Source organism: Daucus carota, chromosome 1, assembly GCF_001625215.2.
Source record: "Daucus carota subsp. sativus chromosome 1, DH1 v3.0, whole genome shotgun sequence".
Lineage (NCBI taxonomy): Eukaryota > Viridiplantae > Streptophyta > Magnoliopsida > Apiales > Apiaceae > Daucus > Daucus carota.
In genome coordinates, this window is record NC_030381.2 from 21146880 (window position 1) to 21402157 (window position 255278).

At 34.4% G+C, this 255278-nt stretch overlaps 17 protein-coding genes, 1 non-coding gene and 1 pseudogene across 29 annotated transcripts; 9 read left to right on the forward strand and 10 right to left on the reverse strand.

Moving 5' to 3' along the window:
* Positions 1–22586: 22586 nt before the first annotated feature.
* Positions 22587–26430, forward strand: LOC108213017 (uncharacterized). Its single transcript, XM_017384742.2, has 2 exons — positions 22587–22853; positions 25252–26430. Exons 1-2 carry the CDS (start codon positions 22683–22685, stop codon positions 26107–26109), a joined length of 1029 nt encoding a protein of 342 aa, XP_017240231.1. The 5' UTR covers positions 22587–22682; the 3' UTR covers positions 26110–26430.
* Positions 26431–33821: 7391 nt separating this feature from the next.
* On the forward strand, positions 33822–36912 carry LOC108209246 (uncharacterized). 2 transcript variants are annotated; one of them, XM_064092906.1, is made up of 2 exons: positions 33822–34410; positions 34683–36876. In XM_064092906.1, exons 1-2 carry the CDS (start codon positions 33957–33959, stop codon positions 34721–34723), a joined length of 495 nt encoding a protein of 164 aa, XP_063948976.1. In that variant the 5' UTR covers positions 33822–33956; the 3' UTR covers positions 34724–36876. The 2 variants fall into 2 exon arrangements, with proteins under 2 accessions (XP_063948976.1, XP_063948978.1); XM_064092908.1 differs by lacking the exon at positions 34683–36876 and adding an exon at positions 36890–36912 and having other exon boundaries at positions 33823–34410.
* Positions 35361–35433, reverse strand: TRNAA-UGC (transfer RNA alanine (anticodon UGC)). Its single transcript has one exon. It is a non-coding gene; the product is annotated as a tRNA-Ala (tRNA).
* Positions 36913–37045: 133 nt separating the features above from the next.
* On the forward strand, positions 37046–39055 carry LOC108209236 (protein DMR6-LIKE OXYGENASE 1). Its single transcript, XM_017380041.2, has 3 exons — positions 37046–37843; positions 37925–38252; positions 38591–39055. Exons 1-3 carry the CDS (start codon positions 37401–37403, stop codon positions 38849–38851), a joined length of 1032 nt encoding a protein of 343 aa, XP_017235530.1. The 5' UTR covers positions 37046–37400; the 3' UTR covers positions 38852–39055.
* A 4971-nt stretch (positions 39056–44026) lies between these two features.
* Positions 44027–44887, reverse strand: LOC108219046 (uncharacterized). Its single transcript, XM_017392294.2, has one exon. The coding sequence runs from the start codon at positions 44885–44887 to the stop codon at positions 44027–44029; it is 861 nt and encodes a 286-aa protein (XP_017247783.2).
* Positions 44888–59396: 14509 nt separating this feature from the next.
* Positions 59397–60392, reverse strand: LOC108219054 (uncharacterized). The gene has a single exon (XM_017392307.1). It carries the CDS (start codon positions 60390–60392, stop codon positions 59397–59399), a length of 996 nt encoding a protein of 331 aa, XP_017247796.1.
* A 5866-nt stretch (positions 60393–66258) lies between these two features.
* LOC108204327 (actin-7) lies at positions 66259–68927 on the reverse strand. 2 transcript variants are annotated; one of them, XM_017373707.2, is made up of 5 exons: positions 68786–68927; positions 67817–67885; positions 67312–67705; positions 66611–67224; positions 66259–66516 (listed from the first exon to the last, which is right to left on the reverse strand). In XM_017373707.2, the coding sequence occupies exons 2-5, from the start codon at positions 67874–67876 to the stop codon at positions 66451–66453; spliced, it is 1134 nt and encodes a 377-aa protein (XP_017229196.1). In that variant the 5' UTR covers positions 67877–67885; positions 68786–68927; the 3' UTR covers positions 66259–66450. The 2 variants fall into 2 exon arrangements, with proteins under 2 accessions (XP_017229196.1, XP_063948985.1); XM_064092915.1 differs by having other exon boundaries at positions 67817–67899; positions 68786–68877.
* Positions 68928–83427: 14500 nt separating this feature from the next.
* On the reverse strand, positions 83428–84433 carry LOC108212992 (RING-H2 finger protein ATL78). The gene has a single exon (XM_017384711.2). The coding sequence runs from the start codon at positions 84288–84290 to the stop codon at positions 83610–83612; it is 681 nt and encodes a 226-aa protein (XP_017240200.2). The 5' UTR covers positions 84291–84433; the 3' UTR covers positions 83428–83609.
* A 7367-nt stretch (positions 84434–91800) lies between these two features.
* On the reverse strand, positions 91801–94753 carry LOC108212773 (G-type lectin S-receptor-like serine/threonine-protein kinase LECRK3). Of its 2 annotated transcripts, XM_017384497.2 has the most exons (2): positions 94072–94251; positions 91801–93970 (listed from the first exon to the last, which is right to left on the reverse strand). In XM_017384497.2, the coding sequence occupies exons 1-2, from the start codon at positions 94108–94110 to the stop codon at positions 92051–92053; spliced, it is 1959 nt and encodes a 652-aa protein (XP_017239986.1). In that variant the 5' UTR covers positions 94111–94251; the 3' UTR covers positions 91801–92050. The 2 variants fall into 2 exon arrangements, with proteins under 2 accessions (XP_017239986.1, XP_017239979.1); XM_017384490.2 differs by having other exon boundaries at positions 91801–94753.
* A 1226-nt stretch (positions 94754–95979) lies between these two features.
* LOC108205640 (G-type lectin S-receptor-like serine/threonine-protein kinase LECRK3) lies at positions 95980–98739 on the reverse strand. The gene has a single exon (XM_017375634.2). The coding sequence runs from the start codon at positions 98572–98574 to the stop codon at positions 96205–96207; it is 2370 nt and encodes a 789-aa protein (XP_017231123.1). The 5' UTR covers positions 98575–98739; the 3' UTR covers positions 95980–96204.
* A 4498-nt stretch (positions 98740–103237) lies between these two features.
* LOC108227926 (G-type lectin S-receptor-like serine/threonine-protein kinase LECRK3) lies at positions 103238–105823 on the reverse strand (annotated as a pseudogene).
* A 709-nt stretch (positions 105824–106532) lies between these two features.
* LOC108204368 (CRM-domain containing factor CFM2, chloroplastic) lies at positions 106533–117337 on the reverse strand. Its single transcript, XM_017373762.2, has 14 exons — positions 116496–117337; positions 115324–115834; positions 115118–115248; positions 112483–112839; positions 112160–112316; positions 111753–112045; positions 109632–109691; positions 109478–109534; positions 109276–109383; positions 108567–108830; positions 107888–108086; positions 107280–107410; positions 106926–107186; positions 106533–106843 (listed from the first exon to the last, which is right to left on the reverse strand). Exons 1-13 carry the CDS (start codon positions 117222–117224, stop codon positions 106947–106949), a joined length of 3237 nt encoding a protein of 1078 aa, XP_017229251.1. The 5' UTR covers positions 117225–117337; the 3' UTR covers positions 106533–106843; positions 106926–106946.
* A 10576-nt stretch (positions 117338–127913) lies between these two features.
* LOC108202768 (transcription initiation factor TFIID subunit 2) lies at positions 127914–157890 on the forward strand. 3 transcript variants are annotated; one of them, XM_017371304.2, is made up of 25 exons: positions 127914–128231; positions 128546–128885; positions 129928–130073; positions 130156–130222; positions 134364–134563; positions 134656–134809; positions 136269–136353; positions 141301–141392; positions 141733–141858; positions 141971–142024; positions 142726–142794; positions 144071–144168; positions 144278–144619; positions 144751–144838; positions 145396–145521; positions 145736–145792; positions 149018–149097; positions 149187–149229; positions 151320–151406; positions 152560–152649; positions 153118–153176; positions 153253–153343; positions 153419–153584; positions 153761–153941; positions 156341–157890. In XM_017371304.2, the coding sequence occupies exons 1-25, from the start codon at positions 128077–128079 to the stop codon at positions 157716–157718; spliced, it is 4374 nt and encodes a 1457-aa protein (XP_017226793.1). In that variant the 5' UTR covers positions 127914–128076; the 3' UTR covers positions 157719–157890. The 3 variants fall into 3 exon arrangements, with proteins under 3 accessions (XP_017226793.1, XP_063949009.1, XP_063949006.1); XM_064092939.1 differs by lacking the exon at positions 156341–157890 and having other exon boundaries at positions 127940–128231; positions 153680–153810; XM_064092936.1 differs by lacking the exon at positions 127914–128231 and having other exon boundaries at positions 128746–128885; positions 129912–130073.
* A 2157-nt stretch (positions 157891–160047) lies between these two features.
* On the forward strand, positions 160048–166321 carry LOC108204391 (uncharacterized). 5 transcript variants are annotated; one of them, XM_064092957.1, is made up of 13 exons: positions 160048–160158; positions 162142–162214; positions 162401–162505; positions 162652–162726; positions 162821–162895; positions 162974–163202; positions 164116–164327; positions 164445–164681; positions 165020–165115; positions 165207–165287; positions 165432–165593; positions 165857–165925; positions 166022–166321. In XM_064092957.1, exons 2-13 carry the CDS (start codon positions 162161–162163, stop codon positions 166172–166174), a joined length of 1548 nt encoding a protein of 515 aa, XP_063949027.1. In that variant the 5' UTR covers positions 160048–160158; positions 162142–162160; the 3' UTR covers positions 166175–166321. The 5 variants fall into 5 exon arrangements, with proteins under 5 accessions (XP_063949027.1, XP_063949016.1, XP_063949020.1 ...); XM_064092946.1 differs by having other exon boundaries at positions 160089–160158; positions 162800–162895; positions 164116–164345; XM_064092950.1 differs by lacking the exon at positions 160048–160158 and having other exon boundaries at positions 162013–162214; positions 162800–162895.
* A 3146-nt stretch (positions 166322–169467) lies between these two features.
* LOC108205497 (isocitrate dehydrogenase [NADP]) lies at positions 169468–179216 on the forward strand. Of its 2 annotated transcripts, XM_017375477.2 has the most exons (15): positions 169468–169805; positions 169891–169934; positions 170038–170147; positions 171049–171086; positions 172746–172823; positions 173524–173577; positions 173659–173760; positions 173872–173960; positions 174038–174141; positions 174242–174310; positions 174441–174556; positions 175090–175124; positions 175299–175441; positions 175677–175799; positions 178921–179216. In XM_017375477.2, exons 1-15 carry the CDS (start codon positions 169544–169546, stop codon positions 179012–179014), a joined length of 1461 nt encoding a protein of 486 aa, XP_017230966.1. In that variant the 5' UTR covers positions 169468–169543; the 3' UTR covers positions 179015–179216. The 2 variants fall into 2 exon arrangements, 1 of the variants encoding a protein (XP_017230966.1); XR_010291891.1 differs by lacking the exon at positions 178921–179216 and having other exon boundaries at positions 169484–169805; positions 175090–175143.
* Positions 179217–186368: 7152 nt separating this feature from the next.
* On the forward strand, positions 186369–190288 carry LOC108201851 (cysteine-rich receptor-like protein kinase 42). The gene is made up of 6 exons (XM_017370215.2): positions 186369–187299; positions 188291–188401; positions 188491–188838; positions 188922–189156; positions 189285–189429; positions 189524–190288. Exons 1-6 carry the CDS (start codon positions 186546–186548, stop codon positions 189869–189871), a joined length of 1941 nt encoding a protein of 646 aa, XP_017225704.1. The 5' UTR covers positions 186369–186545; the 3' UTR covers positions 189872–190288.
* An 881-nt stretch (positions 190289–191169) lies between these two features.
* On the forward strand, positions 191170–194638 carry LOC108219071 (disease resistance protein RPV1-like). 2 transcript variants are annotated; one of them, XM_017392329.2, is made up of 4 exons: positions 191170–192118; positions 192704–193808; positions 193905–194186; positions 194288–194638. In XM_017392329.2, the coding sequence occupies exons 1-4, from the start codon at positions 191595–191597 to the stop codon at positions 194480–194482; spliced, it is 2106 nt and encodes a 701-aa protein (XP_017247818.1). In that variant the 5' UTR covers positions 191170–191594; the 3' UTR covers positions 194483–194638. The 2 variants fall into 2 exon arrangements, with proteins under 2 accessions (XP_017247818.1, XP_063949035.1); XM_064092965.1 differs by having other exon boundaries at positions 191171–192118; positions 193905–194040; positions 194288–194515.
* A 230-nt stretch (positions 194639–194868) lies between these two features.
* On the forward strand, positions 194869–205097 carry LOC135152591 (uncharacterized). Its single transcript, XM_064092968.1, has 3 exons — positions 194869–195658; positions 196712–197338; positions 204889–205097. The coding sequence occupies exons 1-3, from the start codon at positions 194960–194962 to the stop codon at positions 205009–205011; spliced, it is 1449 nt and encodes a 482-aa protein (XP_063949038.1). The 5' UTR covers positions 194869–194959; the 3' UTR covers positions 205012–205097.
* A 4625-nt stretch (positions 205098–209722) lies between these two features.
* LOC108204308 (protein RST1) lies at positions 209723–241598 on the reverse strand. The gene is made up of 25 exons (XM_017373679.2): positions 241108–241598; positions 240747–241019; positions 240538–240615; positions 240143–240419; positions 237363–237604; positions 237095–237275; positions 236803–236990; positions 236598–236698; positions 230746–230821; positions 229067–229198; positions 228876–228957; positions 228125–228197; positions 227372–227540; positions 225918–226048; positions 225685–225776; positions 222034–222122; positions 221732–221938; positions 221547–221624; positions 219909–220091; positions 217716–218603; positions 217335–217631; positions 211631–212278; positions 211211–211361; positions 210925–211043; positions 209723–210255 (listed from the first exon to the last, which is right to left on the reverse strand). The coding sequence occupies exons 1-25, from the start codon at positions 241489–241491 to the stop codon at positions 209890–209892; spliced, it is 5505 nt and encodes a 1834-aa protein (XP_017229168.1). The 5' UTR covers positions 241492–241598; the 3' UTR covers positions 209723–209889.
* Between the last annotated feature and the right edge of the window lie 13680 nt (positions 241599–255278).

Genomic DNA, 255278 nt, shown 5'->3' on the forward strand with positions numbered 1-255278 from the left:
CTTCTTCTTCTTCCTTCTTCTTCTTCTTCTTCTTCTTTCTTTTGATTCTTCCTTCTTCTTCTTCTATCTTCTTCTTCTTCTTCTTCGTCTTCTTCCTTCTTCTTCTTCTTCGCTTTCTTCTTCTTCTTCATTCCTCTTCTTCTTCTTCTTATTCTCTTCTTCTTACTCATTCTTCTGCTTCATTCTTCTTCTTCGTTCTTCTTCTTCTGGCTTCTTGCTCTTTCTATTCTTTTCTTCTTCTTTTTCTTCTTCTGCTTCTTCCTTCTTCTTCATTCTTTCTGCTTCTTCCTTCTTATACTTCTATCTTTCGTCTTCTTCATTCTTCTTCGTCTCGTCTGCTTCTTACTTCTATCTTCTGCTTCTTCGTCTTTCTTCTTCTTCTTCTTCTTACTTCTTCTTCTGCTTCTTTCTTCGTCTCTTCTTCTTATTCTTCTTCGTCTTCTTCTTCTTCTTCTGCTTCTTCTTCCGTCTATCTTCTTCTTCTTTTCTTTTCTTCTTATATCTTACATTTACTTCTTACTTCTTCATTCTTCTTCTATGATTCGTCTTCGTCTTCGGCTTCTTCTTCTCTTCGTTCTTCTTCTTCTTCTTCTATTCGACTTCTTTTCTTTTTCTTCTTTTCTTTTTCCGTTCCTGATAGGCACCCTCTTCATCTACTGCCCACTCTTTTCTTTGCCCCTCTTTGTTCCCCGTACTTTCTATTTCTCACTCTTCTCCCTTTTCCCTCCACGTCTTCATTCGCTTCCTCTCCCATCCTCATCCCTCCTTTTCCCCCCTCAATCCCCTTTCTGCTCTATCTATTTCGCGCGTCTGTTAGGTCCAATCAGACGTAGAAGGGAGGGGGGGTTGAATACGTCTATACCAATTTCTTCGATTAATTGAGTTGCGGAATAATTCTGTTTAAGCCCAGTTAAATCAATCGTAATCAAACAACTCCAGCAAGTCCGGGAATATTCTTATATTAGAAATAATCCTCGGGTGCTACAAATTCCAACACGTATGTCGGCTACAGAGACTACAACCACTCTAATACAAACTCTCGATTAAATCGATATTCTAACTTTGCTCTCGAGAATGTGTATAGTGTGTGCACTTACAAAGTGTGTAGTTAGTTTCAAATGAAACTACAAAGCTCTATTTATAGGCTTCCAACATCTAACCATGGTTAACGAGTTCGTCCTAGACGAATTGAGTTCGTCCTGGACGAATTCAATTTAACAGTGGTTAGTTAAATTGAATTTGCCCAAAAACTAACTGATGAAGTGAACTTGCCCCACATTCAGTATACAATGGAGAAAGTCAAATGTTGCACAGTCAAAACTTGCGCCTCATCAGTGTAGAGTGTAGAATAATTCACTTAGAATTATTCGGTTGAACAATCCTTGCGCTTTGACTTGTGGTCAAATGTTGCGCCACTTCCACTGTGAAGAGAGAAATCTTTACTTAGAAACTTTCCAGTGATGCAAGGGTCAATGGTTGCGCCTTTGACTTTGGTCAAAGCTTGCGCCACAGAGTGTATGGTGACTTAGAGAAAATTCCAAGTCACTTTGAACTTGCGCTTACAGTGAGATGTCTCACTGTTATCTATTCTATGACCAAGTCAATTTGACTTTGACTTCTCCTTGGTCAAATCTTGCGCCTAGTACATCTCCTGAGAGTATTTGTGACTTAGAGAAAATTTTAAGTAACAAACTTGCGCCCCATGACACAGTATATACATATATGTATTAATTAATTGTTTGTCACATGAATTGATTTAATTCAAGTGACTTAAATTAATAATATATGTATATGTATATATGTGCACATTAATTTAATTCTTTGGCGACACCTCCTTGACCTGATCAATAATTCGTTGATAGAATCCACTGAATAACTTCGTACGTCCTGTGCACTGGTCTGGTTCACAAATGACTCGAACTGAAATAATTCCTTGAATCCTTTTGCTTGATAATATACTTGATCAGTCATTCCGGGTTAGATGTTGCTTCGATAGATTTGATTATAAATAATCAAAATGGATATACCGGAATCTTCTAGTCTTTGATACTTGATCTTCAGGCAATCTTTGATTGTAGAAACTGATTTAGGTTTATTCATCACTGAGGCTTGAACATATTAATGAACTTCTTCCGGTGGACGGATGTTCGTCTCAGATATCTTGATTGTCTTTGTCTGTTTCTATCGGATCTCCAACCTATAGATTCCTGTATTATACTTACGTATTGTTTCCTGTCCTTTTGTTGTGTTGAGTTATCGAAATTACATTTAGGTTACATTATGCTTTATAGAGTCTCATCACAATTATTTACCAAAGTTTGAACATGACCTTTTAACTTTACTCTGTGCTATTATCAAAAATCTCAACTTCTCCCAAATCACTCACACTTTCCAACAATAACATCTCTTTAAATAATCGCCTTTGAGCTTTTATCAAAATTTCATAATAATTTCTTTATTTGTTAAAAATAATATCTCTGCAAGAGACTATTTGAATTTCGTGTATTAATTATAATTCTCTTAAACTTTCGCTCTTAAAAATATAAAAATCATTTTATTACTCATGCTACCTTTCTTGATCAGATGAAATAACTCATTTTTATTATTATTTTTTTGTTCATAATCTATCCTTTTCTCAACATCAATATATTAATAGAAGTAATTTTACTTTTATTGCGCTTATCTTTAAATGATAAAATTATGAACATAATCAATTAAACAATTTGATATTAATCAAATAATAATTATATATATATACTCATGATCAAATAGAAACCACTCTTAAAATAAAAACTAGAAACCAGTTTCCCTACCACTATTTATAACTACGGGTATCACTAATTTATACTGCACTAATCACTGTTTTTATACAGTATGTAAACAGCGATTTTTATTATCAAAATTGAGAAAATCTACTTATCTAAACTATTGATAATTGATTACAGATGATCAATTTAATCCGTAGGAAGGTTCTTGGCGGTAGAAAGCCGCAAGAGAAGTTGTATGATGATGGTACGTAGTCGTTAGTTTTGTAACTTATGATGGAAAGTGTATGTGACTATTGGTGATGATAGACCATGGTGGCAAGTCATGGAAACGTCTGGTAATGGTGGTAAAAGGTCCATTATTACAATTTGGGTGAAGATGATGGTCATATACGTTGCATATATGTGTGTGTATATATATATATATATATATATATATATATATATATATATATATTCGTGAGATATGCTATATATAAATTAGTGATATGTTATGTACAAATTACTGATTTTTGTAGTTACAAATAGTGATAAAAAACTGTCTAAAAACTAGTTTTTAGTTTTTAGGCTAATTTGGTTTCTATTGGAGTATTACTCTATATATATATATATATATATGTATACATACTTGGAATTTCACGGTCATTACAAATCTCCTTTCGTAAATTTAATTATTCTCCGAAAACGTCTTATAGCAAGAACCTTTACTTTCATAACCACTAACTAAATGCAAGTACTTGGGATTCGATTGAATTATGTAATCCTATTGTACTATAATTCTCTCGATCATATAATTCGTATATCCTCGATAGCTCCTAGTAGAGGTGGCCAAACGAGTGGTCCGAGCCGGGCCGAATTTTTATCAGGTTGAGTTACAGGAACATGATTCGTAATCGACCCGTTTCGTAACGCGGACCGGTCCGTTTTCGGGCCGAATTCGGCCGAATCGACCCGTGAACTGATTCGCGGGTTCACGAGTTGAAACGGTCTTTTTTTTTTAAAAAATTTATTATTTTTTGAATTAAAGAAGTCAAAAAAAATTCGAGACAAGACATACCACTCAGCCAGCCTTAAATCGGTCCTAAACCGCGAATCATTCGCGATTTACGAATTGATTTGTGATTCGCGGATCACGAATCAATTCGCGAATCGCGAATAATTCGCGTCTTTTCTCGGAGTTTAGTTTGTTAGGTCCTATTAATTCACTATATAATATGATATAGTGATCACAATCTGTAACACAGTAAGACAATATGAGTAATTGGAATCAATAAACTCTTATATTCACAAAGCTTGTATGGTTACAAAAACTCTCTCAGTGATTTATATTGTATCACTAAGAGCTGCTAGGGTTCTTAATAATGTACTCGATAACTCAACTCATCTAGAGTAACCCTAATCTGTGTTTATATAGACACAGGTACAAAATCAATCTCTGATTTGATATCCTATAAATCAGCTAATAATTCTATCAATCAAAGATTGCTCCAGTTTTCTGTTTAGTTTCCATAGTCAGCAAATCACTCCTCAGCTTCTATCCTTCGTTGAAGTATATCCGCTTCTGAGCTCTTTCCACGTGTAAACTCTGTCGAGCCTTGACTATGTAAACTCTGATCAGACTTTATTAAACTCTGTCAGACTTTGCTAAACTCTGTCAGACTTTGCTAAACTCTGATCAGCTTCCAGTTTAAACTCTGATGATTCCTGTTCTAAAACAAACCTTAAGAACATCAGTAATCATCAATTATATCTAACAATCTCCCCCAACTTGTGCATAAATAAATTATGTGCAAGTTAACAGATAATTGATGATGTCAAAACATTTAAGTCAAATGCAACAGAGTTTAACTATATAACAGAAAACTTTTAAAACTTACAGATACTTTACTCCTTAGCTGCATAGACACCATTTGCTGTCTTTAGATACTCTCTGAGGAGTTCTTTTTCAGCATCTTCAAGCACTGTAATCATTTGTCTCTTGATCTCTCTCAACTCTGGATCTGAAACTCCAGTTTGATAAATTGCAGCTCTGAGATCATAGATCTTGTTCTTCTTCAAGTCTCTATCCAGCCTAATATTGTAAGCTTTATTAGACTCTTCATTAAATGCAAGAGTTCTAATTCCACCTATTGTTTCAATCTTTGCTGAATTTTTCTTCATCTCCACCAGCTGTCCTTTATGATTGAGATATTTAGGAATGAAAGGTCCAGCATTTTTGTTTCCTGTAATCCCCATCTTCCTTTTAATTTGATCTTTCAGCAGGTTGGAAATGTGTTGTCCTGACTTGTTCTTCACTTGAAATATGTATGATACATATCTCAATTCTTCCCAGTGTTTAGCATATAGATCTGCTTCAAGCACTCTAAACACTGTTCCATCAGACATGAAGTAGATAAGTATATTATCTCCTCTGTCATTCTTTACCAACTGAACTGAATCAAGCTTGTCCATTTTGTCTTGCAATACCCCAGTCTTGGGAGCACAGAGAGATGAGGGGTCATCTGGTCTTGATCCTATACTCTGATCAAACTTTTCATATTTGGATCCCAGCCCTCCTTTATCTCTTCCTGCCTTTTGATGAGAAAATGGTTTAATTGAGCCTTTTTCAAAACTTATTTCAGTCATCAGAGTAGGCTTTGCAAATCCAGCCAGTGGTGTAATTGTTGGTTTGTACACAGCTTGAGCTTTGTCAGAGACTGTGTCTTTCTTTGCTTCCTTATTGACTTGAGCTGTGTCAGAGGTCAATCTTTCTTTTTGAGGTTCTGCAACATGAGCTTTGTCAGAGATTGCAGCTTCTGTTTTCTTTTCCTTCACAACTTGATCCTTGTCAGAGGTTGTAGACTTCTTCTTTTCCCATCCTTTCTCCAGATGTTCATCTACTTTGCTTTTACCCTTGGAGGTGTATTCATCTTTAGAGTATACCTTCTTGATTGGTAAACTCTGATCAGCAACAGTAGCTTCTTTGATCAGTATTCCCTTTTCTTTTGGCTTGGTAGTTGACTTTGCAGGCTTTTGGATTTTTCCTGACTTTACTGCTTCAGCATGTTCTTTCTTTAGTTCTTCTTCTTCTGCAGCAATCAACTCCAAATCCAAATTTGCTTCTGGATTTTCTTGTTCAAAAATCAATCTAGCAAGCTCTTCATCAGTCATGGGTTTGTCTGATCCAGTCACTGGTCTTTGCTTAGATCCAGATGTGATATTGTGAGTTGGACCAGACTTTGTGCTTTGCTTGGATTGTTTCTGACTATCAGAGTTTAAAACTCTTCCACCAGTTCCTGCTTGAAATCTCTTGTGCTTTGTGAAATCATCAGCATCATCATCATCATCCTTTTTCTTCCTTTTCAGAGGTTGAGTAGTAGACTTGCATTTGACTTGAGCTACTCTCTCCCCCTTTTTGACATCATCCTCATCAGGAATCAGAATAGATGTGATCAGAGAAAGTGAAGTTTGGATAGCTTCAAGCTGTTTGGACATCTTTTCTTGATTGGATTCAATCAAGGTCATCCTTTGGTTAAGAGATTCATTTGTAGTAACCAGCTTCTGTACACTTTCTTTCATAGGATTGATGGTTCTTTTCCTTTCCAGTTCATTTGTCTCCTTGACTGTTGCCACCTCTGTTCTTAGACTATCTATAGACTTAGATGTCTGGTCATGAGCAGGATGAAATGTCTTCAGATATAGAATTGTGCCCTTGAGGCTTGACATAACATCAGAGTTTGTAATTTTCTTCTCTGCCATAGCTAAGAACTCTTCAGCTTTAGGTGTTTCCAAGGAGTGCTGGTGACTCAACCAGAGTTTGTCCCAGACTTCATTTGGTGGATCAACCTGAAGATCCCTTGGGAGTGGCTCAGAGGCTGTATTCAGAGTTTGTAGCCTTGCATTGAACTGGCTAGTAGACTCCCATTTCTGTTGTGTCAAAGGGATTTCAGTATTGTCATCCTTGTCAGAGTCTGAACTGGTATCATCCTCAGTATCAGAGTTTGCTTTTTCATCTTCAGGAACAGGATCAGCAACTTTCTCTACATTTTCCTGAGCAGATTTTCCTTTATCTTCAGACTGTGACTTGATGGGCTCTTCACCAGTCTGAGCAAGAGTTTGTAAAGCTTCCACAGCTACTTGGTCAGTTTCATCAACTACATCAGACCTGTAGTTCTCTGGAGCTGTATCATGAACAATGGCATCCTCTGGAATTTTCATTGGAGATTGAGGAATTTGACCATGATCAGATAGTGGAGTTTGACAATCAGACTGAGTTGCTCCAGCTTCAGATGTAGCTTGTGCATCACACTCTATTTCTTTATCTACTGCAGATGCTGTAGGAGTTGCTTTAGGAGATGTTGTAGGAGATACTGTAGGAGATATCAGAGGAACAGCTTGAATGGGTTCCACCATCAGAGCTTGAGAAGGATCATCAGGAATTGAGCTTGATGGTGCTTGCTCTTCTTGGATAGTGAAATCAGTAATTTCAGATTCTGGAATCTTGGCCCTCTGTGGCTTGTGTGCCCTTCTTTTGAATCTGGCTGTCTTCTGAGGACTGGTGTGAACAGGTTCAGAGACTGTTGTTGGAGTAGGTTCAGAGTTTGCAACTTGTGCAGTTTCTAGATCATCATACTCATATGCTGCAACAAGTCTTCTTCTTTTCTTCTGCTTTGGAGGAGAAGCAGCTTCAGAGTTTATTTGGACATCAGAGTTTGGAGCTTCAGAGTTTGTTGGTTTATCAGACTTTGTTTGTAGAACTTGTGTACCAACAGAGGTTCTGGTTTTTGGTGTAGAGGGTTGGTCATCAGACTTTGTTGATTTGGATGGTTTTGTAGTTGATGATCTGTGTTTTCTGGTGACTGTGGGAGAGGTTGGATGTTGTGGTTGAGGTTGTTGAGGCTGTGGTTGTGGTTCCTGAGGAAGATTCAGTCTTGCTCTGAATTGAGCTGGGATTTGCAGAGGCCTGAGAACTGGTCTCTTCTCATCTTTAGATATGAGATCCTTAAAAGCCCTTTTATGAAGTTTAAAAGGCTTGATCTCATCTGCAGCATCAAAATCCACTTCTCCAACAGTGGCATTAAACAACAATTGACAAAATCTTGAGAAATAAATGACTTTTCTGTTCTCAAGCATTCTTTCACCAATATTTCTAAGAACTAATCTACCAAAATCAAAAGCAGTAGAATAGATCAGAGAATACCCGATTTGGAGCATGTCCATTGGGATAGCATCCCAGTTTGTAGATTTCTTCTGGAAAGCTCTGGTTATGCAATCGAAGAAAAAGCTCCACTCCTTATTGAGCCATGGACGCTTCAACTGACCCAGTTTATCCAGAGATTCGTAGTACCCCAATTCAAGCATCATTGTTCTGAGATTGGCATCTCCATTTGTAATGTATGCAGGTTGTTCTGGCAAGTTGAGCGCCTGACGAACTGTTGCTGAAGTTACTGCATACTGCTCCCCGTCATAGGAAAACACAATTGATGGTGATCCATCTGCACCACCATTGTCATATGTACCCGACCTCCAAAGGCTGATGATTTGGCTTCCTGAAAGTCTTGCAGGAGCTGTGAGAGCTGTACCGATGACACTCTGTGCCAAGAATCGCTGAAAGGGATGATAATCGCTTGGGGCCTCAGCAGTGTCAAGGATGGCTGCATAGTTATTAGGAACAAATTCCACACCTGCAAAGATGAATGTTGTAGTGGCCATTAGAACAGAGTTTAAGAAAGAAGGTGTTTGAGGAAGTGTTTGTGAGAAAATTTGAATATCAGAGAGAAGGGAGCAAGAGTTTGTTGAGAGAGTATGTGTGAGAGTATTAGTGAATAAGTGTATAAGTGAATGATAAGAATTAAAATCTGATGAGATAAACCCTTCAGATTTTGTGTAGATGTACACGCATGGCTCTTTGTTCACTCGGACACCTGTCAGATTTTAACTGGTGGATGAGAGTTAGTGGCATGGAGAAAAGAAAGTAATCATTATGAGCGCAGTAAAACAGTGCAGTTATAAATGCTGATTACACGTTCTCCTATTAAAATGTTTTTCATGTAAGCCCACTAACAATACACCCGTTTGAAATACTCCTTTCATATTCTCTGAATATTTGAACTCCTGTAACGTATAAGAGTTTAGAAAATCAAGATTAAATTCTTCAAATTTTAAACTCTGAGATTTACATTAAATAGAGTAAATTCCAAATACCTCAGACTAAAGACATAATTTTCAGAATATTCATCAATAAATCAGAGTTTGTCATAAAATCCATAGCTCAATAATGTGCTTGTGAAATAATGTGTGTGATTAACATATTAAAACAGAGACTAGAGAATTTCACAATTTCGTAATTATAAGGTAGACAAGAATAATTTATTTAAACTCTCAAGACATAGACAATTTGGCATACTCTGATGAAGAAATATATGAAATAACCTAACCCCCTTTTTTTTTTTTTTTTTTTTTTTTTTTTTTTTTCAAAGGACGCTTTTCAGTGTAAATGAATCACGACCTTTAAATATTATTTTGCACCAGTATTTCTCCAGTAATCAGAGATTGTGACTGGTCACCATAGATTGTAAAATCTTGGCAATTACTTAATACCAGTAAGTGTTTGGGTCTTTCCAGTCACTGTCATATAGACATCTAAGATCTCAAAGGAGTACTGTGCTTATTTGCAGGGGTTTTTATCTAGCATCAGAGTTTATAAACACTGTCTAATTTTCTGAGAGAGAATGCAAATTAGTCCGTCTCACTTATAATTAAGATATGTGAAGTAATAGAGTCTCAATGATATCAACATGCATATAGTGTAAAGTAGTAGCACAAAATTGAGATCAAGATTAAAGAACTAAACTGAGATTCAGGATTACTAATTCATATCATGCTTCATAGTATCTTCACAGGTTTGTTTTCTCAGAGAAATAACAATGAGATTATTAATCAAGATTCAGAGTTTACAAATATCAGAGAATATTGTCAGAGAATGACGATCAGAGAATATCATCAGAGTATAACACACAGAGTATATCATCAGAGAATATCATAAGATTTTAACAATCAGAGTATATCATGGTGACCAATACATATGGTAATGTGATAATTGAAATCTGAAAGATCTAACCATTATGTTTACTCAGTTCCTGATATCATTCCTAGCTCATTCACCAGCCTAGTGAAGGTTGCTTCACTTAGTGGTTTGGTGAATATATCTGCTAGCTGCTGTTCAGTAGGAACAAAGTGAAGTTCAATGGTTCCTTCCTCCACATGCTCCCTTATGAAATGATATCTTATGCTGATGTGCTTTGTCAGAGAATGTTGAACTGGATTTCCTGTCATAGCAATAGCACTTTGGTTATCACAATAAATAGGAATTTTAGAGAAGGATAACCCATAATCCAACAGTTGATTCTTCATCCAAAGAATTTGAGCACAACAGCTGCCTGCAGCAATATACTCTGATTCTGCTGTTGATGTTGAGATGGACTTCTGCTTCTTACTGTACCAAGAAACTAGTCTTCCACCCAGAAATTGACAACTCCCACTTGTGCTTTTCCTGTCAATTTTGCAACCTGCAAAATCTGCATCAGAGTATCCAATTAGACTAAAGTCTGATTCTCTAGGATACCATAGTCCCAATGATGTGGTTCCTTTGAGATATCTGAATATCCTCTTTACTGCAATCAGATGAGGCTCTCTTGGATCTGCCTGAAATCTTGCACATAGACATGTGGCATACATAATGTCTGGTCTACTTGCAGTCAAATAAAGCAATGATCCAATCATTCCTCTATAGTTTGTGATATCCACTGATGCACCAGTATCTTTGTCTAATTTTGTTGCTGTTGCCATAGGGGTAGTTGCAGCAGAACTGTCTTGCATACCAAATTTCTTTAACAGATTTCTGGTATACTTGGCTTGATTTATAAAAATTCCATCTTCAGTCTGTTCAACTTGTAAACCCAGAAAATAACTGAGTTCCCCCATCATGCTCATTTGGTACCTAGACTGCATGAGCTTGGCAAATCTTTGACAGAGTTTAGCATTAGTAGAGCCAAAAATAATGTCATCAACATAGATTTGAACTAAAAGCAGATCATTACCATGATTTAAATAAAACAGAGTTTTATCTATGGTACCTCTAGTAAATCCACTTTCAAGAAGAAATTGAGCTAGAGTTTCATACCATGCCCTTGGAGCCTGCTTTAGTCCATAAAGTGCTTTGTCTAACCTGTAGACATAGTCTGGATGTTTTGGATCCACAAAACCTGGAGGTTGTTCAACATATACCTCTTCATCCAGTTTCCCATTTAGAAAAGCACTTTTGACATCCATCTGAAATACTTTGAATTTCTTGTGTGCAGCATAGGCCAGAAAGATTCTAATTGCCTCCAGTCTTGCAACTGGAGCAAATGTCTCATCATAGTCAATACCTTCCTGTTGTGAATACCCTTTTGCCACAAGCCTTGCTTTATTTCTTGTAATGACACCTTCACTGTCAGTTTTGTTTCTGAACACCCATTTTGCACCAACTATGGATCTGTCTTTAGGTCTTGGTACTAGGGTCCAGACTTTATTTCTCTCAAATTCATTTAACTCTTCTTGCATTGCTTGAATCCAATCAGGATCTTGAAGAGCTTCCTCCACCTTTTTGGGTTCTGTTTGTGACAGAAAGCAATGATGTAAACACTCATTGGCTGTAGCTGTCCTTGTTTGTACACCTGCTTCTGGATTTCCAATAATCAAATCAGGTGTATGAGATTTTGTCCACTTCCTTGCATGTGGAAGTTGACCATTTTCATCATTGGATCCTCCCCCTTGATCCAAGCTCTCCTGATTCTGCTGATTATTCTCTGTAGCTCCCCCTGCAATTGTGCTATCAGAGTTTGAATCAGTATTCTCTGATGAGTTTGAGTTAGCATTCTCTGATGAGTCTTGAGTAGAGTCTGAAACATTTTGATGCTCCCCCTCAGCAAGTGCTTCATCATCATGGACTTGTGAATTTTCACCAGAGTTTGCTGTGTTTTGTTCACAGTCAGAGTTTGACTGTTCATCAGAGTTTGTTGAATCAGAGAATATTTCTTCATTTTCAAAATGCAGTTCTTCATGATCATCCATATCTGCTAAGCCCATAATTCTTTTGTCATCAAATGACACATGTATGGATTCCATGATGACCTTGGTTCTCAGATTATAGACTCTGAAGGCTTTTGTTATCAGAGGATAACCTACAAAAATACCTTCGTCAGCTTTTAAATCAAACTTGGTAAGCTGTTCTGGATGAGTCTTCAATACAAAGCATTTGCACCCAAATATATGAAAATACTTCAGATTTGGCTTCTTTTTCTTCACCATCTCATATGGGGTCTTGCCATGCTTATTAATCAAGGTTGCATTTTGAGTGAAACAGGCTGTTTGAACAGCTTCTGCCCAGAAATAAGTAGGCAATTTAGCCTCATCAAGCATAGTTCTGGCAGCTTCTATAAGAGTTCTGTTTTTCCTTTCAACTACACCATTTTGTTGTGGTGTACCAGGTGCAGAGAACTGTTGTACTACACCTCTTTCTTTGCAGAACTCTTCCATTTTTGAATTTCTAAATTCAGTTCCATTATCACTTCTAATGATCTTCACTTTGTCTTCAGATCCATGATCCAGTTGTGTCACATGATCCATCAGATGCAAGGCTGTTTCATCTTTAGAGTGAAGAAAATATACCCAAGTGTATCTGGTATACTCATCAACAATGACAAGAGCATATTTCTTCCTTGCAATGGATGGTACATTGACTGGTCCAAATAGATCAACATGTAGAAGATGATATGGTTTGTTTATTGAGAATTCAGTCTTACTCTTGAAAGATGTCTTTCTCTGCTTGGCTTTTTGACATGAATCACACAATCCATCAGATGTCAGTAGTGATTCAGGGAGTCCTCTCACAAGCTTTTTCTTTATAAGCTCATTTATGGAATTGAAATTTAGATGTGAAAGCTTCTTGTGCCATTTCCAACTTTCTTCTGCAGAGATCCTTGTAGACAAGCAGATTGCTTTTCCTTCAGAGTTTGTAGGCAAGTGGATTTCATAAATATTCCCATGTCTGTGAGCAGTTACTGCCACTTTGCCTGTTGACTTACTTACTATCTCACTGTGTTCTTCATAGAAATCAACATGATATCCTCTGTCACAGATCTGACTGACAGAGAGTAAATTGTGTTTCAGCCCTTGAACAAGAGCTACATTTGATATGATGACATTTCCAAGATTGATGTTGCCATATCCCAGAGTCCTTCCTATGTTGCCATCTCCATAAGAAACACTTGGGCCAGCCTTCTCCACAAACTCTGACAGCAGGGTCTTATTTCCAGTCATGTGTCCTGAACATCCACTGTCCAAGACTAGGATATTCTTCCTGTTGCCCTGCAATCATAGAGACCACTAGTTGTTAGTTTTAAGGACCCAGACTTGCTTGGATCCCTTGGCCTTATTAAGTTTGTTAGCTTTTGCAGCGGTATTATTATCAGAGTTTGAGCTAACAGACTTTGCAACAGAGTTTGTACTGGAAACAGAGTTTGTACTTGCAGAGTTTTTATTAACCTTTAAAGAAGGTTTCAATTGATAATAATCATAATACAGACTATGATATTCTTTGCAAGTATAAATAGAATGCCATAAACTACCACAATGAAAACATGGATCTTGTGGTTTATATCTAATACTACTTTTTCTAACTCCAGACTTTGTAGGTAAAGAGTTAATGTCCTTGTTCTTCCTGCAAAAATTAGCAAGATGATTAGTATTACCACAGTTATGGCATGTCTTCCTAGGTGCATTTGGAACAGGCATGTAGTTGTTACTCTTGTCTATGCCAATTTTGCCATTTCTATTTTTCCTAGGCTCCTTGTTTCTGTCATCAGACTTTACCTCTTTAAGCTTATGTTTAAGCTGTTTCTGAGTCATCAGTCCTATGTTAACCTGTTTGGGCTTTTCAGATTTTAAATTGTTGTTAATCTCTGATTTTGGTCTACATTGTTTAGGCTTAGAGGATTCAACAACAAATTTAACAGGTTTAACCTTAGGTTTTTGAGTTTTAACAAGCTCTGTTTTAGATGACTCAGCTTCTGTGTTATCAGTGTAACCTAGTCCTTTCTTCCAGTTTCCACTACCTAAGATATCCTGAGTTGTTTTTCCTGAATTAGTCCATGTTTTAATGATCTCTCTTTCCTTGGCAAGTTCTGATTGAAGAGATGCATACCTCTTTGATAATTCATCTTTGACAATGACAGCATCATCTCTTTCTTTTTGAACTTCCAACATTTGAACTAATTCTTTTTCTAGAAAATCATTCCTTTTCTTTACACTCAGAGTTTCAGATTTTAATCTTTCATTCTCTAAAGTCTGATCTCTAAAACTGATATGCAAAGTTTTAAGAAACAATCTTAACTCAGTTATATCTTCAGTATCAAAGGCAAGAGTAGAATGAGGTACCTTTGCAGCAGATTCAGAGTTGTTGTCAGTGTTTGCCATCAGAGCATAATTGACTTCTTCTTCTTCTGAATCAGATGTATCTGTCCAGTTTCCCTTCTTGGTGATAAAAGCTTTTTCTTTTTCCTTCTTAGGTTTCTTGCATTCTGATGCAAAGTGTCCCTTTTCACCACAGTTGAAACAGGTATACTTATTAGCTTTTCCAGCTTTCCCTTCTTTGCCCTCATTCTTCTTAAAGTTTTTCTTGTCATAAACTCTGTCAGAGTTTCTGTCTTTCTTTGAAAAACTTTTGCCTTTGTTAAACTTTTTGTAGGCCAACTTCTTGAAGCTCTTCACCATTAATGCTGCTAACTGCATCATCTCATCATCACTTTCTTCAGAGTCTGAGGGAACATCAGAGTTTGAGTCATCAGAGTCTGATGTCTCAATGTCAGACTTTGTGACACGAGCTTTTCCTTTGCTCTTAGCAGCTTCCTCTTGAACTTTCAGAGCAACAGACTTTGATTTTCCTCCATGTCGTTTGCTCCTCTGTTCCATCTCAAGTTCATGAGTCTTCAGTCTTCCATAAACATCATCAAGAGACATTTCTCCAAGATCAAGATTGTCTCTTATTGTAGTGACTTTCAAATCCCATTTTTCAGGAAGAGCTAGAAGGAATTTGAGGTTTGAGTCTTCAAGATCATATTCCTTATCCACCAGAGATAAGTCATTCAGCAGTTTGACAAATCTGTCATACAGATCTGTCAGGGACTCACCAGATTTTGAGTCAAAGTGTTCATACTCCTGTGTAAGGATTGTTTTTCTGTTTTTCTTAATGGCCTGAGTTCCTTGACATCTGGTTTCCAGAGCATCCCAGATTTGTTTAGCAGTTTTGCACCCAATCACCCTATTAGACATTGCATTATCAAGGGCACTATGCAACAGATGCTTCACCTTTGCATCTTTGCTGATTGATGAGATGTCCTCTGGAGTATAGTCTTTCTTTTCTTTTGGAACCATCTTTTGAGGTTCATCTGCAATCCCAACAGAGAGCTTTGTGGGCATATGTGGTCCATCAAAAATCCTGTCAAGGTATTCTGGATCAACAGAGTCTAAGAATATGATCATTCTTTCTTTCCAGACTGGATATTCAGATGCCTTAAGGATTGGAACTCTAAAGGATGAAGCTTGTGATTTTTCAGACATGATTGTGTTTAAGATCTCACTGTAGTAATCTTAACAGAGCTGGCTCTGATACCACTTGTTAGGTCCTATTAATTCACTATATAATATGATATAGTGATCACAATCTGTAACACAGTAAGACAATATGAGTAATTGGAATCAATAAACTCTTATATTCACAAAGCTTGTATGGTTACAAAAACTCTCTCAGTGATTTATATTGTATCACTAAGAGCTGCTAGGGTTCTTAATAATGTACTCGATAACTCAACTCATCTAGAGTAACCCTAATCTGTGTTTATATAGACACAGGTACAAAATCAATCTCTGATTTGATATCCTATAAATCAGCTAATAATTCTATCAATCAAAGATTGCTCCAGTTTTCTGTTTAGTTTCCATAGTCAGCAAATCACTCCTCAGCTTCTATCCTTCGTTGAAGTATATCCGCTTCTGAGCTCTTTCCACGTGTAAACTCTGTCGAGCCTTGACTATGTAAACTCTGATCAGACTTTATTAAACTCTGTCAGACTTTGCTAAACTCTGTCAGACTTTGCTAAACTCTGATCAGCTTCCAGTTTAAACTCTGATGATTCCTGTTCTAAAACAAACCTTAAGAACATCAGTAATCATCAATTATATCTAACATAGTTCGTGTTCAATTATCTTAACTTACCATATTTATTAATTAAAATAAAATAAAATAAAAGAGGAAGATACATCGTATAAATTTTATTAATTAAAAAAATATTTTATAATTAATTTGAGAGAACTCCTCTCTAAAAAAATGGAACAAACCGCATCGATACATAAAAAATAAAATGACACTAGACAAATTTTAAATTTACAAAACTAAATTAATCTAATTCATTCATTAACTGAGGATTCCGAAGAAGTATCCATTGTCATCCATGGATCGTCTTCGTCGTGCGAGTCATCTTCTTTAAGTCCTTGTTGTCTTTTTTCGTTTTGATCCCAATCTTTTTTGCAAACACAAATTTTTACCACGTCTGGCGCAAGACTTGTTCTCTTTTCATCTAACACTCTTCTACCTGCACTAAAAGTAGACTCTGATGCAGTTGTAGAGGCAAGAACTACTAATACGACCCTTGCAATTTTAGCTAAAATCGGGAATTGTATCTCATGATTCTTCCACCATGTTGGTATTAAGAAATCATCATCTAAATCATAATTGTAAGAAAAGAACTCTCTAAACATACTAAAACTAGTAGTGACTGACGGAGCCGAAGTGGAAATTTTAGCCTTTTGTTTTTTACTTAATATATATTGCATCATGTCACTAAATCTACTAACATTGGAAGTCTTAGAAGGTGCAGCAGTTTGAGTTGTGTCGGGACCATATAAATCTATAAGATCATACAACAAGGTCATATAGTTTTTTACATATAAATTCCAATTATACGAGACTCCAAGTAGTTCATAATAATGCTCTAACATTTTTTCTAAACCTTCCTTTCTCACACCGGGATCAAGTAGACATGCAACACCATAAATATATGGAAATTCTGTAAAGTATTCGATCCATTTAATCTTCATGTCAACAATTTTATCATGACATTCATTCTTCTTTTCAAAATCATGTAAAGTGTTCACAATATTAACACGCTCAATGATAACATGATGCACATTCGGTTCATAAACATAAGAAAAAACTAAAGTAGCATGTGCAAAACTTTCAAGTATGTCACGTCTGCTAGATGCCAATTCCCAATGTAATTCAATAATTAAAGAATTGTCTTCTTGGATATGAATTATACAAATCAGTGATAACTACCTTATATTTAATTGCATCTTTTAGTAATTTAAAAATCGAGTTCGATCTCGTTGGAGTGTCGATATCCCATTTCTTCGGTCTTAATCCATTATCCAAGTCATCCGCTTGATGACTTGGATCTGAATTATACAAATCAGTGATAACTACCTTATATTTAATTGCATCTTTTAGTAATTTAAAAATTGAGTTCCATTTCGTTGGAGTGTCGATAGCCCATTTCTTCGGTCTTAATCCATTATCCTCGCACAATTTTTTGTATATGGACCGGAATGTGCTTGCTAAACGTAAGTATTTAACTATTTTCCTAATTGGTTCTAATAGATCAGTTATTTGCGAAAGTCCCTTTTGAGCGGATAGGTTAATTATGTGAGCACAACACTTAATATGCAAGAATACTCCATTCAAAGTCGAAGGAATTTCAGGCCTAATATAGTCTATACATTTTTTATTTGCCGAGGCATTATCTAAAGATATTGAAAAGATCTTATCTAACAAATTAAATTCCCTAACTGTTTCTAATATTCGTTGTTTTATATTATAACTTGAGTGCGACTCATCCATAACATCAAAAGCAATCATTCGTTTTTGTAAAATATAATCACTATCAATCCAATGAACAGTTATACAAATATAGGGCTCCCCTTGACTCGAAGACCAACAATCACTAGTTAAAGAGACTTTACCGGCAAATGTACTAAAAATTTCAATTGAATTTGCTCTAGCACTATAATATTGTTTTTGTGTGTGCCTCTTAAGTGTGTTTCGTGGAATTCTTCAAAAAGAGGGGTTTATAGACATTAATAATTCGTTCTAAATTTTCACTCTCACCGTGAGAGAAGGGTAGCTCGTCAAGTGTAACATAAGTAGCAAATTCTTGAATCATTCTATCTCTATTATAGGCAAAAGGCATACATCCACCGGCGGATGTAGTCGTGAAACCACCGATTTGTGTTTGTTGTAAGCCTCCACCGTACTGTTGACCACGTGCCGCAGCACTTTCGTGATTTGCTTTCGTTATTTCATGTTTACTCTCTAAATGCTGACTAAGTGTCCCGGTGCCGGCTCCCTTACCAAAAGCAGGTGCCTTCGGTATTCTTCCTAGTTGAATGTAAAGCATACATCGGACTATGAATCTTCCCGGATCATCCGTGTTTTCTTTCGAAAAATAATTCCAAACATGCGATGATTGTCCCGAACTTGCGCTACCGCTACCGACAAAATAAAAAAATAAAAAGAAGGAACGAATCAAGACACAAAAAATTAATAAAAATTAATAATTAACAATAAAATTTAGAGCTTATTGCACTTTGTAACCCCACACTTTGGCTGATTAGCAAATCAGACTCCACACTTTGAAACGTGACAGTTTGTAACCCTAAGTTTCATTTAGCTTTCGGTTTGTAACCCTGGCCCACACATCCGTTAAAAACAACCGTTAACTTTAACTGTTTGAGAGGTAACAGTGTGTATATTAGTTTCTAACAGCTACTTTACCCCCTGAGACCTCTCAAAATTTATGTATTATATTTTAAAATTATTTACCTGTTTGGTTCGTTCGCTTCCCGATTCGTATTTCAATTCGTGATATTTTGTCCGGGCCGAATCAAACTCGTAGCGAACCGAATTTTGACGAATTTTTAACCGGGTCGGTCCCGAACAGTTTGTTCGAAACCGCTCGTTTTGGCCACCTCTAGCTCGTACGGTATGATCATTTGAATTAATAGATTTTTTTGAAAATTAATCAACTTTTTTATATACATGCACATGTAATCGACTCGACAATCATTACTTTACACTCCAAAAACTAATAATCCCTACTTTTCTCCACTATACATACTTTACACATTAAATATTAATCGATTCTACCACAGTCCTTACTTTTCATCATTATTTTACTTATTTCCGGTCCAAATGTAACATTTGGCGGGTGGAGTATCTTTTTCTCAAAAAAGTAGTCTTAACCCCATGTTTATGAATTAAAATATTATTATAACTTTGAAATTTCAACTATCAAAACAAAAAAAAAAGGATAAAATTCCTAGACCAATTTATACTTTACTTATGAAACTTCTTTTAAAAAAACATTGATGTAGCCTTTTATTACATATTGGACGATTTCAAATGATGCTGACACATTAAAGGGTCAAATGGATCGTGGAGGCAATGAATATACATCTTAGGCCAACTCATTTACGCTACAACTTTGCTGGCCTGCTTCGTGCTTAGCTGCATATACAATGACCACTCCTGTGAGTCTATAACCAAATCATCCAACACATACGACCACAGTACCATACATGTCACGTTACTATGTGTTTACCCTTTTTTCTGAAAATTTCCATTACGAGAGAATCATGGAAAGCATACAACATTTTAACCAAGTTTCGAGAGTATATGTGCTGTATGCTAGGCTAACTCAGGGATTTGGCACAGTGACAATGACTCTCCCTTTCCTTTTTCACAAGAGATGAGGTTCGCATGAGTGACTAATAGATATCCCATTGGTTCTGTCTAATTAATCTGTGCTGGGTTGGTCCCGAATTTCTAAACAATTTTTGAATTTTAATTTAAGAAGGTATGTTAGGATAGTTGAGATCTTATTTTGATAAAAATATTAATCATGTAAGGATTCTATTAATTATAAAAATAGAAAAAGGTCCCCATAAATATAGTTATTACTAGGAGTTTAATCTATTGAAAAAATATTAAAGATATACAAGAGCATGATTTTGTGATCAAGTTAAGCCATTCGTATGAAAGAGTATTGAGTAAGGGAGTGACTTCAATCTTGTAATACATCATATTTTTAAGGGGTTAATTATCAAGTTGGTCACTGAAGTGGGCTTAATGTATCAAGTTGGTCACTGAACTCAAAACGGTATCAAGATGGTCACTGAAGTGGCCATAAATATCAAACAAGTATCTTGAAATATGAGTTCAAGCACTAAAAATATTATTTATAAAGTTTTACACATTATTTTTGAATGTTTCCAAAACCAAGTAAAAGGTTATGACTTCTAATATTTATGACAAAAAATTTAGATTTTATCAAGTTTATTTATTATTTATATTTTATTATATAGTTATTTCTTTGTTTTAATTAAAAATAAATAATAAATAAATTTGATAAAATCTAAATTTTTTGTCATATATATTAGAAGTCATAACATTTTACTTGATTTTGGTAACATTTAAAAATAATATGTAAAATTTTATAAATAATATTTTTAGTGCTTGAACTCATATTTCAAGGTACTTTTTTGATATTTATGACCACTTCAGTGACCATCTTGATACCGTTTTGAGTTCAGTGACCAACTTGATACATTAAGCCCACTTCAGTGACCAACTTGATAATTAACCCTATTTTTAAGTGGACTTGTAAATATATCTTTCCTTCAGGGATTTTCACATTTATGGTTTTTGTTTTTTAATTTCATGCTTGTTATTGTGTTTTAATTAACCTCAATTAATATTTGGATACGACCCTAACGTTATCATCCTAATGACTTAGAGGCTCGGGATTGCTTATTACTCCAAGTCACAAAAGCATATCCAACCATATATTACCACAGAGTTGAAATACAATGATATTAACTATCAAGTCACTTTGAGTTGGTGACCTCTATAAATAATTATTAATTTACAATTTTTATGATATTAAGTCACTTTAATCTTAAATAATTATTAATTTACAATTTTTAAAAATATATCAAGTGGGCTTCATATATCAAGTTGGCCACGAACTCAAAACGGTCCTAAATCGGTCACTTAAGTTAGTTACAATCAGTTCAAATAGTAAAAATATTATTTAGAGAGATTTACACATTATTCTTGAATGTTACCACAACAAAGTATAAGGTTATGATTTTTAATATTTATGATAATATATTTAGATTTTATCAAGTTTATTTACTATTATTTTTTATTATATAATTATTTTCTTTGTTTTAATAAATAATAAATTTGATAATACATGATTAAAAATGACAAATACAGTGACCAATTTTAAAAATACAATAATATTATCATTTTGGGTTTTACATCAAACTGGCCACCCATTTCGTCCAAAAATCTCACTTGACCCACCCAAAAAATTTCGGACTCATTTAAGCCACTATAAACCAAATATATATCATTTTACCCACTTCATTATTCATACCTTTTTACTTAATTATTTATAAAAAACTAACCGTTTATTTTTTTACTAAAAAACCACTTCGAGTACTTTCATAATAGTCCCTGATATTTATTAAAATAATTTGGGAATTTCTAAAGCAACATAACCATGTAGTTAAAAAAAAAATATATAGTTATAGATATAGTTATATGATCATCCTAGCTATGTTGCTTTAGAAATTCCCAAATTATTTTGATAAATACTAAGGACTATTATCAAAGTACTCGAAGTGGTTTTGTAGTAAAAAAACAAACGGTTGATTTTTTTATAAATGTTTAAGTAAAGAGCTATGAATAGTGATGATATATATTTTGTTTATAATGGTTTACATGAGTCCGAAATTTTTTGGATGGGTCAGATGAGATTTTTTGACGAAATGGGTAGGCAGCTTGATATAAAACCCTTATCATTTTAGTGACCAAGATTAAAGATACAATGATATCAAGTCACTTTGAATTCGGTGACCTCTGCCATTTTTAAAAAGTAAGCTTGATATATCAAGTTGGACACCGAACTTAAAACGGTCTCTAATTTGTCATTTAAGTCAGTTATATATATCTCTAAATATCTGTACAAGGAATAAAAATATTATTTATAGAGGTTTACATATTGTCCTTGAATGTTATCACAACTAAGTATAAGGTTATGAGACTTCTAATATTTATGATAATATATTTAGATTTTACAAGTTTATTTACTATTTATCTTTATTATATAATCATTTTATTTGTTTTAATAAAAAATAAATAGTAAATAAATTCGATAAAATTGAAATATATTATCATAAATAGTAGAAGTCATAATCCTTTATTTAGTTGTGGTATCATTCAAAAATAATATGTAGACCTCTATAAATAATGTTTTTATTTCTTGAACTTATATTTAGAGATACCTATGATTATGATTGACTTAATGATTATGATTGACTTAAGTAACCGATTTTTGATTAAGATCATTTTGAGTTCAGTGATCAACTTGATATATCGAATCCATTTTAATGATTCGCTGGATTATTATCTCTTTTTTTTAGAACTCAGCTTGCTATACCAAAAAGTTGAGTTTGGTAGAAGCGTTGAAAAGACCACGATAAGGATTTACATAGGTTCACGGAAAATTTATTTGATTTCAGCGAAAAAACAAACATACAATATCCCTCAGTTTCCACTAAATAATTTAAGAATGTCGGTAATAAAAAACTCGCGCCCCTATAAATAACATACTCTAAACATACTAGCGAAGCACTCACTATAAAATACATATTACAACTCCTGTGATTCAGGCAAAGCACTACTAGTACATTTCCAGAGAGAAAGTTTAGAAAACAATGGGGGCCTGTGCAACCAAACCAAAGGCAGATGCTACCGATGTTCCCGCACCCCTACCGGAGAAAGATGAGGTTGAGAAGAAGGAACTCACTGTTGTTGGCTCAGTTATCGAGACCAAGGAGTTTGTTGATGCTGACAAGTCAAGGTCTCTCAGTAATCTTTTCAAACAGGTCTGTTTTTATTCTCTCCTGTATGTATATATATTTATATAAATTTGTGTAGACATTCTACTTCAGTTTACATACCAGGAGAACCATGATTTCCGGGTTAATGATTTTTTGCGATACGAGCTCTGATACCATGTTAGTAGTTTATCTAAAATACGTTCTGATATAGTGTTATTAGTTTATCTAAAACTTTAAGATGTTAGGTTATGAACTCGTTTGTGTCATATTTTCGAGACGAATTGTACGGTAACATATAATATTTTCATTTATTTAGTAATGGTCAGTTATGAAGTTTAGGTATTTATGTTTCTGGAATTCTTTGAACTGAGGAAAGGGGTATGTGATAGGCTAGAACCTTCCAAAAGATTTACTCCTATGTATCTAGACTGGTAGAACATTAGTGCTCTGGTTTAGGAATTTTCTTTTCAGGTCAAGCTAATTTTGGCAATCGATGATTTCCTCCGTCAAAAGATTTTTAATGAAAACTTTTAGTCCCTTAGTTCCACCAGAAACACGACTAATATTTATGACATTCTACATGTACTATACGTGCTTACATATTTTCGACTAGTTTCTTTGGTTTTAAGTTGTTACTAATTTCTGGCAAGAATATGTACAAATGTGAGAGTAGTGGATATCAGGAATATTATGGTCATTGGTGCAAACTAATTGAAAAATGACTAAAGTTATAAGTGACCTGTGAGCCCATAGTAATAACAAATCACTTTAATTTGTGCATCATGTTATCTAGCATTTTTATTAGCTTTACTGCATTATTATAAGAAAGTACTTATGGTGGGAACTATATTTTCCTCAGACACCCAAACACACACCAATTAGGAAGCAAAGCATATATACTTTTTCTTCTCTTATTCAATTGTTGCTTAAGTGAGTTGTATTTGCTTTGTGTTTGTTTAATACCAATTTGATATATATATATATATATATATATATATATATATATATATATATACCCATCGAGATCTTTTTGGGTATTAGTATCTACACAGCATGCAAGTATTCGAAAATCCGTCTACTTGAAAGATGGCACTTAAGTCCTAATGCTTTCCTGTGATGGTTTAAAACTATGAAACTAGTTGACCAAACTCTACCTGTGAGGCTGTGACCAATGACACCTAATATATATAAATCCAGTTCTCAATGTAGTTAACTTTATCAAAAATATCCATCTTAATGCAAGTTGCTCTGTCTTATTTTGTCTAGTGTTCTGGTGGCATCTGAGATCCATCCTATATATTTATATTCACCTGTTAAATATTTCTAAATATTTCTTGTCTTTTAGTTAGTTTAAATTAATATTTGGATAATATTATATCTCAATTCTTAAGCTACTATCTCCACCACTTGGATATATATGGTCAATAAATTTGAATCAATGTTATATATAGTTCTCAAGGACTGGCTACTTTTTTACTATTTCTTCACTTTCTTGTTCCCTACTTTTGTCTAATAGGTTGTTTTTAGCATCCTATCATCCATGTTGTTGATGTGAGAGTTTGTGCTTTGTTAGGATTTATTGAATTTGTTTAGTACATTGTCTTAGTTGTATAAAGACTTTGAATCTGTTGAGTACATGTCTCAAACTTGGTACCAGGATAAGCTTATGGGCTAGGGATACTTGTCTTGTGCTGGTAGAATATGCTACTAGGCAGTAGCAAGTCTATTTATCAACAAAATATGTTGCGTAAGATGTAATTATTCAGGCCATCGCTGAATGGCAAACATTCATGATTCAGAAGAATTTCTTTTTTCTTTTTTTCACTCATGCTGAAGAAATAATATGATCTAGATTTAGTCCTTTGCCTAACACCAAGGTTTTAGGAGACTGGGTTAGGACCTCCCAGTATTAAATTGACGGGACACTGGGCTTTGAGTCCCTCTGACCTCTCAATATTCTTGAAATATTGAATATTTATACTATGGTGGGCTTAAAAAATGGGACGAGATTCCACTTAGTAATTGAAAAAATTGACGGGATGCTAGACCCGAATAGGGACAACCACCTAGTAATCCACTCTTCGAGCAAATCTTGGTTTTCGTTTTCCAAATTAAGTCATTTTCCCAGCACCTTAAGATTTTTTGTTTTCCAAATTAAGTTCTTTCCTTTGCACCTTAAGTCTAAGAAGAGGGTTCTGTTTCAATATTTATATAAGAAAGGAAGACTTAAAAACATTCTACAGGGGAATCCTTGTGGTAAGCTTTAGGCATCTACTTATTAGTTTTGTACCAATTAAGTGTGATAGTTTAGATGGACGGGGGGTTGTCCCATGTCTGTCATTTTTTAAACGATATTATCTTTGTAGTTTATACTGTTTTCTTTTATTTGATATTATCTTTAGTCTTTAAATGTTTTTATGGGCTCATTCTGCTTAATAATCAGAGTGAAGAAGTGAAAGGCTCGACTGGAACTCACTCAACACCGACAGAAATGGTGAAAGAGGAGGCATGTGAAGCTGAAGAAGGCACAGATGTTTCTGAAACTAAGACAATTGAAGTTATAAAATCTGAAATATCAGCAGAAACAACTATAACACCAACTGTTGTTCCTGTTTTTGAAGCAGAAAAAGCAATTGAAGTAGAAGCAGCTACCGATAAATTTGAAATTTCATTAGAGAAAACAGCAATGCCAATTGCCGATGCTCCTGCTTTGGTGAAACCGGAAGAATCAATAGAAGTCGAAACAGCTAAAGAAGAGACTGAAACTTTGGAAGAAAAAACATCAACACTCACTAGTCATGTTCCTGTCGACGATGGAGCCGAGAAAGATATTGACGCAGCATTAGCCACTGAGAACCAAGAAACACTTGCAATTGAAGATAAAAAGATTGATGAACATGACAAAGGCATAGAAACTCCAATATCAGAATCAGTTGTAGAGGTTGATAGCAGTAAAACTGAGTTTGTTGAAGACGGAACATCTTCCCCAGTTGTGTATGCTCATGTTGAAGCAGACACTAAGATTGAGGCAGCCGCTAATGAAACCCAAATAGCAGAGGCAGTCGAGGAAAAAAAAATTGAGGAACATGAGGAAGTCGAAGAAACACTGAACCCTGAATCACCTAAGAACACTGGAGAAGAAAGCAAGGAAGCTACAGAACTTGAAAAACCAGCAATATTACCTGAAAAGGAGAACCAAGATTCTAAAATAGAAGAAGAAATAGCAGTCACTGAAAACCAGAAGCCTCCAGAGGAGACAACAACAGAAACTGAAGTAGCTGCTGAGATTGTCAAACCATGACAGATAAAGCCTTGAAGATGATGTCAAATTTAATTTCTTTTGGAATATATATCATATACTTTTGCCGAACATGAGTCTGTTGAAGTTGCTTACAAGTGCAGTTGAACTGATTGCAGGGTGCTGCTGTTGTGATACTTTTTTCCTGTTGATTGATTGCTGTCATTTCTGTTCGCTTCCGAGTTTTTAGTAAGCTGGTAGGTTATTACGTGTTTTTGTTACATATAGTTTTCTTAGTGCAGTAATGCGATCATGACTTGTGCATCTGATGTTTTCTTGACAATTATATTACTTGTCAATGTATGAAAACTAAATGAAGGTTAAGATGACTTCGTCTACCTGTTGTTTACTTGCTTAATGAATTTTGCGATGTTGGGACTTGTAATAATCATGTTCATGGTAGGGAGTTAAGTCTCTGTAATCAGGCTCCCTCTAAGGTAGGGTGTAGGCCCTGTTTTTTCTTTACTCAGTTATAACTTATAATTCGTCTATCAAATGAAAAAAAATTAAATAAATATTGAACAAATAAAATTTAAAACCATTACAATGAACTTAATAAAACTTTCACAATCGTGAAATCATGTTTACTTTTAATATGGAGATGTTAATATTTGTTGATTGTATCTCACATACATTGTATCAAACATCCTCCTCGCATCTCATATCACCCCTCATTTTACATACATGTCTATCATAGAGCTCTTCACAAACATCCTCCTCTCAGCTTATATCACCCCCACATTTCACATATATGTCCATCATAGAGCTCTTCACAGATATATCCTAAGCATTTCCATTCGCACGGCAAAATAATGTACCAAACCACCACCATCAAATCTCCCGATCATTCCACACGCCTTAGTAGCACCCAGAAAAATATGATCATCAACACAACGCCAAAAAACCAGCATTTGCAAAAACAAATCAAATATCAGGAAAGGTAAACCATTCTGGGCATACGAAGAAATCACTAAACTCCACGTAGTCGATAATTTCGCTGGCGATTCTTGAAAAATTTTGGCTGAGCTAGATTAGTTGGGTTTTGGATTAAAAGTTGATCTAATGGGTATTGAAACCATTTTTCTGCTGTAAGATGCCGATCGATAGACCTACAAAGAGAAGAATACGAGGGATGATCCATCGACTTACCTCTGGTGTGAGAATAAGTAACTGAGTTTGATGGGTAAGAAGTAAAGGAACTATAAGTGTTATGCGTTTGTATGAAGTGAGTAATCTACGAATTAAACCGTACCAGTTCTTTTATCTCAGTTTTTTCCATCTTCGCATAATCAAGGGGATAATTTTAGGGTCTAAAGTTCCGATCAGCATGTTGGGGTCTGATCGGTTGGCATAGACGTGATCCCCACTTGTTGATATACTGCTCCCTTGGGCCTGATCCAATTGGTCTTTAGCCTAATGTCCTCAGTATCTAAGCTGGGCTATACTAGCCTTCACCATGTCCCCGGGTTTCGGTCGGGCTGAGCTCGGTCAAAGCACAACTCGACCCATCTTCAACAAAATTCCGGGGTTAGCTGGTTTCTACCAGTCAAATGGCTACAATCCTATCAAGGAGTTCCCAATGCTACGTGGATCTTATTTGATTGGATTCAAACGGCTCACAGTCCCCTTTTAACATCTTTTTTCCAAGTGTGTGACAGCTGTACTACCTCGAGATTCATGTCTCATTTCCATCTTAAATCTCTGCAAACACATGAAATGTGGTCGTTTCTTTTTATAACGCCTATAAAAATGATAATTTTCATCCCATTTTTTCTTTACTCTTACATATTCATCTTCTGCAAGGAACATCGAATCTAGGTCTTTACACGACAACAACGACTTCTCATCAAATCAATGTCACTTTCTTCAATCTCAGCTAGTAGTACTTTTTCCCGCTTTTGTACTTCATGCTTATGATTCACATTTGTTCTCTGAGTACGTATATTCTTGTTTGCTTGAATAGATTTATCTCTGTAAAATCAGGTTCTAGGTAGTAACACTTAGGATTGGGTGAGCCCTTTTTTGTCTTTTGAAGATATGCTTTGGGGGTTGTTTGTGCGTCCTTCAGATGGTAAAATAGTCGAGGGTTCACGTCTGGAGGCTAAAGGAGGGGTTTTGGGGGTTTGAACAGTGTTTGGCTTGTTTCCTTAGAACACTCTTCGGTCTTCCTAAAACAGTCTTCGGTTAGCTTTTTTCTTCAAAGCTGTAAGTCCGCTTTATTTTCCTTTTTCGAGTACATGGCTGACGTTTGCTTCCTTGTCGAATGCAAACTGTGGATCGGTCTTCGAGGGTTGTCTGGACCTCCTACTCGGTGATGGCTCACTTTGTTGACGATTCCAAGTTCCCTGCGGCCAACAATATCCTCTCTATCCTGACCGATGAACTTAGATATGAGGGGAAAATATAATATTCCTGCATCCTGGTATCTCGATGAACCGGACGACCAAGTCGACCTTATTTACCATACCTCGAGTTCAGCCGAGGGGTTTATTTGATCAGGATTTCCATGAGCGCCTTCAAGTACGGGTTTTGCTTACTCCCTCCTTCCCCTCGTCAAGAAACTTTTTAAGTAAATGAGCATCACCCTCGGGCATATGGACCCGAACGATTTTATGTACATAAATGTGTTCCAACATAGGTTTCTTCGGCTTGACACCGAACCTTGCTCTTTCCTATTTTGGAGTCAATATGACGTCAAGAAGAATTTCAAGAGTGATGGATTTTATTCGATTGGTCGAAGACCTGACCGACCCTAATGGTGCTAGACTAATACCAGCAATAAAGGCACCCATCATAAATGTTTCTATATCAGGGTTCATTCCCTTCATAGATACTCAGTATGGAGGGAGGTCAATCCGACTTGAATCGCAGCCGAACCTGATCGGGGACGATCAAAAAGACTTTGATCGGCTCAGTCAACTGATAGAGTCCAACAAGATTCTCCTGACCACGAGTCAGGACAAAGAGTGTTTATACTCACTCTAGGGTATTGAAGTTGAAGTTCATTTTCTTTCATACATCATCTTTTCCTTGTTTCCTTCATTATTGCGTCGGTTTTGATATCATTTAATTTTAACTTGCTTCTCTTCCATGTATAGTGTCAACCCGTGCAGAGATGGTGCAACGAAAGTTGCATATAACCAAGAAACCGACCAAGAGAGCGGAAAAGGTTGCCACTGAGGCAGCAAATGACTAGGAGGGGACTTCGGCTAGTCCCCCACGTACTACAAGAGACTTGGGAGGAAACCGACCCTTCCAAGGATGTTCGAAACGAGACCTTGATTGATCTGGCCGAGGGTGACTCTCTAGGCTGTGAGTTGGAGCATCGGAATTACGACCACCACTCCTTGGGGAACCTCGAAGTCTGGACTTACAACCCGGACTTTTTGGTCTTGATGATCGATACTTTTTTTGCCCGAGCCTTCGTTGAAGCCAAGGATGTGGGTCTCAATCTCTGCCAGGCCTTCATCCTTCTGGGTGATCGTTCGGTATATGATTCGGTTCTTGCAATTATGACGTGTACGGAACTCTTCGGATGATCGCTCAGTATATGATTCGGTTCGTGGCGTGTGCGGATCAGCAAACGAGGAGCCGCTAAACGGATGGGCCCTCGAGTCACTAACTAAGGATCTGGCCGATTAGGAAAGACGGATCTAGGATTATTTGGTCAAGGAGATGACTGACTTGGAAGTGGGAGAAGAAGGCTCGGAAGCTCATGGCGATGGCTGAAGACTGATGTGTCGACATCGGGTATGAGGAAGCTGTTTGGCATGCTCATGACGTCGGTCTAGATTATAAACTTCTCCTCGAGGAAGGTTTGAGTGATCCGGTCCCTAAGAGCATCTCCAACCATTCAAAACCTTTAGCTAAAATATGAGTTGGCATGTCAAAAATAAAAAATTTAGCCAACAGCTTGAAAAATTCATGCTCCAACCATACTCAGCTGTTGTCTATAATTTTAGCCAACCTCCTCTGGATGACTAAATTTGTCGAACCTCTACAGGTCTGTAAGAAATCTGTAGGAAGATTGCAGATCATTTATTACTGTATTAAACTGATATATTCTATTTTAACAATCTAAAATATTAATAACATACTATTTTTAAATTATAGCAAACCAATATAGCCAATACCACTGAAGCAAAATATCTTACAGGTTCAACAAATTTTGCGTAATATCTTACGGATCCCATTTAGCCAACAATTATAGCCAACGCCTTTGGAGATGCTCTAAGAGCCGGACATTCCTCTCGTCCTTTTTTAAGACCCTGCTGAATATTTAGAGTAGTTCTTTTCTATTTCTATTCATATTCATATTTGTAGCCTTTGGGCTTGGAACAAATTAATTGCCTCCGGGTTAGGCCTGTCAATGGATCGGGTTCGGATCGGATCAGCCTAAATCCATATCCATATCCATTTATTTTATCGGATTCGGATCGGATCGGGATCGGATTTTTTACAGGCCGATCCATATCCGGATCCATTAGGATCACGAATCACGGATCGGATATCCGGATCCATTTAGTTTTTTTTACTTAAATTTAAAATATTTTTTTAAAAAAATCATGTCAGTGATTTTTAAAGGAAGGACATGATGAAATGAAACGCCGTGATCCAAGTAGCTTCTTACATTTTTATTCTATTAAAAATCACAAATGAAGAGGCAAAATACACAAAATGATAGAATTTTCAAGATACCAATACTATTTGCTATAACTTTACAGCGCGTAATGCCGCGTCTCTTCCGGGTCAACTCATTCAACTAGTCAATTAAACGATTAATCAAACACAATCACAACCCACGACTCACATAGATAATATCCAGGGACTACTATAACTAAAAATAACTACTGCAACTAAAAAAATATAATATATTTATTTATTTATATTTATTATATATATATATATATTTATATTTATATTTATATATTTATTTATATATATTCTACCGGATCGGGTCATTAACGGATCGGATCACCTTAAATCCATATCCGCTCCATTTATAATCGGATTTTTCTTATCGGATCAGATTTCGGATCGGATTTTTTTTCGATGAATCCATATCCACTAAAAAAGCCCCGGATCGGATCGGATCGGATCGGGTCGGAGCTCCGCTCCATTGACAGGCCTACTCCGGGTTATGAATATTGAATAACAACTGACTTTTGATAACTCTTTAAAAGTTATAATTCAATATCTCAAACTTTGAAAGACTTTTTATAAATCCTAATACAATACTTCCTTACTTTTAAAGAGTATTTAAAAATCTTAATTGAATACACCTATATTTTAAAAGTCAATAAAAGTCATTAAAAATCATGATACAATACCACCCCCTAAGTATTGGCCTTCACGCTTTGTCATATTTAATTTTATTTTAATTTCAAGTACTTTTTCTTTATGCATATCCGACTTTTATATTTTGCATTAGCATATTTCCTTTGATATGCTTCTTCGGTATTCGATTATGATCTTGGCATAATTATGATTGTGAACACCTCTTTGGCTCATGATAATTTTGTCTTAGCGTTTTCAAAATTGTTAATGTACGTCTTAAGCTGATTACTTTTGCTTCAGTACATGCAGTGTTGTAAAAAGCGGAAATCGGACTTAATCGGTGAAGTCACGGAACAAAGATTAATCGGAGATTAATTGAATTGATCGGAGATTAATCGGATTGATCGGTGATTAATCGGAGATTTAATCAGTTCGACGAGCTACAGAACATGGATTAATCGGTGATTAATCGTGATTAATCAGCGACTTTTAGAACAGAGAGTACATGGCTCTTCAGCCACCAATATTTGAAGGGGTATTATAAACTAAGTAAATATATTAATATATTTTTCCCTTTGATTTAGGAGAAAACAAAAATTTAAATACTAATGTAATTGATCTGATCTTGTCCCCAAGATACGAATCCGATCTTAGATTCTTATTTAATGTGTCATCCGATCAAAAATGTACTCAAAGAATGGCAAAGTTTTCAGGTATTCTTGTTAAAAATGAAGTAATGAAAAATACATGCTTTAAAAATAATATACATTCGAAATAACTAGACTAGAAGTAAAAATAAAAGAGTGGAAGAAATTAAGAGGCTAATACTTGGGAGGACGAGAAGCATGCTTTTTTGATGGAGCTTCTGTACAATCCGACTAGTTTGTAGGTCCCCGGCTGAACCACCTCGACCTTCCCAGTTGGGCATCGGTTTACCTTACTTCATCGACGTGGAAGTAGTCGGTTCCCTTAACATCATGGCCCCTACTTAGGACGATCTATTCTTTACTCCTCAAAGCAAAGTATTGGACTTCCTGGACGGATTAATTATCAAGTTGGTCACTGAAGTGGGCTTAATGTATCAAGTTGGTCACTGAACTCAAAACGGTATCAAGATGGTCACTGAAGTGGCCATATATATCAAACAAGTACCTTGAAATATGAGTTCAAGCACTAAAAATATTATTTATAAAGTTTTACACATTATTTTTAAATGTTACCACAATCAACTAAAAGGTTATGACTTCTAGTATTTAAAATAATATATTTATATTTTATCTAGTTTATTTATTATTTATATTTTATTATATAGTTATTTCTTTGTTTTAATTAAAAATAAATAATAAATAAACTTGATAAAATCTAAATTTTTGTCATAAATATTAGAAGTCATGACCTTTTACTTGGTTTCAGTAACATTCAAAAATAATGTGTAAAACTTTATAAATAATATTTTTATTGCTTGAACTCATATTTCAAGGTATTTGTTTGATATATATGGCCACTTCAGTGACCATCTTGATACCGTTTTGAGTTCAATGACCAACTTGATACATTCAGCTCACTTCAGTGACCAACTTGATAATTAGCCCCTTCCTGGACTTGGTATTTGACAATCCTGTGATGGCAAGCCTATCTATAATCTATCCTCTTCGAGCATATCTTAATTTGTCTCGAGTCCCAACTCATTCGCTTCCGGATTATGATGGTGTTTGGCAAACACTTAAAAGCCCGACTTCCGAGTTTTTAAGTTATAAACACTTATTCGTACCGTTTGTATAAAAAGTCAAGAAGCACTTTTTTAAGTTAAGTGGGTGTTTGGCCCCCTTTTAAACCAGACTTCTCGACTTATAAGTTAGAATTACTTATTCGTACCGTTTGTGTAAGAAGTCAAGAAACACTTAAAAAAAGTTAGGAATGCTAACTTTTGTTTCAGGGCTTCTACTTATTTCCCAAACACTTTAATCACTTATAAGTCTTATCTTGCTTCTAACTTCTACTCCACTTATTTATTTTAAGCAAGAAGCACTTATTTTAAACTTACCCAAACGGCCCAGAATACTAGATTTTGTTTCACGACTTCTACTTTTTTTCCCAAACACTTTAATCACTTATAATTCTTAACTTGCTTATGATTTCTACTTCACTTTTTTATTTTAAGTAAAAAACACTTATTTTAAACTCACCCAAACAGCCCCTATATATATGTATATTTTATTATTTTTCAATTAATAAATTCTATAATTGTGATTTACGGTGTGATTCGGTTTTTACAAGATTTCAAAATCAATTTCTCAGGCAACTCGAAAATAAACGATTTGCACAAAAAATAATCCTATTTATCAATTATCCGCAAAATGCGGTTAATCGATTATTAGCAAAATGCGGTTCGGTGACGACGGCTTGACCCGGTTGGCCGGTTGAGCATATTATTTCTTCGCTGCGTTTGCGTTTATTTCTTTGGGCAAGGGTTTAACACTCTCTCTCATCATCTTCAAAGTCTTGACCAGCAAAACCCTCTTCTCTCTCCCTCCTTTATCTCTCTCCCCAAGTCTCTCCCAAATCTCTCCCACATGGCAACTTCTCTCCCATCTCCCTCACTATCCCCCTCACTACCCTCCACCAAAACCCCAAAAACCACACCCAAAAAGCTCCCCACCCCATCCGAAATGATAGCCCACTATGAATCCAAAGGCCTCACCACCCAACAAGCTTCTCTCAGAGTCATTGAAGACCTCCAGAAAGCTCTCTTTCGGAAGCTCGTTGTCGAAAACACCACTCGGAAGGCTGTCAATGCTGGGGACACAACTGCAGCTGGGGTTTCGAGTGGTCGAAAATTGGATGTGATTAATAGTAGGCTAATGAATTTGGATATGAAGGTGGACACGAAACCTGGGTATCCGCAGGCTTTGGCTATCGGAGTTGCTTCGGGTGTGATGGTTAATGGGATTGGTGCTGTTGTGCCTCATTTGGCATCCTCTTTCGCCAATTTGTGGAATGCTGTTCGGAATTTTTCTAGTGGCGGTGGTAATTAGTATATTTGTGTTATATGATATATAATTGTTGGTACTTTGGTTGAATTTGTTTTTCTAGTTTAATTAATGGGAAAATTGAATTTGTCTAGTGTGTTTAGTTGTTAAATATGTCATATGTGTTTTCGTTTATGTTGTCTGGTATATTACATGTTTTTCGATGCATTAGACTCTTGAGTAGACGTGGAACCGATGACTGCAATTGGTTGTTAAGTATATACAAGGGGAAATTGATGATACGATTGATTTTTATTTTTTTTTGCACAGTTCAAATTAAGGAAGTGAATTTTGATAGCCCTTTCGTTTGATTGGAGAGGGAAGGGGTTGAAGGTTCCGGTTATATATTTAGTGTCCAGACCTACTAATGAACTAGGGGTGCTAAATGGTAGTGGATATTGTGGTGTTTATTGATTGGTGGAATTGGAATTAATATATCCAACTTCAAAACTCATTCCCATGATTCCATTTGTAGTCGGGTTTATAATGTCAAAGTTGGTTTGGAAGGTATCTCAGCGCGTGAATCTCACGGACATGAACCACACTGTCATGCCTCCCTGCTTAGACAAAACTGGAGATTGAGTCCGATTCTCGTTGTGTATCATGATTAATTTGTGTGTTTTGTGAATGTTTCTCTGAGGTTCTTGATCGTTTTGTCTTCCAATTCTATGAAGTGTTCTTAACTTTCAAATTTGCCTATGCAGCTATGCGTAGTTTCCCTTCTGCTTATAAAAATTTCTGACTCAAATTGCCTCGGTCTATTTTTTCCACTAAGACCTGCTCCTCCAAAATTTTTGATTCAAATGTCTATGTTACAACTAATATACAAAAATGGAGAGCTATGCCTAGTTTCCCTTCTGCTTATAAAAATTTCTGACTCAAATTGCCTCGGTTCAAAAATTTCTGATTCAAATTGCCTATGTCTATGTTGCAAATAATATACGAAAATGGAGATGCGGGGTATCGAACCCCGTACCTCTCGCATGCAAAGCGAGCGCTCTACCATGTGAGCTACATCCCCAATTGATGTTTACATTTTACAGAAATTTGTAACTTATCTAGTGCACAAGGATTTTACTTGGGGAAGAATTACACATCAAGCAAATAGATGTATAGAGATGATAGTCAACTGAGAGAGAGAGTAGATGTTTTCATCAGTAAGGGTGCTTAGTGCTAAAAAAGCGGGGATTTTTCATTTGTGTAAGATTCAAATGGCAAGACATTAACGAATTGTCTATTATGGAGTGGCAAGCCACTTGATTTGAATGCTAAGCTCGCAACTATGAAAACATATTTTCTACTGAAATTTGCACTCTAGGGCTTTAGGTTATGTTCCTCGCCTCTTGAAAGATAGAAATTCTACTGCATTGTAATTTTGCTTATTCAGAAAAATCTGAATGGATTGTGTAGGTGATTCTTTGCCTTGACGTGGCTATATATTTGGATATCTATATAATGCTTTGGTTTTGACCCAGCACCTATATATATTCACTATATACTGTACGGATCTGATCCCTAATGTGCTTTTAAATTGTTTTTAAATTTTACTGGAATTATTATTATTATCATTATTATTAAAAGCTAGGGATGTGTAGAGATGGTGTAAGGTATATGGAACCTTAATTTATATGTTTGTTTTATAATTATATAGACCCACATTGTCTTTATGTGAAAATCTCATCGTATTGTAGTCTAATATTAATTTATGATAGTGTTGCAGTAGCACTGACGATGATCTTGATCTTAGACAATTCAGATGCTACTGCAACATATTGTTTTGTAAATCATATTCTATAAAATTCACTATCCTTAAAAATCTTCATAAATATGAATATGTTGCATATAATAACACGGCTTGTTGTTTGCTGAATTTACATGATTTCGGATGTTTTACTAGCAAAATATCATAATTATATTTTCTGTTGTTCAAAATATGTTATTGCTTACATAACATATAGTCTCCGATATCTCCTGTAAAATAAAAATAGTGACCGTCATATAAGTTTTTCTTATCTTCTTTATTTATAAAAGGCTTGATAGTTACTCGGAAACTTGATTCTGCATATGTTCATATTTTAAGTTATAAAAGCCTTGATAGTTGATCAATTCCAAAGATTTATTTTGCATATGTTTTTATTTATAACTTACATATAAGCCTTAATAGTTTGCATTGGGAAGAGAGGAGGCTAGTACATGTTTATAATTTTTTAATATTTATTATTATATCAACCCAAATTTTGGTTTGTAAAAACAATCATCTTATTTGTATGGCCTGGCATAACTTAATTATATAATCGCAGTAGCACTGGCAAATAATCCCCTTGATATTAGACACTTCAGATGGTAGAACCGGATTGAAACCCTGCTGCGACTAACCTTTTTGCTGACTCTATGTAATGTGCTTCTGTTCCTCACTATGTAATGTGCAACAACCTTAATAATATATTCTGGGGCTTAAACCCACTCATCATTTTCAGGAGAATGATCCAAATTATCTGCCAAAGTCGGATCCAAAGTAGCCGAATGATCACAATTATTCTCAATTGCCACCTTAACTTTCTACGCCAATTCATGCAACAAGATGCTTCCGGCCTCTGTATTTTGTCATTTATTTCAGTTTTCCGTAACTTAAATAATCTGTGATTAACATAAAACAAATCAGCCAATAAAATGATTATGGGTCAATTAATTGGATTCTAAATTCTGATTCTGGTTATTAAGAAAAAAGTATCCGAGGTAGCCGAAATAATGTTTTAGTTGTATATTTGGGGGCAATGTGGATCACGTGAGATTTTAATAATCATTCTTATTTGTGTTAATCGATTGGAATCCGTGATTCAAAGGGCACCTTAATCTTTCGATTAAATTTTAATATTTATTTCATCTAGTTGGTCTGGCCACTCCAGATTATTTAAATGGACCAGTACAAGCTAACTCCGCACTTGCAGAGATTTTAAAATTCTGATTGTTTGATCACCATAGTCAACAATGGGAGAAGTTGATCAGAGCTTTATCCAAGCTGTTGAACACAGGCCTAAACTCACTTTCACTGAGGCTCAAGGCATCCCATTGATTGATCTTTCAATATCAGATACACAACTTGTTGTTTCCCAAATAGGCCATGCTTGTGAAAACTGGGGGTTTTTCCAGGTGATCAATCACGGGGTTCCTGTAAAATTACGCGAAAAGCTCGAGTCTGCATCGAGGAGCTTCTTTGCTCAGCCGAAAGAGGAGAAGCTCAAGGTAAAGAGGGATGAATTGAATCCATTTGGATATTATGACACTGAGCACACTAAAAATGTTCGAGACTGGAAAGAAGTGTTCGATTGTACAGTTGAGAATCCAACAATATTGCCTGCTTCTCCGGATCCTGATGATAAGGAACTGATCACCTTGGTTAATTACTGGCCTGAAAATCCTAAAAATTTCAGGTACTTCACAGAACTAGCCTTTATACTTTTGTAGTCTTGTTCTGATTATTATCTGTTTGTAACAAAGGTTTTTCCAATCAGGGAGGCATGCGAAGAATACGCTCAAGAAATGACAAGACTTTCTTTCAAATTAATAGAGCTCTTAGCTTTGAGCCTAAGCTTGGAAGCAAACAGGTTCAATGAGTTCTTTAAGGAGTCAACCAGCCGTCTCAGGCTCAACTACTATCCGCCCTGCCCTGTCCCTGACCTAGTCCTTGGCGTTGGTCAACATAAAGATGCAGGTGGCCTGACCATTCTGTATCAGGACAGTGTAGGAGGACTTGAAGTGAGGCAAAAATCTGATGGAGAGTGGATTAGGGTAAAACCTACTCCTAATGCTTACATTATCAATGTCGGCGATGCAATTCAGGTATAATTGATAACTCATCATAACTTGAGATCATATATTACCCGTGGCGGAACCAGAAATTGAAATGACACGGGGTTGAAATCTAAAATAATAATTTTTTACTGATTCCTTGAAATCAGACTGGGTTTATATAAAAAAAACTTCTAAATTTTAAGAGAAGAACATGACTGAGAACAAAAAATTCCATTAATTTTTATGACTTAACCAAGACTACAGCCTGGGTTAGCCTCCCCTTAAATCGTCGTAAATATGGTAAGTGGTTCACAGTGGATATTTCTTGTTTAGAGGCACCAAATAATTTAGAGTCTAAGCAATTCTTACATGGAAGCTTTATACAGGTGTGGAGTAATGATAAGTATGAAAGTGCAGAGCACAGGGCAATGGTGAATCCAGCAAAGGAAAGATATTCGATTCCGTTTTTCTTTGATCCTGCTCATTCGACAACAGTGAAGCCTCTGCATGAGCTGACAAGTGATGAAAACCCTCCAAAGTTCAAGGCCTACAACTGGGGGAAGTTTACAATGAACAGAAAACAAAGTAATTTCAAGAAACTTGACGTAGAAAATATTCAGACATATCATTTCAGGGTATCTGAATAGTACCCTGTAAACATATACAACTGGATATCAAATAAGGCTGCGATCTCATGGTAGGATTGTTGTCATGTCAGAAGCAAAATAATGTACACCAGTTTCAGTTCAGCTTTCAGCTTCTACTTTGAATGATGTGTAATAAATTATAATTTCGGATGGATGGTGTATAATGATATATAATATTAACATCCAGTTCATTAGGACACACAAGCAATTTTTTGTAAAGCCGTATCTTTATTTTATTGTTTTACACAAATTTCTAAAGATTGTTAAAGGCTAAGAGGTAATTTAACAGAATATTTTATTTATTCTGGTACATGGTTAATGGAATAAGATCAACTGGGGATGAACACATAGGGATAAAGTGTACATAACAAATGGCATAGAAGAAATAACTGGGTCTGGAACAAATGGGCTAAGGCGTATAGTATGCTGGTTGACTAGAACACGGCAAGGGCAGAAAAGAGACAAACAAGAGGGATGCAAACAACTGGAAGCCGAACCTGGACCAAGCCACCTACAGCCTACAGGGTGGTTAAAAATTAGTACGGATGCAACATGTATTCCGGGATCAGATCAAGTGGGAGTAGGCTGTGTTATTCGAAATGATAGGGGAGAATTTATTGGAGCTCCAAGTAGTATAGTGCAAGGAAGAATGCAGCCAAATGAAGCAGAGGCTATGGGGTTGAAAGAAGCCTTAACGTGGAGACACAGTAAATGTAAATGTATATTTGAATGCGACGCAAAGCTTGTGGTAGATGCAATTACTGGAGGTCTGAGGCAACAATTATTTTCATATGATTATTGAAGATTGTATTGATATCCTAAAACACTTTGAACAAGTGTTAGTTATGTTTGTGTATAGATCTGCGAATACTGCAGCGCATCTTCTAGCTAAGGCTGCATATTCTACGTTCTAACGGAGTGGTTAACCACTGCTCCAGAGTTTATTCCGTGTAATCTTGAAGCATGGTATTTGTTAATGTAAGTACATTTTTATCAAAAAAAAAATAATATTAATGAACTAAAATTTCTCTAAACTGTTGTAATATACTAGCTACAATGATATTAGAGAACTGCTATTTTAACAGAGACAGAGAGAAGAAAAAAGAGCAGAAGTAGTATTGCTCGGGTGCATTTCAATACTTACTGAAGATGCCTATTTATAGCCAAAACAATGAACAAGAACATTAAATGCTTTGCCATTTTTCTACTCCTATTTCTTAGACTTACCGTAGCTCTACTATTGTAACTTTGAATGCATGTATATGACAATCAATTTCTAACACTCCCCTTTGATTGTCATGATACTATGGATCATAGATTGCCTCATTAAAACCTTGTCAAAGAAAAACCCAGTGGGATAAAAACTTTAACGAAGGAAAAAGAGTACAATCAATTACTGAAGTTTTGCTGCAGCATATCCTTGAGTCGACGCATTCCAATGTTACGTCGCAGCTTTGCAAATGTTGAGTTCGGCAACGATTTTGTGAATAAGTCTGCAAGGTTGTCACATGATTGAATTTGTTGTATATCAATTTTACCATTCTTTTGAAGCTCATGAGTATAGAAGAATTTTGGTGAATTATGCTTCGTCCGGTCTCCCTTGATATATCCCTCCTTGAGTTGATCAATGCATGCAGTGTTATCCTCAAACATAATAGTAGGACTTCTCGTGATATCCGGTAATCCACATGATTCTTGAATATTCTTGATAATAGATCGCAACCAAACACATTCTCTACTAGTTTCGTGTATTGCAATTAATTCTGAATGATTTGTTGAGGTTTCCACTGTAGTTTGCTTCGTGGATTTCCAGGAAATTGCTGTACCGCAATATGTGAATACATATCCAGTTTGTGATTTGCCAAAATGAGGATCTGAAAGATATCCAGCGTCTGCATATCCAATCAACTGAGATGTCGAGTTCTCTGGAAAGAATAACCCAAAATCAATGGTTCCACGAAGATAACGAAATATATGCTTGATCCCATTCCAATGTCTGGCTATCGGAGCAGAGCTAAATCTAGCCAATAGATTCACAGCAAAGACAATATCTGGCCTTGTATTATTCGCAAGATACATAAGTGCACCAATTGCTCCCAGATATGGTATTTCAGGACCAAGAACCTCTTCATCATCTTCTCGTGGTCGAAATGGATCTTTATCTGGTTCTAAAGATCTAACCACCATTGGAGTAGTTAACGGATGAGATTTATCCATGTAAAATCTGCTCAAAACCTTTTCTGTATATGTAGATTGGTGGAGGAAAATTCCCGATGACAAGTGCTCGACTTGTATACCAAGACAATACTTTGTCTTCCCAAGATCTTTCATTTCAAACTCTGTCTTTAGATATATGACAGCTTCATCAACCTCTGTAGCTGAATCTACAAGGTTTAAATCATCCACATATACAGCAATAATCACAAAACCAGATTGTGATTTTTTAATAAAAACACATGGACAAATTTGATTACTAATATACCCATTCTTTTGTAAATAACGACTAAGTCTGTTATACCACATACGACCAGATTGTTTCAATCCATACAATGATCGTTGAAGTTTAATGGAGTATATATGACGAGGTTTCTTGAACTCGTCCATTTTTAATCCTTCTGGGATTTTCATAAAAGTATCACTATCAACTGATCCATATAGGTATGCAGTAACAACGTCCATAAGACGTGTTTTCAATTTTTCTTTAGATGCCATACCTAATATAAAACGAAAAGTAATTCCATCCATTACTGGCGAGTATGTCTCGTGATAATCAATGCCAGGCCTTTGAGAAAACCCTTGTGCTACAAGCCGGGCTATATATCTCACAATTTCATTCTTTTCATTTCGTTTTCTTATGAATACCCATTTATTCCCAATAGGGTTCACACCAATTGGTGTTTGGACAACAGGTCCAAATACTTCTCTTTTGCGCAATGAATTTAATTCTGTTTGAATTGCGTCTTTCCATTTTAGCCAGTCTTTTCTTCGACGGCATTCATCCACACTTTGTGGTTCAGGATCAGAATTTATGTCGACATCTAATGTCGCAGAATACACAAATACATCATCGATTATAGCTTTACTTCGATCCCATAATTTCATATCATACACATAATTTATTGAAATTTCATGATTGTTTAATCCCGAATCTTCAGGGACGGGAATCTCTTCGGGAGATAATACCACTTCAGGGGTATTTGCTTCCTCTGGAGCATGTGCCACTTCAGGGGCAATTTTCTTTGTTTTTCTTTTTCTTGGTGCAACATCCTTTGCACCGACCGGTCTACCACGCTTCAGGCGTGGCCTTGATTCTGTAACCAATTCATTTGATTTTTTAATTGGCATATCTATTCTAGCTGGAGTGTTTACTACAGGTATATGAGATTTTATTACATTTCTGGAATCGTTAAATGCGTCAGGCATTTGGTTTGCGATATTTTGCATATGGATAATTCTTTTGACTTCAAGTTCGCATTGACCGATACGTGGATCTAGAAAATGTAATCCTGATGCATTCCATGTTATGTCAGGATTAACCTTATTCACATGTTTATCTCCCCCTAAGGGAGGAAACAAAGATTCGTCAAAATGACAATCTGCATATCGTGCAGTAAATATATCTCCAGTTAGTGGTTCAAGATATCTGATTATTGATGTCGAATCAAAACCAACGTAAATACCTATTCTTCTTTGAGCTCCCATCTTCGATCTTTGTGGTGGAGCAATAGGTACATATACAACACTTCCGAAGATTTTGAAGTGAGAAATATTAGGGATTTGACCAAGTACCAGCTGTAGTGGAGAATTTTGATTATAGGCAGTTGGTCTAATCCTAATAAGATTAGCAGCATGAAGTATTGCATGACCCCAGATAGATGTAGGTAATTTGGCTTTCAATAACAATGGTCTTGCAATAAGTTGAAGTCTTTTGATAAAGGACTCGGCTAACCCATTTTGTGTATTTACATGAGGAACTGGGTGTTCAACTGAAATTCCTACAGACATGCAATAGTCGACAAAAGTTGCAGATGTGAATTCGCCGGCATTGTCTAAACGAATTGATTTAATGCAATGATCAGGGAATTGAGCTCGCAATTTGATTATCTGGGCAAGTAATTTTGCAAAAGCATCATTTTGAGTTGAGAGAAGACAAACATGGGACCATCTAGTTGAGGCATCGATTAGTACCATGAAGTACCTAAATGGACCAGATGATGGGTGGATAGGTCCACATATGTCGCCTTGGATTCTTTCTAGAAAGCTTGGACTTTCAAGCTTAACCTTAGTAGGAGATGGCCGAGTAATCAGTTTTCCTAAAGAACATGCTGAACATGGAAGGTCATTTTTGGAAAGAACTTTAAGATCTCTAAGAGGATGTCCAGTAGAATTTTCTATAATATGACGCATCATAGAGACTCCAGGATGACCTAATCTTTCATGCCAAAGGGTAAATGATTTTGGATCTATGAGTTTGGAAGCAATGACATTGTGTGACTCAATGGTTCTGATTTTCATCATATATAATCCCGAAGAAAGTGAGTGAAATTTTTCCAGGATTTTCTTGTTGCTAGAATTAGCAGAAGTGATAAGGAGATATTCTTTACCAGCCTCAGAAGTGGTTTCAATGTGAAATCCGTTAAGTCTGATATCTTTAAAACTAAGAAGATTTCTAGTGGACTTACTAGAAAATAATGCATTTGGAATATGTATGTGTGTACCATTAGGTAAGACGAAATTAGCTTTTCCAAAACCTTCGATTATATTAGATACGCCAGAAATCGTTCCAACTTGAGCTTCGGTTTTGGTTATATGGGTAAAGTATTTTCGATTTTGTAGAATCGTATGAGTTGTACCACAATCAGCAATGCATATATCTTCAGAATCCATTCTGTATATAATTAAGAAACATAATTTATTTGATAGGAACATAACACATTACATAGTTCAAATAAAGCACACAATACACACTAGTAACTATAGTAATTCGGACCATTAATGCTCATTCCTCCGGTTGCTAATAATTTTATAAAACTAATCCTCAGCCTCCCACATGGGAGTTTCGTTAGACTCATTAGGACCATTAACACTTATTCCCCCGTTTGATATTATAAGGGAATCATCTAAGTTGTTGGTGAAATTGGTCTCCACCATTTTCCCTTTCGATCTTTTGGATGACTAATATAAATCAACAAGATGTTGTGGGATATAACAATTACGTGACCAATGCCCTTCCATTCCACACTTGTGACATAAATTGTCAGTTTTCCCTCCTTGTGGTGCCTTTCTTTTGGTCTGTGTTTCAGGTTGCCACTTCTGGTGACCAGAGCTATTATAAGGACGAAGATGCCCACGACCACGGCCTCGTCCACGATAGCGACCATGGCCTCGTCCACCTCCATGCCCTTTTCCACGTACATTCTGCTGGAATGTTGTGTTATTTACTTCTGGTAAAGGGGCAGATCTCGTTGGACGGGATTGATGATTCTTAATCACCAATTCATGATTCTGCTCGGCAACAAGGAGGGTTGAAAGGAGATCCCTAAACTTGGTAAACTTGCGCTCCCTGTACATCTCGACTAAGTTGATATTATTGGGATGAAAAGTAGATAATGTTTTGTTGATCTTTCTTTTCTCAGTAACAACATCACCACACATAATGAGCCTAGAGCTTATTTTGAATAGTGCTGAGCTATATGCCCGAACACTCCTAAAATCTTGAAGCCTTAGATTAGCCCAATCATTTTCAGCTGCAGGTAGATAAACTAGTTTCCGATGATCGAACATATCCTTTAGATTTTCCCATAAAATAAAGGGATCCTCGACTTCTAGGTATTCAGATTTTAAATCTTCATGCATGTGGTGTCGGAGAAAAATAATAGAGGTAAAGTTTTCTTCAACCGTGGATGTGTTTTCTGCCTTTATTGTGTTGCTTAATTTCTTTGAACCCAAGTGCAACTTTACATCTTGTACCCACGATAAATAATTCTCCCCAGAAATGTCCAACGCAATGAACGACAAGTTTGTAAGATTTGTCATTATAATCTGAATTTAACACCAAAATTATCAACTTAAACTATCAATGTACATATTACATAAAATCCTACTAAATCGAATGCGTTAACAAGTAAGCAATAATAAATGTGTACATCATTATTATCATCGATATTATGAACAGATCTATATATAAAATGACTAATGGATTTTCACCCGCCATACCGACCTCTGCGTATACAGGTTATCTCCAACCAATAATATATTTAAGTGGAAAATCCTGCATAAGTTAGTTAGGCACAAAAGAATTATTATCCGATAGGCAGGCAATTTATAAATTAAGGTTTCCACTATATTTCGGTATTACCCAAAATTATATGGTACCGTAAATAGGCGGTGCTCCGACCATATGTAGTTAAAATATTAGTAGAGGGGGTAACCACGTCTACTCCGGTTATATATATAAATTATTAGTAGAGGGTATAACCACTTCTACTCCGGTCACATATATTTAAATTATTTGTAGAGGGTATAACCACGTCTACTTATATATATGTACATTTAGATAAAATTATACCTTCTCAGTTCCGGCAGTGCTTCGTGCTGATAACGTGTTGTAATATACTAGCTACAATGATATTAGAGAACTGCTATTTTAACAGAGACAGAGAGAAGAAAGAAGAGCAGAAGTAGTATTGCTCGGGTGCATTTCAATACTTACTGAAGATGGCTATTTATAGCCAAAACAATGAACAAGAACATTAAATGCTTTGCCATTTTTCTACTCCTATTTCTTAGACTTACCGTAGCTCTACTATTGTAACTTTGAATGCATGTATATGACAATCAATTTCTAACATAAACTAATATATTTGAACTAATGATTAAACTCCGCGCCTGTATAAAACTAAAAAAGATAAAGAAAGTATTAGGGTTTGCAGTTTTGAGAGTCGACCTCCAAGATTCTAGCCGCCACTTCTCCGCTCTTCATCCTTCATCCTCTCTCCTGATTGATCATCTTCGCTATCTCATCTTCTCTTGTATTTATTAGTTTTATCAATAAAACCAAGATCTAATCCTTTTGGATTAGTTCTTGTTGAGTACCTTGTCATCAAAGTTGTGCCCATATTTTTGGGATGTTTGTGTTTGTTTTGATGTTTCTGTGTGTCTTGTTATGAGTTTCAGTAACGTTTTCAAGAAGGTGTTACATGATATTTTGGGTGATCCGTATGGCTTGTATCAAATATGGCACAGTGGTAAATATCGCAAGAGCTCACCTTTCACGACATAATATTGTTCATGTTTTGGGGTCATTTTTTGATCCAATATCAGTGGATGTAATTGATAATTCTGAACATTGGGCTACAGATGTTGCTGCTTATGTGAAGGTCGATTGTGATGCTACTATATATGTTCACAACTGATATAGGTTGGATTGTTCGAGATTTGATTGTAATACCTTTTGGTTCAAAGAATTTAAATATTCAATTTGTTAAGCGATCTGAAAACAAAACTGTTATATGTTTAGCTCGTTTGTTGTTTCTTAATCAGGTTGTAATTGACAGTTCGAGGGTTTGTCTCGGCTGGGTTTCGGTTATTTATTAAAATCTTCGCTTTTCGTCAATATATATATATATAGAGTCCTACTCCAATAGAAACCAAATTAGCCTAAAAACTAAAAACCAGTTTCTGGACAGTTTTTTATCACTATTTTTAACTACAAAAATCACTAATTTGTACATAACATGTCACTAATTTATATATAGCATATCTCGTGGATATATATATATATATATATATATATATATATATATATATATATATATATATATATATATATATATATATACACATATATGCAACGTATATTACCATCATCTTCACCCAAATCGTAATAATGGACTTCTTACCATCATTACCAGACGTTTCCATGACTTGCCACTATTGTCTATCATCACCAATAGTCACATACACTTTCCATCATAACTTACAAAACTAACGACTACTTACCATCATCATACAACTTCTATTGCGGCTTCCTACCGTCAAGAACCTTCCTGCGGATGAAATTGATCATCTATAATCGATTATCAATAGTTTAGATAAGTAGATTTTCCCAATTTTGATAATAAAAATCGATGTTTACATACTGTATAAAAATAGTGATTAGTGCAGTATAAATTAGTGATACCCGTAGTTATAAATAGTGGTAGGAAAACTGGTTTCTAGTTTTTATTTTAAGAATGGTTTCTATTTGATCATGAGCCTATATATATATACATATATATATATATATATATTTATATATATATATATATATATATATATATATATATATATATATATATATATATGGGCCTTCTCCTTGAGGATCCATAAAACTAGTAACCTGGTAACTCTCAAGCAGTTAAAAAAAGGACACGGCGTGAATATAGGAAGACACATGCTCTTTTCAAACCTAATGAAGTTCTGTAAATATTTACAAGTTCCGTAAAAACCTAATAGACAAAAATATTATCATCTTATAGAGAATAAGGAATTGAATAATAAAAAATATAGAATACCACAAATACAATGTTCTGTATTTTTTTTATATATTTGTTCTTTTTCATTTTTAGCATGTCCTGTATTTTTATTATACTACAGTTCCTCACATGTTCTGTATTTTAATTTGTATATAAATTTCTTTTTCTTTTTGATTGTTTTTCATTTTTAGCATGTCCTGTATTTTTATTTGTGTAAATATTTTATTTTATATTTTTTCCCGCATGTTCTGTATTTTATTAGTTATATATTTAATTCTTTTAAGTTTTGTTATTATAAATATGTTGTAAGTTCTTAAATACAGAACATATTCTTTTTTCTTTTACAAATATTATTATTTAAATAAACGCTTAAAATTATGTAAAATACAGAACATAAATTTTTGAAAAATGAATGATAAGAATAAATGCATACCATTTTTAAACGGATATATATAATAACTTTTAGATATGTTCAGTATAATTTTTGAAATATTTGAATATAGGTAGTGTAATTTAAGAACACACCCAAAAATTAAAAATATGGATTATAAAAAATATGATATAAAAATAAAAATAAAACACATTATTAATATGAAATATAAACTCAAAATAGAAAAGTATAAGTGGCTAAATGTTTCGGCACAAAATGGGTGCATGTATACAGTTACATTATGGTAGCAGTGTTTACAGTTATTATACTAAAACATGTGTTGGACGGTTGAGATGAAAAATTCCTAAGTTACCCGGATACTTGAGTTCCTCGCTGATCTCTCCCCTATATATATATATATAGACACACACACACACACACACACATATATATATAGGGCATTGCTCAAAAAAGAACACTCTTAAAAGAAGAACAACACAGAACACTTTAGAATCAAATATAGAATCTCATCTAAAGCTTAAAATACTTTCAAATTTTAAGTTGATTGACTTTTTTTTTATGAATTATAATAAAATCCGTCATGTTTAACAATAAATTTGGCTAAAAATAACACGATTCTATGTAAAATTATTCGTGCAAAAAATATATATATATATCTATTCTGGTTTCTATTTTGGATTTTGTTCTGGATTCTATAATTTTTTATAGTAATAATGTGGATGAATTTGGATGTTAGATTTCATATATTAAATTTAAATGGTGTTTAACTATACAATTATAATCTGAACAAATCATTCTTTGTGAAAAATAAAGTGTTATGATAGTGTTCTGTGATGTTCTTTTTTTAAAGTAAACTTTTTGGAGTACAACCATATATATATATATATACCATATAGATATACCATATATATATATATATATATATATATATATATATATATATATATATATATATATATATATATATGCAAGTGACCAAACAGAACCAATGTTATTCTAGAAACTAGAAACCACTCCTTCGATCACTATTTGTAACTACAGAAATCACTAATTTCTATGTTGTTAATCACTATTTTATGCAGTGTAATCATCAATTATTATTTTTTATAATTGAGAAAATTTACTTATGATTAATATTGGTGGTCAATTATTGATGATCAATTATAGTTATAGGAGGTCCATGATGGTAGCAAATGAGAGGATGAGGTGTGTGGTGATGGTAGATAGTCGTTAGTAGTGGCAAGTTATGATGACAAATGGTGATAGACAAATCATTATTGTAGGTGACAATGATGCTAGGAGTTTCATCAATGCAGTATGATTGAAGATGATGATGATATACGTTGTATATATGTGTATTTATATATTTATATTTGTCATATTTTGCATATATAAAATAGTGATTTTTGATATACAAATAAGTGATTTTTGTAACTAAAAACAATGATGAAAAACTGTCCAGGGACTAGTTTCCAGTTTCTAGGTTAATATATATATATATATATATATATTTGAACTAGAGAAATCTATCATCTTAAAACGAGTATTATAAAATTTATTACTATGTAATAGAGATCTTTTATTTTAATAAAAAATTATTACGATTAACTTTCTACAAATATCTATCATACAATGTACACAAATTTCGAGGTTCATGATCGGAATCAAGATCTGTGATGGTGGTTGAGCGGTGGTGATGAAATTTTAGAGGTGGCTGAGATTAGGGTTTCGAGTTGCCTCCAGATGCTCCCAACTCGTGTCCCCCTAATTTGCCTACGTACCCCTATATTTACAGGGGATCAAGCCAGTACGTAGTTCTTTTCTCCTAAGAAACCTAATAGGATTAGGTTTCCCCTTCTGCTGTCTTCCTCCTGAAAGGGGCCCAATACGATGAGGCCTAGACTTGGGCCTTGTAGACTCTCGAGCACCCAAGACTTACCCCAAATGCAAGGACGCTTCTCTACTCCCCGACAGGGACAACCTGCCATACTACAGAGATAGAGCCTTCCAGGGTGTATCTTCGAGAAGGTTCCATAAGCTCCCCGACAAGGACAACTCGCCAGACTACAGAGCAAGGCCTCCTCTAATCTTCATTCTCTATCTCCCAAGGAGGGCAACTCCTCAGACTACAAGGTAGAGTCTTCGACAAATTAACAGTAGGATCTATACACATCCAAGGGCGTCCCCCTAGGTAAAATATGTCCCCTTCTGCCCTTCAAATGACGATCTTTCTCTGTAAGCTTAACTTGGCGCGCCCTGAAGATAAGGCGCGCCCAATCTATCTGAAGTGGGTTCTTCTGATTGACATAGCTAGTTTGGGCTTGGTCCAATCTTGAGCCTATCATAGTCCTCTTTCATGGGCCGGGTCTTCATGGTGATTTTTGCGTATAACAACTACCCCCCAGATCTTGGTGGCATTGAAGATGTCGACGAGATCTTGATGTCCTTTATTCCCTGAGATGTCCCATTTTGGTTGTTCTCTGTTGAGGCAGAAGATGTTGACGTTCTTTAACTAGGCGCGCCATATGTCGCCGTATAATAGCTGAGTCTGAATAGTGCAACTGAGTCGAATGAAGGAGATTCCTCTGAAGCCGATGTTGAAGAAGTTGTTTGAAGATGAAGATAATTCTGCTTGACGGGGGCGAAGACGATGTTCGCTTGACGGAGTTGAACGCAACATTTGCTTAATGGTAGTGCTCGCCTGATGGAGACGATGACGAGGTTGCTGAGGATAAGGCCGCGGAAGCCGAGGCTGAGTTGATGAAGATGAGGCCGCGGAAGCCAAGACTGAGTTGATGAAGATGAGGCCGCGGAAGCCGAGGCTGAAGGAGAGAAAAACTTGAGGTTGCAGAAGCCAAGTCGATGAATATGAAGCCGTGGAAGCCGAGGCTGAAGATGAGCGTGCCTTTGATAGTTCTACCACGTCTTGGATGAGGATGAGGCGTGCCCCGATGGTGAAGCAAATCCTTCCAATTATTGTTGACTAGGATCTCAGAGACCTGATGGCGCGCCTAATGTTGGATTTTTGGGTGTAACAACTACTACCCCCCGGTTCCGAATTGTCTTGAAGATGCTGGTTGGAGAAGACAGTGTTGCGAAGATGTGTTGTGACATATATTTACTCTGAATCTTGAAGACTGGAGTGTTGGACGTGTCTCTCTATACAATTATATATACACAATTATATTTAGCAAAATAATAAGGTTAGTATTTACCTCATGGAGCGCCCTGTTAGGGGAAGGCGCCCCCCGTTTTCTCTCTTTCGCATTATCCATAGCTCCTTCCCTTACTTTCAGCCAAGGATTTTGTTCCATCTTCTTATATGCTTCACCTTTGAGACCTGCAATTTGGAAATTATAATGTCTTGTCTGTCGCCCTTCTGATGTTTGAAGATTATGCACTTGAAGCGTTTGGAGTAAGTGCGGAGAGCCATGGTACTTCTGATCTGATGTTGCGTCATTGGCGAATGAAGGAGTCTTGATTACTTTGGCAAAGAATGGAGACAGGACTTGATTGGGAGCGACGTGTCAAGATCCTCCTGAGATTTGTCGATGTTGATTGTACTGATCCTTGTTGGGTTGAAGGATCGTTGTAGACGGAGTGTTCCTTGGAGCAAGAAGATTTTCTAATGAAGAGGCGAGAAAAGTTGACGATGTTGGAGCAAGAGGATTCGCTGACGTTTGTTATCGAGTTGTGTAGTTGATCTGAGCATCCATGAAATTGAAGTGAAACACGCCTGTGCCTTGGGGTGTGCCCTGTCAGGGGGAGACGCGCTTCGATATATTCTTCCTCCCTGCAAGGGATGGAACCAACACAACATATTGTATGTGAGTACTAAGGAGAATGTTTACCTCAAGGCGCGCCCAGTCTGGGGGAGGCACGCTTCCTAACATTATTCTTTCCTGCGAGTGATACAACCAACACAATATACTGTATACAAGTATCAGGAAGAATATTTACCTCAGGGCGCGCCCTTTCAGGGGGAGGCGCGCCTCTTGAGAATTTCAATAGAACCTGCATAAAACTCTTCACATACAAAATAATAAGAGTTTCAGTTACTTATCTCGTGACGTACCTTGTTAGGGGGAGACACATCTTGTAAATATCCTAATCCTTCTTCATTCACAATGTTTTCATCCTGGGCACACCTTACAAAATTCTTGGAGTTCTTCCCTGTCTAAAAACAACTCACTAAAATAAAATATTAGGTAGAGGTACACAAAATTAATGACATAAACACAACACATAAATTTATCAATATATTTATGGTATAATAATAATCCATACTCGATAAGAGAGATATATAATTCGATTATGCATAAAATATTTGAATTTAAAACATACATATCCAAGAATAAATATATGCATGACAAGAATATATATACTAAATGAAAATTATAACTGAAAATAAAAAATACTTATCTTTTTGTTGAACATGTGAATCATCACGTACCTGCACTTATATCAATTTAACTCTAAAATAATATTCTAAATATTGATTAGATTATAATACATGTGAAGTAATAATTTCATAATCAACACAGACATACCATATATAAAGATGCATAAAATTTAATATAGCACTTATCTCTTATATTTTTGATGGACCCGTCCAGGAACCATAATTTTTAAATTCTATCGTCCATTGGCTTTATCAATCTTGAACCTCCAGTTTCTATCATTTATTTTCATCCTGTGATAACTTTTTCAAGGTAAATAAAATCCCTGCTATGTCTTTAAAACAAAGTTAGTCATACATAATTTTCAAATGAACATTTTCAGTATATGTGTCATACTTAATACCGACATGCTTAACTAATAACTAAAATTATATTAGTGACATAAGTATACTGGATAATATATACGCAATTCAAAACTACGCTAAGCATTTACATTTTTTTTTTGAACAGGAAAATAAATTTCCATTGATACTGAGTATCGAAAATACAAGGTCTAATGAGACAGAGGTTTCTTTCATCCAAAAAAGTATACCATCTAACCGAAGAGTAAGCAAGTACTCCCGGACGTTTAGACAATATGACCTTTAATGTCCGAAAAGAAAACCCACCAACCGGGCCTCGTTAAAACCCTGCAAGAGTAAAACCCTATGGGAAAAAAACTCAAGGGGAAAAAGAGTACCCACAAAACACAATTACATTAGTTACAAAGAAATAACAAGAAAAACTCGTATCTTCCTACTTTCGTCAATCTGCTACAGCCTCTACTTTCGTCAATCTGCTACAGTGGCTTGTACATTTATATTCACCTTTCATCTGCTACCTCCAAAAACCCTTGAAATATAAACCTGTAAGAAGATTGTAGACATTAAGTGAAAAATTATTAGTGAGCACTAAGGAAAGAAATAGTGCAGAAATAATTTAAAACCAAACACGCGACAAATGACAATTAATTTAAAACAAAAAATATATGCTAAAATGCTTGTACGGGTCAAAATAAACAAAAATCACGATAACTCAATAAATGAGACAAATTAAGCCCTCAATTAGGGCACGATTAACAAACATTAAACTCTCAATTAAAAGACAATTAAGCCTCAATTAAGGCACAAATTAAGAGACAATTAATGCTCTCAATTAAGGCACAATTAACGCCTTCCATTCTGAAACCGACTGATCCGGAACAACGGCCGTCACCGTCATCGTCTTCGGCCACCGCCGCGGTCCTAACTCTCCAGCACGAGACTGAGCCGACACCCGATATCATAACACAAATCAATCTCCGTCCTTGAATAGAAATCCGCCGGCTTACATTCATCGGATGACAACATAAATTGAAAAGCGAGCCGCTGATGAAGGTAAAAGGGTGTTGGTTGGGAGGAAACAACGAAAGGAGGGAGGGCGGAGTGTCGTCCGGCGGTTCACGCCGGCGACCACCGGGAGAAAGGGAGAAGGCAGCAGTGAGGGGAGAAAGAGAGGAGAGAGGAGGGTCGCATGTGTGCGTGCGTGTGTTCTGCGGTCGTTGTGTGTGTGTGTGTGTGTTGAGTGTGTTTATGGTGGTACGAAGGCCGGGATCAACGGAGACGCCGCCAGGCGGAGGGCAAGTAAAGAAGAGGAGATAGCCGTGCTGTTTTTCTTCAGGATACGATAATATGTTTTTATCTTTTTACTCACATCTTTCCATCTTTTTACTTTTCCATCCTATTTATTTGCTAAGCATTTACATTTAAAGTGCATATATAAACAAAATAAAAAAACATGAATGATAATGCATGACAGAAATTTATATTTATATAAAATTGCAAAGTAGATAAATTAAAAGAAAAAAGCAGAAAACTATCTTAGACAATTTAAATTTACAGGTGCTACCTAAGAATTCAATCTCCAACTCTTCTGCCGCACGAAACACATACTTGCACAAACATATATATACCTACTATATGCGCGTTGTTAGTAATAAAATGACTATATAGATGCTCATGATATATTAGTATGACAACTGAATAATGCATGATACGACTAATTTAAATTATTTAACCCGACAGATATTAATAAAATATTAACATGCATGGAAAATATATATTATCTGGAAAATCATAAAACTCAGAACAACTTATCTTCACGTCCCAGAACGGGTAGCATCTCCCTCTGTTGCCTTCTACGTCTGGCCTCCCTTGTCATGCAGCAGGGCTATTTTTATGTTGCAGGTAGTATATGTCTTCTTCTTTTCGAGCAAAACCTGGCTTGTATCCGGACACCTCCAGCAGGATGTTGATGTGTAAACTAGTTCTGTTGTCGACGTCAACACAACCCATGAACATGTGGTTTGATCCCATTGGAGCTAGGTTGATCCAGGCTTCTTTTTAAGCCACCATTTTTTTGTTTTTGTTTCAGGCTACTCTTCAGTCTTCACATTCGTGCATCAGCCATCTCAGCCATCATGCATGTCTTTGAAAATTACATGGAGCCAACATCTGCAAGTTATTTCTCCGTAATTAGTATAATAATTAGGGCGAGTCTCATGTCGTCTATACTTCATAGTGTCTTTACTCCTGTACTCCTGGCTACTGTAAATCACCAAGTACTGGACTCCGGACTGTTCCCAACGTGTGTCTGTTATGCTTCCATATCGAAACTATTCGGGGCTTCGGACTATGTCATCTTTTACAAAATCTCGAGCTATCTTCACTTCATGGCTTGAATACCTTAAACATGTTAATTATGTCATAGCCAGACCCCTCTCGGAGCAGCGGGATTATGACACGCATATCATGTGACTGATAACGACCCCCTTTTTGATTATCTTCTCCCAGCACACGTAAATATAGCAGCTATATGCTGATAGAATTTGATTCAATCAGGTTGTTGAAAGTATACTGCTACATGGTTGTCCGAGATGCCTTCGGAGTAGTCATTTATGTTATTGTCGCAACACGGAGGTTTCCTTCATTATGGCAGCCAATATACATTGACGTACGGGAGAAACTGTCATGAAATATTCTGGGTGAACAGATCATTACTACGCACATATATGCCATGAATCTTTATAAACATTGATTATATAAAGACGATTACTATATATGTCATCAAAAGTATTATAATTTATAACGGAGGTTTCCTTTGAAGCTTCCGCCAGAGAATTGGTTTCATGTCCCATGCGTCGGTGCATCTCTGTTTTCTTGTTTCTTGGTTATTAGCAGTAAGATCATATCGCAAGTAACTTCTAAACTCATATATTCATCGTCATGTATGAAGATTTAATGTATAATCTATAAACATCAATGAATACCATAATATGAATATGCAAGATATATGATACATATAAGCAACTGCATAAAATTAATTAACTAGTAGATTAATAAAGAAAAGCAAGAACTTATCTCTTTAACGAGGGAGGCAGCTAGCTGAGGTCGATATACACTCGTTGGTTCCCATTATCGCGTGTTTTAGGCTTGGCAGACGCCGGTATATCATAATTAGGGTTGATACGCAATCCAACACTACGATCATGTGAGACTCTTCTGATCTGGTCATATACGTGTGGTAAGTTTAGAACCACCTAAACACAGCCTCCGCTCAAGGTAAGTTTTAAGTACCAAGTATAATTGATGTTCATGTCCTGTGACGTACGATTGTTTGTCCTCCACAAACGAAAGATCTAGAGGCCCCTACTTCTAGGGTCAATTTGTTAACGGAGGAATTTGGTAGTTAACAAAATTCGAGGTTCGTGGCCGGAATCAAGATCTGTGATGGTGGTTGAGCGGTGGTTGATGGTGGTGGAGTTTCCTCCAGATGCTCCCAACTCGTGTCCCCCTAATTTGCCCACGTACCCCTATATTTATAGGGGATCAAGCCAGTACGTAGTTCTTTTCTCCTAAGAAACCTAATAGGATTAGGTTTCCCCTTCTGCTGTCTTCCTCCTGAAAGGGGCCCAATACGATGAGGCCTAGACTTGGGCTTTGTAGACTCTCGAGCACCCAAGACTTACCCCAAATGCAAGGACGCTTCTCTACTCCCCGACAGGGACAACCTGCCAGACTACAGAGATAGAGCCTTCCAGGGTGTATCTTCGAGAAGGTTCCACAAGCTCCTGATAGAATATATATTTATATATATTTTAGATGATAATTATTCTCATATTAGTTATATTTTACATTTAATTGGACATATATTAATTATATTTTAATATCTTATTGTAGGGAGCAAGGAATTCTAAATTGGAAAGGATTTGGACAAATTAGAAGAAAATTCGCAACTATTGAGCTACCCGCATTTGGAATATTGTTTGGGCCATATCTTGAGTTCTAGAAGTCGGATTTGGGCGATTAAACAGCCCACGCGAAGATAATTTAATTTTATATCATTCTAGAAGGCTCCAAATATCAAAAGCCCGCTGAAACAGCCCAGGAATAGGGGAGAAAGTCAACTGCGAATTTTGACCTTTTTGAAACCGATTCAGTTTCGGAATTGCCTTGTATATTCCTATGAGAATAAAAACACTTTTGTATTAGGTATTTTTTAGATAGAATATTACATACGTATTATTGGGAGGAGAGCCACCAAGAAGAAGGAAAGGATCGACACTTTGTATCGTATTCTATTCTTTTCATGATTTTACGTGTCTTATCTTGATTATGGTCGGCTAAACCTCTATTGTTGGAGGGTTGTTTTGAAGCCCTGAACCTTATCACAATTATACAGTTTTGAGTTATGGAGATATGTTTTGATTGTGCTTATATATACGTCAATGCTTGTAGAGATGCTTGAATTAACTAGGGTATGCGGACATCCCAATATGTTATGTGATTGTTATCTCTGCAAAGTCAATTAATCTTTCTATGCGGAGATGGGATTAATTGTATAAGTTTGTAATTCGTTTTAGCCTTTCTATGCGGTCCATGGGGTTATGCGAATAGCAGAGCTTGTTTCTATGCGGTCCATGGCAAGTTCTCTATAAGTATCTTTCTTAACATATCAAAGGAATTCAGAGTTGTGTCGTACGTTCAGTGGTGGATTTTCATGCTTTCCAACATATTTATTTTATTGCTCTTAATATAATTTTTATTAGATTAATATTTAGATTAGTTATAAAAACAAAAATCGAATCATTTATTTGTTTAGAAAAACAGAAGAGAAGTGAGCCCTTGATCCTTGGCGTTGAACGATACCCTTGCTTATTCTATATTATAAACAACTGAAAAAGGGTTTAAATTGGCTCACATCAATTTTTTCGCGCCGCGCCGCCGGGGATTGAATTTTGCTTTTCTTTTGTTTTGTATTTTTTGTACATATTTTTATTCCTCCGCCGTTACTTGTTTTGTTTCAGGTATAAGGTGGAACTTTTTGAGTAGTTGACATGGCAATTCCAACACTATGTGATGATGTTGCGGTGTCGATTGCTAGTTATGGAAATTCTTGTATGGTGTATCCTGATCCAGTTGAAGGGAAGAGTAACAATTTTGAGCTCAAACAGAGTCTTCTAATGAGATTACCTGTCTTCGATGATCTTCCAACCGAGGAACCTAACTGACACCTTTCGAGATTTGTGACTATTGTTGAATGCATGGGACCTGATATGGCGGATCTTCAGATTTTAAAGATGAAGGCTTTTCCGTTTTCACTTGATGGATCAGCTTTGGATTGGTTCGAATATTTGCCTATGGGGTTTATTACTTCTTGGGAAAAGCTAGTACGAGAATTTTTGCAAAAGTTTTATCCAGCAACAAGAGTGATTAACATAAGAAGTCAAATAGCTTGAATTCAACAATATGCAACTGAGAAGTATGTTGAGTACCATGCTAGATTCCAAAAGTTAATGAAAAGGTGTCCTCAACATGGTTTTTCTAAAGGGAGTCTATTACACTTCTTCTATCAGGGTCTGAATGAGTATGAAAGGAGATTATTGGATTCTTCTGCTAGAGGTGCTTTTATTGATTTATCTCATGATGCTGCTGAACAACTAATATCTAAAAGAGCCGCCAATGAACTAGACTATGGGAGTCGTGCAAGGTCGGAATCAATTTTAGGTGTTGAATATGATCAAAGGTTGACAAAGATTGAACAAAACTTGGAGAGGTTGAGCGCATTAATTGAAATTGGAAGAACACCTCAAATTCAAGTATGTGATTTTTGCGCAACTCCAGGACATTCTACCGATTCTTGCCCATCTTTTGGTTACGGAAATCAGGAAGCAAATCATTTCTTAGATACATATAATTCAAGGATGGGAGATCACATAAGGTATGAAGATACTAATGGTGCTCTATATGGATTTCAGTTTTGGGACAATTCTCCACATTTAGGTTTTCAGCAGAGGGAACCACTCCATCAGAATTCAACTAGTGGAAGCAATATTGAAAAATTATTGGTCAAATTAGTTGAGGGACAGTTGGAGATGCAAAAACAATGTTCCAAAGATTCTCAAGGCATCAAGGAGGTGCAAACACAACTTGCGGGTGTGGGTAGCAATATAAATCAAAAGCATGAGTTTGTTGAAATTCATGAAACTACACAGACGTACTTGATGAATTAGAGAAAGAATCCAATGAAGAAGTGGTTGCAACAGTACCCAAAGAGAAGTCTCCTAACTTTTCTAATCCAGTTGATTTTAAAAGTCGCTTCATCGTATTCCTTTTCCGTCTAGATTGATGCAGACAAAAGTAAATGAGATGGAGAAGGAATACCACGCGGATACAAAGATAGTTACTATGGAAGAAAGCACTGTTAAACAAGATTCCGAAATAGTGGAAGAAAAATTGAAAGATGTGGTTTATGGAGAAGATAGTAAAGATTTGTGAGGGTTGAAGTTTGTTGGAGTTATAGAAATTTCAATGACTCCTATATGCACTACAGATAAATCAACTTCTTCGTTCATTCTTGAATTTGAAAATTTTGCTCTTGAGGGGATACACAAAATTTTGAAGGAGTTGGGGTTTCTTTTGGTATTGCAAGATGCACCTAAGCTCGAGCGGAAGCCTTTGCTAACTCACTTTAGGTATCATATACCTTTCAGCGAGAAATAAAGGGCACAACATCTAGCCAAAGACGTTAAACAAAAGCGCTTCTTGGTAGGCAACCCAAGCATACTGTATGGTTAGTTATTATTATTATTATTATTATTATTATTATTATTATTATTATTATTATTATTATTATTATTATTATTATTATTAGTACTACTACTAGATAGAATTTTTAAAATCCAAAAAGATTGAAAATTCAACAAACTTTGGTTGTGGCTGTGTAGTTTCATGAATTTCAACAAACTCATGCTTTTGATTTATATTGCTACCCACACCCGCAAGTTGTGTTTGCACCTCCTTGATGCCTTGAGAATCTTTGGAACATTGTTTTTGCATCTCCAACTGTCCCTCAACTAATTTGACCAATAATTTTTCAATATTGCTTCCACTAGTTGAATTCTGATGGAGTGGTTCCCTCTGCTGAAAACCTAAATGTGGAGAATTGTCCCAAAACTGAAATCCATATAGAGCACCATTAGTATCTTCATACCTTATGTGATCTCCCATCCTTGAATTATATGTATCTAAGAAATGATTTGCTTCCTGATTTCCGTAACCAAAAGATGGGCAAGAATCGGTAGAATGTCCTGGAGTTGCGCAAAAAACACATACTTGAATTTGAGGTGTTCTTCCAATTTCAATTAATGCGCTCAACCTCTCCAAGTTTTGTTCAATCTTTGTCAACCTTTGATCATATTCAACACCTAAAATTGATTCCGACCTTGCACGACTCCCATAGTCTAGTTCATTGGCGGCTCTTTTAGATATTAGTTGTTCAGCAGCATCATGAGATAAATCAATAAAAGCACCTCTAGCAGAAGAATCCAATAATCTCCTTTCATACTCATTCAGACCCTGATAGAAGAAGTGTAATGGACTCCCTTTAGGAAAACCATGTTGAGGACACCTTTTCAGTAACTTTTGGAATCTATCATAGTACTCAACATACGTCTCAGTTGCATATTGTTGAATTCCAGCTATTTGACTTCTCATGTTAATCACTCTTGTTGCTGGATAAAACTTCTGCAAAAATTCTCGTACTAGATTTTCCCAAGAAGTAATAAACCCCATAGGCAAATCTTCGAACCAATCCAAAGTTGATCCATCAAGTGAAAACGGAAAAGCCTTCATCTTTAAAATCTGAGGATCCGCCATATCAGGTCCCATGCATTCAACAATAGTCACAAATCTCGAAAGGTGTCGGTGAGGTTCCTCGGTCGGTTAGGTGAACAGCATGAATCTTCGGTTTTTAAAATTGAAAATCGAAATTGCAACCGAACTGCCCGATCGATTTCGGTTTTAAATAATCTAAGTTCTAAAAACCTCGGTTCAGTTTCTATCGGTTCGATTTCGGTTTTAAAAGCGCAACAAATAAAAATAAGAAACATAGATAATATATGTTGATTCAATATATACTTCAAATTTAATAATGAACCACATTATAATATTATCAAATTTTGATAAGATTAGATTTACAATGAAACTTATATATTTTGTGGGGATCATGATGGAAGTAGATTACCAACTTAATTGTAGTGATATCGAAAGAAAGTGCTCGGCGGAGGAACTCTTTTGGATAAAACATATATAAGTAGTTATATAAATTATGGAATCATATCAATTAATTATGTGCAATCTACACACACATATATATAAGTAGTTATATAAATTGTGTGTAATATACATATACATACATATAAACACACACACACACACACATATATATATTATTTATTTTGATTCGGATTTTTAGGGTACGGTTTTGGCCTAAAACCGGAACCGCAACCGTTATAATCAGTTCCGTTTTTAAATTTTCAGTTCAGATCGGTTCCGATACCTTTATAATAACTCTCGTCTTCAAATACCTTTTATAATTATAATATATTAAAATCCAATTATTAAGTGTTTTGATCCATTGATATTTGCATGTATTGATTGTTTTAATTTATAAAAATATTATGATACTGTTAAAATTTATTAAAACAAAAATATTAAAAAATATTGTTCATGATTCTATTTGCAAGAATTTTTAATTTGTAATATATATAAATAAATTTTGTTTATTATAACTACAATACATATAAACATCCTCACTAGAGTTATATCTTATGCTTATTTATTTTTAACTCTTTTGACGGATTTAATTGTTAAAAAATTATTAACATGATAAATTATTTATCAACATATTTAAATAAAAAAATGTTAATATAAACATGTTTATTAAGTATTTCAAAATTTGTTTTAATTAAAAAACTTATTTATATTATAATTTTATTTTTGAAGTAAATTTAAAATTTGAAATATATATGATGAAAAAGACATCATAATACTGACCCGTATATTGTTCAGGTCATGCGATAATTTTATAAAAACTTATCAAACTATTTTCTGGCGGTATTTTTAAATCCTATTAAAATCATGGAACTGGTCTCATGTAAATTAAAGTTCCCAACACAAAAGGCAAAATACAAAACTCATCATCTAAAAAACAAAATATATGACGGATAAAACCGGCCGCCATATAACGAGTTTTAGAAATGAGGACGTCGTTTTGTTTAGTTGATAAAATTTTGATTAATTTAAAATGACCGACTATGATTGGTCAGTTTTAATGTTGACGTTTCCGGTTAAAAGCCGACTGATCATACGGTCGATATATGCTTGAATATTTTTAATTAAAATTTTAAGAATTTGTTAGATAAAAGTCTAACGGTAAAACTGACCGAGATTGTGATCATTTTATTATTTATTTTTTGTCGTTAAATATATTTACTTATTTAAAAATGAAAAACATATATTACCTCTGTCCCCGTCATTTCTTTACGTTATTTTTTGACACGTTTTTCAATACTTATTTAAAGTATAGTTTTATAATATATTTTTCAAATTTTCTCTGACTAAAAATTTGATGCTTAAATTTTTATTAAAAAAAGAAAATTTTAAAAAAAATTATAAAACTATACTGTATAAGAGTTTCAAAATGTGTGCAAATAGTACGGACGGATGGAGTATGTGACATATGGACACGACGTGTTTGTCCTATTATGTACACATGTGACGCTCATGTGGCACCAGTTGAACTGTTGGATCCGCTTGTAGAAATTTTTTGTATCAGTTAAAAATTTAAAACCGATCCTGACGTTTAGTGATTTTAGACTTTAAGCACGATTAATGACTCTAAGCCGATCAGCGTAAAATCGATTATGTTTTTAGATCAATTTTAGCATTATAACTGATCGTACGCGGATGTAACCGATCAAATTTTGAGGTCGGTTTCCAGTGGCGGAGCTAGGAATAAATATGACGATGGTCCAACATAAATTACTTAATTTTAACTTCTGCTTTATTTTTTATTTTAAGCAAAAAACACTTATTTTAGCTCAGTCAAGAGGTCTCTTAAATTTAGGCTTGCGTCTCTCTTGTGTCTCTGACCGGTCGTTTCTCTCAGCTTGTCTCTCTCCCTCAGTCTCTCAGTATTTTTTTCTCTGTGTTGCGCTGTCTTGTTGCTCTGTGTGACTCATGTGGGTGAGGTCAAACATGTATTATGCCTGCAGGCTGGGCTTCCTCAATTAAGAAACAAATAAGTTTGGCCCAATTTCAGGATGGGCCCATACCTACCCTGGTCTGTTCCTCCCTCCGCCACTGTTTCCAGTACAATGAACTTATTGTACTATTCCTTTAGCATGCGTCTTATACTATTTCTTTCGTACAATTACAGAGTATATTTATATATTTCTTCACATTCTTGACCTAAAATTTTGGCAATTGTATATTTGTTGAACTTTAAATTATTTTTTAAAGACTTCACATGATCTATTTATAATATATATTTCTATTTATAATAATTTAAAATAATAATGATAATATTTGTAAAATATAAACATATCCCATTTTATAATTATTTTTTTATTTGAAGATGCTCTGAACCTGTGAAGTCATAAACTAATTATCTGGTTTTTTCTTAACAAAATATACACGAAGTCGTCATTATTCATCCATTTACACCAGAAACAAAGAACCATTATATTATAAAACTACTTTTTGGTGGTGAGTTCATTATGTGCGCACACGATCACCAATTATATACACGAGTAATTTACTAATTCTATGATGAATAAGTATACCATTCACGGAAACAACGTTGCTCGAGATCGAATCTCACATTATACAAATCTCATGTGTAGGAAAGTATTTGTGACCAACTAGTGTGATTATGATACAATCCATGAGCTAGCATGTGAGGAACATCACACCTTATGACTTTAAAAAAATATGAAGCACGGCATAATTTATAGGGAGGACAGTGGACCATTACCAAAGAAACAAACACATTCTCCTCACATGCTTGCACTATCATCATCTTTCCCCTTTCTGTGTGAATTTTAATCAGCCTAAATGGAGTAGACTTGTGTGTTTTTGCTTCAACTTACAGTTGAAGATTTGCTTATATATATTCAGTTTCATCGAACATAAGTTGAAGCAGGGACGAAGCCAGCAAACATCCATAAGGGGGGCCAAAAAATTTTCTTCAACACAATGAAATTTTTCGTCAACACAGTGAAATATTAAATATAAAATAAATACAAAAGTACTAATAAAAAAATTATAGTAGAACCTTGTCTTCTTTTAAACCAGGAAATCAAATATATAATTGTGTCAGTTAAAATATTTAGCTATTTGTCTTTAGATATATAAGAGTATAAAATATCAGGAAACTCATCATAATAACTCTAAATTATACTATAATCTTTAATTAGCAAGTAACACACATTAAATGAAATTGTACTTCAAAAAAAATGATATTGTATTTTAAACAAGAGTAAGTAAAATTTTTACAATATCTAAAAAACTAAACATTATGCTTATTAACCTTAAAAAAAATATTATACTTATTTACAAGATGACAAACTATAGTTTAAACAAGTAAAAATATTACCTGGATGATAAAATTTGAATTGACGATGAGTAGAAAAATATTAATATTAATTAAAAAACTGATAATGCACAAAGACTAACTTAATTTATTCTACGAAAATGAATAAGTGGGGTTTAAGTTTCTCGGATAAGAAAGTCCTCCACCAAAAATTCTTATTTTTGTAAAAGAATTATATTGACGTTTACCTTTATCACATAAATCTTTTTCTTAAATAGTATAATTATATATATATATATATATATATATATATATATTTATATATATATATATATATTTGTTTATTTTTATTCATAAATTTGGTCTAATACATAAATTAGAGAAATCTAAAAATTAACACTTCATCTTATAATGTTAATTATCTCTTAAAAGTGAACAAATATTTTTTTGGGGGGCCAAATTTTTATATTTATATAAATATAAAAAGAAAATATAATTTTTTTCAAAATTATATAATACAAATTATAGTATTACGGAAACCCTAGGGGGGGCCATGGCCCCTTTTGGCCCCTACATAGCTTCGTCCCTGAGTTGAAGTATAATATTAAGGGTGTGTTAACTTTGATGGAATGGAACGAGGAGATAATGCATAAAAAATTATAAATTCTTTTTATGGAAAATGAAAAAAGTATGAAAAAGTAATTATTAATTAGAAAATGAGTCTAAATTTTCTATGGCAAAAACTACTAAAAAACATGATATAAGTGTAATCCGTATTTCTTCCAAAAAATATGGGTTATGTTTTCGGTTCAAATAATTTGGAGTGAAATGATTAAAAGAATAAAAATTATAAATATTTTCTCTAATTATCCATGATTTAAAATACAAATTTCATTTCATTTTCTCTTTATCTCATGAATATACCTAAGTCTTATGTTCCAATTCAACAAAAATTATAAATTGTTTGTTTTCTTAAAAAACACTATCAAACAAGCACTTGAACGTTATGGTTCTACTTTTAGGATTTCTGTGATTACTACGTTTGTGTTCCTTGACATGCTCACCGGTCACCAACCACAATTATATCACATATATAAAATCAAAAGGTTCCCACGAGCCCACGATCGTGGGGTAAAGGTGTTCAATCGATTGAACAAGTCCTTTAAATACTATGACGTTATTACATCCTAACCCCAGGCTGGAAAATTGTTCGATGATATAATTAAAAAGGAGTTGCAATCAGTTCACTGTCCCATGTCCCCATTATATACAATTGACATGATGACCATTTCATGTTTCGGTTCCTTCAAATCGCAGCCACCGACTTTGCTGAACTTCCAGCATATAGACAGGCCTCATGAAGGTATGGGATGGCAATAATGGCATGAAGCGTCAATGAATTTCAAGACCACCGTGACGGAATATAAATATAACCGATTTTTTAAGATCAGCCGAGACATTGCCTTACACGGACTTGGCAAGGATCATATTACATAACATGCATACACATATTTGTGATTGTACATTTGTACCTCTATGTATGACTAGTAAGCCAAATCCAATATCTACGCTTTCCGGACAGCTGTTTGTTTATAAAACAGAATCCATTCTAATGGATAAAAATGCCGAATGGTTGGATCTAGACATCTAGTAGTTGGCATTTTGCCTCCCACAGAATATTTTGTGGTCACCTTCTGACCAACATCTGATGGGAAGATAATTTTACGAGTGGAAAACATTCAATTACACCAAAATAGTTCAAACCAATTTGTAACTACAATAACTTTCATTCAGAAAGATTTCTAACCACAAATATTTCGACTTCTATAAACAATGACAACAAAACATTAACCATTATACAAAAAAAATCTCTACAGTCTAATGACCGTGTAAAATGTGTTATTTGTTAGTTCTAGTCTTTCTTTGATGGGCTTTTTAGTTTAATTTTTCTTGAAGAAAAAATTATCTCCAACAATTCACAGAATATAACATTCAATACAATAAGATAGTAATAAAGCTGTTCCTGTTAATCAAGTCTAAAAGGTAAAATTTCAAAAAAATACTTAACAGAATAAAAGACATAACTTACTCCTCAATTGTTCAAGTATTGTAGTAACAACCCACAATTGAGGCACAGAGGACGAAAGATAATAGAAGGCTTGTCATCTTTAGCATACATCCAGAACATAAACTGATATGTGAACCAGTGGACAAAAAGTTGATACATCAAAATCACATTATCCTCCCAATCAACCACAACATAGAGTTCACATGAAAAATTACACGAAAATCCAACTAAATCGAAAAAGAAATTCAACCTCAATACAAATAATATCGAACTTAGAAACACTTCCTGTGCACGATTGATGGACCAGATTCATCATATTCGCCCTTGGATATCCACATCTGATGCAACAAACAAGTGGTAAGGTTAAATAAATATATGTATGACAGTAATTTATTAATAACAAAGACATGAAAACTTATTTATGTATTTCACCTGTTGGAATGTGCTGAGAGATGCAAGAATCGATCCTCCAATCCAGACACTGTATTTTCTCTCTGGTGGTGCAACAACTTTGATCTTCATGCTGCTGGGAGCAAGAGCAGTAATTTCCTTGCTCATACGATCTGCAATACCAGGGAACATTGTTGAACCACCACTGAGCACTATGTTTCCATACAGATCCTTCCTGATATCGACATCACACTTCATGATGGAGTTATAAGTAGTTTCATGAATTCCTGCAGCTTCCATCCCGATCAGAGATGGCTGGAACAGGACTTCTGGGCAACGGAATCTCTCAGCTCCAATGGTAATGACTTGTCCATCAGGCAATTCATAGTTCTTTTCCACAGAGGAGCTACTCTTTGAAGTTTCAAGCTCTTGCTCGTAGTCCAGAGCAACATAGGCAAGTTTCTCCTTCATGTCACGGACAATTTCCCGCTCAGCAGTGGTGGTGAACATGTAACCTCTCTCTGTTAAGATCTTCATGAGAGAATCAGTAAGATCACGACCAGCAAGGTCAAGACGGAGAATGGCATGGGGAAGGGCATATCCTTCATAGATGGGTACAGTATGGCTCACACCGTCACCAGAATCCAACACAATACCTATTGCATAAAAAACATATTAAAATGAAGGTTCAAGAAATTATATCAAATAGCAGAAGATAGTTGCTCTTAGGGACAAATACGAACCAGTAGTACGCCCACTGGCATATAGCGAAAGAACAGCCTGGATAGCAACATACATTGCAGGAACATTAAAGGTCTCAAACATGATCTGTGTCATCTTCTCCCTGTTGGCCTTAGGATTGAGAGGTGCCTCAGTTAAAAGAACAGGGTGCTCCTCAGGGGCAACACGGAGCTCATTGTAAAAAGTATGATGCCATATTTTCTCCATGTCATCCCAGTTACTTACAATACCGTGCTCAATAGGATATTTCAAGGTAAGAATACCTCTCTTTGATTGGGCTTCATCGCCAACATAGGCGTCCTTCTGCCCCATCCCAACCATAACACCAGTATGTCTGGGCCTACCAACAATACTTGGAAATACTGCTCTGGGAGCATCATCACCAGCAAAACCAGCCTACAGATCCAGCATGACAATACATATTCAAAAGTGATCAAACATTCAAGATAAGTGCCTTTGCTTCTTACATGGTGGATAAATTTATGAGCATTACAAAATTCAACTAACCTTCACCATTCCAGTTCCATTGTCACACACAAGGGGTTGGATATCCTCAGCATCAGCCATTGTAAATCACTGCAGAAGCTTTACTAGATAAATCATAAACGAAAAGCATAAAAAAAAAAACCATTTCTCAAAAAAAGTCCAAAGCAATACTGATCTATTATGTGTTCTCCATTTGTACAGCATGCACAATGTAGTTCATTATACAAACACAAAGTCACTTCACAAATCTACTCGAACACGTTCCTTTTTTTAAGCTAACAAATAACACCTTCCAGTCAGACACATACTCTAATCCAGATTCTAAAATCAGACATTCACTATAAATCCGCATAAATATCACATCACACCATAACTAAAAAGATTCGGTCCAAGTAACGTAAATACTACAACAAACATACAATTTTAAATAGCTTGGATTTAACATACCAACTACTACCAGACTTTCATTTCAATCACATAAAACAACAAATACACCATCTAACCACTTCACAACACACTACATACAAGCTATTTTTAAATTAACATAATTTTATTATATTGAACTCTATAGACGATCTAATCGCTTCCAGTCAAGCGCAGAAACAATCAGACGCCTCATTCCACTAAATCAACTCCATCGCAAACTAAATTACGCAATCTGAAGCTGAATCACCGATAGAACACATCAAATCAACTATCTAACAAAACTACATCATCTCCAGCATCAAAACTATAGATCGAACCCAAACAAACGCATAAGAACACCTAAAATCACGATTTTACATAGATCAAGCTATAAACACAGATTCAAATCATCATTTCAGCTCAAATAACTTCAGATTCACTACATCAGATTCAGATCCATACGATTTCAAATTAATTTCATCACTTACACTATCAAAACAAAGCTAAAAATATACAGAATTACAGATCGATACATACATGATACATCCGCATATATGTGTGTAAGAGAGAGAGTTAGAGGAGTACCGAGAAATTCTCCGACGACGGCGGCGGCACTTTCTCTCTCTAGATTTTATCTCTCTAGGTTGTAGCGATGAAGGCGGATATGAGCTTGAGTGAGGGCAGAGATGTAGTAGATATATAGACTCTATTTATGTATTATTTTATTTTATTTTTATTTGAATAAAAGTTGAAATTTGAATGAAATGTGAGCGAAAATAGGAAATTGAATTAATTATTATTTAATTTATTTAGAAATGAATTTGAAAATTGAAATTGAGGGGAGAATCATTGTGACCACGAGAAAAGATAGGGTGATGGATTGACAGCTTTCCCGCATGTTTCTCGATAGCTTTCTGTCTAATTTACGCCTTCTGTTTATATTATTAAAAAATATTTATTATACTTCTAATTTGTAGATTCTGAGTTGGGATAAAAAATTTGTAGATCGTGTGACTAATATTAAATAATAAATACTCTAATGACTAATAATATTTATATAGGTTAATGCTTTATAATCCAAGAAATTTTTACAAATTTTTTTATCAAATTATGTGACAGACAAGTGGAAAATTGCGATTGGGTGATTGATGTATATACATGGGTTCTTATTATTATTGGAGTCAACGCAGGCAATCAGATTTCAACACATTATTTTGAAAAAAAAATTAGGATAATTTATTGGGTACCTAGCATTTTTCATGTATATATCTTTCTTTATTTATAAACTAGTGGAATAACACGTTTCGCGCGAATGAGAAAAATATAAATTATAAATATTTAAAAAATTTGTATGATTTATTATTTCTAAGTCCTTTTTTCATCTTCGTATATCTCGTATAATTTTAAAAGTCAGAAAAAAGATATACATAAATATATGTCAGTGAAGACTCCCCGCAAATCAAAATAAATCAAACACTTTTTGGAAAAAACTTCTGAAGAAAATATAAAACATTTAAACCCCATCTAAATACTACTCCCTCTGTCCTAACTCCCAAACATTTCTTTACGGTTTCTTTTTGGAATGTCGTATCAAATTCTTTACATTTTAAACCTTACCAAAAATAATTAATGGGTCACACCACTTCACCCACTTTTGCTCTCTTTTAACACTACTTTTACTACATTATCTCCCTTTTATACATTGAGAATCAATCGGTCCACTATTTCGCCCACTTTTCTTTCTCTTTTCCACTACTTTATACATATTTATTAACCTTCGTGTCCAAACCAAACGTAAAAAAAATTGGCCGGAACGGAGGGAGTAAGATCTCTAATAAATTCTAACTGAAGCAACTCTATAGATGAGTTGGCATTAATTGTGCTTTTGCAACAAATTCAGCTTCATAAGCTCACTTAGCTGACTTCTTGGATAATTTTAAGTTATCTGAGCATCTCCAATGGAATTGGTTATAATCGCTGGCTAAATTGGAATAAACTATTATGTAAAATTTGTTAAACCTCTAAGACATTGTACTTCAATGATATTGGCTATATTGATTGGTTATAATTTAGTAATAGTATGTTATCGATATTTAGATTGATATAAATTGAATATATGCAATTTAATATGATAATAAATGATGTGTAATTTTTCTACAGATTTTCTATAGACCTGTAGATATTTGACAAATATAGACATCCATAGGAGGTTGGCTAAAATTATAGACAAGGGGTTGATATGATTGGAGTTTCATTTTTTGAAGACATTGACTATATTTTTTATTTTTAGTATGTCCACTCAACTTTTAGCTAAGAGCTCTTTATAGTTGGAGATGCTCTGAGACTCAAACTCCGGTACAGCTCTTAATTTGATTTTACATGCATATCCTTGATCATGCTCATCACTTTGGCTGGTATAATTATATGTTTTTAAGTACGAATAAACTGGTTCACACTTATAAGTAGAGAAAAAAATGAGTTTTTAAGCCATACCAAAGATACATGTTCGGTTTAATTTTAGAAAAATGGTTATTACTTGTTGGTGAGAAGTTATTTGCAGGTGAATATGAATTTTTTAATTATATGGTTGGATAATAATAAAAAATTAAATTATATTTTAAAATGCACTTTAAGATTTTTGTAAATTTAAATTTCAAAAATAGAAATAATTTATTATAAAAAGTAAGCATTTTCAACTTTTTAGATTCAGGTTTATTATAAGTGGAGAGTTTGAATTATAATTATTTATACAAACAATACAGAGAAACTGGTTCTCACTTATAAGTGCGGAAGTTGATATCTAAGCCAAGCCAAACAGACACATTTGGTTTCACTTAAAAGAAATGGTTATTGTTTATGGGTGAAAAGTTATTTGTATGTGAACAAGACTTTTTAATTATACGTTTGGATAATAATAAATATTATAAATGGTATTTTTCTATTTTTAAGATTGTAAATTTTTTATACAAATAGTACAAATAAACTGATTTTATCTTATAAAAAGATAATTTTTTGCTTTTAAAAAATTAGTATAGGATAATTTTATTAAATTATAATTATTTAAATTAAAGACTAAGTTAATTTCCTGAAATTATAAACAGTCCCCCTATTGATGAAGTTGTTGCCACTCTACGTCATCTTGAGTTATACGAGTCTTTGCATTGTCATGTTGTATGTATTTATTTTTGGTTCACTTATTGCCCACTTCTGCATAATTGTTGGTATGATCTCATGGATTAACATGCTTCATGTTTTCTTTTTTCCAATTGATTCAACAACCTTAGTGATTATTGTCCCCTTAGCTCTATTTTTTGGAAGCCTTTTTAGTTGGTTCTTGATAAGTGAATGGGAAGATACCTAATTTCCCATTAAAGGTGCACTCATCTTCTGCATTAGATCTTGGTATTGCTAGAGCAGTTGTAAACATAACTTTGGATATGAATTTGCTTGACTTGACAGCCTATACTTGCCCTTCTCATTTCTTTCCATGTAAACCATTTTGTGATTTTTTGCTTAATTAAAGCCACTTCCATCAATATGGAAAAAGTTGTATATAGGATAATATTGTTTTTTTTTTTGTTGGTGCGTCTCTCATTAACAAGTTTAAAACCCATTCAACCCTTTGCTTTAGGTTTGCATCTTTCTAAGCAGGGTGTAAAGGATTTGTGTGAGGTTTAATGAGTCCCCTTTTATCATTCTGTTTGATGTACTTGCACACACTTCCAGCTGTACTGTTAAGTCTATTATACATGACATGTCCCCCATGTTGATGTCAGTTATTGTATTGGGTTGTAATTAAATTCTTTTTCATTATTGTTGTGCTGATTATTGTTGTTGTGACATTATAAATTTTTGTTGCTTCTTGAATTGCACCTCGGTTAAACTTTTCATTTGTCTGATTGTTGGAAAGCCACATGAGTACTTGCATCCTTGAGTCACAACTGAGTTTGGGCCTTATTTTGTGCCGATGAGCAGTTGTTGGTGTGTGATGTTGATCTGTTTTCCATTCTGTGTTCGCGTCTCCGTCTATAGGCTAATATAAATCAAAAAGGAAGCCATCATCTGTAGGCCGATTCAAAATAAAAGGAAGCCATCATCTACTTCATATATTGGTTCATTGAGTTTGAAGGGGAAAGCAGGATTCATTTTTAAACAGACAGGGGAAAGAATATTTGAATCTACAAGTGCTTGATGCTCAAAGACTACTTTTTAAATTTATATTTTCATAAAATTTCGTTGTATAAGAGTGAGGTTTTAGCTTAATTTGTGTGTATGCAATCTTAAATTTTGATTGATTGTTCAAAAATGATTTTGTGAGCTTATTAGTTGAAAATATTAGTTGTGGATTATAGATATTGTAGCTAAAAACAAGCTCTTCAGTAGTTAATGCAAGTTAATGCAGGTTACTCAAACTCGCATTCTTAAACCCCTGTATCATTCACCTAGCTCGAAAAGAAATAAAAAACAAAAGGAAGATATAATATAACTTTTAAACAAATTTTTATTGCAATAATATATTATAGAATATAAAATATATGTTTGTATTTATTTTAATATAAATGAAATAATCCCGTATTTTCTGCATAAATCCTGTTTTGTTTGGGACGTGGACGGGAAGCAAATCAAACATCAATTCTGAAGCGGGAAAAAGAACTCTGAATTGACTTAACATTTACAGAAAAAAGGCCTCATATCTCACATTTATTAGTATTAATGTCCCAAATATCACATCTTGGAAAAATGGTCTTAAATATCATTTAGAAACGAGAGATTAAACAACGTTTTATGTTTTCACTCCTAGCCCTATATTATGTGTGTTTTTCTTCTTTTGGTTTTAAAACATGTTTGTAATTTAAAGTCAACTTCGATGAATACATATGAGATGAAATACGAATACATAGTAGAGAAATGAGAGCGTGCATGTGTTGACATCAAGCTCCAACAATTGTCTGAGAAACACATAAGCAATTGGGTCCAACATGGGTATAAATCAATTAGAGCAAGTGTTGTTGGTGGATTGTTTATATTATTAGGCAAATTGAAACTTGTTAGCTGCTGCGATACTTTAACAGAGGGTTTTGACACCTTCAAGACGTCATTTTAAGCTGTGTTTGGTGGTTTGGGTGTGATACGAAACATCGTTTAACGTCTGTGTGTTTTACTTGTTTATTTTTCATTGGCTAATGCTAGACGATCCAGTGTTATAGTCTAAACGTTGCGATATAGCATTTTCATTTATAAATTTAAAACATTAGATTATCTGACCTTAATAAATGCTATTTAGGGTCAATTTTCCTAGATATTGATATTTACAGTGTTGACAAACTTAAGCTGTATATGCTCATGAAATGTAGAAGACAATGCAGAGAGAAAAACAATTGTTTCAGTTATGCAAAACTTGCAGAGAAAGACAAGCACAGAGTCTGTTATATACAAGCACATCCTAACAAACTTTCAGTTGTGTAACAATGACCATATGACCCTTAGCTATATATGAATATACTGTTCTATCCTTCAACACGCCCCCTCAAGCTGAGCTAGAGGATTGACAGCTACAAGCTTGGACAAGAGATAAGATTGCTGATGAGCTGACAGCTACTTAGTTAGGATATCTGCAACTTGTTCAGTAGTAGACACATGATGTGTGTGCATCTCTCCAGACTTAAGCTTGTCTCTAATGAAATGACAATCCACTTTGACATGCTTTGTACGCTCGTGATGGACAGGGTTAGCAGCCAGAGATATAGCAGCCTGATTATCACAGTACAATGCAGTAGATGGTAGGTTTTTGATACCCATATCCTTCAACAACGCATGTAACCAAGTTACTTCACACGCAGTCATGGCCATTGCACGATACTCTGCCTCTGCAGTTGAGCGAGCAACAACAGCTTGCCTTTTACTTTTCCAGGAAATAGGAGAAGAGCCAAGCAAGATACAAAAGCCAGTTGTAGACCAGCGTGTAGTAGGGCAACTAGCCCAGTCACTATCACAGAATGCTTGTAGTTGAACTGCAGAAGATGCAGCCAGCAAAATACCCTGCTGTGATGTGCCACGTAGATAACGAAGCAGTTTTTTAGCTGCCTGCATATGTGTAGTAGTGGGCTGATGCATAAACTGACTGAGCACATGTACAACAAATGTTATATCCGGTCGAGTGACCGTCAGGTATATCAACTTTCCCATCATACGCTGATACTCACTTGGATTCTGCAGTGGATCACCAGTGTGTGGTGTAAGCTTCAAATGACAGTCTAATGGCACCTTAAATGATGAAGCTATGTCCATATGAAATTCTTTTAACAAGTCCATGATATATTTGTGTTGTGACACAAAGAACCCAGCTGAACTTCTTGCAATCTCTAAACCAAGGAAGTAGTTGACGGGCCCCAAATCCTTCATATGAAATGTTTGAGACAACATATGCTTGAGGTTATCAATTGCAGACTCACTGTCACCAGCAATGAGCAAGTCATCTACATATATCAGAATAAGAGTAGTAGAGGACTCTATGATCTTAGTGAACAGACTAGCATCACTCTGAGATGGACTGAAACCCAGTGAAATGAGTGTATCTGACAACTTCTTAAACCACTGTCGTGGTGCCTGTCTTAAACCATACAGACTCTTAAGCAACTTACACACCCATTTAGCATTTGTTTTTGCTGCTAAAACATGCTGTTGTCCAGTTGTTATTCTGCTACCAAGTGAAGTGTAGCCCAGAGGTAACGACATATACACATCTTCATCAAGATCGCCATACAAGAAAGCGTTTGTCACATCCATTTGAACAGTGGTCCAATCATACACAACAGCAATAGCTAGTAAAGCACGAACAGTAGACATTTTTGCCACCGGGGCAAATGTCTCTTCATAATCCACCCCGTATTGTTGTTTACATCCAAGCACTGCCAACCTGCTTTTATAACGTTCAATGCTTCCGTCAGGTTTGAATTTTGTTTTGAACAGCCATTGACTCCCTATTGCTTTCTTATTTGGAGGCATCTCGACAATTTCCCAAGTGCCATTGCGTTCTAAAGCATCCAGCTCAAGGTTCATTGCTGCAACCCAATGGTCATGATGCACTGTTTGGGAAAAGAATTTGGGATCTGCAACATGAGAGATTGTAGCTTGAAAGCAATGAAACTCAGAAGAAACTTCACAAATAGCAGACTGAACAATGTTTGCTGCTTTGCTTGTTACAGATGAAGTGTACTCCTGTAACCAAGATGGAAGCTTAGTGTTTCTCTAAGACCGACGTGGTGGTGGTGGTGAAGTTGTATCAGGCTGTGAAGCACTATTAGCAGGAGTGGTGTTATGTGATGTTATGTTGTTAGTTGGAGGTGGATGTACAGCAACAAAATCATCCACATCAACATACACAGGAGAAGGAGGCGGAATGAAAACCGGCAGAGGATTCATGTATGGTTTTGAGTCTGCAGAATTGAAAGGAAACAAATCCTCATGAAACTCTGCATCTCTGGAGACAAACGTAGTATTGCTGAGAAGATTGAGAAATTTATATCCTTTTTTCAACCTAGGATAACCGAGAAACACACATGGTACAGCTTTTGGTGCAAATTTATCAGTTGTAGGTTCAGGAGTTGCCACCATGGCCAAGCAACCAAACACTCTAAGGCCAGTGTAATCAACCTCTTCTTCAAACAACAATTCATAAGGAATCTTGTTATGTAGTGCAGCTGTTGGTAATCGATTCATTATGTAGACGGCTACCATCACACAATCACCCCAGTACACTAAAGACAATCCGGACTGAAATCTCAAGGCTCTAGATAGCGCAAGAATTTGACGATGCTTACGCTCTACTCGAGAGTTTTGTTGTGGTCTGTACGGACAAGAAGTCTGATGAACTATGCCATGTTTCTTATAGAATGCAACAACATGAGCATCAGAAAACTCAAGAGCATTATCTGAGCGCAAAGTCTTAACAGAAGATTTAAAATGATTGGCAATGTATTGCTGGAAAGTGACAAATCTCTCCAAGAAATTAGACTTGTGTTTTAACAAAAAAAATCCAAGTCATACGAGTATGATCATCTACCAGTGTAAGGAAGTAACAAAAATTACCCCTTGTGCGCACTTTGTAAGGACCCCATGTATCAAGATGGACAAGATCAAATGGCTTAGAAGCATGACTTGTACTCTGGTGATATGGAAGCTTAGTGAATTTAGCAAGAGGACAAGTAATACATACTTGAGCAGCAGAGTCAGTAGATAAATGCTTGAATTTGGGCATGTTTTGCATAATAGTTTTTGAGACATGTCCAAGACGCTTATGCCAAAGAGAGAAGTCAAACAACAACATTTGACCTGCTCTGTAATGGATCAACAAAACAATACAATCCATTATCAATAACACCAGTAGCCAAGATGCTATTGCCAACATTTGATAAAATGATACACTTAGTTGGTGTGAAAGTAGCATAACATCCATTATCTTGAGCTAGCTTCCGAATAGAGAGCAAATTATGATTAAATGTTGGTACATAAAGTACATTTTTCAAGAGCAAGCCATTTTGCAGAGTCAAATTGCCAATGTGAGTGATGGCTGCCACACCACCATTAGGTAGATTGATCACACTATTCGAAGGAGCCTGCTTAACATCAACAAGACCATCCAGGAAGGTAGTCATATGGTCTTTTGCACCTGTATCTACTATCCACTTGTGAACATCAGTGGTAGCAGAAGTCAAGCAACAGGTGACCATGCCAGAAAATGACTCATCAAGCTCATCATCTGTATCAATATGAGGAATCAGTTTTAATAATTGCTGCAGTTGTTGAGAAGTCAAAACCACATTATCCAAGGTATCAGTAGCTGCAAATTGAGCAGTGTTACTCATACATTTGTTGCCAGACCATTTAGGATGAGTAGATTGCTGCGTGGAGAGAGGTTTAGCACTAGTTTTAGACTTGTGCTTATCATGCCACTTAGGATAACCGATTTTCATCCAGCATCAATCAGATGTGTGACCTTTTTTGTGGCATACAGTACACTCAAACACCTTCCCTGGACCTATAGTTCCTTGACTAAACATAGCAGCACAGTCAAGATCAGAAGAATTCTCATTATATAACACTTCTCGTTGAGATTCTTCTTGCTGAATCGCAGCACAAGCAACTTCAACAGTTGGAAGAGGCATCGTCATCAGTAATTGACTACGCTGAGATGCATAGACCTCATTCAAATCGTTTAGAAATTGAAACAACTTAGCTTCATCACGCAGAGTATCAATTTTCCTTAACAACACCTCAACATCAGGTGTGATGACGGCGACAGCAGGCAACACATTTAGACACTCAATTTCATCCCAAATGCAAGTTAATTTCGTATAATACTCGGCAATTGTTAACTGATTTTGCTTCAATTCAAACAAATCCTTATTTAATTTGTACTTTCTCGAGCCATTAGTGAGCATAAAACGTTTTTCCAAAACAGTCCAAATCTCAGCAGCAGAAGTAACATACAGGATTCAGTTACGTATTGATTCAGAAACATTATTGTGAAGTCAGGATATTACCAAATTATTGCAAGTATCCCACTGAGTAGCATCAACAAGATCCGTTGTGCTTCTCAAAACGCTTCTAGTCACAAACCCTAACTTGCGCTTTGCAGCAAGTTGAATCTCAAAAGACCGCTTCCATGAACGAAAAATCACTCGCACCTTGAAGCTTTGAGACGATAATAGATGTAGGTCCATCCGAAGGATGGAGAAACAAAGGATTCTGTAAATCACTAAATGTGAATCGAGCACCAGCAGCCATAAAAATGAAGCTCGAAGAACACACTCGATCGTGAAACAACTCTCAGCGATCACAAATTAACAAGAGAATGAAAACTCTCCACTCAATCTGCATATACAATGCTCTGATACCATGTTGACAAACTTAAGCTGTATATGCTCACGAAATGTAGAAGACAATGCAGAGAGAAAAACAATTGTTTCAGTTATGCAAAACTTGCAGAGAAAGACAAGCACAGAGTCTGTTATATACAAGCACATCCTAACAAACTTTCAGTTGTGAACAATATTGACCATATGACCCTTAGATATATATATGAATATATCCTTCAACATACAGCATTTTCTGTTAGATTTATGATACATTGGAACAACACCCACAATTATATCACAATTTGTTTTTGAAATATTCAACTTCATTAGTTTATATCATTTATAAACATATGAATTAAAAGATGAATGATAAATATTATTTTGATTTTAATTTCTAATGAGGTTTACTCCCTGTTTTGAATTTTGGGTTCGGTTTAGTCGTGCCCGCCGAATTTAATCCCCGATTATATATGTATTTGAGCTGGAACAAATCATACCATGGACTGCTAAATCTGATAACTTCTGAAGAGCTTCAGGTAAATTACATGCATGCAAATGCAATCCATCCATGCATGGCTTTATATATAATTAATAATTAATTATATTTTGAACGTTTATCTTGCAAGAACATTACATCTATTCTGTTTTTGCTTCGGGCTGAACTTACAATTGTGTTGGAAATATAAATTTTAGCTCCATCGCTGCTTACCACATGAACAAGTGATTGAAAATTCGAGTCCTCAGAAAACGCCAGGCTGTGTTAGAGCCTTACTAAAAGCAAAATACCTAAATTTATGGTTTATTCCTTCTATTAACTTGTACACAAAGTCAGAAACAAGCGAAATGGCCGTGTAAATTTAATTGCAAGATAAAACACCCTTCTTGTTTCAAGTGTTTTTGCAGATTCTGAATTTGTAGTTTATTGATAATTTCTTTGTTCTATTAAATAGCCGTGTGGATTTAATGGACACTCTCTTTGTTTCCAGTGCTTTTGGTGATTCTGAATTTATAGTTATTGATGGTTTATTCACTATTTTAACTTGTGCGTAAAAACAAAATAGCTACCCACGTGATTTTGATGGCAACTGAAACACTGTTCTTGTTTCCAGTGTTGTTGCTGATTTTGAGTTTATAGGTTATTGATGCATCGTTTATTCGTTCTATTAATTTGTACGAAATAGTCTCGTGAATAGAATGGCAAGCTGAAACATTCTTCTTGTTTCCAGTGTTTTTGCTGATTCTGAATTTAAGATTTTATTAGCTGTCCAAATTGGGGGATTAACTGGTTTTTGGGTGGGAGACTAAGTTTTCAGATAACATGGTAATATTAAGGAAAAGCTAGGCAAGTGAGTGCATATTGAATGCACAAATGGTAATATTGTGCATAAGTAACTGTTTGCTTAGTCTTAAAAGGGTAATATTGGGCGTGTATTATGTTATTCATGTTTAGTCTATTGTTTGTATCAACAAAAGTAAGAATAATTTACCAGGAAAAAATCTATTTGTAATATGATATTCTTGTTGAGAGGTCGTATCTTTAGGCTTATAGTTTGCTCTTGTATAGTTGAACTTAAACAACTGAACTAGTTGCGCTATAAGCCTATAATCCATAACCGCGATTAAGGATCTATCATTAAAAGAAGCTTTATCACAAATGTTGTTTGCAAGGAATATGTCTGGATGGCCCACTGACAAAGCGAATAGATCGCAGAATGGCACCATAAGATGCAGTTGTTCTTGATGGTCACTGCCAGAGAAAGGTCTATTCCTTACCCATGTTTACACTGGCTTACAATAATTGTGCTCACTTCTCAAGTACTATTGCAGATTTATAAAAGCTACTGGAGATATCTATCTGGATCACAATATTCTTTTTACTTTACTACCTACTTTGCCTCTAAAAAGGCCACCAGAGCTATGCAGTCTTCTTATGTTGGGAGCATTATCTCCTAGCTCGAACCAGGTGAGAGGGCGTTCTTTTCTTTCCCACGCATTTTGTTTAGTTTGAGAGAATGAGAGCATGTCTAATCTTAGAGCATGTCCAATGCAATGCTAAAAGTGATGCCATTTCTATAATATACTTTTATACTTTTCATAATAAACCATTGGAAACATTAGATTCTACAAAAACTGATCAGTAATTCTTATACAAATTTTTATGTTTTGTCATGAGAAAAACATTAGATGGGAAAACAAATCGCTTAAATGTAACGTGATTATATGCTGAGGCTGTTCTGTATTCCAAGTTGTTTGTAAGACCTACTTTCCAGCAGTGTTTATAAGTAATTTCTCTGGTTGCCATGTGCTAAAGTGCTTCAAGTGCCACTGCACAAGAGTATCTTCTTTGCACTTTATCTCCATGCCAGTTCGCCAGATATGTTTTCTGACTTCTTACACATTATTCTCCATTTGATCCCTGATTGGTCAAATTATTGAAAGATGATATATATAAATATTAAAAGATTTTAATAGATAAACTCTGTTGGACAACTGCAGTCATTGCTTATACATATGACTTTAAACATTTAACAGACCTTGGTGTCTCAGGTTATATGTAAGTTCTTTGTTGAAAATGTCTTGTTGTATTACATAAGTGGTCTCCTATGGATTTCATTTTTTAGTAGAATGCCTAAGGATATGCTACTCTTTGCAAAATTCTGAGGAGTATTGACAGTGTTGTTAAAGGCTAATGGCGCTTCGTGATTAGGCGCAAGATCTGCGATTCAAAAATGTGCGCTTTAGCGTGATTCTGAAAACGTCCAAAAGGCGCTTAAAAGCACTAAAAGGCGCTCATAAAATAAAAAGATAGTAATACCCCCTGGAAAAGGTTAAAAGAAGAAAAAACCCACTTTAGGGTTTCATCTCTTAAATCTCAGCTTCTCAACTCTTATTCTCTCAACATCAAGTCTACTAGTTGAAGATGATGAAGAGGAAGAAGAGAATTTGAGGGGCCGAAGATTGAGATTCATAACACTGCAGCTTTCGAAATAGAGAACCTTATTGATTAAGGCTTTATTATTGGCACTTTTATATGCTCTTTGTTATGTTTGAATGTTAAGACTATATTTAGTATTACTTATTTGTTGACTCCGTGAGTAATTGCTTTTTTGGCGAAAAGACGCGCAATTAATGGTGCTTCGCGAGTCGTGCATCAAAAATGGGAATTACGCTTTTATAAAATATGCGCCTTAAACAACACTAAGTATTGATCTCTCGATCCTAACCGCAAATTAGAAGGTTGCCTATTCTCATATTCACTCGTACTGAATCTTGCCTAAAAAAAATATATTCCCTCCGTCCCATTTAATTCTATATGATTTTTTTTACACTGCTCAACACGCACTTTAATGCTCTTATAAAGTATAGCTCTGTAATTTATACTTAGGATTTTCTTTTTCTGAATAAAAATTTAGATGTAAAATTCTTATTTAGAAAATAAAAATCTTAAAAATAAGTTACAGAACTATACTTTACAGGTCATTAAAGTGCGTGCCGCATCCCCTTCCCCCAATTTATACTGCTCTGGGGGACGGAGGGATTAGTAAACTGGGTCTATCTGAGAGACTCTCAGCTGTCTTAATGCTTAATGCTTAGTGATATGTACATTCAAAATCTGAAAGAAGATCTCTTTAGTCGTAAGCTGTTTAAGAAGACTGAACCCTGTTATCTGACAGTATGAAATTATTTTTCCCTATCTCCGGAATTTCGGTTTAACTACTGCATCAAACTCTAATATACTAGACAATTTTATGATGGTTGGTTCATGATTGATATGTTTTTAATACAATTTGGATACATGTGTATGAAACATACACTCCAAATATCAATAATTGCAAGTCTATATCATCACTGAGGTGACATAAGAGTCGAATCATTATATATTTGGTTCGAGAGTTTGAAGCAGTGAATTTTGTAAGCCCAAGGTTTTTCTCCTGTTTTTGATAGTGAGTAGGGAAGAACAGATGTAACTGCAGAGCACTTTTTCCTCATAAATGAGTCTTCAGAATTGTGTAAACTTTAGTGTAGCTCTTATGTTCTTTTAAAGACTGGAGAAAATTAGAGAAGAATTTTTTTTAAATGTCTTATCACCCTGTGTTATGTAGGCAGTAACATGTTTCATTATAGTTTCAGAATACTCGTTTGGTTCGTCAGCACCTGGAAAAAATCATATATGAAACAAAACTGATCTTTCAGTATTATTTGGTTCCCATATGTGCTTTCTTTCTCAGCTATGACCTAGGTGTTCCTTTTTTTTTTCTTGATTAAAATGCAGGCTGCATTGGTAAATAATCTTATCTTCATCAGTTCCTCTTAAACTAGGACTAGAACAACAGTGACAGACTTTTTTCACAAGCATACATGCAATCAAGTCTAAGGAGCCATTTTCTTTGAAGAGTATAGACTAGAATGTGTTTATGCTTAGTGATTTATATGGACTAAACGAGTCAACATTGTGTTTTGTGTGGATCCAAGTGATATTTGGGAAGGCTGAAAACGGCATATTAATTCTTTCACACGTACTCAGTTTAACTCTAAGAAAGTAAAGGTCATGCAAGAAGACACAATGTAAAGTCTTAGGATAATTTGATAATTTTAGGGCACCCCTGTATCTAAAGGGGCTTAAAATTTGGGCACTGCAGTGGTTAAAACTTTTGTCTTCGTAACTTTCTATTGTGTGACTACTTAAGTAGCCCTTTCAGGCCCCTTAGTAGCAACAGATTGGCATTCCTAGAAGGACACCAAGTCTGATCTGCAAAAGTATGATTGACTTGTGAACACCGGCAACCTACTTACCTACAGACTCGAGGGAATTGCTTTCCAAATGCGCCTACTTATTGCATAAAAGTACCCCTCGAGTTCCAGATGTTACACTAACCAAAAGTCCAGTTGTTGCAGAAACTGCAATCTATATATTTATTTTGTGGTGAGTATCCTTGTTAAAGTTTTTACTTTCGAGGACAGATAATGACCAGATGGTACAAAGAAATGAATGCTAATAAATGGATCCTACACTTTATTCTTATAAATATACAACATAATTATGCACATAAAAACCGACCTTAACTGTATACGTTGAGTTGGCCGGCTGAATGGCTAATACAACTCTTCTGAGTTCTAATATCCCACGCCTTTACATGGTGATTCTTGACTCAGATGACAGAAAAAAAAAAAGTTCAGTTGTAAGTCCATTTCATGTTCTTGTCCTTTTTAACACTTTATATGACTTAAATTATTATATTTTGTCCACAGACTCAGGTGTGGTCAGAAATATGTTGACTGGATTGTATAAATCAGACTAATATCTCTTGAAACCACTTGCATAACATAAATCCAGTTGATTGATTCTGCAGGACTACTAGAACTGTAACAGAAGGCTTAAAAACACAATCTTATAATTTTGTACAAATATACAATTGAACATTACATTCCTTCCGGGGCCTAACTATGAGGTAACCCGGTTGGCCCCGAGGAATTGATAGCCTAGCTCTTAATATCTTTAAAGAACAATTCTAGTGAGTATATAACCCAGTGAAGTAAGAATTACCCAGCACTTAGGTTTGGAAACTACGCACTACACCCTCAGGTTCCAAAGGTGCGATTCTGATAGTAACGTTTTCTTGGTGCGGGGGGATTGGTTGTGGTGCGCTAGGCATGCTGCAGCCGACTATTTTCTGACATGTCTGAATCAGGCATTGTCTACAAGTAGGGCATGATGAATGGGAATTGAGCCACCTGTCGATGCATCGGATATGAAAACCATGGTTGCACTTGGGCAAAACTTTCACACGCTCGCCAGTAGCAAACTCTGAAAGGCATATTACGCACTCAGCATCTAATCCAGGTAGCTTCAGGTCAGCTGTGTAATTTACTACTGGAAAAGTTTTGAGAGCCTTTTTCTTGATCCCTGTATTTGCTAAACGAGCTGAAGAGCTTTCACTTGATTCAGAGGCTACTAATCTTGAGCACCTCAAGGCACACCTAACTATAGAATTTAATCCTAGTGAACAAATTAAAGCACACAAGAGGACTGAGAGTACCATCACAACATTTGCATCGAAATTATTATCCCCTGGATAAGGTTCTGATGCGACGTGTGCGTTGCCACTCACTGGAGGAGTTGCTGCAGACTGTTGTTGATAAAGAGGGGTTTGTAATAGCAACTTTCTCGAGTAAAAGTTGCTTTGAACTTCTTGAAAGACAACTGTTGCAGTGTTTAAAGCAGAAATAGACATGTTGTAGAATGCAAGTGTTTTCGATAGAATACTTAAGAGGTCTATGTATATCAGGGATTATATAGAGGGAAGACTGAATTGCGAATTTTGCTTTTGGGTTTTGAGACTAGAGGCGTATTTATATAAAAATAATCACAAGATTTTGAGAATATTCTGAGGCTTTGAATTTACAGGCAAGTTGAGGTATTTCTTAATTTTTTGCACCACTGGGTTTGTCCACCAAGTATCTTGTAGTTTAATGCCCTTTCTAATCAATGGGCCCATCCCACTTTCTCCCTGGCATAGAATGCCATCTGGAACTTCCCTTTTGATAAAGCTTATCTCTAATGATGAGGGCCCCCAGCTGCGAATGCCCAAGAGGGAGTAAGGAAGTTTCCCAATATAAGATGACATGGAAGCTCCATTCGCTTTAGTTTCTAGCACTAGTGCGCATTCCTCTAATTTAGTTCTGAATGTCAAGTTTTTGATATATGTTACAAGGTCACAGGGATAACTACTTACTATGTTACTACCTAAGCAACCAATCTTCAACTTGATCTGGAAATTGTTGAATTAGTGATCACATAAACAAAAGACAATAATTCGTGAAGCATACTTATTTGTATATATACAGATAGTTAGCGAAAAATAGAACTACAGCACTTAACGGACAAGCTACAGCTACTCATTTACATTTTTACTGAACTACTTTTAAGAGTTTGTGTTTACATGACTTTACAGAATCATTATAAGATCGCGAGTAGGCTCATGATATTGTAGCTTTCATCATCTTATTATGATCAATACCAACCCTAATAGACCGGTTACCTTTTTCTGTATTTTTCTTCTCACTGATATTTATGCAAGTGCCTATCTATTCTAAACACTTGATACTTGATACTGATCTGCATTGATCAGGATCTGATACTGATGTGGCCCCCGGAAAATCCATGAATTTTATTGTGTTTTGGTGTTGTAGTACCACAGCTTACATGCTTTGCAAGTAGTCTAATTGTAATATTATCTTGTCTAAAAGTGATAATCTTGTTTCGTGGTTTGTAATTAAACTTGGTTATCTAATTGATCCACAAGATTGTCTGCTATTAATAAATTGTAACTGTTGGCAAGTTGTTTTGCTGAAAGGTTGATTTGAAAATCTTGATCTTTTGAGTCTGTCTTGGCTCCAAATTATTCTAAGGTACTCGAAAGTACATGAAATCCCTGAAAGATGGATCTTACAATATAAAATACAGAAGGTAGTCGCAGGATTTTATGTTTCTTGGAAGCATAGTTTGTGAGTTGATCGCATAAATAGATAGTAATATTTTTGAGATTTGATAACTTAAAAAAGTAAACCTCCCTTTTCTTTTGTTTTCAAGCCTAGTACTAAAAGTTGAGCCCTTATCTTCTAAGCTGGACTACACTAACCCCTTTCCTTGTGGCTCCACTCCACGAAAGTGAAAGGTGGAAGTGGGATGGATTGTCTTTGTTCATATGATCAATAATAACATGATCCACGTGCTTCTCTTCTGATGTTTTGGTGACCATGATCTTGATTTATTATAAGCTTAGCTTAGTTGTACTATATTGTATATGTGCATGAACTTTTCCATTCTACTCTTTTCTTTGCAATCTTCCCATAATCTTGTGATAATCTCTACTGATTCTAGTATGATACCTAGTGCTAATACATTTTGTTTGACTTGGGCAGCTGTATTACTTTTTAAATACTTCTTTCCACTCTTGCAATTTAAATTCTTGTTTAATGATCACTTTTCTAGGAGATAAGACATGATTACTAATAATAGAACTTTTGAGAATTTAATGGGAAACTTGTTAGATTAGAGAAATTTAATAGTCATCAAGTATGGAGTAGCCTGGTAGGTGTAGATTACATTCTGTTTCAGAGAGATTTCCAGCTTTTTCTATCTAGTGTTGTTGTTCCTTTTTCCTTTTTTCAAGGACAGGTAGATTGAAACACCTGGGATGGATATTTTGAAGAAAGAAAGGATCTCCAGTGAGTACGAGCCTAAAATGCACGATCGTAGAGTAGTAGTAGGCTGTTCAAATCACGAGTCACTGAACGTTTTCAATTATTCTCTTTAAGCCATTAACAGTTGCTGCATAATATTTCATTATGTGTCAGATTTTTGAGCTAGGTAGCAATACAGTAATTTTGCAGTAATTGGAATGCTTTTTTGAAAATATTAAATGATCCAATTAAGGCCTCCTCCTACCCCTTAAGGTTTTGGGAGAGTTCATTACTTAAAACACGTATTTAGACAGATATGGTGTCAGACCCTGCTTCCGAGTGAGACATACTTAATATTTTTTATTTTATTTTTGAATAAGTTGAAGTTACAGCCGTTAGTTGTTGCAGCTAAATTGGGTGCTCTGTGGTATCCCAGTTCCATCTTTGAGTATGATATACCAGTAAATATAAGTGGGAGGAGCAGTAAAGTGGCTCTTCAACTACAAGATTTTCAAGCATTAATAGAATCTTCACAACTATAATTTTGATGGGATGCATTCATGTACTAAGGGATGGAGGAGCCCATACTACATGTGCTGTGATATTTGCATTTTCCTTTCCAGGGATTGGAGTGTGGCCAGCCTTTCTTTTTTAGTGCTGTTTAGCTTTTACATCTGCCTCCCTATTTCTCGTATTTTATAGCATCTCTTTCTCCTTTCCATTAACAATTAAAGTTTATCTCTTTACTTAACGATTCATATTAGAGGGTTCTCATTTAATATGCAGAAACTTAGTGACAGCATGTGTAGTTTAGCATTTGCAGCAACCTCAGTTGTGATCTTCTGTGTCTTTTCTTAATATAATATGTCAGTATACAAAAATTTAGTAGCATTAATCTAGTCCTTTTCCATCTTGTTGAGCTTACAATATTTTCATCCACAAATTAATATTTAATATTTTCATTAGAATTATTTCCAACTCCATTAGCTGAACCTTGCTGCAATTTGCTAAAATCATCTTACTAAGTGTCTTGTCAGTTTTAACTAGGCCGACTTTTAGCCTTTTACACTTTTTTAAATATCTTTTCATCATGATAAAGATATTGCGGTATAACTTATCTGTTCTGTTTTCATGTTAACAATCATTTTCTTAACTGTTACCTGCATTATTATGATTCTGTAATAATTCTAAGGTTATCTAGGGTTTAACATGAAAATTTGATATATTCATTCTAGGTAGTGGCCGTTGCATTATCACAAGTCGTAACTTCTTTCACATGAATGACTGGAACTCAACCTGCGGACACTGTAAGCATTAATAAACTGTGGTTTTACCTGAAGTTCGAATCCTGAGTAATTTCCAAAATTCTGCAATAAGTTAATGTGGTTAAAAGTCTATGTTATATATATTTCATTGGAACATATTTATCAACACTCCGACATGGGTATAAAAACTCCAAATTTAATTCTGAGCTAAATCATGTAAAAAAATTAAATATTGCAGAATCCAATACTTGGACACGTGCTAATGTTGGAGGCTTCCAGTCGAACTCAAGTATCATGGACGTGGATATACCGTACTGTGCAGACTTGTTATGTTGGCTTGCATTGATTGGTTTCCATAAACTGTGATCAAACAAGGTACTGTCACTTCCAAGTTCAAACTGTTTCATAACCGCCTTGAGGTAAGCATATTGTTTACTCGCAACTTGAGGCTGTATTACTGTTACTTTTTACTGCTTACGCTGCTTAGCAACAAAACTAAAAAAAAATCAGATTATAAAAAGTGGAGTGTGATAAAGGAAGTGGATTGTCCTTTGATTCTGTACTTTTCCGTACCTGCAGAAATAATTACTATAGATTAAGAAAGAGAAAAAAGATAATTATCCGAATCAATTCAAATCAAACTTACCAGGACATCACTAGTTAAAAAAATTGTATTCTCCCATGTAGTAGATATTCATGATTTAGGATATAGAAATGGTTGTAGTAGTGGGATAGTCCTAATGACCATCTGTACACATGTCCTTGCTTGATTTCTTAGAATATGTAAGTTTTTATGATAGATAGTTGTTTTTTATAAACAAAGCCCAACTGTGCTGCAATACTGAACCAGAAATGAAATTTATTGGATTACCCGGGGTCCGAAAATTTTCTGCAGAAAAAACAAGGGTTGCTGTGTGAAATAAATTTTGGTGTGAGAATACAGAAAACTATAAAATGAAGAGTGTGTATAAAGTTGTTAAATTAATCTCTTTATTAAGACTCGAATTCTCAACATCTCTAACAGCATAAGATCTCAGTAACAATATTTTGGGATCAGACTATCAGAGAAACTCTGTGAGCCATGACAGAACATACGATATTATAATTTATAGATCCTGTTGCTTTAGATAAAATGTTGTTTAGTACCTGTACCTATATGAAAGTCCCTCATATTTGACAGTCCAAGTTACAGAGTGAACATGCACGTGGCATGTCCATGGACCTTCCTGTACTGTGAAATAAAGATAAAAGTGGCGAGAGAGAGGATCAGACCCTGTGGGATATGAAAATGGGTGGAAAGCTTCTTTTGTGATATAAAGTAGAGCAAATGTGATAAAAATAGTGTTTTCCAGAATGGTTTGCCCAAATTAACGCAACATTACAGGTAACAAGCAGATATCTGACCATTACTGTTAGAATACGATATGATCCTGGTAAGTTCTCCTCCTAACACCTTGAGGTTTTAGGAGAATTGGTCACTTAACATGGTATGGTCACTTAACAATTACATCAAACACAACTAATGAATTACAAGTAACTTAATCTTCACATACACAGTTTGCTTAATGACTTTTATAGAACAGTAATTATGTGTAAAGACTGGGACTTCTGACTCGTGATTAGACTATAGGGAAGGTGGGGTGGTTGTGCTTTGTAACTGACAGGATTAAAATATAATTGATTTGGTTCTAATGCATTTTGATTCTGCTACATATTAAATATATATGTCTCCAACAAGTTGATGCACTGAGTTGGCTAAAAGTATTTGTGATAGCTATTGAAGCTCATTCGTCAACTCCTCTACATACTCGTATCACTCTTTTCTAATTTCTATGTGCTATTAGCACTTTAGCAGCAGTGGAATTCAGTCTCTCACGTATTTTATTGTGTCTGCATTACATATAAGTCGATATTTGTAGAAACTTAAATACTCACAATTACCCGAGAATTGAATTTTAAACCTCTAATTGAAAATTCGCTGCTATCAGATGCTTATACCTCAATCCAAGATTTAAACTCTCAACCTCCGAAAAAGATGAGAATCACACATGTTAAAGTCAACGTATGATACTATGTGTTCTCTGTTATGGATTCTGCACTTGTGTCTGGTATGGAGTCTGGACCCTAGTAGTAACAGAACTTAAAAATATTCCATGTGCTTGCTTCTATGTTGTGAAGTCTATTTCTTTTTCGTGGCGAATGTCTGGATGATATTGCAGTCTGAATTCTATTATGCGAAATGAAGATTTATGTGTTTGACTTGTCAGTACAAGTCCAGTCTCGGCTGTTTCGAATTAAAAATGACTTCATTTCCACTGGTCTATAGTGATTGACATCACTCAACATGGTCTTGAGTCAATAACTAAAATATGTGGTTTCAGCTTGTGTTGAGTTGGTATGCCACCAAAAACGATTGCCATAATTTAATCATGTCACTTGTTTTCATTCAGCTTGATCAATATACTTATATACCACATATCAAGCTAGAGGAGAACTCAGTGGAGATCCAGAATACGTTAAAATCTAGAAAGAACAATTTTTTTTGTTTTAGTAGTACTTAAAGAGTAGAGAACATGTTGTTTCAGTGTTATTGCTCTTTTAGAAAAATTGTGTGGTTTTGTTTTTCTATAATTTACGACTTTAGAGACTTGAGTATCGGGGAAAAAATAAAGAGAAAAGAGAGAACACCTTCTCCCCTCTTAAAAATTGCTGAAGGCAATTTACATACACAAATGTAGGCTGTAGCAATATGTCAATGTGTTAGTTATCAAATCCATCTGTATTTCAGCTAATGAGGATCAAACGAACATCTTGTGATCTTGACATATAAATTATAAGATGTCATATTGAATTATGAGTTCCCAATATAAAAAGAATCACTAAATATAAAAACAAAACAGAACCAAACTTCCAAAGCCCTTTTTGGGGAGGGATTTTGAGATAAGTATAGTGCAGCAAAGTACGTGGAAAAAGTCTAGGCACACCAAATCCAAACCGGCAAATGTATCCAAGATCTTACGCTCTGGGTAGATTACCATATGTATTAAGGCTTGGAAAAGGAACATAGCTCCTCATAAGACCTCTTCCTAACATCTCGAGACTTTAGAAGGCCTAGTGTCTAGTGACATAATATACTACAAAGCAAAAAAATAGTGCATAGTAATAGAAGTTTCAAAACTTATGACCCATGTTATGTTGGAGTCTGTATATTCAAGGCCCATTTTGGGCTGCGATAATAATCATAACTCAAGTAACCAAGTTATGTCAGGAAAACTGTCAAGTTCTATCTATTGCTGTAGGCACACACGGCCCTTGATTTTTATACTATACAGTGATGAGTGATATTTTCAATTATGCATACAAAGTTACTGCTATGAATAATAATGAACACTCGTTGCTCCCCCTTTGTTATCTAAGGTACAGCCTTGAATTGACCCCCCTTGTCTTTCTTTCTTAGTTTTGTGTGTTTTTTACTCTGTAAAACCACATTTATTCTCTGTTGTTTCATTCTCTGTCTTGATATAAAGGAGGAACTTGGACTAGCTTGATCAATACATTCTTTGAACACTATTTTGCGGAAATCAAGTTTATGATAAATTAGATTTTTTTCAAATTTTGGTCCAACATTGATTTGATTTATACGGGATAATATAACAACAAATTTTCTCGTCTGCAAAACCTATAGATTCTAATTTTTTACAAAATCTGCTTTCGAATAACATTCGTGCCTTTATTAAACTCAACTTTAGTCAAATAAGTTGATAAAACTAGGAAATCAATGTCAAGCGTGGCTATGACAACTTGTTAATTTTTCTTTAAGAAGAACAATGAACACTCAGATAAATAAAACTAAAAAGAAAAAGAAATCAACCTTTTCTAGATTTTGTTGAATGTCTCCTCCGGCAAGGAACTAAGAATACAAGTCTTCTTTATATGTCAGTTCTTATGTTATAAGTCGTGTCTGTCATTGACTTGTGAGTCGTGACTCATGAAAACAATTTAGTCCCTATAATTGAGTGATTGATCTACTACATATGTTTGAGCAACAAGCATTTTACTGTTCTTTTGATATTTCTATATCAATAGAGGTACTCTGTTCAAAGATGTTTATATCTTCTTCACAAGGATGCTTATATGTTCATTGCAGAATCTGTTGCTTATTCTCTTTCTGCATATACGATTTCCATGTGATACGGATCCAATTTATTTTGCATTTTTGTGTATTCATCGTTCACTTGACTACCCTCACATAACATTCAGGGTGCATATAATTGTCTGGATCAGACGACAGATATATCTCAAGAAAAAACAGATAAATCTTGGTGAAATACACAATATTACATCGTTTAGCTTTTTCCATTCTCAAGAAGAAAACAATTAAGCTATCAGTTAATTCAAACTTCGACAAGAATCTCTAATATTTGCTTAAAGCCTCAAAGTATTAGTACAACTGCCAAAAATCCATCCTTCCAGTTATCAGGAAATATGGATTATAGGAATCTCATCACAAAGCAAATATAAAAAGAATTTAAAAATTAAAGATATTAAATAGCTGTTAAGTAAGAATTAAAACTGGGAGGTACTGGGATGTCCACAGTTCCTTCCAGCATTAGCAGAACCTTCTTCATGGATGGGCGAAGTGACGGTTCATCTAAAATGCACCAGAGGCCTACTCTCACCATTCTTTCAAATTTTAGCATATTAGTCGTACTATCTGTAATTAACTTCGCAAGCTCATTGTTCTGGAAACATTGATAGACCCATTCTTCAAGAACAGCTTCCTCCTCTGACAGACTGAAATCGACACCTTTCCTGCAACATATGATCTCCAAAAGCATGATTCCAAAACTATAAACATCTACTTTAACCGTAACTGCCTTATTTTGATGCCATTCAGGGGCAACGTAACCCCTTGTACCTCGTAGCCCTGTATATGTCTTTGTTTGGTCTGCCTTCAGGAGCTTTGCCAATCCGAAGTCTGCAATTTTGGCAGACCTGTATGCATCTATTAGTACGTTCTGAGGCTTTATGTCGCAGTGAATGATTTGGGTTTCACACTCTTCGTGCAGATAGAGGATTCCTCTTGCAATATCAAGAGCAATTCTAATTCTTTCATCCCATCTTGGCGGGTGCTGGGGATCAAAAAGAATATCAGCAAGTGATCCATTAACCATATACTCGTACACGAGAAGCTTTTTAGGTCCATCATGACTATAACCAAGAAGCCTGACAAGGTTACGGTGATGGGTTTTTCCAATGACTTTCATCTCATTCTGGAACTCTTTCTCGCCTTCTGCTAAAGGTTTCTCCAATCTTTTCACAGCTACAACTTTATTGTTAAATTCTAATGTCCCTTTGTAAATTGTTCCTGATGCTCCTCTTCCAATCTCTTCCTGAAAACCATTTGTCACTTTCTCCAATTCTGCATAAGTAAATGAGCGCGGAGCAATATCCTCCATTGATTGGTAATTACTCTTTGCTGAAATCTTTTTATATGCGCGCCTTTGATGTCTGTATGCAAGAAATCCAAAAATAACAAAGACCATAAAGGCCAAGGCAACAAGTGAAACACAAATGAGAAGAATAACTAGGCGACGCACTTTCTTTTTCTCAGTTTTAGGATAAGTTGGAGCTGCTGCTATTACAGCTGTTGAGGAAGCCCACTTGATATAGGCAACATTAGAATCAGTCAATAGCCTTCTTCCGTATCTCAGCGGAAGCCGTTGTTTTCTGCACTTTCCATCTTTATAAAATGCTGCTTCGCAGTTACAGTCCTCCAAACAAGCTGTTCTACATTCTTCTGTAGTCATTTTAAGAACAGAATAAGGATCATCTTCCCACTGCGTATTCTCCAATGATCTCATGCTATAAGGGATCCTCCGGTCATTGTTCTTGCACCTATCGACAGTATAATTCCTCTTACAGCCTGCAGGCCAGTTGCCAGGACTAACATAATCAAATCCGGGTACACATTCACATTGAGGTTCATTATCATAGAGAGTACAGAATCCGTTCAGGCCACATACGCCTTTAGGACTACATCTGTCTGCCGAAGATTGCCATACAATTAATGAGCCGTTTCCTTTCTTATCCAAACTCAGGGAATACAGGCGAAGGATACCATCAGGATCAATTTTCAGGAGGTAAACTCTCTGCTTCTCAGAAAACCCATCAGTTAGATTTTTTACAATGGTGGCTGAACTATTTAGCAAATAAAGGTTCCCATTAGGTTCAAGATTCAGTGCCACATTTACTCCATTTACTCCGTAAGTGTTACTTGCCCAGTAAGAAAACTGGCTAGCATCTATAGCATCCGCTGGGTAGAGCACAAGGTTCGAATCAATCTGCATCTTGAGTCTAAATATTCCTGTGGCGTGATCAGATTCTGACCTGCTTGAAAACAATTCCTGACCATTTGAAAGAATCTGACCAGGTAAGATTGCCTCTGTCGGGTGATCAAAACTCTGCCATATTATCTTTTGATCAGAATTATAGAGCACAAAGTTGCCAGTGTCTAACATGGAAGCATAAGAAATAGATTTATCAGGTGTAACGATATCCGTACTTGAGTCTGGGGATTTCTGTAGGAGGATGAGCCTTCCATCTGCAGTTAACCGCAGAGTTACACTGTCAGAGACAGGAGGATCATCTCTGCTGGCTGTCCAAACCACGGTCTTATTCACACCAAGTCCAGCAAAGAAAATTCCAACACCATAGCGGTTTTGGCCTTGCGGGTAGAAACCAAAGGCAAATAAGCCTGAAGGTGACAACCAAGACGAGTCTCCTTTTGGTGTTAGAGAGGAGCCCTGACTGATAATATTGGTTACTTTTTGTCGAGCTGTTACAAAATATACAGCAGACAGCAGGAGAAGGAGGCTAGAAAGAGAGTTGGCCTTGTTTGATGAATTCGTGTTTATGTTCATGCTCTCTTATTTTCTGGTTACATCTAATATAAAAGAACTACTCTCTGGTCTCAGAAAGGTCTCAGAAAGACGCAAGTGTGGACCAGAGCGGGAGAATTGAAGGTCAACTTGCATAAGTTTATGATGTTGAAGTATCAAGGAAGATCGGCTGATATTAATAGGACTATTAACAATAGAATTTCGTTGCTAGAACTGTTTATATGCTGAAAAAGGTACCTCAAACTAACTTCTGGCTTTAAGTCAGCATCTGGCTTATTTCTGACTTTAAGCCAACTTTTGACTTATTACACAAACAGACATTTTTCAGCTTGAAGTCAGAAATGACTTAAAGCCTGAGCTTTAGGCCCAGGCAAACAGGCTCTAAGTCGTCAAGATCAAGTGCAAACAAGAACAGTCATGTATCAGTTCAGAGTATATCAACTCTAGAGTTTGATTCTCACGTTCCGAAACCTCCAAGCAACCTCTATGAAACCTCTATGCTTACAATTATATGAACTTTAAAAAGAAAAATTCCACTTTCTACACTCTTCCTTCTGAGAAAAACAAAACTGTGACCGACTTAGGTCAATTTATATTTTAGCCTTGTTCTTTTTCTTATCAGAAATATTACCAAGGCAAAGCTGATATTGACAGGCATGTGAATATAACTTCTTCACGTGTCGTTAGTTGCAGTATCAATTTCAGAAACCTGTCATACTCTTTTTCTTTGTTGAAATGGTCCATGAATTATAATGCACAAGTCCAGTTTTTTGTTTGTATTTTCAATTTGATGGGATTGCACTAGATCCAGATTAAATTATTTCAAAATTTCAAAGTATGTCATTTAAATAGAATCCTAATGAATTGTTTCTATATATCATGTCATGGAGATAAACTGACTTCAATTTTTCTCTGGTGATCATATATTCATATGTATATTCTTTTCTAAGAGACGCTCAACGGATGCTTGGAAGCTATTTACTGAGACTGTTGCAAGTAAGCTCGTCTAATCGTTTCTTTGTATCAGTGATGATTAAAAGTGTCTGAAACCTCTTTTTTTTTTTTTACTTTAATGTCTTTAGTACTTTACCGCGCTTTCTAAGAAAAGTTCTCTAGAAAAAGTTCGAAAAAATCGCACCTTATTTTTCCCCTCGGTGTTAAGAAATAAATAAATATAAATTGAACAGGAAAATTTTGAAGACTTGCTTCTCTTGACTCCCCTTCCCTCCAAAACAGAGCCCAGAATACAAGTCTTGTGGGCATCTTTGATTTGTTGTCTAATTTGACTCCTTCAAACATTATCTTCCTTGTGATTGATCCACTACGACGTATGCTATGGGCAATACCAGCACTAACCCTGCATTCAATCTCGTCAGTTTGATTGAAGTAGTCTTTGAAGTTGTTAAATTTATTCCTCGACTCAGATGTGCATGTATGATCATTATTGGATTTATTACTCATTTTCTGTAAATAGGATTGCTGGTGATAGGAAACCATTGTGTTCGTCTATTAGTATACTTAGGTGATCAGTTTTTCAGAGTACTTCGAACATAACACACTCTAAAATCAGATGACGAATAATCTACACAATGTCACATTTCTCATCCTTTTAACATTCAGAGAGAAAAACAATTAAGTTCAAATACCTGACCTTAACTCTTACAATACTTATTTACTCTATGCTTAAAGCCAAATTATTATCACTCATACTAGGAATCTATTCTTTAGTCGACATGAGATATTAAAGATGTAGAGACAATCGTTAAAAGCAAAAAGAAGTACAGAACACTAAAATACTAAATAGCTGTTAAGTAAGAGGACAGACTAGGAGGTGCTGGGATGTCCACGGTCCCTTCCAGCATCAGTAGAACCTTCTTCATGGATGGGCGAAGCGATGGTTCATCTAAAATGCACCACAGGCCTACTCTCACCATTCTTTCAAATTTCTTCCTATCTGTCTCCTCATCAATTATTAATTTAGCAAGATCATTATCCTCAAAGCACTGATAGACCCATTCTTCAAGAACAGCTTCCTCCTCCGAGAGGCTTAGGTTGACACTTCTCCTGCAACAAATGATCTCTAAAAGCATGATACCGAAACTATAGACATCTGCCTTAACAGTAACAGCCATATTTCGGTGCCATTCAGGTGCAACGTAACCCCTTGTACCTCTTATCCCTGTATATGTATTTGTTTGGTCTGCCTTCAGGAGCTTTGCCAATCCGAAGTCTGAAATTTTGGCAGACCTGTATTCGTCTATCAGTATGTTTTGAGGCTTTATGTCGCAATGGATAATTTGGGTTTCACACTCTTCGTGCAGATAGAGGATTCCTCTTGCAATATCAAGAACAATTCTGATTCTTTCCTCCCATCTTGGTGGGTTTTGGGGATCAAAAAGAATATCTGCAAGCGATCCATTAACCATGTATTCATATACCAGAAGCTTTTTTGGTCCATCATGACAATAGCCCAGAAGCCTGACAAGGTTACGATGATGGGTTCTTCCAATAACTTTCATTTCATTCTGGAACTCTTTCTCTCCTTCTGCTAACATATTCTCCAATCTTTTCACAGCTACTAATTTGTCATTAAATTTCCCTTTGTAAATTGTTCCAGATGCTCCTCTTCCAATCTCTTCTTGAAAACCATTTGTCACTTCTTCCAACTCTGCATAAGTAAATGACCGCGGAGCAATATCATCCATTAGTTCAAAATTACCCTTTGCTGATATCTTTTTATATGCCCATATTCGATTTCTGTATGCAAGATATCCAGATATCACGAAGACAGTAAAGGCTAAGGCGCAAAGGGTTAAACTAATGATAAGAATGCTCAGGCGAGGCTCTTTCTTTTTCCCTGGTCTAGAATGACTTGGAGTTTCTATTTGGCGTGTTGGGGAAGCCACTTTGATATAGGCAACATTAGAATCAGTCAATAGCCTTCTTCCGTATCTCAGTGGAAGCCGTTGTTTTCTGCACTCTCCATCTTTATAAAATGCTGCTTCACAGTTACAGTCCTCCAAACAAGATGTTTCACAATCTTCCTTGATTTTCATTTTGAGGACTAAATACGGATCATTTTCCCACCAAGTATACTCCAATGCTCTCATGCTATACTGGATCCTTTGTTCACTGTTCTTGCATATATCAGCAGTATAATTCCTCTTACAGCCTGCAGTATAATTCCCAGGATTAACATTATCAAATCCCGGTGGACATAAACATTTAGGCTCATCATCATTAAGAGTACAATACCCGTTCAGGCCACATAATCCTTTCGGACTACATTTATCACCAGAAGATTTCCATACAATCGACGAGATGTTGTCTTTTCTACCCAAATTAAATGAATACAGTCGAAGGATACCATCGGAATCAATTCTCATGAGGTAAACTCTCTGTTTCTCAGAAAGCCCATCAGATAGATTTTTGAGAATGCTGACAGAATTATTAAGCAAGTACAGGTGTCCATCAGGATCAAGATTCAGTGTCACATTGACCCCTTGGTTATTAGTTGAAGATGACCAGTAAGCATACGGTGCAGTATCCGGAGTCTGCACTGGGTACTGCACAAGGTTCGAATCACTCTGCATTTTAAGTCTGAATATTCCTGTGGAGTAATCAGAATCCGATGCCCTTGAAAATAATTCTTGATTCTGTGAAAGAATCTGACCAGGTAAGATTGCGTCAGTTGGGTGATCAAAACTCTGCCAGATCTTTTCTTGGTTAGAACCAAAGAGCACGAAGTTGCCAGAGTCTAGCATGGAAGCCGAAGAAATAGATTGATCAACTATAACAGCATCAGTAGTCGAGTCTTGAGATTGGAGGATGAGCCTCCCATCCGGAGTTAACTGCAAGGTTACGCCACTGGAGACAGGAGGATCATCTCTGTTGGCTGTCCAAACTACGGTTTTATTCAGACGAAGACCAGCAATAAAAATTCCAACCCTGTAGGTGTTATTGCCTTGCGGATAGAATCCAAAGGCAAATAAACCTGAAGGTGACAACCAAGACGAGTTTCCAGTTGGCGTCAGAGAGGAGCCTTGGCTTATACTATTAGATGTTCTTCGTTGAGCTGCTACAAAATATGTAGCAGACAGCAGAACAAGGAGAGTAAATAGAGAATTGGCCATGAAAATGTTTATTAATTGTTTGTGTTCTTGCATTGGCCATGTACTGGAGCTATATAATGAAATCCAAGCTACACTCTGCAAGTTTCCTTCCAAGAAAAACAACTGGAGACCGGACCCGATGACTTGCAGGTCAACTTTAATTTTATCAGGAAAATAATTGTGATATTGATGGGACTCAAAAGAACGTGTAGACTATTTCTTTGCAGGAATGTGTAATCAGTTCAACAATGTCGCAGAAACTTGTATACAACGTTGGCTGAAAAATCAACTTTCATTTAAAAGCCCTTTAAAAATAATATCAAGAAAGTCTGATACTGACAGGTCTATACGAACATAATATTGTTCTCAGCGAAAAAAAAGTTTTATACTGTAATTGTTAAAAATAAATAGGCCAAAACAATGTTATATATAGGTGTTTATATCAAGTTACTCACCGTCTCCCTAAGGTTGTGTTCACTTGGAGTGAATGTAAGGGAGGGAGAATGGAATGAATTGAGTCTCAAGTAGCTCTTTTTATTGGTTTCCAGAGCGACTCAATTGAACGACTAAACACTACTAAATATCCTGCTGTTATCTTTTATTAAAACTTTTAACGGGAGTCGTGACATGGCAATAGTGCATACGGAAGGAGGAGAGACCTGGTAAGCTTGACTCTAACGACTAGCTTGATCACGTACTTTTTTTTTTCCACAAAAAACGGTTGTATTAAACCAAGATCGAAAGTTACAAATTCGGATGGACAGAGTTTCCTTCGTTCAAGAAGGTATATCATCTAACCGAAAGATGTACATACTCCGAATGCTTAGATAACATAGCCTTTCAAGTCAGAAGAGATAACCCACAAAAAAGGGTCTCGTTAAAACCCCTCAAGAGTAAAACCCGTGGGAAAAAACTCAAGGGGGAAAAAGAATGCCCTACAAAAATTACATCGATTATAAAACAGACTAAAAATAGATGTCTTCTTTAATCCGGAGTATGTATCATTATTTCTTCCACTCTCTTGCCCTGAAAAAATACAATTCAAAAGAACATAATAAGTACATACCGACAACAAAATAATAAAACTAATTAATAAGACAGATGAAAAGGTTTAAAAAACCCATAAATAAAGAAAAAATATAAGAATATAATATAATTTTTTATTTAATAAAAGAGTAAATCAGAACTAATATTAAACAAATTAAAGAAATCTACACCAAAGATATAAGAGATCTCTTTGGTTAGATACATAATAAAAATCCCATATGGAAATAACTGACATATATACTAACAAATATTTAAAATAAGAAAATAAAGTTTGGATATTGAAAACATAATTAAGATATATCTAGTCAAATATAAGACAAAATCTTATCAAACAAATGTATCACGATTATGCCTGCTTCTTATTATTAACGCAATACAAATTTGGTATACACCAATCAATCAATCAACCATTAATGGCGCTATAATATACCTCATTAAGGCACAATAAATTTGGTATACACCAATTAATCCATTAACCATAAAAGGTCCAAAAATCCATCATAAAATGGCAACAAGTCATCATAAATGATCCTTCCTTTTACGGATACAAGAACCACCAATTATGGCACAAAGACGGAAATATAATAATACTCTATTTCAAAATATGTAACTTTCCCAAACAATATTACTCTAAAATTATGTCAATCAATAATTAATGTACAGTAGAAACTCTTTAAATTAATACTCGTTAAATTAATAAACTCTCTAAATTAATAAATTTGTCCGGTCCCGACTTGGGCTAATGTAGAAAATTGGAAAACTCGATAAAATAATTATATAATAATTTTTCGTGAGATTCCTTTATAATTTTCGGTCCCAAGAAAATCATAAATTAATAATTCATAGAAATCGAAAAAAAATTATATTACGCTCTATTGAAACATGATTCAATAGATTTCTGTTTTCCTTTAAAGTTCAAGTTTATTTGGAGCTCATTTTTATTGAAATATGGTTTGAATACTCTTAACATATTTATGTAATTTATATATGTCAAACTTGTTTAAGAATACTGTACATTGAACACGTTTATTACTCTTATTTACATCTATTGTACAGTAATTCAAAAGTCATTATTAATTTCCAATACATATAACACAATAGTTACTAATTTACGTTGAGTCTTAAGATTCTCTGCAATGTAATTCTAAAAGGCATAGACTAATTTATCTTTTTGTTTGTATGGACAGAATAATCAGTTAAAATCTCTTTAAATTAATAATTATTAATTTATCGATAAATTAATAATTCTCTAAATTAATAAATTTCTCCGGTCCCGACATTATTAATTTATAGAGTTTTTACTGTATGTAATTAGATAGTTTCAGAATTAATTAGTTACCTAAATTATTGCAATCAATTAATAGAGTCATAGAAAGCTTCAAACTAAAAGATATGTGATTTAGATTAAAAAAAAAAAAATAGAATTGTATCATGCAGAATAAGGATATCGATCAATCCTAATAAACCAAACACAAGTCCAGTTGACACATAAATCAAGGAAAAACATAGGATTAGAAAAACCATCAAACCCACAAGTTTTACGAAAAATCAAATAGTGACAAAAATTAATTTAAGGTGGCGATAATCTATTCCTTATGAAACAAAAAGGAAAACAGATAAACCCTAATTTAGTATTTAAAACATACTAACATACATATAAAGGAACATGAAATGAGAGTTAGCTCTAAAAGTTGAAAAACGGGATGTGTATATATGTATGATACATACTAAAGTTGAAGCGTGGCGTATCGGTGAAAGAGGGACCGGGCATTTAACTAAAATGGATTGGATTGTATAACAACGAAAAGATTTGATCAAATAAAACTAACCGTTTCGATGATCTAAAATCCATCATTATCATGTTAAGCTTGATCTCATGCTAACAAAATCAAAGTCACAAAACCCTTCTTTGTTATACACACCCATTATACATACATACGAATCCCCCAATTTGCTGTTGCTGGAATCGGATTCCGCCAAATCAGCGCCAGTTTTCGTCACCACTAGCGCCGGAGGATCGCCTTCGTCGTCCTTGTTGTCTAATAGCTTGTCCTGCACTTCTGTTTAAATGACAAAACAAAATATCCATGCCTAGCCAGTCATTTTTATCTGCGCTTCAAAACTTTTGAGTTCTGGAGTTTAGCCCTTAGATGTTGCTACTTTACTGGTGAAAAATTTCAGATGTAAAAGTATTGATAGCTTGATCACGTACTTGTGTGTGTATAACATTATATTCGTTATAAGATCCATTAAACAAAAGACGTCATTGGTGATTGAGATCAACTAGAATTTATGAATATAATGATAACAAGGAACAAAGGAATGAATTGTTATTGGAACTGTTATATAATATGATGTCTTAAATCACCGGAAGATATTAAGATAATGTCGGAGTTGCTTTCGAAGTCTGCTCCAACTTCTAAAATACGTGAATTTGCAGTGCTTTTTGATTAATCCAGCTCTCCCGATTCCCTTTCATTTTAACTGTGGATTTATCAATATCTTGACACTGGAAATCAGCTGGGTTGTGAAAGGATTTTAAATTTGCAGTGGTCCATTCACTTAAGCCATTTCATTTTAATGGAGAAAACTGTTTGTAATGTATTCGGTTCATCTGTAGTCATAAGCGGATTCCTTTGAGTTTCAAACATATTAATCATTTAACGTAAACCAAAAAGTTCTGTTCTCCGTTCTCTGGTATATGCTTTGTGGATCACAAGTTAGTTCCCACTACCCACTTTGTATCTAAATAGTGTATTAATCATTTCAAATTCTCGGGTTTATATTTTAATGTTTAAAAGTTGAACTTAATTCAAATCAAACTATTTTAAAAATTCAGACATGTCATTTGTAATATAATCCTGGTCTGTAAACCTACATTAAAGTGATTTGTTTCTGGATCACATGTTACAGATTAGTGTCAAATTACTGATGTTTAGTCATTATGCTACTCCTGCTGTTGCGAGTAAGCTCCTCTAACTCTTCTTTTTATATCCATGTATATGTTATTAATCGTGATTATGTTGCTGGAAGTAAGTTCGTTTAACTGTTTGTTTACACCCATCTATATGTTATTAATCGTGATTATGCTCCAGAATTTTAACACAATTTTTGTTTGATAGCAGCTCGAGTCACTATTTCTTGACGTAGCAACTGATATTTTCAATTCCTTCACCTTAGTTATAAGATTAAACAAATGATTTACTGCCCGAGGAAAGAGTGAAAATTTACAGAAAACCGCATTTGTCTTTTAAGATGAAAAGTTTGTCAAGGAAACAATGGGGGTGTTTGGCCCGGGCGTAAAAGCCCGACTTCTGGGTTTATAAGTTAGAAACACTAGTTGTACCATTTGTGTAAAAAGTCAAAGGAGTACTTATAAGAAGTTGAGAATGCTAGTTTTTGTTTCATGGTTTCCCCTTCTTCCCCAAATACTTTAATCATTTATAAGTCTTAACTTGCTTCTAACTTCTAGTTCACTTCTTTATTTTAAGCAAGAAACTTTAATTTTAAGCTCACCCAAACGGCTACAATATAACAGCATAGCAAATATTCAACTGCAATTTTTTTTTAATGGAATGCAGAACTTATGTCATAAATATACATTCTGATAATATGATATAAGAAGTAGAACAATTCATTCAGCTGCACTTACTTCAAATCTTCTATAGTGATATGCATATTTGGGTACAGGCTGAAATTTGTACTACTGGCAATATCTTGCATGACCATTAATTATGAGAAACTGTACGAAAGAGTATCATCGGTAGGAAAATGAAAGACGCTAATTACCTGTGAAATACGAATGAAGACTTGGAGGTGCTGGGATGTCGTCGTTACCTTCAAGCATCAGCAGAACCTTCTTCATGGTTGGGCGAATAGATGGTTCATCCACAACACACCAGAGGCCTACTCTCACCATTCTTTCAAATTTGATCATATCAGTTTCGACACTAGTTACCAGCTTAGAAAGCTCATTTTTCTCAAAACATTGTTGAACCCATTCTTCAAGAATAGCTTCCTCGTCCGACAGGTCAGGAATGACACTTCTTCTGCAACATAGGATCTCCAAAAGCATGATTCCAAAACTATAGATATCTACCTTAGCTGTAACTGCCATCTTTCAGTGCCATTCAGGTGCAACGTAACCCCTAGTACCTCTTATCCCTGTATTTGTATTTGTTTGGTCTGCCTTTAGGAGTTTTGCCAATCCGAAGTCTGAAATTTTGGCTGACATGTACTCATCTATCAATATGTTTTGAGGCTTTATGTCGCAATGGATAATTTGGGTTTCACACTCTTCGTGCAGATAGAGGATTCCTCTTGCTATCTCAAGAGCAATTCTAATTCTTTCATCCCATCTCGGTGGGTTTTGGGGATCAAAAAGATTATCTGCAAGTGATCCATTGACCATATATTCATATACCAGAAGCTTTTTTGGTCCATCATGACAATAGCCCAGAAGCCTGACAAGGTTACGATGATGGGTTCTTCCTATGACTTTCATCTCATTCTGGAACTCTTTCTCTCCATCTATTAACATATTCTCCAATCTTTTCACAGCGACTACTTTATTGTTAAAGTCTAATCTCCCTCTGTAAACTAGACCAGATGATCCTCTTCCAATCTCTTCTTGAAAACCATTTGTCACTTTCTCTAATTCTGCGTAAGTAAATGACCGTGGAGCTATATCTTCCATGAGTTCCAAACTTCCATCAACATAAACCTTTTTGCTTTTTAATAAACGATATCTGTATGCAACAAATGCAGAAATCAAAAAGACCGTAAGGGCCAAGGCAACAAGTGAAACACTAATGATAAGAATGTGATGGTGAGGCTTTTTTACTCTCTTAGTATTGTGAAAGATTGGATCTTCTTTTTCTGGTAAAGCCCACTTGATATAGGCGATATTAGATTCATTCAGCCACCTTCTTCCATATCTCAACGGAAGCACTTGTTTTTTGCACTCCCCATCTTTAAAAAAGGCTGCTTCGCAGTTACAATCGTCCAAACAAGCTGCTTCACAGTCCTCTTTAATATCCATTTTGAGAACAGAATAAGGATCATCTTCCCACAAGGTATTCACCAGTAGTTTAATCTCATATTGGATTCTCTGCTCCGTGTTCTGGCAAGTATTTGCAGTATAATTCCTCTTACAGCCTGCAGGCCAGTTGCCAGGACTTACATAATCGAATCCAGGTGCACATTCACATTTAGGTTCATTATCATAAATACAGTATGCATTCAGGCCACATATGCCTTTGACATCACATCTGTTTGCAGAAGATTCCCATACAATTGATGAGCTGTTTCTTTAATTATCCAAACTAAATGAATAGAGTCGAAAGATACCATCAATATCTATTCTCATGAGATAAAGACTCCGTGACTCAGAAAAACCAGCTGTTAGATTTTTCAGAATATTGACTGAATTATTAAGCAAATATAGGTGCCCATCACGATCAAGATTCAGTGTCACATTTACTCCATTTACTCCATCAATTGTCGCAGTCCCACTATACCAGTAAGCATGCTGGGGAGTATCCGTAGCATCCACAGGATGCTGCACAAGATTTGAATCACTCTGCATTTTGAGTTTGAATAGTCCTGTGGAGTGATCAGATTCTGACCTGCTTGAATATAGTTCTTGATTCCGTGAAAGAATCTGGCCAGGTAAGATCGCGTCAGTTGGGTGTTCAAAACTCTGCCAAATCATCCTTTGGTTGGAATCATAGAGCACAAAGTTGCCACTGTCTAGCATGGAAGCAGAGGAAATAGACTGATTCAGTTTAACAACATCAGTAGTTGAGTCTTGAGATTGGTGCTGGAGGATGAGCCTCCCATCCGGAGTTAACTGCAAGGTTACGTTACTGGAGACAGGAGGATCATCTCGGTTGGCTGTCCAAACCACAGTCTTGTTCAGTGGAAGCCCAGCAATGAAAATTCCAACCCTGTAGGTGTTATTGCCTTGCGGATAGAATCCAAAGGCAAATAATCCTGAAGGTGACAACCAAGACGAGTTCCCTGTTGGCGTTAAAGAGGAGCGTTGTCTGATACTATTAGTTACATTTTGTTGAGCTGTTACAGAATATATAGTAGACAGCAGAACAAGAAGGCTAAAGAGAGAGTTGGCCATGGATTTTTTGTTTTGTTTTTGTTGTTCTCGATCGATTTTTCTTGGGTTTAATATATAAGCACAACCCTCTTAGAAGGTCAAATTATATTAAGTTTTCAAGACCAACAACAGCCTGCTATTGACAGGAACAATAAGAACATAGAACTACTTTGTTACATCTAACATTTGTATGATTAAGTCGTCATGATTTTAAGTGCATGTAACTTATAAGAAATTTCATGTACTTCAAATAATCGACCAGTGTTCTTTGAATAATCAACCAGTGTTCGGGCAGAGCATAATTCTCCTGTCAACTCTAGAGAAATATATGAACAATAACAGACGTGCAAGTACTCTTTGTGCATCTCCGACTCTGGAAAAAATCTGTTCACCGGGCCGGAGACTTCAAAGGTAGTTCTTTTCGAGCCGGTTTCTAGTTATTGATATTAAGCAAGTAAAGCTGATATTGACAGGACTGTAGGAATATAAATTTTTTGCGTGGTTTTTGGTCAGTTGAATCTGTTTCGAAATTTCTAAGTGAGACCACCGATACTTGGACCGAAGGATCTCTAATTAAGCTCGTGTCTATGAGCTCCAGGGGTCTGAGGATCGACCCAAATTTATATCGGAAATTCCATCAGATATAAATAGGAGAGATTCACAAGACACATACTTCCGTTAATTATCTTTTAAAATTTTCATTCATGAATAAAAATTTATAATTTAATTTTTTATTCGAAACAATTAAAAAACAATTATCAAAATATCTTTCTAATGCACTTTAAATCCCGTGTAAAAAGAATTTTCGACCATGAACTAAAACTTTATTAAGCTAGAATTATATATAACAGCCTGGTATAATATCGCTTCTGTTTTGATAAATAGACTATTGTTTTACAGGTACTTGAAAGAGATGATTTAAAAAAAAAAAAAAAAAGGTACCCAAGACATTATATATACACTATAAGCCCGGGAAGGATCAACCTTACCATGTGCACTAAAGAATTCTACTTTCTTCACATCCAAGAGTGACCAGAGGATTCCAAACGGTCAGACGTACGAGCCTGCTATGGAAAGAGTATATACATCACCCCACATGATAAAATCTTCCCTGAGCTGAGTCCACGCTCTTTGCTGATTCTAAATGCGTAGTAGTGGTTTAATCTGAAAGAACGGAATCCAACTTAACTTTGATGCATCTTTTTCATCTACTGAAACAAAAACCCTAAAAATGTGCAAAATTTACCATCTCACAGATTGATGACTGCTATCTAACAGTCTTTTCACCTCTGCTGAATTCTAATCCACATTCAAGTTTGATTGCTGTAATGAGCTCAGGAGAGATGACGGTTTTTACTTTATTCTCTTGGCCTGTTGGAGTACTCCCAGACTCTATTGTTTTATTTTCCATGCTCTGGCCAGGCCTATGCTTATCTCCCGCTCCCCAACCCCTATGGAGTATGATCTTACTGGGTTCCTGAGAAACTAGAACCGCACCTGTGGCTCGCTGCAAGAAATATAGAGCCAAATCTATACTTTTAACCTGATTGCTCAGAGCTGCACGTGCAAAAGAAAACAAAGGGTTATACAATATGCAAACCTCCAGTTCCAGCACCACCTCCTGGATTGAAGTCCCTTTCGCTCGGCCTTTAATATTAACTACTGCAAGAGGATGCTTCTGAAAGTGAGTCTTGATTGTTTTAGCAACCCCGGAGACAATATTGCTCTTTCCTATTAAAAAAATAAGGAAATCAACACAACCACCAATAATAATGAGCTTTCATCATGTTGTATCAAACTCTAAATTAGAGACAGCAGAATCAACTTGGCAAGGAGGAAAAGAATATTATCACTAGCACATATAGAAAAATCCAACAATGGTGCCTGAAAAGCTGAAATGAATTTTAAGCATTATCTTTATTTCTTTTTAGTTAAGTTGATCCAAACTACTACCAAGTTAAAAATGCTGAAATAATCATCTAAAAGCCAAATGAGTGGAAGAATATTAATTCGTATAAAATATTAATCACGGGTGTATTATGTATGTAGCAAACATGATATGTACACACAAGGGCGAAGCTAACCTGCTTAATCTTAATTAAGCACGTCAAGTCGGAGACAATGGTCAGTACCACTTTAAATATGAGAGATACTGCAAACTACTATAAGATACACAACCTACTCATTTCTAAAAAGGTGGATTATTACCAACAGCAAGAACTGGGCGTTTTTTAACTCCAAGGGCTTGCTTTCGCAGAAGAAGCCTTTCCCTGTTAGACAGGCGTCCAGCTTTAAACGGTACCTCTTCTGAAAAATCTTCCAAACCTTTAGGACCTAATACTTTACTCGATGAATTAAAAGAGGATTCCCGCAGAGACCCAGTATTTCCGATGTCAGAAAAGTGACCCTGTATTAAAAACACCGACGTTCAACAAGTTGTTAACTAGATATATAAAGGGTGTGGCCCTCACTGCCACAATTTTCAAAAAAAAAGGCCCAAAATACGCCTGCCTGAGAAGATGGCCCCGACCTACCACTTGCAATCCAAAACGCTAGATCGTGCGGCATTTATCCTCTTCCCCTTCTTCACACTACACGATCTAGCGTTTTGAGACCCTAAACGCTATTTCATGTAGCGTTTCACTTCTAAAACGCCATATCATGTTACATTTTGTAGTGATTTTCTGACCTAACCGCAACACGATATAGAGTTTTCTTCCAAAAATCAAAACGCTGAATTATCCGGGGTTAATAAATGGTATATTGGGCCATTTCTCTCAACTGTTATTTTGGGCACTAGTTGTGGAAAATTGTGGTATATGGGGCGTTTTCTCATATACAAATACGTACACACAAACTAAACACACAGAATAGTTTAGTTTGATACCCTATCAGTATGACTGGCTGCAACAACGGACTCGGCATGTACAACTTCACCATTCATGTTTTTCAATCTATCAGTTTTTTCAAGTACTATTACGGGCGAAGGCTCAGAGCCGTTTATGATAATTTTGTCCCCATCCTTCACATCATCCTCTGTGGATAATCCTGTCAACATGTCTTCTGGAGAGGCTTGCAGATCTTGCCTTGAGCTGTCAACACAATCATTTGTGTTGATAGAAGTTAATTTAGCTCCATCATTATCTTTAACCTTCAGATTATGGGGCCAATAATCAGACTCATACTTAATGACGAAGAAAACAAAAATCAGTTAGAAAAGATATAAATGCACAATAACAAAGGAACACACATACAAAAGTATTTCTAAATGCATCTCCAGAAAAAAGAGAACTGCTAAATGGCCTAGACCTTTAAAAAAAAATAAAAAATTAAAGCAGCTTCACCGCCGTTTCTGCCATGATCATATTTATTAATTAATACTTGATATATATAGCCTTATGTTTTCATGGAAATATTACTTTACAGGGACTTGGTCTGCCGTGAAGTCTTGACATTAAGAAAAATGACACATTAGAAAAAAAAAAATTGGCATTTGCTGGGATTTTGTTTTCCTCTTACTAATGTTAACTTTTTTTATCTTATAAGCAAATGCTATTCTCCTTCCTCCAAAATTATATTTGTAAACATCTCCTTACCTCTACATTTTCCTGGTGACAGGCAGCATTTGGTGAACAATTTTGAGGTGCAGCATAAAACTTTTCAATCTTTTCCGAATGCCTCTGATCCAATTTATCCTCTGTCCCCTGAATCAGAAAGTGAAACTAGTTGACCCACTTCTACAGATAAAGCTCAATAGAGAAAGGCATAGATGAACCAGTCAAGAGGGTAACAACTCACAGTCTGAAGGGTCAAATCTTTGGCCAATTGCATATTAATTCTCTGTTCGTCTCTAGCCTGGATGAAAACAAGTTGGCTTAAATACTATCAACATAATTTACGAAAGTACTTATAATAATATGAATTAAGAAGACAGATATGTAGCAAAACCCACCAATTTATGCTGCAATTCATCTACATCTCTGTCAAGCTTCAAAACATGAAGCTTCAAAGACTGCAATACAGAGATTAGAAATATCCAAAAATAGAGGTTTACAATACTAGAAACTAATAAAGATTGCATTAAGATCATTTATTAAAATTATAAAAAAAAAAAAGTTAACAATGAAAATGCACACATGTAGTGGAACCCTTACATATTAGTACAGTTGGATTTATGATCTTCCATTATTATTTAGAGGTATTATTAATCTGTATATTCATTATTCATTAATTTAGAAAGTGTTGTCACAATTCAACACGATGAATATGAATTTTATTTTATTAGAAAGCATTATAAATTACTGGTATATCATATTTAACAAACTTAATGACTTAATTTCTTCTGAATAGATCATTATATGATTTTCTTTATTAATAAAAGGTATTAATCAAATTGAGCAATGAGCACTAAAATGATTTCAACGTATTGGCTAATTATATAAAACTCAAGCCTAGTCAACCAATTGTATATGCATTTACTCCCTCAGTCAACCAATTTAACGATTTAAATTGTTTACATTTGGGATAGAGGATTTGACACGCATTTTAAGGCTCCTAAAGAATAGAACAAACTATTACTAATTTTTTTTCTTCTGTATAAAAATTTAATGTTAATATTTTTATTCAAAAAAAGAATATTTTAAAAATAAGTTCTGAAACTATAATTTATATACACCTTAAAATGCATGTGAAACAGTGAAAAACAACTCTAAAGAAATAAGTGATATGGAGGGAGTACATTTTACAGGGAACTATGAAATTTAACACAAAAGTCGAAAACTGTTAAAACGTCACTTACATGCAAATCTTATACAAAGAACTAAACATATCTATCCAAGCAACTTTTAAGCATATAGCTATAATTTTTAAAATTATTAATTTATAACATGCACAAGACTATTTTCCTGGTATTAATTATGGAGGTTATAGTGTCTCAACAAATTATCAAAAACACCTATGAAGCATGAGTGTGGGTGCGCGGTACGCTGATACGGGAATTCAGGAAACTTAAAAATATGAGAATTCGGGTGGAGGGGTATATGTCAGATATGAAAATATTTTGAGACTCCTATAAAGTATAGCACAAACTATTTTAAATTTTCTTTTCTTCTAAATAAAAAATTTATGTTAATATTTTTATTCAAATAAGAATATTTTAAAAATAAGTTATAAAACTATATTTTATATACACCTTAAAATGCATGCGAAACAGTGAAAAAACTGTAAAGAAATGAGTGGACAGAGAGAGTACATTTTAAAGGTAACTATAAAATTTAACAAAAAAGTCTTAAACTGTTAAAACGTCACTTACATGCAAATCTTATACGAAGAACTAAACATATTCTATCCAAGCAACTTTTAAGTCTATAGCTGTGATTTTAAAAATTATAATTATAACATGCACAGGATTATTTTCCCAGTATTAATTATGGAGGTTATAGTGTCACAACAAATTATCAAAAAAACCTATGAAGCATGAGGGCGGGTTAGCGGTATGGGAATACGGGAATATGGGAAATTTAAAAATATGAGAATTCGGGTGGGGGGATATGGCAAATATAAAATATTTAAAATTTTCTATATAGTCAAAAATCATCCAAATATTCTTACATTATATCAACTACCAGTTTGACTAACATTACAGCTTTCTTACATTAAATCATATTACCTGCAACTGCAAGTGTTTATAGTTTATACATTGGTGTAATGGAAATCAGGGTACAGGCAGAAGTAAATTAAAATGAGGGTACGTGTACAAGAAATGTGCTGCGGAATCAGTATCTGAGTATCTGAGTATCATTATTTAATGCTAAAAGCATCAAGTAAAATAAAACTTGAATAAACAAAACATAAGTATTAAGCAGGAATATAAGACAAAGCTGCAGAACATAATAAGCAAAAGTGAAATATTTACAACATATGCTTTCTAGCATAAAAACTTACTCCTTAAATCAAATTCACACAGTAATATTCTTCCTAGCAAATACAATCAAAGAAACTTACCCGTCCATTTATTCATGTCCAATATAATAATTATCTGAAAATATAAACAAAGATAGTGCTAATTATTTACCTCACGACGCTGAGCCTCAATAGATCGTTTCATCGCTTCTCGTTTATTTAAGAGTGTTTGAGGCCTTAATGATGCAGGGCGCTTGTAGTTCTTTCCACGGTATACAATGATTGCAAAGCCCTTGCTGATTCTCTCCACTGCAATTAAAATTCCACCACTTTCTGCCTCTAATGTCCGTGCTCTCGCATGAACTTCATCGATGCTTCTCTCACCACAAATTATTTTCACGAGTTCCCTGTATTTCCAGTGAAGATGCATGTTTTCAACAGTTCCATCAAACACGCCACGCCTACCTGAGCATCATAATATAGGGCTTCTTTCAGGCCTTTTTACTATATTGGACTAAAATTTTGATCAATCAAGTCTTCTTCCTTCCGCATTTTACCATCATTTATGCACCAACTCACCTAATAAAAGAAAAGGCTTCATCTTCAAGCCAACTTTTCTCAGCATATATCTTTCTTCTTCACTAATGCCTTCTTTATCTATTTCGCTTGGTTGTAGGATTTCTTCTTTTTCCAGCTCTGTTAGAAGAGTCTCAGCCCTGGATTTCTTTGCTAAAGCCTGAATCATAAGCAGCATGTCACAGAACCATAATTGTAAAGAATATAACCATAACTGTAGACATGGCAAAATGTCTCTGCTACAGTTGACTACCAGCACATGAAACTTTAAATGCAAATAAGAGCTGCAAAAATTTATCTAGTTTATCATCTGTATAAATGCATACCAGCGACAGCTTTGACTTGGTTCTCATAACAGCTTCTCTAACAAACTTTAGCCTCCTTTCTTCAGAAAAAACTTTCCTTTTTTCGTCCCTGAGATAATTCTCAGCTTCAATAGTAGGGACTAGTGGATTACTGTCAATCACACCACTTTCAGTTTTCACATCAACATAAACTGTCCGAGGTTTGTGACTTTGCACATCCATAGCTAATGAATTATTATCCCAGCTATTTTTCACTCCTTGAATTCTGTGCCTTCGCTGTTCGATTGCCTCAGAAACTTTAGCCGGAAGAAAATCTTTTCCCCTGTAGAGTACAACAAATTCCCTGTCTCGTGAAAGTAGAACACCCCCAGTCAGCCACTGCAACAGCAACTATGAGGTTAACAAAAATTTGCAGGGAACAAAAGTTGGAACCAAAACAAAAATGCCCAATAGATCCCACTCAATAATAGGGTCCACAAAGGGAGAGATGCACACATATCCTAACTAAAGAGGTTGTGTCTGTGATGACCTGGGCTTATGAACAAATCTTAGATTAAATTATAAGAAGCAAAACATTACAAATTTTTTTGATGAAGCTGCAAAGAGTCATCAAATGCAAAAAATTGGGGGGGGGGGGGGGGGGGGGGGGGGGGGGGGGGGATGGTAGATTAAAATATATAGACAAATGTTTAGAACAGAATACCTGGCAAATGTTATCACTCTATAAAACACTAATTATTACAGGTTTTTGGCAACTCGCTGGTTGTCTGTTAAAAATATAGAATACTCCCTCCGTCCCTCCCATTTCTTTACACTTTCCTTTTTGGGGTGTTCCATCCAATTCTTTACATTTCAAAACTTACCAAAAATAGTTAATGGGTCCCACCACTTCTTCACTTTTCTTTCCTTTTCACACTACTTTTACTCCACTGTCTTTTTTTTATACATTAAAAATCAATGGGTCCCACCACTTCACCCACTTTTCTTCCTCTTTTCCACTACTTTATACATATTTCTTAACCTCCGTGCCCAACCCATTTGATAAGAAATGGGAGGGACGGAGGGAGTATGTGTTTGGTGATACTAGTAGAGATCTAAGTTTTAATAATTTATAAGGATAATGGCTAGTAAAGTCTTATTTTCAATCCATGTTTACACTATAATGAACATTTTAACAGTAATTTGTTGAAGGATCAAGCAACTACAGATAGTTGCTAATATGCAATTACAAACGATGGTATCAAACACCATTTTAACTGATAAAGGCTCTGTTACCTGACTCATCAATTTTGCCTTCATACCCGTGTTGACCTAAGTTACTTGGACTTGGGTACGGAGTGTCGGACACGACACGAAACGAGAGTCGGATTCGGAAATTTTTAAAATTTTAGGACACAGGGACATCATCCAAAATTTGGACACGGATACGGGGACACGGAAAATAATTCTAATAAGAGATTATATTAATATTCATAGCAAAATTAACCTTAAACAATTGCAAAAGTTCCATACATTGCCAATGTACTGAGTCTTATACTAAAACATACAGAATCAAAATTTAAAATATTTAAAGTTATGCTTATAAACGATAGTAATAAACGATGAAATATAGTAGAAACGATAGTAAAGCATTATATCATGCTTAAATATCAAAACATAACATCTAATTAGTTACAACTAAATGAAATACAGTAGAAACGACAAGCAGAAAAAACTACTTAAAATAAAACCATACAAATAGATCCAAATGTAGTGACTTTGTGCCAACAATATTATTTATTATATCAAACTAATACCGTAAGAACTATTTTTTGTCAGGATTACCATAACAACATTAAGTACTACAACAACAAAAAAAACAACTCAATCCAAAACCAACCTGTACTAATAAACTAAGTTGGCAAGGGATCACGAGGTAGACCAGAAGCTAGACTAAAGGTCGAACCTGGCTAAAATTTGTATGTGTTCTGTTGCTGACTACTTAATAGCTTCTGCAATGCATACCATAATATCAGTTTACTATTATCTATATCGTTGAGTCATATAAGGTGGCATGTGGATTGTACACGGTCAGTCACCGAGTATTGTATGTTGGTAAAATATTGAAATCCAGTAGTTGGGCTACAACACCTTCAACCCTGTTCAGGTGTAAAAGTTTATAGTAGACAAAACAATGCGAGAAAATACACCAAAAGTAATGTAGAACTTCACTACATAAAGCAATCTCTATCTATCCACCTCGACTTTTATATAGTATACGGTTTAATTCTCCAGAGACAAAGATAACCAGTAGGAGACACTACACTACAAAGACGATATGTTAAAGAAGTGTTGAACCAAATCTGCGGTACAACGAAGCAACTAAAAGGGTACCGGAGAAGATGACAAAATTAATCATCCTAAAAAGTCATATACGAATATATGTTGTTTGAAGTACACAATGATTTGGCCTAATCAAGAGCTTGACTTTAAGAGGAAATCGTGGAAGTCATATAACAAGTTAACAAGTATATGTGACAATAGTTTGCTCTGCTAACCAAATGAGTTCTATAAAGAGGAAAAGGCATAAGTTGGTAGTAGTGTGCAGTCCAACAACGAACCATGTGAATGACAAAACAAAAATAAATTAAATTCTTATTTTTAGACTTTTACTAACCTTTAACTCTTTAGCTATTAATTCAGTGTTGGTATTCTGGACTCCTCTCTTGACTGCAATTTTTGCTATCTCGCAACTTTCCCAAAGCTTTATGATAGAAGCCGCCAAACCTTGAAGTTTCCTATTTCTGCCTGATATGAAGAATAAATAGATTAGACAGATGAAAGCAAGAAATATCAGTGTCTTTTAGTTCAAAGAAAACCTACCTAGTGCAAAATGGCATGGTAAAGGCCGGCCCAGTCTTTTTAATGCGGTCATTTCATCATTTGTTAGTATAGGTTTAACTCCATATGGAAGAAGGCGGAAAGGTTTTCGGTATCCGGAAACAACAGCTGGCAGAAGATCCGCATCAACAGGTAGGGGATCATAACCCCACCAATCCGTGAACCGTGGACCAAGTCCATCCAACAGATGGTCATATTCTTCCAAAAGCTGCAACTCCCCAGGCAGTTGAAATCGTACTACATTTGGAGAACCTACACCTTGTATCAATGGTGCTTGCACAGTTTTGTTAGACAAGGGACTCACTGCAGATCTGACACCCCCAATATGGGATGAGCAGATCTCATTTTCACCATCTATCCCATCATTAAACCGTAAGGTAAGTTTATTTGAATCGTTATCTTCATTAAGGAAGTAAGGATACTTGTAATCTGCTCCCCTGTAAATTATCATATTACTCCCAGACCTCCAAATAACCAATCCTCCTGTTTTTCTCTGAGAAATTCCACCGAAAAAGTAAATATTATGGAGGGCGTATTCAATCCGGATTTTAATGTATCGTATGTGATTTTGATTTTATGTGGAGTCTAGCGGATTTGAGGTAAAAATGCCGTAGAGTCATTAGGATTTAAGCACAATCCTTCAAACTCTCGTGAATTATAGTGGATTTCTAGAAACATAATATACACTGAACAATCCCACAAAATCCATCAATTTATAGTCCCAAAAAATCCATCAGCTTTTGAATATCATCAGATTTTAGTGGATTTTAATTAAGTATGCTTCGTTGTCTCCATTGTACATGGATGGCACCAGCATTTTTTATAAAACCTGTACGTAATATATTAATATATATAATGTGTGGTGTGAATAAGTGTGGATTCAATTTGCCGCAGAAGGCTAGAAGTATCTAAGGTCTTCTTTGCAACCATATTGCACTAGAAGCATTGCATAAAAGTATGTAACTTGTTAATTGCTATTAAAATATCAATAACATTAAACTTAGAAAGTTCAAAGATGCAGTTGCGAGTTGCATAGCCAAAAACAATGATTTCGTGGAAAAAATGAAGCAGGTTTTGAGAGAGAATTAGAAACCAAGGCATTATCGAGTGAGTTGTGAATAAAAAAGGCAGAAAGAAGAAAGGAGTTTCTGTACCTCCAACAAGTCATGAGTTCTCTTCATGTTCAGCCTAGAAATATCATCACATTTAATCTTGACAAGTTCCGTATGCCTCCACCTCTGATGAATCCCATTAACAATCCCTTCCGTAACCCCTGCCTTCCCAACCTTGAGTCTCTGCTTCAACTTAATACCAACACTCCTTAACCGTCTCAGCTCCTCGGAAGACAAGGTCAATTCAGCCAAAGTAGGCGCACAATTACTATTATCATCATCATTATTCAGCGATTGATCATTTTTCTGTTTGGAAAGAAGCAAGTCATTCCGCAATTGATGATAGCGCCGAATAGCAGTCCCCGTCCCGGGCTGCGGCACGGGATTCTCCGGCGTGCTCCAGCTGGGATCGAATGTGTGGCCAACGCGGTACTTAGGTAAATGAGTGGGTAAAGGAAGGAAGATTTGTCCGGGAGAAGCTGAATCGTTGATTTTATTTCTCTCTGTAGTATCATTCTTAATGTTATCATCGAAACCTAGAGTGCGAAGCTTGTCGGCGATTCTCTGGATAGCGGAGTGAGCTAGTAGAGGAGCTGAGGTAGTGTTGAGGGAAGCGCGTGGCTTGTTTTGATTATTGTAGTTGGAGAGCACAAACATGTACAACGGGGGTTTGGGTTTGGGTTTTGAGTAGTAGAAGTTGTGGGTTGGAGAAAGAAGAGGGGTTTGGGAGAATTGGTGAGGAAGCAGCAGGCTTGCCATCTCTCTCTGCATTTCCGTCTTATCTATTTGTATGACAAGCTCAACCTCCGGCTCTCGTTTTGTTATCGGCTTTTATATCCCACCCGACTCACTCACCAAGTCACCATAATTCCTCTCACTGTGATGCTGTGATTTTTCAATGTTCACGGTGACCCGTTTCAAAAGTCACGAATTTTAGATCTCATTTGAAACACCGTTTTCAGAAATTGTATCAGTCTTAAAAATAAAATATTAAATTTGAAAACAAATAGACATTCTAAGAAGTGTCACTCATGGGGCTTTAACACGGTAGGCTACAGAAATTATGTAGGTACAACCAATTGAATTTCCGCATCCAAAAAATGGGTAAAATTGATGGTGGAAGAGATGGGTTATGAAGAACTCTAATAATACATATATAGCCATTTTTTGAACGCAGAATTTCAATTAATCGTAACTACATATTCTCTATAGCCTACTGTGTTAAATCCCCATGAGTAACACATTTCAAACTGTCGATTTGTTTTTGAATTTAACTTTTTTACTTTTAAGACTGATACAATTTCTGAAAACAGTGTTTCAAATGAGACCGAAAATTCGAGAGTGCCCCGGATGATATATTGATGTGAAATGAGTGCCCAATTTGATAATTAACCCGTTTCAAAATTAATGGATTATGATTACGATGCTTACTTCGAATTAAAACTACTCTCTCCCTCGCTAAATATACTTTTTGATTACCCGCACTATTCTAATACAGGGCGCTTGACTTTTTACACGTAACTTTAACTGACTTTAATTTCCTTTTTCTAAATAAAAATATACCATGAATATTTTTATTCATGATAAGAAAATTTAAAAATACTAATTTCAAGCATGTGGTCAAACCTCCTAAAGATGCGTGTAAAAAATCAAACGTCCTATATAATGGACCAGAATGAGTATTAATATCTTTAATTCCATATTAGCATTAGATATAGAAACTTCATTGTATTAAAGTATTTATGAATACGAGTCTCACAATATCACTCACAAATATATTTAATCTAATAAATTAGTAAATTGTCTCATGTTATGAACAACCCCGACATATCAAACGAGAAACGTAATAAGAAACAGAGGGAGCATCTTTATATTACCCTTTTCCACGGTGGACAATCTGATTTGTTCATATTTGGTGTTTATAATAATATTCTTCATAGGTGATAATTTATAATGTAACTGGCGACATTGATAATCGGTGATGTTGAATAAATAATATCATAATATATGTGTAGATTAAATTGTAGTGTTCTATCTGATAAAAAAAATTACGATAAGAAAAGAATGAATAAAAAGATCACTCATTCATGTCCGTGTGAAAATGGGTATGACAACTTTTCAAGAAATAAAGAAATAAAAATGTATATGTAATATCCATTTGAAAAATACATATTGTCGGTTGCCTAAAAAAAAATGCATATCATCATAAAGGTATTTTTGGCATCTACTCAAAAAATGGTATCCTTGTCAGGAACAAGTTTAATAAATGATACTTTTGGCCTTCATCCCTCAATTTTTTTTGTCATAATCACTTTCGCGTGGATGAATTGTACCGAAATACAATACTCGTAAAAGCGGAGTTCTTTCATTCAAGAAGGTTTATCATCTAACCGAAAGACATGCAAAAATGTCTCCGGACATTTAGATAATAAAACATTCATGTATGAAAATAGAACCAATGGAACCTGAAAAAATAACAAAATTAATGTCAGAACAATAATTATATTAAACACTTGATAAATAATAAATATATTATTGTCACTTAAAACACTAGATAAATAATAAATATATTGTCATTAGTTGACTTTTAAAACATGAAGGAAATGCTGATTTGCCTTGATAATTCGGAAAAGATGCTAGTTTTATCATGTGATGAAATATAGAGTCTCTGTATCTGGTGGTTAGTGGAGAACAACCATCAGACCGGATGTGTCGTAAAATTGAGATTTTTTTTTGTTTCCTTCCTTATCATAGAAGGGTCCCTTTAGGGAGCTCGAATACACAGCGAAGAGGCTTACTATGAAAAAAAAACTAACTACATAGCTACTTAAATAAAATTATATAATTTTATAAAGTCACTCTCTCCAACCTTTTATATATCCGGCTTTATAAAGTAAATATAGATTAATCGAGTGCTTCTTCTTTTTATTTTTAAGATTTTTAAAAGAAAATTTGGTGATTTTTTCTTTTCCATTAAAACCTGTTTTGTCAGGACTACCTCTTTTCTTGGCGCTACTTTTTTTCTTTCATATGACCTTTTGTTTTTGTTCTTGATCGATTCAACATCTGATCAAAATTAGTTTTTTAAGAAATTTTTAAACGAACAATTTCAACGAGTGGAATTCATCCTTTGTTTTTTCCTTTCCATTCACTCGGATCTCTTCCATTTCATCGATTTTGTCCAGATCCTCCTTTTCTTCTGGAAAAAAGGGAAGGAAGGATCTTATTCGGTGGATCCCTCTTGTTCTTCTTTAGTCCCCTTCGTTTTGGAAGTTGTTTCTATTCCTACATCTATTTCTTCCTCACTTTCCCACCTTTCTTTCGTTTGTGGATTCAGTTTCTTAGTAAAAATGTGTGATAGTATTCTGCCTAAATACTAGACACAAGTAATAAATAAGAGAATACTAAATATTCGATATGCATACATATTTATAGTTATGCGTTGTATCAGAATTTATCATCTCGCTTCATCATTTCTCTTTAATTTCCACATATCTTTCTAATCCCTTTTATAATCAGCATCAACTATGACCTAAATATTAAACTCTTGTATCATCTATGTCCAACTCTTCTTCTACAATGCATGACCGTAACATGTCCTTTGTTACTGTAGTTTGAATGCTTGAGTATGGACTTCCTAGAAAACCAAGAACCCATGTAGGTGTTTCTAGAGTTGTTGTTGATGGAAGAATTTGGTAAATCAACAAAATCGAGGTTCGTTCCCGGAGTAAGGTGTATTGTGGTGGTTATATGATGGAAATCTGTCACAAGGTGGTGGTTGTAAGTGTTTATGGGTGGCTAAGATCAAAGGGATAACTAGTTGCTCTCAACTCTCGATATATCCCTTCAATGTGCCTACGTACCCTATTTATAGGGATTAGGCCAGACGTAGTTCTATTAGATCATGACACCTAATTCGACTAGAAATAGGCCTCCTGGATATAAGAGATCGCCCCTAAGGTGGTGACTTATTCATTAGTCTTCTACGTTCTTCAGGAGTCTTCCGAAGCAGTGTTGATATGCTCGGAAGGAGAGTCTTGTCCGCTGAGGACTAGCCCAAAGGCCAACTACATGATTCCTAATCCAAGTACATCACGGATACAGGATCCCGACACGTTACCGTTCTTCATACCACCCCGGAGGGCCTTCAATAAGAATCGTGTTCACCTCAAACCCCACACGAGGACAACTTGGCAGAATACAAGATTGAGGGTTGTAGACCACGCCGAATGGGCTTCCGCATGCCTAGGTCTTTCATATCTCCGGAGGGGTGATCTTCATATCAATCAGAATGGTAGTCTTCCTGTCCCCCGGAAGAATTATCATTATGACAATATCTTAACAAACACAATATATTTATAGGACTAAGCCCTTTAAGGGCGCGTCCTATCCATGAATTCGCCTCATCTTATCAACTCAATCAAACCGGCTACCACCAGGGGCCGCGCATTCTGCCCCATTCAGCCTCTTTGCCGCAATAGAAGGACATAGCCCATATCCAACTCATCATGACCAATTATCATAACAGTCTTAAGAGCAGGATAGTTTTTTCGTTATTTTAATTCTTGTGAATTATGTGGTGATTTTGATAAAATTTAGTTAAGCTTGTGTTTTTTTATGATGAAAGCAATTATAATTTCTTCATATGGAGTGATGAATAGATGTGTATCAAGATTAAAAACGTGATTTTGAACTCAACTAGATGAACACCATTCTTGAAGACAGAAATTTAAAGATGGAGAAATACTGGTGTAAACAAATGATAAAGACAAAGTTTATAAAGAAGCAAAAGCAAGCTAAAGTTTGTTTTTTATGTGATGTGATAGTGTGTATCTTTGTTGTCATTGTAATGCTATTTGTTACCAAGGAAATGATTATCGGTAAAATAAAGTGTCTTTCTTAAACTCTTGTATGTGACTAGTGGACAAATGAATTCAAAAAAAGAAAAAAATTCATTCCAGAATCAAGCAACATTGTCTTAGTAGAAACATACCAATATTATTCAACAAAATAGGCAAACATCAATGTATCAGCAAAATACATGTCGGAAAATGGAGAGCCATATTTTATATATTGAAGTGAAGTTGCTTAGTTGAAATGAGTTATGTGGATTTTGTCCCACGTTGATATTGTAAAAGAAAGTTATAGAGTTTATATAGCATCTTGTATTAGTGTTGTTTACAACTACTAGTATAAGTGGAATGCTTGTGTGGCCTAGTGCTAGTAAAAACTTCTATATCTTTTTCTATCACAAGTTTATTTATTCATACTGATTATTTAATTATTAATAATAAATATATTGAGTCGGGATTATTTTAATAATCTGACTCTGAATACATTCTATAATATTAATATTAATTAATATGAATAATATGAATAATGAATAACACCTGTTTTGTTTATTTTTTTTTTCTGTTTTGTGACTTGTGATCCCACATCGACTAAAACAGAATAAGAACAACTTAAGATGCCTAAATACATTGAGAGGTAGGCTTGAGATAAAAATATTTTAAGTGCCTATCTTGTAAACATGTATGAGTGGCAAAGATTTTTTGGGCGAACTAAGGTGCTAGTCGTCGTTGATATTTGTCGTGTCTGTGAGCGTATCGATCAAAGCTGTTTTATCCTAGAAGTGAAATTGCAGCAAACCAATACAGCGTAGTGGGGGCAATTATCACTTCACGAACAGTTAGGTCTTGCAGAAAGCTTGATGACTCAGCTGATTATTGTATTCGGTATTTTACTTCGAGATCAAAAGAGTAGAAGTTATACATGTGTGGACAAGATATCTAAGGTTTTGGATAGACAAAATTGAAGAACGAATCAAAGAAATTTATAGGTTGGAATGAGAGAAGTAACTTCATACGAATCGATATGCACATGTCAAGGGGGAAGAGATGAAGAAATTAAAATCAAAGATTTATCCATAAAAAAGCATCTTTTAGGATCTTGTGTATCCATCACTGAAATAAATGGTGAGCATGACGTGGTTTTGACTGATGATATAGTGGAACAGAACTACAGACCTGATAAATTGAGAACTCTTCATTATCAAATTATGTGTCTAAATCATGATATGATTGAGTTGAAAAAGAAAGTCACTCAAGCATTGGTTATGGATGAAGAATCGTTGCTCACTGAGTTCTTGAGGCAAAATCCAAAATTGAGAAGAATACTACCTAGAGATGGAGATTGAAGCATTGGTATTGATCTCTCTTGTCTGAATTTTTCTAGTGCTTAATTTTATATCTGGGGTTTCAATATCATCAAACAAGATTTATGCTCTATGTATAAAGTATAAATAAGGGGAGATTGTTAGGAATACTAGAATAATGTGTAGCGTGGTAGCTATATAGATTCAGCCAGAGTCTATGGTGAAGACGAGTCTATGCAGTGAAGTTTGTAAGCTGATCAAAGTCTATCATGTGAAGACAAGAGTTTGCTGATCAAAGTCTACTAGACTATCAGAGTCTGCATGCTTGAAGAGTCTAAAAAAGTTGCTGAAAAGGAAAGTCCTATTTAAAGCTTAAAAGTCTTAGAGATAAAGTTGAATTTGCTATTTGAAAGGAAAGATAGCTAGAGGATGAAAATATTGGTAGTAATGATAACTATCAACCAACATGAAGGAACATAGCTCCTATTTATATAGAAATGATCGAATTTGCTGTCATTAGTTGTAGGTAGCTTAGTATATAAACTCTTGTATGTCACTGTAATGGATATAGAATGTGTGAGTTGTGAAGCTTTGTATTTACTATAGAGTAAGACTGTTTGTTTTAAGTTCGTAACTGTAAGTTTTGCAGGCACAACACCTTGGTAGAGAAATTTTGTACATGTTCAAATCAATATAAATGATTGTTTTTATCATTTCGTGTTTGATTATCCGCTGCTTGAACGATTCTTTGAATAATCAAAGAAACAGACATAGATTAGAGTACTTTAATTCACCTCCCTTTGATATGTACTTTGTGATTAGGAATGATGCGGATCCTTAATAAAATGTCACAGAGTTTACGTAGAAATTTTAAGACTTGAGCACAGTACTTCAAAATCTCATGAATTTCGGTGGGATTTCTAGATTCATAAAATATACTAAACAACCCTACAAAATTCTTTCATTTTATATAGTCCAAATGAACCAGATTTTGAATACCATCAGATTTTAACGAATTTTAAATAATTTTAATTGAATATCATCGGATTTCAAGTATAGTTTAAAATCGTAATTAAAAATCTTAAGTTTTAATAATTAAAAAAATAATCCGAATTAAATATATATAAATTTCAATAAAAAAAGATATCCTTGTACACTTTAACAAAAGTGATTTGAATATTTCTTTAGAGCATCTCCAAGAGGCTCTTTATTGAGACTCTTAACTTGAGATTTGAGGAGGATGAGAAAAAAAATTGCTCCAAGAGACTCTTAGTGGCTCCTTAAATCACTAAGAGCCTCTTATTTCTCTCCTCTCTCCTCAAAGTTAAGAGCCACCACATAGCTCTTAACTTAATTTTGTACAATAAAATATTCCTTCAATCCAATTCACCTCCACCTTTCCTTCTCTTTTTCTTTTATAGTGGAGCCCAATATGAATAAAATATGAAATAGAGATGAGATATAGAGAGCATTTTTGGAGTTTACACTCTTAACTTTGTATTAAATTGCTAAGAGCCACATTGTTTATATTATTATATCTAGGAGCCAACTAAGAGACTCTTGGAGATGCTCTTATAGTGGCTCTTAAATTGAAATTTGAGGAAGATGATATTTTTACTTGCTCTAAGAGCAAGTCTAATAGGTTACCTATATGATGTCCTAAACTCACAATTAGGTAATGTGTCAAAAAAATGCACTCCAACACTATCCTAGTGTTATCCTGAATCACTAGCACAACTTTAATTCTCCTGACCATTACCTATTTATAAGTAACCCCTAGTCATTACTTATTTAATATTTATGAATAAAATAATCATCTCTCTCCTTCTTTTTTTGTCTATTCTCTCCTTTTCCCCTTCTCTCTCTCAAATTTATTATTAAAATAATTTTAAGAGAACAAATATAGGGATTAATATTGGAGTTGACACTAAAAATAGATTACCTAAATCACTAAGACATACTAGCACTTATTATTTTATATTATATTATTTATAAGTAATAGGATAGGTAACCTATTGGACTTGCTCTAATAGACTCTTAGCTGCTCTTAAATTTACTAAATTTCTCCTCTCTCCTCACTTTTAGGAGCTAGTACTAATCACTCTTGAATAATCTACTATTATAATGAACTTGTAAGCACACATTCTCTCTCCATCCACTTTCTTTTGTAACTTTAAATCACTTACATCCAAGGTTGTAAAAATCGGAACTCATTCCAACTCGGTTTTGTTCCGGAAAAATGAGTACTCGGAACTCGAGAGAGTACTCGGAATGAGTTATAAGAAAACTAATCGGGTATTTTTTTATTAATTTTTTCTCTCATATATAGTTATATCTATACTATACTATTAAAGCCGAAACATTAAAAGTTTGGTCGGTCGGTACACGGGCTTTTATATAGACTTTTATAATTAACGGGCTTCAAAAAAATTAGTGGGCTTCAAACAAATCAAAAAATAAAACAAATATACAATCAAAATATAAAACAAATATAAAACCTATTTGACTATACAAAAACTAAAGTCAAACCTTAAAAAATACTATATTATTAAAGTCGAAATATTAAAAATTTGATCGATCGGTACACGGGCTTTTATACATACTTTTATAATTAGCGGCTTCAAACATAAAATAAATATAAAATCTATTTGAGTATACAAAAACTAAAGTCAAACCTTAAAAAATACTATCTTATTAAAGTCGAAACATTAAAAATTTGATTGGTCGGGACACAGGCTTTTATACGGACTTTTATAATTAACGGCTTCAAACAAAATTAGTGGACTTCAAGCAAAATATAAACAAATCAAAACATAGAACAAATATAAGATCAAAACATAAAACAAATATAAGACCTATTTGACTATACCAAAAACTAAAGTCAAACCTTAAAAAATATATACACATCTATACTATAATATTAAAGCTGAAACATTGAAAATTTGATCAGTCGGTACTTGGGCCAAAATACGGGCCTATCTCTATACAAATTATTCTTTTTAACTAAAATATTTTATTTTTTATATTTTCTAATTAAAAAAACTCCATTATTTAAAATAACATCGAAAAACATATTAATTACTTTTTTAACTAAAACACATTAATTTTTTTATATATTCTGACTAAAATACGGATCTTCTACAATTAACACGGGCCACATATATTATAATTTTATTCTCACAATAATATTAGTTTACTATACTATTAAAGCCGAAACATTAAAAATTGCATCGGTCGGTACACGGGCTTTTATACATACTTTTATAATTAGCGCCTTCAAACATAAAACAAATATAAAATCTATTTGAGTATACAAAAACTAAAGTCAAACCTTAAAAAATACTATCTTATTAAAGTCGAAACATTAAAATTTTGATTGGTCGGGACACAGGCTTTTATACGGACTTTTATAATTAACGGCTTCAAACAAAATTAGCGGACTTCAAGCAAAATATAAACAAATCAAAACATAAAACAAATATAAGATCAAAACATAAAACAAATATAAGACCTATTTGACTATACCAAAAACTAAAGTCAAATCTTAAAAAATATATACACATCTATACTATAATATTAAAGCTGAAACATTGAAAATCTGATCAGTCGGTACTTGGGCCAAAATACGGGCCTATCTCTATACAAATTATTCTTTTTAACTAAAATATTTTATTTTTTATATTTTCTAATTAAAAAAACTCCATTATTTAAAATAACATCGAAAAATATAGTAATTACCTTTTTAACTAAAACACATTATTTTTTTATATATTCTGACTAAAATACGGATCTTCTACAATTAACACGGGCCACATATATTATAATTTTATTCTCACAATAATATTAGTTTACTATACTATTAAAGCCGAAATATTAAAAATTGCATCGGTCGGTACTTGGGCCAAATTATGGGCCTATTTATATAATCATTATCTTTTCAACTAAATATATTATATCTTTTTTTATAGTTCCAGCTAAAAAAACTCAATTTTCTAAGAATAATATTGGACAACATAGTAATTACCAATTATTCTTTTTAATTAAAATATGTTATCTTCTTTTATATTTTCTAACTAAAAAAACTCCATCATTTAAAATAATATCGAGAAACATAGTAATTACTTTTTTAACTAAAACACATTATCTTTTTTATATTTTCTAACTAAAAAACAGATCTTTTTACAATTAACACTAGCTACATATATAAAAATATAATATTATTATATATAATTATTGATAAATAACCTGTGATATTTTTCAACCAAAATACATTAACAAATACACTAATGGACTCACTTTAAAAGTAATATTATAAATCTATAAAATACTATTATAGTGTTAAATTCGAAACATGAAAAGTTCAGTTAGTCGGTGGGTCAGTCAAGTTTGGTGAGCCGGTTGGTATTCGACCCACGAACCTCTTTATTTATAACATGTTGTAATATACTTTTTATTATCTATTAAACAAAAACTTTTAGGTTAGTATGATGGGTCAGTTTTTGGTTTTACGCGTCTTTTTTAACTTAATATGTTCCATACTATATTATTAATTATCAATAATGAAATATTAAAAGATGGATTGGTTGATTTATATCTGATTTTATTGATCTCCTTAAATTATAACATGAAATAAAAAACGTATTTTAACATTCTCAGTAAAATATATATCTTCGACCTAATTTTTAATTAACCATTTTGACGAAATTAACTATTAAGAATTAATCATCTGCTAAACGAAAAATTTATTTAATCATATTATTCTATCATAATTTTATTCTCACAATAATATTACTTTAAGTTATAATATATATCATAAAATAGCAAATATTATAATCGCCCGTGCATTGCACGGGTTATAAGCTAGTATTAATTATTAACAATACTATCTAATAATATTTGATATTTTAACAACACACTTGAAATAATGAAGTTCAAATAAAAGTTACTTGTTTGATAGTTTTTGACATAATAATCATTCATAAGTTTTAATGATAAAACACATATACTTTCTAATTAATGTCAATACTTTGCAAAAAAAAAAAATCAAAATATATATAAATTTAAGTTTAGTCTTTTTTGAAATAAATTTTAAATAAAACAATAAAAAATTGATAAGTCAAACTTGGATTTGACCTCGGGTACTCGGAGTCAAATCGAGTTTTGACCGATTTTTTAATAAATCGGTTTTGAACCCGATTACTCGAAACTCGAATCCGATTTTTTAATAAATCGATTTTGAACCCAATTACTCGAAAATCGAATCGGACTAAAGGCTTAAAACTCAGCGATTTTTAGAACCCTGCTTGCATCACACAGATACTCGGCTCCTAAATTCCAAAACTTGAAAGCCCCAAATTGGAGCGGATGAAAGGTCCGATACGATACGAAACGTCATCTCATTCTCATCTGGGCTGAAAAGTGTATTAACAGGCGGACGAGATTGATACAGCGGTAGAGGGGATCCAAGGAATGGCGAAAGCTCGTAAGCAGCAGAAAAACGAGGAGCAGCAAAAAGCAGCAGGAGTTACAGATGAATCAGCCGGAACAACAGGAGGAGGAGAAGCAGTGGTTCGCCATCAGAAGCTTTGTCTTTCAATTGATATGGACAAGCGTCGAATTTACGGGTCTCTCTCCCCCTCCTCTCTCTCTCTCCCTCCCTCTCTCCCTCTCCCCCCTCTCCCCCCCCCCCCCTCTCTCTCTCTCTCTCTCTCATTCGTTAGCACAATTTGTTAATTTGCTTTTCCTTAGTGATTGATACGCCCCTGTTTTCATGTCCTGAATTTCTTTTTTATCACCTCATACTACTTTAGTATTATCACTATGATTTTAATAGTTGAGAAACGTTTTACGCTTTTACTGTGTTTTATGTGGGCTTTATTAAAAATATATATAATATAGAGATTGATCGTGCTAATTTTGTGTGTTTCATGTTGTTTAGTTACACGGAGCTTCAGGTGGTTGTTCCTGACAATGGAATTGTTGGGTTGCATGCTGACAATTTGGTAATCGAGAGAGTAACAGTAAATGGGGAGGTGGCAGAGTTTGAAGTCTTTCCTCATTATTTACATTTAGATAACGATAATAGATGGTGTTCAGTTTCATCAGCGAGTTCAGCAGCTGATGCTGCTGGTTCGGTCTACTTATCATCTATTGACAGAGAGTTAGTTCCCAACTTATTAATAATGTGTGCATCCAAGGATGTACAATCTGTGGATGAACATCAACATGGCCAAGAAAACTCAGATAACGGGTTGCAATCTTCAGGTGAATTCAAACAGGTGAGACCTGTTTACCCCCCTCGACAGTTTGATTGTTTTTGTTTTTTATTTATCTTTTCTTTTGGCTATGTGATTTTTCTTTTGAAATGTACTTCCACCAATATTGCTATTGTTTACGCTTACACAAGTATGAAGTATTAGCGTCCAGGTCTTGACCATGTCCCACGGTTTACTTTCACTTTGTCTGGACTTCATATGTGAATTTAGGGTTTCTAATTTGGTCATGTGGCAACTATTATTGAGCAGCTTACAAGTGCAGAAAACATATTAAATTGTTACTCAATATATTAGCTGTAAATTGTGAGGTTTTAAATGTAGACAGAGTAAAAACATCCATGTTGTGCATGGAAACTGAATTAACGAACAACAGCACAAATGGGAAAACAAGAAGTCAAACAACTCCAAAAATGAATAGAAAATAAATCTCTTGTTTTACCCCGCTAGCTTCTGTTGAAGCTTAATTGGGATTTGTTTCTTCTGGTAGACAATGTGCCAAGAACAGCAGTTGAATAGTTTGCTAGTATATTCTGTACTACTATTATGTAATAGTAGTCGATGTAGTTAGTGGTAAGGGGGCTAGTAAAGGTAGATCAGTCATTTTACTTGCTTATTTTTTCTTGTTTGCCTATAAATAAAAGCCTTATGTGTACATTGCAGTTTATGATATGGTAATGGATTCATTTCCACCATGCTCTTTCTCTCTTTGCAACTGAATTCTGTTACTCTCTCTTCTAATTCTATTCATTATCTGTCTAAATCTCTCTGATTCTATGTGAATTCTCTCCTAATCTCTTTAAACTGTCTCTCCTCGTCTCTATATTTTTATTCTTGCTTATATAACTAGATAACACCAAAAATAGCCTCACAATTACTCAGGAACTTACAAATTCCTGACACAATGTTTTTTCTTCTTGTTTTGTACTACATAATCCATTGATAAGGAAAGCCATGTGGGTCAACTAAGTATGATGTCGTGTTCCCTTCTTAATATTGAGGAGGTTTACTGGCCTGCTAATTCTGATGTAGGTTATATTGGGTGCAGAATTCGAAATTGATTCACATCGACTATTGGGTAGATAAGGCTGAAACAGGAATACATTTTAACAAAGATGTTCTCCACACTGATAATCAGACAAGGCGTGCATGCTGTTGGTTCCCTTGTATGGATGATGACTTACAGTGCTGCTGGTATTTATCTAGTATTAGTCCTCTCATGTGTTTATGCTGAGTTTAGTATGTTGTCATTATGATTACTTATATTGTTATTCAGCTATGATCTGGAATTCACTGTGGCCAATAATCTTGTAGCAGCCAGCACTGGAAGCTTGCTTTATCAGGTGAGCCAAGTAGTATGGACAGTTTTATTTTCAAGGCCGACAATTGTGTATCACAGGTTTTAAAATGAAACAGAAACTACATTTAAGCATAATGGATATAACTTTATGCTATGTTTTTATATTTTGGATAGAAGATTCATTAATTATGTGATTTTGGCTTGTGGTTTTGGGTAGAATCATTAATTGAGTTTGTCACCTTTTTCAATACTGGAAAATCAGTTGGTACTTACCTGAATCATCCGAGTGCTAATGTTTAGGTCCCTGAACAAAAATTCCACGCATTTTGGGTTTTTAACGTTTCAAAATTTTTAGTTTAAGTCCCTACCGCTAAAAATTATTGTAACAATATTAAAAGTATTGTAATGGCGTTAGAATATTCTTGATGCTTGATAGTTTTTTTTCCATATCTGTTGGGTTTTATAGAAATTAAAGGAAAAACGAAAAATAAAGAGATTAGGAAGATTGGCAAGAAAAATGGGATCTTTTTAATTTTCCACCTCAACTCATATTTGCCATGCCATCGGTGCTCATTTGCTCATTTTCCGGTAATAATGAGAAACAAATACACAGTTTATTTTTTCTTCATTTGTTTTCGAATTTATGCTTCACAAAATTAATTTTTTTATGATATTTTGAAGGAGTCAATAATTTATTTATTTATTTCTTAATCAAAAGTCTTAAATATTACTCCCTCTATCCCTCTCATTTGGTTACAAATGGGTTGGATCCGGAGATTAAGAAAAATGTATAAAGTAGTGGGTAAAGAGAAAGAAAAGCAGGTAAAGTGGTGAGACCGATTGATGTTTAATGTATAAAGGGGGGGGGGGAGCAGTGGATATAGTTATTTTTATTCTTATAATTTTACAATATTTGGTTATTTTTGAAATGTAAAGAATTAGAAAGGACATCTCAAAAGGAAAAGTGTAAAGAAATGTTTGGGACACAAGAAGTATTAATTTGTATTTTACAAAAAATTAAATTTTCAAAAAAATTATTGTAATGAATTTCTAAAAGAAAGTCGTGCTGGAGCTCCATAGTCTTGTCTTTTCATACTAAATCGATATTATTCAGTTTATATGTTATGCCTAGTTATTAATATGATTAAGATATAATATTTTTTTTTATATTTTATAAGAATTGATTTAGAAAGTTACAACATAGGGAATCTAAAATTTAAATATAATAAAAATAAAAATAATACATGGCTTCTAGTTAAACTGTATTACATAATTGATTTCTTTTTGATAATAAGATAATTTAACACATTACATGTCAAACAAATTATGAACATTATATTCTCTAAATTTTACAACGTTCAAATTACTTTTCCGAACTTTGGAATGTTAATATTAGCTTTTAATTACTTTTGAGAACATTAATATATGATACTGACATATAACCCGTGCGCCAGTGACTTATAATATATGTTCTTTTGTTGTATATGCTTTAATTTAATTTAATTTTAAAGATGAATTTATATTCAGGTAATATTTGTCTTTTAATTAAAATATATTTTTAATAATTAGTAGACATTTTTGGGTAAATATATTTTTCCTCTTAATTTTAATTTTTCCTGTAATTTGCGTATGCTGATGAGTGATGAGGTATAAACAAACTGAGAAAGTTTTTTATAGTGTCAGTATATTTTAACGGTAGGGTATTGAACTAAATTTTTTTGAAACGTTAAGGATCCGAAATGCGTAATATTTTGTTCAGGGATGCGGGCAATAAAATTAGTTTAGGGACATATCAATTGATTTTTCCTTTTTAACCAAAAAAAGTTTCCTGTTCATTTGTCTTTCTCGTAATTGTTGATGTATTTAAATAAAAAATATATGCAAGTATTCAATACATTATTATACAATTGTTAAATTATTAATATATTTCGCTCATTACCATTTTTAAGGGAAATTGATTGTCAAATTTTTTATTAAACTATTGTTGAAGGTTTGATTTTTTTTAGACAAAAAAGAGATTTTGCTTAGAGCCTAGTTGTCCGGGCTTTAAGCCATTTTCGATTTTAAGCTGAAAAATATCTGTTTATGTAATAAGTCATAAGTTAATTTAAAGTTAGAAGTAAGCCAGAACGTGACTTAAAGCCTGAAGTTAGTTTGATGTACTTTTCTTAGTGACTTAATTTTTTAAAACTTTTTTTGGATAAAAATTACCAATATGACATAAGTTACCCGTAAATCACTTTTTTTTATTATTATATTTTCAATAACTCATAAGTCATTAATAAGTCAAATTATCCAAACAGACATTTTAAGCTCTTAACTTGTCACATAAGTCACGTTAAGTCATAAGCCAAACAGGCTCAGCCAAACAGGCTCTTAATGTGTAGCCTGTTGTTATATATATATATATATATTTATATTTATATATATTATCTTTTATAATCTCAATTGTTTTGTGGGACTCGTCCAATTAAGTTCTATATGTGTTGGTAATCCGAACATATTTTAGAATCGCTTGCACTTTGGCAGTTATCTGTAATGGATGTGTTTTATTGCGATTAAAAAGAAAGTTGGGAGGCCACCCCAAACAATATTTGATTTCTTCACACCGTAACTTGTTCTTGATTCTCAGTCAAATATAAAAAATAATATATAATATTAGGTTAATATATATTTAGCATAAAATGAATAGACTGTTCATTTAATATGTTTATGTTTTTATATGATTACTGTGGTAACTGGTACGTGATTAAAAAATCCATAAAATTAAGAATTATTTTGTTAAGCTGAAGTATCAAAGGCATGGGAATGGTGTCTGGCAAAATGGGGAGGATTTTGGATGGGTGTATTCAATTTGGAATTTAAAGTTTAGGGGAGTTTAAAATCCCTGTATTGAGGGTTCATCCCCACCGATATACGGGGCAAGTCAATTTCTTATATTTTTCTGGTGTAGGGTGGGTAGGGCCGGCAATTTCGGGTTTCGGGTCGGGTTCGGGTCGGGTTGACAGTCGCGGGTCAAAAAATTTACCCAACCCGAACCCTACCCGAAAATTTAATGGGTCAGAATACCCAACCCGACCCCGACCCGCACTACCCGCGGGTAACCCGAACCCGACCCGAAAATTAATATTTATTAATAAAAATATTTTTTAAATAATAAATAAATATTATTTTAATCCAAATAAATTAATTTTTATTAAATTAAATAATTTTATATTAAATTTAACTAATAAATTTTATAAAAATAATATAAATAATATAAATATATATAATATTTATATTATATATTAATTTTCGGGTAATTTCGGGTCAATTTCGGGTAACCCGAATTCAACCCGAAAATGACCCGATTTTTCTGGGTTGATTTTGGGTCAACCCGAATTCGACCCGAACCCGAAAACCCCCAACCCGAATTCGTATTTTGCGGGTCGAATTCGTGTCGGGTTGTCGGGTCGGGTCCAATATTGCCACCCCTAAGGGTGGGTTTGGATTTTAGATCTTTAGGCCCATTGAGTTCCCTACATGCAGGCATAAGGTTTACTTTTTAGCCCTGCACCAGTCACTTTGGATCAGAAATGAAAGCCATGAGTGGAATGTGAGTTGTTTTCAAATGAGACATAGTCACATAAGACATCAAATAACCTCTGTCTTCCTTTTTTCCAGCTGTTAAACTCACTTTCCTGCTGTTAATTTAGTCAAGACCATTTTATTTTCTTCTCTGCGTGTACATTTTTGCTGTTGACCTAATCTCTGTTGCTGTTTCTTGTGAGAGGAAAGACTGGAGTTGTATAAATCAGTGTTTTAGGAACTCAAGGTCCTGAGAATGTGTTTCTGCATATTTTTGGTATTTTCAAGTATTTGAGAGGTAAAAACATCAAAAGAACAAGAGAAACAGCAAGATTGATCAGAGGTATAGGGAGGATTACAGAAGAAAGCAGAGAGAACAGAGAGAAACAGGGCTTAGAGAGATAGAATGGGGTTAAAAACCCTAGAGAGGGATATTCAGTTATAGAGAGAAATAGGAAGTTGGTAGAAATATACTACTGTTTAGAAAATGCATAAAGTGAATTGTACAATGCTCCTGGTATTTATATTACTCGTGCAGATATGCTAACTAATCCTCTTGGAATGACCTTTATACCCTTATAATCTACTAATATCACAATACTATTATATGATGGCAGGTATTGAATGAAGACGACCCTACACGCAAAACATATGTCTACAGAGTAGACGTTCCTGTATCTGCTCGGTGGATCTCCCTTGTTGTTGCACCGTTTGAAATCATTTCTGATAATAATTGTTGTCTTTTATCATACATGTGTATGCCTAATAACTTGTCAAGATTACGCAACAGTGTTGCAGTTTTCCATCGTACATTCAGGTCTGATATCTTTCTTGTTTGACACCTTTAGTTGTAGTTTTTTTTGAGCAATTGTGGGCATGCTATATTTTTCTTGTGCCCTCTCGTAACAGTTATTATGAGGATTACCTTGGCACATCCTTTCCGTTTGGGTCATACACGCAAGTCTTTATTGCTCCTGAGATGGCGATATCTTCATCAACTGTAGGAGCTTCCATGAGTATTTTTAGCTCCAAGATTTTATTTGATGAAAAAGTTATTGATCAGGTACGTTAAGAACAAAGATGAGCTTTCATATTGCATATATGTCTTGTATTTGGCAAACTATAGTGTTCTATTGTTTGTTATTTGCTTATATTTTATAATTTCCACAAGCCTTACATTACCTTTCTAAAGGCTATTTTGATATAATATCTTGATGGAAACCAGACACATTATCAAATCGCTTCTGTTTAAACATGCTGTGATGGTTTTCCTGCCCCATGCCTTGATTTGCAATAACAACATTTAACATTGTGGCCTGGTGGATATCTAATGGGAATGGCAACAGTAGGGAACTGTTATGTTTATAAGTAGACAACATATGTGAGTAGTCGTGTTTCTTAGGTAATTCTTGCACATTTAATTTGAACAATATAAAGAATAATGGAATTATATCCCACCTCAACTGTTCATGGTTTCCAAATAGGACATAGTAATATTGTTTCTAAGGGGCTGACTCTCACCTCCCTGAAGTTAATAGCGCAAGGGAAACAAATAAGCATGTAAAAATGAAATAGATGAGAAACAAATAAAGATTTATATATTCAACACTAGATTTGTTAGTTGAGCGTGACGGTTGGAACCTATTTGTTTTCTTTGACGGCATACACTGATACACTCACCATGATTTATTTTTACGTCTCATTTGCTGTGATGTTTAAGTTTCCTGTATCACATTTATGGGCTCTGTCATTTGTCAATGTTAAATATTGGCCACGTAAATTGGCATTAATACTATATTTTTACACTTATTGGTGAATAATATAATTTTAAATAAGCATATAATTAAGGAAATGGATGAGAAACAAATGCAATAATCTGTATAGACAACCAGTGACTTGCATAAACATAAAATAAGTTGAGGACAATAATGAGGTAGGCTAAAATAACAAAGTATGTTTAAATGTTTTATAATGAGTGGCTTCCCCTTGATTATAGTGTAATTTTTCCCGTTTGATAACAAATATGAATCAGGCTATTGAAAGAGAACATGAAAATACTGTCCTCTACTTTGGTGGTAGAAGTTATTAACTTAACGTTGTATAAATAATATGGTTGGTCCACAAATTGCATGGGTGATTATACAAGATTGGGAAGCAAGCACCACAAAGTTAACATCTAGCGGACTTTGTAATTGCAAATCTTATAGTTCAGATATCGATCTAGTTCTTAGTTTAGAAAATCACTTCTATAACAAACATATGAATTCATGAATTTTTCAGTTCATCAACCATCCTTAGAGCAATTAATACTGTATGCTAGGTTGTCCAATTGGCCTTTTTTGAGGGGAGGATAATAATAAATATGGTGCTAGCTTTTGTGTAAGTATAATGTATTTCAGGGTCTTAAAATATATCGTGTTTTATTTGTACATGTGCATATGCGAACAAAGTTTTAATGCAAACATCAATTTATGGTTCTTAAGTTGATCTACTTTGCTGATGGTTTGTATATTCTGTGGAAGACTATGGAAACAAGGATTAAACTTGCATATGCTCTTGCAAGACAGTGGTTTGGAGTCTATATCACTGCTGCATCACCGAATGATGGTAAGATGCTATTTATGATTCTCTAATGGACCTTTATTCTAGATTTGATAATTTCAGTGTGTTGTGTTATTTATTCCAAATAGATAACACATTGGAGTGAAAATAATATTGAGAATTGCTCCTTAATGTTGGCAATTATTAGTTTTACTTGAGAATTGCCCCTGAACTTTGGCAGTTTTTAGTTATACAACCTTATTATTGAGAGATGGAAGAACATGAGGTCTGCAGTTTATTTACTTAATTAATCTGTCCTAGATATCCACAAGTTGTTTGAAATATAAGCAAATATCCGTGTGAATGCTAAATTTATTAACATATAGTAATCTATAAATGACTGTCAGGATTAGTACTTCAAATACTATAGAGGAGTCAAGAGAGTAATGTAGTATTACTCTTCTCTATAGTATTAATATCAAGACTGCTATATTACTATTAGTAAGGGTAGTAGTATCATTTCATTACTAAAGAGTTGGATACTGTTATAGTGGTCTATAACCTGTGAGTCCTGTATCCGCAGTTCATGTTGAATATATGAAAAGGAATAATTTCCCTTCTTTATAACTGATTCATACTATCTCTCTCTAGGGTTTCTATATCTCAATCTCTGTTTTGTGCTGTATCTCTCACCTAAATCTCTGTTCTGTGCTGCATCTCTCTGAGTTCTCTTATAAATCTCTTTATCTCTCTAGAACCCTCCACAAATATGCTAATCTCAGATGTTATATCTAGTTATTCTACTATTTCTATCTCTTGAACGGTTAGGGTTAAAAATGGGGCGGATTCGGGGCGGGGATTTCATTTCCCATCCCCGCCCCATATATATTTTTCCTACCCCGTCCCCGCCCCATTCCCCGTGGGAATTTATTTTTAATCCCCATCCCCGCCCCACTGGGGATTTAATATAATTTCGCCCCGCCCCGTTGCTATAATATTACATTTTAAATAATTATTTAAAAATTTAGTAATTTTTTCTTCAGAATACGAAGCACGTATATTAAAAGCAAAAAACTAAATAATGCATGCATGTCAAATTAGAATAACAATATAATCACGCAATCTTTTTTTAGTAACCGTTTTGCATATAAAAATATCAAAAAAGACATTTTACTAACATAAAAACTTTCTAATACTTTCACGTCTCAAGATCTGAACAACTTAAAATACTTCACAAACTAAAGACATTAATCACATAATAGAAAAAGTCTTCATCTTCTCCAAATTAAATAGATTTTAAAATTATAGTTTTGTGTATTATAAAATAATAATATTAAATATAATAAATATGCTATACTAAATATAACAAATATATTATATTAAATATATTTATTTATTTATATTAAATATATGAGGGGCAGGGCGGGGAATCCCCACGGGGATTCAACAAATACGATACTTGCCCCATATTTTGGCGGGGCATAAAATCAATCCCCGTCACTACCCCATTCCCAATATTAGCGGGGCGGATTTGCCCCATTAGGGGCGGGTTCCCCATTTTCCCCGCCCCATTTTTAACCCTATGAACGGTAGAAAACACCAAAAATACATATCTAAGTGCTTACAGGACTTTCAAATCTTGAAAAATTGGTATGTGAGCTGTAATTTTTAGTGAACTGCTGCTTCGTATGTGTTGTGCTTGTCAAGGTGAGCTGAGCGAGCTAGGACGATCAGTAATCACAGCTGAATGTTTAGAGACTTGTTTAAATCAGTTCACGTTTTATGTTTCCACCTATATTTCGCTCTCAGATCTGTTGCATTACTGTTATACATATTTGAATTTGAGTAGTTTGAGATGAATTGGAGTAGATCTGGGATGAGGAGTATTTATTAGCTGTGTTAGTTGAGACTTGAGAAAAGCACAAAAGTAGCCAGTCACTGTTTTGGTGAGGCATAGCATATAACAGGAAGTGTTTGTAGTATCTGCATGATTGTTGTGTTGCAAGTGAGGTGTTGGATAATTGTGGAAGTTGTGTGCAAGTTTTCTTCTTGTATTGTTTTGGGTGTTTGGTGGTTGCAGACTGGTGAATTTTGGAGTTTCAAGGTAGATAGTGAAGTTAGAAAGATGTGCCTTGTAGAATTTTGGAAAAGTTTAGGGTGAGAAGAGACTTCAGAGTACATCACTGAGGAGGATTCAGATATACTGCTGAGGGCTCTCAGCAAGGAACACCGAAGATTATTCAACAAAATCTTGGGGCATATAAATGCAAGGGTTTCTGAGCAGTAAGGCACATAAGACAGAGGAAATGTTGGGAAAAGAAGAGGAAAATTTTAACACTGCAAAAAAAATAGAAGTGTGTTTAGAAATCAACATATGCAGCATGGGAAAGACAGAAGCTGGAGAAAAGTTTTTTTGTGAAGATAAAGAAGAAGATTTATTAGAAGGCATGGGTTGAAAGGAGAAGAAGGAATTCCAGAGTCTTAAACACCATAAACAAGTAAATGACTCAGCGTTCCTTTTCTGTTATTTCATACATACTGAAAGTACATGACTCAACAAGTATTAATAAACCATGAACTCTATAACTAACTCCAGAATAGTAAATGACTCTATTACCCTTACTAATAGTGTTACCCCATACTACTATAATTCTCACAACCTTAATACCTTTATAACAGTTTACTTTCACAGCTTAACAACCTCACTTCAACCAAATTCACACACAATAATACTTCAAGTAATTCAGTGTAGAACACAATTCCAGATACACACCACAATTTACCAGAACAACACTTGTAATAGAGTAGTATTGCACTGTACTTTACCAAAATAGTTACTATGACTCATGAGTCCACTCAAATCGCACTAAACACCGATTTCAACAGATTCAACTAATTACTTGTAAACGACCTCAAATCAACTTTAATCCATCTGATTTTAATAGAAAAGTAAAAGATCTGAGAACTATAATGAACAAATTTCTGAACATAAAGTTGCAAGTACTGATCGTCTTGCCTTGCTCAGCTCGCCTTTTGTTGTACACCGCATACGAAGCAGTGATTGATCGATTTGAAGAGCTCTGATGCCAATTTGTCTGGAACCTGAGGTTCCTGAACAAGTTTTTAGAATGTTTTTGTAGTTCTCTATACGTTTAAGTACAGATAGATATGGCAGATAACAGGTAGAAATCAGAGAGATTAGGGCAGAATTTAAAAGAGAAATATAGTAAGAACAGAGTTGTAGAGAGATGCAGACATATTTTGTAGAAGATAGAAGTTTCTAGAGAGATAAACTGTTGAGAGAAGGCAGAGAAGAGTTGGTGGAACAAAGTTCCCTTTCTGTTATCTCATCAAGTATACTGAAAGTACATGACTCAACAATTATTTATAGACCATGAACTCTGTACCTAACTCCAGAATAGTAAAACTCTATTACCCTTACTAATACTGTTACCGTCCATACTCCTACTACTATAGCTCATCCCTAACATATTTCAACCCATCTATGCCAAAGGCTTAGTGGTACTCTTCTTTGAGCCGCATATAGACTACATTGCATAGCATAGGGATAGTCTATGTGTTACTAAATTTTGGAAAGTTCTTTTAAAACTTGCTGGAACAAGGCTATAAATCAGCACCGCTTATTACTTATAGTCAGTTGGGTGCACACTGAAAGGGTGAACCAGTGTCTTGAAGAATATCTGAGTATGTATAATCTGAACCCACTGACTCTTGTCTTGCTTCAAAGAATGGTGGTATTATACCACATATCATATTACCTTGAACATTCCTTCGAACTAGGTTGTATGTGGAACTAAACCAAGACACCTTGCCCAGCCGACTAATTAGCACACCAGCAGTCAAAGCTTGGAGGATTTATTAACTATCAAGAAGTGCAGTGGAATAGGCTTAAGGAATTGTTTGCTCTTAGCTGAGAATGAAGAATTTTAATGATGCCAAGACCTAGAGGTCTAAGAGAAGTTCTCTTCCAGTAGATTGGTATAGTTGAAGTTTCAACCTTACAAACAGAACAGGGGGTATTATGAAGAATTTAAAGCTTGCAACCAATTCTTTGGCCCTAATATTTTTTGGAGAAATTTGGCCCCGTACCTTATAAGCTAACATCTGCCTTATACTTCTAGAGTCCAGCCTCTATTCCGTGTTTCTCAACTAAAATGAAGTATTTATCGACTACTAAGCAAGTGCAGTGGGATTGGCTTACAGAATTGTTGTACAACTAGGGATGAATAATTTTCCGAGGCAAAAGGTCTGAGAGGAGTTTCCTTTCAGGAGAATGGGTATATATAAAGTTACAACCTTATAGACATGTAACAGTGGTCATTGGGAAGAATTCCATTTTTCTCAACTCAAGAAAGCAATGGTTGGGGTGAAGTTTTTCAGCATTTTGTTCAGGTTAATGATCAAAGATCAAGGGGTCATTGATGTGGTTCCTCCCGGACAATTGGATTCCAGACAAATATTAAGAGATCATACATCCAACTTTTTGTTCAACAGTGGAAGGTGTACAGCTGTTAAGGTTCGCCATGATGCACCTTGAAATAGTGAAGTGTCCTAAAGAGAATATTGAAAGAAAAGCTCTAGTTCAAAATCAATATTTATATTAAAAGTCAAAAATTCTTATCACCCAAAATTATTTGATGTCATTTATATGCCTGGGCAACCCTTATATTTTTAGATGGGTTTTTAATAGCCTTTTGATATTTTTATATAGATAATAATGAAAAGCTAATTAGTAAATCGTAAAAATAATATATCATTATAATTTGGATCAGGTTACTGTTCAAGGCCTTAGGTTCTGTTTTAGGGCCTTAATTCTGTTGCTTAGCTGTAGGCCTTGAGCATCATGCTGAACTGGTAACAGCCTAGATATATGATGATATACTTAGATTCTTCATCCTTTGCTACTCTGTTCCCCATCAATAAATGTAGTAACTGGTCATTTATCTGTATGGACTTATTGTTCTGATGTAGGCATGTAACACATCTATGCAGATTGGTTGTTAGATGGTCTGGCTTGGTTCCTAACTGACTCGTTCATTAAACAGTTTCTGGGGAATAATGAAGCACGCTATAGGCGGTACAAGGTGTGGCTTTCTTGTTCTTCCATTGCATTACATGTATTAAAAACTTGTGTAGTAATCAAGGTGAATTGGTGATAAATCTTGATGATGAATGTCTGAATTGTTATAATATAAGAAGAAAAAAAGAAAGTCAGGGAAGGATGTATTAATTGGTACCCAACATGTACTATGCTATTGGTCGATGATATGCTAAGTTTATTACATATCACTGGTACTTCTTCTTATACTGTCCAGATAACTGTACTTATACCATCCAGTGTATACTATGACATTCCTTTCTTCAAACTTCTGATGTTCATCGGCAGTAGAAGGTGAAGAGCAATAATTATTTATGATATTACAGGCAAACTGTGCTGTCTGCAAATCAGATGACAGTGCCGCAACTGCTTTATGCTGTTCCTTGTCATGCAAGGATATATATAGAACTAAATGCATTGGCTTCATTGGAAAATTAAGGTCATGGAAGTCTGTAAGTTGATTTGTGCTTTACTTTCAGTTTTGTGCTTGATCTAGGTAAAATCATCACTTACCATGATACCATCACACTTTTCTAACATGATAGCATCATGCTTTTTCTATAGGTAGCAGTCCTGCAAATGCTTGAGAAACAGATGGGACCAGAGTCCTTTCGTAAAGTAAGATTCGGAAATGAAAATATTATTATATTTATACATCTGTATGCACGACACACCTGCTTATGTGTATTTTGGTAGTCATTGTTCTTAATATGCTTTGTTACCTCCATTTTTTATCTAGCCATATCAAACCATATTTTGTAGAAGATTTTGTCTTGTAGAAATTATGATGATTTTAGTTCATGACATTAGCAGTAGTACAAGTTATATTTTAATTTGTGTATCTAGATATATTGTGAATTCCCTTCGCAACATAAAACTAAGGAGAGTTGTAAGCCTATGCACACTGGTGTAACAGGTTTCATTTCTGCTCACTATTAGCAGCTTGTTGTCACGGTGTCACCATTATGGTAGTTTAAATAGAAACTAGAGCCAATAGCTTCTTCCTTCCCTTTTCACGTTCAGTTTCATGACATATCTTGATAAAACTATATTATGATGACCATATCTTATCGTCCATACCCAAGAAATGGAGTCAACAAATTTCCACTTGTATAAGAAGTGAAGCACACTTCCAAGGACGAAGCAGTGTTATTGGCCTCAATTAACACTTTGGCTACCCTTGAGAGGTTGCAGTATTGTGCTGTTTGTAGCTATACACAATTCACCTCTTGGTCTCACCTTACATATGATATTAGTGAGAAGTTTAAAAGGTGGCTTATTTGTATATTGTTAACAGTAGACATATATTCTGTACGCAGATTTTGCAGAGAATTGTCATTCGGGCTAGAGATGCAACTCATAGTTCGAGAAGTCTTAGTTCCAAGGAGGTGACTATGATTATATGCCATTGTAATTCTTAGTATCACATAAATTACTTAAACTCCTGGTGAAGCTACCTATATGTTCTATGCTAATCCCTGGGCTTTCCCAAATAAAACAATTGACAATATTGTTATGTTCCTTCATACATGATATGCATTGTGAAATCATTCATTTTCTTATTTTAAATACTCGTACATCATATGAATTCTTATGGTATGATATATATCGCCGACTATTTGGCTATATGCATTTCTAATGCATGTAATGATCAACTGGAAACTAACTGTAGCGTAAAAATTAAAAAACTAACCACAACCGCTCTTTTTTTAATCTTATTATATTCTAACTACATTTAAATCATAAATCATGTATGCATTTTTTTTTTATCACGAAATCTTCTTTATACTCCCTGGATCTTGACAAGGCCTCAATTGATCTTGCTCTTTTCTTGTTTTTTTCCTCCACAACATTCAGGCGACGTTAGTGGAATCATCATAACCACTGATCAAATATCAAATCTCTCTCTCTCTCTCTCTCTCTCTATATATATATATATATATATATATATGTATATGTACACACACACACACACACACACACACATATATATATATTAAGACCAAATCATAATCCTTATATAATTACAGATAAATGCTGAGATTTAGTGGCCTTACATATAATTTATAGTTTATAGGTAACTTTGAACATTATTAGCACTTAAACATTAACATCCTTTTGAATCTGATCATCATGAAGATCATTGTTCGGCTTGCTGACTATGTTGCAGAACATAATGTTCTGTGATCTACTAAAATAATTAATATGCTTTTTGATTATATTGTTGAACATAATATTTAGGTTGCTGGATGTTAAAAATTGCAGGACAACATAATTTTTCTCCGTATATATATTTAGTTAAATTTATGTTTATTATATAACTTCTACAATTCAATCTATTAAATTTCTAGTCAGGGTTTAAAAGTACCTACATACTGAAGAATATAATTTCTTTTAATATATGTAAACATAACATAAACCAAAAACTGAGTCATGAACCAACTTCAAATTATTTTTTTGCTTTTATATTATAGTTACCACTCAGTGATTTTTAATTACAAAAATTAAATACTTGACCGTTGACACAAATTTCCGGTAAGGCTCAAACCCTCGAGATCCACAATACTAGGAATAATATATATTCTGTATTCTAGTGACTGTATTATGTAGGTTATTCTATTACAGTAATTATAACATAGTAACGAAACCATTTCTTTTACACAGTTTCGGCAGTTTGCTAATAAGGTCGGGAATCTTGAGCGTCCATTTCTAAAAGAATTTTTTCCTAGGTGGATCGAATCTTACGGCTGTCCCATGCTGAAGTATGACGTTATGTGCCTGATCTGGTCCTCTTCTGCAATGAATTATCAATATATCTGACATTTTTATATGACCTTATGACTTTCATTGTTACTATTTTGTCTTGCCTAGGATGGGATTCTCCTATAGCAAGCGGAAAAATATTATTGAGTTGGCAGTAATGCGTGGATTTACGGCTATGCCTGATACAAGTACTGAACCAACCTACGGTAAAGCTGAATCTGAAAACCGAGAAGGTGGATGGCCAGGAATGATGAGCATTAGGGTTCATGAACTTGATGGCATGTATGACCATCCGATACTACCAATGGCTGGGGAAACAGGGCAACTGCTTGAAATACAATGCCATTCTAAACTTGCTGCAAAACGTTTTCAGAGACCGAAAAAGGGTGCAAAGCCAGATGGTTCCGATGATAATAATGAAGCTCCGCCTAGTGTGGATATTCGTTCAAAGTATGCTGTATATTTTATTACTAGAGATATCCCTCTCTGGTCAATAGTTGTTGCACTTCACAATTTCAAAGACCCATTTAGACCAGTACTATTCCTAAGCTTTACTAATGCCTTCAGTGATTTAATTGCAGCAATGATTCACCACTGTTGTGGATCAGGGCTGATCCAGAAATGGAGTATCTAGCTGAAATAGATTTTAACCAACCTGTGCAGATGTGGGTAAGCAAGAGTGTCTTGTTATACATGGCTTGAATTTTGTGGATCATATATGTCTCTGAACTCTGATATTTCTTCCATCTCAGAATAAGTGTCCTGTTTTGACTTATGTTGGTCAAATTGACCAAGCCTTGACCAAAATTTCGACATGTTATATATTTAAGAAAAATTTGAGACTTATATCATTATAAAGTATATCTATTCTACTTTTAAATGTATTTTTCAGTTTTTCATTCAAGCTTTGATCAGTTTGACCACTGAAAATTCAAACTGGACTACTATTCTGAGATGGAGTTTAGTGGTGTGATGTGAATGGTGATACTCGTAGCAGTAGAAAACTGATCTAGAAGTAATATACAGCGACTTTGTTTAGTTTTATGCAAAGCAGAGTTCTGTACTTACTAAACAGCTATCAACAGATCATGATGGTGCAAATGTTTTTACCATTTCCAACATATGAGATATTGTGTTATTCGGTTATCTTACTTAAATTTATGGTGAGATTTATTTGTATGCCGTGCCTTGCTAAAACCAGAGCTTGCTTGCCTGTTATTCATCAGATAAATCAATTGGAGAAAGATAAAGATGTTGTTGCTCAGGCACAAGCGATCGCAACACTTGAAATGCTGCCACAACTTCCGTTCTCGGTGGTGAATGCCCTTAACGGTATCCTTACTGATTCAAAGGTGGGTATATTTTGTATTTGTATATTTTTGTTTGATGGAAAAAAGAGCTCATTTCTGTCTGATTTTTCCTTCGTGTAAAGAACATAGATGCACCCATTGCTAAACTTAAATATTGAAAAGGTTGTTTTGGTATTTAGCCAAAAAGAAGATTGTTTGGTGTAGTTACCTGATGAGATGTAGCGCTCATATTCTACCTTTTATATGCAATTTTAAGGCCTTCTGGAGAATTCGGGTTGAGGTGGCATTTGCATTGGCTAATACTGCATCTGAGGTACTTTCATCTTTCAAGTTTATGTTCTTTAAAGTTATGTAATGTGTCACAGAAAAAATTGAACACCCATATTGGAAAGGGCAAAGTCATATTAGCTCTTTCACACTGTGTTCTCGGGCCAAGCATATCTGTGAAAGATGCGTCATGGCTTGAATGAAGAAAGGGTCCATTACTTTATAAATTATTAAATTGGGTCAGAAACAATATAAGTATGATATCAGATAGCTTATTAAGTCCTTCAGCCTAACAAAATAAATTGGGTGTTGCTAAATGCAGTAAACTTTTGCTTAATGCAGTAATGAGAAATTACAACCTTAACCCTCTAGTAGTTTAAATATCATTAAATATTTGACCTCACTTTAAGCGCCGGCTGACCATGAATTAAATGCAGCCTTTAATATCGTCTGTTTTAACAAGTGAATAACAGGAAATAAACTAACCACTGCTTTTCCATGGCCGAGTGGTTCACAAATACTCCTGTATACCAACTATGTACAAGTACTTGCATTCCTTTTTAAGGAAAGATAAGATGTTTCTCTTCCATTGATCCACAAGAACAGGGTTGCAACGGCCCGGTTCCTCCTCGATCAAACCATAAAAATATCGCCTCAACTTCCTTTTTATTTTCTCCCTAGCAATTTCATCTGCTGCTTCTCTAGAAGTACCCCATTCATCCTTTTCCGGTGCCCGCCTTTTCCTACTAGTGCCAGGGTCTTCTTCGGGAATACTCCTGTATACCAACTATGTACGGATATGCATTTTTTTGCTGATGTGATTGATTTTAATTCTTTTAAAAAAAATTAATGCTAAAGTCAAATTTTTTGATTTGTCAACAAATATTTAATAATATAATATAATATAAAATATATCATTAATCTCGTATAGATATATAAAAGTATTTCATAGTTTGTACGATAAGTTCTTGTTAAATAATTAAAATTTTTATTATTAAAAATTTAATAATTTCGAAATTGTATTTTTACAAAAATTTACCGATGTAGATAATCAATTTTAAATTTAAAAAATGAACTACAATTCAATAATTCAAAATATTATTAGTCCAGAATTCTCATTCATTCAAAAAATATGATTTAGATTAGGATAATCTGATGCAATTTTAAGTTTTTAATGCACGTGTTGCTAAAAATTTTAATGCACATTTTACTTAATATAGATATATTATCTTTTTGTAATGTGTGATATATTTGTATAAATTTACTTACACATATATAAATTAATATGAAATATATTTTTATTACAATATAATATTTTTAGCATACCATCAAAACAAAATATTTTTAAACTAAATTCTAATAATTGAATATAAATATAATTTAAAACTTGTTCGCCACAATAGATTTTTTTAAAATTATAATATTATAATTTTTAAATCGAAAATAATGAAAATCAATAAAAAAATACTAAATCTTTACTCGATTTTTGATTATTTCTTTTAATCACAATCGCTCATTTTTTCAATGTAAATCGTTGAGAATCTCTAAAAAAGTACTAAACGGAATGGTTAAAAAATTTTCAAAGTATAATAATTGAGTATAATATTATTTTATTTAGTTATTTTTATATTATAACTCGTATATTGTAAAACAAATATTTTGTATAATAGATGATAAATCTTTAGTATATTGTTTTTATTTGATTTTATTGTTGTAGATTTTATAATTTTCAATGTTGTCTTTTTATGCAAATTACAAACTTCGTTACAATAATTTTAAAATTAAAAAAGAAGAATGTCTTACTACCCATTAAAATCTTTTTTATGACTATTTCGGTGTCTAATTATTTTAATTTTTAATTTCCTTATACTAAATTCAAATATTAATACAAATTTGTTAAATATTTATTATAATCATTTTCATTGTACTTATTTTAAATTCTTACCTTAACTTTTATTCTCAAACATAAAATGTACTCCCTCCGTCCCATTTTATGTGACCTCATTTTCTTTTTGGGACGTCCAAAAAGAATGAACCTATAATACTTACTATTTTTGAACACTACTTTTCACTATTACACCCACTACCTCTATATTTTATAATCTCTTTTTACACTATTACACCCACTACTTTCCTTCACTATCTCAAATCTATTATTAAATATTGATCGGTCCCACCACTTTACCCACTTTTTAACTACATTTACTACCTTTTTCTTAATCTCCGTGAAAGTCAAACCAGCTCACATAAAATGGGACGGAGGGAGTATTAAAGACGATTAAATAAAAAAATTTAGAAGAATATATGAAATTAAAATTTTGAAAAAGATAATTATTTAGTTTCGTGAAAGAAGAATAAGTTCTTAGAATTTAATTTATGTTCCCATAGAAAATTATTTCTATTGTTTCGTATATATTTATGATTTACAAGATATTTTCACATTATCAATAAAAAAACTCATGTACTGTTAAACAAGATTTGGTATTACGAGTTTCAAAAAAAAAAAAAAAAGATTTGATATTTCTATTAAATGAATGTTCAATTACGTAAATCATTGAAAAAGAAACTAGGTGACCGTATTAAATGCAGAGTTGACTAACGGCACAAAAACTAAGTATACACAGAAAACACACGAAGGGTATCATAGTAATCTTGATTACTGCACGAAGTAAAAGTTTACTGCATTTAGTAATCATGAATAAATTTATGTGCTTCAAGAATATTGGAATGAATGGCAGTTCATGTTGGCACTGGGACCACTATGTATTACACAGAGCATACAAAGGTTTTATATCTAATCACTTCTAGTAATGGATCCCATGCTCCCACTATAATGGACATAAAATGATGAGCCGTTGTTACAAATTAGGAATACTTTTAATATCATGTACACTCTTCTGCATTGATCTTGTTGTGCAACATTTTTGAGTTTTGAATGATGGGAATAAATTGGCAAGATGTGTTTGTATTGAATAGATGTAGATTGACAACTGGATTACTCCAATGTGGTGAGAGCTGCTTTGACTATTGATACTACCTTCTGCTCTTGTTTAATATTCTGTATCTGTTTGTGTACATAATTTTTGTCTTCTTTCTTCTAATAAACCCTAAGGCAATAAGTTTTCCATACATATATCATATACGTGAGGGGAATTGTGCTATGAGTCTTGCAATTTTATAAAACATGAATCCCTTTAGCTAATTGCTTTTAGGTGCTGAATAATGTTTGTGTTAAGTTACTTGAGAGCTCTAAACAGTTGTTTATGGTTAGGAAACTGATTGGGCTGGTTTGCAGTATCTCCTAAAATTTTACAAAAGCCGCAGATTTGATGCTAACATTGGACTCCCAAAGTAAGGTTCTTTAGTGTAACCTAAGTTGCATCATTTTGAGTTCTGCCGCTGTTCTTCCTTTTAATATTATACATTTACCCTTTTTTCAGGGCTAATGACTTTCGTGACTATCCAGAATACTTTGTACTCAAGGTAATGGGAAATGCAGGAGTTTGCTATTGCATTACTTGTGACTATATTGAGTTGGTACTTCTAGTCCTAGAGACTGATACAAAGCTTTCAGTGATCAATGTTGGTCAATATGAAACTGAATTCCTTTCGCTTGTGTATTAGATCTTCACATTGGTTCTATTTTTAGCCTCATTTATACCACAGTAGCTGGCTTGTAAAGTGTGGCTTTCTTCACACTTATCAAGTAGCATGGAGATTCTAAAACTCTTATGGGACAACCCTGCAATATACACATTATACACACATCTGAACATTCATAAATGATGACACAACCTAACAGTCTGTAGACACACATTTTATGAGGCACACAATTATTCCTGCACATGACAAGTCTCGGTAAATAAATGAATGGTACATTGTTAATGCTCTATTGTGATAAAAAAACCAAAATAAGGAGGGAGAGGGAGAGGGAGGATGTATACTCATGATCATGTGTCCTTATTGTGCCCGTACATATAAAACGTTAGATATAAATTTATATATTACAATATGTGTTACTGTAATAGTTAACTAAGCAACAATTTAAATTTATAACATCACTAACGTTAACGAGGAAGACGTAAATTCACAAGTCTTTAAACATAGCAAGTAGAATAAATTTTTGACCAGCTACTGAGGATATTGGAGTTATGCTATTAATTGTTTGTTATTTTGTATTAATTTGTGACTATAAATTAGTTGTAGTTAATATAGTTCAAATCTATCAGGATAGGATAATAATTCTCTTTATTAATCATGGCAGTACATTAGCATTTAGTTGCAGTTATCCTGATCTTACTTCATCTCAAGTATTAGGAATATATGTAGACAATGGTACTCATCATCATTATTAGGTAAAATTATATGAATTATGAGTATTTTATAACAAGTCTACAGATTGGTTATGTGTTCTGTCAATTTCTGTGAAGATAGGCATGTATCCCCCACTCCAGCCTTGTCTGATGGGTGGTATTACCACCTCAAGATCCAACCACTTCCCTCCCAGCATTCTGCCCAACAGCTGTAATCAGCCACCATCAGATACAAGCCACCTGTCAGCCGGTTTCCACCATTGTTCTCCCCGAAACACTAATATAGGTTATATATAGGGTACAGATACATATGATAATTCCTCAGTGTTAACTCAAGTACCTTAAAGTCCTATATTTGTTTACAACAGTCCCCTCCCTTGCCTATTCATAAACTACAGAACCATCCCTTTCAGATAGTTGCAAAACAACTTTTGTAGTTTCTGAACCTTCCAATACATTTCCATACTTTTTATTTTCTTGTGAAAAATTTGTCATTACAAAAAACCTGAAGCAATTAGTTTTTAGTATTATGTGTCGAGAAACGTCAAGTTTGTTTTTATATCACCTTCATTGTTTCATCCATCTAACTTTGATTATCACATATTACAATAAAAAACGCATTACCATGATTTAATTGCACATCTGGAGTAGCATACAAGATCATTAGTATAGACTATAGAAACTATTGGAATCATCCAAGGACATGAGTGTTAAACTCAAAAAATGCAGCAAATTTGTGATTGTATTAAATCAAACGCAATACCCGACAAGCACCAAATTTGAGTTAACTTCAGAGGCTGTTGAAGTTGCACTGAATTTTGAAACTGAGACACAATGGAGAGTGATGGGTTCATTTGTTGTCCTTGCTGAAGTGGTTACCATAGTAAATTGGAGATGAACAACCTCTGAGGTTATTTATATATTGTTGCTTCCTTGTTATTTGACCCAGTGTTCAGTTGATGATACTAAGATGCATTAAAATAACAATGGACAGCTAAGGTATATACTTTCTAGATTGTGCGCAAGCTATTGTTTCCTTTTATTGGCAGCTCAATCAAAATAAAAGTTAATATCTATAGGTCAAATGCATTTTTGAGTATACTGTATGTCACCATTCTTTCCTTCTCCCCAGGCTATTCCACATGCCATAGCTATTGTTTCCTTTTATTGACAGCTCAATCAAAATAAAAGTTAATATCTATAGGTCAAATGCATTTTTGAGTATACTATTGTATGTCACCATTCTTTCCTTCTCCCCAGGCTATTCCACATGCCATAGCTATGGTCCGTTCTTCAGATAATAAAAGCCCCCGGGAAGCTGTGGAGTTTATTTTGCAACTTCTAAAGGTATGTTTTATGCTTATTATATATACTGTAGATAGGTTAATAATGTTGTATTGTTTTGGTTGACATTTACGACACAATATGTATCTGCGACCAATCACGATTATAAAGTTGCAAGCTTTAATGCCAAATAAATCAATTTCTTATTAACTTTATTATTATATGATGTAGAGATAATTTAATGTAGCCAATTTGGTAATCTAATGAGTTGAATAAGTAGTTATTTTTTAATAATCACTCTATATATTTCATGGAAGTTACTTTATATTAAGAAATAGTAAACGAATGTAGTAATTATTTTACATTAGAATGATAAAAGTTTTCTTGTTGGTGTAGCTTGTTTTAGTTTTTGCATCCGTAGATTTTGTTGTTATTTGTATATGGGGCTTCAATTTCGTGATATGATATATGAACTGTTGCTCCTCTATTGAGTTCTGTCAATTCTTAAAAAAAAGGGATCTATCCCTAGATATCTCCTTTATCTGTTTGCCAGATCCATATTCTCCCAGTTCTAAATTTGTTGGACATCCAAGTGGGTTACTAAGGCATACCTGAAACTATAACCATAATTATTTGGTCAAAAATGTAAGAGAAAGCATCTGTAAACCTGAGCCACCTGAGTATTTGCCGAAGAAAAGCCTGACTGCAGCAGGTACAAATTCTGTGCGAAGTCTCCTGTCGCAACTGTGATTTTAAAGACATCTGTAATATCTGACACCAGAAGCCATTTAAAGCTAATTTCAGATGTGCCTTGATTTTCAGATATATACAATAAGATGGAATTAATAACTGTATATTGTTCTGAATTGCTAATCCTTTTATCTGTTTATCATCACTCATCACTACACTTTCTAGTGTTGACTTTGGTTGTACCAGAGCTGTTCTTGTCTGTTGAAATCCGCATATTCTTTAGAAGCATAATAATTAATATCATCTTGTTCACAATTTTTTAAAGCATATTTTATTTTTCTCATTTCTACCCCATAGGTAATGGCCATATGTGTTCCTTTCTTATGCTATTAGTTAATGAATCGGAAAGTTTGTTTTCTGCAGTTTCTTTTTGTTGAATGGTTTGTTTAGGCTGCTGTAATTTTTATCTTATTACTGCTGTTTGTTTCACTTATTATTGCTCCTCTCTACTCAATTTGTCATGTAGTACAATGATAACAACGGGAACCCGTTTTATGATGTCTTTTGGCTGGCTTCATTAGTGCAGTCGATTGGCGAGCTAGAATTTGGTCAGCAGGTTAGCATGCTCGGGAAAGCCTGTGGTTTTTATATTATTTATGGTTCCGTTGATTTTACCATAATTAATGCTTCTTCTGAATTTTTTTTCCCTTTTCCACGAGGTGTTTATTACTTTTAATTATTAATTACTTATACAATTATGATAGCAATCAAACTGATTCATCTATTATTTTCATTGTACACTTGAATATGGAAATTTCCAAGTTGACTGGCTTGTGTATCTTTCACATTTCCTTTCCTCCATTTTCGGACAACTCTCCCCAAGTTCTGCTACACCTTTTCTATTTTAGATGTGGGAATAAATACTGTGTCCATACATGTGTCACATCAGTTGTGTAAAGAACACATAGTTCTTGTTGACTACTTGAATTTCTGGATGGTTTCGCGTAGTGCATTATGATATTTTTTGTTCATAGGAAAAAAATTCGAGATGCACCTAATTTTTTGGTTTTTGTGATTGTGACAGAATATTATATTTTTATCATCACTCCTCAAACGTATCGATAGGCTTTTGCAATTTGACAGGTGCATCCGCTGTCTGGTAAACTCCATATGTATTTTTATCTTCTCGTTGTACCTTATGCTATTGTTTTGTTACTAGGATAATGCCGAGCTACAATGGTGTTCTGACAATTAGTTGCATCCGCACTTTGACTCAAATTGCAATAAAGCTTAATGGTTTCATCCCTTTTGTAAGTTTCTGATTGGGGATTAACAATGATATCTTAATATATACTGCATGTTATTAATTGAATTTGTGGATGAAGGATCGTGTTTTCGAGCTGATCAAACAGTTCCGCTCACCTGACACTATGTGGGAAGTTCGAATTGAAGCAACAAGAGCACTTCTTGATCTTGAGTTCCAGTGCAATGGAATTGACGTAGCCTTGATGCAATTCATTTCATACTTAGGGGAGGAATCCTCATTAAAAGGTTTATAACCACTAAATTTGTTTAAGCAATCTGTGTATCTCTTTTAATTTAAATGAGATCGGAAATCCTCGAAAAGTGAGTTCTCTTTTTTGCAGTTCGTATACCACACAATCACTGTACGGAGTTCATCTTGGTACAGCTTTCGATGCTTAGTAATTTTTGATTTTCGGTTATAGGTCAGTTGAAGTTGGGTGTCCATGCTGTGCGCTTATGTCAGCTAGCTGGATCTGCTCATGACAACCCCATAAAAACTGAAACTCTTGTGGCTTTACTTTGCTTGCTGGAGTGTCCAGTGGCTTTCAACAATGTTAATCTTCGGCATTATTTGTTCTGCATTTTGCAAGTACTTGCAGGAAGGTACTCATGTTCCCAACTAATATGGCTATTTGCAAGTGCTTGTTGAAAACATTGTTTTGCCTGTATATTAACATGGAGTTGTCTGTAATACCAAAGAAAGAACAATGATCTATAAGAACAGAGAAACTACAGAGAATAATTCAAGATGGATTCTAGATAGTTGTTAAAGAGCTACCGAAACCCAACAATATAAATGAAGTGAACAACCAGACTGTCGAGTCATTGGGATAACTTCTACTCACCCGCTAGGTTTACAAAATAGCAAATATCAATAAATCCTTTCCCTATATCACCCCTTAATACTCCCCTTACCTCACTCCTTTTCTTGCATTTACTTGATTGCACTTACTTGAAACCTGTCAGACATATATCACTATAGTGTATTAGAGGCCTGTCAACGGATCGGGTCGACCTAAATTTTTATCCATATCCATTTTTTTTATTTAATTCGGATCAGATCTATCAGTCCCGGATTTTTTACAGGCCAATACATATCTGGTCCGCTCGGATCACTTATTAGTGGACAGGACATCCAATCCACTTATTTATTTTTGTTTTTCTGAAAATAATTGACTTAATTATAAAGGTCTATTTAATGTTGACAATTTTGCAATGTCTTGATATTGTAAACACTCAAGTGTTGTTGGGAATGCTAAAACATCTCATGCACTTTACTAATGGTAGGGAACCTAGTGCCATCGATAGACCGCCATGTCAATGTACTAAACTTTTCTGTTGGATGGGTTTTGCCTTTGTATACTGATTTAATACCGACTTGGCCACAAAAAGGTTTCGTTCCTGTAGTCTACACCTTTTAAAGTTAATTAACTTGCTACTTTGTGATGATGTAGAGTGTACTGCACGACTGCTATCCATAAGCTCTTTAATAAATATTTTTATTGTGTTATATTAATATTATATATTCCTATATATAATATTTCATGTATATATATTGGATCGGATCATTAATGGATCGGATCACTCTAAATCCATATACCAAATATTATAATCGTAAAAGGCCGGATCGGATTTCCGCTCCATTGGAAAGCCTAATTGATGGCTGTTAAATTAACATAAGACTTGGTCTACATTGACCAATTAGGTTATTAGTTTAAAACATATAAACTTTTAACACTCTTCCTACCTACTTTTGGTATGTTAACTCACCTTGACAACAAATTATTTTCTCCATGTTCTTTAGTTGTAAACTTGTAGCGCTGTTTGCCTTCTCATGATGCTGTTTTTTGTTGTAAATTTAATCCGCGAGTCCAAGTTTTAGTTTTTCACTTTTGTTGCACTTTTTAATTTTTATCATGTCTCCACTAAAACTCAATTTGTGGATAAATTTTTTTTTTTGGTTTTTTTTTTGTTTTACAATATGAGCATTTTGAATGCTTGTCTTTGCTTTACTTTCTAGATTTCAAAATTTGCCTTGGGCAACTCCCACTGTATCTTCATTTTTCATCATCCTCATATTTTAGGTATTTTAGAAAGTACCAATGATACTCATATTTTTCTAGCTTTTCGGCACCTTGAAGTTTTTCTCTGTACAGACCTTGATTCAAAAAATCCTGATATAAAAATTTGTATTTTATTGGCAATTTAAAGAAGTCCTGTTATATTCTTTAATAACCTCATGAAATTTCATTTTTTGAAGTTCAACTAAGAACTTTGATCATATTGATTTTTTTTCCATCACCTTTGTATTCTTTCTTGGCGTACTCCCATATCCTTTTAGTGACTTAGCAGACATGATACTCAATACTTTGGGAGATTTTTTTTGGATATGTCGCAAATAAATAAATCTTAAAAGGAATTACTATAGCTGGGACTGTGTGAGTACTCAATTATATGCTGGGGCGATGTATTGGAATACGAAGATCTGCTAGGTGACCAAAGTATTACTGCTTCCTAAATCAAAATCCATCCAGTATTAGTATTATTAAGCATTTCTTATTTCTGTTACATGATCCATCATGCGAGTAAAAGATCTATTTTATCCAAAAAAAACTGCAGTTTTTGGTCCTTTAAAAAACTTGTTTGCTTATCCAATAAGGAGGGCATGTGAATCGTGGACGTCTTGCAATTTACATGCATGCGCATCACATCTACTTATTTAGTTAATTTTATAAGTCAAACACTTTTCTTTATTTTTGCTTTGCTCTGACTCGCCCAACCATGTTATCATTGCATATACTTTAGGGTTTCTTGCGTTGCTTGTTCGTCAACATTAGGTGATAATTTCCTCCTATTGATCATCACATGACATGTAATCTAGGTGAAAATCATTAGGGCTAAGTACAGGGCTGCAATATTTGTTTCATCAACAGTGACTTTCTGCTTATATTCAAATCCCTTGTATTCTACATTATCTAACCAAAAATCTCATCTCCTTTCAGGCCCCCAACACTTTCAGGGGTCCCTAGGGATGAGACGCTGCGGATGGGCCATGCTGAGACTTGTACTGAATTGAAGAATATTTTTGCTGCTCTTGTGAAGCACTCTAAGCCTCCTGTTTGCACTCTAAATCCAACATATGAAGATGGTTCAGGAGTTCCAGGTGCTACCAGAGAAGTGGATACTGAGGAAATCAAGTCTCCTGTGCCCTTATTGGACACTATCACCCTGGCTAACGGTGTTCCAGTTTTCCCAGAGTCTAAAGAAGTAGATAACATTTTCAACACCTATGAGCAGAACATCCCAGTTATTGATCTGTCACATGATGGTTCTACCATACCAGAAAGTTACATAGACATAGATGATATATCCAAAAGTCACAACCAAACCCAGAAAATTTTTCAACAAGATTGTTCAATGTTTGAAGGTGCTAGAAAAGTAGATGTGGTTTCCTGTAGTCAAGAGCGAAGAAAACCAGTTGTAAAACTTAAAGTCAAGCAATCTGTTGCAACCAATAATGCGGAAGATGCTGAAAATGCAACATATGGAAAATCTCAGGGGGTGCGTGATGATGCTGATCGTGGAGCTAGTAGTTACATCTCTGTGGATGCAGCCGAAAGAAATTTAACAGAGCCTGTCAGTTTAAGTAATCAAAGTATTGAGGATGTAAATTCATGTCATGATGTTGGATCCCATGCGACTGCAAGCATTGGCAGCGCCAACAAACTAGTAAGTGGTGGTAATGACTTAATAAAAGAACTCCAGTGTACTGCTGATTCAAGTAAATACTCAGTATTTACTCCACCAGAAATTCGGTTACCTGATGTTGCTGATATAGATATAGGAGACTGTAAATATGTTAGTCTACAGTCAGTTTCTGGGACACTTAGTGCTCTTGATGATGGATCGCGGAGAGTGGAGAATCCTTATGTTCATAGTAGAGGGAAAGAACAGAAGAAAAGCAAAGATAAGAAAAGAAAGAGACATGATCACAAAAGCAACCGTGATGATCCAGAGTATCTCGAACGCAAGCGACTGAAGAAGAAAAAAAAGCAGAGGCAGAAGCAATCGGGTATGACAGGAAGCAGGGAGGCATCTCCATCTTTAGCAGCATTGGGTGATGAGGTGAAATCTAAAGTTAGTGTCGGGCCTCTTAACCAGGAGGTTAAGACTGGAAACTCTGTTCATGAATCTAAGTTGGCAATAGTCAAAGGAGAGGAACAGTTATCTCCTCTGGATCAGAGAAAGGCAGACTTGTCTGCAGAAGTGGCATCTTTGCAGATGTCTCGTGCTGAACCAAGCACTGCTACAAGGCAGGAAGGCGGCACGTCACGCAAAATTATAATCAAACTAAAAACTAGACCAGTAGGCAAACCATAATCATTAAGTTCTAGATGTTTACTGTAGGATCTTCATGCATTGTTTCTGTAAAATAATGTACACAGATCTAGTATGAGCACTTTATTTTTTTGTGGAAGTTTCTACAAAAGAATCCCTTCCAGGTTACACACTTGGATGACGCATATGCAGAAGGGATGCTTTGTTGTCCAAATCATGGTTGCTTTCGCCTCCAAAGCTAATGAAGCTAGAGTACTAGTTTGACTCGGTTAAATATGGTTAAGTGAAGTGGCAGAGTGGCTTGTCTCTTTTATAGGGTGAAGATGCATCAACATTTTCACTGAAAAAAATGTGGATTTTTCACAACTTATCACCCTTATTTACTTATTTAACAAAGATAGGGTATTAGACCCGGTTTGAGATGCTGATTTAGATAGCTGAGCAATAGTTTGCGGGTACTATTTGATAAATTTAAATTTAGTCTTTGAATAATAATTTTTGCTCAAAAACCGCTTCTGATCACATGTGTTTTTAGAAACAGTTGTTTTTTGAGCTTTTACAGGAATGTCACATATTTTATCTATCACACATAGCCAAAATCATTATTATTTTTTTATATTATAGCCCAATATATACAAATATCAGAAAAATTATCTAATTTTCAAAACAATATTTTTTTATAACAGCACAATAGTTTTTAACAGCATTTTCAAACAAATCATTAGTTATAGAAAGAGCTTTTTAGTGGATCGGATTTGTGAATATTTTAGGGTCATTTTGGCATATCCGAATATAAAATTTTTGAATGATTAAAATATCTGAATGATCTAAATAAATTAGTTATCTGAATACACTTATTTGATAAAAATATGCATCGTCGTAATCTAATGAAAACCTGACAAATTCAGTCTAAAATAATCCACGTAGTCTCGTATGTGCTGTTGAATTTCAATTGTAAGCCTTTCCGGGTAGTTGAGATTAAGCTATTTTTAAGTCATACTTTTCTGGGGATATTGATCAAATTCCTTCAGAACAACATGATACTTAACAAATTTTATAGTTTAAGCTATTTTTTTATATTTTATAATAACATTGTATATTGTACAATGTAGTTTTATGTTTTATACAAGTCCATATTAAATACAAAAAACTGACTCTAAATCTTATCCTCGAGAATCGAATGAATTTGACGATTTCTTAGATATTGAATAACCAATTTATGATTTCTTGATTATAAATCAAAATTGATAATGGTACACATTCCGTTGAAGTAAGTTTGTATAGCTTTTAACTTATAATTACTAAAATATAATAAATAATAAATACGGTTTTTTAGGGTTTTGGCCCCAAATAACCAAATTTGGGGTGGTAATGCCCTAAATAACAAAATACCCGATAAATGGTCCTCACTAACATTTAGCGACGCTACTGGTGTAGCGTTTTGGTTTTTTTAACCAAAACGCTACATCGTGTAGCGTCTTAGCAATTTAAATTTTTCCAAACCCTTAAAACGCTACACCTAATAGCGTTTAAGGTTCTTATCTTTTTTAAAAAAATAAACAAACGCGACTTACATTGGCGTTTGAATTTGGTGGGCCTGTTGGGCCTTTTATTTTGCTTATACAAACGCTAGTTAGTCAAGCGTTTTAACTTATAACCTAGTGCCCTCCTCCCCTTTTTCTTGATAGACTTAGTTTTTGTGGTCTCTTTAAAATATTTTCTAAGTATAAATAAATCATTCTAAAATTGAAATATATACCCTAAAATATTAACGACGGCTAATTTACCTTCTAATTATTATTTTATTAAATTAAATCCTAAATGTTAACGATTGTAAATTAATTTATTCCGTCGGTTTCTCGGCTTTAGGGCCTTCGGCCCTGCAGCCTCGCATTAGTTAGGGTTTAGGCTCGAGGGAGTAGGGCCTACCGGCCCTACACCCTCAATCCTAAACCCTAACCGTCGGCTAATTTAATATACAGTACGTATTAATCAAACATAAACCCTAAATATTAACGATTGTAAATTAATTAATTAGATTTAGTCTTGGGCTTGGGCCTTAAAGTGATAAACGCTAAATACATTAGCGTTCAACCTTATATATAAAAGTTCTGAACGCTTAACGCATTAGCGTTCCCCCATATATATATAAAACGCTACTGGTAAAGCGTCTTTATTGGTTATTGGGGGTCATTTTCACAAAATCTATTATTCAGGGCATTAAACTCCAAAATTATGTTATTTGGGCTCTTTTTTCGGTTTTTTATGGTGTGCCCATGAGCACACAATAAACACAAAATTTGATATCTTTTCCTTATTTTGATTGGCTTACACCTATTTAATAATGATGGTCCCTCTGCATTCACACCAACCACACCAATCAAAACACATTTTCCGCACTTAGCATGTGCCCATGAACACACGCTACACAAACCCTAACAAATAAGCTAATAAAACCATCTCGATCTTAGTTCAATTCCAGGTATTCTCCATTACACACACTCTCTCCCTCTCAACCGCTCCCTCCCTCCCTCACTTTCTCGCTCTATCTCTCTCTAACTCTCTCCCCCCCCCTCTTTCTATGTTTTTGCTGACTCTCTCTCTCTCTCTCCGTGTTTCAATTACCCTAATTTTTCCATTACTTTGTGTATATTTAATTTTGTAGTGTATATGATTTAAACTTTAATCTGTGTTTGAATTGTTGTTTATGTGTTCTCTAGTACATAGACTAATACTTAATCGAGCGTGCTATTATTTGGGTAAATGATTCTGCTCTGTTTTCTCTCTTTCCCTGCGCCTTTGTTGGATTACAACTATATTTTTCAATTTATGAAGAATGCATCAGATTTTTCGTACATGATTCCTGCCTCTACTTGTTATTTGCAGTTACGTGTTATTTTTCGAATTTTCCAACATCAGATTTATTAAGAATGTTATTTGTTGTTATGTAGGAGATAATGTATGCGTAAAAATGATGTGGTTTTTTTAGGTGGAGTAGTATTTGTGAACATTTTTTTTTTTTTTTAACTCGTTGTAACTAGTATAAATGATTATTAGCCCAACATGGTCACATGGATATCTCACTTTATTATTTCAATTTTATTTTTTATAGTATTTTTGGAAATTAATTTATATTTTTTTTGGAGATTTATTTATGTTTTTTTAGGCCTTGGACCCAACCTTTTCCTTTTATGTATATACGTATCTTTTACTTGTCTCCACATGGTTAACAATTGTTCACTAATGTCCCTTTTTGTGGTATTCTAAATCCATGGCTATAATTATAACATTTTATTTGACCGATTAGAATCCAACTATTGGCTTACTTGCAGTAGTTGCTTGAAATTGCATTATTGTATTAATTGTGTCGCATTAATCATAAAATTTACGGTCAGCTAGCTATGCGATTGATTTGCATTTACTTTTCCCAAGTCTTAAAGACCCTACAGGGTGTGTTGAATGACCCCTTGTAGTTTCGACCTTCAACATCTCTGCTTGTAGACACATTCCCCTGATCATGAAGCTAACTATCAATCTCTCCCCCCCCCTTGCTCTCCCCACTCTCTTTTAGACTTTATAATTGCTTTGCGTATATATGATATCAAAACTAACAGTAATTTACTTTTTGTGTGCCCTTTTGTTGGATTTCAACTACATGTCTCAATTTATGAAGAATGCATCAGATTTTTCGAACCCGATACCTGCCTCTACTTATTACTTGCAGTTACTTGTTATTTTTCGAATTTTCGAACACCAAATATATTAAAAATGTTATTTGCACTTACGTAGGAGATAATATATGTGTAAATGGTGATGTGGTTAGGTGGAGTAGTATCTGTGAACATAATTTTCTTAAAACTCATTGTAACTAGTTTAAATGAATAATTTGCCCACGTGCCCAGCATCGACCCATGGATATCTCACTTCATTATTTCAAATTAATTTTCTCAGTATTCTTGGAAATTAAATATATATATTTTTTGGAGATTTATATGATGTTATTTTAGGCCTTGTACCCAACCCTTTCCTTTTATGTATATACATATTTTTTACTTGTCTCCACATGGTTAATAATTGGTCACTAATGTCCCTTTTCGTGGTATTCTATATCCCTGGCTATAATTGTAACATCCTATTTGGCGCCGATCAGAATCTAGCTGCTGGTTTACTGCAGTAGTTGCTTGCAAATGCATTTTTATGTTAGTTTTGTCCCATCAATCATAAAATTTTCGGTCAACGAGCTATGCAATTAATATGCATATACTTTCCTTACGTCTTAAAGACCCTACTTGCCCACAATAGTTTTGATACATCCCTTAGTATACCAAATTTTGTTGAGTACACATACTTCTAATACTCTACTAATCCAATGATTTAAAATAAGATTAAACGATAAGAAGTCGGGCTCTACTAATTATATTTTTTATATATTTGTTTGCTGCTACAATATATACTTGGTACACAGTTATATATTATTCGAAGATATGGGTCGGCCGAATCGTGCAAAGGACAAGGACGGTGATCCTCTTCGTACCCAGGTATGCGATAGACTGATAGTTACATTCTATACAAGGACATATTCCATAGTTAATTTTTAATCCTTGTCTTTTTTACTCTTTAAACACAATTACACACCCTTCCTGACAAGGTTTGAATCTCCAACGTCCCGTGATAGTTTTTCATCTTAGTTTTACTTCTCATCCTCTAAATTTTTGTTTATTCAGAATGCAAAAAGATTGGATTGTCAAAAGTCAATATCAGATCGTAAGAAGGCAAATTTAGATCGTCTAAAAGTTTCAATGCAACGTGCAAAGGCTTTGGGTGGTGAGGTAATTTACTATACTCCTCTTGTTCTTCTTTAATTCGTACTTAAGAAAAAGTTATGCATGGAGACTATAATGTTTCATCGTAGATTGCTGCATTATTCTTTTTTTATCATTATTCTTTTCTTTATCTGATCCTTTTTAATCATCAGATTCCAATATTAAATAGTCTATCCCTTCAAATCCCAACTTCTGCTTCTCAATTCCGGATATATCGAAGAACACCGGTAAACTACACACTAAAACTATATTATATATTTATTTATTGTTATTGATTTTTTATTATTTAAATGGATTCAGAATATTATTTTGTCCCTTCAGAGTCTCAGTGAAAGCCAAAGATCAATAGTTGCGGGTGCATTGTCTGTTTTTCCACAGAGCCCACCAGTACCTTGGGTAATTTTTTTAAAAAAAGGTAAGTAAGGAATTAATTTACTTTTTGCTAACTCACTTGCTATGATTCCTATTCTTCAGGTAGGATTTAGCGCTTATTTCCTCTTTGAATTTGCTTGCGGGTATGCGCTTTTTGAGGCCCATGGAGTGAATGAACTTCATCTTTCAAACTACCATCACCCTCTTTCGCTCCACTTTAAATCATATGAGGAGTATATTAACCGCCCTCACCAAACATTCACGCTAAAAGCTTTTCATCCCTTTTCATCAACTGCTGAAGCTCTCGTTCAGATGAATGCAATATCCAATTGTAAGTTAATTACCCGAATGAGATCTTTAATGTATTTTGATCCTACTTCTTGCTTGTGTGTTTGTGTTTTATTGAAGCGTATTTTATGTCACAACCTGATTTCTAATTTGACTAATCAATTTTTCCACACATATATTTATATCATCTGTTTTATATAATTTTATAAAATCACCATTAAAAGTATAATACGGCTGGTCTAATATACTCTGTAGTTAAGTTCTCTTGGAATCCTACACCAGTCCTTCAAATCCTTCATACAGATGAGTTAAAAAAAAAACCATAAATGAAGGAAGTAGAGAACTTGCCTTTGTATTTGTCCAATTCAATTTTCTTTTCCTCGTTCTCTTTTTGGAATAACTATTGAATTGTAAACCAGGTTGACAGGTAGCAGGACCATCATTAACCAATATTATGTCCTTCATATCATTCTAGTTGAGTGAATCATTTAAGTTACGCAATATATCACAAAGTAGTGCAGGTTATTACATAAACTTCCCATAATTTATAATATAATTCTTCATTTAACTATCGCAAGCTTCCAACTACAAATGTATTAGCAATGTTCCTCCATTCCCCAATTTGTTCCCAAATTCTATAACTAGTGTAAATTCGAGTTATCATTCGGAGTTGCTATACTCTTTTAAATTTTATATAAGCACAAGCCAACAAGCATTTAAAATTACTATTTCTTACATGGAAACCGCCCTAAACACATAACTCCATATATATATATATATACATATATATATATATATACATATATATATATATACATATATATATATATATATCTACCCCTGGAATACAACCTTTATTTAATATAAGAGAATATATTTTATTTTGCAAAAATAGGCAAATTTTCTGCATTTTTATTTAATAGTGGTCCATTACATTTATTTTTATTTTTTTGCAGCGACACTGAGTCAACAGTTAAGAAATTTCCTTGAGAATGATCTTCCAAACCCGTTTGATGTCCAAACAAGATATTATGTGTCAACTATGGATATAGATTTGGGACATAATATATCAAATGCATTGAGAATGTCCGTTGAGTGTGGTCGGCAAAATAATGATCTCATGCGTAGTTTACGGATGAACATTGAAAAATTCATCGATGGCTTGATGGTATACGTTTTATATTCTGTACGTTGTTCAATACAATAATTATATATGTGTGTGTGACTGTGTGTGTGTGTGTGTGTTTGTGGTTTCATACTGACATAATCTTGTGCATTTTTGTAGCCTAAAGACGTGGAAAAGGCTCAACAGAATTTGGCACGCCTATATAGTAGACAAATGTGTACTTCAACGTACGCACAAAGTTCCACGAGAATTTCATCTTCTTCCGTACAACGAGGGTTGGTTGTACCATATAGATTTGAAGGAGTTTTCATCGCCAAGGGTAAGGAGGATTTTATTTGTACCAGAAATTTGGTACCCGGTGAAGCTCTTTATGGTGAGGAATTAATATTTGTTCAGGTGAGTCAAATTATATATTATTAGTATTTAATTCTTAATTGATGGATGTAATTCAGCATATTTATGATACGTGGAAATTATAGTATGTTGAGTTTTCTCTTTCGATCCTATGCCATACAACCAAAGACCAACATGTTTGTTACTTTTTGTTTTCGGAAAAGGTGCAAATTTGAGCGTCTAAACATATGTTCGTTCGAAAATTAAAGTTCAAAATAATTGATAAGATGCTCTTTATAATGTTATCCATGTTTATTGCATAATATTAAGAAGCTATATGTTGTCTTTATACGAAATCTGTGACATAGTTCTATATGCTGATATTTGTATCAATCTTCCAGAATGAGGGTGGAACCGAAGTTGAATACAGAGTATGGAATCCGCTCATGTCGAATTTGGCTAATGCAATCATGTGCGGTGTTACCAATATATGGGTTGTAAGTATCAGCTATGTTGCAAAAGCATGAGTTGTAAATTTAATTTATTAATTAAGTTAAATTTGCATTTAATTTCTTTTATCCTTTTTAGAAACCTGGATCTCGTATTTTATACCTGGGAGATGATGTGTGTCAAATTACACTTTCACATTTGTCTGATCTTGTTGGTCTGGTAAGTTCTTTGTTGCGTTCTTAATCATTGTATATCCTCGTCCAGCTAAATGAATTTAAGATTTCTATTATATGTTATTTATGTCTTGCATAGATATGGAGATAAGATCTAGTACTAGTTTATGAATGTATGTTTCATTTACAGGATGGTTTGGTCTATGTAGTGGGGTTGTCTGATGTTGCAGTAAAAATGGCGGAGAAGAGGCCAAATGTTATAACAGTTTTCCAAAAACCTTCATGTATTGGGAAGTATCGCATGGTTGTTGGCATGGTGGATGTAATTTATGCTGATATACATTCAGACGAGGTAATATGATTTGCAATGCTTTTTGTTGACTATATAATTTCAGTTTCTTTTCAAATGTTTATCATTTCCGGAATGTGGGAGGTGCTTCTTTTCTTGTATATGTAATGCTCTATCATCATCTCATCTCATGTACAGTTCATTTTTAACTCTTTGTTTTGGAGCTTTTGGTCATTCCATCTGCACTATATAGTTAGGTATTCTGGTGTATTATCTCTATATTCTCTTTACATAGTTGTGATTTTAGTTCCTATGTTGTTCATCAGGTACATACTATTACTAGTAATATTATATACTATCTTCGAGCTGGTGGGCATTACTTGGTCTACACACGGGTTTGTTTCTGAACTATAATATTTATCAAGTACACTGTAAAGTAATAAAGTTTTTTGAAGTTTATTTCAAATATATTGATCTTTTGTGAATTATAGGCAAGCAACATCTATTCAACTACTCGAGGTAAAGATCCATTTGCTTACCACCATCGACAAAAGGAGTTTACACCAATTGAAGCAGTCATGTTGGAACCGATTGACAGAGAATATGCAATGGCTGTTGGTGGTTTCCGTATGCCGGAAGAATAGATTTACAATCACAATTGTGTTTTCGGGAACTTTCTTTGAAACTTTGGTTTTCATTCCTTTCTTTTAACGAAATGAAGCTTGCATTTTGGGAACAAAGTTATATTTCTTTTTCCCTGTGTTCTTTTTGTGATTCACTCATTTTATCCATGTCCTGTGTTTGTAACTCACTATCATGGCAAGTATTAGATTCATCGGAATAGTGTGTGAAATAGTATTATTTATAATCCTATTTCAATACACCCATTAACAAGTAACAAATCAGGGTTCGAATACCAAGGTAACAAATTTATTAAAACTTTATATTATTATTTATAAATAATATATGTCATTAATGACAAATTTAAATATAAGTTTAATTAATGTGAATTATTTATATTAACTTTATTTTGAAAACTAAATAATAGAATTCGAATATACATCAAATTAAAATTAAAATAAATATTATGAAAATAAAATTAAGACTATAGATAATAATTACATTATATTAGAAAAAAGACCTTGTAAACTTAAAAGTTCATATTAAACAGAAAAACAGATCCCATTTTTACATCCAAAATTACCCTGATGGGCAAAGCCCGTGCAACGCACGGGCTCCAATAAAATTTTAAATTTATTATATATATTTAAAATTTTAATATCATTTTGTTGGTATTTTACTATAAATCATTAGTATAACAAATATATATTTCTATTACCTACACGTGAATGTTTTTCTATTATTAATATCCGATCATGTTTTGTTTTGGAGTAGAAGACATTCACGTTTATTGATATAAATTTTTTATATGGATTTTCGTTTGTCTTTATAAGTTATATATTTGTTTATAAGTATTTTTCAATATTAATATATGTTATTGATGATAATTTTAATCTGTATATGTTATTGATTGTTTTTCTTAACTAATTATAAATTATACCCTTTCCATCTCATATTATGAGTCTTCTTTTGACTATTAGATGGTCAATTTGACCAGATTTTGACTATTAATTAAAGAAAATTTATAAATTATTTTAAAATTTTGAAAAATGGATTTTGAATAGGATTAGCTATAATTTAGAATAAAGTAAGTTTTTTAATTTTTTTGAAGTCAAATAATATGTGTAATTTGTGGTCAAAATCTAGTCAATTTGACTTTTCAATAATCAAAACAACATACATAATATGAGATTGAGGGAGTATTTAAAAAAACATAATGGACATTTTGTGTTATAGCCTTAAACACGTGTGAGGCACCGGCGAGCATATAGTATTTTTTGTTTTTTTAACTAATTAAATTTTTTATTTTTTTATTCTTTTTATTTATAAAAAAGTATTATTATTTTAGAGTAGAAGACACTAGAGTTAAAAGACATTAGACCAAATGTATTTATAAGTTATGCATATATTAATAATTAATATATATTAATGATAGTAAGTTTTTTTTTTTTTTAATTAGTTATAAATTATATTTAAAAAAATAATGATGAATTTTTATCTTGTAATATATTAAAGTGTTTAATGATGTAAAATAATGATAGAATAACGGGTTAATTATCAACTGGATCACTTATTTCGGCCAAATGTATCATCCGCATCACTGTGAAATTTTTGGTCTCATAAGAACCACTCAACAGACTAACGGTTGCATTCCGATAAATCAAATTAAAAAAGCTAACAGTAGCAGCTGAGGTGAAAAAATAACAGCTACTTTTGCTAACTATGTATTCCACTTCACTTCATTCCCCAGTAAATATAAAATTAAAAGTTTAATACTACTTTCTAGTGTTGTTAATATAAAATTTTTTGTCATATTTTTTTGTATTTGATTTATTTACTTTCTAGTTTTATCAATAGAAAATCTTTTTTTTTCTTTTGTATTTGATTTATTTACTCTTGTAGTTTTACTGGAATTGAAAGAATCAAGAGCTGCAAAATTTAAATAAAATTTAAAGACAAGCATAGATACTTAAAGTTTTGAAAGAACAAGTAAACAAGTAATTTAAACTTCATGGTTAACTTGAATTTAACGGAAAAAGTTAACTTTAACATCTATTTTGATTTGATTTAACGGCATGTAACTGTTTGTCTGATGAGTGGTTCATGCGAGACCAAAATTTTCGCAGTGATGCGGATGATACATTGAATTGGAATAAGTGATCTAGATAATAACTATAATTGTTGCAAATTTTTTTTTTTAAAGATAATTGTTGCAGAGTTTTAGTTATAAAAAGACACGAACATGCCGAAACATAGATAACAAATTTTGGGATCTTTTTAAAAATACCCATCTGTAAAATTATTTTTTTTAAAAATACTACCATCTTTTTCATTGTTTTTAAAAATACCTTTTCATAAATTTTTTTTTTCAAAAATACGATTTGCAACTTTTGCAACCTCATTTCCAACCTTGGGCGGCGCAGCCGTAAAAGTTGCAAATGAGGTTGCAAAAGTTGCAAATAAAAATGGAAATGAGGTTGCAAAAGTTGCAAATGAGGTTGCAAAAGTTGCAAATGAGGTTGCAAAAGTTGCAAATAAAAATGGAAAGTTGCAACAGTTGCAACTGCAATTGCAACTAGTTCAACTGAAAACTGTAAGTTGCAAAAGTTGCAAATGAGGTTGCAAATGAAGTTGCAACTGCAGTTGCAAATGCAACTGCAGTTGCAACTTCATTTGCAACCTCAGTTGCAACTAAATGCAACTGAAAACTGCAAGTAACAACAGATGTATGGTGTGCCCCTGGCGGAGCCATTAGATTACAATTGAATCAACTCAATGCAACCATATGCAACTGAATACAACCATATGCAACCATATATGCAATTACAAATCCTGATTTCAAGTTCCAGTTTTCAAATGTCGTTTTCGACCTCATTTTCGGAATCGATATATATATATATATATATATATATATATATATATATATATATATATATATTTGCATATGAAGTTGCAAAAGAGGTTGCAACACGGCTGGCGCCGCCTGGAGTTGCAGATGAGGTTGCAAAAGTTGCAAACAGTATTTTTGAAAAAAAGATTTTATGAAAAGGTATTTTTAAAAATAATTCTGGAAGGTAGTATTTTTGAAAACAATAAAAGAAAAGGTAGGTAGTTTTGTAGATTTCCCACAAATTTTTACTAGCAGAGTCAATTTAAAAGTGGCAAAGTTTCACCGTGCTAGCCCCAATCGATCCCCATAAAATTAACCCAACATTCATTTAATTAATATTAAATATTAATATTATCCAGTTTTTTATTCTATGAAAATTTTCCAAAGAAAAAAACTTGAAAGCACCAAACAAGGCCTTAATACTTGAAAAAAACTTGGGTATTGTCTGAGAAAGAAACAGGGGAGTGTTATATAGTGCAGGAGGGAAGAGGTGTATATATATATGTTCCTTGGGTTTACATATAATAAGATGATTCTGCAGAGACTTAGCCGCCACCGCGTCATGGCCATCGCTACAAATTCTTGTATATCTATTTCTTCCTCTCTAGTAACCCTAAAAGATCACCACTCGCAAACATACAAGTATGGTGGAGTCTCCTTCAACAATCGCCGCCGCTCACTGTCCGCCTCTCTCCGCTGCTTCGCTTCCTCCTCCTCTGTCATCGATAAAGTTAAAGTTGTTAATCCTATTGTTGAGATGGACGGTAACAACGCTTCATCATCCCCCTGTTTAACCTTATTATTATTTTCATTCAGCTCCGTTTACAATTTTATGTGCTTTTGGTTTAGGCGATGAGATGACCCGGATTATATGGACAATGATCAAAGATAAGGTTCAGAATTGTAATATCTATGTCATTGCATTGCTGTTTATTCTTTTTTTTTTTTTTTTTTTTGGGGTGAATTGATACTATAAGTCCTTTTCTTGTGGTGCAGCTTATTTTTCCATATTTGGATATAGATATTAAGTACTTTGATTTAGGGGTGCTGAATCGCGACTCCACTGATGATAGAGTTACGGTCGAAAGTGCCCAAGCTGCTCTCAAGTAAGTCCTTCGTCTACACACACACGCACATATACATGCAAATGCTATAGAAACCAAATTTAACCTAAAATCAAGAAACCATTCGCATATATTTTACCAAATTGCCCACCCCGCCCCCAATACCCCTTCCCTTGATACACTTAGGTTGCGTTTACTCGGATGAAATGGAATGAGGAGGGAATAATTCAATAAATGAGAAATTGTATAGAAGTTTTATGCAGGAATAAGAAAGAGTGAGACAATAGTTACTAAATATGAGTGAGTAAATTTTTTATGATAAATATCATAGTGAAACATGATGAAGAAGTAGAATGAGCATTCCTTACAAGACATGTGTATTAGAATTTTAGTTCAAATACTTTGGCATGGAATGAAAATTATAGACATTTTCTGTATCACCCCCAATTTAGAATTTAGATTACAAATTTCATTCCATTCTTCCTCCATTTCATTACATCCAAGTGAACTCGACCTTAGTTTCTAGGCTTAAAAGGTTTTTTACTGGAGTAAGACTCTATTTATATATACAGGGTTCCACCCAATAGAAACTAGTTAAATAGAAAACAATGCTATTAAGGGGAATGAGAAGGATTGTGGGGCCGGGGGTGGACCCCGAGGTGGGCTGGCGGCCTAGTGGGGGGTGGGGGGGTTTCGTGGGTTGGGTTTCGGGAGCCTTGGTGAGGCTCTAGTGGGCTCGGGGAGTTGTGGGGTGGTTTGAGTGGCCCCGGGGTGGGTGATTTTATATAGAGGGGGTTTCAATTTTATATGCAGATACTTTTACTTTTAGTATTATATCTCGTAAACAATGATTTTGTAAATATGGTAACGTTAGTCTATTGGTGTGATCCTATATGTCTATATCCTGTATTGATGCAAGTTGTTAACATCTAATGTTATGCAGGTACAATGTTGCTGTAAAATGTGCTACTATTACCCCGGGTCAGTTATTCTTTTTTCATACTTTACCTTCTATTGTTATGCCATAATATTCTGATATTGAAAGACTGTGCAATCTACTGCATTCACAGGTTCATGCATGCTCATGCATCAACTTATATTATAAGTAGTTTGAATCTCTCTAAGCACATATATCTATTGAATTTTGTGGAATGTTCAACTATAAATAGAAATTTTATTCTGCACTGTGTAGAATCCAAAAGGTATTCCGGCATAAATTCCTTTTTCTGTCAGTTATAAACAGCAGTTTGTGTTTCTTTATTTATTTTTTCTTCCTCATCTTCGGTCTGCAGTTATTAATTTCTACCTGCAGTTAGGAGACTGTTTATCATTCTCTGAACTTATTGATTTTCTTACTTGCATATATATGCAGCAAAAGCTGCAGCATACTTGGTGACTCTGATTTGCTATTGAATTAGTTCACATGGTATCTTAGCATGACTATCTGGTGTTTGTCAGCATGGCATTATTTTCCTCGTGTATTAAGATATAAAAGATAAAGATGAGACTAGACCAGTCCACTGCAGACCAAATACTAGTTTTTGGGTTGAGAATGTTCGTAACTGACAGAAATTGCCACAACCAATTGATCTCTGAAAAACAACTCTAGAGCAAATAAGAATGTTTGATTTCGGACTTAAAGACAATGGACAAAAGAATTGAGCTAAAGAGACTTATACTATAAATACGTGTTATAGTTATATTGATCATGGAGAAATAGGAACCTGAGATGTATCCCTGGTTAATTCCTTTGATTTATGGAAAGCTACATTTTTTTTTCAGTTTTGTTTACAATCCTTTTCCCCATAATTACTCATTCCCAATTTCCCATAGTCCATTTACTTGTTTCTCTGAGTTTTCTTCTCTTCTGCCTCCTTTTATATCTGATAACTTCGACCAAATCTCATATCTGATAACTTCGACCAAATCATCATTGAATTTGTTTATCTTAAGCCTATTTTGCTGAAATAGCTTTCAAGAACTAAACCCTATATTCTTTAAAGAACCCAAATCCCAGTTTATCATTCGAACTGTTTAATTGCCCTCAATTCTATGTTCATATCTATTGTATGTATGTAATATATATGTATACTAAAGTCACGTGTAAATCATTTGATTGTATATGGCTAAATGCCACATAATTGCCACCAATTCTCCAACTAAGTTATATTTTTATTGCCACATTATAACTAATGTTAGTCAAATTATAATTGAGGGATGAGAATCAGAAAATTTGAAAGTACATGTATTGCTTTGTTTATTTTTACAGGACATGACCTATACCAAAAATACTGTATACTTGAAGGATAAATAAATTATTATACCCAAATTTTTTTTTATTTTTTTTTATCTTGGCAAAGAAAATATATTTTTTATATGTTGTTTAGAATTATTTTTTAAATCTTATATGGGACCAGTTTTCTAAAATTTAACAACACCTGAAATATGAAGACAGACTATTATAGAAACATCACATATTTTAATGTTTATGTGCATAATTTTTCATTTTTCTCCAGTAAGATATTGCAAGTTCTCTCAGAGACTACAAATTTTGTGTTAAAAAGATATGGTTGGTTATTCATCTTCTTATATTAGATAAATATACCATGACTGACATGGTTTTTGGTCTTTATGTTATAGATGAGACGAGAGTCAAGGAGTTTGCACTGAAGTCTATGTGGAGGAGTCCCAATGGCACTATCAGAAATATCTTGAATGGTATGTCATTAAGCCAGTGAATGTGTTTTTGTTTCTATGCGTTGCCATAGTCATATCAGTACATCACTCATGATGCATTTCTAGTTAATTTCTGTTTGTACAGTCCATTTCTATTAAGGTGCTGAGATGAAGGTCCACAAATTATCCAAGTATTATGAAATGCTACTAGTGAAATTCATAACCACGTGAATACTAAGAAGAGAATGGTTTCCATCTGAAACATGTCCTATTTCCTTAGTGTGGTACTGTTTAAAGTCTATATCTTTTAGGAAATGTTGCATTGTGGAAATACCTTCTAGGGCTGAGAAACTAGCCCTTGGTGCCCAACATGACAAGTAGCTCGACTGACTTAAATTTTATGATGTTTTGACAAAAGATGAGTGTTTACAAGACAGTGACAAATTTATGGTTGTTTCTTTAGTCGTCGGAGGAGCATCATCGCTAATATTATTCTTATGTAACTAATAAGGATTTTTATTCTGAAAAAAAGAAAAGAAAAAAAATTATATGCTGTTATACATTGCATATTTTGATATATCAAGGATATGATTGGACTTCTGCACGCAAGGCACCTGACTTCAAAATTATTTGGTATTTTGTATAGATGAGAATTAGTCGGTCTGTCCCATGTAATAATCCTTCATAAAACACCTCAAGTTAAATAAACTTTTATTATTTTTCCAACCAATTCGTCTTGCAGGTACTGTTTTCCGTGAGCCAATCCTATGCAAGAACATACCAAGAATTGTTCCTGGTACTATTACTTTCTTTGTGTGTACGTGAAACATTTATAGTAACCAGTTATCTTCAGTAAGTTGTGTTTTAATAATTCAAGGTTGGCAGAAGCCCATTTGCATTGGTCGCCATGCCTTTGGTGACCAATATCGGGCCACTGATGCGATTATTAATGGTTCTGGGAAACTGAAGATGGTCTTTGGTGAGTTTACTAAGTCATTTGCTTGCTCGATACATAAAATAATGTTAATATTTTAGGTTTTTAATGTATTTAGTGCTTGTGCTTACAAGGTTCTTGTTTGAGATTTTACAGTTCCGGATAACGGGGACACTCCAATGGAACTTGACGTTTATGATTTCAAAGGTCCTGGCATTGCACTTGCTATGTATAATGTTGATGAGGTTTGTTTTCTTATTACAATATGCAATTTGTACAAAACAATCCTGTGGTGCTGATACTTTTTGAAAAATTTGATTAGTCAATTCGTGGTTTCGCTGAATCCTCAATGGCACTGGCATTTACCAAAAAGTGGCCTCTTTACCTGAGCACTAAAAATACAATTTTAAAGAAGTATGATGGAAGGTAAGATTTGCATTGGTTTACTTTCTAATTGCTCCATTCCCTTTAAGAGTTTAAGTTTAAGAAATCGGGCCAGCTCATTATGCTCCTAAAACTATTAAAGATTTAAGGACATATTCGAGGAGGTTTATGAAAAGAATTGGAAGAAGAAGTTTGAAGATGAATCAATATGGTCAGTCTTTGTATTTTCCATTTTTTTTTTTGCTAAATGTTGTATTTTCCATTTATGTACATCAATAATCTAGTTTTCTTATTTCTGATATTTGGATATGGTTTAATTCATATCTATAATTGACTTTAAGGTATGAGCATCGCTTGATTGATGACATGGTGGCCTATGCGCTAAAAAGTGAGGGTGGATACGTCTGGGCTTGCAAAAATTATGATGGAGATGTGCAGAGTGATTTACTTGCCCAAGGTGGTTTATTATGCTGAAATTCACGATTTAAAGTCTTCTTTTTATGCAGCTCCAAAGGAAACCTGTTAAACTATTGCCTTGTCTTGTGAAGCTGATGTGGTGTTTTGATCTAGCATGCATGAGTCCTTTTTTTAATCTGTTTCCTCAAAGCTATTATATAGTATCTAAGAATAACACCATCACAAAATTAACCTTTTGAGGTTTTAATGTGGTCCTATTCCAATCTGGAAGAAATAAATATACATTTCTCTTGGGTAAGACTTGTCAGGGCGGCAGCCATAGCTTACCTGTTGGTTCACTGGATATCTCCCACGTCGAGGTTTTATGTGTGATGCATATAAATGGTCAAAATTTCGTTTATGCTTTGACATTTAACTTAGGTTTTTTTTGTGTGCCTTATCCCTTCATCTTGAGTTACTATTTTTATGTTTTTCTGTATGATTATATGTGTATTCTTTCTGATCATTTTTCTATGTTATTTTTTTCATTTTGGTTGTAATTATCTAACCTAAGATTTTTTTTGTCTATGCTAGGTTTTGGTTCTTTAGGCCTTATGACTTCTGTTTTGGTTAGTTCTAGTAACCTATGTACGTACTGAGTACATGTCCTTTTTTCATACAAGAGGCCTCATGGTTATTTAATGTTACACTTATAAAAGTCTTGTATCTTGGTGCATAGTTGCTGGCAATAACCCATTAAAGCCAGTCCTGTGGTTCATAATAAATTGGTGAATTGTGTGCAGTTATCTTCGGATGGAAAAACCTTAGAAGCTGAGGCTGCACATGGGACTGTTACCCGTCATTTTCGACAGCATCAGAATGGACAGGAAACCAGTACAAATAGCATTGCTTCCATATTCGCATGGACTCGTGGACTTGCACATCGGTTAGTTCTGTAATAAATATTACTGTTATAAAATATCTTTTAAATTCTGCAAGATCCTTGTAAAGCAAAGACACACATTCTTCATCTTGAATATTCTATAAGTCTGTACTTTGTATTAAACAAGGTGCCAAAATCTCATTACACTATCATTTTTGTACCCTGTTCATACAGTACATATATTGTGAACGGTGACATTGTGCTCCTTCTGACACTTTTGAATTAAATGCTTAATCAGAGGCAAACTTGATAAAAATGAGAAGTTGTTGGATTTTATTCACAAACTAGAGGCTGCATGCATAGAGACAGTGGAGTCGGGCAAGATGACTAAGGATCTAGCAATTTTGGTCCATGGACGCAAGTAAGTAGCTGTTCATATATTGTGCTTAAACAGTTGTCTTGGTTGATAATTCTGTTCAGGAACTTTCTTTGTGAATCATTTTAAAAATAATTTCTATGGATCAACACATAACAGTGACTTCTTTTTCATGACTCTATAATTTATATAGGCAACACCACCTTTACAAAACAAATTTTATCTGAAAACGCTAACCACCATGTATGTAATTGCCCAACTGCCTGCTTTATGCTCTGCAAACATTTGTGGATCTAGTAAACAGAATGTGATATTTAATTTTCACACTCTACTGAAGTCTCGAGTAATAGAGCTGTTCTTATCATGCCATTACAGTAGATATTTAAATTATTATTGTTTTACTTTCATGCCTTCGCCACTTCACTGGTACATATTGCAACTGTGATATTTTCTTGAAGTTAGAGAGATGTCATTAGAAGTCGCAGTTATAGATTAATATACCCAACTCTGGAGAGTGGAGGTATGGTAAGACCTTACTGTTTGGATTTTTGTAAATTTTTATTTCAGTAAACCCACCTGAAAAAATCGAAGTAATAACTGAAGTGAGCTCTACTATTATCAATTAGCTAACTATTATATCTTTTGTTTACATTATTTATTTTGTCTTCAACTTCTGTTATAACTGGACTACATGTAAGTGATACTAGTCATTAAGCACAAATAATTAAAATGTTTATGCTCAAATTTTTCCTGTAATAAATTGCTCTCTGCACTAATTCGCACAAATAATTAAAATGTTTACGCTCAAGTTTTTCCTTTAATAAATTAGTCTCTCTGCACAAATTCGTACCTTTATATAACATATGATGAGCTCCTATAATACTTTTTACCATTATATATTTAGCACTTATTGTGTTCAAATAATATGATATAACAAAGTATTATAACAATATTTAATGTTGTTTGACTATTAATATCAATTCTAGAATTTTTTGTATTTGTATTTGTCTCTATAAATAGCCGTGGACATGACTAGGGCTGAGCAAAACCGAACCAAACCGAACCGAACCGTAGAAATTCAGTCCGGTTTGGTTTGGAAATTTTTAAATTTACGGTTAGTTCGGTTTTCGGTTATAACCGAACAAAAATTTCGGTTCGGTCCGGTTCTCAAAAACATAATTTCGGTTTAACCGAAATAACCGAAGTTTTTATATATATTAAATTATTTATATATAATAATAATAATACTTAAAGATACATATATGATATTTGTTAACGTGCTGTGACCTAATCAGTAGTCACTGGTGCCTTGCGCTTCCACCCTCCATTCTCCCGTCTGCAGCAATCTCCACCCTAATCACATCAGATTCAATACTGATTCAAGCAAGCTTCACTTCCGCGCACCACCCAAATCCCCAATCTGCACATTCCCACCCAACAAAATATTACATCAAACAGGTCCCCAGAAATACCCACTCGCCCAAACTTGTCTGATGAGCAGCCAGAGGGGATAATAATGGAGTGGAGCTGTTTGGTGAGGGGGAGAAGATGGTGTTTGATTTGAATCTTTGATAGTACTTCGGTGGGTTTGTTTAATCTTAAAAAGTTCGGTTTTTCTTTAACCGAACCGAAAAAACCGAAGTATTTCGGTTCGGTTTGAAAGGTAAGTTCGGTTCGGTTCGGTCAGCAAAAATATGAAACTTCGGTTTTCGGTTATTTCGGTTCGGTTACCGTTTGCTCAGCCCTAGACATGCCTAAAAAAAATTCAAATCAATTTCTGTTATATTATTATTTCAGAGCTTATTAATTATATTCTCCGTCCGTCCCACTCAGTTTGTCCACAATTGAAAATCCAACTTTCATTCACTAATATTAAATAAGCTGATAATTACCAAAATATTGTATAGTTTTTCAAAGTTATTAACATAATTAATACTTAATTTACCATATTAATTACTAAATGTGAACAATAGTTTTGGGACAAGCAAGATAGGAAATGAGGCCACATTGAGTGGGACGGAGAGAGTATAGAAAAACTAGGATTAAATCATTGATGTTGTTTAAAGATATTTTTACTAAAATCTAGGAATTTATTTAATTTAATTACCAAATATAATATAACTTATAAGATATAAATACAGGGTCGCGCTCAAGAGAGAACCAGTCCTTAAAATAGAACCATAGAACCACTACGGTTCTGCTGCGGAATCCTAAATTTTGAATAGATTTTTAGGATCTAAATCTAAATACATGTTTTTTTCATGTTTTTTCATCGTTGTATGTGTTCAAAAATAATTTTAAAATACAATACATAGATATTGACATTTTTTTGCATGTGAAGTTCTGCTCCAGAACCCTAACTAATACTTAAGTTCTGCTGCAGAACCCTACCTAATACTAGAAATAAGGTAAGAGTTCTATGGTTCTCTGTCTAGCGGTTCTCTCTTGAACATCACCCATACTACAAAGTAAATATAACAAATTTGTATTAAAATCATCTAACATAATTATAACTACTAGTTGTATTCTTATAAAAAGTAGCTCACATAATTCAATAATGATAACACATGTAGATCTTTGTTGATGGGCTTTGGTGTTTGACCAATTTTAAAAGGAGTGGTAGTTCAGTATCTTGACAAGTGAGGTGAGCATAAGATTGAATTGGGGTGATTTTGAAATAAGGGTTTGGTGGACTGAAAAGTTGAAGTTGTGATGTTAGATATGGTAAGAGTTAAAATAATGATGAAAATAGAGGCTGAATTGATAATTTTCAAAGGAACTTGAATTGATTTAGTGGAACCTATAAAGAAGATATAATTTTTTACATTTCCTCGAAAGACATTCCGGTTTTATGAAAAACAATAATTTCTCTCTCAATAAATGATTATATAATAACACTAATAATTTTTTTATCATATATAGGGAATTGTTCAAATACAAATTACTAAAATGATATAAAAACTAAATACAGACCAAGTAAAACCACCCCTATATAACATCATACACCCCCGTCACTATAGAGATCCAAAGAAGGCCCTGTTATAACTGATACTAGTGTTGAATTCAGTGACTGATATTGATACTGTTTTGTTAATTGTTCTTAAATTGTTGTTAAAGGGTGAACCTATATATTTACTGTATTTTTAAACTGTTCCATTTTGTACAGGGTTTCTAGGGAATATTATTTGAATACTGAAGAATTTATAGATGCTGTAAAGGAAAATCTGGAGTCCAAGCTTTCAGGCCCTGCATTAGTGTGATAATTTGTACTGCATCAATTTTGATCTATTTCCTCTGGTTTTTGTGATGCATAATAAGCAAACCGTCTATAAAAGGTGTTAAATGCTAGCCGGATTTAATGGAGCTGATCGGGTTTTAAGGAACGGGTGAATTTTTGTAATAACTCATATTTGACAATCAAGAAGAATGTTATAATATATTATCTCAAAGATTATTAAACCACTTGATATGAAACTATGAATAATTATAACCTTGACAACTAAGGAGAGTGTTAGAGATCTCTAACAGGGTTTAACAGGTTTTCGTTAGGATGGACTTAAATTGGTCGACTAAATTGGACTTGCACGTCATTGTGTAAAATTTGTTGTAATAGTAAGATATTGTGCTTCAATGTATTAGATATATTTTTAAAATATTATATTATTAAAATTTTAGTTTATAAATACAATATATCATTTCAATATAATAATAAATGATGTGAAATCTTCTTAGATTTAGATTTCTTACAAGTTTACAGATGCTCTACAAATATAGCGCACATCAATATGTTGACTATATTTATAGATGAGATGCATATACAACAATAGTTAAGTTTTTTTTACATAATATCTTTAAGATATTTTCACAGAGTTCATAATTGCATAAAAAAGCATTTATTACCCCCCCTCCTCCCCTAATTTTACCCTCATTTAATATTTTTCTTCTCTCTATTAAATAAGGATAATAAACGTAATTAGACAACCCAATTGTTCTTAAAAAGAAAGAAAGACCTATATTTATGAACAAGTAACATTTTTTAAAATGACCTACAAAAGAAAACAGAGCGACTAATTTTTTTTTTTTTTTGTCAGGATCTATATTCTCGTAGATGGGTTGTATCATAGATACAATAAGCTGCAACAGAGATTTCTTTCATCCATCAAAGTTTTTTCATCTAACCGAAAGATACGCAAGATATCTCCAGACGTTTAGATAATAAGATTTTAAAGTCCGAATAAGAAAACCCATAAGTCTCTTTCCATGATCCTGAAAATCAAAACAAGCAAAGAGAAATATAAGAATGATAATTTTAGTAAAAAAATATATATTATGTGAAAAATTTAAATCCGATAATGACATATATGTCTTTACAAAAAAAAAATGATATTTTATTTAACAATAAGAATAATAGAATTTATAAAGAATATTAGAAAAATATGTAAAATTATAATGCCTAACCAAAATGAGAACTTTGGTTAGACATCTCACTTTGGTTAGGCAAACAAATACTATAATATTCATAATTCATATTAATCTTTCTTGTTAGAACAAATAACATTAAGAAAGGATTTTATATTTTTTGTTAGCAAAAATAAACAAAATAATTAATCATACTCTTTATGGAAAAAAATATGATACTAATATTTAACCTTCAAATTGTAAAATACTGACATTAATATTTAGATATATTAAAATAAATACTCCATAAGAAATAGATATAAACTCACTAATTGTATTTATGAAATTTTTTTATATGTATATGTATATACAAAAATTAAGTTGGAACCAACAAGCGGTAAATACAATTAAATACAATAAATAATTTTCAATAAAATAATATAATAATATTTACGAGTCATCCAAAATGACACCAAAATACTTCTTAAAGGAACAATTATGCCATCAATTATGGCCCCCCAAAAATGGTACTCAGACTATTAAAAGTCACCAAACAAGCCCTAAGGCTTGACCACCAAGAAATGACACTTAATTATCTATCCATCTCCACTTAAACAAAACACACAAATTCACGAATTATATGAATATTAAAAATCATTTTGAATAACTAAAGAAAATTATATGGCATTTATAACACTTTTGAACAATATAAATTTGTTATAAGATATATAGTTATATACAATTAACAACATTAATTAAAAAATTTCAAAATTTGAATATTAGAAACTTAATAAAAGTAATCAATTACCAAATTGAGAAAGTATCTCATTATAACGTAAGTTGCTTAAGGATGGTTGACCAATTTCTTAATGAACATTAAAAACACATTTAAGACCATATAAATTAAAAACAATTTCTGGCCTAAAATACAATTATCAGCGTAAATTAAAAAACTAATTTTTTGTTTTTTTAGAAACATAAAAGATTTGAGAGTTAGACAAAAATTTCATGATTCTTAGAAAACTAAAGTTGAAAGCACCAATCCCCAGAATAAATCACTTATAAACTGTTCATCTATCAGTATAATATTGAAATTGTACAACTCAACACTAAGTTGCATCAATCTCAAACTCTTGAAATCGAATGTCAACTAAAGAATTCTTGATGAAGCTCAAAACCAAGTTCAGTAAAATAACAACTCTGTAACTATCACCGCCGACATAAAAATTTGGCACAAAATGTAATCAACAAACATTTATACGTAAAACAACACATGAACAGATAATATAAATCGAACATTCAACTAATATCAATTTCGCAAAACATTCACAAATTATAATCATAGAACTCAAACTAAACTCAAGCAATCTCAAACTCCTAAAATACTTATCATATGCATAATCGAAGACACTAGCTATAAACAAAATCATAAACTATTCTAAAAATCAAAAGTTTCCGCAAATTATAATATTTGACAAACAAATGCATATATGCACAAACGAGAAAAAATTAAACACGCAATACAACAAAACCTCTTTTAATCTATAATCTCGATAAAATAATAGAATCAACATATAGAGTTGGAAGAATTACCGGCAAAAGCGAAGAAGAAGACGAAGAAGATAACGGACCAGGAGTGCATCGGATGGCGATCTTCCGGCGTTATTCTTATCTAATTTTTGATAAATGGTACAACACAATCGAACCTTTGATTTCAAAAGATCTGATTTATTCAGAAGACAATCAAGCCCAAGCTCAAATCCGAAACAGATCCGAGAATAAAACTCGATTGGAATCTTCGAGGTTTAAGCAACACTCGATTTTATTAAAAAACAAAAAACTGGTAAATAGTGGAGACGATGAGAGAGCGAAAAGGAATTGGTGGATGAAGAGGATGAATGTGAAGAATGGAGAAGTAGCGGCTAGTTTTGGGAGTCGACTCTCGGGTGTTTTTTCTTTTAGTTTTTTCAGTGATTGTTTTTCGACAAATTTTTTATCTATAATATGTATTAATATTTTTAGTCAAATGTTCTGCATGGTCGGAGATGTTCCTAAGATATATTATGCTAAAAGTTATTAAACCATTGGAGGTGAAACTATAGATAATTAGAATGTTGCTAAGAGATAATATAAATGTTCTTATTCTTTTTACTTCTTTCATATATCAATAAGAATATTAATCGTAATATATATAATATTTTTTGGAAAATTTTGAATTAATATTTTTTAACAACTTTTTGTTCAGAGAAAAATATTTATATATTAGATTAGAATTGTTACTAATAAAACTTAAAATATATATTATGGATTAAAAGATGTGTATTTTTTTTTAAACTCGTGCGTGCGTGCAAATGCTCAAACTTCTTATTCTACAAACGTACAAACAATCACCGAATGATTTGAACATAATCAACAAATGTTTGAACAGAACCATTAAACTCCTTATTTTGTTCCGTGATTATCTTCCATTCACATCTATTCAACCCATCTACTGCCTACTGCTACCAGACCACTATCACCCACGGTTGCCTCACCTACCCTGTCATCGCCCATCCCGTCGCCCCAATCGGTAATCCCCGACGCTGCCCCTCGTCGTTGCCACATCCGTGGCCACACCCACCCGGACACCATCGCTGCTCCACCCCGCTACTGTCTTCTATTGGTTAAATCGGCGGTGGCTGGAACCAGTGACGATAGCCGGAATGAATGGTTGTGGTGATGGTGGTGGCAATGGTGATCAGACGATTGTATGTATTTTGAATTAAAAACTGATAATCACTAAATATTATTATCATAATCATTTGTATATTTGTACCATAAGGAGTTTGTACTGGAGTAGGTACTATATGTGTGTGTGTGTGTATCTACACACACACATGGAGAGAGAGAGAGATTGGATCAAATAAAAACATTTTTAAGTTACAAACTTAAAATTTTTTTTTATTCTTTCATCGTGTTACTCCTTAGTTATAGAAAGTATACATGTTGAAAATTCTTGAAAAAAACATCATAATTTTTAAAAATAACGCATAAATAAATCGTGCATTCAACACATTTGTAACTGAGGGTCAACATCGGGTGCAGAACACTAATTATCATTGTGTTGAATATATCTATAAAGATGTTTAACCTATACCTCTGAGGTTTGGGTAGGGTCTAGAAATATAAATATTGATTATATAATACGTTTAACTTAGTTCTTATATTGAAAAATTAGTTTATGTACTACTCCAACACAATTTTAATCGATGTTCAACAAAATATGTTAAAAATAAATTTAACTCAAATTATATGTGTTGAACGCATAAAGTTTGTAAGTTTGTACCAGATACCCCCCCCCCCCCCCCAACACACACATATGCTAATGATCAAATACAAACACGGGTGAGCGCGGTTCGGTTTGGACGGTTTTTGAGGTCCAAACCGAATTTTTCAGTTTGAAAATTTACAAACCATATCCAAACCAAATATTATAAAAACCAATCCAAACGGAACCGATTCTTAACGGATTGTTTCGATTTGGTTTCGGTTTAATACTAAAATATTAAAAAAAATTGTACACTTTTATTAATTTATAATAATTCTTGGTTCTTCTTTTTTTGTCACTTAACAAAATTTTTAATAAAAGATAAGGATGAAACTTGTATAACTCTTCATTATAAAGAATTTTTGGTGCTACCCTTATACGTTGTTATGAAAACAAGTAATTCATTTTAATTTAAAAACTAAACAAAATATTTTATTTAAAAGAGAAAAAAAAGGTTGATTAATAATGAAAAGGAGATAAAATAACGGTGGAGAAAAAGGGGAGTAATAATTTTAAAAGTAAGAAATATTTATAATATTGATCAACACTTGAACACTTAAACACTTAAACTAAATATATAAAAATATTAATTATATAACATATATGCTAACGGTTCGGTTCAGATATTTCAATCGGTTTGAAGGTGAAAACTGAAACCAAACCGAAAGTTTTCAGTTTTCGAATTACCAAATACAAAACCAAACCTTTAAGAATCCGAAATATTCGGTTTGGACCGGTTTCAGATAATTATGTTCAGGCCAAAATACAAATCACTAAATGAGAACCTTAAATATGAACCAAGAGAAACTAGGCCTATATAACATCACCTATCCCTATATATCATCACCCACTCCCATATGTCATCACTCGTCCGGGCCCCATTCCGCGACCCTACTCAATCCATCTGGGACACACTAAAGCCTCACCATGGCTCCGGACTGGACCCAGAGGGGCTCCAGACAAGCTGAAGAGTCAATACTTTTCCCCACCCTTCCCACTAGGGCCCACCCCCGTCCACTAAGCCCCACCTCTAGACCTTGCCAAAGCCAACCTCGGAGTCTATTCTCGGGACCCACAAATAAAATTAGTCTACAAACTAAAAATCAGTATCTGGTCAATTTTTAATCACTATTTTTAACTACATAAATCACTAATTTGTACATTACAAATCACTAATTTATGTATAACATATCTGGTGAATATAAATATATACATACATATATGTACAATATATATAATCATCATCTCCACCCGTACTACAATAAGGGATCTCCTGCTACTATTACCAACACTTTTTATGACCAGGCACCACAAGCTATCTAGACTAATTGCCACTGCCACTTGCCCCCATAACTTACCACATTTGAGGACTACTTACCACCATCACACGCCTTCTCTCATCACTTATTACCATCATGGACCTCCTATTACCATAATTGATAACTAATAGTTAAGATAAGTAGATTTGCTCAATTAAGAAAAATAAAAATTGCAGATTTTACTGTATAAAACAGTGATTTATACAGTATAAACTAGTGATTCATGTAGTTGAACAATAGTGATTTTGAAACAGATTTTTAGTTTGTATTTAAAATTGGTTCGTATTTGATTACTATATATATATATATATATATATATATATATATATATATATATATGATATGCTAATGATCAAATACAAAGAAACTCTTAAATAAAAACTAAATCTCAGTTTAATTTAGTGATGTTGTAAATACAATTTAGTGATATCTTTTTAGAATTTAGTGATTTGCATTGCAAAAATTTGTGAAAACTCTCAGAAATTGGTGAAAATCTACAGAATTTAGTGATCATGTTATACGTTGTGTGAGCAGCCAAGGTGACTGGTTCAAAACAAGTTTCTGCTGGTTGGATATGGGTGCAGTCGATCCAAATACACAAGCATAATTCAGATTTTCTTGTAGTTGGGCATCAGGAACACCTGTCTTAGGCACACAGTGGAGGCATAGGTTTGGTTAAAGAAGGAGAAGGTGGGGTTGTTGAAGAATTTAGTGATATTGCTTTATCATTAAGTGATAGTTTTTAGTTTGTAGGATAAGGTGGGATTCTGCACGAGAACCTCAGTGGTTCTAAAGTTCTATTTTAAGTATTGATTCTATCTTTTGCATCATTGTATGTGTTAAAAATAATTTCAACACATAATAAACAAACACAATATTTTTTGCAGGTGCAGTTCTGCTGCAGAACGCTAATAGATATTGGAAACAAGACTAAATATTTCAAGGATTCTTAGACTAAGAGGTCTAAACGGAACATGACTCGTGTATATATAGTGAATCACATTATAGTAAGTCTATAGTTACTGATTATTGATTATATTTCAGAAAAAATAAATGGCAAGAGTGATATAAGAGCATCTCCAATGGGAGTTGCCAAAAGGGGTGCTAATGCCATGTGGCATGACATGGATCGGCACTCTCGTTGGCACCCTCATTGGAGATGTTGAAGTGCTATTGAAGTCCCTCATTGGAGATGTTGAAGTGCTATTGAAGTGCCAAGTGAGTTGGCTTTGGGGTGCCAAAAGTTGGCAGCGCATAAAGTAGGGTGCCAACTTCATTTGTGGTCCCAATAATACATAAAATATAGATTTGTGGTCCCAATAATACATAAAATATTATTTCTCTATTAATAAAGTTAGCATCTTGGAGTGCCAACCATTGGAGTGTATTTTGAAAGAAGAGTGCTAGAAATAATTTGGAGGAGTGTGTATATAAAAAATAATATTTTGAGTTGTGTGTCAAATTTGGCACCCCTTGAAGGGTGCCAACCATGGGAGATGCTCTAAGTCCATGAGCACATGGTGCAAGAAGTGTGAACACAAGACATTGGGCGTCATAGTTTGACAAAACTATACTAACTCCCACCAGATATTATTATTGTTCCAACGCTCATTCCTTCTTCTTCTTTCTCTTGCTGTTGATAATCATTCACCTAAACCTCACCTACCTACTAATCTAATCTCCCCCCGAAAATCAAATTTCCAAAATAAACAATTATTGATCATCACCGCTGCGGCCGAGACTGAGCGCATTATTATAATTCAGCACATGCATTTCATGAGAAGCTCCGCAAATTTACCTCTGAAATGGCTCATCATCATCTTCTTCTCAAATACATTGATTCCGGCTTTCTCCGATCCTCGTATCGAAGAAGCCGGCCTATTCTGCGGCACCTCAAAGCCGCCGCCAAACACCACTATCGTCCCCACATTCGTGGAAGAAATGGAAAAGATTTCTCAGTTGGTAAGCACCAACAAGTGGGGCCTCAACATAATCAACCACTCTGCAATTCCCCTGTTCTGTCTTGCTCAGTGTTTCAACGACCTCTCTCGCACGGACTGTCTCTCCTGCTACGCCGCTAGTCGCACGCGCCTCCCTCGCTGCCTCCCCGCCTTGTCAGGCCGCTTGTATCTCGACGGTTGCTTTCTCAGATACGATACTTACGATTTCTTCGACGAGAGTGTTGACCCGGGTCACGATAGAGTGAATTGCAGTGGTGGTTTGCGCGTGGAGGAGGGGTTTAAGGAGAGTGTGGAGGTTTTGATTGATAAAGTGAGTAGGCTTGCGATTTTAAAAGGAGGGTTTGGTGTGATGGAAGTTGAGGGGGTGTTTGGATTGGCGCAATGTTGGAGGAGTTTGAGTAAGGAGAGTTGTGTGGAGTGTTTGGAGAAGGCGGCGAAAGAGGTGAGAGGCTGCTTGCCGAGTAGACAAGGGAGAGGTTTGATGGCGGGGTGTTATTTCAGGTATTCCGATCACAAGTTCTATAATCAAGAGGGCGACGCCCATAGATTTACCGCTTCTGGTGAGATTTTCGTTTATTCTCTACATTTCATATTCATTGCTCCAATCTTATCCTCTGTCTCATTTTATTTGAACCACTTTTTTTCCTTGATATCTCAAAAAGAATGAACCTTCTATTTGTAGCATCTTTTTAAGATTATTACAACCACACATTCATAAACTACAATCATTTAGTATCCACCATTCACCAACTCTCTCTATGTGATTGAAAATGAGTCGAGCATTCATTTCTTAAAAACCGCGCTAGTCAAACAAGCTCAAACAAAATGGGACGGAGGGAGTATATTATTGCAACTTTCTTCAATTTTATACTTCTACACTCATCGGGAATGTGTGACTTGGCTAGTCTTCTGTTTCTTGTTGATTAATTTTAGTATTTTACTTAGTTTGTGTATAGCTTGTTTAGAAACAAACAAGTTCCCAATTCATGAGTTGGCCTGATTATAACCAGGGACTCAATATTTAGGACACTTTTGGGGTATCTAACATTTTCTAAGTTGGTTCTCTCCATTATTTTTTATATACTCCCTATGTCCCAAAATGAGTGTTGCTTTGACTTTTTGTACGTAATATGAGGTGCAAAAAAAACATGTTTCTACGAATTATTTTTCAAATTTTCTTTTTCTAATGAAAATATTGATGTTAATTTTTTGTTCAAAAAAGAAAATTTGGAAAATAATGTGTACAAGTATGTTCCTTTTGCACCTCAAATTACATGCAAAAAATCAATGCCACACTTATTTTGGGACATAGGTTGTATTTGTTTACCACAGAAAGCAAATATCATCTTAGGCTAGATGCTTCTTTGCAATTTATTCTTTCATATATGTGCATTTTGTAGACTTTAGTTTCCGTCAATGGCAATAATACGTACTAAATTATGAACTGATAGATGAACTTTCTTATTGATGTAGAATTCAAAGAGCATCATGCATTATACAATAAGCTCATGTTTTAACGAAATTATTAGGGTTTTCTACTATAATTTTTAGGAACAAGTATAGGAGCAACTGCAGGAATCGCTCTGTCTGCAGCGGCATTCATTTTGCTCTCAGTCGTTGCTGCTTATTTGATTTACTTAAGGCTGTCAAGGTTGAAGGAAGGTACAGTTCTGAAACATTGGTTTATTATCTAGATAAAAAGTATTTGATGCATTTATGATTGGAAGCAGTTTAAAATTCAATATATGCAGAGCCGATCAGCCTCAGTCACCTCTCTTCATTTAACAAGCCCAGTGTGACATACAAATATGAAATTCTAGAGAAGTCAACGAATTACTTCAGTAATTCAAGGAAATTAGGGGAAGGAGCATCTGGTTCCGTGTTCAAAGCAAAACTTCCAAATGGAAATATTGTTGCAGTTAAGAGATTGTTTTTCAACACCAGGCAATGGGTAGACGAGTTTTTTAATGAAGTAAACTTAATAAGTGGGATCCAGCACAAGAACCTTGTGAAGCTTTTGGGTTGTAGCATTGAAGGTCCAGAAAGCCTTTTGGTTTATGAATATGTTCCAAACAAGAACCTCGATCAGTTCCTGTTTGGTAATACTCTATCAATTTTTACGCTTCAAGCAGGTCCGTATGCAGTAACATGTGAATTCAAGTTTAACTTTTTAACTATGCAGATAAAAATATGGGTCAAAGTTTGAATTGGGAGCAAAGGTTTGCTGTAATAGTTGGAACAGCTGAAGGACTTGCATATCTTCACAGCGGTTGTGAGATGAGAATAATTCATAGAGACATTAAGAGTAGCAATGTTCTTCTTGATGACGATCTTACTCCAAAGATAGCTGATTTTGGACTTGCTCGCTGCTTTGGAACTGATAAGACTCATCTTAGTACTGGAATTGCAGGAACTTTGTAAGAGGATCAGAAAATTCTTACATCCCACTTTCTTCAACCATATACTTAAAGAACTTGTAAATGATTGTAATTTGAGCATAATCCAAGCAAATAGTGCTTATCAAATGTTGTTACTTGTTTTGCAGAGGGTATATGGCGCCCGAGTATCTTATTCGTGGACAACTTACTGAGAAGGCTGATGTATACAGCTTTGGAGTGCTCGTCCTTGAGATTGTATGTGGTAGAAAAAATATCACATTTACAGAGGATTCAGGTTCCCTTCTGCAAACAGTAAGACTTGTTGCTGAACTCTTTTTGGAATCCAAATTATACATTTGCGGGACTAATTTACTGTATTTTATTATCTTCTGTTTTTTGGAATCAGATCTGGAGGCTGTACAAGAACCATAAATTGATTGAAGTAGTAGACCCTCGTTTGCAATATGATTTTCCGACGAAAGAGGTGACAAATGTTGTCCAAATAGGACTTCTATGTACCCAAGCGTCGGCTGTATTAAGGCCATCTATGAACAAAGTGGTTTGGATGCTTAATAATCAAGATTGTGAGGTTCCAATGCCTAAACAACCTCCTTTTCTAAGTTCTAAAATGGAGGGTTCAGCCAGCTCAGGACAGTCTACAAGCTTAGGTAGTTTGATATCAAGCGCATTGACCAAAATTGATGTTTCGTACACCTCTACAGATTCGTCTTGCACAAGAAGTTCTCAACGATGAAGCAGTGAAATGCAGAGCTGATTACATGCGGCCAAACAGATGAGCAAAACTCACTTTATAAGACAGCAGAACGGAGTTTGAGCTCAAATTTTGTACATTTTGTAATGTCCTAGTATTTCCAGGGTAGTGAACTATGTGAGGAGCACGTCACTGTATTATTTAAACCAACTTACTTTTTTCCCCTGTGAAAATCAGCAAGTGGATCACAGTGTGTCTTGTTTTCTCCATCTGGCTAGGAGAAGGCATTGAGTGAACTCTAAGATTGAAGTCTTGGAACTGATCCCTTGATTACATGATGTATCTTGGCCTCTGTGGAGTTGGTAGTTTACCAGACTGATGTAATTTTTGATAGATGGATAACAAGAGAAATAATGGTGTTTCGGATTCCTTTGCAGGGATGTTAAAAAATTCGAAGAATCCAATATTCGTTCAAAATATTTGTATTCATATCCGGAATACAGCATATATTATCCGTATTTGAAATAAAATGGGTTATCTGTATCCACATTTGAGAATTTCAGATATGGATCTGGATATCTCTTAATTTATTCACATACTTCCATCTCATATTCACCTCATTTTTAGATATCAAAAATCTATAAATTAATTTTTTTTTAATTTTTAACCAAACATCAATTATAGATTTGAAATGTACAAAATGATTACTTGATTATACTTCCTCTTGAACCAAACTACCCCCTCTGAACTTTTTAAACCGACCTCCACCGAATTTCGTGAACATGACTTTTTCTCATATTTTTGGCGAATAACATACATGCCCTTAAATACTAAAATCCTTGTTAAATCAAAGTGGCCTTTACACTTTTAATGGCAATATCAAAGGAGATTCAAGAGAGATGGGAAACTTAATGGAAATTGAAGAGAGAGACTTAAACCAGGAGCAAAGAAACTCAAACACAAAATACATCGGCGGAGTTGGTTCATAATTTTTGAGTCCGGTCAACTAGTGTCGGAATCTATATTTGAATTAGCTATTTTCTACTTGATGGTTAAATCATTTTTTTCACACTTGTGGGATACTCGTTTCCTTACCCCTCATTCTTGATTCTTATTCCCATCAACCATCCCCTAATATTTTACTCCCTCCGTCCCCCTGAGTAGTATACATTGCCTATAGAATTAAATGGGACAGAGGGAGTACTATGCATGTATATTTATATGCAACTGATTTTATTGCAGGTAAAACAGTTTAACATCTATGGTTTTATCATCTGCCTTTATCCACTTACATGTGTTTCTTGAAAAACTAGTGCTCTTTAAAACTATTTGTGGTTAGATCGTCTGATATTCTGTTATTTATCTCTTCCAGTTTTTTTAATAATTTTCGAAAATAAGGGATTAGCTGAAGAACTTTCTGCTTCGATTGGCTTTTTTTGCTTGTTCTTATTATGCCTAATTGTCAATATGATAGCTGCATTCTGCCGACCTTAGCTCCCTCTATAATATCGTGTAGCATTATATAAAATACTGATCTAAGACTTACCTCCTCGACAAATTTGTGCTGAATAATATATTTGAATGTTGTTGAATCATGTATGCGAACTCGTATACTATGTGGATTTTCTTTAGGAAGCAAGAATCCAGAGGAAACAAAGAAAGATAAGTTAAGTATTCGATTAGGAGAGCGAATATATATCACGTTCTTAATCTTCCTTTACTTCAACTTATAACAAAGAGAGAGCAAATTTAATATCTTTCAATCATGCTGAAATTGAAGTCTGTAGATTCATCATCTCAAAATTATAGCTACGATGTATTTTTAAGTTTCAGAGGTGAAGATACCCGAAAGAATTTTACAGATCATCTCTATAAAGCTTTACAAGATGCAGGACTATTCACTTTTAGAGATGACGAGGATATTGAGAGGGGAGAGAGTATCAAATCTGAATTAGAAAATGGTATCCAACAGTCAAGGAGTTGGATAATTGTATTCTCAGAGAACTATGCCTTTTCCAGTTGGTGCCTTGACGAACTTGTGATGATTCTCAAATGCAGGAACAGATCGAAACGTCTTCTGTTACCTATCTTCTACCATGTGGATCCGTCTGATATTCACAAACAATCTGGTTGTGTCTATGAAGCGTTCTCTAGGCATGAAGAGAAATTTAAGAGGGAAGTGAATGATACTAAGAGAAAAGATTTGATGGAAAAAATACAGCAATGGAGGACTGCTCTTACTGAGCTTGCAAATTTGGGAGGCATGCATCTGCAAAACTTAACCGATGGGTAATACTTTTAACAAAATCGCTTTTCTTGCAGTGTTTAATATCTTCCTTGTTTATGCTCTTTATTTGTTTATTCCACCAGAATTTGAGCTCTCTACTCCTTTTAATTCACTTTTGAGTTTCTATCACCATGTAGTCTACTACTAATTATAATGGTCTCAGAGGAAGTTCAATATTTTCTTAACTTGCAAGTCTCAGGGAAGTCCTCATTTTACTAAATAACTTAGAATACCAGGCTTCATTTGATTCACGTAACCCGAATATCCTCAAGGGTTGAATCTTGACCTTAAGCACTTTTCTATCCGGAAACTGGCCTTCTAGGTAAGGGGCATACTATGTTAAGAATAATAGATGCTAAGCCATCGCCTTCATTTTTTAAGGTTCTCTGTAATTTGGCAGTAATCACGTCAATGAAGTCAATTTGCATACTTAATATTTATTCACTTCACATTGGGTAGTTGCGGAGGTTCTTATAATGTATGTAAATGTCATATGTTCATTCACATATGTTTAGTTACATTCATTTTTATAACTTTTGTTTTGTATCAGCAGAATATATTTCTTATAACATTTTCCCATTCTATAGGTACGAATCAAAGTTCATCCTGAAAATAGTTAGCATCATCAAGGATAAAGTGACTCGTAATAACATATTAAATATCACTCCGCATCTTGTTGGAATTAATGATTCATTACATGCCATTAATCTATGGTTAAGAGATGGTTCTACCAGTGTGGAAGTGTTTGCACTGTATGGTATTGGTGGAGTGGGAAAGACAACTATTGCAAAATATGTTTATAACACGAGCTTCCAGCTATTTGAAGGTGGAAGTTTTTTAGAAAATATAAGGGAATATTCTGAACGGCCAGATGGTTTACTGTGTTTACAAAGACAACTTCTTTCAGATATTTCCAAGGGAAAGACACCATCCGTCAACAATCTTAATGATGGCATTCATAAAATCCAAAGTGCCCTTCATGGTAGGAAACTTCTGATAGTTTTGGATGATGTGGATCAAACTGAACAATTAGATGCAATCTTTGGGATGCGAGAGTGGTTTTACCATGGAAGCAAAATTATTCTAACGACACGGAATGTGCATTTGCTGAATGCTCATAAACATTGTAAGAGATATTCTGTGGATACAATGAATTTTAGTGATTCATCGGAGTTGTTTAGTTGGCATGCATTCCGGGACAGTCACCCCCCAGAATGTTACACAGAGCAGTCAGAGAAGATACTAAAGCAATGCCAAGGTCTTCCTTTAGCTCTTGAGGTTCTAGGTGCTTCTCTACATGGCAAGAAGGAAGATGTCTGGAGGAGTGCGATACAGAAATTGGAAACTTTTACTCCCTCCAAACTCCAGAAGATATTAAGAATAAGCTATGAATCTTTGCCAGATGATCATGATAGAGAATTATTTCTTGAGCTTGCGTGTTTCTTCAATGGAGAGGCCAAATCTTCTGTGGTCGTGATATTGGATGCATGTAAATACTATACAACAATTGGTGTTGATAATCTTATTGATAGATGTCTGTTGAAAATTGATATATATGGAAAGCTGAGAATGCATCAGTTGATACAAAGCATGGGTAGAGAAATTGTCCGTCAGCAATCACCAAAGGATCCAGGGGAATGGAGTAGACTGTGGCACTATAGGGAATCCCTTGAAATATTAGAAGATGAAACAGTAAGACATCTGTTTGATCAGTAAAAATACATCTTTTTCATGTCAAAATTTAATTGCACATCTACTGCTTATTAAGTTATTATTCTTTCATGCCAGGGCACTAGAGCAATAGAAGGTCTGGCACTAGACATGGATATGACTAAAGCACATCAGACCAAGTTCAATACAAAAGCTTTTTCGATGATGCACAAGCTAAGACTACTTAAGCTGAACAAAGTACAGCTACTTGGAGGTTACAGCGACTTCCCTAAAAAATTGAAATGGTTATGTTGGCATGGATATACTCAAAGATCTTTACCAGATGATTTCCCTTTTAGTAGCTTAGTTGCTATTGACATGCAAAATAGTAAATTGCAAAAACTGGTGCAGGGAAACATGGTACTCCATGCTAATTATACCTTGTCCTAAACATATAATTTATGAAAAAAGGTTGTGAAATAATTTCTTTTTAACTTTAAGTATATTTATATCTTCTGCAGTGTCTTGGATCACTAAAGATTCTAAATCTCAGTCACTGCCATTGCATTGTGGAATCTCCGAACTTTTCCCAACTTCGTGTTCTTGAGCAATTGATCCTTGAAGATTGTGCAAGCTTAGTCGAGATTGATGAATCTATTCAAATGGCTAAAGGACTTCTGTTCATGAATTTAAAGGACTGCCAGGGCCGGTTTTGAGGGAGTGCAACAAGTGCAACAGCACAGGGCCCATGAAAATTTAGGGCCCCCAATTTATGACTAATTCTTTCTATCTTTTAGTATATTCATGATTCATGATAAATATTATATAATATTAATATGTCTTTAATTTTTACCATTATTTCATTTAAACACTAATCAATTCTCAACTCCCAATACCCCGCCATGCATCTCTTCTTATTCCTTCTCTCTCCCCACAAACTAGTATACTGTACAAGCAGTAAATCTCACACGGCCACCTACATATTTAAGTCTAACTACTCAGAAAACAAACAATTTTTCAGTTGTATGTAGTAGTCTAATTTTGTTTATAATATCTTGTTATTTTAAATATATTAAAATTTTCTTCTGTTATTTGGAAGGGCCTCATTTTTAAAGTCAGCACAGGGCCTCAAAAAAGTCTCAGACGGCCCTGAGGACTGCGTAGATTTAAAGAAGCTTTCAAAAAATTTGGGTATGCTCAAATTACTGGAAACACTAATCATCTCAGGTTGTTCAAATCTTAATACGCTTCCTTCAGAGATGAGAGCGATGGAATCTTTGAAGGTTTTCCGGGCTGATGGACTTGACTTTGGTAATTCAAGCTTTGTGATTGAGGAATATGTTTCATGGCCAGTATTTATCTGGGGTTGGGTTTTAAAATGGAATCTAGGTTCCCAACTTCTGTTGAGTTCTTTACCGTTCAAGTCTATTAGAAAGTTGAGTTTGGTGAATTGCAATCTGCATGATAATGCTTTTCCGAAGGATTTCATTGCTGCACCCTCACTCAAGTACTTAAACTTGAGTAACAACCCAATCCGTTTCCTACCAGAATGCTTTAAAGGTGTAAAAATGCTCAAGAGTCTTACATTAAGATATTGCAACCAGCTTCAGGCACTTGAAAATTTACCGAACATAGATAGCTTGCTTGTCACAGATTGCTCATTATTGGAGAAAATAAGATGCAAAGAAGGCGCATCTTTGATAACTGTTGCTTCTCCGTGGAGATGCAAGAAACTACTTGAGATGGAAAAGAGATTCAAGGTTGTACCATTAGAAAAAATGGATTTAGAAATGATCAAAAATTGTGGTATTGATGATGTGGAATCCAAGAAAAGAATCCAGATAAGATTATACAATAAATCCACATTAACGGAAACAAGTTGCCCCATACAGGTGTTCTCTCTTACTCTTTATCTTTTTTTGTTTGTATGCAAGCAGCTGATTATGTGTTTGCCTGTAATTTTCCTAATCACAAAATACTTATATCTCCTAGGATAATAATTATGATGAAACCTTGATATTTAAGAGTTTATAACTTAATGATTTTGATGTGAAATTTTTGATACTTAGTCTATAACAATGTTTTTGGTTACATATTCACAAATCTTATTATACGTAGTTCCATCAACTTTAATAATTATTAATACTAATTGTGTAAACATATATGGATTAACATGACGTAAACAAAGGCTTACATCACATTAAACGGTTGTGCTTCGATATATATTTTGTCCATTATGCATACAGTTATTTATGGCGATCGCCTCTTCCCTATATTATTTTCACCACTTCCGCCATTTCTGAATCTACAAGCACATCTCTTCCCTATATTATTTTCACCACTTCTGCCATTTCTAAATCTAAGCACCTCTGCACATTTATCTCAACAGTAATTTGACAATTTATCAATGTTGGAAGGAATGAATTTTAATTTCCTACTTTGAATCTTTCTTTAAAAAATTGCTCATATCTGGACATCTACATTATTTCATGAATACGAACACAGAATAACTAGCCATATTTTGCATTAACATGTGTTTATGCACAAATGAAAAGATATATATTTTAGATTTAAGAAAGTAGAGATGAACGGGAAGGAACAGAGTGGTGATTAGAAATTGATTCATTAGTTATTCACGTCAATTAATGTTTTAGAGTATACGGCGCAGTTTAACCTGACAGAAGAGTAAAATTATGTAAGGTTAATCTGATATTGTTTTTTCTCATATATTAATATTAAATATCAAATATTATTATATAACATGAATGTTAGTGTTTTTTAAATATACAAAGATCCAGGGATTCTTATTTATTTATTTTGTTGTACCAGACCAAAATATCCCAATCATATCTCTTTTAGGCTTATACATTGGATAGGATAGAGTAGGATATAGTAAGTTGGAGTAGATAATTATTTTCGATTCATTTAATGATTTCACTTTACAGGGAGTATATGAAGATGAGTGCTGGGGGGAAACATTCAGCATATTTTACCCTGAGAACAGTGTTTCCATATTGTTCATTAATAAGCATAACACAGCTTCAAAATCCTTTGTCGTATCATCACATTCTAAACTTGGATACCTAAACACTCGTGTTCTGTACAAATTTGTCCCGGGCTCAATAACAAGTTTGTTCATTGTAATCACTAACAAGACAAAGAATAGAATGATCATATATTCTCCAAGGTGTCATGGCGTTCCTGATGGCGATGAATACATGACATGGTTAAGCCATTGGAAATTCGGTAGTCACGAAATGGGACCTGGAGATGAGGTGAATATTTTTGTATATAATTGGCATAATAATACTAGTTTTGAGGTGAAGGAGGTTGGAGTCCATCTCGTATATAAAGAGCAAGAACAGGCAGGTGATCACTCAGCCAAGCTACCCAACATTGAACAAACCTGTGTCATTCCGCAGAATATAAAGCCATGGGCACATCGTGGAACGACACAGCTATACTTCCTTGGACATGGTGGAGTCAGAAGAGATGTATTGCTGGAGTCTATTTTTCGCAGGATCTGTTCTGGATGTGGGAGGGGAATATGTACCAGATGTGGGAGGAGACCGGTAAGACGGGGCCTTTAGTCTTGATACTGAATTTGAATAATTCTCTGTTGCACCCAAATATTGGACGTTCTGCTGTGAAACACCTTACAAAGATGAAAATAATGTTTTCACCTCCAAAAAATTTATAGAGTGGTGTGTTGCCTTTTCTTTTTTGATATACATATCTTTACATTGCTTATAAATACTGGATTTCACTTAACTTCTGCTAATGCATTCACCAAAGATATACATATCTTTCCATTTGCTTATAAATATTGGATATACGCTCTAAACTATTTAGGTTTTAGACGGCCTTACAGCATACTCAATGGAGTTTAATCTCTTCCGTTTCTTTGCACTTCTTTCAGTAAGTTACTTTCCACCAATTTCTGGGAATTCACTCTTAAGTTCATGGATATAGCCATCTTCACTACAAACAATTTTGAACTACAGAGCCTAGAACTTAACAAAGTCACTAAAGTACAAATAAAATACATGCAAGAACGTCAGAAAATCTGAAACAAAAGAAGCATTCAAATATATAGCCATGTAATTTTACAGGAACAAGCACACTGCTTCTTCTGAGGTCGCCTCCTCCTTGGCCGCTTCTGCCTGCAACTCTAATTACGGATGTTGTTGTGGGAATTCTAATGTGAGGTTGTTTAAGATGTTTCTATTACTATGATTAAGTACTTCTCGTAATATGAAGAAACAATTACTTATTTGATGAATTACAAAGCTATATCTTCCACTATATGAAGAAACAATGACTACTAATCTTTGGAACAAAATTGACATTGACGTGCCTTAGATTTCTTTGCTTGTTGATTGATATGACTCTTGGAACTGATAATCAGGAGACAATCAGGAGTTTAATCTTTATGCTATGATCCTTTCAAGGATTAAGAATATCTTTTCAGGCTAATTGTTAGGCACCTATATGTTAGCAAATTCGATTACTATGGATGATTTCCTGCAATAATGTTGCTGATATGTAGTATAAAATTAAGTCCAGTATTATCAATAAAATTATCTCTGCACATTTCACAATCATATTTCTCTTCTACAATAGTCTTTAATATTTTTAGATCCTACATATTGGTATCAGAGCATTAGTCTTAAGGGACTTGTGAGATTGAAGAAAAACTCTCGAACACACCTTACACTCAACAGAAAGGCGTTTAACAGCACCTTACACTCCTCAGCAGAACAGCGTTGTCAAGAGAAAAAAGCGAACAATCATGAAAATGGCAAGATGTTTACTCCATGACAAAGGGCTGCCACAGAAAATTTTGGCTGAGGCTGCACACACAGCGGTTTTCTTTTTTTCTTTTTTTTTTTGCTAATTGACACAGCGGTTTTCTTACTAAACAGATTGCCAACAAAAGCTTTGAGGAGGACTCCATTTGAAGTATGGTATGAATATAAACCCAAGTTTCTCAACTTGAAAATATTTGATTGTTTATGTTTCTCTTACATTCCTCAAGTTAAGAGAGACAAGTTGGATAAAAAATCAAATACTGGAATATGTGTTGGCTATACTTCGAATGCTTATAGGATATACCAACCACAAAACAACAAAATTACAATTAGCAGGGATGTTCTGAAAAATGGAACTGGGAAAACGACGAGCCAATAAAGATTCCAGAGGAAAATGATGATGTGGATGATGAGCCTATTCGGGGAACTAGGCTACTCTCTGAGATTTATCAAAAATGTAATGTCACTTTGATGGAACCGAGGGGTACGAAGCAACTGCAACTGATGAGAAGTGGATAGTTGCAATGAAGGAGGAGATAAAAATGATTAAAAAGAATCAAACATGGGAGTTGGTGGACAGGCCTAAGCACAAGAAAGCTATAGGAGTCAAGTGGGTTTATAGAACCAAGTTCAATCCCGACGGTTCTGTAAACAAGTATAAGGCAAGACTTGTCGTTAAGGGGTATGCTCAAATTTATGGTGTGGATTTTTCAGAAACATTTGCTCTGGTTGCGAGGATGGAAACTATAAGGATGTTGTTGGCTTGTTGCCCAAAAAGGTTGGATGATACACCAAATGGATGTCAAGTCAGCGTTTTTGAATGGTTTGTTGGAGGAAGAAATTTTCGTCGAGCAACCAGAAGGGTTTGTTTGTAAAGGACAAGAAGACAAAGTATACCGTTTGATACACTACAAGAAATTTCATTTTTAACGACAGAAAATTCTGTTGGCACGATAGGGATTTTCGTTGGTAAATCTCTTTGCCAACGGAATGATAACAAAAACAGTTTGTTGGCATATAGCCCGTCGGGAAGTTCATGCCAACGAAACAAATTCGTTACTAGATTTACCAACGAAATAACTACACATTAATAACAGATTTCTCGTTTTTTACAACAACAATATTACAACGAGCATGCCAACGGATATATGGTTGGTATTGTTAGCGACGTTATCCCAACAAAATTCTGTTGGTACATTCAGTAACAAAAATTCTGTTGGCACATTTAGTAACAGAAGTGGACATGTTACTAACACTTTGCCAATCATTTTAGTACCAATTAAATAGCAACAAAAAACTTATAATAATTCCAGTATTTCATTATATAATACATATTCAAAATGTGGAATATCCAAAAGAACAAACCGCATAGCATTAACTTACATGAACTGTTAAAACAAAAAAATGTTCCTTGGATATTTTACCATCCCCACTTGTGGAGCCAATATTCCAACATACACTATCATTACCAACAATAGACAATACATTAAGCGAGTTTGGATTTGATTGGACATCAGTTGTGTGTTGTTGTGACTAAGCTTCAGGTGTGTGTTGGCGTGATTGAGTACTGAGTTGTCGTGATGGAGTGGGCATGCTCTGTCTAGATTGTGAAGGGCCTTGTCTTGATTGCGTCGGTGATTGAAGTCTTGAACAACGTAAGATTTACTTCTGGAACTCTAAATACCAAAGAAAAATAAAAGAAAAGTTACTTATATAGATACAGACATTAATATGCCATATGAAAATCTCGTCAACATAGAGAACAGACCACCTCTACATATATTGCTAAAAACACCGAGCACTTTAGTTCCCATAAACCAACAAAAAAATTTTTCCAAAGTATTATCCAAGTCATATAATCAGTGATACTTAGTAATTCTAAAAGCCAAACTTAAAGTCTGCAGTCACATAATTTAAGATTACCGGCTTTTACTTTGGCCTTTTTACAACAGATCATCAGCTTTACAAGATATCATCAGCTTTGCATTTGGACAGCATTACTTGAATAATGTTTGGGTGTGAATGTAACAACTAATGAGACAATTTCACATATACATACAACTCTAAAGGTCCTACTATCATTGGGTCAAGGTTTTAGATAAGTGCAGATCAGATGGGTGGGTTCACATAAATGAGTTACAGATTGATGATTACCTGGAACGTCTCGTTGGTAAATAAGCGTGGGTATTTCATTGCGAATTGGTTGGCAGAACATTGGCAAGTCAAATCGTTACAAATCTGTTGGGAACTACCAACGGATTAATTTCCCTTAGCAATTTCCATTGGCAAAAGCAATTTCTCTTGTAGTAAACTAGAAAATGAAATTCTTGTTGTATCACTATACGTTGACGATTTGCTTGTAACACGAAGCAACTTGAAACAGATTGAAAACTTTAAAGAAGAAATGAAAGCTGTTTTCGGGATGAAAAATCTCGGAAAAATGACATTTTTTCTTGGCATGGAAGTGCATCAATATGATAATGAGATTTTCATATGTCAAAACAAATACGCCAAAGAAACTCAAGAAGTTTAACGTGCATGCTTGATGTATCTAACCACAATCAGGCCGGATATTACGAATGCTATAAGTATCCTCTCAAGGTATATGCATTGTGCTAATGAAATTCATTTTCAAGCTAGAAAAATAATTTTACGATATGTTAAGGGTACAACTAATTTTGGGGTGAAAATTAGTCAAATTAAGAATTTGACTCTATGGTTATGTTGATAGCGATTTAGCTGGATGCGAAAATGATATGAAAAGCACACTTTTGTTTTAGCTTTGGTTCCAGAGAGTTTTGATGGAGTTCAAAAAAACAAGACATAAAGGCCCAATCCACAACTGAAGCAGAGTTTGTAGCCCTACCGTTGCTGTCGATCAAGCTGCTACCGTTGCTGTCGATCAAGCTGCTACCGTTGCTGTCGATCAAGCTTTATAGTTAGGGAAACTCATGATGGACTTGCAGTGGCTTAGCTCCGAAAAGTAAGGTGGTCGTGTATAATATTTTGTAACGATGATTAATTGAAATAAACACAGGAAAAAAAATAATATTCATATTATATAATTCTTTACCGTTGCACAACATAAATAATTCATGTCCACTTTGATTAGAATGGTGGATACCAAAATGATAAGATAGAAAAGAAAAAATTAATATTCAGATTATATAATTTTTTACCATTTCACGACATTATGTATATATGTAAAATTAAGCAAAAATTTAAAAGGGGTCGACTAACCCCTCTTGCCCCTATTAAGATCCGCCTATGTGGACTTACACATGGAGCAACGAGAAAGCACAATTATATTTTTGGACAACCAAGCTGTAATTTCTTTTTTTTTTTGACAGGAATGCACTTGCCCGCAACGACATACAACAATACTCCGAGGAGTTTCTTTCATTCAAAAAGCATATTATCTAATCGAAAGACATGAAAATATTTCGGAAAGTTTAGACAATAATACTTAATGTCCGAAAAGAGAAACATCCCAATTTGTAAGATCACGCTACCTGAAACAAAAAAATCCATTAATAACAAGAAAAATAAATAATTAATTATTAAAACAGTATAGTTCGTCAAAAAAAAGTAGTTGGATGAAATAATAAATATAAAAATAATCTGTTAAAAATAGAAGATAAATAAAAAAACAAAAATATATCTAACCAAAGAGAGACCCTTTGGCTAGATATATAACAAGCTAAATAATTACTAAGAATATAATTAATAAGAACTAAAATATAAATATTAAAATAAAACTTTGATATTCAAAATAATATCTAAAATTTTAGATAACAAGTTAAATATAATAAATAAGCCAACAAAATGGCACCAAATTGCCTCTACTAGGCCAAGAATATACGCCATCAATCATGGCCACCCAAAAATGTACATAGATTTAAATGCATTCATTTACAAGATTCAAAATTCAAATCACCCATAAATGGTAAAAATAGATTTAAATGCAGTCATTTACAAGATTCAAAATTCGAATCTTTTAATTAATCTTCTAATGAATACACAAAAGTTCAAATTAAAGCATGAAGAGAAAATTCAAATTTAAAAAACAAATAAATTAAAAGAGTCAACTTGCCAATCAAAAAAACTAAAATTATGATTTACATTTACTACTATTAAAATCATATAAAATTCAAATTTTCAAATCTAAACTAAAATCATGCAATAAAATAAGTCAATCAGAATAATCTAATATCAAAACACGTGCTAATTAAGTCATCACTACACCACCTCCACCGTCACCGTGCAAGAACCGAAAAAACGCAAACATTCATCATGAACATTAGCGAAAACTAAGAATCGAAAATGAGAATCCAGAACTCAAAAATGTAACTAATCATATAATATAAAAATGATTACATATACCCAATCTCCTCCAATTCAGACAAAATAGATTAAGAAATGACAAAATAGGATACAAAACAACACATACACTAATAGATTCAAGCACACCATTATACCTTTTTATTTACAGAAGCACACTATTATAGTTAATCATGAAAAATGAATTATGAGCCACGCTATAATGATATACACCGCGAATCCATAAATAATCACGTAACCATAATCATGAAGTTTTATGCATTGGAAAGATCGCACCTGTTTTTCTTGTTTTTAATTGTATTTCTATAGATATGAGTTTTGGCAACCGTGAGCATTTGGACTCATAACTTCAGTTGACTCGGACATCATTTCTAGTGATGTGTTGATGACTATGCATATCATAGTTTTCATTGCTTGGACATCATGCTTGATTGCTTGTATTTCTCTTCTCTCAGTTGGTGTGCTTGACAAGATAGTCCAATTTCTAACCAAGCTGCAATTTCGATTGCTGATAAATCAGGTTTCCATGACAAAACAAAGCATTTCAAAATTAAGTTCTATTTCCTAAGAGAGGTCCAGAGGGAAGGGGAAGTGCAACTGATTCACTGCAGCTCAGAAGATCAAAGTGTCGATATTCTCATAAAGACACTTCCAAAGAATAGATATGAATTCTTGAGACATAAGCTCGGTGTTTGCAGCTCCAGAGTCAAGGAGGAGTGTTAATTGATATAAATTATGGAACTAATAATCAGGAGACAATCAGGAGTTCAATCTTTATGCTATAATTAAGGACTTAGAATATCTTTTCAGGCTGATTGTTAGGCACATATATGTTAGCAGATTTGATTACTATGCATGATTCCCTGCAATAATGTTGCTGCTATGCAGTATAAATTAAGTCCAGTATTATCAATAAAGTTATCTCTGCACATTTCACAATCATATTTCTGTTCTACAATAGTCTGCAATATTTTTAGATCCTACATTGCTCTGTCTTTCTTTTTTGGAGCAACAGAAAAATCTCTAGAAATTGGTTTCTTGTCATCAAAACTCTGACCAAGCTTCCGAATGGGGGTGTAGATGGAGTTATGTCGTTCTCCAGGCCTATCGTGACACTGTTGTACTCCACTGAAGAATGCATGCTCCATTTAGGTTTAAAACATTGGTTAATAATAATAATTAAAGTAGTCCATGTATTTAGCTCAAACATCTTGAAGAGGTATGCTCATATAGTATATATTGAAAATAGCGAACCAGGAGTCTTCGTGCAGCCAACTAAATCATTTGTTATGACCGACAATCTGCATGTTATTATAGATATTCCTGCATCAACCATTGCAGGAAAATTCTGGATTTACAGATTCTGGAGTACTCGAAGACAAGACTTTCAAGATAGGCTACAATGAGGTAAAGCAAGTTGTTCAAATCTCTTGTTAAAATTTTTAAGAATATCACAATTTTCTCATCTCTTCTCTTCTTTCGGACAGATGCTTGATTTGCTCAAGCACTCAATTTTGTTAAATGCTCCTTTAACAAATATGTTTTTGCGTAAAGACAATAGAATCATGAACAATTTGGTTCAAACTTTTAATTGTCAGATTAAGATAGATGGCTTCAACAGCTTCAAGAATATGACAGTAAACGTTTTGGTGCAATAGTCAAGTAAGAAGATATTGTTGGCTCATTGTACAGAAGATTTTAAAGACTTTCTGTTCTGCTTCCTCGCTGTTCCTTTGGGGAGAACAAAGAACCGGCACTGTGTGTTCAAAATGTCCATCAAAATGAATCTGAACTAGAAGTTGGAGAATTCGTAAGATCATAGGGAAAAAAAGATATGCTACTTTGCCCTCAGTTATCTATGCATTATTTATCTATGGTTTTGAAATAAGTAGTCTTATTACTGCTGCCAACCTAATAGATTTGAAGGGAATAGATTATGTATTTTGACTCTTTCTGTCTCTTTTTTGCAGGCTGTAAGCTTACTGACAGCATCCCTGGTATCTACTTCAGTTTTAACCAATGGCCTTAAGCACCTGATACTGAGCCAACCAAAGACAAAGAGATTAGTAAAGAAGCCGAAGGTAGATATATAATTAAGGAAAGGTTGCTTGCATGGTACCAAAAGCAAGCAGAAGCATATCTCAGAAATATGGGTACTGTTTTCAAGATGAAGAGCAGAAAGAAGAGGTATGCTCATATAGTAAATATTTTGAGAAAGGAGGACAGTACATTAATAAAACCACATTCTTCCAATTTTCACAACATTACATTGCCCTCTTCTTTCCTCACTTCATCCTAAAAACAATACCCATTTATCTGAGATATGCTTCCAGTCCTTTTAGCACCATGCATGCGATCTTTCCTTAATTATCTAACTTGTTCATGATTCTATTGTTCTTACGCAGAAACATGTTTGTTGAAGGAGTTTGTTAGAATGTGATCCTGTAAGGCCCTCTTTCTAACGGGTGTTGGCCCTGTGGCTGTGAGTCACACTCAGTAACAATATGGACCTTAAAGTCACAATCTCGTAAAATGGCCCCGGGTGTCACTCCAAAACGCGTTCTGAAGCAGCGTTTAGGATTTATAGTAAAACGTGACTCCGGGTCACATTGTGGGGTTATTATTTTAAACTAAAAAAAGCAAAACATCACTTCAATTGCTGTTATATATCAAAACGAGACTTTAGGTCACGTGCTGATGTGTTTATCAGAAGTGAAACGTGCTTTCATGTGACGTTCTTGATTGTTTTTTTATTTTTTAATAATCTAAAAATCTAAAACGTAACTTAAAATGCCGTTTGCTGGCTTAACACCCAACTTACAATTTTGTTGCCACTTTAAATGCCATTTGAAATTTTGTTTTATATTTTAATTCCGGTTCCTCGGCCAATTAATTCATATTAAGAATTAATCATTCTGCAACCCAAACTTAAACCCTAAATGTTAACGATTGTAAATTTATTTATTCCGTCGGTTTCTCGGCTTCAGGGCCTTCGGCCCTTCAGCCTCGCATTAATTAGGGTTTAGGCTCGAGGGAGTAGGGCCTACCGGCCCTACACCCTCAATCCTAAACCCTAACGTTCGGCCAATTAATTTACAGTAGGAATTAATCATTCTGCAACCCAAATCTAAACCCTAAATGTTAACGATTGTAAATTTATTTATTCCGCCGGTTTCTCGGCCTCAGGCCTTCGGCCCTTCAGCCTCGCATTAATTAGGGTTTAGGCTCGAGGGAGTACGACCTACCGGCCCTACAACCTCAATCCTAAACCCTAACGTTCGGCCAATTAATTTACAGTACGAATTAATCATTCTGCAACCCAAATCTAAACCCTAAATGTTAACGATTGTAAATTTATTTATTCCGCCGGTTTCTCGGCTTCAGGGCCTTCGGCCCTTCAGCCTCGCATTAATTAGGGTTTAGGATTGAGGGTGTAGGGCCGGTAACCTAAACCCCATGTATGAACACTTAAATATTTTTTTTAACGTAGGAAACCGCAACTGCTATCCTTTGGGGTGCACTGTTAAATACTATTAATATTTGTTATAACGTTGACCCGAGTGTGAATTTCTTTCTATACGGAAATAAGCAAGATGTAAGTAATATGAAAAAAAAACTCAGATCAGTGAACGTAACTTCATGTTACGTTGACTCTTTTCTAAAAAGTATAAACCTGGAAACGCTGTTGCGTGTGCCGTTTATGATGGAAAAATAAAACGTGAGTTTAAGTAGTGTTATAGAGTGACAATGAGGGTCATTTTTTATTATAGTGACAACTAGGGCATTTGACACTAAAAAAAGGTTACTGAGGGCCTTTTCTCACCTTGAGGTTTTAGGAGAATTGGTCACTTGACATGGTATCAGAGCGAAGTCTCGCCGGAGACTTAAGTTCGACTCCTCTAACCCCCAACATTCTTAGAACTTATTAAAGACACGAAAGCAATGTTATGCTCCAAAAGATGGGCACGGAGAATTGGTCACTGGGTCAGTGTTACCAATTTTGAAAAGTGGTTGATGCTGGAATATTAGGAATAACATGCAGATAACAAATGATTCAGTCGGCTCCACGAAGACTCCTCTTTCATTACTTAAACTATTTATATTACGAGCATACCTCTTTAATATCTTTGAGCAATTTTTGCATGCTTACACCTAAGTACAATCTAACAAAGGGTGTATGACTTCTTTGAGTACAGCTGATATCTTCGCAAGGCTGTTTATGATACTGACGTCAAAAGACATTTATATTGCCTTCACCTGGAGCCCGGAGGTAATGAAATGAAGAGATAATGAAATGAAAATTTATAAATATATTTTATAAATATATTTTATAAAAAAAGAAGAAAGTATTAGACAACATTATTATTATTATTATTATTATTATTATTATTATTATTATTATTATTATTATTATTATTTTTGCCAGATTAGACAATATTATTAAATGTATGTGAATCTAAATTTTTTATGGTAAAAATTGTACATGAATCTGATGAAGTTGAATGAGCTCCGTTCAAAATATTTGGATTAGAGTTAGGTTTCTAGTTAAAATCGTGTGGAATGAAATGATTAAGAGAATAAAAATTATTAACATATTTTCCTGTCATACCTAAGTTTATACACAAATTTCGTTCCATCCACCTTTTTGTTCTATTTCATCCAAATCAACCTTTTTATCTATTCCGTCCGGTCAACGCAGTCAGAATTGTTACGTTCATGATTCCCATGTTTGGAAATACAGCATTGTGGATCTCCAGATGTTAAGGAGCCTTAAAGTTGAGTTACTCGTACAATCAGCCATCTTATACTATTTATATATTTATTTAATGAAAAATATATTCTAGAGTTAATTGCATTTCGCACCCCTACACTTGGACCAAAAACATTTTAGTATGCAAATTTCAGATAATTGCACTCCGCCATTCACTGATATTTTGTGCGCGGCAATATGCACCTTTCCGTTAACCTCTGTTAAATATTCATGTTTAACGTTACTTTAGCGGGGTAAAACGGGAAAATTGATTTCTAACTGTCTTCATCCCCATTTTATTTTATGTAAGCTCTAATCTCATGTTCATTAGCCCTATCAGAGTTTCCAGACTGTTGGTATCAAATATCTACACTGCAATATTACACGCTGAACTATAATTAGAAAAACTGCCACGACCATCACTTGGACTCAACTGCACTAGATTCAGACCCTCTCAAGAATGAACGCCGCCACCAAATTTGAAATGCTTTACTGATATTTGGGCTTTCAGTGCCATGTCTGGAGAAGGAACCATTCCATAAACAGCACATACGGATGCTTAAGAGGAAGGAAGGAGCACGTGCCCCATGGCTTCTTCCAGCGCCTACATGTCTAGCCCCTTTTTACACCTCTGTAACCAACCGAAGTCTAAGAGCATTGGGCCAAACCATGCATGAAGAAGCCCAATCTTGCTTCTGAAATCTGAAGCACACTGCAGTTTTCTAGTTCCCATATCAATGAAAAGCATTGTAGAGACCCGACTAAGCTCATACCTAATCATTCTGCTCCACCAGAAGCCAATGGCATTGATCTTTGCAGCTGGGTTCATCGCGCTGTCAGAGAAGAATGGACAGCTGAAATCTATGTCAATGGAGTTTGAATTTGGGCGCGCTATTGCTGTTTGAGGTTTGGGCATGGGTGAGTGGAGTTACTTTATTAAACTGTCTAATTAACCCACTAATAGTGGGTTTATATTTTAATTTTTTAAAATTCTACGATTGCCCTCAATTTTTTAACGGAACCGTTAATTTTTGATGGAAGGGATGCATATTGCCGCGCACAAAATACCATTGGGTGGCGAAGTGCAATTATCTAAAGTTTGCATACTAAAGTGTTTTTGAGCCCAAGTATAAGGGTGCGAAATGCAATTAACTCTATATTTTATAGCCATTAAACTATCAAATCTTGTAAGAACTGATATTTAGAGTTCTTGATTTTCACACTGAATCAGTTGCCTCGGTCATGTCCTCATCTTCAATTAAGATTCGTAAACTAGGCACTTAACATCTATACACCGCTAATATGGAGCTGAAGCACTGATTACGATATCCTGTAAGCCTGGGATTAAAATTTTACTAGTGTCCATTTTGCACTGATTGAGTTGTACATGTATGGTGTTGCTCAAGGTAATGCAATGCAAATTGTCTTTCAGTGTAACTGCAATTGTTCTGTGCTAAACAAAAACCATCAGAACAACAATTGTCAACTTACAGTAACAATTGATTTATATAGGAGTAAAAACAAAAACTCCTATTGCACCTCTACATATTTTGTGGAAGACAACGTAACAAATAATTCACAATTCTGACTTCCTCAGTTCTCCTTGAGAAAACCTTTTTGTCAACAAAGTTTGGTGTAGAACTAAGATTAAATCCCAAATGCTAACTAGATCCAGATTGCCTCAGTACCTTGGAATGCAATTTAACTGGGGATTTTGACTAAGACAGATTTGCCCATCATCTCCTGTCAACTCTCAGCAAAAACCTATTTTTAAATCGGGTTTCCTGGCCCTGTCAAAGCACAGACAATCATGTCTTTTGACTCTGAAAGTCTTGTTGCAAGGCCAAGAACTGGATTATTTATATCACCAGAATTGGTGTTAGATACGCAAGTTTAGACTTTCCACTTTTTTGTCAAAAGAATCAATTAACATCTGAAATACCTAGCCCATATATGCTGGCACCTTTTCCTGTTAGCATACCTACGATGCCCAGCTATTTCAACCGAATAATGGCTAGTCTCAGATTGATAACATCTCCCTCTTTTGTACTGTATCACACTAATCTCTTTTATATACTTCTTTTTTTTTTTTGCCACATCTTTTATATACTTCTAGTTTTACAACAAAATAACATCTGATCATATTTAATGATAGCTACAGAAATTAGTAAACTATTTTCTATCTAAATTTCGTAAATTTGGTCCTCTGAGAGTTGAAGGGTTAAGGAATAACCATGTTAGCAAGACTAAGCTGCTTCTCCATCGGCAGATAGTCTTTCAGAGAAACGCATGTATGATGCAGCAACTTCAAGAGAAAATCAGCCATAGAATCCTCACTTTGGTCAATAGACTGGGAAATTGGGGAATCACTGAGAACTATTTCCGTGTTTGTAACCCAATCATGTAACCGTTCTGTTGTTGACCACAGAAGTGAAACTACAGATTCTGCTACATTGCCCCAGCTAGTTTCTGATAGAAGAGAAGCAAGAGCAACTGGAAAGTCACATAACACAGTCATCCGGTCAACAATCAGAAAAGGCATATACTTGCTGAAGCTGCCACATAGCAGGCCAAGGAACTGCATCGCCTGCACAGAACCAATGAGATAGTAGGCTTAGGCAAATTATTGATTGCATGTCTAATACTGGAGCAGGAAAACCCTCAATATTATATGCCCACATCCCGTTTTCAGTCGCTAATCTTTCATTTTTGCCCCAATACAAAGTGTATAACGAGGCATTTGTAAATTATATGTGCTCCAATATTATTTCAAATACCTCAATTTGACGCATGGAAATGCGTGAATCTTTTGTTACATAAAATAGGACAGGGAGCAGAAAACATGCCTGCCAGCGGCCAATAGTGTGCTAGTTACTGCACAACCAAGTTAAAGAATAGTTCCTAATCTTGCCCCACTTGATTTTATGTTTGAAAGAGATTTAACAACATATAGTGCCACCCTTTAACCTTTCAAACATATTCATTTTCCAGTAATATCTAGGTTTTATCCACCACAACTTCTTAGGGTTGATATGACCAAGTCTGTCTACCACTACTAAGTAAAAAGATCATTTATAAATCTATAACTATATATCATACATAGCACCAAAGATCAAGCAGTTGGATATGCAAAACAACATACATGAAACACCAGTAGAATATTGCATCCTAGCCAAAGTTAAACCATCTAGAACATATTTCAAAAATCGAATCATTTCATAGTTGTGATCAATCAACTTTAAAGAGGATTACTAACCGTCAACGGATGTCTGGTTACACAGCTAATTTCAGCAGCATCAAGAACCCACTGTCTTTTAATGCTTCCATCAGCATTTTGAAGGGTGGCTGCAACTTCTACTAGCACCTCCCAGATATCTGCAGCATTCAAATGTATAGAAGAATGGCATTTACTCTAAGCTAAGAAGGTTACAACATGGAAACTTCTTACTCCTTGAATATACAATATAATTTTCATAACGCAAGCTTCCAGAAACTGCAGAGAGTTTTCCATTATTACGGAAAACTGGTTCCAATTTTCTTACCTTGTGATCTGGTGTTTAGCATGTATGCTTTCAGGCTTCCAATATGAGACAATGGAATGGAACCGGTCCGCGCTAGCATGCATGTTGCTTGAATTTTTTTCTTTACTTCAAGAAAGTACATGTCTCCAGATCTGAAATCCACCTCTGAGACCTGCAGAGTATCTCTGGGCTGTTAATGTTACTAGGAAAGCCAATGCTCTAAAGCTAAGAAAAACACAATAGTAACAGACATCCACTGCCACTTGGCCAAAAAAGGAAAACATTTATTGCCTAAAACATCAAAATTTTTAAGTTTCTAACGAGTGTTGCAATTCTATATAAAATTTATGCAGATCATATTCCCCTGCAGATACAACATTATATGAACACATGATCTCTGAACTTAGAAAACAAAAAAAAAGCTGGAGTGATTATGCAAACCTTAAAAAAGTCAAGTAACCAAGGCTGCCGAGCCTGTGCCAAGCACTTAATTGCAGCAGACCACTCCTCTGATAAATGATCCTGACCAACTACTGCACTAGAAGATGTTGAACAAAACAGAACCTTCAAGCAGTTTTCCATATAAGAAACATGATCTTCTCCGTCAGCTGTAGCTCCCATTAAACATAAAGAAAGACCCTTCCAGCAAGAAATCCTTAATAAACTTTTCTGTTCCGAATTATATAGCTGATGTGAAGGAACTAACAGTTTTACAAAGTTTGCCACATCATCAAATAGCTTTTCGATCCTAGAACCTGAAAAAACCTTACTCATGTCTGCAAGACGAGAGAGCAGAAAAGACTGCATATTTAGCTCGAGCATCCTAAACCTGGGCAAGTCAGACAACTCATCTAGTAAGCTGAGAAGAGGATCAAATTCCTTTGCATGGGCTAAAGAGAATAACAGGCACTCCTCCCGTACAAATACTCTCCTTGAAGAAGCTGAATCCGAGGGTAATAATACATGATCTACAGAATTGAGTCTCATACACCGTCTGATGATTGCTCCCCAATCTAATAGTGGTAATCTTGGAGCACTAGTAAGACATCGTAAAGCAGTCAAAACTGTGTTAACATGAGCAGTACCTGTCTGGGTAAAGTAAAACCTTTAAAACAGGTGAATAAATAGTAGGAATCAAGTATTATGAACCATACTCAGCAATATGTATGTGTGTCTGTGTGTATTAGGAAAATAATGTCGATGCATACTTAATATTCATGTTTTTAAGTTTGGCGGAGATGAAGTTGGGAAAGTAGCGGGGCGAGAAATAATAGGAAAAACTGTGTTGTAATATCCTAGGCTACATGTCTACTGATAGTGACAAATGACCTATTCTAAATCAACTATTCTGAATAGAGTATTCAATTTGACCTAAACATTGGTATATGTGCACCCAAATTGAAGTTCCATTTATTCATGGTTATTGAGTCGACGAATAGAAGGGAGTCGGCAAAAACATTAAGTCGAGGAGTGACTGGTATAAAAATTCATCTATGGGTTTTACCAGACCCAACGCGGTACTAAACCGACCCAAGACATTAAAATTAGTGTTTTTTTCACCACAATTACGTGACATAAAGTTTTGTAACAGGAAATAGAGTTTGGGCTGGCTCATCTCATGTACTTTCTCATCCTTCATCCCCGATTAAACTCAGTCGGTGGGGGCAGCGGCTGTACATCTCTGGTAAGGTCATCTCCATCTCTCTTTTTCTCCTTCTCTTCTTCATCTCCTTTTCTTCTCATTTCCTTCTCTTCTCTTCTTCATGCGCTTCTCTTCTCTCTCTACTTCTCTTCTTCTTCTCAATCTTCTTCTCTCTTCGTTGGTCGTTGGACCGACTCCAACTCGTGTGTATTATAACACACGTTGTTTATATATACGTGGGCACCATGCAGTTGTTTTTAAAAACGTTTTTAACAAACTTTTTACTTTTTCGTATCTTTTATTTTTAAAAATTACTTTCTGGTTTTATTTTATTTGAAAAGTTTTGATAATTATTTTCTATCCATTTTTATATTATTATAAATGTTTTAATGATTTTCTATTTAAATTTAATTATTTGTTATCCATATTTAATAATTTATTCCTACATATCTGGTTACTTTCCGGTTGTGAAAGGAACCAGAATAAATTTGAATTCATACGTGCGTACACATTTTTTTATTCTTATTATTTAGTGTAAAATAGCAACTTTCAATACTTGATGCCTAATTAAATTTTATATATTTGATAAATTTAGATACATACAAAGAAGAGAAATAGGTTGGAACATCAATGTTTGAATGATATGGTGTATGTTCAGTATCATCGGAAGATAAGTTCACAATTCAACTTTTGATACTACATGATGATGATGACAATGGATAGGGAGAAGATGACCATACTCTTATTGATGATGAAGATGACTATGGTGTACTCCCGACCCATCCTTGAAGAAGACTAGAGCAACTAGAAAAGGGGATTAAGATTTCCATGATTTTGAGATGGATGACTATGTTTGATTGGTTTATTTCACTCATCTATTATGTTTTTATTTTCTTAGGGATGCTTGACTTTTGGTTTTTGAACTTGTTGTCTATTACTCCCTCCGTCCCACCCATTTCTTATCAAATGGGTTGGGCACGGAGGTTAAGAAATATGTATAAAGTAGTGGAAAAGAGGAAGAAAAGTGGGTAAAGTGGTGGGACCCATTGATTTTTAATGTATAAAAAGAAGAAAGTGGAGTAAAAGTAGTGTGAAAAAGAAAGAAAAGTGGAGAAGTGGCGGGACCCATTGACTATTTTTGGTAAGTTTTGAAATGTAAAGAATTGGATGGGACAACCCAAAAAGGAAAGTGTAAAGAAATGGATGGGACAGAGGGAGTACTTTTTATTTGAAATATGCATTTGAGGTGTTTTTATCCATATTATATAATCTTTACTACATATATACATAGGGTCTTACTCAAATGAGAACCCCAACTAATATGAGATATGAGATCTAATCTCATCCACACATTTTTATCCCCAAATTAAATCACAACCACACATTTGAACTCTTATTTTATAATTCATCTCTTTCATTCTCCTCCCACCCACCTCCACCACCACCCAACCCATCCACCAGCACCAACACCATCCACCACCACCACCACGCACCAGCAATGCCCCATCCACCACTTCCGCGAAATCAGATCTCTCCTCCCCCTCCCCCTCCCCCTCCCCCTCCCCCTCTCATCTCCAGCCCCGCTCTCTCCCGCTCCTACCACCACCATCCACCGGCGCCGGCAACCTAACTCCCTTCGCTGTTCCGCCTCCTCTTTCTCGGAAAAACACCGCGCTACTTCCTCTACAAACAACAATGTTGAACTGCCTTGGTTTCCGCTACCGCTCGTGCTTTTCCCGACGCTATTTTGCGTTTGTAAATCTTCGAATATAGATACAGAATGATGATGCACACTCTTTTGCATACTGATCTTCGATCCGGCGTTATTTACAGCGCTGTTGTTATCTGATTGTCTTGTGTTTTAAGCTTTAGTGATTTCACTTTGTTTTTTGGAGATCTGATGGAATTTTTGGTGATGGTGATTGTATTTTAGTGATTTTAATTTTGGTGGTGATTTTCATTTTTTCGGCACTGATTTTATCTTTCCGGCACTAATTTTATCTTTCCGACAGTGATTTTGTCTTGTAGTTGCTGGTTTTTTCAAATTTGGGAGTGGTGGCGGTGGTTTGTAGATGGTGGTGGTGTGGTGATTTTAATTTTCTGGCGTTATTTTTTGATTTTATGGCGGTGTTTTTTAGTTTTCCGGTGGTGATTTTATGTTTTCTGATGGTGATTTTATTTTTGCCGGTGGTGATTTTCTGAAGGTCGCCGGAGTTGGTGGTGGTGGTCAGCGGTGGTTGAAGGTGATAAGTAGTTGAATTAGAAGATGGTGAAATAATAAAATATTAAATGAATGGTGAGAGATGAATATAATGTATTTAAATGAGTGGGTGAGATTAGATCTCATATCTCACCACAAGAGTGGTTCTCATTTTAGCAAGACCCTATATACATATATATACATATAGTTTTACTCCAGTACAAACCAAATTAGCCTACAAACTAAAAAACCAGTCACTAACCAATTTTTAACTACAGAAATCACCAGTTTGTACATCACAAATCACTATCTTATATATAACTACTCTCTCAAATATAAATATATACATACATATATATACAATATATATGATCATCATCTTCACCCGTACAACAATGATGGACCTCCTGCCACTACTATCAACATCTTTTATGATTTGCCACTATCACCTACCACAACTAGCAACTACTTGCCACCATAACTTACCACAACTAGCAACTATTTACCATCAAAACACACCTCCTCTCATCACTTAATATCATCATAGACCTACTACAACTACAAACAATTCATAATCAATAATTGACCACCAATAGTTAACATAAATAGATTTTCTTAATTATGAAAAATAAAAATTGTTGATTTTACTGTATAAAACAGTGACTAATGCATTATAAACTATTGGCTCCTGTAGTTGTAAACAGTGATTGTGGAACTGGTTTTTAGTTTGTATTTAAGAAGTGATTTGTATTTGATCACTAGCCTATATATATATATATATATATATCACGACTTGTCGCCTTTTCTCTACTAGTCGGACGACTTGTCAACTATTCGATTCCAAGGTATCCGCGCGCCAAGTCTCAACTTGGCGCCATAATAAGCCTGCATTTCTCAGCAGTCCAAACAAAGGAAAGTTAACCGTTACAATTTCCCATGCAGCGTCTCAGCCTGCATTGTCTGATTCTTTGTGCTCAATACAAGGGGTCCTCAGTTTTTTACTTGTAATGAACTCATTTATACTTCATTTTAGTTCGTGACCGCTAATCAACAAACAATTAATATGCTTAACCATGGACAATCTTTAAACCAAAGCAAATGTATGAAGGAACATTTTTTACAAGCCTAAAAATATAGAAGCTGGAGGCAAACATCATTGGTAATCACCTAGTAGTCTGATCTTAAAGAAGCAACACAGGTTAAGAACGTAACAGACTACAAAGCCCATCACAGACCCATAACTCATTAGTAAATACATGAATAACATACAAAAATTTACTCTCCTGAACAATATTGTATACAGCACAGGAAATAAAAATTATGCATGATGTTAGAAAGGTTGGGAGCAGATATTTTTCTTCCACTAGCATCTTACGAACCCTCTATAACCAATTTTGGTCAATTCATGAGACAATTGGGCATACTGTAAGGAATGATGCAGATATTCGAATAACTGTTGGTGTTACTCTGTCTATTATATCTAGAATACAGATTTCAAAATGATTTAAAAAAAAAGTGTCTTCTAATTTAATTTAAAACAGAGGGCTATTTCAATGTTTCTTTCTTAATTATAATCATCCACGGAAGTCTTTGCTTAGCAAGGATCTTGGTCACTGGTGCTACGAATCTGCAGACATTTAAAAATGAAGCTGACACTAAATCATTCACTCAATTTATCTGTTTTCTCTGTATCTACTGACCTCTAAAAGATACAAAAACTGTGGGTTTATTTACCTCAAACTACAAACTATCCTAGTCTTTCATAATTACAATATCACATTGCATTCTTTTGCTGGCAAGGACTTTTATCGGTACATATGTATTTTTAATCAACACTGACCTCTTTCTTATTGAGTTCTTTCTGTTTTTTGTACTTAACCACCGAGATCCTCACATCCGGCAACAGGACGCTAAAAAGGTCTACAAACATTAGCAAGATTAAACTCTCTATTATTACATGAATAAGACAACCCTGAGACGACTAAGAAAACAATAAGATTAGAATTTTTGATTATCCACATGCAATTATCTGTTTCCCTATTTTGGTTATACAACTCACATGCTGCATATGATTATAGCTAATGGTCTAAAAAAATATGATTAAGCCTAAGATCTTCTACAAGACGACGATGCTGATTCATTAATTCAGGAAATTTATGACCCCGCCAACTTCTTTTTTTTATTTTCAAGTGTTGATATATACGAGTAGCCTTTAATGGATAGAGGACAAACATGAAATGCTAGCACCCAAAAACAAAATGCTTGCAAGTTAAACGGATATTTGACTACAACTAGAAGCATACCCCAGGGAAGCTGTGATTCATTAACCACAAAGAGAGCTTCATGACTAAACTGTCGTCTGGAGGATTTGAAGAAACAAATTTTGAACCAACTGCATCGCGCTGGGAGTTATCATCTTCATTTCTAACATTTCTGTACCACAAATAATGTCTAAGAAAAGAAATGGCCCATGCGGCATATGATTGTAGTTGTTGGTCATCAGGATTTTGAGAAACAAGAAAGATGTCCTGAACTAATGACACCAGATTTGGCTCCATAGCAGAACTTGAAAGCAAAGACCCCGTAATATAAGAAGAATTCTGCAGGAAAAAAAATTAAATCAGCTCAGCTATAGTAAATCAAAGTCAACCTAGCAGACGGTTGGAATGAAAGAACAGGTTCACCTTGAGATCATGAACAGGGTGCAGAAAGGTTGAACAATCACGTTGGAACAGAAAACCAGCACCAGCACCTAATATGTTTACAATTCCAAGCATCCCACCCAAATGGACAAGAGGGGGATAAGAGGCTGTATAGCATTTTTTGAACAACATTAGCAAGTCAGTAACATATTCAACTCGAACTAAATGCACCCCTTCATTCAAGATGCATGCCAAAAGGTTTCCTACTCCAGTACAGGATGCAAACAACAAACTTTGATAAAGTACGCCTGATTTGTTAACTGAGACAAGTTCAGAAATAAGATCCTTAAAGCTACTTATCAGATTATCCAGTTCAGAATCATCAAGATCATCCACTCTCTGGAAGAAATCTACTAAATTAGGAAGAGCAAGACAAGATCCTACTAACAATGCTAATTCAATTTTCTCGCTGGTAGTTGAGTTAATAATTAAAGGATTGACATGTCGCATCCATGAACTTATCAAGCCATTTATTTTACACACAGCGTCATGATTTCCGGTCCGATACACTGCTGCAACAGTATTTCCTAAACCAAGAACAACTCCAGCAATACCCCATACATCTTCCTCCAAGTTATCATGGATAATGAGAAAGCTCTCTGAATCACCAGCATCTGTTGCTTGACCAAAGTATGCACATATGCTTTGTAATTCTAGTGCATCAGATGATAGTCGAGTAATTTTGCTTAACATTTGGCATAAAGCCCTCACAATCCGTCCAAGCAGATATGTTTCCTGCATCATGTATGTTTCTTTATGCGAGTCAGATTCATCATCAACTTTTACCCTGGTAATGAGATCTTGAGAAGATAACCCCAATCCAAGTCCACAAGCCCCTTTTACCAATGTGCTTTTGCAGATTGATGCAACCTGAAAAGCAAATAATATCATGTCCATTTGCTTGCTATCACTAAAATACAATATTTTTTCCTGCGGATAAAAATTAACTTGTATGCTTATTAAGCTCTAGACCTCCAGCTGTTATTCATTTAAAATACACATTATTAAAATGCCTCTCAACTCTGCGAGGTATTAATCATCTTAAATGTAGCAAGGACTACATCAAACATGTGCAAGTAACTAGATAGGTAGTCTAACTCTCAGCATCTGCTATAAATAAATTATATATATATATATATATATATATATGTATGTATGTATGTATGTATGTATGTATGTATGTATATGGGTATATATATATAGGTCATTCACACACACACACACACACACACACTCACATATTCTTCTGAATTCTATATATCCGTGGGCACATGCATGTATGTTCAAATACAGGACAATTGTTCCAAGTTACTGAAGCCTTCGTTTGCTAGAATCTAATGCATCTTAAGTGGATTATAATCTTACAAACGACATTTTTTAGATAAAAACATGATGCCACACCGAGTATAGAGTAAAATATAATATAGAAGGAAGCAATTACAGGTGTTACAATAATATGCTATGTTACTTTAACTTCTTGGCTTTTACAGCTGTACGAAACAGGAACCGTCTCAGATCCTTCAGATGTAGTAAGGACACTTGGACTGAACACATAGAAGATGAACATAGGTTGCAGAAAGAAGTAATAAAACAAGAAGACGATCCCTTGGCTTCGATGTAAATGGAACCGTAATATATTTCTACGTTCATAGAATATTGTTTTTATGCATATGTACTGGGCTTTTAATTAAAGGTGTATTTGTACTATTCTTTGATTTTGTGCTACAATGCAGTTAATATGGTAGACTACTAGCCCCCGGAACTGGGGGTCGCTTACGTTAAGTTAGTGTGCCACAAAATCAATCTACAATTGTGGAGGTTTGATGTATTCTGTGAATTCCAAATAAAGTATTGTTACAATACATATAACTTATAATCTTGAAAGTTATATATATTTATCTATAAGAAAATCAGGTTGTCCAGTGACCATGACAGTCCCACAAGTCCATAACCATTACTGGGTTCGCTAAATTTTTATAATTTCGAGTCCTACACACCATATCCGTATCCAAGCACCAAGAATATACTTTATAATGTCACAGTATCTTTACTACTGCTACAGATGAGTTGCTACTTTTTGCAAGCAACTAGAACACGGAAAGAGCTTAAGCAAAATATACAGAAACACTCCACCTACAGTCAGACAGAATGCTAGGAGAAACCCATATTTGTTACCTCAAGAAGTGCATTGATATTTTGAAACTTTTGTTTATAGTCAGTTGCATGCAAATTACTTGAGATTGCTCCAATAGATATTGCAGCAGACCACTGGCGATATTCATGTTCATACTGATATAGCCATTTCAGCAGGAAATTTAAGGCAGTAGATTTGACAGCATGAGCCGATGCAGGAAGAACCTAAAAAGCAAAAGCTTGACAACTGAGTAAATCACATAATCAGTACTAGTTAAAAAAAATCTCACTGTTTTACACACTTAAAACAATAGTCCTCATGAAAGAGAAATGAAATGCATAGCATGATTTATGTGTCAGGAGTTGTCCTGGATTGTTTTCTGGAGGGGCAGATAAGCACCATTTGTAAGAAGGGAATCCTTGGAGTAACACACATCAGTTCGAATGATCCTTACCGATCTCGCATAGGCTCCAGAATGGGCCTACGAGAAGGCAGATGGGCTACCTAGGAACACGCACGTAGACCTTCCAGTATGGGACTAGGGGTAGTCAAATATCAAGGTGAGCTTCTGGGAGTCTACTTCAGTGATTCATACTAGCGGAAGCCACCAACGAGGCTTTCAATTCAAGTATTGGTTCAAGATGATATATGACTTAAACAGCTTAAAACAGAGCAGAAATTTGCCCTTCCATGTTTCTATTTAGAATTCCGTTTAGAAAACATGCTTGTATTTTGAAGCTAAAGCGTTAATAGACTTGTCACTTGTATACAATGAAAGGAGTGGTTAGTTTGTTACAGACTTATCACATACTACCAAGAGAGAAAAGCTAATGGAGAGCTTAAATTTTGAAAGGACTTATTCATTTCTCACTTTAATCTCAATGAATTAAATCTCAATATTACTTAGCGAAGTAATACATAGCTAAATAGTAAGACGGCCAAATATACGCTTTCCATGCACAAGTTTTAATTAACATTTGAACCTTAATTTAATAAATTGGGAATCCCCTCTCTTTAAATGCTTTATGCTTAGAAAAATATTCCCCTGAAACAAAATGGAGATATAGATCACTTTGACTGAATTCGATGTGATAAATCAATTTAACTTTGTGTTTATTAAACAAGAGAATCAACTGCATAGTTAGGTGATACACGTGTCTTGGTCATTAAAATACAGTCTCTAATTTATTATTATCATTGTTTATTGGTGTGTTAAATAATATTAGTTTGGTGCAAAATTTTCTTAAAGTGTTCATTCATAAATAGTTACTATCATATATTTTATATAGTTTGTCGATTGGGTTCGAAAATTCAGACTTTTGTCCACTATATTACTTGTCACCAGTACACTCTATCAAATAACACAACAGGGCAATATACCCATGACAAGGGTAAGCACAATTACTTATAAAGTTCCATAGTTATAGCAAGGGAGCTATATTGAGGTTCTACCTATGACAAGGATAAGCACAATTACTTAAAAAGTTCCATGGTTATAGCAAGGGAGCTACAATGAGGTTCTGTTAATGGCTGTACAGATCACTATCATCAAATACCACTATGGAAAAGTCCACTCTATCAAATAACACAAGAGGGAAATATACCTATTACAATTTCTTTTGATGTGAAGATTTAGAACATCATTCACAGTTGTATCAACAAAAAATTATTATGCTTACCATACAAAATGCACCAACAGCTAGTGCAATATTTTCAGCCAATCTGGGAATAGACTCCTCTGCAATCTGTATTATACTCTGCATGAAAATCAAAGATGATATAAATAATGGATTATGTCAGAAGCATTAATAAACAAACTTAAGACTATGGTGAAAAATGAGAGAAAGAAGAAGAATGACTTAACCTTCAAGATATCATTAGCAGGTTTATTAGTATTATTTAATGATGTGGATAATCCCTTCACGTCATTTAGCATGATCTGCTCCTTTATCCAGCGTTGCATGAAAATTTTCCATGACTGGAAGGAAAGAACCGCAACCGAAATATTTCTTGATAGATGGAGTGATGCTGCTATGTCCAATAATGCAGTCCTAAATTTAGCATGCAGATCCTGCAATTTTTCAACATTAACTTATGTATAATCAGAAGTATGTGATGATACCATTAAAATGGTTGCATGTATAAGTGTTGCAATATTTATCTTACTTTTGCAGCCCCGGGCTTGTTCACATCATGAGTAAAGGTAAGGGAAAAAAGAGCTGCACCAGGTAAATCTCTAATTTTTCTATCATCTCCTGTAAGCAGAAAGATTTCAATATTACAACAAAAAAATAACAAGACAATGCACTGTTAATCTGCTATATGCAAAAATACATATAAGTTTGGGAAGTTCCAATATGCTACATATCATACTTTGCTTTATTTTGTTTCTTCTGCATTCAGAACTGAGGTTTCATGGATATTAGTGTCCTCATGCTGATAAGAGGTTGAGGGTTCAAGCCTCAGTGGAGGAATTTGTGCATGAGTACTTGAATTCGTATAAAATGGTCCTTTACCAATAAAAAAAAGAACTAAGGTAAATAAATTAATGTTAGAAACTATGAAGATGATGCGGATTACACGTGGTCGTGTATGATTATTTGAGAAACCAGTAGCTATGTCGATAGAAGAATGAAGGCAGAAAAAACTTGAATATATATGAATATTTCAAGAACTCCAGGTCCTGGCAATGTATTTTTGTTTACTTTTGGTATTTTTTAGCTAGTTGAGAGGTAAAAACAGTAAGATAACAAGAGAAACGGAAAGAATGAGCACAGATATATGGTGATTCAGAGAGAAACAGAGCTTAGAGAGATAGAATGAGGTTAGAAACCTTAGAGAGCGAAAGACAAAATCAGTTATAGAGAGTGAAAGGGATTGAGGGATATCATTCTATTCAATATATTCAACATAAACTGAAATGACATCTGCTACTTGTATTTATACTACTGTTAGTGAGTAATTAAGTCCTGATGACAGAACTGCCCTTACTACAACTACTACTACTATTGATAGTACTTATACAGGCTAATCCTGAAAATTCTCCCTCCTTAAAAATCAACCATGTCCTCATGGTGAATCTTGCACTTCACAGCTTCCAGCTGGACCAACTTAATCTCTGATAGATAAGGCCTCTGTTGTGATGCTTTCTTTTCATTTTAGATGGCAGCTTCTTTTCATAAAAAACATTTTGTAAGCATCGCTGAACCTGTAGAATTTCACTAAAACCACCAACAAGTTGCAAATGATAGACATGAAAAGTGAATCTCCTGGATCAAAGATGGTTATTAAAACCCTTTCCCTTAAGGCTTTCTACTATTCAGATCTTATTGCCTCGTTTATTTCAAAATTTCCATGTTTCAGCACCATGTACGTGTCCGGTACCATCCCATTCCTTTCAACTTTCACAGAATCACCAACTGAGTAGTGTCATTATAAACTCCTTCAATATCTTGTTTTCAAATTAGAGCTGGATTCAATGATTGAATTACAAAATCAGGGTACTCTTTAACAGCTGCTCTTTTGCCAAGAACTTCAAACTAGTCATTACGTGCCACCGTTCAGGCTCGCCACAAGCTGAGTTTATTATTGCTACTTGCACTCCATTTCTTTAATTCTGATCATGTCTTTGAACATCATTTTAACACCCTCTGATCGATCTTTATGCACAAGACCCCCTGGATCCAAGATAAACATATTCTTCTTATCAAAATGGGTAGTATCTTTCCCAAAATAGTCAAATTTGCAGCTGTGGACTCTCTGTGCATGGGACATTATCAATTAGTTCTCTCAAGTAGTTCAGAGTAACTGAAGTGAGTCAGTGACATCCACAACACCACCTTGTTTCTCTTCATCATGTAATCAACTACAACTACAACTCAAAACATATTCAAAAACTAATCCCTAATGATTTGGTCAACATTCACCAATTATTAGAAGTAATCTTAAATTTTAAATTTAAAGCATAATTTTAGTACTCCTTGCTAATATATTTTAAACAGCTGTTAAAACAAAACATCATCTTCGTATTCCTGGGTAAAGCCTCGTTTGCTTTCTCTTGATACTTGCAAACTCATTTTCGGTGTCCCAATTGTTCACATTTGTTGCACTTTATATCTGGTCTCCACTGACATTTACCCTTTGGACGATTTTTCTTTTTTGCAATAAAAGCATATACCACTCTTAGCCTTTCTGCCTTCGCTTTAAGAACACCTTCCACTGTGTCTTCATTTATCCTCCTCCTACTCTGTTCTACAGCCTGGAATGTATTGATTAGTTCTGCCAAAGATACATTTGACAAATCTCTAGTATTCTACAAAGTACCAATGATTGTTTCATATCTTTCAGGTACAGTAACAAAAATATTTTGAACACTCCTTGATTCTTAAATTCTGATCCTAGAAATCATACCATATTAGCAAATAACAAGAAGTCTATAAGAATATTCTTTAATCATCTCAGAATCCATCATTTATATTCCCATATTTCCTTCGAAGACTTTATAGACATGATACTTGCGAAGATGTTTGTTGAAATAGTTGCAAATAAACATGCTTTTGTCATGAACTTTTTCATCTTCAATTCAATATTTGCGTTAGGTTCTACCATGGTAGGATTTCCAGGTAGGCTAATGTCAATTTCTTCCTTCACATCCCAAAGACCTAGTGCTTCCAAATGTCTCCATACGTACCACTCAGTATCAAATACTTCGAAAGCAAATTTTGTAAAACTGTTGTTCTCGATTTCCATAAATTGATTGTAAGCAAGATTTTGAATTTGAGTTATGGTTTAGGGTTATGTTTTTGAGCTATGGTTATAGGATATGAGTCATGGTGTTTCAAAGGCGTCTCAAGAAGAGAGCTCTGAGACCATTTATAGGTTTATGGGTGGGTGGGAGAAGAAATATATAACATAAACTATATTTTATTATAAGCAAGTGGGTGGGCTTTATTTTAGCCATAAGACATCTTATCTCCTAAGAAACTACAACTATAATTCCAAAACTAATCCTAAACTAATCCCTATTGTTTTGGTCAACATTAACCAATTTTAAATCTGAAATTCAAATCATAATTTTAACACCCCTTTCCACTCTACATTTTCCTCCCGTGTGCTTTGTTTTATTTCTTATGCCACAAACAGCCAATTGATGCTCAAAGCCCTGTGAACCTGAGAGGACTTCTGATACTTGAATTAGATGATGCCTAACACCAGGTTGTTGCACAATTCTCCAGCACGAGTAACAAAACCTTTCTCTTGCTTAGCTTGAAAACTTCTACGTGAGCTCATCTTTTGTGTAGCAAGCTCAATCATTTCCTCGAAATTTTGAAACTTGCGAATGTTTTCTTTTCTTGTACAGAAATATATGTTGCTGCACTACATGGATCAAATCATTGCAGGCTCCAGCACTTTCCTCTTTCATTCTACAATATCAACCAACTGATCCTCCAAGTCGCACAAATACCACAACCTCAACACACACAGTTCAAAAAGCCACATATTCAACAAAGAAGAGCTCAACTTACCACATCAAACAGACATTCTGAACATGCACACTGGATGTAATGCAGAGATACACATTGTAACATGTTTCTATAAAACAACTGCATATCTGAAACACAAATTTGGATAATAGGATCTATAATATCCATATTTCCTCAAAAAAACTAAAGGTGAGCGAATGGCCAACAGTAAGCTGAATATGCGTTAATCTAATCATGCAAACTGTCTTAATTTAATCACAACTCCATGCCCAGTGTCGTGTGCGCATATTGCATGGTACGATACCAATTTGAAAACTGAAACCATTAGTCATACCTTGCTTGAAATTTAGCTGTGGAGATATATTTACCAACTTCTCGATTTTATTTCGAGGTACCCGTTTCTCCTTCACTAATCTTTGCCTTGTCCTGGATATAAAATAAAATAAATTAATGCAGCTATCAGCATTTACGTTTCTTACAAATTATTAAAAAATAGATCAGTGATTTCATTTATCAAGATGAACATATGAAGCAGACTACAAGACGTTGATTTGAACAATTCTTAACTGGTGCTCAAATTTGATAATATTTATGACAAATTTTTCCATAGCCCAAAGCACTTCGGTATCGGTCTCAGCAGTAAGCAACTCCATGGTTCTCTCTCTAAATTCTGGAGTGCTGTTCTGAACATGTAATACCTAACAAAACATTGCATGGTTTGAAACCAAAATAAAAATAAAAATCAAGGATTAAATAATAAGTAATGAAACAAATTGTTATAGGTGATTAAAAAAGAGTTTCAATTGCAGAACAGATCATCCTTTTGCTGTTGTTATTTAAGAGATCTGAATTATGTTCCCAGCTATAGAGAGTCTTGCAGCTAGTTCAACATTTTTTGTGGGCAACACAAACATCAGTGGAAAAAGTTTGTCGGAAAAAACTGAGTAGTGTGTGGTAAAGACGTTATAAGGGTTTTGTTTTAATATAACATAGGATTTTGTTTTGTTTTTTTTATTTAATCATTACTTAGCAAAAAAAAACATTTTTGGCATGTTAAGGTGATTTTAGTAACAAAATCAACTTTCCCCAAAGCATTGTATAGTTGCAAAACATTGATGTTAGCTAGTAAAGCTGTGAAAAACTGATTTTAAAGTATGCCACCAATAAAAAAACAGGCATTTTGTCTTGCTCTGCGAGAAGATTGTGCAAAATGTTGTGTCTGTATATAACCTACACTAAGAATCAGTCGACGACTGCTGTCATTATTAGCTTCGTGGGACGTATTAGCATAGTAGGGACAAAATTGCTTTTGGTTAATCATATAGCAGGCAAAGTTGTTCTTCTGGACTCCGACAGGAATAACCATGATTCCATGCTAAACTTGGAATACATGTATATGACATATCTGATTATCCGCTAGGTTAGCAAGATACATGCGAGACAAATTCAGCGAACATGTATCACTGATGATAAGAAAGTGAGACCTACTGCAATTATTTAATAAATAGGTCCAAAGAAATAGAAATTGGAAACCAGGAATCTTATGGGTGGTGCATCAAAAATCAAAGTAATGATGTTTGTTCTGATAAGTTGGGCAAATCCATAGTAACAGGGAGCTAGGCTCTTCACAAAGAGGTAATAACATCGACAAAAACAAAAAATAAAAAAACTTGTGGCATTGTATCCTCAACAGAGTGGCAGACATGCGTTGCAATAATATTTTTGGCATTGAGATGATAACTTGTGACAATTTAATTCCCTATCTTTCTGTCTTGTTACTATGTAGAAAGCGAGAGAAGCCGAAATTTTATACATTGAGGCAAGAAAAACATTATGGAGAAAAATTGAGTATAGCTTAATAGTTTAAATTTACAATTATGTTCTTCATTATGTTGAAGTGCCCACGGTAAGAGTAATTTCAAGTTAAGAAAGTCAACTTAAAAAAGATATACTTGTAAGCATCTAGATACATGTAAATGTTTCAATTAGGATCAAAGGCAACAGCTTCAGTAAAAATTTACCTCATAATAAGTCAATGATTCAAAGGCAGCTGCTCGAGCCTTTGTCCACATTAATTCACTAGCAGGATGGAGGGTGGTTCCAATCTCCCACAATATATGCAATATATCATTTGCTGCTTCTGGGAATACAGCAGCATCCATTGCACCACATCGTAGAAGAAGAGAAACGCTGCGGAGCCATTAACACAAGTTATAATCAAGAGACAGGATGAACAATATATGGCTACAATCGCACATGCGTTCATGCGGATCCTAATTGTTTTCAAATAACTATTTGGCAGGGAAAGATTAGATGCATGCTTTGTGGAATTGCCGATATAAATCAATATTTCAAATCCATTATCCATATGCACTATAAATTTAAGTTCAACATTTTGTAAAATATGGAAGGAAAGGTATTCAGTGTTGCAAAAGTCAGCATAAGGTCCACATGAGCAAGGGGACCTTATAGTACTAATGCATTTTTATAGGCCCAGATTCAACTATGAAGTATACACCTTCGGCAACATCGACTCATCGACATCTTTCTTTTGATTTCGATTTACTTGGATGTATACCAAAAATGATAGAACTAATTTATTAGGTGAAGGTGATTTCATATTTACATAATTGAGCATTTACATTTTACAAGCATATTCAATAACAAAAAAGATTAGCCAGCAATGCATACTACTTAGAGAAAACCAATTTACTAACTACAAAATGTAAGGGATATTCTAGTAGGTACATACATGTTGCCGACATAATGCTTACCCGTGACATATAATAGGATTTTCCAAGTAATTGAGCAAATGCTTTCTTATAACACCCCAAGCAGTATAGAAATCTGGAGTTAAACAGGAAAACAAAAACGGCCAAACGTTATTTATTAATAATTTTAGACTCAAACTAAATAAATTAAGATATATATTGTGGACCAGACTCGATATTCGGACCAAAATAAACTAGTTTTAAGTTTTATGCTGAAATTGAAAGCTCAGACTACACAGTGAAGCCAACAAGAAGCTTCGTAATACTTTTACTCCCTCCAAACCAGTTACGACTCATAATTAGACAATTTCATAGAAATGGCATACAGCAACTACAAATGACCAAAAGAAGCAGAAGCCTGTATCTGTGACAATGTCAAAAATTTAAATTTTACAGTTCCATGTCCATCACATCAAATACAAACTATGACTAATTTAATGCCATCAAGCATAATTACTCAAGTAAATCAAGAAGATCATATTTTAATAAAGTAGTTTAGAGATTATTATTATAGCTGGGAAGAGCATCCGAGACAACACACTTGAGTTCTATACATTTAGTTGACACTCAAGCAACAAAAAAATTATCAGAATATAACTAAAGATGTGCTAATTTAAATCTATTTCAGACGATCATCATTTTGTCCATGTTTCCGCACTGCTGCTAACTATACATAACAAGTGAGTAATGAGACAAGGACCTAAACTCATTTAAGAGCAGAAGAGTAAATTTATAAGAGTTCGTAACACTATACCGATTACATCAGCTTCACAAAGATGGGCAAGACTTAAAAGGCCAATAGTGTGAATTGAAGAATCACGGCTCTCAATGCAAGCCTGTTAGTGTAGATAAAAAGAATCAGAAGACCAAGTATGACATTACATGTCAGTCCAGGGGAATAAAAAAAAGATAAGTGTGAATTACTACAATGACATGTTAACCCACCGATACAGAGAGAATAAGGTCCACGCCTCTATCAGGATCTCTCTTGCAAACATCTCGTATAGAAATTGCCATGCTTATACATATATCTCTTTGAGATGCATACTGGATAAATCGATTCGGGAGTAATACGCTCTAATAACAACAGTCAAAATAACAGATCAACAGCTCAAGAATGATTAAACAGGTAGCGTACAAAAAGAACTAAAGCAAAATATATTATAGACAGGTATGTGAAATCTGTATTAATATACCATTTGTAGTTTCAAATTTCAAGTGCACAACAACATTGATATGCCAGCATAGAAAAATCACTTAGAAATAGGATACACAAGTTTAGGTCTAATATTCTAATTTATATGAATCATCAAATATCACATAACAATATGTAACTGAGAGGCTTTTATTTTTAAAAAATAATATACTAGCTTGTATATGTCAAACGAAGAGTTGTCTCTTTGAGAAGAGATGACAGTAGCTCCACCATTGGAACACAAAACATTGGTTCCGAAATGTGGAGAAACTAATCCAAAATCTTTTGAGAAGCAAACAATAATTAAATAACCGTTCAGATTTAAGCAAGACATGTGCATCCTAGACCTAATCCCCGATAATAGTAACATATTTGAATTAATTATCTGTATTATTGTTTAACTGATGAATACCATAATGGTTTGTATGTCTCAAAAACTGGAAAAAGTGTGTTTTAATAATCTGATTAGCATATTGCAAGAGCAATTAATTATAAGAGCATATAGGATTTAGTATCAGCGAATATGATGATAGTATGCAACAAAACATAATTTACGGTCTTCCCACTTCTGTGTAATACTTGGAAAGTTAATTTTTAGCTGAAGGGCATAAAAAATGATGATTCAACAATAACAACAACAAATCACACTAAAAGTAAAAACTATATTTATATTAGATATCATCAGTCCTTTTCAGATTGGTTACTTTATACATAAACTGAATAGAATGTCAAAAAGACATCATTTACACAAAGACAACTCATTATAAGTTAAAGGTGACAATCTCTATTCACTTCACGCCACATTCTAATGTACGTCAAAAAATGCTTCTGCATTCATATAGAAATGAGATGAAAGAAGCACTACAACTGCATCAAATTTACAAGGAAAACAATGAAATGTTGATAAACTAAACAAATTATCTGAAAGTCTAAAATTACAGCCTCGTGCAATCTTCTCTATTCATTCTTTTTAGTTTTTGGTATGTTACAAAACATGTCGATGATCAATATTTCAAAGCAATTAACAGTTTACAGTTTACACCAATTTATACAGGAACATATGGAATTTTTTATACTGTTAGCATTCTTTTTAGGACCTAGGGACCTCTTAAACTTTGATGAAGGGCAGCTCTGCCTAGTCAAATCAGTCATTATATGCAACATCAAATGAAAGATTATGAGCTTCTCAGATACATGTATATTTTATTTTTGAAATATCTTTCTTTTATTTTTTTACAAATAAAACTGAGATTCTTTGTACCCAAATCCCAATAAAATGCCATATAACATATAGAATAGCACAATAGAAATAATAACCACATGTGTGGCTAGATGCTTGTGCATCCCTCAAGCACCTAGGTCCACCAAAGCAACTAAAAGAAGACTTCAAGATACAAAAGTAATAAGATATGGAGCAATAAGAATCCACCTGCAAACTCCCAAATACACGATCATTGATCTCCCATGTCTTGCAAAGTACACGTGTGGCAGTAGCATACAGCACACTTTAACACATGAAGAAAATAAGAAACTAAGTTATAACACCTTACATGATAAAATGCAATCAAAAAAATTAATGATACTAGCAATCAGTAATATAAAAAAGACTGCACTCATCCTAATATTATCACAGTATATATATTTATATATGCGAGGGAGGGAGAGTGTGTGTGTGTGTGTGTGTGTGAGAGAGAGAGAGAGAGAGAGAGAGAGAGAGAGAGAAGGGGAGGGGGGGTTTCTAGAGAGCTCATATTAGTTCGGAGACTCTAAGACCTATGTAGCAACCATCAGATTGTTAATTATTGCAAGCGGTGTAGATTTTGATGTGATGACACATGTACATCACTTCACCCACAAAACCTCATATATCTCTCACTTAAGCCAAACTGATCCAGAACTTACAATATCAAAATAATTAAAAATTAAAAGATATAATTTTACGAACATGTAGAAAAATGTACATGAATAGGAAGTTTACATAATTTTAGATATTTTTATAGTGTGGAACAAATTTAAGCAATGTTATAAAATGCAGAACACATGTAATAGATAATATTTTAAATAATAGAGTGCAGAACATATTGCATAACGGATTGCAGGCATATTGTATAATATAATAAAAACTAGTTGAATAAGCCGCGCTTCGTAGCACCTAATAACTTTATCTAAATTTCTTGAAAAATGAAAATTATATTTAAAAAATTTTAGATTATGTAAATAATTACAAAATTATAAAAAGTCGTAACAATATTTTATAAAATTAAACATTAGATTAACAACCGGATTATTATATAGTACTTGAATTGTATACATTTGGTGACGGGGCCGCGTCACGCACTTGAATGCTCCTGTAAAGTATAGTTTTAGAACTTATTTTTAAGATTTTCGTTTTCTATAATAAAAATTTAACATTTAGATTTTTATTTAGAAAAAGAAAATTTTAAAAATAACTTATAGAACTATATTTTATAGAAGCATCAAAGTGTGTGCCGAGCAGTGAAGAAAAACATATAGAAATGAGTGGGACGGAGGGAGTAAAATATTCACATATTTTTTAATACGTACCTGTACACTTTCTCACGTAGAAAAGCGCAACATTCAAAATCGAAATGAATTCGAATGAACCAAATCTACTAAAAATATTCTTTAACTTGAATTTAATAAAAAATATACTCCCTCTGTCCCAACCATTTATTTACATTGCCTTTTTGAAATGAACCTTTCAATTCTTTGCATTTCACTAAGCAAATATAGTAAATTTTATAATATAACAATTAACTACATCCACTTATTTTCCTCCACTACCCTCACTTTATACATTAATTGTCCACTTTACTCACTTTTCTTTCTCTTTTCCACTATTTTATACATTTACTACACTCACTTTATACATTGAACATCCACTTTACTCACTTTTCTTTCTCTTTTCCATTACTTTAAACATTCTTCTTAATTTCATGTGCCCAACCCATTTATAAACAAATGGGAGGAATGGGGGGAGTATAATATTACTTACAAATAAATTTGAAAAGTTGTTTATTTTTTATTGTTGACTTATATCTAACCTAATTTTTTATTAAAAAGAAAGAATGATGATTGTTTAACAATTTCATAATTTAATATTATAATATACATCATCATTAAATGTTTTATTAATGAATAAAATGTGAATTTATATTATTGACATATTAATGAATAAATTCTATTATTCTAATACTTAACACGCTCCTCTGATGCATCGCTCTCGTTGAAGATATTCATGTGCTCACTCGTTGATTCTTATAGCTCATGTCTACATCCCACTAATGATATTTTATCATTTATTTTATCTACTTCATCTATTTTAATATTTTATTTATTTTCAATATATATAAAAAAATATTTAATATAAATATCTAATTTTAATAGTTAATACACACCCTTTTTTGCGAAACATTTTCTTGTTAAGCACGGTTTTTCTCGAATAATCAGTTGTCTTGTTATTTTTGAGCCGCCTTCTTAAATACTTCCTTCCAAATAAATTGCTCTCTCATTAGTTTTAGCCTTTCTTCTCGTTAAAAATGTATTCGGAATAAACTGCTCACTCATTCTTTCTCATATCTCACATAAACAAGCTGTTAAAGAAATTATGTATATATAATTATTATTATACAAATATTAATTTCTAATAGCTCTTGTCCGGTGAACCGCCTTCTTCTTAAACACGTTCCTTTGAAATGCGCACACTCATCGCTCTTTATATCTTATGTCTACATCTTATTGAAGTACTTAATCTATATTAATCTATTGTAATAATTTTTTAATTTTCAAAATATAAAACATAAATATCAAATTCTAGTATTTAACATGCTCCCTTTCCAGCGAATCTCCTTCTTGTTAAACAAGTCTTTTCAAATAAGTCACTATCTCATTCTTAAGCCGTCTTGTTAAATATGTTTCTGACCACTCTCTTATTATTTTTATTCCATTGTTAAACGCATTTATTCTAAATAAGCACAAGCATGTATCTCGTTATTTCTCATACCTCAGGTCATATCTCACATCAACAACCCACTAAACAAATTTTATCGTATATTTAATTCTCCCTCCATCCCTATCATTTCTATATGTTCTTTTCCACCACTCGGCACACAATTTAATACTCCTATAAAGTATAGTTTATAACTTATTTTTAAAATTTTCAGTTCGTGAACAAAATTTTAGATATTAATTTTTATTCAGAAAAAGAAAATCTTGAATATAAGTTATAAAACTATGAGCCTGTTTGTCCCAGCTTTAAGCTGGGGCTTAAAGTTGTTACCTCTGTGTAATAAGTCAGAAGCCTCCTTAAAGAAATAAGCCATAAGCTGACTTAAGGCCATAAGTTAGTTTGAGGTACTTTTTATAGTGACTTGATTTTTTTGAACTTTTTTTTAATAAAAATTACACATATGTCATAAGTTACTCATAAAACACTTTTATTTTTATTATTATATTTTTAATGACCCGTAAGCCGTTAATAAGTCAAAATTACCCAAACAGATATTTTAAACTCCTATCTTATCATATAAGTCACGTTAAGTTATACACGTCAAGTCATAAGCCATAAGCTCAACCAAATGGGCTCTATATTTTAAAGGAGCATTAAAATGCGTGTCGCGTCCCCGTACCCCGATGTATACAATTGAAGGGGACTGATGGAGTATATTTTAAATTATTGTAAATTTTTATATATACAATTTTAAAGATTAATTTAATATAACTTATCACTAATTTGGATTGTCATAAATAATATTTTTATTATTACAACACTTTGCAAAAAAATATTTTTATTATATCTCGTTAACTTTAATAAGAATGGTATTCGTGTAATAGTTTCTAGTTTTTATATTCATGTAATAGTTTACTTTTTTATTTTCTAAAAATAAGAATTGTGGTTATATTTCTATAAATAAGAACATATTTTTTCGAATATGTCGCTCTCGCATTAATTATGGTCATATTTATAAGTTTCTTCCCAAAAGACCACTCTCTTATTATTTTTTAAGTCTTCTTCTCATTAAACATCTCACGTTTTTAGTCATCTTGTTTAATACGTTTCTTCAGAAAAACCACTCTCCTATATTTTTCGAGTCATCATCTCCTTGAAATAAGAATTATATTTATTTTTCTTCAAATAAGTATTACTCCCTCTGTCCCAATGAATTGTATACGTTACTTTTTGGCACTCTTTTTAAGACTCCTCTAAAATATAGTTCCATATTATTATTTTTAAAAAAATCTAAATAAAATTTGATGTTCAAATTTTTATTCAAAAAAAATTAAAAATAAAATATTATGGAACTATACTTTATGGGGGCCTCGAAATGCGTGCAACTAGTGAACGTATAATTCCCATTGAGACAGAGAGAGTATAGAATTGGTTGAAATAAAATTTGTATTACTTTAATTTGTTACTCCCTCCGTCCCGGTGGGATGTATACATTCACTGTTTGCACGCATTTTGAGGCTCCTACAAAGTATAGTTCCATAATATTTTTGAAAAACTTTTCTTTTTTTAAATAAAAGTTTTAACATCAAACTTTTATTTAATGAAAAAAATTTAAAAAAAATATCATGGAACTACAATTTATAAAAAAAATTAAAAGCGTGTAATGTATACAATTGAATGGGACGGAGGGAGTACTCTTTAATACTCCCTCCGTCCCAGTCATTTGTTTACGTATGGTTTGGGCACGGAGGTTAACAAATATGTATAAAGTAGTGGAAAAGAGAAAGAAAAGTGGGTGAAGTGGTGAGACTCATTGATTTTTAATGTATAAAAGGTAGATAGTGGAGTAAAAGTAGTGTGAAAAGGGAAGAAAAGTGGTAAAGTGGTGGGACACATTGACTATTTTTGGTTAGTTTTGAAATGTAAAGAATTGGATGGGACACCCCAAAAAAGAAGCTGTAAAGAAATGGTTGGGATAGATGGAGCAAGTATTATATTCCATTTATGTTCTCTAAACTTATAGCTATTAGTTAAAAAATGAGAATCATATTCCTTCTATAATTCCTATTTGTTACCATTTATTATACTAATTATAGTCGAAAATACAAATTGCATTTCTTTATGATTATACCGCCATGTATTCCCCGCATAATTTTTGGCTTGATTTAAATACCATCATTTTTATATCGATATGGATTGAGTTTTTTCCTTATACAGTTTGCTCCTTCTGCGATTAGAAAGCTATTTGGGTGGAGATTGTTCTGTAGTTCATTCTCCCCATATTGATATTGCTACTTTTGTTTGAATCGAGTTCTATACTGCATCATTATTTTAGTGAAGACGCCTAAATTTGAGAAGAATCTTAAAAGTTTTAGAAGAAACTGAAAATTATGGAGAATTTAAAATATTTCTAAAATATAAAAGTGTCTCTTAATGTTGAGAATTTGCTGAAGGTGGAAGGCGTGAAGAGGAAAAAGAATTTGTTATTGTTCTATGACAAAGTAAATAAATCCAAAAGAAGATGAGTAATTGGCATATGTGTTTGTGTGTGTATATGTTTATATATGTCTATATATAATTTGTATCTATATAATATATATATACATACATGACAACGTGCAGCAAAGAGTAACAGTAGTCTACAGCATACAAAACGTAAAACATGGATTATAATGTATAGAAAAATATATTCAGGCACACAATATTTTGTAGGGCAATTATTAATCATTAAAGGTTGGTGTATCCAATAAGAACGTCTGAAGTGGTATGCATTGTTAATCATGTAAAAAGGGATCAATGATGATAATGCAGTAAACTATTGTCATAATTCTAACAATTTTCATCTTTGCTCACAGCCAGAAGGTTGTTAAAATTAGCTATATGGACTGCATTGATAACAGTTTACTTCATACTTTTACTAGAAAAGTCAGCCTATAAATACATCACCAGTTGTATATTTATTTCATGTTTTGCTAGATGATAAAATGGAACTCTTTCCACCAAATATCTTTCTCTCTTGTTTGTTAGTTACTTCCTCTCTCCATGACTACTTTCTTTGCAAGTTAGCTTCTCTCTCTACTGTTCTTCATCTTTCTAATTATCAGTGCTATTCTCTGATATTCCTAGTCCTAGACTTGTAAATCTACTCTTTCTATCACAAAAAACACAAACACATTTACATTTCTAAAGTAAGGAATCCTAGTTCCTGACAGACATCTAAAGAAGTGGATGGGTGCAAAAGATATTAATGGGACTAAAATAGCAGTATACATCACATAAATTTATGCCTCGTAATTTTGAAAATAACTTACGGTTTCGTGTCATTCTGAAGCATCGGCAATATAGTCTGAACAACAAGTGGAACCATTGCAGGATGCGAAGCAAGCGATGGAAGTATCCCCAAAAGCTTTAGCTGCCACCGTAGATGTAAAAAGTCATATTATAACAGCTTCCAAAATGACAACTTATAACTAGTTTCCCTAAAAACACCTGTAAAATGAGCATTATATATCTCACCAGTATCTGATGGAAGTCTCGATCTTTAGCACAGTTTATGTTATTATAGAATAAGATGACTAGTAGCAGTGGTACACCAAGTTTAGGGTTCATGTCGCCAGAAACAGCCAATAGATCTACAGCTGAAGCACCCATGGCACGATGCAGGACAAGAACACTCATTATAGCACTAAGATATGGTGCCATCTCTACAAAGGACAAAAAGAGATACAAAAAGAGTGACCAGAACAAATCAGCAACATGACTGGCTCTAGGAAAATGTCTATCAAAAAGAATAAAAATGTGCATCTACCCTTGAGCAAGATGCTCTCAGACTGGGAGATGGGTACGGAAGACTTCTGTTTTTCAATGACCCCAAGTGCATACTCTGCCATCATGTCAGTCCATCTCTTTGGTAACTGATATGTTCCTTTCATATTAATTTCACCATTCGTCATAACTAAGTTGGATGAAGCATATGACAAAAATTGATCCTATAAATTACAGCAAATCAAACTAATTGTTTAGTATCAAGTGATATAGGTAACTAAAACATATAAAATGATTAAATGATAATATACCTGATACCATATATGCAGCAGAAGCCTGTAAAAGATATGCTCAGGTCTGCTAATGGGTGGTTTTTTCCTTCTAATGCCTTGATCTTTGGCTTGTGTAACCAACAAGTTTGTTGCGGACTTATACAACATGGAAAGCAAATTTGTTGCTGCTTGTTTAACAGATATTGAAGGGGAGGACATGAGGTTCATGAGAGGAAATATGAAAAGAAGTTCTTCAACCACACATTCAGTAACAAGATTACCTGCAAGGGCAAGCACGTCATTTAAATTTGTACTGAAAAGTTATCAATATGAACATCATAAGCAAATTATACAGCAGCTATAGTTATTACTACAATAGTAACAACAATAATGAAATCAATAAAAAGATCTACAAGGACAAACTATATAGACCGTTCTTCATCAAAAACAAATAAGTATACACACTATGAGATACTGAAAGAGTCATTTAGATCCGTTTGAGTGTTAGATAAGATTTCCAGTTCAGTTTGAATAATTCCTAATATTTAGGAACGTGTTTAGTTGTTCGTTTTCTATTCAGTACGTGTTTAGTGCTTTGTTTTCCTTAGTTGCAGTTATCACGTTTGATAAGTGAGCTATTATTTCTCATTCTGTTTTGTAGAAGGATATATGTAGGCCAGGTTATTCACTAATAAAGATTACAGATTCCCAGAATTGCTTTAATTGTTTTTCAGTTCTTAACTGATACAACGTCTTCTCTTTCTGCAGCTCATGCACAATTCTTTTGCATCATGATGTTGTTAAAACTTAAAAGTTAAAATTAACTGTGTAGTTGATTAATTAATTCCATTTCAGATACAGATCAAAACACAGGCAAAGTAACAACACTGCCAAGGCGCTCTTTGACAAAGTGACGACCTTAAAATCTTGTACAGAACCCGGTTAGACCACCCCAAATGTCTCCGCTGGGGCCATATATGCCTAATAATTCCCAATGAGAGTTTACAGTTTTAAAGTCAATTATCAAAAGAGAGGGCTACTAGACGTAAATCAGATCCAAGTATTCCAGTCTGCGGGCTTTATAAACACAAAAACATGGATACTATGCATATATAAATACAGTTTTTGTAGAATGAGAAGTGAAATCTAAATGGGGTTAATTTTCAACTAAGTCAGTTATGTCGTTTATATATCAGTGATACACTGCTAAATTTTCGGTCTCATTCGACACAAAATTAGTTACACTATATAAATTAAATATAAATTTTGCATTAAATTAAAAATTCTGTGTTGGATTTTATGGCATGTATTATGACTTAACATGGACTTGTCCATAAGTTAAGATGATGAAATGAAACAGAATCAAAGTATGAGATGATATCAATAATAAAATGTAAATATCTCACTTGACCCACCCGTTGCTAGGGTGATCACATAAATACATATTTATAACTATATATATTTTTAACTGCATAGCTATGTTGCTTAAAAAATTCCCAAAGTATTTTGATAAATACTAGAGACAATTATCAAAGTACTCGAAGTGGTTTCGTAGTAAAAAAAAACAAACGGTTAATTTTTGATAAACGATTAAGTAAAGAGGTATGAATAGCGATGTGGGTAAAATGATATATATTTAATATTTGGTTTACAGTGGCTTAAATGAGTCCCCGATGAGATGGGTGGGTCAAGCGGGGTCGTGCCTAAGGGTGTGCGGGCTGTTCGACGGAACAGGGCCCATATTTTTTAGGGGCACAAGTATGTATTGTTTGAATTGAAAAAAAATATTATCTTAGCAAAATTAAAAAATATTATATTAGTCTTAATGATAAAGTAATTTATAATTTTTTTAAAATAAAATTAATAAGAAAAATATGTAATGAGAATATTAATCTATTTGATTAGTAATTTAGACTACTGATTTTAATAATTAAATACAATGGTCAATACTAATTTTCGTTTAGACAACTTGTACATTATATTATTTTTAATAATTTAATTTTTGAATATCTAATTTATTTTAAATTAGGTTTCTATTTAATATTTATATATTCAATGAAAAAGTTAAATTAGAATTAATTAATTAATCAGTTAGTTAAAGTTTTACATCAAATTTTAATATATTTTACATTTAAATTAGTTTTTGTATGATTATTATTTTTTATAATTATTATAGCTTACTATTTTTGTACTTGTTTTTCCAGTTTTTTAATTTTTTTATAATTATGTTAAAATAAAAAAAAAAATTATTGTTATTATTTTATATAATACTATTATCTTTTTGTTGTTGGGGCACATATTTTAATTTTGCACAGGGCACTTGGAATCTCAGGCACGGCCCTGGGGTCAAGTGAGATACTTTGACGCAACGAGTGGCCAGTTTGATATAAAACCTTTATTTCTTTTTTATTTTATCACTATTTGCTATATAGACGAGTAAACGTCAAGTCTCAATCAAATCTATGTCATGAAATTCAAAAGAAAATACTTATTTTAGCGCCGACTTTATGTTAATTTAACAAAGTGTAACTAATTTTGTGACAAATGATTCAAGTGAGACAAAAAATTTGTTGGTGTTCACTTGATATATTAGAACGAGATGAATGAGTTGCTTGACAATTAACCCATTCTAAAAGTTGACCCGGCATGCACTTTGTAGAAACAGCAATAAAAATGCCACTGTATCGGTCCAGTTTCCAGAAATATAGCAGGCTATTTCTAATTTATGAATAACATTAATCAGCTAAATGCCAATTCTACGATATGTGAAGCAGACTTATATGGCAAAAATAACACTTATCGAAAGGTGCAAATCATACCCTTTTCACCTTTCCATTTCAAGAGAAGCAAAAGCATTCGGAGTATGGAGAGTTGTTTGTGCTCAAACTCTTCCTGAACAAGAGCAATAAATAATGATAATACCACAGACGAAAATTCAGGTATATAACTCAAACTAAGATCGTTCTGGACAGTTACTAGACGCCTTGACATTTCAATCACAGCTTCACTCCTACAGGAACCCTTGTCAAGATATATATTCAGTGAAAAGATGGTTTCGAGAAGTTCCACACATTGTAGCTGGGTCTCATGAACAAGCTGCAGAGGATAATAAAATTAACCATTACAGTGACATAACATAAACTTGGAACCAATTCCCAAAGTTCCTAGGAAGTAAGATAAAGGTAAATATGCGAAACAATAGCCAGAGGCATACCAATCCTATCTCAACCAGCTGCCGCAAAACCACAATAAACATATTCACCATGTGTTCCAAAACGTAAGAAACATTTTCCTGCAAAAAGTAGAACAAGAGCAACACGCATCGACAAGCTGCAACTCAGATAGCATGCAATTTGACAATTCAGCAATAACTCAACTTAACACTGAAGGCGATTAATAAATTTACCGAATAAGTTCACTTACTTCTTCATTTTTGCTAGGACAAAATCTGAGACATTTAACTAGCAGCTTCATAACAGGCAGAGCGTCCAGAGGATATGAACAGCAAAGAGATGCCACAGACGAAACCAGACTTCGACAACAGGAATTAAAATCGGACATTCTTATGGTCATAAAGTTGAAAAAGGAGCTTAAAAAATCACAAACTTTAAGCATTCCAATACTCTTGTTGGACACCATAAACAAAACAACTTGTTTGACAAGTTCCGATTGAACCTCTGGCCTGCAACAAAGTATCTGCAAAAACTAGCAATATAAGCAAAAATACAAATTGCGAGAAAACAAAACAAATGAGTGAGTTGAGTAGATGTATAGCTGAGTGTACCTTGACAAAAGGATGAGCATTGGAAGACGAAAAGCGAAACGAATGAGGATGATTCCGGAAGCCTAAGCGAACGAGAAAGCCTAAAGCCTTGACAAACACATCAACAAAACGTGATTGGGAGGCTTCTAAGGCTGATTGGAGCTCCATCAAAGCATCAGACAATTTGAATTTCTCCTGGATCACGAGACGACACAATTGGCGTACGGACTGATCGACGACGGCGGGGGAAGAGGAGAGAAGACATTGAGCGATTGCTTCTCTTCCGGCGTCAATCAGGTGGGGCGGAGAGGATCGGAACTTGTCGAAAATGGATATAACGGCGTAGGATTGAATAGAGGGTTGGGGAACTCGAGTTCTCTCCAGTAATGGAGTGTAGGAGTCCATTGACACCCGCTCAGTGATGCGCAGTATTCGATTATCAACAAGAAGAAGAAGAACTAGTATGGACTTGCCTTCAATTCCCCTATTTCGGCTCTGTCTAGCAGATATATTTAAAAGTTAAAACAGGTTAAATTACATTTTAGTCATTTAACTGATCGAAAACTTGCAATTGGGTCATCCAACTCAGAACTTATCCAGTTATATTTAAAACTGCTCATGTCAAATAAAAAAAAGCTACGCTTAATATTTATTTTTGAAAAATTTTACAGGAACCTATTAATTTATTATTAATAAAAATAGATTTATATTTTTATAATATTAATTTTTAAAGATTGTAGAACTTGTTTTTGAAATATAATGTTTTTTAATATATTTTAAATTTAATTCTAAAAATAATATGCTAATTTTAATGTATTTTAAATTGTTCTTGTATATTTTTTTAGCATAAAAACAATTCGTATCACAATTTCTAATTCCATTAATCATTCTATAGAATTAAATATTTCTAGTTGAACCATGTCATTGAAAATGTTTATAATATTTTAAATCTTATTAATTTTTTCATTAACACAACTAAATATCACACAATTGTTTTAAAATATAATTTATTGGACATTTTTGAAAAAAAGTGTGTCAAGGACCGTTACATTACCTACCCCTCTTTATTGTACTTACCACCTAATTACAGCTAGGTGTAGTGAATTTATTTTATAGTAGCCTTCATTGTAATTGCTTCACAGGAGGACTTTGTGTCAACAGATCTCCTGCTTCTTGAAGCTTCTACATCTTTTTTTGTTGGAGGTACGCCTTTTCAAATCAGATTCTTTACAGAAGATTTTGCATGCGACTGAATCGTATATCATTTTTGTAATATATGTGTAGGTATGAAATCTTGGGGTGGCGTTGTACCGAAGTTTATAAGATTCCTCACTACTGAGGACACTAACTCAGATGAGCTTGTTAGTAAATGATTCAATCAACTAATTTTTTTTATAATTTGCTTGGTGTGTTCATTTGCATTTTCTCCACAAAAATTTTTGCTGGAGATTCTCAGCAGATTGGGTCACCGACTTCAACCCTGTTTTTCTTTGAAATTTCGAAATGGGTATGAGATTCCTGTTGTGTTAAATGTGCACTTGATAGGGAACGATCTTTCAGAGATTGAATACCCAAATATTTTCCACTATATGCAGAGGAATCAGCCTCGAGTCGGTAAATTTCGGATCCGGGTCTGCAAAGTCATATCGTTTTCTTTATTGTTTGCTGAATGATGAGTTTGATTATTTTTCCTAGTTTTCTTTCTTAGTATCTATGAGAAATGGTGGTTTAAAGTTTGTGAATTTCATCAAGGAGGAGAATCCAGTTTTTGATGAGTTGGTAAGTTACGTTTTTGAAATCCCTTTGGTCAAATTTTTGTTAGTACGCTCCTCTTTCCACATGATTGCATGACACTTATTACACTGAGCAGTAGGAGGTCCGAGGCTACATTATTCACTTGGAACTACATCAACAAACATTAAAGTTCGTAAGAAATAACATAATTACAGATTGAATATGTGAGACCGTTCAACATGCGTGCTAACCTTTGGTAGTCCTTTTCAATCTTTCTTCATATCAACAATCTTCATCATCTATAACCTCTACACAAATTATTGACAGGAAATAATTTATACACTGAATAAGGAGTTAGAAGTCTTGTTGAAACAAAAGAATGAAGGTAAGTTACCATCGTGCTCATACAGATCAAAACCATCGTCTTTGACACCACCAACTCGGGCGTACTCTGCAATAATGGAATTTCTATTCATATGAGAACATGAGTGTAGTTATAAACATGAAAGTATAAAGTATAGGCACATACCAGCTTCCTCCAAGTTATGTAATGAATTTGCATGCACCGTAGGCTCATCAAAATTGAGAGTTTGTGGGGTATTCTGAAAAGACTTCTTCATCACGGTCTTCTCAGCATTGGTAGAAGAGCCACCAGCGAAAATAACTGAGCAAAATATATTTACTTCACGTGTATGCATATAGGAATAAAGGAATGTGGATAAATGAACGCAGAAAACCAACTTACAAACATCACACGAAGTGGATTTTTGAGTCTTCTCAACAACGATATTAGAGTGTGAGTTCGTACGTTTGGCCACCTAAGGGATCTGTGTAACCTGTAGCGACGAACTACTCAGTGGCTGCTTCCTGATGTGACCATCTCTCTCCCTTAATCTGGATACATCATTCAAAGGTAACAATGGTTTACGCTTTGCAAGAGGTTTCATTTGATATTGGGGGTCTCTGTTTTTTGGGAATAATGGCTGTTGTGGAATTATATTCTCTTGGTCCACCAAAATTGGAATAAGGGAAATGACATGAAAATCCAATCAGTACATATATAACAACAATTGAAATGTAAAATAAAAACATGAGAACTAATTACTTGGTGATTTGAGGCGAGGTTCAAGATCCTTTTTACAACCATATCTGATATCTCTCCCTCATCATCGAAGTTTCGTAATTAACTGATTGGAGGAAGAACACAGAATTAAGTTAATTCTTTCATATATATACATGAATAAGGTGAATTGATCAGTTTTGCAGAAACACAGATGGAAGGGTAAGACTCACAAACATTAGACATAAGAGGATTCTTGTTTTCAGAAGACATAACTTCTAGAAAAGCTTTTCCTTTTTTTTCTTCATATGTAAATCGGTTAATTCATCTACATTGCATATGATGGATGCATAAAGAATTAGAAGACATTATATGTTGCAAATATGATGAATATGATAATACTCACAAACATTGTGGCATCGAGGAGGAGAATTTAATTTAGCACTATTCACCAATACTTTCTCTGTATGATTGTCCGTAGGAAGTCCTACAACGCAGAGCAATCAACATTACAATATTCCCAATCAATGATTTAAATAATATGAATGAATTAGGACCTATCCTGAACTCTCATCCTTGAAATGTCATAATTAACTAAGAACAGATTACCCAAACATAAGTATAATAAAACTTTATGGTACCCAAACATATATGAATTTAATTGCAGCACAAAACTTACAAACGTTTGAGAGGATGGAATCCTGCGTCACAGATCTAAACGAAAAACACTCATACGAACTCTATATAACAAAGAAAAAGAGATAACAAACCAAAGTCGATTAACCTAAAACAGGATAGTAGTAGACAAAAGGAAAGTGGTAGAGACATCGGGAAGAAGGAAATACCTCTTCCATCTGTAAATTAGATCCGAGCAGCAACAATAATCAGCCAGAACAGATTGATGATGTCAGCGTGGACGCAATCCCCAACAACTGGGTTCGCTCGTCCCCGTAGAAATTATAATTCAAAAGTGGAACACAGCGTATAAACTGATGATAAGATAAGATGACACTCTTGTCTGAAATGTTTGAAATGAGCTATTAGGAACACATGGCTGGGGTTTAGACACGAGTAGTACAGAAGTTGAGACCGTATAAAGTTTAAATTTTGGACGGCTGAATACAGCAATAAGGAGAAATGTAGAGGGGCAAAGTGGTCTTTTAGGAGGAAAACAGGCAACAAGCTTAATAAATTTAGTAGATTTTGTCTAAAATAACCTTAACTCTTTTCATTTTACCCATTATATCCTTATGTAAATATAAAGCCTACTTTTAAAAACTTGCGGGGAATGAACTGAGAAAACCATGGAAGATCCATTGCACTCAAACCGTACGAATACAACAAGAACACAATTTGAAATCATGGATAGAGAACTGATGGAGCTTAATGAAGTGATTGATTTGATTAAATCAAATAGCGTTGAGCATATTGTAGAAATATTTCTTTCCCACAACTTTACCAAACCTAGTTCGAATGACTCGAGTGGCACAGGTAATTTTCCATTCATCACTTTTTTTCTTTTTGTTATTCTATATTGAATACATGACATTTAGAAAGGATGATATGAATACTCTCTGAATGATGCTGGGTATATATAACGATGTACTTAAACTGTTTGAAAAAATGCCTATTAGAAAATTGTGGTATTTTTTTTATTAATCCATCATTGGTCATTTATTCCTAATTATTTACTAAATGATTGTGTTCTAATCGACTCTTTAAACTAATTTTTGTATTTAAACAAGTAGTTAACAAGTTGTGATTTTGTACAGGACAAGAATATAATGGACAGGCGCATTTTGGTGTTAATGAATTTTTGCCTGTAACATCAACACAATACTCCGATCGCGAAAAACTTATATCAAGCATCCGTGAAGTAGCTTCAACACTTGGATTCGCAATTGTTATCAAAAAATCAAAAAAGGATCGTTATGTTAGAAATGGTTGTGATCGAGGAGGGGAATGTTGCATTAATAAACTGCCAGTAAAAAAACGAGATACTACAATTAGAAGAACAACAGGAACTCGATTGATTATGGGAGGTCGAGATAAAAAATCTAACACATAACCATGATCCTTCTAATGACTTGTCAGGGCATCCATCTTATCACCGATTTTCACGAGAAAAATTTATTGGAATAAAGGAGATGACGCTGTCTGGAATTGCTCCTCGAAAAATACTGACTTCTCTCCGTTAAAACAACACAAATCTTCAGGCTATTTCAAGAGGTATTTATAATGCAAGGGCCAAAATTCGAAAAGACAGCTTGTAAGGACGTTCAATGATTCAAGCACTCTTTGAAGAATTAGGACAAGGTGAGTTTCTTTATGATGTAAAACATGATCATGGGAGTAATCTAACTCATTTGTTTAGAAAAATTATTCTTCCATTTTTATCATGGATTGCACTTATAAAACAAACAAGTAGAAGATGCCGCTTCTCAATATCGTTGGAGTAACAAGTTTTAACACTACATTCTTTTATGCTGTTATATTTTTACAAAAGGAAGAAGTACGAGATTATGTGTGGGCGCTAGAATGTTTTGTGAAAATTTTAGGACTTCAACGACAACCCTTGACATTGTGACAGATAGGGAGTTGGCTTTACTGAATGCAATTAAAGTGGTATTTCCAGATTGTTCTCATCTTTTATGTGCATGGCACATTGAAAAGAATATAATGGCAAAGTGCAAGAAAAATTTCAAAACAAAAGAAGAATAGGAAGAATTAATTTTGGATTGGACAAATGTGATGAGGTCACCTGGTGAAATGTCATTTTGCAGTTCTTGGGGTCAGCTTAGGGACAAGTATAGTCACCAAGCACTTGTCATTGCCTACATTGAATATAATTGGCTTCCATTTAAAGAAAATTTTGTCTATGCATGGACGAACAAATTTATGCATTTTGGAAATCATGTTACTTCAAGAGTAAAGGGTGCTCATTCTAAACTCAAGAGATATCTTCAAGTCTCCACGGGTGACCTTCGTGGTGTAAAATATAAACTTTGTCTTCTCATAGATAATGAATTTCAAAAAATAAAGGCACAACTTTTAGCTGAGAAGATACGTGTACCGCACCAATTTCAGATTTCTTTATTTAAGGAAATTGTTGGTCATGTCTCCGTTTATGCACTTGGAGAGCTTTTAAAACAGTATGAGTTGTCAAAATCTATCTTAATACTTATTAATTATTCTGTTATGTTTTAATGTAGGTTAAAGGACTTTATGGTGCTGCCCGGTAAATTTGATCTAAGCTAGCCAATATTGCAAAAATGATTATGAAGACTATTGTTTTATTTAGTCTGAGATTTTGTTGATGAAGTTATCAACTCAGTAATTATAATTTTCTAGTCGTATATTTATCTAATATTGTCGAAGTAATTTCTGAGCAAGTATGTAAATTCAGACATTTTAGTTTATAATGAAGTTATCATTCGTAATGAACGTCTGAGACTTTTTTTGTAGTATCTCTCTTTGTTTTCTTGTGAATTTTAATTTTGATTTAAGAAATAAATGATAGAGGAGAAAAGCTGGTATATTGCTCAAGGATATTTTGGTCTCAAAATTATACAGGGTGTGCAACAATAAATCAAGGGTGTGCATATATCAGCACCCCAAAAAATTTAGACAACATGGGTCGTGTCTGACCTAACACGACCCGACCCAATATCACAAATTATATGTAGACAACAGATCTTGGAAATTAAAGAACATACTTAGTCTCAAATATAGAGTCATTACAGTTTGCAGAACTTAAATTAAAGTCACATTCTTGCAAGAATTGTGTTAGAAAATAGTACTGAATAGTCAAAGTAAACAAGTGAGCAACAAATATAATCACTTTTCAAATACACTAGACATTGCTTAATAAATGAAATCTGATTCGTTTCTTGCTTGAGAGGCAAAACAAAAGAGCCGATCATTTCTTGAACGTCCCTATTTTTATTCTCATTGTTGTTCAGATCCAAATTAGGAATATCTTCACATAGATCTTCGATTTTCAGCTCTGCAGTTGCTGAATCAAAAACCAATACGTAATATATAAATATTGATCGATCCAAATAAAGAAAAGTTAAAAATAAGTTGAATGCGATATCTTTTTCTCCATACAACCAATATCTTGCACAAATCAGTATTTCTGCATTTTTCGGTAAAAGCGTGGTGCGATATTTATTAACGATTCGTCCACCAGCACTAAAAGCCGCTTATGAAGTAAAAATGGTAATGGGAATACATAATATATCACACGCCATAGCAGCGAGCTCAGGATATCTAAATCGATTTGCCTTCCAAAAATTCAAGACTTTTATATTTGCTTTCCTATCAAGTTTTGACTCTTCCAAGTACAACTCCAACTGCGGTTATTGGGTACTTAAATATGATCCATCATTCTCATACTCATCAAGCTCCTGCACGTCAGTTAAACATATTAATTAGTAGTATATCTGGTGTAGAAGTAAGTATACACGTAACTAAATTTTAATTAGTAGCAAAAGATGCTACCTTCATAACATCTTATGCCTCATTAGCAAATAGATTTTCACATCTATTTAGGCCACTTCGTGTTTGCGTTGAAGACGAACATGGACCTGAGCTTAAGGATACTTTAGAAGAATATTCATTGAAAAGTAAAACGAGTTTCCTTTTAAGGTCCCTGAACACAAATGAATCAACACCATAAAATTTCTTAGGAAAGAAATCAACACAATTCAGCTTGTATCGAGGATCAAGAATGCAAGCAGTAGCCAATATGGTACTAAAATTAGCCCAAATTTTAGAAGATTTTCATATATCTTGGCTGCCATTGAACTTAAAAACTCATCCTCGGAATTCATCTTATTCTTTAAAGTTAAATGAGCAATTACAACCAACGGAAATTACAAATTTGAAGTGGGATAGTTACTTCTGGAAAATATTTGCAGTATCTCAAAAAAAAACACTTAAAAATTTGCAAATTGCAATTTTTTTCCGCCTTATCCTACTCGTCTTTCGAAGGGCGGAATGGGCAATTTGTATCACAAATCTCCAAATGACCAAAGGCTCGGCGATAATAAAAAGAACCATGAAGCATTATAAATGTGGAATGCCATCTTGTTGTGCAATCTTGTCTTAACCCTTTTTAAGCTCAATTTTCATTAGTTTTACGCACTCAATATTTTCTCATATCTCATTGGTGACCCTTTCAAATACTTGATTGTCTCCATAATATTTTAAAGACACACATTAACTAGATTCAAAATATGCATGCAACAACGAATATGAACATAATCACCATTACTAACTAACAAATTTCTATCATTTAATTGCGAAATCAGCAAGTTAATAAAACAAATATTATTACTTCCATTATCCAAAGTCATTACACAAATTTTATGCTCAACAGCCCACTCACAAAATAACGAGTATATCTTTTCTACAAGGTTCAGGCTCGTGTGTGGTGGTGGCATGATAATGTAGTTTAATTTTCGTTTTTGTAAGTTCCAGTCATTGTCAAGAAAATGGGTGTTAGGTCCTGAAACGATTGTAGAAGGGGGGGGTTGAATACAATCGTCACAAAATAATCGCGGCGGAATAATCTGATTTGAATTAAACTAGTTAATCAGATTTTAATTAATTAATATAACAATGTTTTAAGTCGTTATATAATTAATAAGGTTCGTTTTAATGTCCACTAAAGTTCGTAGAATAAATTCGACAGGATGTATTCTAACTTAGTGATTAAAACAATCGAGTGATCAAAGCACAGAAAACTGTGGATATAACAATTGCAAGTTACAAACAACTTGAAAGCTTTTACAATGCAATGAACACTTGAGAATGAAGAAGTGAAGCCATATTTATAGGCAAATCACTTGGATCTAGGTATGACATAGAAAGGAATGACTTTTAAGCTTAGGAATGACATTACAAAGGAAGATATGACATTGTTACACAAAGCCATGCCCTAAAACAAGAAAGGAATGACATAAACAAGTAATGTCATACTGCATAGGCACGGTATGACATTCTATACTTGGCCACTAAGTCATTCGGTATGACTTTGTTAAATAAAGTCATTCGGTTGCACTTTATATGACATTTTAAAGTCATATAAACATATGTCATACACACACAAGGGAATGCCTAAACAATAGACACGGTATGACATTCCCAAGTCATACCAGACAAAGCCTGATGCATACAAACGGTATGACTTGTTAAGGAAATGTCATACCGAAAGAAATAACCCTAAAAACATCATCAGAATGGCTTTTTCAAGTCATTCCAGGAAATGTCGTACACAAGGGCACGGTATGACATTATTTAATAATGTCATACCGAGCTAAATGAAGCATTAAATCAGTTTTAATAAATGTATAAATATTAGATAATTACTCACTTAATTATATTAATTATATAAATTCATAAATTAAATTAATTCGAAGGTGAATCAATTTAATAAATAAATTATACAACCAATTTAATTATTTTGATTAGTGAGATAATTAAATAAATACTTATAAATTATATTGCTCCATTAGCAGTGACTGCAGGCTTGATTAAACTTTGTAGATTCCTGTCTTGATCGAACGGCCACTTGTAGTTGATGCAGAATACTTAATTAGAGTAGCTGACACACAAATGTACTGTCTGGTTCATCTGTATCTAGCTGAATTAAATATTCTTTATCAAATAAACACTTGAGATGTGGCTTGTTCGTCGATTCTTTGTCTTCGTAGTTCTTCTTCATTAGTAACAATAGTATGGAATCTTCTGAATAAATAAAGTATTAAAACTTTATACCTTCTGGACTTCTGGACGTGCTACAAAAGATTATTTGTACACTGAGGCTTGAACATATTAATGAACTTCTTCCAGTGGTGTGCAGCATCATCCTGAAATTCTTCAGACATATAATCTCAATAAATCACTTGACGTTCTTCGTACGGATTCCTTCAACAGTACTTGCTATTTACCTTGCCTTCTTATCAGAGTTGAGTTGGAACCTCTTTAATTACAAATAGGCTAAACATATGCCTTTCAATCTCCCCCTATTTGTTTGTTAATATAACATGCAAATTATCGAGAGGATAACTCAACTAACTGATAAGACAAAGGATTAAACATGATTTGTAAATAGCAAAAAGTTTCTGGTATTTCATTAAACATTCACCAGAATTCAAAAGATTACATTAGATTACAAAAGGATGTTCTTACTGAACATATATTACAAATCCCTAATGAATCTAAAGATCAACTTCTCCTTCTTCGATATCAAAAGTGTGAAGGATAGGAGTTGATGGTTCTTCCCTGGTTGGCACTTCAGATGTAGTGGATTCACCACGCTTCATTCGTTCCTTTGCCAGAGCCAGTTGATGTAGCACTTCCAAATCCACAGGGTCTTCGCGGAAGTCTGATGGCTGAGATTTTGTAACATTTTTCATCCTTCGAAAGTACTGAGCAACATTATTTCGAGTGCAGTGTGCAAGAATTACATCATCAGCATCAGACTTAGCTTTAGAAGCAAAGCCCTTGGTTCTTAACAGAGTGGAGGCTAGAGCAAGTTGTTTAGCTGGATACTTTGGCAAGGCTTCTTCGTTGAGATAGACAGTGCTGAAGATCTCCTTGTGAACGAACTTAACACAATAAGGATTCCTGACAACCTGAGGACTGTTGAATACAGCTTGTTCCAGCAGTTTGTCACGAAGGAGTTCATTCAGGTTGGAGCTGCGCTTTACCTTATTCCGAAGCACCCAGAGCTCAGATACAGAGAATGATTTCAGAGATTCGACAGATAGTCTGAAAGAACCATTCCTCTGTGTATAGACAATTAGCTCCCATTGCTCTAGCAAATTGTTGACCCCCACAGTCACATAATTTAATTCTAAAGCAAAGGCATGCATAAAGACATCCTCGTCAGGGTTTACCTCTCTAAGATCATAGATCAGAGATAAGAACTTGTTGTCGTCGAAAGGCTCCCTTTGAGGTCCATTAAAGATTCTTCTTGCAATGTCCCAGCTTTTTCCTTCTTTCCTCCTTATATCAAGATTCTTCTGCTTGATTGCAGCATCATAGATTTTCTGTTTCTCGATCTTGATTTGTGCTTCTATGATCAACTTGTCCTCTAGAAGTTTTTGGAAATCACGAAGCTTACGCTTCCTAGCTTCATTTTCAGCTTTGAACTTCCGGACATTCTCCTCATGTTCTGGGTCAACAGGTTCTTCATCCTGAAACAAATAACCCTCATCAAATATACCTTCTTCTTCTTCTGCTTGACGATAGGTAGCATCGAAGATGTCATCATCATCCATATCCTGTGGATAGTCATCATAACTATCAGAATTGAAAACATTATCGGACTGATGTAACGGTTCTTTGCCTTTAGACTTATGAGTTTCTTTGTCAGGGGCAGATCCAGAAGTGGTATTTCCCTTGTTGCTTTGATTTGAGCTATTGCCTCTATCATCCCTGTCACCTTTGTCTCTATTCTCCCCCTTAGTTGAGGGATCCTCTCCAGAGGGTTGATCATCAGACTTGTTGGAGTTTCTGAGGAGTTGATCTAACTTGCTGTCGATGGTCTCAAATTTGGACATGTAAAGCTCATGATTAGACCTCATTTCAACAGCCAAGTCATGGATTTCTTCTTTAAGCTCATCCCTGTAAGAACTGGATGGCCTCTCCTCAGTTTTCTGTTGCAGGGTCACCAACTGTGCACCCTTGAGCTTCTCGTTCTCAGCAATCATTCTGGCAAGCTCAGCTCTTAACTTTGCCATTTGTTCCTCAAACAGAGCAGGGTTAGTGTGTGCACTCACCTCACGTACACTCAAAGCTGTTTCACTAGCCTCACGTGCATGTGTATCGCTCGGTGTTTGCCTTACATCACTCTTTTCAGTCACTCTTCCTGCTGTACCTGTATATACTACCAATGTCCCCTGAGATGGGTTCAAAGGTAGTGGAGGAACAAATTGTCCTCCGGAAGCCTGTGAGGGCAGATTAACTTGCACGCTGCCAAGTTCCGCCTGATCAGAAAAGAAAGGGAGATCAGCAAAGTTTTCATAAATAATACATTGATTTTGAAAATCTGTGCACTCAGTAAACATAGTAACCTGTGTATCTGTTTGGGTTGGCACTAGCGTGAGTGCTAGCGCAGTGCTTGACTCTGTACAAGTTACCGCGGCCGGACGGTCAATTTCAATGGCCACATCCTGTAGAGAGAATGGGTCCAGAGACTGCTTATCTGCCATTTCAAAATCTGAGCCTTGTTGGGAAGGCACAGATGAGGCTACAGTTGTCTCCAAGGCTTCCACCCTTTGCTTCTTTGAGGGAGACAGAGCTGTGGGTTTATTCATTAAACTACTCGAACTCCGTTTCCTCGCAACTTTACGAACAGGTTGCATTGAAGTGTTGGTTGATGTGTTTGGAGAAACGAATATTTGTTGAAGAGAATCTTCAGCTAGGTTATGAACCTGTGTGTTGTCAGGTTCATTGCTGGTAGGCTGGAAAACAAAATCCATGTCACAAACAAGATCACAACAATAATCTGACGTATCAACATTAAAATTAGATGATAAGTTAGAAAGTACCTGAGCTACCTGTAGGTCCTGACGAAAGGACTGCAGCTCTGGGTTGATAGGAGAGTCAGAGGGAAGGGGTTGTGAGGTAGATTGTGTTTGTGGGATGATTTGGGATTGTGTTTGGTGTGGGAGAGGTTCAGATGAAGATGGTTGATGCTCGAAGAGATCATAATCCAAATTTTGATCTTCAAATGAAGGGTTAGATTGTTCTGTTTGATGGATGGGTGAGTGATATGATGATTGGTTGGATGAGTGGTGTGAAGATTGTGCTTCTTGAGATTGTTGAGGTGAATGCTGCTGTTGTTGTTGTTGTAGAAGTTGTTGTTGATGGTGTTGTGTAGGTTGTTGAGTCTGCAGGGGTTGAGGTTCTTGAAGCTGCTGCTGCTGCTGTTGTTGTTGAGGCTGCTGAGGTTGATGAGCCACTTGAAGTTGATATGGTTGAAGAGGAGCATTGAACATTTGGAGCATGTGAGGAGTGGTGATTAGTGGAACATTGGCAAATTTATTCTTGTTATCCAACTGAGTCATAAGTTTGGTGCAGGCACGAGGAAGTTGTGCCACAGGAGAGTTGGAGTAGTGTTCCTTCTCAGCGTCAGTCATCTTATCATTTAGAAACAACATGATGAAGCGAGGATAAAAGCATGCAACCTTCGCGTTCTGTTCAACAGATCTGTTCCTCAGAGGCCCTAACTTGGAAAGAATGGCTTGAAGAATAAGCTTTCCAAAGTTAATCCGACGATTGTAAACAATGCTGAACCCAATCTTCTGAAGCAGCGAGGTTATCACATTAAAGTTCTTGCGAGTGGTCGGAGCAAACACTTTAGCCAAAGTGTCGAAGAAAAGATCCCACTCAGGCTTCAGATTGCCTTTCAACATTCTAGGCAAATTAATCTCACCCTGATATAAGATTGTCTCGAAGAAATTGGTGAGTTCAGCTTCGGTAGGGAGTTCAACAAAATTCTCCCTTGGAAACCCCAAAATCCTATTCACATCATCAGTGCTGATAGTAATCGTACGTCCTCTGTGTACATCTCCAGAAATCCGATGATTATCCAACAAAGTAGTATTCAGAGCTGTCGTGTAGAAGTCCTGAATTGGCTGTATCTGGAGGTCTGCATGAGCTGTAATAGCAGTGCTGACGAGCGACTGGCTATTCAGAAACCGGACCCACGGTCTAAATCGAGCTAAACTAGCCTCGGGGTCAAAGAATCCATTCAAGTTTGTCTCCTCGATAACAAAGCGACCGGCCATTGTTTTAAAATTAAAAATTGAATTAAGTGAGAATTTTTCAAACAAAATATTAATTCTCAAATTTCTCACAAATTTCAATTAATAATTAAATATCAATTAATTAATTAATTAATAATTCGATTTATATGAGTAAAATCGAATTAAAACTTAATTAATCAGAAAATGGCTTAATAACAGCCCCAAACAAGACCTTAATCACACTTAATCCAAAAATCCCCAAAATGCTTCACAAAACCCTAAAATTCGAAGTCAAGAACAAGGGTTTCAAACACTTATGAAACAACCAGTCACAAATCGATCAATACTGTCAAAACTCAGTTCTGTAAACACAAAATCGCTTCAAACTCGTTCACAATCCGGCTAGAATCGGTCGAACTCGGTCAACTCAGTCGACTCGGTAGAAAGGGTTTCGAAAAATTCAAAAATTTAGCAGCACTTCGACTTGATTTCTTGATTAATAGATGTAACCAGCAAGCATTCAAGCTTGAAAGAGATGTAACCAGCAAGTTTTACCACGAAAACTTGAAAAAGTCGAAGGGAGAGTAATGGCAGTCGAGTGAGTATTGAGGAAGATGAAGTGAAATGGTATGGCA

Excerpts from the sequence above, each read along its gene's own strand:
- LOC108213017 (XM_017384742.2), top strand. The coding sequence starts at position 22,683 with ATGGGGGCCTGTGCAACCAAACCAAAGGCAGATGCTACCGATGTTCCC. Across the intron at positions 22,854-25,251 it reads TCAGTAATCTTTTCAAACAG|AGTGAAGAAGTGAAAGGCTC; the intron begins GTCTGTTTTTAT and ends CTTAATAATCAG.
- LOC108209246 (XM_064092906.1), top strand. The coding sequence starts at position 33,957 with ATGGCAACTTCTCTCCCATCTCCCTCACTATCCCCCTCACTACCCTCC. Across the intron at positions 34,411-34,682 it reads GAATTTTTCTAGTGGCGGTG|TTCAAATTAAGGAAGTGAAT; the intron begins GTAATTAGTATA and ends TTTTTTGCACAG.
- LOC108209236 (XM_017380041.2), top strand. The coding sequence starts at position 37,401 with ATGGGAGAAGTTGATCAGAGCTTTATCCAAGCTGTTGAACACAGGCCT. Across the intron at positions 37,844-37,924 it reads GAAAATCCTAAAAATTTCAG|GGAGGCATGCGAAGAATACG; the intron begins GTACTTCACAGA and ends TTTTCCAATCAG. Across the intron at positions 38,253-38,590 it reads ATGTCGGCGATGCAATTCAG|GTGTGGAGTAATGATAAGTA; the intron begins GTATAATTGATA and ends AGCTTTATACAG.
- LOC108219046 (XM_017392294.2), bottom strand. The coding sequence starts at position 44,887 with ATGACAAATCTTACAAACTTGTCGTTCATTGCGTTGGACATTTCTGGG.
- LOC108219054 (XM_017392307.1), bottom strand. The coding sequence starts at position 60,392 with ATGGCGGATCCTCAGATTTTAAAGATGAAGGCTTTTCCGTTTTCACTT.
- LOC108204327 (XM_017373707.2), bottom strand. The coding sequence starts at position 67,876 with ATGGCTGATGCTGAGGATATCCAACCCCTTGTGTGTGACAATGGAACT. Across the intron at positions 67,706-67,816 it reads ATGGAACTGGAATGGTGAAG|GCTGGTTTTGCTGGTGATGA; the intron begins GTTAGTTGAATT and ends CTGGATCTGTAG. Across the intron at positions 66,517-66,610 it reads CTCTCAGCACATTCCAACAG|ATGTGGATATCCAAGGGCGA; the intron begins GTGAAATACATA and ends TTGTTGCATCAG.
- LOC108212992 (XM_017384711.2), bottom strand. The coding sequence starts at position 84,290 with ATGTCTATTTCTGCTTTAAACACTGCAACAGTTGTCTTTCAAGAAGTT.
- LOC108212773 (XM_017384490.2), bottom strand. The coding sequence starts at position 94,429 with ATGAACATAAACACGAATTCATCAAACAAGGCCAACTCTCTTTCTAGC.
- LOC108205640 (XM_017375634.2), bottom strand. The coding sequence starts at position 98,574 with ATGCAAGAACACAAACAATTAATAAACATTTTCATGGCCAATTCTCTA.
- LOC108204368 (XM_017373762.2), bottom strand. The coding sequence starts at position 117,224 with ATGCAGAGAGAGATGGCAAGCCTGCTGCTTCCTCACCAATTCTCCCAA. Across the intron at positions 115,835-116,495 it reads GAACTCATGACTTGTTGGAG|AGAAAAACAGGAGGATTGGT; the intron begins GTACAGAAACTC and ends GGAATTTCTCAG. Across the intron at positions 109,535-109,631 it reads ATGAATTGCAGCATAAATTG|GCTAGAGACGAACAGAGAAT; the intron begins GTGGGTTTTGCT and ends GTTTTCATCCAG.
- LOC108202768 (XM_017371304.2), top strand. The coding sequence starts at position 128,077 with ATGGCGAAAGCTCGTAAGCAGCAGAAAAACGAGGAGCAGCAAAAAGCA. Across the intron at positions 130,223-134,363 it reads CTGGAAGCTTGCTTTATCAG|GTATTGAATGAAGACGACCC; the intron begins GTGAGCCAAGTA and ends ATATGATGGCAG. Across the intron at positions 141,393-141,732 it reads CACGCTATAGGCGGTACAAG|GCAAACTGTGCTGTCTGCAA; the intron begins GTGTGGCTTTCT and ends ATGATATTACAG.
- LOC108204391 (XM_064092946.1), top strand. The coding sequence starts at position 162,161 with ATGGGTCGGCCGAATCGTGCAAAGGACAAGGACGGTGATCCTCTTCGT. Across the intron at positions 162,506-162,651 it reads CAAAGGCTTTGGGTGGTGAG|ATTCCAATATTAAATAGTCT; the intron begins GTAATTTACTAT and ends TTTAATCATCAG. Across the intron at positions 163,203-164,115 it reads GATGAATGCAATATCCAATT|CGACACTGAGTCAACAGTTA; the intron begins GTAAGTTAATTA and ends ATTTTTTTGCAG.
- LOC108205497 (XM_017375477.2), top strand. The coding sequence starts at position 169,544 with ATGTTCCTTGGGTTTACATATAATAAGATGATTCTGCAGAGACTTAGC. Across the intron at positions 169,935-170,037 it reads GGACAATGATCAAAGATAAG|CTTATTTTTCCATATTTGGA; the intron begins GTTCAGAATTGT and ends CTTGTGGTGCAG. Across the intron at positions 175,125-175,298 it reads GCCTTATGACTTCTGTTTTG|TTATCTTCGGATGGAAAAAC; the intron begins GTTAGTTCTAGT and ends AATTGTGTGCAG.
- LOC108201851 (XM_017370215.2), top strand. The coding sequence starts at position 186,546 with ATGCATTTCATGAGAAGCTCCGCAAATTTACCTCTGAAATGGCTCATC. Across the intron at positions 187,300-188,290 it reads CCATAGATTTACCGCTTCTG|GAACAAGTATAGGAGCAACT; the intron begins GTGAGATTTTCG and ends TATAATTTTTAG. Across the intron at positions 189,157-189,284 it reads ACTGGAATTGCAGGAACTTT|AGGGTATATGGCGCCCGAGT; the intron begins GTAAGAGGATCA and ends CTTGTTTTGCAG.
- LOC108219071 (XM_017392329.2), top strand. The coding sequence starts at position 191,595 with ATGCTGAAATTGAAGTCTGTAGATTCATCATCTCAAAATTATAGCTAC. Across the intron at positions 193,809-193,904 it reads AAATATTAGAAGATGAAACA|GGCACTAGAGCAATAGAAGG; the intron begins GTAAGACATCTG and ends CTTTCATGCCAG. Across the intron at positions 194,187-194,287 it reads AACTGGTGCAGGGAAACATG|TGTCTTGGATCACTAAAGAT; the intron begins GTACTCCATGCT and ends TATCTTCTGCAG.
- LOC135152591 (XM_064092968.1), top strand. The coding sequence starts at position 194,960 with ATGCTCAAATTACTGGAAACACTAATCATCTCAGGTTGTTCAAATCTT. Across the intron at positions 195,659-196,711 it reads AAACAAGTTGCCCCATACAG|GGAGTATATGAAGATGAGTG; the intron begins GTGTTCTCTCTT and ends TTCACTTTACAG. Across the intron at positions 197,339-204,888 it reads CCAGATGTGGGAGGAGACCG|GCTGTAAGCTTACTGACAGC; the intron begins GTAAGACGGGGC and ends TCTTTTTTGCAG.
- LOC108204308 (XM_017373679.2), bottom strand. The coding sequence starts at position 241,491 with ATGGACTCCTACACTCCATTACTGGAGAGAACTCGAGTTCCCCAACCC. Across the intron at positions 240,420-240,537 it reads AGCTGGTTGAGATAGGATTG|CTTGTTCATGAGACCCAGCT; the intron begins GTATGCCTCTGG and ends TATCCTCTGCAG. Across the intron at positions 211,362-211,630 it reads GGTTACTTGACTTTTTTAAG|GTCTCAGAGGTGGATTTCAG; the intron begins GTTTGCATAATC and ends GATACTCTGCAG.